The sequence below is a fragment of the Bos indicus x Bos taurus genome, chromosome 4 (assembly GCF_003369695.1).
Source record: "Bos indicus x Bos taurus breed Angus x Brahman F1 hybrid chromosome 4, Bos_hybrid_MaternalHap_v2.0, whole genome shotgun sequence".
Taxonomy (NCBI): Eukaryota; Metazoa; Chordata; class Mammalia; order Artiodactyla; family Bovidae; genus Bos; species Bos indicus x Bos taurus.
In genome coordinates, this window is record NC_040079.1 from 37,549,107 (window position 1) to 37,837,464 (window position 288,358).

Below are 288,358 nucleotides of genomic sequence, written 5' to 3' on the forward strand. Positions count from 1 at the left end.
GTTTTTGGTATGCTTGTAGTAGGAGGAGAGCTCTACATCCTACCCTTCTACCATCTTAATTCCTCCCTCCATGCAAGAATTGGTATTTTATCATTTTAAACCTTTCAGTGGACTTCCCTGGTGGCTCAGATGGTAAAGAATCCGCCCACAATGCAGGAGACCTGGGTTTGATCCCTGGGTTGGGAAGATGCCCTAGAGGAGAGCATGGCAACCCACTCCAGTATTCTTGCATGGAGAATCCCCATGGACAGAAGAGCCTGGCAGGCTAAAGGCCATGGGGTTGCAAAGAGTTGGACATGACTGAGCAACTAACCACAGCACGTTCACAAATCAGAGTTGTCTCTCCATTTATTCAATTATTCATGTATCTCTGTACATTGGTTTTCTTCATACTGATCTTTTATATTTCCTTTTTTCCATTTGGTAAATACCTTATAATTTAAGTTCCTATTATAGTTTGTCTCTTCTGTACAGTTTAGTTGCAGAAGTTTGCGTTTAATCATGCTCATCAGTCTGCAGAAGACTTCATGCTCACTTGTATTTTTTTGTTGTTGCTTTAGTTATTCATTAGTTACCAGTTGCTCTACCATTGGGTGTGTGTATATTTAATTAGACTAGACTGTGCTTTCTAGAATGGCTGTGTTGGTCTTCGTGGTATCACACTTTGCAGTGCACACCTTAAGGAGTTATCAGATGCCTCAGTGGTGATTTCCATGCAGTTGTGGAAGTCCTTTTCTCTGCAGTTCCCTTTTCTCCAGGATCTTGGCTCCTCAATTCCTAGCTGCCTTGGTTGACCTGAGCTCCAATTTAGGTCTCCGCATTCAGGTGAGATGGTGTCAGCTCCTTGATCTCTGTTGGATCTCTTTGCCCTGAACTGTGAATGAGTAAATGCTCTGCAGATTAAAACTCTGGAAGAGGTCCAGCTCACCTCTGAGTGTTGCCTTTCTCTCTCCAAGGTCCTGACTACCTTAGTTGCTCTCTGATACCTTTACACAGGTTTGTTTCGTTTTGATGGGTTTATTGTTGTTTTCAAGCTTTTATTGTTGAGCAGACCAGCTATCAGCCACTCTGCCATCACCAAGCACGTGTCTCCAATTCTCTCAATCTGGAGGGATTCCTCTCCTTTCTGGCTGAATCTAGTGGAGCTGAATCTTAGAGTCAGAAACTGTGCTCAGGCCCTGTGCTCACACCAAGGGTGTGAGTGGTAGGGAACCTGTTAAAATGAGCTTCTCTAGGGCCTGGGAAGAGAGAGGTTGGAGGGATTTCCCTGCTGAGTGTGATGGGTGGCCATATGTGACCCTGGAGGGATTAGCATGAACAAGTTTGCTGGAGATTGAACTATTATAATCTAATTGTAGGAACTAGGAAAACAAATTGGAGAAGTGCATCCACATCTTAGCAGACTCTGCATGGCTGGAATAAGCCACCTGTTCTAAGTCAAGGACTGAGCATCTTTCCTATTCCCTATGTACCTAGTTGACTTTAGTGATCACGGGCTTCAGACAGGCCCATCCTGGGTTCTAACCAGGCCATGTCATGGATGCATCTGATTGGCAGACTATAGCATTTTTAAGGGTCTACCTTGGGAAGGCAGGCTTTCCTTTCCCATGTGGCAAACTATCCAAACATGGAGAGAATGTTCAGGTTGTTTGGAACCCTTGTGAATGATAGATCCCACTACAGATGGAGGCCTCGGGGACAGAAAGCAGCAAACTGACTGCTTCTGATCTTAAAAGAAAAAGGAAGGGAAACAAAATAAATCTTAAAAACATCCAGAAGCACACAGGCCATGGTACTTATCATCTGTTGAAGGATTATTCCATGCCAGCATCTTCAAGCCCTATCACCACCTTTGGAGGTAGGCATTACCATCCTTGCTTCATAGAGGAACAAGCTGAGGCATTGAGAGGTGAAGTAGACCATCCCAAGACCCACTGGTTATGTGTGGCAGAACTAGGATGACATGCAGGTGTCCCCTTCTGAAACCTGGGCTCCTCACCAGCACGACAGACTGTCTCTCCTTTTTGGGGACCTCAGTGGCTGGAGGCTTTCACCAGTCAGTCCTGGTATATATAATTATGACAAAGTTAAATGATGTCTAGTGACTCTGACTAAAAAGGCCAGTAGATGTACCATGGATAGAAAGATTTTCACTAAATGTGGAAAACTTTTTTTTTAATTTTTGCACTTTCTAGAGAAAATTGAAATTTATTTAAAAAATCCATGGGTGTGGATAACTTCTGTGACAACTGATAGAATGTTCCACAATTGTTCTATGAATCCTCATGAGTTGTGGCATCTTATATAAATTATATTGCAGCCGAGACTCTCACAAATATTGCGGGGGAGGAGGTGACCGTTTACAAATGTCCATGGAAAATAGAAAGACCTTTATATTTGACCTCAGATGCTGTTCCCTGTACAAAATTTCATTCTCCATGGAACACAGTTAAGGAACGACCAGCATGAGAACCAGCTGGCAAGAAGCCTGGGATCTTAAGATGGCACATGAACTGTATGAACTTTCTCAGGCTGGTCCAATTTTAGACCTTTCCCTCTGAGTCTTACAATGTACTAGAGCACTTAGGGTGGGAAGAGGGAGCTATAGGGAGCTTTCTCTGACCCACAAGTAGAGGGGCACACAACGGAGCAGGTGTCTGGCGCTCATTAGCCCCATGGCTTTTCTGTCCCCAATTGTGTGGCTATCAGACTCTTTTCTAGCTTGTTTGCCTCCACTATTAAAGAAAAGTTGGAGCTTCTTGGAGGTCCAGTGACTGCAATCCAATGCAAGGGATTCAGGTTCTTTCCCTGGTTGGGGAACTAAGATCCCATGTGCCTCATGATCAAAAGAGCAAAACATAAAGTAGAAGCAATATTATAAAAAATTCAATAAAGACTTTAAAAAATGGCCCACATAAAAAATCTTTTCTCTCTCTCTTTTTTAAATGTGACACAGATGTCTTTTTTTGCTCAGTTGTAGGGACTTTGAAGGGCCTCCGTGGCTGTAAAGACTCTGCCTATAAGGCAGGAGATCCGGGTTTGATCCCTGGGTTGGAAAGTTATCCTGGAGAAGGAAATGGGAACTCACTCCAGTATTCTTGCCTGGAGAATTCCATGGACAGAGGAGCCTGGCAGGCTACAGTCCATGTGGTTGCAAGGAGTCAGACACAACTGAGTGACTAACACTTTCACTTTCATGGACTTTTAATATACTAATATGATTTTCAAAATACCAAAGGAATGGGGGAGAGCTTGTAATATTTCTCAAACTTACCAAACCACAAAGGCCCTTGTTCTCTCAGCTTGATATTCCATGAAACACTTTTGGGAAATGGGGCTGCTGAGAGTTCTAAAGACTTCATTCTAATCTTCTCCATTTGTTCTCAAAGTGATAATGATCCTCTCTTTTTTGTATTCAGAAACATTCATCCTGTATTGCAACATGCTAGGTCAACTTAGTTAAGAAAAGTAGAACACGAAGCAAAGGAAAAAGTTTACTCATTTACTGAACAAGCAGGGAGTGTCCACTTAGAGCTACGTATTGTGCCCACTCTTGGTATTAGATCATAGAGACATGAGACACAGTACATGGGGCTACAGTAGTTGTCCGCCATCTGTGATTTCCAGAGGGTCCTAAGTGCCCCGTGTTTGAGGCCTTGGATTCATTATACTAGGTTAAATAGAGTGCTATGACAATAGTGTCACAATAAGACAGGACAGCCAGGGGCTCAAGAGGGAGGGGACATATGTATACATATAGTAGAGTCACATTGTTGTACAACAGAAACTAACACAACATTGTAAAACAATCATCAGATCAGATCAGTCACTCAGTTGTGTCCGACTCTTTGCGACCCCATGAATTGCAGCACGCCAGGCCTCCCTGTCCATCACCAACTCCTGGAGTTCACTCAGACTCATGTCCATCGAGTCAGTGATGCCATCCAGCCATCTCATCCTCTGTCGTCCCCTTCTCCTCCTGCCCTCAATCCCTCCCAGCATCAGAGTCTTTCCCAATGAGTCAACTCTTCCCATGAGGTGGCCAAAGTACTGGAGTTTCAGCTTTAGCATCATTCCCTCCAAAGAAATCCCAGGGCTGATCTCCTTCAGAATGGACTGGTTGGATCTCCTTGCAGTCCAAGGGACTCTCAAGAATCTTCTCCAACACCACAGTTCAAAACCATCAATTCTTTGGTGTTCAGCCTTCTTCACAGTCCAACTCTCACATCCATACATGACCACTGGAAAAACCATAGCCTTGACTAGACGGACGTTTGTTGGCAAAGTAATGTCTCTGCTTTTGAATATGCTATCTAGGTTGGTCATAACTTTCCTTCCAAGGAGTAAGCATCTTTTATTTATTTATTTTTTTCCAGCTGAGCTATTTATTTATTTATTTTAAATTTTATTTTATTTTTAAACTTTACAATATTGTATTAGTTTTGCCAAATATCAAAATGAATCCACCACAGGTATACCTGTGTTCCCCATCCTGAACCCTCCTCCCTCCTCCCTCCCCATACCCTCCTTCTGGGTCGTCCCAGTGCACCAGCCCCAAGTATCCAGTATCGTGCATCGAACCTGGACTAGCGACTCGTTTCATACATGATATTATACATGTTTCAATGCCATTCTCCCAAATCTCCCCACCCTCTCCCTCTCCGACAGAGTCCATAAGACTGATCTATACATCAGTGTCTCTTTTGCTGTCTCGTACACAGGGTTATTGTTACCATCTTTCTAAATTCCATATATATGCGTTAGTATACTATATTGGTGTTTTTCTTTCTGGCTTACTTCACTCTGTATAATACTGCAGTCACCATCTGCAGTGATTTTGGAGCCCAGAAAAATAAAGTCTGACACTGTTTCCACTGTTTCCCCATCTATTTCCCATGAAGTGATGGGACCGGATGCCATGATCTTCGTTTTCTGAATGTTGAGCTTTAAGCCAACTTTTTCACTCTCCACTTTCACTTTCATCAAGAGGCTTTTGAGTTCCTCTTCACTTTCTCCCATAAGGGTGGTGTCATCTGCATATCTGAGGTTATTGATATTTCTCCTGGCAATCTTGATTCCAGCTTGTGCTTCTTCCAGCCCAGCGTTTCTCATGATGTACTCTACATGTAAGTTAAATAAGCAGGGTAACAATATACAGCCTTGACATACTCCTTTTCCTATTTGGAACCAGTCTGTTGTTCCATGTCCAGTTCTAACTGTTGCTTCCTGACCTGCATACCAATTTCTCAAGAGGCAGATCAGGTGGTCTGTATTCCCATCTCTTTCTTACTCCAATTTAAAAAGGAAAAACAGAGGGCAGCCAGAATCACTGAAAGTGAAAGTGAAAGTCACTCAGTCATGTCCGACTCTTTGCGACCCCATGGACTATACAGTCTGTGGAATTCTCCAGGCCAGAATACTGGAGTGGGTAGCCTTTCCCTTCTCCAGGGGACCTTCCCAACCCAGGGATTGAACCCAGGTCTCCTGCACTGCAGGCACCAGAATCACTAAATAAAGCTAATTGGAAAACCAATTACCTACTCAGGGAGAACTAGCAAAATTGACTCCAAGTTGTGAATAATGGTTACCACTAGGTGTTATAATTATGGGCAGTTTTTGTGATTTTATTTTTTAAATTATTTTTAAAAAAATGAACATGTATACATTTTGTAGTAAGAGAAGAATGCATGTGTGTTTAGTTGCTCAGTCATGTCCTGCTCTTTGCAACCCTATGGACTACAGCCCGCCAGGCTCCTCTGTCCATGGGATTCTCCAGGGAAGATTACTGGAGTGGGTTGTCCTCCTCCAGGGGATCTTCCCAACCCAGGGATTGGACCTGCATCCCCTGTGTCTCTTGCATTGCAGGCATATTCTTTACCCACTGAGCCATCACAAAAACAGCTATATCTAATGTTTTAAAAATTATGGCTAGGTCATTGATTTAAGCAACAAATCCATTTCAGAATAATGAAGTTTCCAGAGAAAGTGGTGTTAAGAGATGGATAAATGATTTGACATATCATTTTTAAGCAGTGAGAAAAAATCAGGGAAATAAACTATTTGGCACTCTCTCCTTAAATCCTGTAGAAATGTTTATTAATGGTGACTTCAAAATTAGGCTGCCATGATAGCAATTTAATATAGGTTTTCTCCCCTACACTGAGTAAATCCCATAAAGGGACATATGTGCTTACAAATATCCACAGACAAATATACACCAGATAATTCTTTACTACGTTTTTTTCAGTTTTTGATCTTTCTGTGTGGTTTACTTCAGTTGATAGCTGAAAACATATTAAGTCAGTGAGTCACACTCACGAGCCACACCACTCACTGTTACGGGTTTTGTTTCTTTTTCTGCCTCTTTCTTTTACTTGGATAAACAATGCCTTTTTTTTTCCAGCCAAAAATGTTCTGATTTTTTGACTCTCTGTGTTCCTAGGAAATATGTTCTTCCTACTGGCTTTCACCAATAGAACCTATGACACTCTTGTCATCTTAAGCATGCATACAAGCACACCAACCTAAATATTTCACAAGAAGGATGGGGGAGCCCTTTAACCTGCTTCCCACAGCCATCAACCTCATAGAAACCCAAACCTGCCTTGTTCTTCTCTCTCCTTAACCCTTCTCTTCTACTCTCCTGAATCTTCCTTCTGTGCACTCTTTAACCACCCCAATTCCCTGACAAATACATACCTCTACACCCAAGAATCAGCTCTTCCATGTTCCCTCCATATTCTGGTTCATCCTCTCCCCATCCATGTTCCTAGGAGTTCTCTCCAATGCAAATGGCTGCCTCAGCCTCCATACCAGGAGGAAGATTCCATGACTCTGTATCACACCCCCAGTGATGCCTACTCATCTTTCTTCAATGTCTTGGTGAATGGCTACAACACACATACCCATCTCCAATGAGATCCCTTCAGCTACCTGCTGCCAAGGCCACACTATAAACCTTGCATTTACCTGTAATTACTCATCTTAGAACACTGTGACTCAAGCACCCCATTCTCCAACCAAAATCTCCTATCCTCCCAGCCCAGCACTCTTCTTTCTCTTCTCTTTGTCTTCATCACAGTGTCCATATGTTTGGTCTTACCCATTGTCAACTATGCTCCAGTCAAAACTATCTTATCCCTCACTTTGGCTCCAAGAGCCTATCAGTTCAGTTCAGTTGCTCAGTCGTGTCTGACCCTTGTGACTCCATGGACTGCAGCACGCCAGGCCTCCCTGTCCATCACCAACTCCTGAAGTTTACTCAAACTCATGTCCATTGAGTCGGAGATGCCATCCAACCATCTCATCCTCTGTCATCCTCTTCTCCTGTCTTCAATCTTTCCCAGCATCAGGGTCTTTTCAAATGAGTTACCACTTTGCATCAGGTGACCAGAGTATTGGAGTTTCAGCTTCAGCATCAGTCCTTCCAATGAATATTCAGGACTGATCTCCTTTAGGATGGACTGGTTGGATCTCCTTGCAGTCCAAGGGACTCTCAAGAGTCTTCTCCAATACCACAGTTCAAAAGCATCAATTCTTCTGCACTCAGATTTATTTATAGTCCAACTCTCACATCCATACATGACTACTGGAAAAACCATAGCTTTGACTAGACAGGCATTTGTTGGGAAAGTAATGTCTCTGCTTGTTAATATGCTGTCTAGGTTAGTCATAACTTTTCTTCCAAGGAGCAAACGTCTTTTAATTTCATGGCTGCAGTCACCATCTGCAGTGATTTTGGAGCCCCCCAAAAATAAATTCTGTCACCATTTCTATTGTCTCCCTATCTATTTGCCATGAAGTGATGGGACCAGATGCCATGATCTTAGTTTTCTGAATGTTGAGTTTTAAGCCAACATTTTCACTCTCCTCTTTCACTTTCATCAAGAGGCTTTTGAGTTCCTCTTCACTTTCTGCCATAAGGGTGGTGTCCTCTGCATATCTGAGGTTATTGACATTTCTTCTGGCAATCTTGATTCCAGCTTGTCCTTCATCCAGTCTAGCATTTCTCATGATGTATTCTGCATAGAAGTTAAATAAGCAGGGTGACAATATACAGCCTTGGTGTACTCCTTTCCCGATTCAGAACCAGTCTGTTGTTCCATGTCCAGTTCTAACTGTTGCTTCCTGACCTGCATACAAATTTCTCAAGAGGCAGGTCAGGTGGTCTGGTGTTCCCATCTCTTGAAGAATTTTATACAGGTTGTTGTGATCCACACAGTCAAAGGCTTTGGCATAGTCAATAAAGCAGAAATAGATGTTTTTCTGGAACTCTCTTGCTTTTTCCATGATCCAACAGATGTTGGCAATTTGATCTCTGGTTCCTCTACCTTTTCTAAATCCAACTTGAACATCTGGTAGTTCACGGTTCATGTATTGTTGAAGCCTGGCTTGAAGAATTTTGAGCATTACTTTACTAGCGTGTGAGATGAGTGCAATTGTGAGGTAGTTTGAGCATTCTTTGGCATTGCCTTTCTTTGGGATTGGAATGAAAACTGACCTTTTTCCAGTCCTCTGGCCACTGCAGAGTTTTCAAATTTGCTGGCATATTGAGTGCAGCACTTTCACAGCATCATCTTTCAGGATTTGAAATAGCTCAACTGGAATTCCATCACCTCCACTAGCTTTGTTCATAGTGATGCTTCCTCAGGCCCACTTGGCTTCACATTCCAAGATGTCTGACTCTAGGTGAATGATCACACCATTGTGGTTATCTGAGTCATGAAGATCTTTTTTGTAGAGTTCTTCTGTGTGTAGTTCTTTAAGAGCCTATCAGTTCAGTTCAGTTCCTCAGTCGTGTCCGACTCTTTGCGAACCCATGGACCACAGCATGCCAGGCCTCCCTATCTATCACCAACTCCTGGAGTTTACTCAAGCTCATCTCCATTGAGTTGGTGATACCATCCAACCATCTCATCCTGTCATCCCCTTCTCCTCCCACCTTTAATCTTTCCCAGCACCAGGGTCTTTTCCAAGTCAGCTCTTTTCATTAGGTGGCCAAAGTATTGGAGTTTCAGCTTCAACATCAGTCCTTGCAATGAACACTCAGGACTGATTTCCTTTAGGATGGATTGGTTGGATCTTCTTGCAGTCCAAGGGACTCCCAAGAGTCTTCTCCAACACCACAGTTCAAAAGCTTCAATTTTTCGGTGCTCAGCTTTCTTTATAGTCCAACTCTCACATCCATACATGACTATGGGAAAAACCATAACCTTGATGAGATGGACCTTTCTGTTAATGACCCACCTCTCTATTTCACTGTCCTGATCTCCAGCCTGACTACAGAGAAAGTCACACAGCCTCGCAGAGCAGTAGGTAGAGACTTGTGTTTTCTGACCTCAAGGGGATCCTCACCCAGCCTTGCCTGGCAGCTCGTCTTCCATTCTTTGGCAGTGATGTAAAATCTTCAGAGTTTGAATATAGCCTCAAGCTCTCCTTTCCCCTACTCTGTAAATAGCAAACAATGTCTTTTTTGTCAACCCCCTCAAAGAAACTAGTGGTCTCTGGGCACAACTCAGTCACCTTCCTGCATCTCCCTATATTGGTTGATCTATATCCCCTCTCCTCACACAGCCACCTCCTCTGCTTGTCCTCCAGACTGACTCATGCCTCCTCCTTCATCGTATTGCATCTGTTTGTCTCTTATGTCTCTAGCCACTTCTTTTTTAAAATTTAATTTTACTTTTTTTTTTTATCCTTTGGCCATGTTGCACAGCATATGGGTTCTTAGTTTCCCTACCAGGAATCGAATGCATATCCCCTGTATTGGAAAGTAGAATCTTAACCACTGGAACAGCAGGAAAATTCCTCTAGCCACTGCTTCAATTTGACTCTTTTTTGCAAGCATTAAAAATGCTCTAGCCTTTCCCATCTGAAACAAGTTCTTTTTCCAGTCCATGTCTCCTTCTGGTTATCACTTTTTTCTGTCCTTGTTCAGTTCTTTGTGTTTTAGACATGGTGAGTTTGAAGTGATTGAGCAAAGTAGATCTATCTACTCAAATAGCTATTCAAATATGTGTGTCTGAAGTTTCAGAGAGCTAGCTGCTGAAAGCACGAATTAAGCCATGGGATTTAGTTGTTACTGTTTTAGTCACTAAGTCATGTCCTTCTCTTGTGTGACCCCATGGACTGTAGCCCACCAGGCTCCTCTGTTCATAGGATTTCCAGGCAAGAATACTGGGGTGGGTTGCCATTCCCTTCTCCAGAGGATCTTCCCAACCCAGGGATTGAACCCATATCTCCTGCACTGCATGCAGATTCTTTAGCACTGAGCCACCTGGGAAGCCCCATGGAATTTAGAGCAACTGGCAAACAAAAGATGATCATTGAAGCTATAAGAGTGGAAGTGATTGCTCAGAGATGGGGTTTAGAGACAGAAAGGGCTCCAAGGTAGAGGAACCACTCAGATGCCACAATTTTTATGCAGCTTGAGAGCCACTCCTGCCAGGAGTAGTTTCTAAAAATGAGAAGAATTAACATATACTGAGCAGTAATTATATGCCCATGATCACTCTAAATGCTTCATAACCCTCATGGCAACTAAGAGGCAGATATTATCAACACCTCTGTTTTACAGAGGAAGAAACTGGTTCATAGAAGTTGTATAACTTTGGAAAAGTTGCAGCTAAGCAAATAATAAGACCATGGCAGGACATTCTAAAATCTGATTGCTTAACCATATCACTACTTCTCAACAGTGAGCAGAGAGATGATATGAAGGGTTGGGAGAGTTTGTATTTTGTGTGATGACATTTTTTTGTGTATATATAGACAGAGTTAAGCAGAAACTTATCATATGGTTGTTTATAAGGATTTATTTGCCTAACAACCTTGTCAATCTATACTAAAGGTCACAAAACTATTCTTTAAATTGCTTAGACATGTATTCAAATTATTGAGTTTTTTTTCTTATATCAGACCTCATGTCTGATAACAGGGCTGCAAATGTGGATGAAATATAGCCCCAGATTTCCAGAGGCTCACTGCTTTGTGCAGGATGCAGCTGGAAAAGTTTATTAGCAACAGGGCATGCTTTAGTGAGTGGCATGCTCAGTTGTGTCCAACTCTTTGCAACCCCATGTATGGTAGCCCACCAGGCTCCTCTGTCCATGGATTTTTGCAGGTAAGAACACTGGAGTGGGGTGCCATGCCCTCCTCCAGGGGATCTTCCCAACCCAAGGATTGAACCCAAGTCTCCCTCAGGCGGATTCTTTACTGTCTGAGCTACCCGGGATTCATTACCATCTGAGTGCACTTTTGGTGGGATGTAAAAAGTTACCTTTTACATTTGTTGTGTATTCCTGTTGTGTAAAAAGGTTCTTTGCCTGCTGACCTACCAGGGAAGCCCATATTGGGCTGAGTTCTAAACAATTTTATGCAGATATGGATATGTGAGCAAAAATGTTGTGGGAAGCTACTGAGGATCCTAAGCAGGAAATGGATGTGCATATCTCTGGATATCTGATGGGCTTTTCTGATTGTAGCAGGTGCACAGATAAAGTTGGCTCAGTGGTAAAGAATTTGCATGCCAAGCAGGAGACACGGTTCAATCCGTGGGTGGGGGAAATCCCCTAGAGAAGGAAATAGCAACCTACTTCAATATTTTTGCCTGGAAAATTCCATGGGCTACCATACATGGGGTCACTGAGAGTCAGACAGGACTGAGTGACTAAAAAACAACAGCAACAGATAAAATGCAGCAAAAATTAAGGCAAGACCAGTTAAGAGGGGTTGCTGTAGTCCAAGTGGTGTTTCCAAATTCCCAACAGGTTAATCTTTGGCATTTGTGAACAAGAAGGTGGAATTCCTGGAAATTTTCATGAATTCTCCAAATCATAAGTTATTCGGTATTTTCCAAAAAGCCCTATTTTTTAATTTTTAAATTGATTTTTATTGGTGTATAGTTGCTTGGGGCTCCCCTTGTGGCTCAGCTGGTAAAGAATCTGCCTGCAATGCAGGATACCTGGGTTCGATCCCTGGGTTGGGAAGATCCCTTGGAGAAGGGAAAGGCTACCCACTCCAGTATTCTGGCCTGGAGAATTCTGTGGACTATACAGTCTGGGAAGAGTCAGACACAACAGTGACTTTCACTTTCATAGTTGTTTGACAACGTTCTCTTAGTTTCTACTGTACAACAAAGTGAATCAGCTGTACATATACATATATTCCCTCTTTTTTGGGTTTCCTTCCCATTTAGGTCACCACAGAACACTGAGTAGAGTTCCCTGTGCTGAACAGTAGGTTCTCAGTAGTTACCTATTTTATACGTAGTAATGTATACATGTCAGTCCTAGTCTCCCAATTCATCCCCTCACCCTTCCTTCTCCCCTTGGTATTCATATGTTTGTTCTGTATGTCTGTGTCTCTATTTTTGTTTTTCAGATAAGATTATTATATCATTTTTCTAGATTCCACATATATGCATTAATATATATAATTGGTTTTCTCTTTCTGACTCACTTCATTCTGTATGACAGTCTCTAAGTCCATCCAAACTCTATTTATGTTTTAAAGTAATAATGAGTGTGCATGATAATAAATGATAACTCATTTTTCTGTCATGTTGTATATTTAAAGTTTCCCTTTTATGCTAAAAAAAGATATGGTAGTAAATGAACCATTTTTTCCCCTGCCAACTAATCTATTATGACAAGATATATTTCAATAACATGTAAAAATGATCCCTACCTGATATAGACACCTGATAATAAAAGCATTATAAGATGGAGCTATTAATATAAAATAAATGCCAGCTGAAATCACTTATACAACTTGAAACATCATATTTAATTTCTAACAGTTATCCATTCTTAAAATGAAAATTGTAAACATATCAGTACAAAGTACCATTGCCCTATCCTATGGCTTTGAGCTTTCTTTCATGACAGATATCCCAGACATAGAGAAGATTCTTTCTTTTCCCCTTGACACTGGGCTGAACTGCTGTAAGTGCACCCAAAAGCATCCTGAGGTTGGGCATTAAGGTAGCTGCTGCTTCACATGAACTTATTCTCCTTTATCAATGAAACAATTTTGTCTACTTGTCTTCATTTCAGCTTTGCCGTCAAAATTTATAATCTGTGTTGCTTTGCTGATTCAGATATCTATGTTTCTAATTTCCCATTGGCAACATTAATATCTTTTTCTCTTTGTGTTTCTTCTGTTAAAACATTTACAGAGAACTGTAAGCTATATGTTCACTGGAAAACAGTGAATATGGTTGGGTCTTGCCTGGAAAATCCCATGGACAGAGGAGCCTGGTAGGCCGCAGTCCATGGGATCGCTAAGAGTCAGACACGACTAAGCGACTTCACTTTCACTTTTCACTTTGATCCATTGGAGAAGGTAGTGGCAACCCACTCCAGTGTTCTTGCCTGGAGAATCCCAGGGACGGGGGAACCTGGTGGGCTGCCATCTCTGGGGTCGCACAGAGTTGGACACGACTGAAGCGACTTAGCAGCAGCAGCAGCAGTATTCGAATAAACGTTTGGATCTCCTAGAGAGATTAACACACTAGACAGAATCATGTGTCAAAACTGCTGATTTAAGAATTTATTTTGCTTGTAAAATTTGTTATTTCTTGGAATCCGACTCAGGATTTATATGGAGTATACCATGTGTATAAATATTTGTTTGCAAGAATGACTCATTAGCAGAAGACAGGACCACAAACACTTGTTTGTAAATATGGCAACAGCTACAAGTAAGACTGTCTCGTCAGATGGTAAATTCTTTCCTCCAGTCTCCAGTCCTGGTTCCTGAAAATGCTGCCCTTAACCTTTGATTCTCAGATCAAGGCTTCCTGTCTTTGATGCCACTGGAGTTCCTTGAAACAATACATCTTTGTGTTGACTATTAAGCTTTAACCATCACAGGATTATAATACTTTTTCCATTTTCCCAATTTATGCCTTATTTTTCTTAAGATTTGCAAAATCATAAAGAAAATACTAAGGAGGAATTCCTGCATGGAAACACTAAATCCAACAGCCATAGTAGGTTGGAAAGTAGGCTGGATTCAAGCATTCTTTTGCAAATAGAGACAAAAACATTCAGCATCTGCTGAACCAATGAAGGAGACACAGATTTGATCCCTGGGTTGGGAAGATCCCCTGGAGAAGGAAATGGCAACCCAATCTAGTATTCTTGCCTGGGAAATTCCTTGCACAGAGGAACCTGGAAATCTAGACTTATAGGTTGCAATCATAGACTTATGAGGTTGCAAAAGAGTCAGGCACAACTTAGCAACTAAACAACAACAGACATATGAAGAATAAGTGAGAGACTATTCTAGAATGATTAGAATAATAACTTATTTCTATACAGGCAGGGCTCTCTATCCTAGAGAGTGCTTAAGAGAAATGTGATTAATTAATATTCTGATTATATATTTCTGTGTAACTAATCATCCTAGAAGTTAGCAGCTCTCATTGCTGGTGCTGCTGCTGCTAAGTCACTTCAGTCATGTCGGACTCTGTGCGACCCCATAGACGGCAGCGCACCAGGCTTCCCCGTCCCTGGGATTCTCCAGGCAAGAACACTGGAGTGGGTTGCCATTTCCTTCTCCAATGCAGGAAAGTGAAAAGTGAAAGTGAAGTCGCTCAGTCATGTCCGACTCTTCACGATCCCATGGACTGCAACCTACCAGGCTCCTCTGTCCATGGGATTTCCCAGGCAAGAGTACTGGAGTGGGGTGCCATCACCTTCTCTGGCAGCTCTCATTAGGGAAATGCAAATCAAAACCACAATGAGATACCACTTCGCATTCATGAGGGTGGCTTTTATGAAAACAAAAATATAAAACAACAACTGTTGTCAAGGATGTGGAGAAATTGGAACACTTGGGCATTGTTAGTGGAAATGTAAAATGGTGCAGCTACTGAGGATAATATTATGGCACTTCCTCAAAAAACTAAACATTGACTTCACCTATGATCCAGAAATTCCACTTCTAGATATATACCTAAAAGGTTTAAAGTAGGGACTTGACTAGATATTTGTATGCTGGTGTTCATAGCAGCATCACACATAATAACCAAAGTGTTAATTGCTCAGTCGTGTCACTCTGTGCAGTCCCATGAGCTGTAACCTGCCAGACTGTCCATGGAATTCTCCAGGCAAGGAATACTGGAGTGGGTTGCCATGCCCTTTTCCAGGGGATCTTCCTGACCCAGGGATCAAATCTGGGTCTTCTGCATTGCAGGCAGATTCTTTACCATTTGAACCACCTGGGAAGCCCATAATAACCAAAAGGTGGAAATAGCACACACATTCACTGACAGACGAACGGGTACACAAAATGTGGTATATAACACAATGGAGTATTATCCATTCTTAAAAAGGGTAAAACTCTGGCAATATGGATGAACTTTGATGACTTTATGCCAAGTGAAACAAGCTAGTCACAGAAGGACAAAAACTATGATTTTACTTATATGAGGTCCCTGCTGCTGCTGCTGCTAAGTCGCTTCAGTCGTGTCCAACTCTGTGCGACCCCAGAGATGGCAGCCCACCAGGCTCCCCTGTCCCTGGGATTCTCCAGGCAAGAACACTGGAGTGGGTTGCCATTTCCTTCTCCAATGCGTGAAAGTGAAAAGTGAAAGTGAAGTCGCTTAGTCATGTCTGACTCTTAGCGATCCCATGGACTGCAGCCTACCAGGCTCCTCCATCCATGGGATTTTCCAGGCAAGAGTAGAAGAGTCAAATTCATAGAGACAGAAGGTAATATAGTGGTTGCCAGGGCCTGGGGGAAGGGGAACTAGGGAGTTAGGTTTAATGGGTACAGAGTTTCAAATGGGAAGATGAAAAATTTCTGAGGAGGAGTGGTGGGTGATGATTGTAGAACAATGAGAATATACTTAATGTCACAGAATAGCACACTTTAAAAAAGGTTAAAATGTACTCTTGCCGGCAGTGTTTTATTTTTTAATTAAAAAGTTTTTTGTTATAGTTGATTTACAGTGCTGTGTTAATTCCTGCTGTAAAGTGATTGTTGTACATATGTATACATTATTTTAAAATATTTTCTGGTATGATTTACCACAGAATATTTAATATCCCTGTGCTATACAGAAGGACCTTGTTGTTTATCCATTCTATATATAACAGTTCGCATTTGTTAATTCCAAACTCCCACTCTGTCCCTCTCCCGCCTCCCCTCCCCCTTAGCAACCACAAGTCTGCTCTCTATGACTCTGTTTCTGTTTAATAGATAAATTCACTTGTGTCACATTTTGGATTCCACATACAAGTGATAGCATATGGTATTTGTCTTTCTCTGACTTATCCAGTTAATGATAATCTCTAGGTCCATCCATGTTGCTGCAGATGGCATTATTTCATTTTCTTTATGGTGAAGTAGTATTTCATTGTATATATGGACCACATCTTCCTTGTCCACTCATTTGTTGATGGACATTTATGTTGTTTCCACGTCTTCGCTATTGTGAAGCCAGTGCCAAGTCAAATCGATTGGTTTGGAAAGGTCAGGAAAGTCTTTTGCAATCTAGAGATGTTGTATCTATTTGACCATCCTTACACAAAAAAAGAACTAGAGCAAGCTCTTTTTATCGACCAGGGCCAGGACCCAGCAATGAGCCATAACTTGAGGCTCCATCAGTCCTCAGTGATGAAGAGAGATTTAGAACCGTGGCTTCTGTTCCCAGTGTGTCTTTCCCCTGGGCTGCTACAGGGCAAAGTGCCCTGCGCTGGCTGTGCAGGCTGGACAAGCCATTGCCCACTCTGAAACAAGGGGAAGGGACCAGACAACCTCCCAGGTCCTTGCAGGCTCATCTTGTACCTTTTGAAGGTGAGTCTAGGCTCTAGACTCACCTAGATTCACGCCAGCTGGGTGACCTAGGCAGCATTCCTTTACCTGTCTGCCTCCCTGGTCTCACCTTTAATAATAGGGTGGTTGTGAAGTTTAAATGACAAATGTGTGTATAATGCAGAATGGTGTCTGCCACATAATAATTGCTTAAGTGTAATTATTACTACTTAAAAGAAACACCCTAGTAGCTCAGAACAATAGCAATCATTTTATTGTGTTTTTTTTTTTTTTTTTTTACACTTAAGTGCTTGGGTTTGACAGGGCTCAGCAAGGTCATTCTCATTTGATATTGCACTCACATGGTAGCTGGGGCTGGAGTCACCTTGAAGCCTTCCCCATTCATGTTTATAGTGCTTGATGCTGGCTCTCTGCTGGGACCATAGGTGGAGCTGCTGTCTGGACCGCCACCTTAGGCAGAGGTGTTTTGTTGTGTGTGTGGTCAGGACCTTCTCGGCACCCTGGGTAAGTTTTAAAAGAACGACATGTAAGTGCAAGGCATTTTTATGACCTAATCTTGATCACCTCTGCCATACCCTAGAGACCCAGGTGGTCATACTGTAAAAAAGTATGCAAGATACACTGTACTAGTCACTTAATAATATTTGCTAATAATTCTTTTCTCTTTCTTTATTTTCTTTAAGTCCCTTTATCCATGAAGTGCTTGAAGAAGGCAGAGAATTAAGGACTTTCCCAGACCATAAATTGTCCCAAGTATAACATTGGTGGCCCTTCCTGTTTTGCATGTATTTCAGTGTTCCTGTAATTTATTTAAATAGTTGTCAATGAAAGTGATAGGTACCTAAGTGTAAAAGACAGCAAGCAGACAAAGTAACTTAGAATTTGTTTGGAGCAAACAGAAGACTTTAGATACCCAGATGCTGAGATCAGAGGAACCGCCGTGAATATTTTCCCCAAAACCACTGCAAAATGCTTTTACATCCAACGATCACAGACACGTATCTGTGATCAACCTATTGGAATGGATATCCTCTCCTCCCCCTTAGTAGATCTTCTGTAGATTTTTTCAGGAAAGACCACATTGTTCATATTGTGATCTTGCCTGTGTAACATTTTCTAGGTTATCTTCTTGAAAAGACTACAGAAACATGATTTTATTTTCTTTCTTAGTTTAGCTTAAAATTAAACTATTTTTTAAAAGCATTGATCCTAGTAATTTTCCCAGCTACTGGTCACAAAATACACAGACTGAGAAAATAAAATCACGCCTTTGAAAAGAAGGCAAGCCAAGTTTTACCGCCTTCTTAAAAACAGTACATCACCCACAAGCCTGATGATACAGCAAATCCACAGCTTGAGTTGGCTCTGAGAAAATGCCTTGGAAGATTCATTCCAAAAGTATCTTGACCTTATTAAGCAAGACTACAAAGTCACAGAAGTACCTAAACACCTCAAAATGGTAGCTGATATTCTCCTTTGGAGTCATTAAGAAACACACTTACTTACCAGTGGCACTCAACAGAGTCTTTCCAGGTCAGGGTGAACTTGGAATTGAACTGTTGTTGGAAGAACTAGCAAGAGTGTTTTCTTTCTTAGTCAGGTAAGACACTGAGGGACATACTATGCATTAGAAGATGCAGAACCATAGGAATATTTACTTTCAAGAAGGAGACGTTCAAAGAAATAGAACCTCTGTACTGATAGAAGGAAATTCATTACTGTAAGAATCATATCCTGCTGCTGATCCTTTTAAAATTTGGTATATGTTATTTTTTAGTCACCCAAGTAATGAATATATACATTCCTATGAAAACAACTCAGACAGCCAAAAAACAATCCCTTTTCTAGTTCTTTCCCCAGGGCCTCTCCCCACCCCAGAGGTAACTTAACTGCCATTATTTCTCAGCATTTACCTGCTAATGTATGTACCTGAAGAACATGATTGCTTTGTTTTCTTGTACGTAAGTGGAACCATATTGTTTGTACAGTTTTGCAGCTTTCCCATTTACAGTTTAAAATATGTCATAGAGATTGGTCCACCATAACCTTTAGGCTGTGCTCTGGAATTCCATGGCATAAACCATGGCTTATGTAGGCCTTTACTGATTGACATTTACAATGAGCATCATTGGCCATGCTTTTGGTTCACAGGTGTGAGAATTTCTCTAGGATGGATATCTACAAGTTGAATGTCTGCATGAGGTTGTATGTATTTTTAATTTTAATTAATATTGCCAAATTACCTTCTAAAAAACTGCGATCAATTTACACCACCAACCTACAGTTTATAAAATGTATCTGTTCCCTGTCCGCTTGCCAACAGCCTTGGCATACTTCATTCATTTCCTTAGCATTAGTGAGGTTGTACTTTTTCTATCTCACTTTTTGCCATTTATCTTTGCTTTTCAGTGAATTGCTTCTTTGTATTTTTTATCTGTTTCTTACTTGGGTTGTTTGACTCTTTTTTTCTTAAACTTGATCTTAGTTGATTATATGCTCTGAAAATTTAGAGGAATGTCTAACCTTCTGGAAAGCAGGATTCATGTCCTAATCCTTTTTGTATTCTTTGGACCTACTGCCGTGCTCAACTATTTTTGTGGCGCTTATAAATTTTAAAGTCTCTTTTGGGTTAACAGCTTCATGTAACATGACAAAGTCACACCAAAAAATAAACATAACATTAACAAGACTAAAAGTTGATATCCTAACAACCGGCTCTGTGTAGAAAAATCTGCTCGGGAAATGAAAAAGATTAGAACACATTTTTATGAGGAAATTGGCACTTCTTTTTTTTATTAGAAATTGAAGCAGGAACAAGGGGAAAAAAGAAAGCTGTGTCCAAGGACAGGCTTGCAGTCTGATTTTCACCATCAGGAAGGCTCCTGGATGAATGGACAGGAGCTGCCTGAAATGGCTTTAACTCTCAGTTGTCAGGACAACAGACTGTGTCAGAGGATTTCTTCAACAATCTTGACCTTCCTTCAGCTTACAAAGTTCTCTGTTTGACTGTTAAAAGTCTCCTTAATAAACCATGTTGTTACGTGGCTGTTGGGTTAAGAGGTAAGTGATGTGACTCCAATCCCAAGGACAGCCTTTCCCTCTTCCCCAGAACTCCCTTCCTGCCACTCTGACACCTCTAGATTCAAAAGGCTTCCCTTGGCTTTTCCAAAACAATCAGTTTTCTATCTCAGCTCCACTAATCACTAAAGATTACATTCATGTTCTCAAACACTGCTGAAGAGAGTCTTTCCAGAGGGCAATTTGACAATATGTTTCAAAAATCTTAAAAACGGGCATATGATGGGCTTAAGAATGATTTCTCTGTCTTGGCCAAGTCTATTGACCTGCTAACACTGAAACTGATTCCCTTCGGCAGAGCCTTGGGACCCCTGTCTTCATCTCCTTCTCCAACCTCAAAGATCACCCTGACTGGGCAGAGACCATGCCCACAGGATTTATGCCTTTAGGGTGAAATCAACATGTCTTGTTCAGGAATCCTAGTAGTAGAGTTGTTCTGGTCATCTTCTCCATTCTCTTGTTTTGTTGATGTTACTGTTAATGAGTGTTTGTATTTACAATCATCCAGTTACCACAGCTTTTGAACTGTGGTGTTGGAGAAGACTCTTGAGAGTCCCTTGGACTGCAAAGAGATCAAACCAGTCAATCCTAAAGGAAATCAGTCCTGAATATTCATTGGAAGGACTGATGCTGAAGCTCCAATACTTTGGCCACCTGATGAGAAGAACTGACTCATTTGAAAAGACCCTGATGCTGGGAAAGATTGAAGGTGGGAGGAGAAGGGGATGACAGAAGATGAGATGGCTGGATGGCATCACTGACTTGATGGACATGAGTTTGAGCAGGCTCTGGGAGTTGTGATGGACAGGGAAACCTGGCATGCTCCCGTCCATGGGGTTGGACACGACTGAGCAACTGAACTGATTACCATCCAAAGAATGTCAGTCTTTTAAAGGTGAGCAATAGTTCTTTGAAGACCAATATTGTGGGTATATGCTGTTCCATCATCCATCCTAAATGATCTCAGTGTTATCTCTCAGCCCCACATCTGCCCTCTATAACTTGGGTTGTGTGCACATGTGCTTAGTCATGTCCGACTCTTTGTGACCCTATGAACTGTAGTCTGCCAGACTCCTCTGGCATTTTTCAGGCAAGAATACTGGAGTTGGTTGCCATTTTCTGTTCATGGGGTCTCCCTGACCCAGGGATTGAACGTGCATCTCCTGCTGCTCCTGCATTATCAGGCGGATTCTTTACCACTGAACCACCTGGGAAGCTCATATACTTTGGGTTGGATGTCTACAATCTACATTTCCTAAGCTCTCTTATTGGACAGGTTCTTTTTCTTTAAGGATTTTTATTTTTTTAATATTTTTTATTATGGTGAAAATCACATAATATAAAACATACTATTTTAACTATACTCAACTGTACAGTTCAGTGGCACTGAGTACATTCACATTGTGCAACTCGAACCATCATCTATCCACCAAAATTTTCACCTTCCTAAACTGAAACTCTGACCCCATTAAATGCTATCTCTCCATTCCCCATCATGACACTCCGTTCCCTGGTATCTACCAATATTTCTCTGACTCTATGAATTTGATTCTTCTACGTACCTCATATAAGTGGAGTCAAACAGTATTTGTCTGCACCTAATGTATATCAGAATGCATTTTTAAGGTTAACTTACTATATGTTATATAAATTGTACCTCCCCTCATGTTATACAGTAGGTTCTCATTAGTTATCTCTTTTATACATAGCAGTGTATATATGTCAATCCCAATTTCCCAATTTACCCTACTCTCCTCTTCACCCCTTGGTGTCCATATGTTTGTTCTCTACATCTGTGTCTCTTTTTCTGTTTTGCAAATAAGTTCATTTGTACTATTTTTCTATATTCAACATATATGCTTTAATATATGATACTGTTTTTCTCTTTCTGTCTTACTTCACTCTGTTTAATAGTCTCTAGGTCCACCCATGTCTCTGCACATGGCATGATTTCATTACTTTTAAAGGCTGAGTAATATTCCATTATATATATATATATATATACACACACCACATTTTCTTTATCCATTCCTCTGTTGTTGGACATTTAGGTTGCTTCCTGGCTATTATAAATAGTGCTGCAATGAACATTGGTGAACATGTATCTTTTGAAATTATGGTTTTCTCCAGCTATATGCCCAGGAGTGGGATTGCAAGGTCAGGTGGTAGTTCCATTTTTAGTATTTTTCAAGAACCTCCATATCGTTCTCCATAGTGGCTGTATCAGTTTCCATTCTCACCAACAGTGTAGAGGGTTCCCTTTTCTACACACCCTCTCCATCGTTTATTGTTTGTAGATTTTTTGGTGATGACCATTCTGAGCAGTGTGAGATGATTCCTCACCGTAGTGTTGATTTGTATTTCTCTAATAATTAGTGAGGTCAAGCCTCTTTCTATGTGTCTGTTGGCCATCTGTATGTTTTCTTTGGAGAAATGTTCATGTCTTCTGTCCATTTTTTGACTGGGTCTTGTCTTTTTTTTTTTTTTAGTATTGAGCTGCATGAGCTATTTGTATATTTTGAAGATTAATCCAAAACTAATACAAATTGTCAGTTGCTTCATTTGCAAATATTTCCTCCCATTCAGAGGGTTGTCCTTTCATCTTGTTTATGGTTTCCTTCGCTGTGAAAAAGCTTTTACCTTTAATTAGGTCCCAATTGTTTATTTTTATTTTCATTCCTCTAGGAGGTGGGTCAAAAAAGATCTTGCTGAGATTATGTCAAAGAGTGTTCTGCCAATATTTTCCTCTAAGAGTTTCATAGTTTCTGGCCTGGCATTAAAGTCTTTGATCCATTTTGAGCTTATTTTGGTGTATGGTGTTAGGAAGTATTCCAATTTAATTCTTTTACGTGTAGCTACCCAATTTTCCCAGCACCACCTACTGAAGAGACTGTCTTTTCTCTCTTGTATATTCTTCGTTTGTCATAGATTAGGTGACCAGAGGCGTGTGGGTTTATGTCTAGACTTTCTGTCCTGTTCCATTGATCTATATTTCTGTTTTGGGGTTGATTCCATTACTGTCTTGAGTACTATAGCGTTGTAGTGTAGTCTAAAGTCAGGAAGGTTGATTCTTCTAGCTCCATTTTTCTTTCTCAAGGTTGATTTGGCTATTCAGGGTCTTTTGTGTTTCCATACAAATTGTAAAATATTTTGTTCTAATTCTGTGAAAACTTTGATAGAGATTGCATTGAGTCTGGAGATTACTTTAGGTAGAATAGTCATTTCCACAAGATTGATTATTCCATTCCAAGAACATGGTATATTTCTCCATCTATTTGTGTCATCTTTGATTTCCATCATCAGTATCTGTTACAGTTTTCTGAGTATAGGTCTTTTGCCTCCTTAGGTAGGTTTATTCTTAGGTATTTTATTGTTTTTGTTGCAATGGTAAATGGGATTATTTCCTTAATTTCTCTTTCTGATCTTTCATTGCTAGGGTTATAGGAATGCAAAAGATTTCTGTGTATTAATTTTGTAGCCTGCAAATTGACCAAATTCATTGTCTAGTAGTTTTCTGGTGGCATCTTTAGGATTTTCTATGTATAGTATCATGTCATCTGCAAACAGTGACAGTTTTGCTTCTTCTTTTCCTATTTGGATTCCTCTTAATTCATTTTCTTCTCTTATTTTTGTAGCTAGGAGTTCCAAAACCATGTTGAGTGATAGTAGTAAGACTGGACATGCTCGTCTTGTTTCTGATCTTAGAGGAAATGCTTTCAGTTTTTCACCATTGAGAGTGATGTTTCCTTTGAATTTGTCATATATGGCCCTGGTGGCTCAAACGGTAAAAGTGTCTGCCTACAATGCGGGAGACCCGGGTTCAATCCCTGGGTCAGAAAAATCCCCTGGAGAAGGAAATGGCAACCCAACCCAGTACTATTGCCTGGAAAATACTGTGGACGAAGGAACCTGGTAGGCTACAGTCTTTGGGTTCCAGAGAGTTGGATACAACTGAGCAACTTCACTTTCACTTTCCCTCAATGCCCACTTTCTGAAGAAGTTTTTTTTTTTTTTAATCATAATTGGATATTGAGTTTTGTCAAAAGATTTTTGCACCTATTGAGGTGATCATAATGTTTGTTATGATCACCATGTATGTTATGATCTCCATTTGTTGATATATTGTATTATATTGATTGATTTGTATATATGGAAAAATTCTTGCATACCTGGGATAAATCCCACATGATCATGGTGTGTGATCATTTTGATGTGTTGTTGGATTTTGTTTGCTAGTATTTTATTGAAAAATTTTGCATGTATGTTCATCAGTGATATTGGTCTATAATATTCATTTTTTTTGTGATACCTTTAGTTTTGGTGTCAAGGTGAAGTGACCTTGTAGAATGAGCTTGGGTGTATTCCTTCCTAAGGTTTGTATTAGCTAAGATTGTGTTAGCTCGTCTCTGAATATTAGGTAGAATTCCACTGTGAAGCCACATGGTCCTGGACTTTTATTTGTTGGGAGATTTTTAATCACAGTTTCAATTTCAGTACTTGTTATTGATCGCTTCATATTTTCTATTTCTTCCTGGTTCATTTGGAAGGTTGTACCTTTCTAGAATTCATCCATTTCTTCTGGGTATCCATTTTATTGGCATATAGTTTCTTGTAAGAGTCTCTTATGATCCTTCTTATTCCTGAGGTGTTAGTTGTAATTTCTCCTTTTTTGTTTCTAATTTTATCAGTTTGAGTCTTTTCCCTTTTTCCTTGATGAGTCTGGCTAAATGTTATCAATTTTGGTTTATGTTTTCAAAGAACAAGCTTTTGATTTTATTGATCTTTGCTATTTTCTTAATTTCTATTTCATTTTTTTCTGCTCTGATTTTTATGATCTCTTTCCTTCTACTAACTTTGGGTTCTGTTTGTTCTTCTTTGCCTAGTTACTTTAGGTGTAAGGTAAGGTTGTTTATTTGAGAGTTCTCTTATTTCTCTAGGTAGTATTGGATTGCTATAAACTTCCCTTTTAGAACTGCATTGCTGCATCCCATAGGTTTTGAGTCATTGTGTTTTTGTTTTCATTTATTTACACATATTTTTGATGTCCTCTTTGATATCTTCAGTGGTCTTTTATTTAGTAGCATATTTTTCAGCCTCCATGTGTTTGTGTTTTTTATAGTTCCCCCCACCCCCGTGATTGATTTCTAATATCATAGCAGTGTGGTTGAAAAAGATGCTTGATACAGTTTCAATTTGCTGAGATTAACCCAGGCTTGATCTATGACTCAAGATACAATTGATCCTGGAGACTATTCCATGTGCACTTGAGAAGTGTATTCTACTGCCTTCAGGTGGAATGACCCATAAGTCTATCTAGTCTAATGTATCATTTAAAGTTTGTGTTTTCTTATTGTCTAGATGATCTGTCCATTGGTGTAAGTGCGGTGTTAAAGCCCCCCCACCATTATTGTGTTACTGTTGATTTCCCTTTTTTATGGCTGTTAGCATTTGCCTTGTGTATTGAGGTGCTCCTATGTTCAGTGCATAAATATAATTGTTCTATCTTCTTCTTGGATTGATTTCTTGATTATTATGAAGTGTCCTTGTCTCTTGTAACAGTCTTTATTTTAAAGTCTATTTTGTCTGATATGAGTCTTGCTACTCCGGCTCTCTTTCAGTTTCCACTTGCATGGAATACCTTTAGCCACCCCCTCACTTTCAGTCTGTATGTGTCCCTAGGTTTGAAGTGTGGCTCTTAGAGACAGCATATATAGATCTTGTTTTTGTATCCATTTAGCCAGTCTGTCTCTTTTGGTTGGAGCATTTACTCCATTAACATGTAAGGTAATTATCAATAGTCTGTTTCCACTGGCATTTTCTTAATTGTTTTGCATTTGTTTTTGTAGGTCTTTTTCTTCTCTATGTTTCATGCCTAGGGAAGTTCCTTTAGTATTTGTTGTAAAGCTGGTTTGGTGGTGCTGAATTCTTTTAGCTTTTGCTTCTCTGTAAAGCTTTTGATTTCCCTGTTGAATCTGAATAATATCCATGCTGGGTAGAATTTGTTGTAGGTTTTTCCCTTTCATCACTTTAAATATATCCTGCTAGTCTCTTTTAGCCTACAGAGTTTCCGCTGAAAAATCAGCTGATAACCTTATGGGATTTCCCATGTGTGTTTTTTGTTGTTTTTCCTTTGCTGCTTTTAATATTTTTTCTTTGAATTTAATTTTCGTTAGAGTACTATATGTCTCAGCATGTTTCTCCTTGGGTTTATCTTGTGTAGAACTCTGGGCTTCTTATACTTGGGTGGCTATTTCATTTGCCATGTTATTGAAGTTTTCAACCAAAATCTTTTAAAATAGTTTTTCAGACCCTTTCTCTTTTTCTTCTTCTGGGACACCATAATTTGAATGTTGGTGCATTAATATTGTCCCATAGGTCTCTCAGTCTGTTCTCATTTCTTTCCATTTTCTTTTCTTTATTCTGCTGCTCAGCAGTTATTTCCATCATTCTATCTTCCAACTTATATTTTGTCCTTATGCCTCAGTTATTCTATTGATTCCTTCTAGTGTATTTCAGTTACTGTGTTGTTCATCACTGTTTTTTGTTGTTGTTGTTGTTGTTGTTGATGAGCTAAACAATAGCTCTTCTAGGTCCTTATTAAACATTTCCTGCATTTCCTTGATCTTTGTCTCCATTCTATTTCTGAGATTTTGAATCATCTTTACTGTCATTACTCTGAATTCTTTTTCAGGTAGTTTGCCTATTTCCCCTTAATTTATTTATCTTTATTTGTTTTTACCTTGCTCCTTCATCTAAAACATATTTCTCTGTAATCTCATTTTTGCCGATGGGTACGGCTGTGTTCCTGTCTTGCTGGTTGTTCAGCCTGAGGCATCTAGCCCTGGAGTCTGCAGGCAGTTGGGCAGAGCCAGGTCTTGGTACTGAGATGAGGACCTCTGGGGGCACACATACCAATTAATATTCCTTGGGACCTGAAGATCTCTATTATTCCAGCATCTTGGACTCAGTGCTCCCACCACAGGGGTTCAGGCTAGACCCCTGGCCTGAGAACCAAGAGCCCACAAATCACACAGCATGGCAAAAAAGAAAAAAAAAAAAAACAACTAAAAATAAAAACAAGACAAACAGACAATAAGCAGAAAACAGCAGGAAAATGACAGAATAAAAAATAAAATTAGAAAAATAAAAAATAGAAAGTATATGTCTGGGCCACAGTCCAAGAAAGGACCGGGTGTTGCTGGGCAAGTTCCTTTAGCAGAGGCAACAGGGCTGAGAATATAGTAAAGGTGCCAAAGCAACAGTCAAAGGTGCTGGCAGGCTGGGCCCTGCAGAAAGTCTTCTTATAATGGTAAGCATCTGCATTCTGATGGATCAAGGCACAAAGGCGGGTGAGATTTCCAGAGCTGGCTCAGGGCACAGCTCAACGGAGTCCTGCCAGGTCAGAGCTCCAAGGGGAAGAGCTGGTGTCTGCATGTACCTGGCTGGGCCGTTGGGACCCAAGCGATGCCACACCCAGCCCTACTGTTGGCCAGATTCTTATATGTCTTGCCAGTAGAAAACATCATGAAGAGATCAGAAGGCAGGAGTAAGAGAAAAAATGTCCAACTTCTGGCTCCAACAGTGTGGGCGTGCTGGTGACAGCTTGCTTTTGCTTGTGGTTGCAAGTGCTGCTAGAGTGATGTAGTGCTGTGTGATACAGATAGAGATCTGGTTATTGACATACAGTGATATTCAGAGCAGTGCGATAGTGACCTAGCCATAGATATAGATAGGGTGATGGAGAGTCCAGTGCTAATAGTGACACAGCGCAGTGCTGGGGTGCTTTCTGACTAGCAGCTGCTGTCAGCAGTCCCACTGTGGCCAGTGCAGCACTGCTTCAGCACACGCAGAACTGACTGTAATTTTCTCACTGCAAACCAGTTCGTCTCACCTGCCTCGGGGATTGCAGTGCTGTGCCCTTAGGAGCTTCTCCTCTGTGGGTCTCTCCCCTGCTGCCTGTTTGCTTCTCCAGTCTCGCTCATTCTTTCTTTTGTTTTAATCTTTAGATCATCTTTGTCACTACTTCCCTGTGTTAGATTTCCTCTGCTTTAGGGACTGTATGGAGGTTTGTCTTCACCTGATCGGTTCAGACACTGATTAGTTATAGTTTCTTAAGGTCAGGGACTGTCTTATTCATCTTTTCTTTTAACCCTATGGCCTTGTATGCCACACAGAAGCAGTAGTTTTATAAATGTGAGATGTAGATTGTGGAAAATTCTTGGAGTTTGTTTTGTTTTGGTAAATGGGGGTTATGCAGTTTACTTAAATGTATTCACTTTAATGCTTCCTCCTGAGCCAGACTTCTCCCCACTCTTAATCAGTGTGGTTTGGATGGGACTGACTCCCATCTGGTGGCTCCATTTGAGTGCCTATGAACCACTTTGGGCCAATCAGAGTCAATACAAAGAGTTTTCTGGAACTGTTGGAAGAGGGTCTCTCTTTCCTCTTAGCTGTGCCTCCAATGGACTCTAACAGACTTTCTGGCAAAACCTTAGCTCAGTTCTCCTGAGGCTGATATGTCTTTTCCATTCAGAAACTTTGCCATTTGCTACTGGAGAAAAATGAAGTTTCCATGGTTTTTGAGGCCACAGATAAAAATTATATTCATAAAATCTGAGCTGTGGCTACTGCCAGTGACCAGCTGCTAAGGTTATTAAAGTCATTTTTCTCTATTAAATGAATTTAAGAGACTTCAGGTACTTTGGGAAGAAAACTGTAATCCAATATGTTTCCAGCAATTTTGAAAAAGTATGCTAATCATGTATTAAGGGTGTAGCCTTAAAAACAGGGTCATCTAAAGGTTATATGGCATGAAATCAAAGATATTTCATCCAGGATGGAGGTGCAGAGAAGAAACCAAGCTAAAACCAAGCAGCTTGGTTCCTCTGTGGGTTTTCCATACTGTGCCTCAGTCAAAATGGTGCCCCTTGGGAAAGTGGCCATTTCATGAATAATTTTTGGATGACCATGAGGTCAAATCATTCTTCTGTCTGGCTCTGCTTCTCGATCTTTTAGCAAGATGAGAGGACTAGACAGTGACAGCCCTTAGCAAAGCTGTATCAGCTCCCTTTGGAATATTTGAATTGAAAAAAAAGAACCCAAACATATATTGAGAAGCACTGTTTAAAATCCTTTGTTGGAATTGAAGCACAGAACATTCTTCATCTCTCATTCTTCATTTTATTCCTGTGACAGGGAGGCATGTGAATAGAAATTAAAAATACAATATGAAAATGGGGAGCTTGCTTCTGACTCTGATGTTGTCTGACTTGGGCAAGTCATTCTGACCCCTTTGGGTCTCAGCCAACATCTTTGTAAAATGAGGGTAAAAGCACTTATCTCATGGGATTATGATGATAATTACATGAGACAGTATATGTGCCTGGAAGAAAGACGTGAATGTGGCAGAACATCCTAATTGTGCTTTGAAGGGGCAGCCTTGAATAAAGGGTCATCTAAAGTCAGAACACACCCAGCTATCTTTGGTACTGTCGTCATCTTCAGAGAGTTCTTGTCCACTCCCGGTGGGCAGTCATACGTGTATCACATAGTTTTGGCTTCCAGAGTTCCCATTCCACTGGAGCTGATGGACACTTTAGTAGCGATGATGTGCTATGCCAAAGATGTGTACTAGATACTAAGTGGGCACGGAAAGAAGAGAGATAAATTCTAACATATTCTGGGCCTAGAAAAGCCAGGGGTTCTGGAAAATGGCAATTTTAAGGAAAGTGAAACTTTAATAGAACTGCTCTATCATTAGAGTATCACAGCTCACCAGATACTGATCTCTTCACTACACTCTATAGAAGATCTGGATTTCCCAATTGAAAGGCCAATATTATTTTCCTCTGTCTTCCTTCTTCACCTTACCCATCTTCCTCTCCTTTCCTCCTCCTCCTTTTCTGCCTCTTCTACCTCCTGTTGTTCAGTCACCAAGTCAGGCCTGACTCTTTGCGACCCCATGGATGCAGCATACCAGGCCTCCCTGTCCTTCACGATCTCCTGGAGATTGTCCAAGTTTATGTCCATTGAAGCAGTGATGCCATCCAACCATCTCATCCTCTGCTTACCTCTTCTTTTGCCTTCAGTCTTTCCCAGGATCCGAGTCTTTTCCAATGAGCCGGCTCTTCACATTAGGTGGGCAAAGTATTGGAGCTTCAGCTTCAGCATCAGTCCAATGAATATTCAGGGTTTGTTTCCTTTAGGATTGACTGGTTTGCTCTCCTTGCAGTCCAAGGGACTGTCAAGAGTCTTCTCCAGCACCACAGTTCAAAAGCATCACTTCTTCAGCACTCAGCCTTCTTTATAGTCCAACTCTCACATCAGTACATGACTATTGGAAAGACCACAGCTTTGACTGGACCCTTGGTGGCAAAGTGATGTCTCTGGTTTTTAATATGCTGCCTAGCATCATCATAGCCTTCCTTCCAAGAAGCAAGGGTCTTCTAATTCCATGGCTGCAGCCACCATCTGCAGTGATTTTGGAGCCAAATAAGAGAAAATCTGTCACTACTTCCACTTTTCCCCCTTATATTTGCCATGAAGTGATGGGACTGGATGCCATGATCTTAGTTTTTTGAATGCTAAATTTTAATCCAGCTTTTTCCACTCTCCTCTTTCACCCGCATCAAGAGGCTCTTGAATTCCCCTTGGCTTTCTGCCCTTAGAGTGGTTTCATCTGCATATCTGAGGTTGTTGATATTTCTCCTAAGCAATCTTGATCCCAGCTTGTAACTCATCCAGCCTGGCATTTCGTATGATGTACTCTCCATAGAAGTTAAACAGGGTGACAATATACAGCCCTGACATACTCTTTCCCAATTTGGAATTTGTCAGTTGTTCCCTCTAACGTTCTAAGTATTGCTTCTTGACCCACATACAGGTTTCTCAGGAGACAGGTAACATGGTCTAGTATTCCCATCTCTTTAAGAATTTTCCACAGTTTCTTGTGATCCACCCAGTCAAAGGCTTTCACGTAGTCAATGAAACAGAAGTAGACATTTTTCTGGAATTCACTTGCTTTCTCTATGATCCAGCGAATGTTGGCAATTTGATCTCTGATTCTTCTGCCTTTTCAAAACCCAGCTTGTATATCTGGAAGTTCTCCATTCAAGTATGCTGAAGCTTAGCTTGAAGAATTCTGAGCATAACCTTAATAGCATGGGAAGTGAGTGCAATTGTCTGGTAGTTTGAACATTCTTTAGCCCTGCCCTTCTTTGGAATTGAGATGAAAACTGACTTTTTCAGTCCTGTGGCCATTGCTGAGTTTTCCAAATTTGCTGACATGCTGAGTACAGCACTTTAACACCATCATCTTTTAGGATTTTAAATAGCTCAGATGCAATTCCATCACCTCCAGTAGCTTGTAATACTTCCTACAGCCTAGTTGACTTTACACTACAGGATGTCTTGCTCTAAGTGAGTGACCACACCATCCACCTCCTGACCCTCCTTTAACCTCCCTACAGCTCAGAGAGGTTCATGCCTGATTCTTTGGACTCTCTCAAAATCACACTGTGGATGGTGCTACACTTGACCACCTGAACAGAGAGAAGGAGAGACTGAATGAAGATTGTGCCAGATCAGGTTCTGCAGGGCCACCTGCAGCTGCTAGATCTGGGGTGAGCAGACTGTAGCTGATGCAGAGTTAACTCTACTGTTGTCCCACTAGTCAGTGAATTTGAGTGTCTTTCATATAAATCTCAGGCACTCAACTAGGCACTGGGGATAGACACTGAGTTAATGACACTCCTTGCTGTCTAGGAATTAATAGTCTAATGGGAATCACATGAATAATTAAATAACTTTAGGAGTTCAAAAGTCTCTGGGAAGGTCCAGGTTGCTACAGAGTCACTTATCAGGGAAGCCAGCCTTACCTGGAAAGGCAGAGAAGGCAACTCTGGGGAAGTGATGTTTAAGCAGAAGGATGGGTAGGAAATAGTCAGGAGGCTTCGGAGGGTACCCCCATTCCTATCTGCCATCACTTTCTCCCCAGTATCACTCACTGAGGGGAGTGACCCCCCACTCTGGCTGACACTATTTACAGCTGAGAAGCAATATGTGAAAATGTAGCTTAAAGCACCAGCTCAAATACTGGGACTTGCCGATGCTCATGGTAAAGCTATTCCAGGCACTCAGGGGTTCTCCTAAGCTCCCCGGTGTGTTTCTCTGGATTGCACTGGGGAAGTGGACTGTGGGTGCCACCAGCTCCAGGAAGTCAGCCTTGTCTCCTCGGGCTGTGTGAGGTTTCCTTTTCTCATAGAGCACTGGCCTCACCAGAGTCACAGTGGCTCAGGCACACCTCCCCCACTTGCAGTCCAGAAACTTGACTAAGACAGTCATGTTCCTGAATGTTCACATGGATGACAGTTCATATTTTGAACCTAAATCTTTGCCTTTGTTGTTGTTCAGTCACCTAGTCATGTCCAGCTTTTTGTGACCCCATGGACTGCACTCCAGGCCTTCCTGTCCCTCACCATCTCCCGAAGTTTGCCCAAGTTCATGTCCATTGCATCGGTGATGCCATCCAGCTGTCTCATTCTTTGACAACTTCTCTTTCTGCCTTCAATGTTTCCCAGCATCAGGGACTTTTCCAATATGTTGGCCGTTTGCATAAGATGACCAAAATACTGGAGCTTCAGCATCAGTCATTCCGAGTATTCGGGGTTGATTTCCTTTAAGATTGACAGGTTGGATCTCCTTGCTGTCCAGGGGACTTTCAGGAGTCCTCTCCAGCACCACAGTTCGAAGGCATAATTCTTTGGCGTTCTGCCTTCTTTATGGTCCTGCTCTCACAGCCATACGTGACCACTGGGAAGACCATAGCATTGACTGTACAGACCTTTGTCAGCAAAGTAATGTCTCTGCTTTTCAACACACTGTCTAGGTTTTTCGTAGCTTTCTTGTCAAGAAACTATCTTCTAATTTCATGACTTCTGATCATCTTCTGATTTCATGGCTTCAGTCACCATCCATGGTGATTTTAGAGCCCAAGAGGAATATATCTGTCACTACTTCCACATTTTCCCCTTCTATTTGCCATGAAGTAATGGGGCCGGATGCCATGATGTTAGGTTTTTTTTTTTTTTTTTTTAATATTTAGTTTTAAGCCGTCTCTTTCACTCTCTTCCTTCATCCTCATCAAGAGGCTCTTTAGTTCCTCTTCAGTTTCAACCATTAGAGTGGTATCATCCGCATATCTGAGGTTGTTGATTTTTCTCCCACCTTTCTTGATTCCAGCTTGTAACTTATCCAGTCCAGCATTTCTCATGATGTGCTCAGCATACAGGTTAAACAAATGGGGTGACGGCAGACAGCCCTGTTGTACTCCTTTCTCAATCTTGAACCAATCAGTTGTTTCCTACAGGGTTCTAACTGTTGCTTTTTGACCCGCATACAGGTTTCTCAGGGAACAGGTAAGATGGTCTGGTATTCCCATCTCTTTAAGAGTTTTCCACAGTTTATTATGATCCACACAGTCAAAGGGCTAGCACAGTCAATGAAACAGAGGTAGATGGTTTTCTGGAATTCCCTAACTTTATGATCCAGTGATTCCAAAGAATAGCAAGAAGAGATAAGAAAGCCTTCCTCGGTGATCAATGCAAAGAAATAGAGGAAAGCAACAGAATGGGAAAGACTACAGATCTCTTCAAGAAAATGAGAGATACCAAGGGGACATTTCATTCAAAGATGGGCTCGATAAAGGACAGAAATAGTATGGACCTAAAAGAAGCAGAAGATATTAAGAAGAGGTGGCAAGAATACACAGAAGAACTGTACAAAAAAGATCTTCATGACCCAGATAATCACGATGGTGTGATCACTCATCTAGAGCCAGACATCCTGGAATGTGAAGTCAAGTGGGCCTTAGAAAGCATCACTACGAATAAAGCTAGTGGAGGTGATGGGATTCCAGTTGAGCTATTTCAAATCCTGAAAGATGATGCTGTGAAAGTGTTGCACCCAATATGCCAGCAAATTTGGAAAACTCAGCCGTGGCCACAGGACTGCAAAAGGTCAGTTTTCATTCCAATCCCAAAGAAAGGCAATGCCAAAGAATGCTCAAACTACCACACAATTGCACTCATCTCACATGCTAGTAAAGTAATGCTTAAAATTCTCCAAGCCAGGCTTCAGCAATACGTGAACCGTGAACTTCCTGATGTTCAAGCTGATTTTAGAAAAGGCAGAGGAACCAGAGATCAAATTGCCAACATCTGCTGGATCATGGAAAAAGCAAGAGAGTTCCAGAAAAACATCTATTTCTGCTTTATTGACTATGCCAAAGCCTTTGACTGTGTGGATCATAATAAACTGTGGAAAATTCTGAAAGAGATGGGAATGCCAGACCACCTGACCTGCCTCTTGAGAAATCTGTATGCAGGTCAGGAAGCAACAGTTAGAACTGCACATGGAACAACAGACTGGTTCCAAATAGGAAAAGGAGTTCGTCAAGGCTGTATATTATCACCCTGCTTATTTAATTTATATACAGAGTACATCATGAGAAATGCTGGACTGGAAGAAACACAAGCTGGAATCAAGATTGCCGGGAGAAATATCAATAACCTCAGATATGCAGATGACACCACCCTTATGGCAGAAAGTGAAGAGGAACTCAAAAGCCTCTTGATGAAAGTGAAAGTGGAGAGTGAAAAAGTTGGCTTAAAGCTCAACATTCAGAAAATGAAGATCATGGCATCTGGTCCCATCACTTCATGGGAAATAGATGGGGAAACAGTGACAGACTTTATTTTTCTGGGCTCCAAAATCACTGCAGATGGTGACTGCAGCCATGAAATTAAAAGACGCTTACTCCTTGGAAGGAAAGTTATGACCAACCTAGATAGCATATTCAAAAGCAGAGACATTACTTGGCCAACAAAGGTTCATCTAGTCAAGGCTATTGTTTTTTCTGTGGTCATGTATGGATGTGAGAGTTGGACTGTGAAGAAGGCTGAGTGCCGAAGAATTGATGCTTTTGAACTGTGGTGTTGGAGAAGACTCTTGAGAGTCCCTTGGACTGCAAGGAGATCCAACCAGTCCATTCTGAAGGAGATCAGCCCTGGGATTTCTTTGGAGGGAATGATGCTAAAGCTGAAACTCCAGTACTTTGGCCACCTCATGCGAAGAATTGACTCTTTGGAAAAGACTCTGATGCTGGGAGGGATTGGGGGCAGGAGGAGAAGGGGACGACAGAGGATGAGACGGCTGGATGGCATCACTGACTCAATGGACATGAGTCTGAGTGAACTCCGGAGTTGGTGATGGACAGGGAGGCCTGGTGTGCTGCGATTCATGGGGTTGCAAAGAGTCGGACATGACTGAGCGACTGAACTGAACTGAACTGATGATCCAGTGAATGTTGGCAATTTGATCTCTGGTTCCTCTTTCTTTTCTAAACCAGCTTTGACATTTGGAAGTTCTTGGTTCACATAATGCTGAAGCCTAGTATGCAAGATTTTAAGCATGCCCTTACTAGCATGGGAGATGAATGCAATTATTCAATGGTTAGCACATTCTTTAGTACTATCTTTCTTTGGAATTGGGATGAGGATTGACCTTTTCCAGTCTTTTGGCCACTGCTGGGTCTTCCAGATTTGCTGACATATTGAATGCAACACCTTGATGGCATTATCCTTTAGGATTTTAAATAGTTCTACTGGAATTCCATCACATCCACTAGCTTTATTAACAGTAGTGCTTCCTAAGGCCCACTTGACTTTGCTCTCTGGAATATCTGGCTCTCGGTGACTGACAACACCATCATAGTACAACCATTAGAGTGGTATCATCCGCATATCTGAGGTTGTTGATTTTTCTCCCGTCTTTCTTGATTCCAGCTTGTAACTCATCCAGTCCAGCTGTATGAGTGGATTACTCATAGTAATCCAGTTCATTAAGATCTTTTTTATACAGTTCTTCTGTGTATTCTTTCCATCTCTTCTTGATCTCTTTAGCATCTACGAGGTCTCTACCATTTCTGTCCTTTATTGTGCCCTTCTTCAGGTGAAATGTTCCCTTGATATCTTCAATTTTCCTGAAGAGGTCTCTAGTCTTTCCCCTTCTGTTGTTTTCTTCTAGTTTTATGCACTGTTCATTGAAGAAGGCCTTCTTGTCTCCGTGCTGTTCTTTGGAACTCTACATTTAGTTGGATATACCTTTCCCTTTCTCCCTTGCTTTTCATGTTTCTTCTTTCCTTAGCTATTTGTAAAGCCTCCACAAATAATCACTGTGCCTTCTTGCTTTTCTTTTTCTTTGGGATGGTTTTGTTCATTGCCTCCTGTACATTATTATAAGCAAAGAGTATACATTAAACTGGCAAAAAATAAAAGGAAGCAGCAAAATGGTCAGATGGGAGAGACAAGTGAATTTTGAGAGGGAGGATGGGAGTAAGGACCCTGTAGTGACACTGAATTAATAAGCCAGCCATAGATGTGGGTATTTAGACACACGACAGATGGGCATGGGATCTGAGCATAAAAATAACAGAGCGTGAGAGAAACTGATTAAATTTGCTGTTTCTAGAGGGATTTAGATATGCTTAGATTGGAAAGGGGCTTTATAGACCAACTCTTCTAACAGGCAGCCTGGCAGTCAGCCAGCTGTGGCCCTGGTCAGAACCAGCCCTTCTCTACCAGAGCAGGACCCCACTGAGAGGGGCATAGGCATCTGTTCTTCCATTGTGAGCACTGGACTGTTATCTTAGGTTGAGTTTACATTGCTCACTAACTAACTAACTCATTCACTCAACTAACTTCAGCAGTTGGACTTCTGTAGCAACATGAATGTATCTTCTTTGCATGTGACATCCTTGTGAATCTTGCAAATCGGCACACCCCTCAATTTTCACATCTTTGGAACAATTCCTTCACTTGTACCTTAAATAATATGACTTCAAAGTCTATCACACTTCCAGCTACTCCTCGCTACTTTGTCAAAATCTGTTTAAAATGTTCTGATTTGAGAGAATAGCATTGAAATATGTATATGACCATATGTGAGACAGATGACTAGTCCAGGTTCGATGCATGAAACAGGGCACTCAAAGCTGGTGCACTGGGACAACCCAGAGGGATGGAATGGGGAGGGAGGTGGGAGAGAGGTTTGGGACAGTGGGTCACATGTACACCTGTGGTTGATTCATGTCGATGTATGGCAAAAACCACCACAATATTGTAAAGTAATTAGCCTTTAATTATAATAAATAAATAAAATTTTTTTAATGTCCTAAATAGAATACTCTTACATGGAGAACAAAGAATGCTGCTTTCTGTGAATAGAACAAATAGTCCATGAAAATATCACATTAGATTTCTTTTTAGCAGTCACTGATGGTCCTTATCTGTGGGAAAGCAACAGCAAGCGGACTAGGTGTTAGTTAGGTATTGCTGCATAACAAATTATCCCCAAATTTAGCAATGTACAACAAGAAGCATTTATGATCTCATACAGTTCTGAGATCAGGAATCCAGAAGTGGGTCAGGTGGCTGGTTCTAGCTCAGGGTCTTTTAAGAGTTTGCAATCAAGTTGTTGACTGGAACTGCAGACTCTGAAGATCTGACTGATGCTGAAGAATCACTTCAGGCTCCCTCACATGCTGCTGGTTGTGAGCTTTTGTTTCTTACCAGGTGTTCCTCTCCATTCAAAACCTGGCTTCCCCAAGGCAAGTGGTGTCAAACCAGTGTCTTTTATGACCTAACCTTGAGTGAGGTGCCATCAACTCTGCCATATTCTGTTGAACACATGCCGGCCCTGGCAAAGGTGGGAATCACAGGGGCCATCTTGGAGGTGAACATTTCTGAAGCATTTGCAACATACTAGTTGCTTTCCTTGTGCTTGTATTAGCTGAAATTGTATTATGCATCACTTCACTTAATGCTCTCGACATCCTCCAAAGTAGATGCAACTGAGGCATAGAAATGTTAAGTAACTTTCCCAAATTGTTTCTTAGCAACAGACCATGGATTAAAACCTAGGTCTAACTTTAGAGCAAAATATACCTTTTTTTTTTTTTTAATGTCGATCATTTTAAAAGTCTTTTTTTGAATTTGTTATAATACTGTTTCTGTTTCATGTCTTTGTTTTTTGGCTGCAAGGTATGTGGGATCTCAGCTCCCCTACCAGGGATTGAACCTGTACCCCCTGCATTGGAAGGTGAAGTCCCAACCACCAGGATGCCAGGGAAGTACCAAAATGCATCTGTTTTTAACTTGAGGTTTCTTTTCATTTGGATGACTAACCAGGTCTCTCCTGATATATCCTGGTACAAACGACTTTTCTGCACATAACTGAAGAACTTTGCATTTCATTTCCATTAAAATTTGGCATACTTCTTTTATTTTAAATTTTTGCAGTCTACATCATGTTGGCATACTTCTTAAATATTACAAGGCAACTTTCTTCTATCATTTGTGAATTCCTTTCACCATCTACAAATCCTCTTCCTTGCACACAGAACATGATGGAAAACAATCTTGAAGAGACCAGAATGCACAGATGTGCCTACAAAATATGATACATTGTCAGGATTAGAATAAAAGCCTAGTGACAAAATGTACATAGTTTTTGAAATAAAATTAGCAAAGAGATTATTAAAGTTGTACTTACTCTATAGCCAAATTTTAAAAGAAAATTTCTGAAGTATAGTTGATTTACAATGTTGAGTTAGTTTCAGGTGTACAGCAAGGTGATTCAGTTACTCATATATATCATTCTTTTTCAGATTCTTTTACCTTATAGGTTATGAGAGTATTGAATAGTTATCCACTTAAATATAAATATCTGTTAATCTCAAACTCCTAATTTACCTGCCCTCCACACCCATGTCTACCCTTTGGTAGCCATAAATTTGTCTTAGAAATCTGTGAGTCTATTTCTGTTTTGTAAATAAGTTCATTTGTATCACTTTACAAAGTTAGATTCCACATATGAGTGATATCATATGGTAATGGTCTTTTTCTGTCTGACTTCCTTCACTTAGTATGATAAGCTCTAGGTCAACCCATGCCACTGCAAATGGCAGTATTTTGTTCTTTTTTATGACTAATATTCCATTGTGTGTGTATGTATGTATGTATAACGTCTTTATGGATTCCTCTGTTGATGGACATATTTAGGTTGCTTCCATTGCTTCGCTATTTAGTGCTGCTATGAACATTGGAATGCATATATCTTTTCAAATTATGGTTTTCTCTGGACATACGCCCATGAGTGGGAATGCTGAATCTATTAGTTCTATTTTTAGTTTTTTAAGGAACCTCTATATTATTCTCCAAAGTGACTGTACCAATTTACATTCCCATCAACAGTGTAGGAGGGTTCTCTTTTCCCCATAGGCAAGTTTTGTCCATATAGATGTGAATATGGACTTCAGCACAGCTGTGGTCACCCAGTCTGTCCTGTGACATTTATATAAATTGTCTCAAGGCCTTTATCCATTTCCTTTAGGAAGGCCAGTCTTCTGCCATCATTTCAGCACATTTCAGTGTTCTTAAATTCTTGTCACTTGCGGGTCTGAACTCCTGTTCCCAGGTAAGTCAAGCTCTTGCCTCTGGCCACTGTTTACTTCTGTTCTTCATAGTCTTAGATGTAGAACACAGCTCCTCTCTGTTCCCTAAAAACTGTTCACAGATGCATTGTTTATGTACTAGACTTTACTTAATATTTCAGGGAGATGAAATGATCCAGTATCGATTTTCCTAAAATTGAATATTAAAGTTTCCTTTGCTTAAAAGTGCTTTGAGCATCCAGGTTGCTTGGTCACCTTGTTCCCTAAAACCCTCCCCTTTCAACTGCATTCACTTCAGAAAACAGAACCACTCAGATCTGCATCCTCAATAGAGCTCTGGGCTAATTTCACTATCTAACAAGTCAATGATTTGCTCTGCTTTGTGGCAAGGAATTGGAAGAGGTGTTGAAGCTTTCTATCACACCCCCCAAGTCTTTACACATGGAAGTGAGCAGAATATTTCTTTTTAAAACTGATATGACATACACAATTCCCCTAGGGGGGCAGAACCTAGTGTCAGTTTTAAGTTAAACATTATTTTCATCCTCTGTTACATGTAGGATTGAACCAGTAGTGCTGTAAGTCATTGAGAAGATGACATAATTCTGAGGTCGCCAGGCAGGGTCCTGTTGGCTGGGAGTAGTTTCTAATAGTGCCCATCTCATTTTCAGAATTCTCTGGTTGTGAAGCACAAAGTATCTGACTACAGTCTAGTTCAAGAGAAGTTGACAGAATCTTGAAAACGTATCATTGATGTGCCAACACCAAAGCAAAAGGGAAGACAGAGGCTACTGAGAATAATTGGGACAAAAAGCTAGATTCATTTTAGAAAAGTATATTTTACTTTAAAAAGTTTTAAATTTCATTTATATTTATTTTCAGCTGGGCTGGGTCTTCATTGCTTTGCACGGGCTTTGTCTAGCTGCAGTGACTGGGGCTACTCTGTTGTGCTGTGCAGGCTTCTCATTGTGGTGGCTTGTCTTGTGGCAGAGTACAGGCTCTAGGTGTCAGGAGTTGCAGTTCATGGCCCTAGAGTGCACAGGTTTCAATAGCTGTGGCACACGGGATCAGTAGTTGTGGCACACGGGCTTAGCTGTCCCACAGTATGTGCCATCTTCCTGGACCAAGGATTGAACCTGTGTTCCTGCATTAGCAGACAGATTCTTATCCACAGTACCACCAGGGAAGTCCCTTTATTTTACTTTTAATTCATTTGAATATCGTAACCTGTGATGATCTGACCTATTCAGGCATTTATAGGGTCTGGAGCTAAAGACCTTACCAGTGTGTTTTTTAAATTATATTTTACTGAAGTGTGGTTGACTTACAGTGTTGTATTAACTTCTGTTCTATAGCAAAGTGATTTGGTTATACATATATATTTTTTCATATTCTTTTCCATATGGTTTATCATAGGATACCGAATGTAGTTCCCTGTGCTATACAGTAGGACTTTTGTTGTTTATTCATGCTATATACACTAGTTTGCAACTGATATTCCCAAACTCCCAATCCTTCCTTCCCTCACACCCTCTCTATCTTGGTGACGTCTGTTCTCTATGTCTGTGAGTCTGTTTGTTTCAAAATATGTTCATCTGTATCATATTTTAGATTCCACATATAAGTGACATTACCTGGTATTTGTCTTTTTCTGACTTCACTTAGTATGGTAATTGCTGGCCCATTCATGGAGCTGCAAATAGCATTTCATTCTTTTTTATGGCTGAGTAATATTCCACTTCATATATATGTATGTGTACACACCAAATCACACACAACAAATATTTATCCATTCATCTATCAATGGACATTTTGGGTTTTTTCATGTCTTGGTTACTGTACATAATGCTGCTATGAACATAGGGGTGTATGTATTTTTGTGAACTATAGTTATATTTGGATATATGCACAGGAGTGGGGTTGCTGGATTATGTAACTATTTTTAACTTTGTGAGGGACCTTAATACTATTGCAGACTTTTTGATGATGGCCATTCTGACTGCTGTGAGGTGGTACCTCATTATCGTTCTGATTGGCGTTTCCCTAGTAATTAGTGCTGTTGAGCATCTTTTCATGTACCTGCTGGCAATATGTATGTCTTCTTTGGAGAAATATCTATTTAGATCTTCTACTCATTTTTCAATTTGTTTTTTCACTATTGAGTTGTATGTGTTGTTTGTTTATCCAAACTATCTGGGTTTAGTCAGTGAATAGGAAGGTTTGTTTTTAGAAAGCCACAGCATGAACAGGGAACTATAGAAAGTGATGCATCCATGGAGCTATCAGGTTTCAAGAAAGATGAGTCACAGGAGCTACCCAAGCTACCAAGGCTCTCTATAGTCTCACCCTGTTACCATATTTCCAATACTGCTTCCTAAAGAAAGAACTTCACACCCAGAGGGAGAATGAAGTCTTGCTTAGTCTATCAAGGGACATTTAGTGAGTGTCCCTTCTGTAATATACCTTTGGAGGTTCTAAGATGTTAATTTCCTATGAGAAACAATTTATTTGATGAGATAAGACATATATACAGGATAATGCATCAATAAATAGCTTTGTTGTGTTTGGGCCACAGTATTGGAGGTTGGAGTGAAAACTGCTTTAGGTTGGGGACAGAGTATGTTGGGGAAGAAGACATGGAGATAAGACATTAAGTTGGACTTTGAAGGCTGGGTGGACCTGGAATTGATGAGGAGGTGGAAGAGCGGATGTGAAGACTTGGATAAAGATGTATCAGAAGAAATTTCAAGCATTGTGAGTAGTAGACTATCTGGGAACATGATTGGATCAGACTAGAAAAAAGATTAATGTAGTAGCTGGGTACAGAGTAAATCAGAGAACTGTGGATATTGGAGGCATGAAAATTGGGAAGAAATCACTTATAACCCATCCAGATGCTAGATATTAGGAATCTGGGTTCAAAACTGTGGCAATGAGAATGCAAAAGACAGAGTGATGGCAAGAAAAGATGGAAGACTGGATGGGGACACAGAGGAAGAGGGGTATTCATTTATGAAGCTAGGATGAACTTGAGATGGTAGAAAGGAGGCAAAAGAGGCTTTTTTCATGGTGGTGGGGAGACTCTCAAGGGAGGAATACAAGGAGGTGAAATGACAGCATGTCTGTGATGTGAACATCCATCAGGAGAGGGTCACATTTACAAGATATGTCACTCATGTCACAGAACGTTATATATAAAAAAAGGATATCTCTGTGTGTGTCTGAACAAGAGAGGAAGACTGGCAATTCTTTCATTCATCCAATAGACATTTTGAAGTGCCTCATTTGTGACACTCTATCATGGGAAAGACGAACAAGAGATGTTCCTTCTTCTTTACTGAATTTATAGTCCACACTCCAGGACAGACACATAAGTGGAATTGGCAGGATGATATTTTGATGTAGTAACCATGGTGGGTTGTTTTCCCCTTTGTAATTTCTGCTATTGTTCCCTTGTTCATAGAAAGGCAGGGCTGATATAGCAGAGAAGCAAAAGTTCTAAAAGAGATTCTTAAAAATTTACAGAATCAATAGTTTGCAAAGATGATTACTCCTTGGAAGAAAAGCTTTGACAAACCTAGACAGGATATTAAAAAGCAGAGACATCACTTGGCTCACAAAGGTCTGTAGAGTCAAAGTTATGATTTTTCTAGTAGTCATGTATGGATATGAGAGTTGGAGCATAAAAAAGGCTGAGCACCAAAGAATTGATGCTTTTGAACTGTGATGTTGGAGAAGACTCTTGGGGAGTCCCTTGGACTGCAAGGAGATCAAACCAGTCAATCCTAAAGGAAGTCAACCCTGAATATGCATTGGAAGGACTGATGCTGAAGCTCCTATACTTTGGCCACTTGATGTGATGAGCCAACTCATTGGAAAAGACCCTGATGCTGGGAAAGATTAAGGGCAAGAGGAGAAAGGGGTGACAGAGGATGAGATGGTTGGATGGTATCATTGATTTAATGAACATGAGTCTGAGTAAACTCCGGGAGATAGTGTAGGACAGGGAAGCCTGGCCTGCTGCAGTCCATGGGGTTGCAGAGCCTGACATTACTGAGCAACTGAACAATAACAACAGCCTTTTGAGTACCCAAACCCAAGTTTACAGTAAAAATAAGATGTGATTATATAAGAGTTAGTTTCACTGCGCCAATAAGGCAGTGTTCCGCTGCACTGACGTAAAGCAGGAGGGTGAGACAGGCTCTGGGAGAAGAGAGCTGAAAAGGAAGGGGTGCCTTGCTCTGTGCCCCAGGAGTGAGTTCTTGGGTCAGGGTGTGGCACAGATGGATGCTGGAGAGAGGCCTAAAACTCAGAACAGAAGGACCTCACTTTCTGTTTCCTTTGAGAGATAGTGAGTCTTGCAAACCAAATGCCCACCTTCTCCAACCCTTCTCCCCACCCCCACTAATCACCCTCTTGGATGTGGTGAGGAAGCCACAGAGAATGACTTCATTGGGCAAATCTGAATTTTCCAGAGCCACAAGGTGTGGGGGTGCTGGGAGAGGCTTAGTGGTCAGAAGAAGAGACTCAGGATGAGGACCAAGGACCAGAGACGAGCTGGCTCTGCAGACAGCAGAGATGCTGGCAGCAGATGCAGGTGATGGAAGGCTGTGGGGATGATGGCATCTCCACCAGTGCCAGTGTGGACAGGAGACAGTGATGCCTGGATGCCTCCTCACTGCTACTGGACAGATGGAGACCATGCCCACCACCAGCCCTAAACTCAGAGACAACCAGCAGAGAAGAGCTCCCTAAAAAATTCAGAAAAGCGTGATTCATCTGAGTTAACAATGAACTAACATAAAATGTATGCTACCAGGTAGAATATGGACTCAAGAAAAGACTTAAGCGTTCTTTCTTTTCAGACTTGAGTTTGTGGACGCAGATGCTGCTTGCTAGAGACAAGCGTAGTGTGACAAAGATGGAGCCCTAGGTGTTCCATGAGGACGAGTGAGAGGTGTCCTACCCACCATCTGCAGAGGTCAGAGTGAGCGAGGAGTCACATTGAGCAGTGTTGTAGGATGAAGGACATAGACAGAAAGTGAGGGGCACCTGAAGTTAATGTCATGATGGTCAGAGAGGCTGCAAAGTGAAATGCAGTGGGTGGCATAGGTCAAGCCAAAAACCAAAAGTCCTTTCACATGCAAGGCGAGGGGTTCCTGAGAGTTTAGAGAAATGATGTGATGGTGTTTTCATTCCAGAACCACTGTTCTGGGTGAAGGTTAAGAAAGGCCTGGGAGTTGGCTCCCTCCTGGATTCCTGGTTCTGGAAGCTTTTTCCTTCTCCTGCCTTACCTTTACTACTAACATCATACTGCTTCTCATCAAACCCAAACCTGCATTGTGGGAGAAAAGCAGAAGGTATTTCTTTCTAGATTTTATAAAGTGACAGTTTCACATCTAGGAATAAGTGTTCAGGAATGAAAATTAGAGTTTCTTATAAAAACTGGTGCCATTTCAATAGCCTACTCTTGACAAGAGAAACTGGGATCAACTGGTGTGATATTTAGTACACAGAAATGTCTCCTTACACAAATACCTACACATAGGATATTTATTGCTATTGAGAATGAATTTGAAAAGAAACTGAGAAACTATGTATACTTTCATTATATAAAGTTTACTTGAAAATGATTCACACTTCTCTGTGCAGCCTGTCCCCTGATGGAGTTGGGGTGGAGGGTCCTGGCAGCCCAGTTCTGGGGGCCTGGATGAGGCATTCCTGGAAGCTTTGCCTCCCGTTTCTTCAGCCTTCTCAGTGATTCTGGAAGCTCTTTGATATTTATGATAAATCACTTTCTGCTACTAGAATTGATTTTGTTTTCAATACACTGACCAAAAACAGGTTCAAAAAGAGCTTTTTTTTTTTTTTAAAGGATCAAATATGCACTGGTTATGATCACGGGGCTCTGAAGGCTGACTGCATGTGTTTGAATTCCAGCTGTACTCCCTGCTTGCTCCTTAACCTTAGACACATTGTTTAAACTTTAAGTGCCCCAGATTTTCCTTTGTAAAATGATGAGGCTGATGATAATAATGCCTGTCTCATATGGTTGATATGATAATACATGCAAAGTGCTTCAACAGTGCCTGACACAGTGAATGGTCAGTGTTTGTTTTCATAATACTAAATATTCATTGGAAGGACTGATGTTGAAGCTGAAACTCCAATACTTTGGCCACCTGATGCGAAGAACGGACTCATTTGAAAAGACCCTGATGCTGGGAAAGACTGAAGGTGGGAGGAGAAGGGGACGACAGAAGAGATGGTTGGATGGAATCACCAACATGATGGACATGAGTTTGAGTAGGCTGTGGGAGTTGGTGATGAACAGGGAAGCCTGGCGTGCTGCAGTCCATGGGGTTATGAAGAGTCTGACACAACTGAGTGACTGACTGACTGACTGATCCCTAGAAGTGAGATTACTGGATCATATGGTTATTGTATTTTTAGCTTTCTGAGGAACCCACCTATGTTTTCCATAGTGTCTGTGCCAATTTATAGTCTCACCAAAAGTGTAGGAGGGTTTTCTTTTCTCCACACCATCTCCACCATTTGTTATTTGTAGTTTTTCATGAGGGCAATTCTTACTGGAGTGAGATAGTAACTATTATAGTTTTGACTTGTGTTATTCTCTATTATAGTGATGTTGAGCATCTTATGTGCCTAATGGCCATCTCTATGTCTTCTTTGGCAAAATATTGATTTAAGTTTTCTGAGTATTTTTCAATTGAGTTTTGTTGTTGTTGTTACTGAGTTGTATGAACTGTTTTTTGTTTTTTTTTAATCAGTGAAGGTTCATTTTTAGAAAGCCATAGTATGAATAGAGAACTATAGATAGTGGTGCATCCATGGAACCAACAAGTTTCAAGAAAGATGAGTCACAGGAGTTACCCATGCTAGCAAGGCTCTCTCCACTCTCTGTCATATTTCCAGTACTCCTTCCTAAGGAAAGAACTCCACACCCAGAGGGAGAACGATATCTTGCTCGGTCTATCAAGGGACATTTAGTAAGTGTCCCTTCTGCAGCATGATTTTTGAGATTATAAGAGATTTATTCCCTTTCAGGAACAACTTATTTGAGGGGGTCACTCATCCAGATGCTAGTCAGGATCTGGGAGTGAAAGAGTGACAATGAGAATGCAAAAGATGGTGTGAGGGTGAGAAAAGATGGTGGACTGGATGTGGACACAGAGGAGGGGGGATACTCAAAGGTGAGGTTTCAGGTGGCATGAACTTTGAGAAGGAGGCAAAGCTTTTTTTTTTTTTATGCTGGTGGGAAGGCTCTCAAGGGAGGAATATAAGGTGAAATGACAGCATGTCCACAATGAGAACATCCATCAGGAGAGGTTCACATTTACAAGCCATGCCACCCATGTCATAGAATGCTATATATATATAATACATATCTCTCTATCTTGAACAGGGGAGGAAGACTAAGCTCACTTTCACTCATTGAACACACATTTTCAAGTGCCTCTTTTGTGTCACTCTGCCACAGGAAAGATGTGGCAATACGTTCCTTTTTCTTTACTGAGTTCATAGTCCATACTCCAGGTCAGACACAAAGTGGAATTGGTGCATGATACTTTGATATAGGAACCACTATGGGTTGTTCTCCCCCTTGGGCCTTCTAATATTGTTTCCGTGTTCACAGAAAGGCAGAGTTGATACAGCAAAGTAGGAGGAGTTCCAAAATAAATTCTTAAAAATTTAGAGTCAAGAGTTTAGCAGCCTCAGCCTTTTGAGTACCCAAACTCAAAGTTTTACAGCAAAAACCAGACTTGATCTTGTGAGAAGCAGTTTCACTGCCCTAGTAAGGAAGTATTCTGCTGAACCGAGGTAAAGCAGGAGGAGGAGACAGGCTCAGGGAGAGGAGAGCTGAGAGGGTGCCTTGCTTTGTGTCTCAGGACTGGGTTCTCAGGTGGGGATGCGACACATATGGACCCTGCAGAGAGGGCAGAAGCTCTGAAACCAGAAGGACCTCACTTTCTGTTTTCCTTTTTTAATATATATATATTTTTACTTTACAATATTGTATTGGTTTTGCCATACATTGACATGAATCAGCCATGGGGGTACATGTGTTCCCCATCCTGAACCCTCCTTCCACCTCCCTCCCCATCCCATCCCTCTGGGTCATCCCAGTGCACCAGTCCCGAGAACCCAGTATCATGCATCGAACATGGACTGGCGATTCGTTTCACATATGATAACATACATTTCAATGCCATTCTCCCAAATCATCCCACCCTCACCCTCTCCCACAGAATCCAAAAGACTGTTCTATACATCTGTGTCTCTTTTGCTGTCTCACATACAGGGTTATCTTTACCATCTTTCTAAATTCCATATATATGTGTTGTTATACTGTATTGGTGTCTTTCTTTCTGGCTTACTTCACTCTGTATAATAGGCTCATTTCATCCACCTCATTAGAACTGATTCAAATATATTCTTTTTAATGGCTGAGTATCCATTGTGTATATGTACCACAGCTTTCTTATCCATTCATCTGCTGATGGACATCTAGGTTGCTTCCATGTCCTGGCTATTATAAACAGTGCTGCGATGAACACTGGGGTACACGTGTCTCTTTCAATTCTGGTTTCCTCAGTGTGTTTGCCCAGCAGTGGGACTGCTGGGTCATATGGCAGTTCTATTTCCAGTTTTTTAAGGAATCTCCACACTGTTCTCAATAGTGGCTGTACTAGTTTGCATTCACACCAACCGTGTAAGAGGGTTCCCTTTTCTCCACACCCTCTCCAGCATTTATTGCTTGTAGACTTTTGGAGAGCAACCATTCTGACCTGTGTGAAATGGTACCTTATTATGGTTTTGTTTTGCATTTCTCTGATAATGAGTGATGTTGAGCATCTTTTCATCTGTTTGTTAGCCATCTGTATGTCTTCTTTGGAGAAATGTCTATTTAGTTCTTTGGCCCATTTTTTTGATTGGGTCATTTATTTTTCTGGAATTGAGTTGCAGTAGTTGCTTGTATATTTTTGATTAATTCTTTGTCAGTTGCTTCATTTGCTATTATTTTCTCCCATTCTGAAGGCTGTATTTTCACCTTGCTTATAGTTTCCTTTGTTGTGCAGAAGCTTTTAATTTTAGTTAGGTCCCATTTATTTTTGCTTTTATTTCCAATATTCTGGGAGGTGGGTCATAGAGGATCCTGCTGTGATTTATGTCGGAGAGTGTTTTGCCTACGTTCTCCTCTAGTTTTATAGTTTCTGGTCTTACATTTAGATCTTTAATCCATTTTGAGTTTATTTTTGTGTATGCTGTTAGAAAGTGTTCTAGTTTCATTCTTTTACAAGTGGTTGACCAGTTTTCCCAGCACCACTTGTTAAAGAGATTGTCTTTTCTCCATTGTATATTTTTGCCTCCTTTGTCAAAGATAAGGTGTCCATAGGTGTGTGGATTTATCTCTGGGCTTTTTATTTTGTTCCATTGATCTATGTTTCTGTCTTTGTGCCAGTACCATTACTATCTTGATGACTGTGGCTTTGTAGTAGAGCCTGAAGTCAGGTAGGTTGATTCCTCCAGTTCCATTCTTCTTTCTCAAGATTGCTTTGGCTATTCGAGGTTTTTTGAATTTCCATACAAATTGTGAAATTATTTGTTCTAGCTCTGTGAAAAACACCGTTGGTAGCTTGATAGGGATTGCATTGAATCTATAGATTGCTTTGGGTAGTATACTCATTTTCACTATATTGATTCTTCTGATACATGTACATGGTATATTTCTCCATCTATTAGTGTCCTCTTTGATTTCTTTCACCAGTGTTTTATGGTTTTCTATATATAGGTCTTTTGTTTCTTTTTTTTTTTTTAATTTTTAAACTTTACAAATTGTATTAGTTTTGCCAAATATCAAAATGAATCCGCCACAGGTATACATGTGTTCCCCATCCTGAACCCTCCTCCCTCCTCCCTCCCCATACCATCCCTCTGGGTTGTCCCAGTGTTTAGGTAGATATATTCCTAAGTATTTTATTCTTTTCATTGCAATGGTGAATGGAATTGTTTCCTTAATTTCTTTCTATTTTCTCATTATTAGTGTATAGGAATGCAAGGGATTTCTGTGTGTTGATGTTATATCCTGCAACTTTGCTATATTCATTGATTAGCTCTAGTAATTTTCTGGTGGACTCTTTAGGGTTTTCTATGTAGAGGATCATGTCATCTGCAAACAGTGAGAGTTTTACTTCTTCTTTTCCAATTTGGATTCCTTTTATTTCTTTGTCTGCTCTGATTGCTGTGGCCAAAACTATGTTGAATAGTAGTGATGAGAGTGGGCACCCTTGTCTTGTTCCTGACTTTAGGGGAAATGCTTTCAATTTTTCACCATTGAGGATAATGTTTGCTGTGGGTTTGTCATATATAGCTTGTGTTATGTTGAGGTATGTTCCTTCTATTCCTGCTTTCTGGAGGGTTTTTATCATAAATGGATGTTGAATTTTGTCAAAAGGCTTTCTCTGCATCTATTGAGATAATCATATGACTTTTATTTTTCAATTTGTTAATGTGGTATACTACATTGATTTGTGGATATTGAAGAATCCTTGCATCCCTGGGATAAAGCCCAATTGGTCAAGATGTATGATCTTTTTACTGTGTTGTTGGATTCTGATTGGTAGAATTTTGTTAAGGATTTTTGCATCTATGTTCATCAGTGATATTGGCCTGTAGTTTTCTTTTTTTGTGGCATCTTTGTCAGGTTTTGGTATTAGGGTGATGGTGGCCTCATAGAATGAGTTTGGAAGTTTACTTTCCTCTGCAATTTTTGGAAGAGTTTGAGTAGGATAGGTATTAGCTCTTCTCTAAATTCTTGGTAGAATTCAGCTGTGAAGCCGTCTGGACCTGGGCTTTTGTCTGCTGGAAGATTTCTGATTACAGTTTCAATTTCTGTGCTTGTTATGGATCTGTTAAGATTTTCTATTTCTTCCTGGTTCAGTTTTGGAAAGTTGTACTTTTCTAAGAATTTGTCCATTTCTTCCAAGTTGTCCATTTTATTGGCATATAGTTGCTGATAGTAGTCTCTTGTGATCCTTTGTACTTCTGTGTTGCCTGTTGTGATCTCTCCATTTCATTTCTAATTTTATTGATTTGAGTTTTCTCCCTTTGGTTCTTGATGAGTCTGGCTAATGGTTTGTCAATTTTATTTATCCTCTCAAAGAACCAACTTTTGGCTTTCTTGATTTTTGCTATGGTCTCTTTTGTTTCTTTTGCATTTATTCACTGATTTCTTTTAGAGGGAGTGAGTCTTGCAAACTGAATGCCCAATCTTCTCACCCTCCTGCCACCTACCCCCTCTCTTGGGTGTGGTGCGGAAACAACAAAGAAAGACTACCTCAGTGGCTAAGTTGAATGAGTTTTCCAGAGTCACAAGGTAGACAGATGTGTTGGGGGCTGGGAGAGCTGTGGTGGTCAGGAGAGCAGGGTCAATTCAAGGTCCAAGGACCAGAGATCAGCTGGCTCTGCACACATCACAAGAGATGCTGGCAACAGATGCAGGTGATAGAAGGCTATGGGAATGATGGCATCTCCACCAATGCCAGTGTGGACAGAGGTCAGCCAAGGCCCAGATGAGGCATTAGATGCTTTAGAGAAATGACGTGACCATGTTTTTATTTCAGCACCATTGTTCTGGGTGAATGTACAGAACGGCCTGGGGACTGGCTCCCTCTGGGGTTCCTGCTTCTGGACGTTGAGTGTTTCTTTCTCTCTCCTGCATTACCTTCACTACTAACATCACACTGCTTCTCATCAGCCCTAAACCTGCATTGCAGGAGATGGGCATTTCTTTCTAGATTTTATAAAAGGACACTCAGGAGTGTTTGTGAAGTCAAAGTTACTGTTTTGTATCAAAATTAGTCTTGATTAAAATTTATCGAGCCCAAGTCCTGATAATCAGGTTCAAGTGGTATGATATTTAGCACACAGAAATGTCTCTTTGCACAAATAGGTACATACATAACATTCCTTATTTAGTGCTACTCAGAGTGAACTTGAAAAGACACTGAGAAATGTGTATACTTTTACTTATAGAAAATTTACTTGAAAAGAACAATCTGCACTGCTCTGTGCAGCTCATCCCCTTACGGAGGTGGATTGGGTGTGAGGGCCCTGGCAGCCAGTTCTGGGGGGCCGGGTGAGGCATTCCTGGAAGGTCTGCCTCCTGTCTGTTTCTTCAGCTTCTTGGTGGTTCTGGAAGCTATTCCATACTTCATGATAAATCTGTTTCTGCTCCTATAGCAGATTTTGTTTTCTATACACTGACTAAAACAGGTCAAATACTTTTTTTTTTTTTTTAAAGATCAAATAGGTACTGGTGAAGATCATGGGGCTCTGAAGGGTGACTGCATGGGTTTGACTTCCAGCTCTACCCCCTGCCTGCTCCTTGACCTTAAGACAAATTGTTTAAACTTTAAAGTTTAAACTTTAAAATGTGCCCAGCTTCCCCATTTGTAAACTGATGATAATGATAAATGCCTATCTCATATGGTTCATATGAATGATAATACATGCAAAGTGCTTTTATCAGTTGCTGACATGATATGGATGCTCGATGTTTGTTTTCATATATTAAATATATGTATTATAGCAATAGAACCACCAAATTAAAAGCTATTGAGACTGTTTCAGAAATTCTCAGACATATTTAAACTAGTATAAACATGATTGCTCAATTTTTTGTTTTCATAATATTAAATACAGATCATTTAGCACTAGAACAACCAATTACATTTTTATTAAGAACGCCTCAAAAATTTTCAAAGATGGACATAATTAAACTAGTATAAAGTCTTTTTGGCTAAAGACAAAAGAAAAATAAAACTGTTACCACAAAATAACTTTGAACTTAGTGGTTTCACACTAAGGAAACCTTTTAAGGAAAGGACATGAAATTTGAAGTCAGCAACTATATTCTTCTCAAATATAAGTGGAGTAGCTTTGCTTTTCAGCTATGTTTCAAATTGGGATCACTTGTAAGGTTTTTTTTTGTGAAGGCAGAGTTTCTCTGGTTAAAAGTAAAACCTAGCACTGTAGCAGAGATATCCCTAGTCTTGGAATACGGAAATACTGAGAGGGTTGACAGTAACCTCTAACACTTTCTAGTTCTAAATATTTACGACTAACCAGAGAAGTCTGTTGTCTTCTACTTAATATTCTTTTTAATTCTAGTGCAAAAAGATGTACTGTGCATTTCCTCTGAACTTGGCCATGTGATTTCTTAAAGCAGAGCCCAGCTCTGAAGTGAGACAGTCACCTTTGTGATAACATCTCTGCACTTTGATTTCTCTGCTGGTAAACCTGGGGATATAATATCTTCTTCTTGGGGTCAGGAGGTAGTCTGGGGAGTCCTATAAGAATGAAATGAGATGCTGCTCATGGGAACGACTGTACCAAGTTCAGTATTTGGTATGTGCTTGGTAGGCATTAGCATCCCATCCTCTCCCCAAAAAGGCAGACACAGAAAGCTGCATTTATTCCCTTTTTTGGGACAAAGAGAGCAGGGACAGTGAATATGTGTTTTTCACTGGTTAGAGGATGGCAATGTAGCCCAAGGAAACGAAACCAGTAACTATGAGACATAGGCACAAGTTTGAATTCTCTCCCTTTGTTTTATGCTATGTTCTACAAGGGCAAAGGAGGCTACAGGAAACATTGTCATGCCCATCCTCCAGTAACAGCCGCCTTTCTCTTGAGCATGTCTCTCTGATTCCACAGCATCACTCCTATCCTCCCTGCTAGCGACACCCACCCCCACTCCCTCACACTCTAGGTGCTGAAACTCTCTTCCATTCCTTATGAGGGTGCCAGAGTGCTTGATTAAAGTTGTACAACCCAGTAAAAGTGAGTCTTTCACAGTGGGAAGAGCTGACATTTATTCAATCAGCAAACGCTGAGTGCCTGCCAGGGCAGACACTGCTGGTCCTTAGGACACAGAGAACATGTCATCAGTCAACATGAAACTGCATGGCATCAGGCTGCTCTTGTTATTCCCAGACATCACATAGTCAATGACAATACGCACAATGTTTCATTCAATGCCAATTAGGAAGGTAAGCACAGTTGATGACATACTGAAAAAAAAAAAAAAAAGCCAAACCCAGAATCTGAGACTGGCTGCTGGCAGAGGGTATGAAAACAAGGTCCAAGGTGCTGCCTGACAGCCTCAGTGGTACGGCACTCAGCCATCTGGGACAACTCTCAGCAGTCCATGTTATGGCTGGACAGTTTTACTGAAGTGTCACTTCCAACTCCAAGACTTCAGTTTCTCTTCCTAAATAATGAGTCAAACAAATAAACGATAAAATACTGACTGTGAATGCACATCTTTCAAGGTATGGCTGGGGAAAGCCCTAACTTCTTTATCAACTGCAAAGAGAAACATCTAGTAGAAGAAGATGCAGAAGCACTTCTTAAGCATAATCTAAACATGTACGAATCTCGTAACAGCACTGGTGTCAACAAAAGCTTCTGTTGCTGCAAAAGCAGTCCTCAAAGAGTGGCGAGGAAGAGGCTGACAAACAGAACCAAGCTATTTTTTCATCTCCAAAATGGCACTTCCTGGTCCCCGGTGCTTCGCACTGCAGATGTTACAGAACTGCGCAGGAGAGGTCTAAAAAACGCAAGTAAAAATGCAGAATTTTAAAAAGATCATCTCCTTCTACTATCATATCCAGATGGGATGCACTGGTGGAGGATGGGGAGGAGGCCATGCGATGTCGCTCCTTTCCCCAGAGGGTAGAGCTGGTTCACACAGGATTCTGTATAGACCAGCTGTTGTTCTGGGACTCAAAGGACTCCCCACAGAAAGACGAGCCAAATGTTACCCAGGGGCACCCCAGGGAACCCGCCTTGACACTGAAAAAACAGTAGTGTTGTGATACAGAAATCAGGGTGAGAAAGTCAGACACAGTAAAATATGGTTCTCCCTGTAGTTCACATCTCTGGAGCCCAACAGTCATCGATTTTATCTGAACAAATTTACATACATGAGTATGCTTTTATAATGTTTAGTATTGTGTACTAAGCAGTTTTACGTTTGAGAAACAGGCTCATCACTTTTTCTCATGTGACAAACTGTGAGACACAGATGAAGGTTATAACTTTGAACCAGAGGATGTCATAAGAGGATGGTTATCATTTTGAGCACACCCCTCTGGCTGCACCAATTGCTTTCAAGTTGGTGGTGGCCAAGCCACCCACTCACCATGCTGGGCACGGGCAGGCACTCCTTGTGGAACATATGCCGGCAGTGGAAGACCACCATGCTGAAGGGCTTTGCTGCGTCTAGGGGGAGAGGGCAGGGAAGAGAGAAGAGCTCAGGGCAACAGCAGTTTCATTTTCCAGCCAGAAGCTGCCCTGGGAGGATTGCTAATTTACAACTGCATCCCAGCCAGGCGGCGTGGCTGAACACAGGGCAGTCATGAGTCCTGTTGCTCTGGGGTCCCCGGTTAGCTGCCTGGCTTCCCAATCAGTTACTGCAGCTACACACTGGGGATGATTTCATGGCAAGGCAACAGCATTTGTTGTTTAAAAAAAAAAAAAATCAGCATGTGTATGTGACTGTACAAGGTTCTCCCTCCCCCAGCCCTGTGTACACAATTGTGACACACCACATACGGAAGTGGATTCTGTGGTTTGTACGGATGCTTTCTGCCTGAAAGCGTCTGCGTTTGCCAAGACCCTTCACTGACTTCAGGGCAGAGCTGGGCTAACATCCTTGGTGTAACCTTGCCCTGTGCTGTAAGTCCGCTTGGGCACTGCACCTCATCTGCTCCTGCTCCGTGTAGCCAGCTGAGTTCCAATAAGATTTAACCTTTAACAGATTAAATTAGAAATCTGACTATACTGTGCAGGTGCACGTGGCTTCCTTCCGTTAAAACATGGACTAAAACACTACAAAAGCTCTCTGCTTTTCCTACACCCACTACAGTTTTTTTTTTCTATTTTTTATTATAGTGGATTTACAGTGTTGTATTAATTTCTGCTCTACAGCAAACAAGATCATACTGTGTAGCACAGGGAACTACAGTCACTATCCCAGGGTAATCCACAATGGAAAAGAACATGAAAAAGAATGGGTATGTGTATGCATGCGTGCCAAGTTGCTTCAGTGGTGTCTGACTCTGTACAACACTATGGACTGTAGCCCGCCAGGCTCCTGTCCATGGGATTCTCCAGGCAAGAATACTGGAGTGGACTGCCATGCCCTGGTCCAGGGCATTTTCCCAACCCTGGGATCGAACCCACGTCTCATTATGTTTCGTTCATCAGCAAGTGGATTCTTTACCACTAGCCCCACCTGGGAAGCCCTGGATATGTGTATAACCCACTGCAATTTTTAACATAAGCACTTAAAATCCAAACCTCTACAGAAGACCCCAAGTGAAATGACTTCCTGTGCTCCTGCCCTACAGAAGGCCCCAAGTGGAATGACTTCCTGTACTCCTGCCCTATTAAATAATCCCTCAAAGCAAAGTAAATGCTACACAAACTAGGTCTTGTAGTGCTTCTCCATGTTGAATTTACACATATGAAGCATTTTCTTAGCATGTCAAAAACTGCTTTAATTTCTACTTCAAAATATGGAAACCTCTCTTTTCACATCCTGTGTGTTGTTTGCTCAGTCATGTCCAACTCTTTGGAACTCCATATTTTGTAGCCCGTCAGGATCCTCTGTCCATGGAATCCTCCAGGCAAGAATACTGGAGTGGGTTGCCATTTCCTTCTCCATGGGATCTTCCTGACCCAGGAATCAAACTTGGGTTTCTTGCACTGCAGGCGGATTGTGGATTCCTTACTATCTGAGCCACCAGGGAAGCCCAACACATCCTAAATGAGCCGTATGTAAAATGCTTTTTCTTTCTTTTTTTTAATATTTATTTGGCTGTGCCAGGCCTTAGCCTTAGCATATCAGGGACTGAACCTGGGCCCCCTGCATTGGGAGCACAGTCTTAGCCACTGGACCGCCAGTGAAGTCCCTAAAATGCTTTGATTGTAGTTGGTGATAGATATATATATCTACATACAAATAAACAAACGTGCACATCTTTTAAGGAACCACAGTTTCCAATTAAAAGGTGAGTATCCATTTCCGTTGAAATACATATGAGATAACTCGGGTGCCTAAAGCCACACAGCAATGAAAAGTTTAAAGAAAAGTGAAAGCTACCTATAATTTTTTTCCCCAAGTATACATATGGCTCTTCTACCTTGGAATCTAAACAAGTAGACGGTAAGTTTTCATTTTGTTTTGTTTTATACTAAGGCAGTGGTTCTTAAAGACTGGCCCCTGAACCAGTAGCATCCACATCACATGGGAACTTGTTAGAAATACAGATTTTTGGGTCCCACCCTGAACTATTGAATCACCTCCTACAGGGGGTGATTGCTGGTGGGACCAGCAATCTCAGTTTTAACAAGCCTACCCACAGATGCAGACTCACTCTAAAACTTGGGAACCTTACCCCTAAGGAATTGGCAGCACCAGCATGCAACTGAGTAGGGATATGGCTGAAATTCTTCTCTAGGCTGAATTACCCCAGAAGTTTTATAAAATGTAATTTGCTAACTTCAAAACTTTAACTCTGCTCATCATTAACACATAACTGGGATTTTTTTTCCTCCACCCAACCATCTTACCTGATGGAAGAATAGGGGAAAGGCAGGACTCACAGATGTTCTCCTCTGCAAGGAAACGCACACAGTAAGTCCCCTACATACGAACCTTCAAGTTTTGAACTTTCAGAGATGCAAACATGCCCCTGGATGTCAGCTGTTGTACCGCACTACTGTACTTTTCAAGGTAATTTACTGTAAGATTTAAAATGTCTACTTTTGGGTTTGGTGGTTATGTATGATTTGTGTGAAAAAGCATTATAAACCTATTATAGTACAGTACTACACAGCCGATTATGTTAGTTGATACCTCAGCTAACTTTGTTGGATTTACGAATGTGCTCTTGGAACATATGTAGGGGACTTACTCTACACTTGGGATTATACAGTGTTTCTCTTTGTCCTGTCTGAAAGCGAGGCATGTAGTTCCAATATGATTCTTTCCATTTTACTCACCATCAACCAGAATGCCTTTCATTTGAGTTCGGTGCATCTTCTTGAGTAAGGACAGTGAGTCGGCTACGAGAATCTTCTTACAGCCTTCACGAAGCAGAATCTAATGCACACAACATAAAAGAAAAACCACCTTAAAAAGATTCAAATATGGGGAAGAATCCTCTTACTGTTCTCATGTGGGGTCAGGGACAGATGGTTCCTTTCCCTTGTAAACCAGTTCTTCTGGCCACACTGTGAGCTTCCATTTTGGGTTTGGAGGGTAGGTATTGTGTTGGAAATTGGGAGAAGCTGTGTGAGGTATGCTTAAGCCAGATGTTGTTTTTCACTAGAACTCGCTGCTTTTCAAAGAGGAAAACATTCAAGGCCTTCTGGGAGGCTCTGGTGCAGCATCCATGTCATCTTCTTCTGGCCCAATGGGTCTGAGCACACATGGTTCCGTGGGGCTCCATGCAAATTCACACGATGGAGACATCGCCACCTCCCTGCTGCCCAGCTCTGGGTCATGACACAGCAGCATCCTGCCCTTCTTCACATCAAAGTCACTCTCGATTCTGAAACCGCTGTGGCTGTTCTCCTTTCACACAGTTTCAATTCGTGCCATCAGGGAAGGAAACTGGAAGCGGCCAACTGTGGTCCTCCATCCCGGATCGGCTGTGATAACACGTCTTCCTCTCAATCCCAAGGAGCACCGGTGCTGGGTGCATGCAGCCCAAGGGCTTCCCCCTCATTATATGAGGGCAAAGAGCCATGAAAACAGAAGTGATGCCCAAAGTTCTGCACCCACCATTTCGAGAGTTGATGAAGAGGAAACTACATGACTTTACTGTTTCTACGTTGAGAAACTGCCTATGCAGTTTTATTCTTCAAAATGCTGCTGGAAATTGAATTTTTCAGATTCATTTAAGAAAACAAACTTTAACAGATGTCACGAAAGCATACAGAAAGAAGAGAAAAATACAGTAGAGAAGATCTAAAAAATACTGATGTTGGTAAACTTTTTTAAAAATAACTTATTACCAAACATATCTAGCTGCTCTAATACTAAAATAAAAGCTTAACACCAATAGTGTCAATCAAAAGTAAAATGTTTCAAAGTCAGTTGCAGTTTCTATAATTGTTACAAGCATACTTTGTTCTACTGTAAGATTAATTAAGAATGTATTTATGAAGTAGCTGTTGAAAACTAACAACAAACTTTAGATTCTCCCTATTTTTCCTTATTTCTCTGCAGTTAATCATCATTGATAACGATCCCAACCAAAAGCAAAGCACCAGGCTCACCTTTTACACAGGAGAATGAAGAGTGTACATCAGCAAGGTTATTATGGTTCGTTAGAAAGAGCTGCCATGGGAAAAAAACGTCATACAAGGCTGCCAAGTTTCTGAAATTTCTATTTTAAAAGACTCTTTGAATGTTGGACTTTTTGCTGACACTGTCTTGTTTGTACTGTAGTGCTTATCGTCAGCACGGCACATGAGATAGTCACCTGGCTTCATAAACCCCTGATATGAGACCAGAGCTAGGCTGGGAAACCATTTTACCCACTGTCTAACCCACCATTTAAATCACAACGCAATGGCATTTAAATTCTATTTGAAAAAAGCTTTGCCTTTTGTCAGGTTTATTATCAAAGATGAACTGCAGAGAAATAAGACAGAAAGACTCAAGTTCTCAGGCTGGAGTTGAAAAAATGATATAAAGTATCCATGTAACTAAGTGATTAGAGAAGCTATAGTTGGTTGTCATAAGCACCTATGTGATGAGGCCAAACAGAAATAATTTTAAAGGAAAAAATAGATTTTATCTTAAGTGTTTATATAACTTTTATTTTCAAGAATATTAAAAACTATCTCTTAGAAGAAATTACGAGCTTATATACGGTGAGTTGAAACCCATGTGAGACCAAGAAAACGTAAGAAAGCAGCCACTGTTTCCTCTTCATTTGTCTCTGGATTTCAAAGTAGAGACCTATGAGGAAATGATAAAGGCAAAGGGGACTGTGTACATGTGTGCTCAGTGGTGTTTGACTCGGTGACCCTGTGGTCTGTAGCCCATCAGTCCATGGAATTTTCCAGGCAAGAATACTGGAGTGGGTTGCCATTTCCTCCTCCAAGGGATCTTCCTGACCCAGGATCAAACCTGTGTCTCCTGTATTGGCAGGTGGATTCTTTACCAACCTGGGAGGCCTCTACAGGAGATTACAGAAAAAGTAAATATGGGGAAAGAACTTGGATAAACAGATGTCTGGAGTCATTTATTTATTTAACTGTGTGTGTACATGTGTGAAATTTAAATGGAAGTGTTAAAGCTTTTTGCTTCTCCTAGGAATATTCATTCAGCTCAAGAGCTGCTCAAGCAAAGGGCTGCATTCTGCTCACTTCCTGGTCCGTGAGATAATATGTGGAGGCTCTGTGAGTACCTATCCAGGTGGGATCTAACACAGTAGGCACTCAAAATATTTAAATCAATATGTCTATAAGCAATCAAACATACAGCATTAAAAAACATATACTGATCGCTTCTTGGCATTTTGGCTAAGATCAAGTGTAAAAAAGTTATATGGAAAAAAATCTAAGCTACTTTATTACAGACTCCAAAATAAGTATTATGGATGATTTCCACAGAAATGTTACATCAATGCTATGCAGCTGCATTTGCTATAGAAAGACATGTTTATGAAAGGACCCTCTTGAAAATTTGATAGAAATTCTTTAGAGCCCATCTAATCTCTAGGCTCTTAAATGTCAATGCAGAATCCAGTACAATGCTGAGTGTTTAAGAAACACCAGGGTGGTCTAAGGATCTGCTCTCTGTTCTTCTCCCACAGATCTGGGGTGGTACCAGAAACTAAGTAATTTTCTTTAAAAAATTCAGAATATTCTGGTGTACAGCCAGGCTTAACAAATATTGATTTAACCTAATGGGAAAATTGACATCCAGAAAGTTTACGGACCCCTCCCAAAGGTCAACAGACTTAATGGCAAAGCTGGGACTAGAGTCTGGGTCTGCAAACATCATGCGCACAGCTCTTTAAAGACAATAGGCTACGGGTTCATCTTCTAGGCCAATCCTATATATTCCTGCTGCAACCTGCCCGTATAATGACTGCATCTCCCGGGACCAATGGGACAACCAGTGAGGACTACAGAAGATTTAGTCAGAAGGTCTGGGTCCAAATCCAGTTCATCACCTTCCCAGACTGGTAAGTCAAAACTTTCTGAAATGCAAGTCGTCTTATAAATAAAATAGAGATGAGAGTTCCTTAAGGACCATTGTAAAGATAAATGACTGTCAAGTGTTCAAAAGCAAAGGTGCTAGGACGCTTAAGAATTCTAAATAAGCTCTAAAAAAAAAAAAGAAGGGCAAGAGAAGTGGATATAAATGCTAAATATTGGGTTGGCCAAAAAAGTTGTTGAGATTTTTCCATAACATCTTACAGAAGAACTGAACAAACTTTTTGGCCAACCCACTAAATACAAGAAATAAAATTTTTTACAAATATAAAACACAGCATAAAAATTTGGAAATTGCGGTTTCTTGTAAAAATGGAAATATCATTATATATTGTTTTGTAAGTAACTAATATCAAAACAAATGCTATTTGTCCTTGAAATCAGACCTAGAAACATTTTAAGTTTATGAAGTATGATAAGGGCTACTTTTATCTTACTTCAGGAAGCTTTGAAATTCTATTGAACTGACATGCTAACAATATAACAAAGTATACAAATGTGTAAAAAAAAAAGTTAAACATCAATACTGTGGTTAATTATTTCTTTAACATTAATGATGTCATAGACAATTGAAGCTTATCTGTCAGCTTCTAATTCCATTTAGATGGAATTAGACATGATACTGAGAAAAGTTGTTGCATCTTAGAAAACATGAAATTTTAAAACCAAAAGTGATGTTCAGTTTTCTCCTCCCAACTTTCTAACTTTTCTCTTTCCAAACAGCAATTCACTTGAGGAGTCCTCCCCTAAACCACTTTCAGTACCAAGTAAGTTGTAAAATTCTGTCCACTGAATTATAAATCTGAGCCTTAGATTACCAATGCAAATCAGCAAAAAAGGTGCTGAGAAGCCCTGTGATAACCTGTGTCTAACACCTGACCACAGTTTCCTACATTTTACTGAATGGTTCTTAATGTCTCCCAAGGTCATTCCCCTCAACTCCCTGCCCCGAGGCATAACAGGGTCCAGATTCTTGCTGATTCATGGACCTGCAAAATTTCCCCTAAATTTTTTGGATGTCATTGTCAGAGTTGAAATTTTTTAGCCTGTTAAAACATGTAAAAATCAACCATAGTTTTATGAAACAACAACAAAAAAGACTAGACAGAATTTTAAAAGTATGTGAAACCTTTCTAGAAAATTCAGACTGCTCTATAAATAGATTCAAATTACTTTTATAGTGATCCCCAGTAGGTTGTCAGGGAAAGAAAATAAAAAGTCATTAATGAAAAGAAGTATCCTTTTTCATTGGAGAAGGAAATGGCAACCCACTCCAGTGTTCTTGCCTGGAGAATTCCAGGGATGGGGGAGCCTGGTGGGCTGCAGTCTACGGGGTCGCACAGAGTCGGACACGACCAAAGTGACTTAGCAGCCTTTTTCATAGAAAATAATTCTAAACTTTTCATATATAAGCAGGAAGTACCTCCTGGAACTCTGAACAACCTGTCCCAATAGAGCATTTTCTCTGTGCATCCTCCAAGGAGATGTCTGAGGTCCAGAGAAGACTACAGATGCAGCCGTTTCCACAGACCCTGCCCCTTTCTCCATGAGTCCCTCCCATTCTGTCCCAGAAGCCCCTCCCCATGGTTGGGGTATTACAGGCTACCTTGGACCCCCGGCCAAAGTAACTCCCAGCCTCTTTAATACACCAGGGGCTGCACACTTACACATCTTAAGGAAAAGCTCTCACTTAAAAATGAAAAGGATAAAATATTGACTTAGCAGCTGATTAGTGGCTAATTTTTTAGACGGAATTCACTTTGCACCTAATAATTTTTATTCCTGGCTGATTCAGAACTATGCAAATATATTCATAAAACATTAATGAGCAGTGAGACCTAGCAGTGCCCCTGAGCTTGGTTCTCTGGAAAGAGCCTAGGAAGAGGGATCTATTAGGTGTTTTTGGAGGTACTGTAGAGGCTGAGAAAAAAGTAATGCATAATTTTCAACTGAGAGGCTAGGCTTCATGCAGGAGAGCTGGAGGACAAAGGGGGCAATTATTATGCCCCTTTCTTGGGGCAGAGGTGTAGAGACACTTAAATGACTTCTTGACAAGTTGGAATTTGCAACTTCCAGGCAGACCCGGGGTGTTGAGAGCCGAGGAGCTACAGATCATTGTCAAGCTCACTCACGTCCAGGGCTTTACAGGGTCTGACACTGGAACTGCTCTCCCTAACGCCAAATTCATGCTTCAGGATGAAGTGACTCATTTCCGGTCTGGACGGTTCTTCTGCATCCCTTGAGAGCTGCACAAAGCACAAACCCCTCCTTGTCACCTCTCCTCACCTAGTAACCCCTTCCTACATTTCCCTTTCCTTCCTGGCCTTTCTCCTTCCTCCAGCAATCTTTCTCTGGGTCACCCACAGGCCTCCAAATTCCACTGGAAACAAATGCTTATTTCTCTGGAAGGTTTCTGCAGAAGAGATTGTTTTCCTACTTGCCTAAACCAAGTACTCGTTTCTCTCCCATGATGCCAACTTCCCACAAGCCTTCTAAGCCAAGGCTTCTAGTTTTGTCACATCCGCCCTCAGGAAAACCTCTTCTCCTTAAAGCTGAGTTATCCAGTAAGGCCAGTCAGCTTAATTGGATGTTAACTCCTAGTTTGAGGAGAAAGTTGGACCCTGGCTCACAGCTCTGGGCCCACCAGACAACTCCTACCCTCACAGTTTCTTGACTAATTCCACTCCCATGACCTCTCCCATCACTGTACTTTCTGAACGCGGTCACAAAGACTCCTTTGGAAATGTTTAACAATATCTTCCTCCCTGGCCACAGGCTCCTGGCCCTCCAGCTCTGTCAGTCCTTGGCATTTCTTATTTTTCTTTTTGATACCACTGATCTTCCTCATTTTCTTCTGCTTTTCACCCAGTCTCTGACCTGAACTCCAAGTTCAACGGGTGCTGTGCAAATCCTCATCACACGCTCCCCCTTTCCTACCCTGGAGACCACTTCTCTCCCCACAGCCCTGTCTTTTGGCTCCACCTGCAAAATCTCTGTCTCCAGGAAAGCAATTTCATCCCCATTTAACCAAAAACTCATTTCCAAACGAGCTAGAGAAAGAACAGTCTGAATTTTTCAAGAAATGTGCTTTAAATAGTTTCAAGTTCTCTGGACGCTACTAGCATTCCGAAATACAGTCACTGCTAGAGGCTATTTTAAGGAAAAGATCAGGATGCTCTGTGATTGGCATGTTAATTATTTATATAAAGATAATGAGTTCTACGGCTCTTATCACAAATTCTGAATTATTGAGGGTACTAAACTTGTAATACTCTAGAAAAACAGACAAAAGGTAAAACAAAATTCTGTATTTTAAAATCTTTCAGGCAATACGATACTAAGTGGCTTCAAGGAAAACAAAAAGTTGGTTTTTTTTTTTTTTTTTAATTTCTCCAAATGGACACATGCTCATTCTACTTCAAAATGGTTCAGGTGGTCTGATCTAAAAGCCACTGTAACACTCCCCCACACGCTCCAAGGCCATGCTAAGTTTACTCTATAAATGTGAGAATGCCTGCTCACAAAGAGAGAAAATCGGGGGATGGATACAAAATATGTATGCTTCCTTAAAGGGTGCTATTTGTAGCTTCTTTATTTGAAAAATGTTCCAAATATCTGGGCCTAAGTACAATGTGACTATCAAATTGAATGGATGTCCACAATAAACCCTAGAAATGTAGTCAGTCAATTTACTCAGCAATGTCCACTTATTCAAGAAAGGATACTTACTTGTAAATTGTAGTCTTGTAGAATTTTAACTAAGGAGTCTCTCAAATTAGGAATCTCCATTCCTTCCTTAATACGGTGAATTAGTAGAATCGGGTCAACATGAGTGCCAATGTTGTTTAACAAGCCGGTGATAAATGCTATGGACACCACAGAAAACAACATACAAGCAATGGAATGGATGTAATTGTAGGCAAAAGTTATTTCCTTTTAGTAACTGTTAAAACCATCTGAACTTCTAAATCCTCCCAAGAACTAATCTTCTTTACTTTTCTCTAAGAAGCAGCTAAATGAGAAGAGATTTAAAAAGAAAATGAATTGGAGAACAAATGATTACTTCAGAACACAGTTTGTGATGTCAAAGAGAAGTGACTAATATTTATTGAGAATATACTATGGTGCAGTTATCATATACTTTTCTCCAATATTCTGCAAGGTGGCAATGTTTTTTGTTCCCATTTTATGGAAAAGGAAAAAATAGGATGGTTAATGAATTCGTCCAGGATCACACAACTAGCAATTTTTGAACCCCAAATCAAAGCCAGGGTAGGCCCAGGTTCTAAGCGTGCTTCATTACCACTCTACCTCCTGTAGGATCTTTGAACTGCTACTCTATTATGCTAAACTAGATTCTCGAAGTACCTTAATCTGTAATGAACCTGAATAACACCCTCTTGTATCTCAGAAAAAAAAAAAACTGTAACAGTGGTTTCTAGAACTTGAAAATCTTGAAATAGATAAACCTTCTGACCAAAAAATAAAAAGGGGGAAGGGAGAGATTTTAAACCATGACTGCTAGTTTCTGAATCATATCTATATCTTTAAAAGAGGACTTTCATTTGTTTCCTTCCAAAATGGGAGACCCAAGCAGATGGTCAAGGAGAGGCAGCAAATAAAACAAGGCAGGAGAGAGAGGCTCGATGCTACGTAGCAAACCTCCAAATATAGTCCATGTCCAGTAATGGTTATGGGTTTCCATAAAGAGAACTGATAAGGGCTAGACTATACACTTTCAAAATAAATGCCCATTGTGTACAAACAAAACCAGAATCTTTTATTTCATTTGGGTGCAGTAGGTAAAACTATGCTTCATGGGAGCAGAGTTGATATCATGTCAATCACTTGTTCTTTATCAAGTTCAGCTAGCTAACATGAATTATTAAGGCTCTAGACTTCCTGTATAGGGAGAGTTTGGGAAATCTTTACTATATACATGACCTATTTTTATTATAGATACTTCACCATATTTTTAACTCAGTGCATCTTGAGATGATTCTTACTCTAGACACAACTGGCTAAATGGAGAGAAAGAAGTTATGAAGGCAGATGGGTTTTCTACTTACGTGGTTTGTCGATGGAATATAAAATCAGATCTTCCCAGAGTTCTGCATCGTCCTGCTCCTTGGCAAATTCAATCGCTTTATCAACATCATGCAATTCCTCCATGATCATCTTCAGGGCACTTCGGCTGTTACCCATTCGGCCTAGAACAATGTGAGAAACACGTTTAGGATAATTTAATTAAACGTTTTAAGAGAAACCACATCTCACTTTGTTTACACAGTTTGATAGCCATGACAAAAAGTGTATTTCCTTATATGACAACTGTAACTTAGTAAAATAAATCCTAATTACTAGGTATTTACTTTGTACTGAGTATTCACTTAAGTGCTTCACATGAATTACTTCCTGTAATCACTATAATCTGAGGAAGTAGTTCTATTAATATTTCAATTTTATAAAAAAGGACAGACATGTTAGTCACTTGCCAAGATCATATAGCTACTAAATGGCAAATCTGGAATCTGAAACCAGGTCTCTCAGATTCTGACTTCCTTCTGATGAAAAGCAGAAAAAGAAAAAAATAACAAATTTGTCAACCCATCCACAATTTATTTTGATTTACACAATACTAATTATTATCTCAGTAGCATTTATTAAATAATGCTACCTTCTTTATTGAGCTATGAAGTCTCCTTCTCCAAATATTAAATTCTTATATAAAACAGGCTTTAACCTCTGTTACTTTGGTCTGAAACCTATGTCCATTCTTGGAAAATTTATATCACGTTGTCACCCCACTCTAGCTTATGGGGACTAAAATGAATCAAAGCTACTTACTGAGAAGATAAACCGTCTCTTCTACAAAGTTTCTCTGTTGACAGATCTCAAGAGCCTTCAAATAAAGCAAGGTAAAAATGTTATGTGTTATCATATAAAAACAAATATCTACAGTCACTTAAACATACAAGTTTGAAAGAATTTTCCAATGCCTCCCTTTAAAAACAAAGCAGAAGTAAATAAGCCTCTTTAAGTTTTGTTTGTAGCTGTCCAGATTTCCCTGAGAGGTGCTGGACTCCACACAATTTAACTGATAACATATTTGAGGCAGAACATTCCAGAGCGAAGGCAGAAAGCAAGATGCTGAAACAAAGGTTCTTCCCCACAAAGCTTTCTTTCTTTCTGCTACTTGAGGTTTCTTCATGGCACTGGTCTAAGCTCCAGGAAAGGACTACTGTTCACAGCTGTATGTTCCCTGTAAAGAGCAGTAAATACTTGCTGCATAAAGAATTAAACACTGGGGTGGGAATATTTCTATTGCTGGCTTACTGGGTCTAGAAGAAAACTCTGTTCAAGGATCTGTCAAAAGTGGGAGGAAAACTGAAAAGATATGTGCACCCTAATGTCCATGCAGCACTATTTACAATAGTGAAGACATGGAAACAACCTGAATGTCCATCACCAGATGAATGGATAAGGAAGATGTGGCACGTATACACAATTGAACACTACTCAGCCATAAAAGGAACGAAACTGGTTATTTGTAGTGATCTGGATGAACCAAGAGTCTGTCATACAGAGTGAAGTCAGAGAAAAATATCTTATTAATGCATATATATAGAATCTAGAAAAACTGTACACACTAACCTATTTGCAGGGCAGGTACAGAGATGCAGATGTAGAGAATGGACTGGTGGACATGGGGGTGAGGAGGGAAAGGGAGGGTGGGAAGAACTGGGACAGCAGCACTGACGTATATACACAATCGTGTAAATGAGCTAGCAGGAGGCTGCTGCAGAGCACAGGGATCTCAGCTTGGCGCTCTGTGATGACCTGGAGTGGGATGGTGATGCTGGGGTGGGAAGGAGGCTCAAGAGGGAGCAGGTAGACAAATAGCTGACTCATATTACGGTACAGCAGAAACACTGTAATTGTACTCCATTTAAAAAAATAACACTTCAGAATTGGAAGGAAACTAAGACAATGTTTTATAGTTGTTTAGTAACTAAGTCATGTCCAACTCTTTCGGGACCCCATGGGCTGTAGCCCACCAGGCTCCTCTGTTCATGGGATTTCCCAGGCAGGAATACTGGAGTGGGCTGCCATTCCCTTCTCCAGGGGCTCTTGCTGGCGTGGATTCTTTACCATTGAGCCACCCGGTACACAATCATTTAAATGAGAAAACCTGAAGGCCACAATGAGCAAGAAACACCACTAATTTGATTATTCACACAATTCCTTTAAAAATTATGTAGCAGACAAAAATGGAAATATTGATCAGAGGAATAGGATAGAAAGCCCAGAGACAAATCCATGTACCTATGGTCACCTAATCTATCACAAAGAAGGCAAGAATATACAATGAAGAAAAGACAGTCTCTTCAATACGTGGTGCTGGGGAAACTGGACTGTTACATGTAAAAGAATGCAATTAAAACACCTCCCAATACCATACACAAAAATAAACTCAAAATGGATCAAAGACCTAACTGTAAGGCTGGACATTATAAAACTCTTAGAGGAAAAGATAGGATACTCTTTGATATAAATTGCAGCAAGATCTTTTCTGATCTACCTCTAACAGTAATAATGAAAATTAAAACAAAACAAATAGGACCTAGTTAAACTTAAATCTTTGCACAGCAAAGGGAACCATAAACAAAACAAAAAGACAACCCTCAGAATGGGAGAAAATATTTGCAAATGAAGCAACCCACAAGGTATTAATCTCCAAAATTAATAACACGAACAGCTCATGTAGCTCAACATCAGAAAACAACCCATTCAAAAAAATGAGGGGGAGCTAGAAACAGACATTTCACCAAAAAAGATATACAGATGGCCAACAACCACATGAAAGATGCTCAACATCATTCATATTAGAGGAATGCAAATCAAACTACAATGAGGTATCATCTCACATTGGTCAAATGGCCATCATCAAAAAATCTACAAACAATAAATGCTGGAAAGTGTGTGGAGAAAAGGGAACCCTCTTGCACTGCTGGTGGGAATGTAAATTGATACCATCACTGTGGAGAACAGTACGGCTGTTCCTCAAAAACTAAAAATAGAGCTACCATATGACCCACCAGTCCCACTCTTGGGCATATACCTGGAGAAAACCATAACTCAGAAAGATACATGCACCCTAATGTTCACTGCAGCTATTCACAACAGCCAGGACACAGAAACAAATGTCCATCAACAGAGGGCTGGATAAAGATATTACATATATACAATGAAATATTACTCAGTCATAAAAATGAAGAACACTGTGCCATTTGCAGAGATATAGACGGACCTAGGGAGTGTCATACAGAATGAAGTCAAAAAGAAAAAATGTCGTATTAACACTTATGTGTGGGATCTCAAAAATGATACACATGAACTTATTTGCAAAGCAGAAATAGACACACAGAGGTAGAGAACAAATGTATGGACACCAATGGGGGAAGGAGGTGGGATGAATTGGGAGACTGGGATTGACATTTCTATACAACTTACACTATGTATCAAATAGATAACCAATGAGAACCTACTTTATAGCACAGGGACCTCTACTCAGTACTCTGTGGTGACCTAAATGGGAAGGAAATCCAAAAAGAGGGGATATATGTATAACTGATTCACTTTGCTGCATAGCTTAAATCGACACAACATTGTAAAGCAACAATTCTCTAACAAAAATTTAAAAAGTGATGTGGCGAGATGCTCCCTAGTATCCGCTGTCCATTTCTTCTATAGTAGTAAGATTATAGGTGGTTGAGTGACTGCCCAGAACGAAAACCTCAAGGCCTCTCGGGTGGTAGGAGAGCTATGTGACCAGTACCCACCATGGGGATGAACCAGAAATGTGGGAGGGCGGCTTCTGGGTCTGAGAACACCCTGCTCTCTTATTTTTAATCCTTTCGTCCAAACTGCTCTTGGAAACATGGATGACACAGGAGACGCAGGAGGCCTGGGTTTGATTCCTGGGTCAAGATCCTCTGGAGTAGGAAATGGCAACCCACTCCAGTATTCTTGCCTGGAAAATTCCATGGACAGAAGAGCCTGGCAGCCTACAGTCCATGGAGTCGCAAAGAGTTGGACACAACTGAGCACATACACAAAGCATAAAAGCATGTTTGCTTATTTTAGATTCTTGAATGTTCCCGAGCAATAGTGCTCCATCTAGAGGAAAAAGTAGCTAAACTAAGATTTTTAAAGCCAACAGGACATATATACATGCACGTGTGCAAAAAAGGAGAATAACAGAAAACAAGTGACAAGACAGAATAATAACAAAAATTGAGTAAAAAATGATGTAAAAATAATATTCAAATTTTTCCTTTCCTTATTTAATGTAAAGTAACACTTAAAAATGTAGGGGTTAACTAATGGAAACTTTATCAGCCCTATCTACTGTATCAGTTTTACAATGATTTCTACATAGTCTTGACCCCATCATCTTTTATACAGTCTTATTTTTCTTTAAGGAAAATTAATAAACTATGCATCTCCTACTTTATTCCTCCAGATTCATATATACTGCCACCTTGTGAATGCAATTAGATATGAGAGTGACCATAAATTCAGGTATTAATGATAAAGCTAATATTTTGCTTTTAACTATTCTCGGCACAAGCAAATCAGATTTGCAAACATGAAAACTAGGACCTGATGACCACACCTGGAAATGACAGAAGAATGAACAGTTTAAAAACTGATGTCTCTCACAATTCTTGCAATATTGAGGAATATCTTTATTACTATTGCTGTTGCTGTTATTTTAATTAACTGTTTAAACCTGAAAAAAGTGATTCCTTACCACAGAGGAAAATATATAGGACCCAAAGTTAAGAGACTCAGGTTCTAAGGCTCAGCATGCTGTCTTATGGCTCTAGACTGGGGGGAAATCTACTTAGGTTTTTATGAATCAGTAGTTTTTCTATGTTACAGGTAAACATAAAAGGAATTTGTTTCTAAGATGAAACGCAGTGTGCACAGTTATTATTTCTAGGGAGAAAGGAATGAGATGCTACATGAATTAAAGTCAAGAAAATCTCCTTTAAGATGGCTTGAGGTACCTGAGCAAGGACTGTATATTTTTTGCAAATATACAGACTTCCCCAATGGAGTCTCAAGCAGAGATAATCTCTAATAAAGATGTCTCAAAAATCTTTAACATGAAAGCCTAATGACTTGATTATAGTGACATGTTTCAACCATTACTATCTCAAATCCATTTTGTTCCAAATTCTCCTTCCACTGAAAGTTATCTTAAAAAAAAAAAAAAAAAAACTACTTCAAACATAATTATTCTCAGGTTTGTGTTGAATTCTCTTATATGCAATTGATTTTTCCCAGTAGCTCAGAGAGAAAAATTCCAAAGGGCCCACACAATGCTCCAGGTGAGTTCTCTGTATTACAAATATCATGTGTGGAGATGAGAATTTCTGATGCTGCCTTTGTGGTCAGAGCAGTGTGCTTTCCATTGAACACTACTGGACTGGAAAACTGTAAACCAAATGGGTTGAAAGCATGTTCCAGACATGGACATACTGGAATCCACATGGAACCTCTGTACAGTGTTCAGTGAAGGGGAAGAAGGATGCCTGGGTGGGTGCTAATCACCCTCGTGTGTGGGGCTCTGGCTGAGGAGTCAACAGGACAAGGCCAGGTCTGCCTGGAAACACATGTTTCCTTCAAAGTGAGGCACAAACACAGGGGCACAGTTCAAAGATTAAGATTCTCCCTCTTTTTCTAGATTATAGATTCAGAAGTGAGAAAAGAGAGGAACGTTTGCTTTTCTAAGATGATGTGTTTCCAAATTTATTCTTGAGAAAAAGCCTTAGGGCCCAAACATAAACTGTTAATGTTTTTCATAAACTAATATGCAGGCAAGATTTTTTTTTTAATTGTAGATTCAGAAAATCCATTGAGCTGAAACTGGTTCACAGTAAATTCAACACATTTGAAGTTAATCATCATGGGCTGAAGAAGCAACTAGAAAAGCTGTGATTGCACAAAAATTGTGTGTTGTCAAGTCAACTTCTTAGTAAGTGTCTCTTACAGGTCAAATACTTTGTTTTGTTGCTACATATGGCTGATGGTAGAAAGTACTTGCTCTCTGACCATCTGAATTTAGGAAGATATGTGTAGATGGTAGAGAGCATTGCAGATGGTGTGAAGAACCATGGAAACAAAACTGAGGGTCTTCAGTCACCCAGTTTCTAGTACACACATGGTGAGTATTGTAGTTTATTTTGAAACAGCAAGCTCATAACACTTACTAGTTCATATTCAGCCCTAACTAGAACCTTGTAGATATCAATTTATTCATTCATTCAACTGGCATGCAATAACATTAAGTGTCTAATGTGTGGCTGGCTACTGAGTTTATGAGAATCAGTGAAACAAACTCCTTTTCCTTGAAGAACTTATAGGATGGTGGGAGAGACTAGAAACTGTAGTTATAACTACAGTTAACTACATTATAACTAAAATGGAATTGAGTGTGACAGAGAAATAGAAAAGTACATCATGTGGGTATTTAAAGCACACAGGGTGCAGGACTGAAGTTATGCATCAACTTGGAGTCCTGACTGGGGCAGTTGCCTCTGGCTTTGAGTGGTCCATGTCCCCCTCCCAGGCTGACTTTGCTGGTAAATGCATCAGACTCTGGACAGTGTTTTATGGTTGATAGAGTCCTAGATCCTAGATGAGACCTTTATCCCAGTTAAACCTGGCTTAGAGATACTTGAGGTCCTTACCAAAATCTGATCTGATAGGACCACCCATTGTGATAGAATGCCCGGCAAAACCTCGTGCCTGAAGAGCCAGTCTTTCCCTTGAATGAGGATGGACGAGCAGAGACAGAAGACTAGAAGAACCCAGAGCTTATCAACAATGACAACTCTCACCTCGCAGCGTTTGAGCCGGGGCATCTGGGACTCACCTTTTCAAGGGGGCAATGGATACTGTCTCGGAGAAATGGAAGCAAGTTGGGTCGGTCGAATTCAGCATAAAGGCTGATCTGCTTCTCATGGTAGCGCTGTCCCTTATGGTGGTCTCTTTTGAAAAGCTTATGCAGATACTAAAAAGATCAAAGGAACAAATGAGGGATATTAAAATATGGAAGTGATACCTGTTCAACATTGCTATTTTCAGCCACAGACAGGCTGGTGGAAAAGCAGTTTTTGGGAAAAATCTCTAGGTGAAGGGGAAGTGGAAAGGAGACACCTTGGCAAGAGTAAGGAGGTGCTGGTCCTTCCTAGGATGGCCCCGAGTGACCTGTTTCTGCCTCTTACCAACCACGTGGCCCTGGGCAGGTCACTAACCTCTCTGTGACTGAGTTTCTTTATTGGCAAAAATCTTCAGTTGTGAGGACTGAATGAGTTACCATTTGTAAATCACTCAGAACCATACCTGGCTTGTAAGAGGCACTGCAGAAATGTTAATGACAGGAGCTGTTAATATTCCCACCATCATCTGCTTCACCTCAGAAGTAAAAAGCTTGATGAGTGTTTCTAGATTGTAAAAATTCTCATCCTTTATATAAAAGGGGGTAGAATCATGGAGCAAGAACATGTTCTCAAAATAACTCCAGTAGAAACTGCTAAATTAATTCTCATATTTTCTAAATCTCCTCTCCTGAAGTTTTACTGAGATCTGTGTTTGCCATGAAACGCTGCCTCCACTGGGGACCTCAAAAAGTGAAAAAAATCCAGAAGAGTCAGGTGTTTTGAACCCATTTTCATAGCTGATTTCTTTTTCTGACTGTCTGAAAAAGTTAATGAACCTTCAAGGGAGTGAGTGATTCACTTTCAACTAGGAGTAGTAGCAAGGTTATCAATATATTGCACAGAAGTCAGAAATCGATATTCAATGTTTCAGAGATCAGATCAGTCGCTCAGTCATGTCCGACTTTTTGCGACCCCATGAATCACAGCACGCCAGGCCTCCCTGTCCATCCCAACTCCCGGAGTTCACTCAGACTCACGTCCATCCAGTCAGTGACGCCATCCAGCCATCTCATCCTCTGTCGTCCCCTTCTCCTCCTGCCCTCAATCTCTCCCAGCATCAGAGTCTTTTCCAATGAGTCAACTCTTCGCATGAGATGGCCAAAGTACTGGAGTTTCAGCTTTAGCATCATTCCTTCCAAAGAAATCCCAGGGCTGATCTCCTTCAGAATGCACTGGTTGGATCTCCTTGCAGTCCAAGGGACTCTCAAGAGTCTTCTCCAACACCACAGTTCAAAAGCATCAATTCTTCGGTGCTCAGCCTTCTTCACAGTCCAACTCTCACATCCATACATGACCACAGGAAAAACCATAGCCTTGACTAGACGAACCTTTGTTGGCAAAGTAATGTCTCTGCTTTTGAATATGCTATCTAGGTTGGTCATAACTTTCCTTCCAAGGAGTAAGCGTCTTTTAATTTCATGGCTGCAGTCACCATCTGCAGTGATTTTGGAGCCCAGAAAAATAAAGTTTGACACTCTTTCCACTGTTTCCCCATCTATTTCCCATGAAGTGGTGGGACCGGATGCCACAATCTTCGTTTTCTGAATGTTGAGCTTTAAGCCAACTTTTTCACTCTCCACTTTCACTTTCATCAAGAGGCTTTTGAGTTCCTCTTCACTTTCTGCCATAAGGGTGGTGTCATCTGCATATCTGAGGTTATTGATATTTCTCCCAGCAATCTTGATTCCAGCTTGTGTTTCTTCCAGTCCAGCGTTTCTCATGATGTACTCTGCATAGAAGTTAAATAAACAGGGTGACAATATACAGCCTTGACGAACTCCTTTTCCTATTTGGAACCAGTCTGTTGTTCCATGTCCAGTTCTAACTGTTGCTTCCTGACCTGCATACAAATTTCTCAAGAGGCATATCAGGTGGTCTGGTATTCCCATCTCTTTCAGAATTTTCCACCGTTTATTGTGATCCACACAGTCAAAGGCTTTGGCATAGTCAATAAAGCAGAAATAGATGTTTTTCTGGAACTCTCTTGCTTTTTCCATGATCCAGCAGATGTTGGCAATTTGATCTCTGGTTCCTCTGCCTTTTCTAAAACCAGCCTGAACATCAGGAATTCACAGTTCACATATTGCTGAAGCCTGGCTTGGAGAATTTTGAGCATTACTTTACTAGCGTGTGAGATGAGTGCAATTGTGAGGTAGTTTGAGCATTCTTTGGCATTGCCTTTCTTTGGGATTGGAATGAAAACTGACCTTTTCCAGTCCTGTGGCCACTGCTGAGTTTTCCAAATTTGCTGGCATATTGAGTGCAGCACTTTCACAGCATCAGCTTTCAGGATCTGGAATAGTTCAGGAATTCTATCACCTCCACTAGCTTTGTTCGTAGTGATGCTTTCTAAGGCCCACTTGACTTCACATTCCAGGATGTCTGGCTCTAGGTCAGTGATCACACCATCTTAATTATCTGGGTCGTGAAGATCTTTTTTGTACAGTTCTTCTGTGTATTCTTGCCACCTCTTCTTAATATCTTCTGCTTCTGTTAGGTCCATACCATTTCTGTCCTTTATCGAGCTCATCTTTGCATGAAATGTTCCTTTGGTAGCTCTGATTTTCTTGAAGAGATCCCTCGTCTTTCCCATTCTGTATTTTTCCTCTATTTCTTTGCATTGATCGCTGAAGAAGGCTTTCTTATCTCTTCTTGCTATTCTTTGGAACTCTGCATTCAGATTCTTATATCTTTCCTTTTCTCCTTTGCTTTTCGCTTCTCTCCTTTTCACAGCTATTTGTAAGGCCTCCCCAGACAGCCATTTTGCTTTTTTACATTTCTTTTCTATGGGAATGGTCTTGATCCCTGTCTCCTGTACAATGTCACGAACCTCATTCCATAGTTCATCAGGCACTCTATATCTATCAGATCTAGGCCCTTAAATCTATTTGTCACTTCCACTGTATAATCATAAGGGATTTGATTTAGGTCATACCTGAATGGTCTAGTGGTTTTCCCTACTTTCTTCAATGTTTAGTTCATGTTAAATGGACACAAACACCCTAGAACCCACCTGAGGTGGGACGACTTCATCACACCAAGTGCATCAGTGCATCTGCCCCCTTGATTGGATTGATTCCTCAACACAGAGCATGAGCCTGCCCTGAAGTTGTGACAGGGAATGAAGTTGCTGGAGCCTGACACTTGCTGTCGTATATGGTCACTAAATAAGCCTAACCAGGACACAAGCACACTGAGAACCCCCTCCTTGGGTTAACCGCTCCCTCTCTCTCAGGCAAGAACTGGGGGAGGCCAAGAGAAGTCCCTGCTCTGATGAAGACTCCGGCCACTCCACTGGCATGGCGTCACTGTAAGAACTGACACACTGTGGTTTCCCAGAGGTGCAAACGGATTAAGAAGGTTCTGTCACATCTTTGGGGCAAACGTATAGAGACATCACTTTGCCTGACAGAGACGATGGGCCCCTTCCGTGTGAGCGCCGCCACCGTTCTACCACTGCCCTACTGACACTGTCACTTGGTACCTGCCGCCTGTAGTCCTGTCTCACGGCTGAAGGAAGCCAGAAATCACTGCTTTGCAAACAAATTCCATGATGACCCGCACAGAGGTACCTTGCTTCGGTAAGCAGATAATCTGGCGATTTTCAGTCATAAACAACAGAGCAAAAAGCATTCAGAAAACCACTGAGCAAACAAAGGGACAACTTCCCCCCAAGTCACTTCACTTTCCTATACTGGAGTCTTCAAAAGCTTCAGTGCATGAAACTGACTTATAAATGTTCTATTTCCTAACGCTCCTCCCGGGGTGCAAAGAGGTGCGCACAGACACAACAGTCTTATATGATGCTCACAGGCCTACTGGGAACAACCCCTATTTTCACTGAAGACTTCTCTGGCATCATTTTGAAAGGACATAGAAAAACATCTCTTCCTGTTTTGCTCCCATGATGACAGCAATGCAGAGAATCAAAGGAGCCCCCCAACAGAAGAAATCTAGAGTAATGGGCCCAATGGCACCACCACACGACCACATAAGAGAAGAAGGCACAGGCTCTGTCAAAAAATGAGGCTTGATCTGTGAGTGTTCTGTGTGGTCCTGGACATGGAACAGCTGTGTGGTGTTTCCTTAACAGGAAAACTTGGTATCTTTGGTGTAGAGTCAGGGAACTGGCTTGGCTGTAATTGATGCCATAATTATATTGAATGGTAACTAGAGAAGTGTGGACAAAGAACACTACCTGCCATTTGTAAATAATGAATGTTGCCCACCATCAACCCCATAAAGCCCCTGCAGCCAACCCAACAGTGCACCCTGAGGGGAAGTCAGCTTGGAGAAAAACACACTCTGGCCCTGGACAGTTAAGATGCATATCTAAGGGATGATTTCAATGAGCCCAGAGTCTACCATCTTCCTATACAAAGGAAGGCACTAAATCATTAACTTGAGATGTTTGTTTTCTGTGTCTGTGGTTAGCAATACTCTTGTGACATTTCACTATATTTTTGTTTTTTTCCCCAGCAAAAACTGCTATACATCCTGGCTCCCCTGACCTGTTTGAACAGTCCCTTAGCACTATCTAAGAGGCTGCTCTCCCAGGCTATAGTTCTCTGTATGTGCTCAATAACACATAATTCTCAACTTTCAGGGTGTGTATTTTTTTTTTCTTCAATTGACAGAAGGAAGTTGTTTACTCCTAGGCATAGTTTGATAATACAAAAATGTGATAACTTTTTTTTTTTAATCACAATTCAATTTTGAGTCAAAGTTAAAGTTCCTGATCTGTTATTAATTCCTAGTCTGGATTCTGATCATCTGCTGCATTATAACAATTACAGAATACTGTGTTCACTCCAGTCTTCTCAAACCAACACTGGAAGGTGACTTGCTGCTCTATTCAATCAAAGGGCAAAAGAGAAGGACTGTCATGCTCACCACGTGCTGCAACTCTGGTCTGTCTTCTAATTCTTCCACTACTTTTTTAATCTATAGGAAAAAAAATTAAATGTAGAGTTATGAGGATACAAATACAGCTGTGAAATTATCTGATAAACATCTCTCTTCTTTATGGTGATAGTGGTCTCAGACACTCATCTGTTTCAATACATATAAAGGCACTCACTGAAATTTTATCTTCATTGTCCAGAAGCATGTCAACAGCTTTCTGCAATATGAAAAAATACCCAGTCACTGAAATTTGCCACAGAAAAAGAGAACACAGAACATAATGTGTTATATATGGTATCACCATGAAAGGCAGAGGGCCTGTTTTACATGGATAAGAGGGTTCTTAGCTTTAGAATGGTTCTTGAGATATTTCTAAATGTATTTTAAAATCTGTTTCACTCTGCGGTCTCTGTGTTTTGCATACAACATAAAATGATGCTGTGCTACAACTCACAATACAAAGCATTTATATTCCCAGTATCACAAAAAAGAGCTTTCTTTCTGGCCACGTGAATATTGATGGAGTCCCTTTACAGATTGCACAGATAAAAGGAGCTGGTCTTATGTGGAGAAGAGGATAAGACACAGAAGGGGGAAAAAAAAAAAGACACCTGAAGCTTCATAACAGTGTAAAGCTTATGGATTTACAGAATTGAGTTTAGCCACCTTTATCATTCATGAAACACAAGTTAGTGTTTGTAACAAGAGGCGGTGGGAAGACAACCCACCAGACTAAGCCTCATACAGAGTCCCTGGGTCTTGTTCTTGACTCTGTTACATTGTCTACCTGTCTGCTGCATTTTTTTTCTGAAACATTAGGATGTTGGAAGAGATTACCCTTAAGTTATTTTCTAATTAGAAAGTTACGTGATTCCTTGAGTTCATGCCCTTGAATAGCAATGAATTTGAACTCATTCATCTTTTGTCTACAGCTTTATATGCAAAATAAGCTCTTGAGATACATGAAGGGTGGGTCAGTCATAAGGGGAGACTGGCTATGGGAAAATTAATTTCTATATAAGTTGCTCATCCCCTTAATCATCTTCTGCCAGAGAAGCAGAATCTCTGCACCTGAACTTCCTAGGAACTGCACTATTTTTAAATCTGTACTCCCTAAGGACTTCAGAATGAAAAATGGGCTAAAAGCATCTTTCAGAAAAAGTAGATTTAGCTTCTATTTAAATTAAGTTTAAGTGTGTGAAGTCTAATACACAGCATGTAATAGATATATAATATAGCAAATAATATAATATATAATATAGCACATAATACCCCCAGATACAGTAAAATAAAATTTTAAAAAGTCCAAGTAACCTTTTTGGAACCTTAAGTGTTCTACTCTAAAATTTCAACTTTTCGAGTAACAGCTACTGTATTTTATGAAACTTTCTTTTCATCACTAGCACTTGGCATTAACTTTCTTTTTTAAAATACATACAATTTCTATCACTGTACAAGACCCACTGTGAGATGTGGAGGCTGGGTGCCCTCATCAGACAGAAGTAAAAGTGTTAGTTGCTTAGTCGTGTCTGATTCTTTGTGACCCCAAGGACTGTAGCCCTCCAGGGTCCTTTGTCCATGGAATTCTCCAGGTAAGAATACTGGAGTGGGTGGCCATTCCATTCTCCAGGGGATGTTCCTGATCAAGGAATCAAACCCAAGTCTCCAACATTGCAGGCAGATTCTTTACCATCTGAAGTCTTTACCACCAGGGAAGTCATTAGACAAACATCCCACTATTCAAATGCACTTTATTATCTTCTTTTTTATCTTTTTGTCATCTGAGACCAATGGAAACTCCACATGCTAAAGCTGTGAATGCCAAAGAATAAAAGTGCCACAAACAGACCAGAACAGTTTACTTACAGCTTGAATTCTGGGACATACAATTAAGAGGATTGAATGAGCTAAAGCATATGGCTAGTTTCTCTGTTCCTATGAATTACAATGACCTGTTTTACTAAAAAACAAAAAAATTACTTCACATACACACAACTTTAAAAGTTCCACATCAAGTTATGATTGCTTTTACAGAAAAACTGCATCAGCTAAAGGAGTCCTGAATGCCAACTACTAAAGGAACATCTGGCGAGGGTCAGAGTGTTCTGAACAGTTAGCATACAACAGGTTATGTGATTTATTAACTACTCCAGCATGTGGACAAATGTCTATAAAAACTTGGGACAGCACAAATAATTTATCAGTAGTAAAATAAGAAACACATTATAACTGATTCACTTTGTGTACACTTGAAACTAACATACACCATAAATCAACTATACTCCAATAAAATTTTTTAAAAAATAAATCTTAAAAAAAGAAAAACATTACCTCAGAATCAAAATCCATTAATAAAACAATTTTATCCTTGATAGAACTGAAAAGATTATGTTTGTGGATCAACTGGAAAACATCCTTGTGTCTTAATGTTAGGTATATTTCCAAAGCATTGCCATAGTTTTTGTCGTAGGTGTACCTGGTAAGACAAAGGTTTTACATTAATGTTCATCAACACTTCTAATAAAACATGAAGACATATTCAATAAATCATGTTTTACTTTAATGAAAACTGAAACACTTGTTTAGAGAGAAAAATTAACTTTATTTAGAAAAGTGTTCCTTGGGATTGAACTATATGTGACCAGGAAGTATTTCTTTCTCAGAACCTTGAGAAAATTTTAGGAAATTGAAAATATTCTATTGTCAATAGTCTGTCAATATTGACAAAAACTAATTTCCTACAGAAAACTCTCAAAATGTTTTAGAGAAATCCATATACAAAGAAATTATGACCCCCAAATGAAGGAAATTCTTATTCTAGTAATAGAAAGTTACAATTCTTACAAACAGTAGTCAGCTGACAGATGGGTGATATTCCAAAAGCTTATCTGTAAGGAGGTTGTATAAAATTCAAATGTGTTTTTGTGTTGAAACAATGTTTTTCACATTGCTTAATTTCGCAAGTCAGCTCCTAAAGGCCAACTGATGCTAAGCCGCACTGGGTCCATTATTAGTACTAGAGAATTATCAGTACTATTAGTGTTAGTAACGAAAGAATCCAAGGAAATCTAGAACAATGTTTCCAGAAGAAAACCATTAGTGTTCCAACTCAGTGCCACAGACAAAACTCCTTTGGTGGAAAGTCTTAACAGCCCTGATACTAGGTCATTGGGTTTACTTTTCCTGGTCGCGGGCAAAAGAGGTAAGAGTGACAGAAGGGTTTGTCTGAGATGGCGGGAGTGTGAGGAGGGACTGAAGCAAGGTGGTCTTCTGAGATTAACTACAGTGTGCTTCTTGTTTCACTAATCAAAGGTCCTAGGGCACAGGGGTACCTTATCTGTCTGTATCTCAGGCATTTAGCACAAAGCCCGAGTCACTTAAAGTGCCCAAAAATACAAAAAGCATTGATCAAGCTTCCATATTCTGAGACCTGACTCAGTGCCAGGCACTACACTCAGTTCTTGATTAAGAAATTTCATGAAAACCAACCCATACGGAATTGCCCCCAGTAATCTTATAAAGAGTCTACAGTTTGAAAAGTTTACTAACTTGCAGACCCAAGAATGACAGAAACCAGAGCCTCACTGGGAAAATGACTCGCTGCAGTAGTCTAAGACCTGGCGTCCTTCCCTCCCCAAACCACTGCCTCCACCAAATGGTGCTGACCAAAGCTCCTCTCCTCTGGGAAATAAATTACAACTGTACAGTCTCACACATTTCCCTTACCTTACCTTCTAGCTGTACACTGGAGGCTTACGAAAAGTTTTTTTTACTAACAGTGAATATAGGAAAATGGTACATACAAACTTGCATTCTCCCAATTCAGTTTGCCAGAGCTAAAATATGAATACTTTTCATGACGATTGATTTGGGGGGGAAAAAAAAAGCATTAAAATATACTCACAATTCTGCCAGGGTTTTAAGTAAGGTCCTGTTCTGACTATCTTTCTTCAGGTGATCCCGAACCGCTTGAACTATTACTGAATTGTTGTACAGATCTCCCGGCCATTCTCGGATCAACGTGGCAAACCCCTAACCGAGGGGGAAAAACAGAACACTCTTTAAAAAGGAAAGCAATCCCATGAGTTCAAACAATGCCTGAAAGTTTCATGGAAAACACACAAAACCATTTATGATGAAAACATTGGTCCATAAACATATCATCAATTTTCAGACTATGGGTTTGGTGGTGGCAAGGGAGGCAGAGAATGACCACATATCCATTTCCATTGGCCATTCCTGAAAAGGGAAGCGGGCAGAACCATCCCTGCTCTTATTATTGGAGGAAATGCATGAGGAAGCGAGGCCCCGGGGTCCTTCCATTAGGCACCACTGCACAGAGTTTAGGTCTACTTGCTCTCTCCTCATTGTGGACTAACGGTAACACCTGGAAGGCATTCTCTGACATCTTACAGATACTGTCTAAGTCAGCTGTGCAGCCAGCACTGTGCAGGTGGTGGCTTTGCTCCCATGGTGGAATCACCCCGCATCCCACGTTCAGCAAGTTATCATCTTCCTTCCACTGGGTGCCTCTAATTCTAGTTTTGTTTAGGGATTTGGGACTTTGGTTCAAGTTTTATCCCCTGCTTTTACCCTCTTTCTGGATTTCAAAATTTGTGGTTCTCATAGAAAATTCCAGATCCCCTGATTGAATCCTGTCTCCAGTGCTATGGATCCTGTCTCCAGAGCTTTCCAGTGCTGTGAGCCAGTGTCCTGGACAGCCTCTGCAGTGCTGATCCCTAATTTTAGCCCTTGTAACTCAAAGTACTAGGGAGCAGTTTACTTACTGATCTTTGGCAACTTTTAGGGGGAAAAAAAAACAAAACCAAAAACCTTAAATGTTTCTATAGATAGCAGAAGAAATAAAAATATTCACATTGAAAAAATTATTAATATTAAATAACTCAATGAATGCCTTAATGAGGCTTCTCTGGTGGTTCAGATGGTAAAAAATGTGCCTGCAATGCAGGAGATCAGGGTTCAATCCCTGGATCAGGAAGATCTATTAGAGAAGGGAATGGCAACCCACTCCAGTATTCTTGCTGGAGAATTCTATGGACAGAGGAGCCTGGTGGGCTAGTCAGACAGGACAGAGTCAGACACAACAGAGTGACTAGCACTTTACTTCAGTGCCTTACTGAACTTTTAATTGGTTTAAATGATACTTAGAAATACTTTTAATTGGTTTAAATGATACTTAGAAATGAAACAGCATGGTGGAATTTGCTTCTGTCAAGTACTAGGATTTGGTAAGAAGAAAAATCATAAGAGAATCAGGAATATAGTTTCAAGTCCAGTTTCTACTCAAGTATCCCCTGGGAAGGATGGCAAGATATCAAAACAACAGTCTGTGTATTTTCTATTCAAACTGCAACTTTCCTTCATGTGACCATGACTACAGTTTGATCTGTGAGATTTGGGAAGGAGATTCACTCAATAAAGAGGATATATTTTATAAAACCATTGAATCACAACATTAAAATATTCTCTGAATCAAAATGATACTTTGGATCAAGTACAAAGGATCAAGTTTCTGTTTTCTTAAGACTCTGTAATTTATAAGATTAAAAGAAAAATGTCCTGACAAGATTTCCACCCCAATACTAGCAATTCTCAGTAGCCCTGAGACCAGGAATAATACTATTTAGGGAAAGATGAAAGCTTGGCTCCTTTTTTATTTTCCTGATTCAGTTAATAGCCTTGCAGCACTCCCAACTTCTAATGAAAATAAGACAAAATGACCGGTCACACTGCATGAGTAAAAATGAGACGACTCCAACATAAACTGAAATAAACACTAATCACATTTCACATTAGGCTATTCTCTGCTTAATTGATTTTATGTATCTCTGATTAAATATGACGAAAAATACTGATGAAATTACCCTGAAGCCTTTATTAATAATTAGAAGACACAGTTATCAGGGAGCTATCAGGATTCAGTGGCAAAGTAAGAGAATCCCTTGGTGCCCATCATAGGAAGTAAAAGGTTAAGGACTACTCATTAAACGAAATGCCACAAAAATCACCCCATTTTTAACATGCTTATATATCTGTTATTAATATTATGAAGCAATGCTTAACTATTTAATTCTGGTAGGCTATAAATTAAAAATTAAAAAGTTTCAGTAGAAACTCCATACAAAGAAATCATGAAGCACCAGTACCTTCAAGAAAATACTTTTAATTTCATATATTTTTTTATTATATTTTTTATCAGTGTTTAAAAAATAATTTTATTTTTGGCTGTGCTGAGTCTTTGCTGCAGGCTTTTCACCAGCTGCAGAGAGTGGGGGCTACTCTCCAGTGGCGGTTCACAGGCTTCTCCTTGCGCTGGCTTCTCTTGTTGCAGAGCATGGGCTCTAGCGTGTTCGGGCTTCAGCAGCTGCAGCTCCCGGGCTTAGAGCACAGGCTTTATAGCTGTGGCTCGTGCTTCGTGGCATGTGGGATCTTCCCAAACCAGGGACTGAACCTGTGTCTGCTACATTGGCAGGCAGATTCTTTACCACTGAGCCACCAGGGAAGCCTCTTATATTTTTAATCTGACCTTTAGTACTATTTTTCATCCACATTATGTGTGATCAAGTGTTGCTACACAACACTGCTATCTGATCAAGTCCATGACAGTTTGATTCAAAACTAAACATGAAAGAATGATGGGAGCTAAAATATGAATTACTTACAAGAGCTTATGACAAAATCAAATTACTCATAAACTTCTTAATAAAATGACTAGGAAGACACCCTAAAACATACAGCAAAAAAAATCTATAAGCTTTAAGTTTTGCTTATTTATTCCACTCACAGTCAAAAGTTTTCCAGATATGAATCAACAAGATACCTTTAATGATATAGGATTTAAAAGTTTCTGGAAAAAAATAAGGGTTGAATAATGAATTGTAAGAGAATCACACAAATAATAAAATTTCTTTTTTTATTGTTAAATTACATTACTTTAAAAAGAGGACAAGTATACTAAGCTTTGGTATTTTGTTTTTTGTTTTTTTTAATTTAAACTTATTTATTTTAATTGGAGGCTAATTACAATATTGTATTGGTTTTGCCATACATCAACATAAATCCACCACGGGTGTACACGTGTTCTCCATCTTGAACCCCCCCTCCCACCTCCCTCCCTGTACCATCCCTCATATTTTGAAATAAAGTTCATATTCTTTCCATATTTTCACAGAACACTCACAATTCTTTTTTTGGGAAGGTGTACAAAGATGGAATATTTATGACAATTATTCTAGGTACTCAGAACATACTGGAAAGAAACAGGAACAGTCCATTACAAGTCTTTTTTCACTGAAGAAACCTTTTCCAATAACTACAACCAATAACTATCTCTCATTTTTTTATATAACACATTACTCTGCCTGTTTTACATATTTTCTAGTTACTTGAAGCTTATTTATACAGTGTCTCCAGTAGGAGAAGGCGATGGCACCCTACTACAGTACTCTTGCCTGGAAAATCCCATGGATGGAGGAGCCTGATAAACTGCAGTTCATGGGGTCGCGGAGTCGGACACAACTGAGCAACCTCCCTTTCACTTTTCACTTTCATGCATTGGAGAAAGAAAGTAAAGTCGCTCAGTCGTGTCCGACTCTTTGCGACCCCATGGACTGTAGCCTATCAGGCTCCTCCATCCATGGGATTTTCCAGGCAAGAGTGCTGGAGTGGATTGCCATTTCCTTCTCCAGGGGATCTTCCCAACCCAGGAATCGAACCCGGGTCTCCCGCATTGTGGCAGACGCTTTACTGTCTGAGCCACCAGGGACCCACTCCAGTGTTCTTGCCTGGAGAATCCCAGGGATGGGGGAGCCTGGTGGGCTGCCGTCTACGGGGTCACACAGAGTCAGACACGACTGAAGTGACTTAGCAACTTAGCAACCAGTCTGTAAATCCACTGAAGGCTGGGACTGTGTTTTCCTCTTGGATCCAAATGAGTACTCAGCCCAGTCCTCGACCATGGTAGGTTCTAAAGATGTGTTGAATTGAACTGAATAGGAAATAAATAGGAACCATGCTCCTAGACTGCATGAGTTAGAACCTAGAATAAATGGCATACACCATTACCATAAACTCTTCTGTACAGATCTAGAAAGGAATAGATCCAGGCCGGGAGGGAAGACTGGATCATGACACTAGAACACATGCTAATAAGAAAAGAACATGAATAAATTGTCCCATTAGTATGCACAATTAATAAATATTTTGTTCAGTTTTAATTCATACTGAAGCACTTAATCCCTCCCTATGATAAAAATACAGGCTTATAACAGTAAAAGAATTACATTGGTGATGCAGGCATCAGAATGCTTGAATTGAACATATCCAGGAACACTTGGCTGACAGTAACTGAACAAGTCCTTGTGTTATTAAAGGATTACAATCTTAAAAATCCCTTTAGATCTTAAGCTCTAAAATAATCTCAGAGTGAGAATGTAGTATTTGCATTATTACACTTCTTTAAATGGACTCAGTAATTGGTTAAAAAAGTGCCCGAGTAGGCACTCAAAACACAGTTCTTTTTCTCATGCCCTCTCCGATTGCCTCTTTCTATTTCTATTAACCTTTCTGCAAGTCACCACACATTCTTGTGGGAAGGAGGAAAGTTGTAAATAAAGTCTTCCTTATTTTCAAAACGTAACATCAGAATGTGTGAAGGCAAGGACAACTTGTAACATGCTATGAGGTACCAAAAATGAAAACAGATCACTGGGTTAGGCTCCTGAACATTAGTAGGAGCTGAAGATGGCACCACTTTCATGAAAGACTGTGAAGGTTGGACAGAAGCTGGAGAAGAGGAGCCCATGGTCTGCAATCTACCAGGGAATGGATTGTCCCAGCAGCAGAACTTACCAGCCTTGCCTGGAACCTGCCCACCAGAAATCTCATCTTTCCCTCTGGTCAGAAGCAGGAGAAGGCTGAGTCTTCCCACAGCATTTCGTGGACAGCCTTATGAGAGCACCTGGCATATGATGTAATAATTTATCTGTTTACCTTGGGGGTTTGTCAACCTCAGGCCTGCTGACATTTAAGGACAGAATTCTTTGTCATAGGGAGCTGTCCTGTGCATTGAAGGATGTTTAGCAGCATCCTGCTGGCCTCTACCTACTAAATGACAGTGTTACCAATCTCCCAGTCATGACAACTAAAAATGTCTCCATCACCAAGTATTTCTGGGCGAGTGAGGGGGTGGGGGGGTGTCTGCCCCTGTTGAGAACTGCTGGTTTACATGCTTGGGTGTGACTAAGACTATGAGCTACTGCTAAATGCACATCATTTCATTCACACCTGCATGCCTAATGCCTAGCACATTCCTGGAATACAGTAGGCATGAAACAGATTTTCCGAATAAATGTGTGTTAAAGGAACAACTTTAAAAATTATAATCCATTTTGGGAGACTTCCATGACGGTCTAGTGGTTACGACTTTGCACTTTTACTGCCGAGGGCCCAGGTCTGATGGCCTGATTCCTGGTTAGAAAATTAAGATCTCACAAGCCATATGGCATGGCCGGGGAAAAAAAAGTCCATTTTGGGTGCATGCAAACACCAAATTTAAATTCAAACCTAGGCATGCCTATTATATACGGCCATGGGTAAGTTCTCTCTTTAATCTTTAGTTCTCTGTAAAATTGGATATTACTAATATAATGTTGGGAGTATAACATCACAACAGGCAAGTGAAAGTACAGAGTATACAGCAGATAAGCAATTTAAGCACTAGTTTCCTCCTTAATCAATAAGCAAACAGATCACTTCCAATTTCCTTCCTGCCTCCCAACTTCTCTGATCCTCCTCTGGCAAAGTTCTGCATTTCAGAAAGTTCTACATTCTTCAGGGTAGTTAGAAGCATGGTTAGCAGATGCTATTCTATCTCTGAAAACCCCCAAATGGTACTTGATCCTTTTCCTTTAGCTCTATCAAGAAGCTAGCTTTAATAAATCTTCATAATGTCCACAGATTAGACATTTTCTCTAACAAGGTGTACGTATTTTTAATTGTCATCAGAGTGTATGTACCCCCAGTTTCATCGACCACAGAAGCTGCAAAGCTGCTGCCTTTAAATCAGCTGCTCCACTGTGCTATTTTTCTAGATTTCTTAACATTTTCCACTGAAAACAAGACGACCATGTTAGAATGTCATACCTCATAATCACTTTCCAAAAATTCATGTAAGATCATTTCATAGATGAGTGGTTTCAGAACTGGATCCCCTCTTGGCAAATAAGGACTAATCGCCTAAGAAAAGAAAAAGAAAGAAAAAAAAACTTTAAAAAGTAGCAAAGTAAAACTGTACTGCAATAGGCAGCAAATATAAAAGTATACATTTACTTTAAATTTTAAGGCAATAGAGTACTTTGGAAAAATATTATGAAGATAAAAGATTCAAATAAGCTCTTTTTATAATACAATATATTTTTAAAAGTACATATGGGGTGTCTACATGTATGAATAAATTTGAAGCAAAAAAATTAACTCTGTTAAGTAAACTTTCTCTCTTCTTCTTGATGAATTAACGAAAATCTAAGTTATAAGAGAGAATGTCACAGAAGTTACATGACATCTATTCATGTTTTGAAATTAAGGGGAAATATATCTTGCGTTTTTAGCTTTCTCAGTGATGTATTAAAAGTTTCCAATTTCCAAACACTTGAAAATAGCTCTGCAGTACACTACCTTACCACTCACCATGCTCTGTCCTGGGGACCCAGAGCTTGGGGCACTGTCCCAGGAGCTCACAGCCTCAGAGGGAAGTATGCTGATATCTAAACAGCCAATTGTGTGCTAAATGTCTTGAAATAAGGATGAACAGGAAGCTGTGGAGAGGTGGATCTTGGAGACTGAAGCAGAAGTGACAGATGCCAGAGGGAACAGCATGGGTAAAGGCATGGCACCATGTGCACCCACTATGCATGCAGGGAGGTCAACACGGTTTGGAGATGAGGCTCGAGAGAAAGCTGAGGGCGGTCATGAAAGGAATCTGGATTTGATACTTTCAGCAGGTGGGGATGAGAGGAACATGCTTATTTTTTCTAATAGCTAATTCCTGGTTGGGCTTCCCCTATGGCTCAGTGGTGAAAAATATGCCTGCAAAGCAGAAGACTTGGGTTTGATCCCTGGGTCGCTCCCTTGGAGAAGAAAATGGCTACCCACCCCAGTATTCTCGCCTGGACAGAGGAGTCTTGTAGGCTTGTGAGACCATGAGGTCTCACAAAGGATCGGACATGTCTGAGCAACTAACATGTTCACTCTGGGTTAGGGTTGTCCACAGATCTACCAGAAGGCCCTTGCAAGAGCTCAGGTGGGAGTTAAGGCAGTGGTACTGGAGGGGGAGAAAAGGCCCAATCAATACTGATGATATGAAACTGACAAGGATTGGCAACTAAACAGGAGGAGGAGGTAAGTTACATGTTCTCATCAGGACAGTGGCTATTAAACATGGATAAATAGGTATACTGTGATGTCATACACACAGATTGAAAGGAGAAAGACCATGCTTAGGTGAGAATGGATTCACATTAATTTGAGTGACCATTATCAGCAGTATGTACACACAAGGAAAAATGGCCACCACAAAGTTCCAACACAGATATGGAATTCATACGGAGTTCTGAGTGATGGAGCCATCATGGTAAAAATGGCCACAGGACTGGAGAAGACCCTCTAGGATTGGCCCAATAAACATGACCATAAGTGTCCTGGAGGGTCTTCCAGAGAAGACTTATATTTATGGGGCAAGGGCAGGATGAGGCACAGGGCTGGCCAGCTGAATAACTGCAGTTTTAAAAAGCATATTCATAATTCTAGGACAGCACTAAAAAGGCTCACAAAAACTGAGAAGTGAAAATGTTTCACACATACCTACAGGCACAGGAACACTTTACTGATTAGTTTGGATGTTACACACTAAATTGAAAGATTAAAGAAATGAAATATCAAAATTATTTGTTGGAGCTACCTGGTCAAAATGTTTCGTCTATCTTCCAGTAAGTAAAATACTGGAAAATGCATTAATTATTCAGAACATGTGAAAAAAGCCTTCTGTTTATAATCTACTATGATAAGACCATACCTGTTCTCCATACTCATTAAAAAGAACATTAAAACTTCATCTAAACACTGAGGGAATTGGAGGGACATAAAAAAGTGAACATATCGTATATGTAAAATATATATATATATATTTTATGGACATAAAATATGAAACAGGCTCCTGTTTTGTAACTAATTTCTAAAAGTTTTTCTTTCTAGTTGAAATGGTACTCGCTTCCCAATAAAGAGCTGATTACTACTGTCTTAATTTTATTTCCATTTCAACATTAATATTGTTGTCATTGTTGTTTAGTCACTAAGTCATGTCTGACTCTTTTGCGACCCCATGGACTGTAGCCTGCCAATCTCCTCTGTCCACAGAATTTGCCATGCAAGAATACTGCAGTGGGTTGCCATTTCCTTCTGCAGGGAATCTTTCCAATCCAGAGATCGAACCACAGTCTCCTGCACTGGCAGGTAGATTCTTTACTGCTGAGCTGTCTGGGAAGCCCTCAATATACTACATAGAAAAATTAAGAGTTAAAAATAAAGTTTGCTTACCTTAAGCTGTCCAATTTCTTTAAATTTATAAACTTCGTATTCCCAGAGTGCTGCATTTTTCCCAAGAATTTTCTGGCATTTGCTGGTTGTAAAAAACATCCCAGGGAGAAAGAAAGTATAAATAAAGAAAATAAACAGAGACAGAATAAGCAGTCATTTCCCCCAGTGGTTTAGATAAATCTCTTCTCCCAGAGTTTTGACAAATTTCCATCTCAAGTGCCAATGAACATAAAGGTATTTATTACTGGTACTCACTTGACTGCATGTGAGTTGATGGAAATCAAGAAAATACCAAATACTTATACATAAAGATGAATCCCTTTCAGAAGACTTTGATAAGGGTTTTCCCAATGATTTTCCTGTTCTGCGTTTCCTACTTAACCAGATGAATGCTGATAGTTTGGGGACCCTTTATGCCTTGAAAAAATACCATCATACCTACAAGTATCCATTTAAACTAATTCTTCACTGGCTTTAAATAATGGACTACAAAATCAGTCTTTAGAACATTAGAATTCTACCTCAGTGCATAATACGGAAAAAAATGTTTATATATGAATAAAACTTTGATTTACACATCAAAGAAACACATTTCCCTAAATCAGGGAACAAAAATGTAGGCCTGAAGACTATTTTTCCAAGCTGTCTTATAAAATGGGTAAAATCTCAGACTGTTCATGTATTTTGAGACCTCTTTCATTGAGAAAAATATCTTTCATTTGGTAAAAATGAGACATTAGGTGGGTAAATAACATATATCAATTCATTCTGTGGTTAAAACTACTACTATTCAAAACTACCCGTTAGAAAAATGTAAAAAAAAAAAAAGTCAGTTGTAAAGAATGACTTCTTTGTATTGCTAATATGGCTCAATTCTATTTATATTAACAAATAGTTGTGAAAAAATCTTGATTACCGTGCTGCTATATCATACTCTCCTCTTGCCACCAGGTGGTTTATATACGCCAAGCCGATGTCCTAAGGAAAATGAAATGAAGGAATTTCCTAGTTAACTGGAATGCGTGGAGACTGAAAAAGTTGGCTTAAAGCTCAACATTCAGAAAACTAAGATCATGGCATCCAGTTCCATCATCATGGCAAAAAGATGGGGAAACAGTAGAAACAGTGGCTGACTATTTTTCTGGGCTCCAAAATCACTGCAGATGGTGACTGCAGCCATGAAATTAAAAGACACTTACTCCTTGGAAGGAAAGTTATGACCAACCTAGATAGCATATTAAAAAGCAGAGACATTACTTTGCCAACAAAGGTCCGTCTAGTCAAGGCTACAGTTTTTCCAGTGGTCATGTATGGATATGAGAGTTGGACTATAAAGAAAGCTGAATGCCGAAGAATTGATGCTTTTGAACTGTGGTTTTGAAGAAGACTCTTGAGAGTCCCTTGGACTGCAAGGAGATCCAACCAGTCCATCCTAAAGGAGATCAGTCCTGGGTGTTCATTGGAAAGACTGATATTGAAACTCCAACACTTTGGCTACCTGACGCGAATAACTGACTCATTTGAAAAGACCCTGATGCTGGGAAAGATTTGAAGGCAGGAACAGAAGGGGATGACAGAGGATGAGATGGTTGGATGGCATCACCGACTCAATGCACATGGGTTTGGGTGGACTCTGGGAGTTGGTGATGGACAGGGAAGTCTGGCGTACTGCGGTTCACGGGGTCGCAAAGAGTCAGACACGACTGAGCAACTGAACTGAACTGACTCTTAAGAAAGATTAGTTCCATGCAAAAGCATCTGCATTAGAAGCTTAACTCAATATATGTAAAAAAAAAAAAAAGAAGAAGAAGAAAAAAAAAAAAACTTAGATTTTTAAGTTCTATGTACAAAAAAATCTTTTGTGGAACTTCTTCCTAGATGGCAGAAATGGTAGAAGCCCATTTCTCTCTGCTTGCCTTGTCCCAGGAAGGAAATATCCAGGCATGATCAATGTAGAGGACATGCCCATTTCAAGAGTGAAAGGAAATACCCAAAGTTCTTAGTTGATTCAATTTTACTTTAAGGACGACTACGTAGGAAATCATATTCCAAATCTGTTGGAACTACAGGATGAAGAAAGGGTGACTAACTTTATTTCTCTGAAAATCACAGATCACACTATCTATAGTGAGTCTACAGGTTCAGAGAAGAGATGCCTCCTTTGCAGAGTCAACTTGTCCAACCTTTGTTCCCTGTGTTCCTTTAACCTTAACCTGATTTTCTCTCTTTCCCCTTATAAGCATGTTAAATGTCTCTCTTACACAAAATACCCAGGACTACCAAAACCTGTCCATGATGTCATAGTCCCCACCTGCAGTCTTGAATCTTTTCCACTTTGCAGCAAGCCTAATAGTCTCTATTCTACTCGACTTCATCATCTCCTATTCACTTTCACTCTGCAAAGCATGTCAAGAATAAATAATACATGTACGGAAAATGTACTTGTCACTTTCATGTTACCAAATCCAATGCACAACTGACTAGCTAAGCTTGTCTTACTTTTGACCTGCTTACTTCAATTATACACTTGTACTGGCAGGACTACTCCATTTCTAGATTCTTCCTTATTCTCTACAATTGTCAATGAATAAGTTCCTGAGTTATTTTCTTTGTATACTCTTTGAGAATTAGGCTATTTTGAAGAATTTTAAACAGAAGTTTAAGGTGGGAAAGTGCAGGGAAAAGGAATCTGCATTGGAACCCAAATAGCCACAAAAGACTAATCTTCTAATCTGCATTTGTCAGCCAGGGTCCTGGGCTAGATGATCTCTAGAGATCTTTCACACTCAGAGAATACCATTTCTTTTCTGGCTTTTCATCCGCACATTCATTGTCACAGTTAGCAAAGAAATGGTCTTTTATTCACAATATTTTTCCAGAGTCCAAAATGTAATAAAAATGTATCTGATGTCCTAGATTAGTCACCATAACAAAATAAATTGGGTCTGTTCTTAATGGAGACATGGAAGCAATCTAGCTTTATGAAACTATTCTCTTGATAAATTTCATGATAATGTGATTTTACCTACAATTTAAAGAAACTTCCCCACACATAACTGGAAAGCTTTGTATTTAAAGGGTATTTATAAATCCAGTTTCCAAATTACCTGAGACTGCCTCCTAGCAGGTGTTCAAATTTCTTGTTTACAAGCAGAAACTGATCTAATAAAATGAAATATTCTGACCTCACAGGCTAGAGAATTCATGGGAAATAACTTCTCAAAATGTAGGAAGAATCTGTTCTCAAATTACTTGCAGTCTCATAACTTATTGAAAGGTAAAGTTATATTTCAAATAGTAAAATTATATACTTACCAGAATCTTATGTCTTTTAATGTTCTTTTGGCTAATTTCAGCTGCCATCAAAGCTTCCTATGTTTACAAAAGCATGACAAAGGAGGAGGGGGAAAAAAGGGAGCGGGTAGGAAAGAAAGATATTGAGGTTATAAACACTATATTTATTATGTTTTAAAGTTATGGGCTACATAAATAAGCCCCGCTTTCCCATGGCTTTTGCTTCAAGCACAGGAATTTTTAATGTTATGGTTGAGTGAACCTCACTGAATTCAAACTGAAACAAAAGCAGTCAACCAAAATGAAGACTTCTCTTATTTCCATGTGAATTCATTTCCACATTAGGATACTGGAATCACATTTCAGACACAAATTAAAATACAACAAAATCTCCTAGGTTCAAAGAACAACAACAAAAAAATCCATCTGTCATTCTAAATCTGTTTGACATGTTTAACCGCGGGGCACTTTTCCTTTATGAAACATAAAATGTAACCTATATACATACATGTAGGTATAACTACAATAAGATTTTGAAAATCTCTGATTCTATTTTTATTTTATTAAGTTTACAATGATTAGTTTACCACAACTGTTTGAAACCCTAATTTATTTCTTTAAGAAGCTACTGGATTCAAAGCTATCAAGGTAACAAAGGTTGATATTTAAACCTTTAAATATCAATAACAATAAAGTATCAATACTTGGACTCCAATATTTGGAGTATCAATACTTGGATTCCAGAGAGTTTATATATTATCAACTGGTATCAATACTTGGATTCCAAAGAGTTTATATATTATTCAATAAAAACATTTCTTTTCAAATCATGTCAGGTGGTTACAAACTTAAAGCACCAAATAAGTGGACTATTTTTTGTTTTTTAGCTAACTAGCAGATAAGCCTCTCCAGAGAGCTTCCCTAACTAAACCACCACAACGGTGCTTTTGCAGCAATTAAAATGTTTTCCTTTTTTTAAAAAAAAGTCATGATGGGACATTATACTCAAACTAGTCTGACCCAATACTCAATGAAGTGGACAACATCATTTTATCTAAAAAGACAGTTCAAACCATCCTAAATGAGTATAATTTGATAGCTTTATTTTACATATGAACTAAGCACAGTATAAATGAACTAAGCACAAGATAAATTATTTCACTAAAATATTCAAATAGTTGATCCTGAAATACTAGCTCAATTTTATTTTCCTTAAAAAACCACCAAATAAACACATCAGTAGGCTGGATTTAACCTACCCCCTGCCTCCATCGCCAACTCTTCCTCCACTGACCAGTAAAGCCAGTCAACCTCCCTGCCATCTTTATTCCCTCTAATTTCTGAAAACCATAGTGGAAAGTTATTAGCCTCCCACATATTATTAGCTTAGAGCATTCTAGTTGACCAGCATGAAAGATTTATTATAAAAAATGCTTTTATCCTCTTTATGTTACTGATCTGTCAATACTTTGAAAAAAGTAAAAGCAAAACTACTTCATATTTCTTCTTTTCAAGAAGCCAGTCGATGTGGTCATCTTGGTCTCGTTCCTTCGCTACAACAACATCCCTTGGACTCACGATGTAGAAGAGTGACTCCCCTTCTGAGTACTCTAGAGATAAGAGAAGAGAGGAACAACTTGGGTGATTCAATAGGAGAAACCTTGGCAGTGGTTTGGGAGGACTTGGTTAGACTACCCAACTTTAAGACTGAGTGGAAAACTCTCCTACCTTTAAAATACATGTGTTTGGCTGTGTTTGAAGAGGGTGGGAGACTAGAGGTGAGAATGTCAGAATCTATTTCAGTGTTTTAAAAAATATTTACATATAAAAAAATTTGAAACAAAAAAGAAGGAAGAGAAGGAGGAAGGAAAGAAGAGAAGGGAGGAAGGAAAGAAGAGAAGGAAGGAAGGAGGGTGGGAGGAAATACCAAAAAATCTTTAAAGAAGTAAGGAGGGCTTAAAAATTATGTTTCATAATTAACATTCTGACCTCAGTTGAAAGTGTTGAAAATTCTTGGTGTCTATTATATATAATTTATCTACTGTATATAAACTTTATTGATGGGCATTTACGGCACTGTTCTATTTTTACAGAACAATTACGCCCTACAGTTGGCGATAAATGTTTCCTCCTCATCAAGGTCAAGGCCATCTAAAGCATAAATGACAGATGCCCCAAGGCCTGGGGACATCATCTATCACTGCAGCATGTTGTGCACAATGCCGATGGTAAGGGTTTCCCGCAGAATTCAATTATAAAATCTATTCGAAAGGGTTTCTAAGTGTGCAGCCAAGTTTGCTTTAAGGAGAAATACCTCGACTGGATGCATTCTCTTGTGAGTCATATTTGCTTTTTTCTAAGTCCAGAACAGACACTCCCATTTCCCAGTTGATCAAGGGCTTCATATAAGAAAACTCAGATATAGGATATTTCTTCATTTCTCTTGACCAAAATAACTGACAATACTCTCAAAATATGTTAATTGTTTTTAAAGAAGGAAAGATTGTCTCAACAGCCAAAGCTGTTCTATTTTTTCATCAATGTATTTTTCAAGAAAAGAGTAACACCAAAAGACCCTGATGCTGGGAAAGACTGAAGATAGAGGATGAGATGGTTGGATGGCATCACCAACTCAATAGACATGAGTTTGAGCAGGCTCTGGGAGTTGGTGATGGACAGGGAAGCCTGGTGTGCTGCAGTCTACGGGGTCGCAAAGAGTCAGACACCACTGAGCAACTGAAATGAACTGCAAATACAGATGCCCCTGGTATGACTACAGAGTAATGGTTCTCCTTTTATTTCCAAGCGGTGACTAAATGTATTCATTCATCTACTCAACAAATAATAGCAAAAGTCTAGTATGTACCATACACTCTTTCAAGCTCTGAGCATTCAGCCACAGAAGGACAATTTCTCTGCCAACCCAGAGTACACCCGAGTGATATGGCAACCACAGAACCATGCTGCTTGACATCACTGTAAGTCAGGTGTCACATTAGTTAGGACAGGAGACCAAATGTAAGAATGAAGACCACAAAGCTTCCTTACCTTGGTCTTGGCCCCATCTCTACCCCTCCCTTCTGCTCTGGGAACTCAAGCAAGTTCTCCAGCATCTCTGGGCCTTGGCGTCTTAATTTTCAACATGTCCAGATTAGCTCTAAGAGCCTTTCAACACCTTGATTTAAACTTCTGGTTGTGCTACTCAGGTGAAGGGGAAAAAACAAATATAAGAAATCACATGAGTCAGATCCTTGATCTCTCTCACCTAAGTGATAATCTCTACATTCATTTTCCTGAAAGCCCCTCACGGTGAGAGCATCAGAAGAAATCTCTTCACAAGTCTCCGAAAGTGGCTGGATGATATCCAATCTGGGTCTGGCGCAGTATTCTCTTTCCTGGGGAAGGAAGAAAGGCTCACTGGAATTACATTTCTATAAATGATACAAATTAATTCTGCTGCTACTGCTGCTAAGTCGCTTCAGTAGTGTCTGACTCTGTGTGACCCCATAGACGGCAGCCCACCAGGCTCCCCTGTCCCTGGGATTCTCCAGGCAAGAACACTGGAGTGGGTTGCCATTTCCTTCTCCAATGCATGAAAAGTGAAAAGTTAAAGTGAAATCGCTCAGTCGTGTCCGACTCTTAGTGACACCATGGACTGCAGCCTACCAGGGTCCTCCATCCATGGGATTTTCCAGGCAAGACTACTGGAATGGGGTGCTACTGCCTTCTCCGAAATTAATTCTAGGTAGCCATTATTAAATGCCTTGCTTTGATAAATTTGGCAGATATTAGCTCTTCTCACCAGCAGCTGTGGATAGCTTCAGCAGTGGTTTATTCTGACCTTTTGTATGTATTGTATGTATGTATTATATTGTAATGAGATATACAGAATAGACAGCACTGTACCATGTCAGCAGTCACGGCTGGCTACTGAACACCTGAAAGGTGACAACTATGACCGAGAAACTGAGTTTTGAATTTTATTTAATTTTCATTAATTTCAATTTAGATAACCCCATGAGGTTGGTGACTACAATTCTGCAGTTCTGGACCAAGACAGAAGGGGAAAATATGCTTTAATGAGGGCCTATGACAATTCCACTAGCTTAGTAGGTGACTATCTACAGATTACTCTCCTGAGTCCTTAAATCACCCTTGGGATATATTGTTCCTCATTTTGCAGAGGAACGAACTGAGGATCAAAAAATTTACTGAGGTTAAAGTTATGTAAGTAAATGGTAAGACTGGGATTTGTGGAAAAACTGGGACTATACTTGCAATCAAGTTTGTTTTACCGTAAAGCTCATGCTCTCTGGGTATTCAGCACAGGGGCATGAAACATGTACTTGGACTATCTTCCAAAGCAACAAGAGCTAATGCAGTGTGGCACTGTACAGAGAATGCAGATGAAAGAAGCAGCGTGAAAGAAGTCCAGAACGACCCCTGAATCTCCAAGGTCCCTCAATAAAGCAGTAAGCCTCACAGATCCCTTTGATCAATTTTGTTAGGTTAACTGAGAAACCATTAGGTTAGTACTGCATTTCATACGTTTAAAGCATTCAAAACTTTAACAAACAACTGCAAAAGGTCAACTGGTGGAAGAAAAAACCCCAGTGAATATACAGGATAATTGATCAGATCTGTGGAGAAATGACAAATATCTTAATTTGAAAACAACAAAAAAGGAAAAAAAAGATTTGAGTATTTTTAAAAACATTAACAGCTGTTAACAATGACCAAAAAAAAATCAAAATCAGAATCAAAAACAGAAAAAAAGATTGAACCAAACAATGTTAAAAGAAAACCACCTGGCTAGACCATATAAACAGTTCCTTCATATGTAAGAAATCCATCAGCAAAATGATGGGTGAGAAATCCATATTCTCACTATTTTACAACTTTTGTTCACTGGTCAAACAGCCCTGCTTATGTGTGAACTTCCAGGGAGCAGGAATTTGGTCCTGTTGACTTTTTTTTTTTTAAGTCTTTATTGCATTTGTTATAACACTGCTTTTGTTTTATGTTTGGTTTTTGGCTGTGGAATCTTACTTCCCTGACCAGGGATCAAACCCACACCCCCTGTACTGGAAGGTGAAGTCTTAATCTTACTGGCCCACCAGGCAAGTCCCTGGTCTGGCTGATCTTTGATACTGCATGTGCAGCACCATTCTTAACACATATGCGCTTTATTAATGAATGAAAAAAAAAAAACATTAAGCTTCATAGATTAGGTTATATCAACGAAATGAAATAGGTCACAAGCACCATAAATAATGATGGGAGACTGCACAGCCATATGCACAGAGAATGGAATGATGCTCCTCAAAATACAGCAACACAGAGGAACTTGTAACTATCACTACAACCATTTGGGGACAGGCATGAAGGTCAAAGATATGATGGGAAAAATATGCTGGAGTAACATTAAGCCTGGTAGAAAAAAATTTGTTTACTGTTGCATTTAACCTGTCTATTTGATATGAAAAGTGGGGAGGGCATAGTTGGCCCCAAGCATGCTTCTTTACTATTTCTGCCTTAATTTTATCAGTTCATTTTGTGCTGAAGGATTTCAGGTGTCCTTTGGTGGTACAGAATACGAAGAGTTATGTACACCAACACACACATTTTTAAAACATCTCTAAGACGTTCACTTCTTCCTCTGAAAAAAATTCCATTTTCTAATTTGCTCTTTGAGGTTGGCCTTTCTTGGGTTTTACTCCTTTCCAATATTCTCTTTTATTAGCAAAGGTTTCCTTCCTTTCCTTCTTTTTTTGGTCAGTGGTTTATTAGGCTTTCCCTTTTTCATTTTACTGCCTCTTTCCTTATGTCTTTCAATCACATTCTCAATCCTCCCCACACTCCTCATCAAAAAGCACTGTATTTACTCCCTCAGGAGCCACTGCTTTTCTTTCTTTTCAAAAAAATAAATAAATAAAATAATAATAAACTGATGTCCTGCACAGGGCTAGAAGCCAGTCCTATTGATTTTAGCAGGTTTGAGTGTTCACTTAAGTCTGCAGCATCCCATTGCCTAGCAACATCGGCACCCAGAGCTCCAGGTTACTATAGCGATGGCTTCCTGATGCAAGAGCTTGCTCAGAGGAATGCTGGAGAGCAGCTACCACTTCAAAACTGGGACTCCCAGGGTTTTTCTCCCCATTTTATTCTCTGCTGTTTGAAAAAGGGGAGAGAACACAGACAAGGGGAACCCACTCACTGTAGAGGGCTAGATGATCAATTGTGTTTCTTTTATACACAGCATCCAAAAGAAAATCCTTTACAATAATCTCTCCTTGTTTATACCCTGAAGTCACCCTTAGCCCCTTCCTAGCAGGACCTCTGGACTCTGACAATAAAGACAAACTAGGAATGCAGCCGACCTAGGCTTCAAAGAAAGACTCAGTATGCAGGGCCCTCCACTGGACCCTATAACAGGCTTCATTCCAAAGTCATGTATAATGAAATGCTGATTCTCTGCTGCTTCCTATTAGCTATGCATTTCATACCATCATTTGCACTGATAACTGAGACTTAGCAAGAATCTAATTTCCAAGCAAGAATCAAGCTACTCAGAATCACTAGGCCATTGGGAAGTAAACAAGTATGTCTGGACCACAGGAAATAATGGACTGCCCTCTCGGTAATTCACTCTAACCACAGGGACCTCTGCTGATGCTGCAGATCAACTTCATCGCTGTCATTTCAGTTAATGCACAGTGTCAGCTTAGTTTCTTCGCCTTTCAGCAAGAGGAAATCCTTCATTCCTTTCGACTGAAATACCAGGAGAGATGGAAAAAAATAAAGAAAAATTAAAAAGAAAAAAAAGAGACTCCCTTTTGCTTGGCAAAAGGAACAAAGGCAACCAAGGAGTGGAGCTTCTGAAAGGTAAATACATTAAGTCTGCAGGGTAATCTCTGCCCTTGTTTTATAGGTCACGAAGTTCTGCTAAGGCTGGATCTGAGTTCTTCCATGGCAACAAGATCTAGGGGAAAATGCTACAGATGAACCTGCACTTCCCATTGTATTTTAGGTAAAAATAATTACCGTTTTTTCAGAAACCTCCTTTACGTAGGAAAGTACAACAAGCTGATCACAGAGAGGTGCCAGTCCACTGATGTAGAATTCAGTTTCAAACTGAGACACTGCAAACAAAAGGGAGAGAAGATTCACCATTAATAGCAGCAAAAAGCAGCAAAGGAAAAAAACACATCTACTATGAATGCAGAATAGACTCATTTTAGAAATTTAACATAAAGGGGACAGAGATAAACATACTTTCTTGATGATAATCAGTATCAGAAAAAGATATCTGGGAACTTACACTTGAAAAATTCTTTTACAAACAATAAGCAAACTCAACAACAGTAGTAAGTATGAATGGTGAAAAGTGACATTACCTTGTTAGTTTAAAAATGACAGAGTTAAGCCCCATGAAGACACTTTGAAATCCATAAAATCCAATCTAAATTATTCAGTAACAATTTTAAATTTAAAAAATTAAATATTTTAAATAAAAAATACTATTAATGACAAAAATACTTCTAAAATAATTTAAACACCAATTTAAGTCTTTCACAATTAGGGCATTACCATGGCATTATGGTCATGAGAAAAGCTCTTTGTAATTGTGAAACTATTAATACTCTTAACATTTAATAATCATTTTATCTAAACTCTAAAATAAAAAAGTGTAGATACAGATAACATGATGATGAAACTGATGCTAATTCTGCAGTATTAAATAAAGGTCAGAGAAAATAAGAAATTTCTCTTTTCTTTTAAAAAACAGTCATTAAAACTTAGTTCTATTTCTTCTATTGCATCACCTAAGAATATAGATTTAATTACAATAAACCACAAAGATCTTACAGACAGCTCAATTGTAGAAGTACAAATACTACTATAGTATGATTCTAATGACTAGCTGTTGTACTATTTATAACAAATGACTGTTTAAGCAACTAATTTGGGGGATGGTTTGTTATACAGCAAAGCTAACTGATACAGTATTAGTACCAGGAAAAGACTCTTCCATGAATTATACATTGCACTGATTAAGATTTATTTGGGAGTAAACTCTCATTTGAACACATCACATTTTCTAAGAATTTCTTGATTCAGTTCTTATCCACAGTTCTGTGGTATCTGCTTCAAGTTTAGTTAACTTTTATGATAAAATGGCCATCTTTTCCAAACCAGGAGAACTCAGTGTAGCATACTGGAAACAATATTGAACATGGAGTCAGGAAATCGGAGTTGTAACTGCAGTTAAATTAAACATGGACAATTCATTTTGATTTCTGCTGATATAACTTTTCTCATGTATAAAATAAAGATATCAGAGTAGAAATAAACCCATAATACAAATAAAATGAGGGGTTAGTGAATTTTTCTTCTTCCTCCTCTCCATTCTCCTCATAAATCACTTAGTGTTACTTGACTCTGCTTATCTTTAATGCCTACTCCTTATACGACTGTTTTCAAAATTTAATTTTCATACCAAAATGAAACAGGATAATAAACAAAAATAGTTAATGTCTCTTTCCAGGTGGCGCTAGTGGTAAAGAATTTGTCTGCCAGTGCATGAGATTTAAGAGACGCAGGCTTGATCCCTGGGTTGGGACAATCCCCTGAAGAAGGAAATGGCAACCCACTCTAGTGCTCTTGCCAGCATAACCCCATGGACAGCGGAACCTGGCAGGATACAGTCCACAGGGCCACAAAGAGTCGGACACAACTGAAGCAACTTAGCATGCACACAGTTAACAACATAAATATGAAAAGGATAACATTTTTAAGCTCTGTCCTTGGTTGGATCACATAGGTAGTCAGGGTGCCCTGAACAGAACCAGATGGTGTAAGTCCAAATTGTGCAGCTCTGCCATGGACACTTTTTCTTCTCAACCTCTGAACTGGAATTGAATATTCTTACCCAGCCACTTAAAAAGAGTTTTGCTAAAGTGCTAATGTGATAAATATTCACATGAAGCATGCTCAGAGATGAGCATGTCCATTGTGTAGCCAGACACTGAAGGTTGTGAAGAAGTTTCCCCAGTGCTATGTGTGAATGTAGCGTGTGAGCAGGGACAGAGTAGGGTTGGAATGTGCAGATGCTACTGATCAGTGTGGGGCCACACATGACCTAATGACCAGACAGGTGTGAGTTTCATATTCTTGAAGACATACAGGCCTATTAACAGGAGGTTTTGGATGCCAGTACTCCTGAGGTTGCTTAAACTCTGTTTAGTAGAGTGGGACTTGTGTTCTTCTTTACTAAATCACATTCCATTACTGAAATGCTCCATATCCAGTTCCCTTACCAGCAATTTGGGTGAAGATCAGTCAGTCAGAGGTGCCACAGAGACTGCTTCACGGGACTCACATGGAGCCTTTGGGGTGCCTCTCTGAAACAGGAACCCGTGGGAAAGCAACATCTAAGAAATTGTGGGTGAATGAGGTATTCTCCCCACTTGAGATGCCAAATGGGCTGTTAGCCTCACTGCCAAGAAGTATCAGACAGTATCCATCCTAAAGGTAACCAAATGCACATCAAGGCCTTGATATATATGCATGACTCATAAGACATAGAACAGAAAAGTTAGAAAATAATTCTACATCCTGATTTCTGTCAAGAGCTTGGGTTAAGACTGAATTGAGTTAATAATGCATAAAGTTTCCTATTATTTAATTAAGAACAAAATAGAATATCTAAGATGTTCTTAAACAAAACAAGGCAATAATGTGAAGAAGCAGATATCTATTTCCCTCAATTCCAGATACTGTCGCAAATGCTTATTTGTTAAGAGCTAAAGCTGTCTATACTTACTAACAGAAAATTAGTAATAATTTAGGTAGAAATGACATGCAGTGTCTAAATGACAAACAAAAAAAACAAAAAGAAATGTTATTTATGAAGAAAAGATGTGGTATATAAAAACAGCATTGTTAAGATTTCCAGAGGCACAGTTAAGCAAGTTACCACCATTCAGAAAAAGTTGTAATTCAAGTAATTCTTTTCATTTTATTAAAATGATTTCAAATCAACAGAAATCTTATGGAAAACAAAACTGCAATTACAGTCACACCCACTATGAGTTATAATTTAAGAATTCTTAAATAGTGGCTGCTTTTCTTAGCTTTGAATATTCTACCACTTAGAAATTCATCTCCATGAATACCCATTAGTAATGGTATCATGTAAAAAAAGGATTCACATCCTAGTTTGAGGTCCTAGTTTAGGGAAAGGTCTACAGTTATTCTACATTAAAAAAAGACACTTCAGGGACTTTCCTGAAGGTCAGAGGTTAAGACTCTTGTGCTTCCAATGCAGGGGATTGACCAGTTTGATCCCTGGTCAGTGAACTAAGATTCCACATCTCATAATGTGGCCAAGAAAAATAAAAACAGCAAAAAAAAAAAAAAAATGACTTTTTAGGATGAACCATGGGGTTCTGTTTTACTACTTACTAAGGTAACAGAACAGGACTGTTTTAGGATCCATCACGATTCAGTGTATTCTTTATACTAATGCTAAATCCTTGAAGGGCTGGTTAGAAACAGTGGTGTCAGAACGAACAGAGAAGTACAAGAAATATTCTAAATGAACAGATAACAATGAAGAGAGTTAGAGAAAGAAACACTGGATGGTAACATTTATTCTTCTAAAGAACATATGTAAATTACGTACTGTTTATCGACCAAATTTATAAATGTCTTCATGTCATTACTGCCTTTCTATTTCAAAATTTCTATAGACTGATCAAAGTTTCACTTATTTTCCCTGAAATATATTTTCCAAGAGTTGTCATAATTTTAATGAAAAAAAAAAAAAAACTCATTAAAGGAAAATAGTTTGAACATAGGTGGTTTATGGTTCTCATACCACAGAATCTTTCTATTATCTGAAAAAGATAAATCATAAAGAAAAAAAAGACAACTTCTGTTGGAAAGCACTAAGACAAAATAGAAAGCAAAAGCTGGGGAGCAAGGGGGAAGAAGAGAAAAATGCAGAATTTCTAGAGAAAGCCACAAAAGACAGTAGCTATACTGCAGATCAAGGAGGTGTAGAAAGTGAGTTGATGGTTCTAGGGCCCTGCAGGAACTGCTCTGGGGTCCCTGAATTATGGTGGGAGTAAGCCAAGATACCCGGGTTCCATCCTTGAGTTGGGAAGATCCCCTGGAGAAGGAAATGGCAACCTACTCCAGTATTCTTGCCTGGAGAATCCCATGGACAGAGGAGCCTGGTGGGCTACAGTCCATGGGATCACAAAGAATCAGACACGACTGAGCGACTGAGACTTCCACTTTCAAGCGAAGACAACATGACAGCTGCTGCACAGCTTTCACCCTGATGGAGACAGAGTCACTGTGCTCTACTTTATTCAGGAGGATAAAGCATTCCTACACGTGTTGTAAGAAATTATTCAAGAAAAGAAGAGATTCTAAGCAGAATAAGAGAGAAGGAGAAAGAAAGAGATTCAGAAGGATTATTTACATAAAAACTGTATTCAAGGAGTTAATTGGATCCAGAAAGAGGGCAATTCTATACAGACCCAATCTAGAAGAGAAGCTTCAGATCTTGATCGGTGCTATTCAACAGAGTATTAACTTAAGACAAAAACATAACTTATACATGTAAGTTTTTCTAGTAGCCATATTTAAGAGTAAAAAGAGATGAAATTTTAAAAAATATTTTATTTAATGTAATATATCAACATACAACTATTTCAAGCGAAAACATAAAAAAATACTGAGATAATTTACTTTTTATTTTCACACAAGTCTTTGGAATCCTAGACACAGCACATCTCAGCCCACATCTGCCACATTTCAAGCACTTAACAGTTAAAAGTGGCAAGTAATTACCTTATTGGACAGCACAGGGTCCAATTATAGGGTCCAGATACCCTATAATTTTTTGTCTTTAAAAATTAAGTAATTTTACTCAGGTCTATCTTGATGATGTGCATTTGGGTTATACTTTTCATATACACACTGTACTATTTTAATTTACAGTTTCTAGGTTTTATATCTATTTTGTATCTGTTTTAAAACTAGTTTCAGGAAATTTCTCTTGAATTACTGTTTCTGGTATTTACTCCATTTCCTTGTTTTGTTTCCCAGGACTCTTATTTGCAGGCTAAACTACCTTTGCCCATCTTCAGTATTTATCATTTAATCAAAAATATTTTTTCCCTTTCAATTCTTCAATTTTTATTGGAGTATAGTTTTGTATGAAGGTCAAGAAGTAACAGTTAGAATCAGACATGGAACAAGAGACTGGTTCAAAACTGGGAAAGGAGTACATCAAGGCTGTATATTGTCACTCTGATTATTTAACTTTTATGCAGAGTATATCATGCGCAATGCTGGAATGAATGAAGCACAAGCTGGAATCAAGATTGCCAGGAGAAATATCAATAACTTCAGATATGAACATGACACAAACCTAATAGCAGAAAGTGAAGAGGAACTAAAGAGCCTCTTGATGAAGGTGAAAGAGGAGAGTGAAAAAGCTGGCTTAAAACTCAACATTTAAAAAACTAAGATCATGGCATCCAGTCCCATCACTTCATGGCAAATAGATAGGGAAACAATGAAAACAGTGAGAGACTTCATTTTCTTGGACTTCAAAATCACTGCAGTCAGTGAGTGTAGTCATGAAATTAAAAGATCCTTGTTCCTTAGAATAAAAGCTATGACGAACCTATCTGTGTGTTAGTCACTCAGTCGTCTCTGACTCTTTGTGACCCTATGCATTGTAGCCTGACAGGCTCCTCTGCCCATGGGATTTTCCAGGCAAGAATACTAGAGTGGGTTGCCATTTACTTCCCCAAAGGATCTTTCCAACCAAGGGCATGAACCTGGGTCCCCTACCTGCAGGCAGATTCTTTACTGTCTGAGCCACCAGGGAAGCCCTAAATATTAATATACTCCTTGGAAAAAAAGCTATGACAAACCTAGACAGCACATTAAAGGAGCACAGACATCATTTTGCCAACAAAGGTCTGCATAGTCAAAGCTATGGTTTTTCCAGTAGTCATGTACCGACGTGAGAGTTAGACCATAAAGAAGGCTGAGAGCCCAAGAGTTGATGCTTTCTCATTATGGTGCTGGAGAAGACTCTTGAGAGTCCCTTGGACTGCAAGAAGATCAAACCAGTCAATCCTAAAGTAAATCAACCCTGAATATTCATTGGAAGGATTGATGCTGAAGCTGAAGCTCCAATACTTTGGCCACCTGATGCAAAGAGCCAACTCACTGGAAAAGACCCTGATGCTGGGAAAGATTGAAGGCAGGAGGAGAAGGGGCTGACAGAGGATGAGATGGTTGGATGGCATCACCAACTCAACGGATGTGAATCTGAGCAAATTCTGGGAGATAGTGAAAGACAGGAAACCCTGGCGTGCTGCAGTCCACGGGGTCGCAAAGAGTCAGACACAACTGAGCAACTGAACAACAGTTGCTTTGCACTGTTGTGTCAGTTTCTGCTGTACAGGTGAGTCAGCTACATATATACACACACACTCTCTTTTTTGGATTTCCTTCCCACTTAAGTCACCACAGAGTACTGAGTAGAGCTCCCTGAACTATACGGTAGGTTCTCATTAGTTATTTTATACACACTCCTTATTTGTGATTAAAATCTTTCTCCTCTTCCATTTCTCTTACAGTACTATCTTTGCATCTATTTGCTCCCATGTTCCTTCCAGTTTAACCTTTATTTCTGAAATAATTTTTTAATTTATAAGTATTTTCTGAGTTCTGTCACCTCATTTGAAATTTAATTCTGATTTCTGGTGTTCTTCCATGTCTTCTGTAACTTCTTTCAACTATCTTGTAGCTTGTTATGAAACAGTAAATTACAGTTGTGATCTATTTTGTGGGTGTTTCTGTCTGGTATGCTTTCTTTGCTAAGGATGTTATTCTGTTCCTTATTAATTTTTTTCTTAAACCTTAGCAGAGGATTTGAGCTTTGTACTTTTTCAGTGCTTGTTTTTAGATAAAATCAGTCACTGATCTCTTGGGAGAAGGCAGGAACTGGGGTAACTCTTCTAACCTTGAAGAGTTCCCTCATTCAGAGTTTTCATGTAGTTTTAAAAAGTGGTTCCTTGCTTTCTGGCTCTGTCCCCTCCCGGCTTTCATCTGGACTTTCTCTTTCTTTTAGGGCTTCCCAGATGGCCCAAAGGTAAAGAATCTGCCTGCCAATGCAGGAGATGCAAGAGATGAGGGTTCGATCCCAGGATTGGGAAGATCCCCTGGAGGACGAATGTCAACCCACTCCTGTTTTCTTGCCTGGAGAATTCCATGGACAGAGGAGCCTGGCAGGCTACAGTCCATGGGGTCAAAAGAGTCAGACATGACTAAGCACAATGGCATAATCTCTCTTTCATTTCTTCTTGCTCATATTGCTTGGGATTTATCCTCCTGCATAAAGCCAGCCCTGGCAGGAAGCACTGGCCGCTCAACTGTGAGAACTCTGTGGGCTGCCCAGCTGTCTGAACTCTTCAGCCTAACTGCAGGACTTCACCCAGACCTCTCAGATGGCCTGGGGTCTCTTCTAGAAAACACCCACTGGCTGTTTTGGCATTCTCTTGGGGTTCTCTTTAGAAGCCCCCTTGCTCCCTCTGCCATCTCTCACACCAATTCTGGAACCGCAGTGGTTCCTGTGGCTGTTGGTGGGTTTTGTCATTTGCATGCATGTTGGCATTCCTAGGGCTACCTTGCTGTAAATATTGTCTATGGGTTTTTGGTTGTATGATCAAGTTGTTCCATTTTTCTGGGAGAACTCAGGAGGATGGAAAAATTATGCAGCCACAACTACATCTTCCTAGAATCCTCCAAGCACAAAATGTTAATGTATTAGGGTTAGATATCAACTTGATATAAGCCAGGGCCAGGATTATAGTCACAAACACATACTATCATTAGGCCATCAACAGTGCACATGCTGTAAGTTTCTGAATGACTGCGTCTGATTGAAATAAAAATGAATAAGACAGAGACTTCTTGTATCTTGAGTTTTATATCTGAGGGTTATCAATAACTTAATTCAATAAGGAATTACTGAGCACAAGAAGATACTCTTCTAGAAACATCAGGAAGATGAGTTTGCCTCTGACTTAAAAGAGACTGTGAGTCTAGAAGCTGAAGAAATAATTAAAATTCCATGTGTTATGCAAGAATGGAAATAGGTGTAAAGCAACAAAGAGTACAGAGCAGGACAATTTATTCCCAGAGGGGAGGAGATGGGCATGGAAACAATAGCAATTATCATGACTCTATATGCCTGTTTAGGGCAGAAATGGTGGTTATACGTGAGAGAACAACATTTCATTAAATGTTCATTCCAAAAATTTTCATGAAAAAAACTTCATTTAAAAAAATATTAAAAACTAATGTGTATTAGATTGTCAAAAATAAAAATCAAGATTTTATTTGGGTCTGGATAAAAAGACCATCCTCCAAATAATTCACAGCTAGTTTATCTCAATATCATTGTCTTCAACCCTAAAGAATAATAAATAGTCTTATTATGTGTACCTATGAGCTGTCTTATGAGATGTATTAACCTTTTCAGAATAATTTAGTAAATCCTTATTTATATCTTTCCCCCCATTGTCTTTCAATTGACTTTATGAAACACGAATGTTTTAGTCTTCTGACTACTAAAAGAAACTACTGTTGTTCTCTCTCACTAACAAAATAGAATAGTCATATTAATAATAGCTTCCATTTAATGAACATTGCTGACAAGCAGGATGCTGAATATATTACAAACATGATCTTTTTTCACCATGATAACTTTATACTTATCTTAAAAGGGACTTGAAGCTCAGGGATGATAAGTAACTTGACTAAGGTCACTTAAGTAGAAGGCAATAAAAGCAGGAATTTGAACTCTTACTTTCCCCAGATATAAGTCCCACTAGAAAACATAAACAAGCCCACAGAGGTGCTAAGGGCAAAAGTGCACCATGTTAGCTGGAACGGGAAAAGTGAGGGGTCTGACAATTGCTGCCACTTCTGCTGCATGCGGCTAGGGTGCTGAGCCCTTCTCTGGCATTTTCTGTGCACTGAAGCACAGAGAACATGTGCTGGCTTTTATTTTGGGTTCTTGATTTCTCTTTGCTGGTGCAAAATGCCCATTAGCATGACCTAGAAGGATTCGGGATCTTCACTGAAACTAAATAAAGTGATATCCTATAATTTTATTTAAAGCTTTTTTTTTTTTTTTTAATGTGGACTCTACAGTCTTTATTGACTTTGTTACAATATTGCTTCTGTTCTACACTTTGGTTTTTTGGCCGCAAGGCATGTGAGATCTTAGCTCCCTGACCAGGGATTGAACCCACAGCCCCTGCATTGGAAGGTGAAGTCTTGTCTTTATTGACTTTGTTACAATATTGCTTCTGTTCTACACTTTGGTTTTTTGGCCGCAAGGCATGTGAGATCTTAGCTCCCTGACCAGGGATTGAACCCACAGCCCCTGCATTGGAAGGTGAAGTCTTAACCACTGGACCACCGGGGACATACCTTTCTATAAATTTTGGTTTCTATGATTCTTCAAAAAAGAAAGAAAATTTTAAGCAATTTATCAATAAGAACAATTATCTTCCATTGTCTTATATTCACATATGAAAAGCATCAAGGTCCCTTTATGATAGTTCCTTATTCCCAAGAGACTCTGACTCTTTAGTCACCAGATACTAGTATTTCATAACTGGATACAATGTCCACAGACTCTGAGAAATTTGGACACTCTGTCAATGTGACCACTGATTCAAGAAAATATATTTGGAAATCACATTTCAACATCCTCAGGATTGATATGAAGCTGATGCACTAAAGCAAAAGTGACTTTACTATGCTTTATGTCAGCAAGTTACAGACAAGGTATAATACAGGGGAGTGAAACAGAAGGAAATGGCTAAAGGACAAAATTACTAAAACATCCAAATCAGGAACCAATATTACACATAGGTCAAAGCCATTTAAGACAAGTTAAGCCTTCAATTTAATTTCATATTTTCGAATCAATATTCAGTACACACTGTGATCACTGTGATCAAAGCTAAGCAGATGTGATTATCTCATATACTAAACTCCAGAACTCACAAAGAAACACCAATGCTGAGTGATTTAATGAGAAGCTGACCACACACTACTTACACCATAGACCAGGGGATGTTCGAAGAACTTGGGTCAAAAGGTTCAAACCAAATAGTTATACTTTAAGTTGTAAAAGGGCTATTTTCAAAACAAACAAAAATAAGTGTTGGTACAGATGTGGAGAAAGTTGGTTGAAATGCAAAGTGTAAAACCATTATGAAAAAGAGTATGGAGTTTCCTCAAAAAAAGTTTCAGATAGAACCACCATATGTTCCAGCATTGTCCTTCTGGGTATCAATCCCAAAGAACTGAAATCAGGATCTTGAAGAGACATTAGCACTCCCATGATCATAGCAGCACTATTTACAACAGTCAAGATATGGAATCAACCCAATGTCTATCCACAGAGCAATGCTTAAAGATGGAATACCATTCAGCCTCAAAAAAAGAGAGAATTTTGCAACAACATGCAACACCGTGGATGAACTCTGAGGATATTATGCTAAGTGATATAAGCCAGTCACAGAAAGACAAATATTACATGATTCCACTTGTATGAGGTACCTAAAATAGTCAAAATCACAGAATCAAAGAGGAAAGTGGTGGTTGCAAGGGCTAGGGAGAGGAAATGGGGAGTTGCTGATCAACAGACATAAAGTTGCAGTTAAGCAAGATGAATTAAGTTTGAGATCTGCTGTACAACATTATACGCATCAGCAATGACAATGCATCATACCCTTAAAAAATTTGTTAAGACAGTAGATCTCATGCAAAGTGTTTTTACCATAACAAAATAAAAAAATTCAGAGACCTAACCACCTGCACCCCCACAAAAGTTTCCAAAACTACCTTGATGCACCAACTAAACTTATGTCGAACACTAGGAAAGCGCACATAAGAGCTTTTCCTCTTTTTCAAAGGGCTGCAAGAATCACATCCCAGTCTGGATGTGATTCCCTTTCCTCAGAAACAATTTTGACAGCCATGCAAGGCAGCTAGGTTCTAGAGTTCTCTGAGAAAATAATGAAGGGCTGTCAGTCCCAGAATGCAATAAGGGGATATAACATTTCTGCTTTCTAAATGAGACACTTCACTGAAGCCAAATAAAACAAAAACAAATGTACTGCATTTCCATTTTATCAGGCTATTTGAAGAACAGGTAAGCAGACATCCTCACTGGCATATTTAAAGAGTCTTCATAGAATTTCTACCCCATGGTTTGTATCTGAGTGCCCAGAGCAAACTGCTTTTCATCAGTTACTCTGGCTGCAAATGAGGGCAGGGGTTAGGCGGAAGACATGCAGGGAAGAACGCACGGCACAGTAGTTAGAGGCAACAGCTTTGAAACTAGGCTTATCTGGGTTCAGATGCTGCCTTCTCTGCTTTTGAAGTCATCATCTTAAGCAGGTTACTCGATCCCTCTGAACCTCAGCCTCTTTACCTGTACAATGGTGTAATAACCCCTCCACTGGAATCATCATGAAGATTAAATGAAATTCTGTTTGTAATGCATGCAGCATGTGCCTGGTGGTGGGGATTATAAAATGAACAAAATACGCTTCTTATTTCAGGTGCTTCAGATTTCTTACCACTCCTTACTGTAAAGAAAATTTATTCATTCTACTTGCAACAAACATTTGAGCCTCCAGCACTGAGAGAGAAGAAGAGGGGGAATGGACAGAGGAACAGACAAGTAATAAAACAAGCACAATAAAACCTTAATTGCAGAATCGAGGAGGTGAGTAAATAGGAACCCACAGTGAAATTCTTTACTTTTTGTATGTTTAATAATTGTCATAATAAACTGTTGGGAAAAAATTAAAGCAGAAGAGAAGAATTAATAGACAGAATCGAACTAAATTCTAAGAGAACAGAAAACCACACAGAGTTAAACCCGTAAGCAAAACACCCTGAACTATCCTGATTCCTGCTGAGACTGTGACATGGAGATAACCCTTGTTACTCTCATGCTCAGAACTGTCCCACTGCTGGAACCTGTGTGTCTGGGTCAGAACGCTAACAGGTGGCTGGAGACAGAGACAGTTAGATCTAAGAAGGGTATTAATTTCACAGCTCTCTTATTTCATGCAAAAAGCCCTTCAATTTCCAAATCACCGTTTCCCCAATCAAGAGGCTGCAAATAGAACAATGTACTAAACAGAGCCACAGCATATAGTCAACTAAAGATATGGACTCTGTTTAATTAAAGTGAAAAAATGTCCCTTGCTTTTCTCCTCCCTATCTTCCTGGCTCCTCTCATTCTCCATAGCTTCCCATATAGATTTTCCCTTATTATTTTTTTGAAACAAATTTCCACACGAGATCAAGACTAGGGAGTTAATCGTTAATTCCTTGCATGTAAATTATCTGCCCCTGACAGGAGATGCCCCCCAAATGAGACATCAATATTGGATCCATTTCCCAAAAACATAATATCAGCTCCCAATTATCATTCCATTAGGACCAAGGATGACTTTGGTGAAAAGTTTCATCTCTGTGTCTAAATCTCAATGAGAATCAGGACAGTTCAGGGTGTTTGTGCTTAAGTATCTAGCCCAGTATGGTTTTCTGCTCTGTTAGAATTCAGTTTGATTATAATCTACTAATTCTTCTGTACTGAATATTTTCCCCCAACATTTTATTATGAAAAGTACCAGAGGGTTAGGGAGTCCCATGACAAGACAACCAAGTTAAGTTAAAATAAGTAAAGCAGTCATGGACCACAACATATTTTATTTTTAACAATGTAATATGGAAGAATAAATGACATCTAAAAAGTCTTAAGTAATCTTATGTCTTCATGGGTTCAAGACTGGCCAGTAAGCTTCATATTTACTCTCAATATTGTCTTTCACTTACAAGAATACATTAATATCTTATTGAGAGGAATAACTTCTACATTGTTTTTGAGATTCTGCCTTGTAAGGAAGTGCTATAAACATCTGGCTTCTAAGGAATGTACAGCCACAGACATTTCTTCCATCTCAATGCCATTTTCACCTCATTTAGTAAAGAACAGTGGCTTATAATGTCTAGGGCTAAAGCAAATTGTAATCCAAACCCACTAATATTTCTCTTTTCCTTTATCCTAGTCAAGGACTCTTATCCAAACCACTTTGCCTCCTGCTGTGGAAATGGTTTATATTCTTAAAGGTCTGCTCTCAAGAGGGGAAAAAAATGGTACTTAACCACTAACCATAGTAGTAAAATGTCTGTAATGTGATGTTGTTGGTACCCGCAGACGGTCTATTTCACGGAAATTGTAGTACAGATGAACTACACTTTAATAATGTGATCCCAGGGCTGTAGCTATTAGCAGTTGAGGAGCTGGGATGAAAGTCTACACAGTGATGATAACCACTGTGGTTCAGTGAGCATCTACTGTATGCCACGGAGTGTGTTGCAGACTTTCCTTACATCACACCTAATTCTCCCAGCCATCTGGAATGGTAGGTCTCATCATCTCCATTTTATTTCTTTTTATTTTTTACTAAAAAAAAATTTCTTTTGGCCACACCATGAGGCACATGGGATCTATTTTCCAGACCATGGACAGAACCTGTGCCCCCTGCAGTGGAAGTCTGGGCCACTACAGAAGTCCCTAATCTCCATTTTGCAAGTGAAGGAAGTCTAGCTCAGGGACATTAAAGTACTTATCAAGATCAGACAGGAATTGGCAAACTGCCTGGCCTCCTTGCTTGGTCATTCTATGGGGTTAGAGTCTATCCATTTTAATGGCACGGCAATAAGATCTTGGGTGAGTTATTTCCCACCATGAGCCTCAGTTTTTTTCATCTATAGAATAAGACGACTACTACCTGACCTTCAAAGGGCTGCTGTGGTGGTAAAGTGGACTAAAGCAGGTAGTACATAGCACAATACCCCATACCTAGTGCTTGAGCAATAACACCAAGTAAGGAGAAAAGATGGCACTGCTACATTTTCATGCCTTCCAGGCAATCTTTACATCCTAAAATTCCCACAGTTATTGCCCTTTTCTATCTACCTGCATTTAAAATATTCTAATACTTATCTCTCGGGACACAGCATTGAGACTTTCAGGTTTTTCACTGGTGGGCACAGGAGAGACAGAACAGGAGAAAGACTGAAATAACTATCTTTATCTTCTAGTTCTGCCTTTTTATCAGGTTACTCAGTTTTTCTCAGTACCATTATATTCTGCATACACCTATACTGTCCATACCCCAAGTAATCCAAACTGTGAATTTATATATTCATTTATCCTTCTAAGGCAAACAACAACTACAATGATCAAAACCCTACCATCAATCTATGACTTCAAGTATAAAATATTTAAATGTTACATATTAGCCAGGTGGGAATATCTTTGTTTGTAGAAATACAGTCTTGTGCAAATGATTTAGCTCAGCTTCTCCCTGTTTATGACAACCCATCAAATGTATATTCCTCCTCTCCCATCCAAATGGGTAAACAAACTATTTACCTGACACATAACATGGCAAACCTTTTTTTTTTTTTTTTTTGCCACAAAACTGTCTTCTGTTGTTCAGTACTAAATAATACAAAAAGAGTTTTTATTCTATTTGTTTAATTGACAAATATCAGTCAGTTTTCACTTTTTCTGTATGAATAACTTTGGCACTAGGTCATAAAACTTATATAAGTAGCAGCATAGCCCCCTTGGCATACTTTTCCTGCATACTTGTTTCCCAGAGTCTGATTTATCCAACCTAATATTGCTTTCTACCTACCATGTGTCATGCATGGTGCCAGATCCCTGAGAAACAAACACTAAGCAAAAACAGGAGGTTACAGTCTGATGGAAGAGACAGAAATGCACCACATAATCACATGATCACTGCAACTCAAACAACATTCAGAAAGGGAAATGCTACATGTCCATCCCAGGGGGATGTGACCTGCTGAGGGATGGCCAGTGGGCTTGCCCAGGAAAGCAACATTTGAGCTGAGGTTTAATTAAAGGTGATAAGGGATCCATAAGCAAAAGGAGGCAAGACAAACATTCTAGAGAGATGGGAAGAAGCACAGAAGCAGCATGGGTGGGTGGAAGAAAGCCAGTGTGGCTGGAACACAGAGACCAAAGAGACACTTGTTGTGAGCTGAAGTTAGGAAGGCAAGTGAGTGCCAGTGCAGATCCCCATGGTCGACTTAAGGAGTCTCACCTTTATCTAAGAACACTGGGAGGGTACTGAAGAGTGGTGACACTGTCTGATCTGTATTTTGACTGCAGTGGGGGGACTAGCACACAGTAATTCATGGTGGAAAGAGATGAACCAGTTAAGGGTCTGCTGCAGTGATCCAGACAAAAGACCATGGCAGCTTGGACCAGACCAGTGATGAAGAAAGTAAATATTTAGAAGGCATAAGGAATCAGGACCAAGTGTGAGTCCTGTGTTATGAGCTGTGCACGGACTCTTGGAATCTTCACAAACAACCTATGGGATGCATATTCTTTTCTGCATTTCATAGATGAGAATATTGAGGCACGTGGACATCTGTCCAAAGTGTAGGTAATTTAAATAATAGAACCAGAACCCCAAACCCATGTTTATTTAACGTCAAAGCCAACTACAAAATTATTGTTAAAAACTTGAAATAGAGTTAGGACAAAAGGTCTCTACAGCCAAGTTTCAAAACTCAAAAGCTTCTTGATTTATTTCATCAAGGTGCCAATGGTGAGCTCTGAAGAACATGGCCTTAGGTACTCCCCTCGTAACATGGATTCTCTTTTGAAGGTTTACACCACAGAAGGCATACCTATTTCAACATATCGACTTGGCAAGTCCCTCATTTCATTGGCGTGCCGTTCCTTCACGGAGCATATCTAGAAAGGAAAGCCAAAGGTCATTTTTATTCAGGTGATAGAAAACTCTTCATCACATCTCATTCACTATATGGTACTTTGCTAAACTAGCCATGTAGCACTGAAGACAGGATGCACACATCCTACCCTATGACTTAAGTGATAGAAATTAATTTCAGTGACATACAGCAACCTTTACTTATATCCTCCAACATGGTGTGCTCAGTTGCTCAGGTATGTCCTACTCTTTGTGACCTCGTGGACTGTAGCCCCCAGGCTCCACTGTCCATGGAATTCTCCAGGCAAGAATACTAGACCAGGTTCCCATTTCCTACTCCAGGGGATCTTCCAAGCCCAGGGATCGAACTCACATTTCTTCTGCACTGGCAAGCAGATTCTTTACCACTGAGTCACCTGAGGAGCCCTACTCTCATGCTGCCAGGTCCCAGACATATTATTCTCCAATAAAGTTTTATTCAGGAACAAAGAAAAGAAGGAAGTGAATATAGTTTTAAGATGTTTCCAATGACCCATTTTCTGCAACTCTATTGACAGAATCCTTCAATCATCATCCAAATAAAACTCCAGCAAAAGCATAGAGCCCCAAATGCCCAATGGCTAGTCTGGGCAATGTCCACATAGGTCTAGTGTTTCTGATTACATTTTAGTAATTTATTTCACTGTTGCTAAATACTACTTTGCAAAAGTGTCACATGCTCTTCTTTTTGTCTCAAGCTCATTAAAATAAATGTATTACATAATTTAAATCAGAGATGGTAACTACAGCCTAGCCTCTGGTCTATTTTTTTTACAACTTGTAAGCTGAAAATAATCTTTACATTTTTGAAGGTTTGAAAAAGTGAAAAGGAGAGGAGGGAGACTGGGAAGGAAAAACAAATAAAAAGGAAATTGCTTGGCAGAAACAATATGTAGCAGGCAAAGGGCTTCCCTGGTAGCTCATATGGTAAAGAATTTGCCTGCAATGCAGGAAACCCTAGGTCTGGAAGATCTGCTGGAGAAGGGATAGGCTACCCACTCCAGTATTCTTGGGCTTCCCTTATGGTTCAGCTGGTAAAGAATCCGCCTGCAATGTGGGAGACCTGGGTTCAATCCCTGGGTCAGGAAGATCCCCTGGAGAAGAGAAAGGCTACCCACTCCAGTATTCTGGCCTGAAGAATTCTGAGGTTGCAGAGAGTCAGACATGACTCAGTAACTTTCACTTACTTCACTTAAAGTTTAAAATCTTTACCACCAGCCTTTTACAGAAAGTCTTCCAACTCATATCTTAAATTATATGTATACAGTTTGAATAGAAATTTTATATATTTATTTTATATATATATATATATATACACATATGTATGTGTGTGTGTGTGTATATATATCTACACACACACACAGACCATAACACATATGTGTGTTAACTGTGGATGTTTTAGGATAATAATAAGACTATGGATATTTTATGATTATTTTTTGCTGTGTTTTCTAAAGGAGATGTACTCTATTTTGTAATAAGAACTGAGAAAAATTTACATAGTTCAGCCATCCAGTTTAAGACTAAGCCTCAAACGTCCATCAACAGATGAATGGATACAGAAGATGTGGTACATATAAACAATAGAATATTACTCAGCCCTAAAAAAGCATGAAACAATGCCACTTGCAACAACATGGATGGACCTAGAGATTATCATACTTGGTGCCAAAGGGGAGGGGACAAGTGGAAGGAAGGATAGGAAGTCTGGGGTTAGGAGATGCGAACTATTACATATAGAATGAATAAACAACAAGGACCTACTGTATAGCACAGGGAACTATGCTCAATAACCTACGATAAATGATAGTGGAAAAGAATATGAAAAAGAATATGTGTAGATATATACATGTGTGTAACTAACTCACTCTACTGTACAGCAGAAATTAACACAACATTGTAAATCAAGTACAGTTCAATTAAAAAAAAAAGACTGAGTCATAAGTACTGATCCTATACAAACTTCTTTTAGACAACATTTATTGCATTATTTTATAGCTGTATCCCTAAGTGTACCTACAACATGAAAATTTCTAAAATACAGAAAATCCAAAGGGGAAAAAACAAATCATACATTGTCCCAGAACAAACTGAACACGATTAACAATTCACACTTTTGGAGAAGCTACTTTTCTTAACCTAAAATTACTGCAAATAGTTTAATGTGCTATTTAAATATCCTTACATGATTCTTCAATATCTTTATAGTATTTCATTACATGAATGAACTGTAATTTAGTCAATCCTATTTTAGACAGTAGTTTTTTGCTTCCTATCACTTTCTGATGCCAGCAATAATGCATCAACATGCTCCTGTATACAACGTTTGGACTTCTGTTTCATTAGGATAAATTCCTAGAGGTAGAACTGATAGATCAATGTACATTTCTGCAGTCAAAAAAAAAAAACAAGACCTGGATCTGACTGGTTCAGATCATGACCTCTTACTGCAAAATTCAGACTTAAATTGAAGAAAGTAGACCATTCAGGTATGACCTAAATCAAACCCCTTATGATTATATAGTGGATGTGATAAATAGATGCAAGGGATTAGCTCTAGTACACAAAGTGCCTGAAGAACTATAGATGGAGGCTTGTGGTGGTGACCAAAACCATCCCCAAGAAAAAGAAATGCAAGAAGGCAAAGTGGTTGTCTGAGGAGGCCTTACACGTAGCCGAGAAAAGAAGAGAAAAGAAAAGAAGAAAAGGCAAAGATATATCCAACTGAATACAGAGTTCTAGAGAATAGCAGGGAGAGATAAGAAAGCCTTGTTAAGTGAACAATACAAAGAAATAGAGGAAAACAATAGGATGGGAAAGACTAGAGACCTCTTCAAGAAAATTAGAGATACCAAGAGACCGTTTCATGCACAGATGGGCACAATAAAGGACAGAAACAGTATGGACCTGATAGAAGCAGAAGATTTTAAGAACAGGTGGCAAGAATATACAGAAGAACTATGCAAAAAAGGTCTTAATGACCCAGATAACCACAATGGTGTGGCCACTCAACTAAAACCATATATCCTGGAGTGTGAAGTCAACCAGGCCTTAGGAAGCATTACTATAAACAAAGATAGCTTCAGCTGAGCGATTTCAAATCCTGAAAGATGATGCTGTTAAAGTGCTGCACTCAATATGTCAGCAAATTTGCAAAACTCAGCAATGGCCACAGGACTGGAAAAGGTTAGTTTTCATCCGAATCCCAAAGAAGGGCAATGCCAAAAAATGTTCAAACCACCACCCAATTGCATTATTCACATGCTAGGCTTCAACAGTACATAAACCAAGAACTTTCAGATGCGCAAGCTGGATTTGGAAAAGGCAGAGGAACGAGAGATCGAATTGCCAACATTCACTAAATCACAGAAAAAGCAAACGGAACTCCCCTCTCTCCAAAAAGAAACACATCTACTTCTGCTTCATTGACTATGTTGAAGTCTTTTTGTGATCCACTATGTGGATCACAACAAACTGCAGAAAATTCTTAAAGAAATGGGAATATCAAACCACCATACCTGTCTCCTGAAAAACCTGAATGCAGGTCAAGAAGCAACAGTTAGAACCAGGCACGGAACAACAGACTGGTTCAAAATTGGGAAAGGAATAGGTTAAAGCTGTATACTGTCACCTTGCTTATTTAACTTATATGCACAGTACATCATGCAAAATGCTGGGCTGGATGAAGCACAAATTGGAATCAAGACTGCCAGAAGATATAACAACAACTTCAGATATACATGGTACCATTCTAATGGCAGAAAGTGAAGAAAGAGCCTCTTGATGAAAGTGAAAGAGGAGAGTGAAAAAGATGGCTTAAAACTCATCATTCATTAAACAAAGATCCATGGCATCCAGTCCCATCACTTCATAGCAAACAGATGGGGAAACAATGGAAACAGTGACAGACTTTATTTTCTTGGGCTCCAAAATCACAGCAGATGGTGACTGCAGCCATGAAATTAAAAGATGCTTGCTCCTTGGAAGAAAAGCTATGAACAACCCAGACAGCATATTAAAAAGCAGAGACATTACTTTGCCAACAAAGGTCCGTGTAGTCAAAGCTCTGGCTTTTTTAGTAGTCATGTATGGATGTGAGAGTTGGACCATAAAGAAAGCTGAGCACTGAACAATTGATGCTTTTGAACTTTGGTGTTGGAGAAGACTCTTGAGAGTCCCTTGGACTGCATGGAGATCAAACCAGTCATTCCTAAAGGAAATCAGTCCTGAATATTCCTTGGAAGGACTGATGCTGAAGGTGAAACTGCAACACTTTGGCCACCTGATGCGAAGAGCTGAAAAATCTTGGAAAAATTGGAAAAACATTGGAAAAATCTTTCATGCCGGAAAAGATTGAAGGCAAAAGGAGAAGGGAGTGACAGAGGATGAGATGGTTGGATGGCATCACTGACTCAATGGACATGATTTCAGCAAACTCCGGGAGAGAGTGAAGGACAGAGGAGCTTAGGGTGCTGCAGTTCATGTGGATGCAAAAAGTCAGACACAACTTGGTGACTGAATAACAACAACAGACAATGCAGGATAATCTCCCCATCTATAGAGGCTTAGTTAGTCGTATCTTTTTGCTCGGCTCTTTACCGCATAAAGAAACATTTATAGGTGGTGGGAATCAAGATTGCTATCTTGGGGACCATAATTCACCTAGTGGAGGAAGCATTTCCAGAAGCAATCATTGAATTTCTTTCATGTCCCAATAGGCTAGTTTCCCTTTCCTTTCACCAAAAAAGAAAAGAAAAGGAAGTCCCAACTTTAAAACAAGGGGAAAAGCCACTTGGTCTATTTAAGATACTTAAAAACTATCCAGAACATCAGTTTACTGGATCAGTACTGGGATAGGGAGACTGAGAAGCCCTCTTTTGTCCTTGACTTTGAGGTACAACCTCCTTCCTATTACCTTAAACGTGACTGTTGTGTTCATTTAACACATGGAAACAATTACCACATGTTCTACTAAAAAAGAGAACCTGAATCATAACTAGATCTACCTTAAACTAATAATGCTTATTTTGATGGTAACAATCGCCACATTAATAATTTTTATGTTTTCTTTTTCACAGAGGGATTTTCAACAGCCATGTCTCTTTCATGACCTTTCTGGAATTTTCTGACGTAACTATGACAGCTTATATTTCCTGCACACGGTATGCCAGATCCTATACTAAGTTCTTCATTAAACTGCCCCAAAATGTGTGATGTGAGAACTATCAGCACTCCCATTTTGCAGATGAGGAGAGTGAGGCTTAGAGAGGGTCACACAGGAAGTTCAGTGGGAAAACTGGAATGGATTTCAGGTCCGTGTGACTCTACAGCCTGAGCCCTTCCATTAGACTACTGCTGGGATATCTTCTTACAACACCTTTATCTCAGCTAAGTTTTACTTTATTTAGATGAAGGTATATATTTTTAAAGGGAAACAAACAACTTTTGCTCTGAAATACCTAATATAAGACAAGTGCTACTAGGTACGAAATAAGGGTGAATGGACTTTGGGCCTCGTTCTGCAGAACAGCTTCATCTACCCAGGCATATAAAAGGCAGGCTATATATGTGACAAAACAGCCCCAAGTTGTATCGTCCATAATAAGCCTGGGCCTTTACTCCACCAAACTACTAGCAAGCAAGCAGGATGATTTCATTTCAACCTTCTTTTCCCACCATCAGTTCTACTGAAGCAGCTCAGGATCAAAGCTAAGGGAAATGGAAGGAAACATAAAGAAAGGGACCCAAGTGAACCAGTAACACAATGCATATTCCATAAACAGCTAAGGCCTACTGGGTTACAGGAAATTAAAAAGATCAGAAAGGTTACACCATTCTGAACACGGATAAGGTCATGAGAAAGGACAGACCTGAAAACTCACACTTATCCCATGACCATAATATGCAGGTGAAAATATTTTGGCTCTGAGAAGCCATTCAAGAACTCATATTCCTGGACTTCCATGGAGGTCCAGTGGTTGGGACTTGGCCTTCCAATGCAAGGGGTGCGGGTCTGATCTCTGGTCAGGGAACTAAGACCCCACATGCCTCAGGGCCAAGGGACCAGAACAGAGAACACAGGCAATGCCATAACAGATTTAATAAGGACTTCAGAAATGGTACACACACACACACACAAAGGAACTCATTCCTTTGGACCATCATCAGTAGCTCTATAACATGGACTGATGAGAAAGACAAGTAAACTCACCTTGACAGACGTCCCCCAGCCAATGATCAGCGTCACATTGTCCTTCCAGCAGAGGCTACAGGGATACATATCTGGGCGAAGACTTATATCATCCCGGGGCACGTTCGTGATTCTCTGCTTTGAGGTGATGTCAAAAATCTTCACGCCCTGGAAAATAAAGTAGCATTAAGCATCCTGCACTCGAGAGAAGGAAAGTGAAAGGAAATTTAATAATGGCCACTGCTATACAGCAGTGATAACGAGCACTGCCAAGTATTGACAGTGTTTATTGGGTCCCACTGGGAACCACAGAAACGTTCCGACTCCACACGAATCCCGTGAAAACCCAGAACAAAAGGAAACCTCCATCCTTCTTTTCAGGCAAAGGAGATTTTATGAGCAGATGGCACAAGCAACACAAATGGTAAATGTACAGGAATCAGCAACTACATTTCCAAAATGACAGACAAGAAACATTTACATATGTATTGTTACACCTGAAGGATGGGATTTGCTTTTCAGAAAAGCTTTGAATCTGAAAACCCACTAAGTAAAGAAAACTACACCTGACATTTTAAAGTACTGAAATCAAGAAACATTGAGCAAGCAGCTAAATGAAAATAAACCAAGAGGCCATACATCTGTTGACCATGACTGTGACCCAGAAGACGTAGGAAAAGTCCCAACTAGCACAGCAGCTTCCGGGAAGTTTCTACCATGCAAAATGGAATAGCTGGGGACTTCCAAATGCAAGGGGCTTGGGTTCGATACCTGGTCAGGGAACAGAGCTCATATGACGTTGCAGCATGACAAAATAAAAAAAGGAATAGCAGAGACTTGCTAAATTGTACGTCAAAATTCCAAAAGCTATAGTTATGCTAGATGTCCTAAAGGTAATTTTAAACTTTGTATTCGCCCTAACTCGTATCGACTAAACTTGAGGTAAGCGAAGCATCAAAAATTAGGACCCACTTTTTCAAAGGCAGGCCTATTTTGGGTCAGTGATTATTCTGGGAGTAAAAGAAATCAGCAATATCCTGCCCTTGTTTCATATCGACTGGCACTTGCCCTTGGCTAATAGGCAAATGGTATTTTCAAAACCATGTTCCCATTGCAGCCCTTCCATTATTAAGATGCCTTTTCATTTTCTTGGCTATTCTCCATGCCTCGGGTTTCTTCCTCTAAAATAGAGTCCAGGATATGTTGGAAATTACTCTCTGATGAAAGCCAAAAGCAATCTAATTTCTTCACCCTTCCGGGTATGATATCAATAGCCATGAGCACCTTTCAGAAATGGTGGTGGGAGGCGTGGCATCCCCACCCTTTGTCACAGCCCTCTGGTTCTGGCCATCCTTCTGGCACTGAACAAGCCTTAGAGAGACAGAAATGCACTTTTACCATATTATTGGCCCAGGCAATCAGATGGCCCCTCCACTTCACACTCCTTATGTTCCCTTCCCCTTCATGCAGAACTGAAGACTTCCATCTGCTCATCCAAGATCGTTCAAACAGCAGCAACTAGGGGCAAATATCATAAAAACAGAATTTTAAAAACCAACAGCCATATGGTAAATTCCTTATTATTTTTGCCTGGACATTCAACAAGTAACAAACAAATTTAAAAAATAATTAATTGGAGGATAATTGCTTTACGGTGCTGCGCTATTTTCTTCTGTACATCATGAATTAGCCATACGTATACGTATATTCCCTGTCTCTTGAATGCGCCTCCCATCGCCCAGCCGCGACCCCACCCCTCTAGCTCATCACAGAGCACCAGGCTGGGACTCCTGTGCTACACAGCAAGTCCCCACTGGCTAGCTATCATACACGTAATAGTGTCTGTATGTCGACACCACCTTCTCAATCCGTCCCATCCTCTCCTCCCGCTGTGTCCACAAATCCAAGTAACAAACAAATGACTCTCAATACTTTAAATACAGACTTATAGTGGTACATGATTCGCATTTTGGAAAGTATTCCCAGTCTATCTGATCCTGTCCAGGAGGACACTGTTTAAGATGTTTCAGTATTGAAGTTATTACACAGTCCAGCCACAAGATGGCACCAAAATACCAAAAGTCAGAGAAAAAAGAATGCATGTACAGTAGCCAAAAGATTTTTACCACAGAAAGTTCTTCAAGTAATTGACCAGAATTAATTTATTTAGTAATTTGGGAAATCAAGACTTTAGAACTTTTCTCTGAAAATAAGATTAGCCACAGGTTCAGCTGCAATGATTAGAAAGGGTCTGTCTTTCATTTAACTCAAGAAAAATAACAATGACTTGAGGAGTAATTATTCATGTCACAAGAGAAATGTGCTTTAGAATTTAACTTCTACAGGAATTTCAGAATAGCTACCTATCAAAAAAATATGTTGAATAAATTTTATGACCAAAAATAACTGGTCAAACCCTCTACACAGAGATGTAGTTCTTTTAGAAACCACACATTATTAAGGAATCAAAAATTTTTTCTTGCTATATCCAATTTAAATCCTGTAAGAAAAGACCTTTATACAATATATAACAATACATACAACATATATAATTTATACAATGTACAACTTAAAATATGTAAGTTAGACACAGAATTCTGAAACACAGTTATCTTTTTAAAAGCATTCCTTAATGGACTTTTTAAAATTCCTATTAAAGTGTCAATTTCAATGATAATACCCCACTTCCAAAAAAGGAAGAAAAAAAGTAACAGAAAGTAAATTCACATTATTAATATTTTTATATATCTTTCTCAGTAGCCAGAGGGGCACACATACACACACAAAAGGTGAGGGGGAGTTATAATTAAATAAGTGGCCATCATCATAAATAAGCTGAGTTTAGTCTCATAAAAATACCAGAAATGTTTAAAGTTCTCTGTCATCCATGCAAGTGCAGGCAGCCTTACAACATCCTTACTGGAGACTGGAGGCAGAACTTTACTAAAGACATGTGGTCCTGTGTTCCCATCGGATACACACAGGATAGATCTCTTCTACATGCTCAGTGATCTTCAAAGCCATCTTGACTGGCCCAGGTTCTAAGAAATTCCCACCACCATCAAGACTGCCTGCTTCCAGTTAGCGACCCTTAGGTACGGCCTCCAGCTGTGACTCAGCCTCTCCCCTGGGTCATGACGCAGAGAACAGCGCTAAGGCGGTCACTGAGTGTGTGCGGGGTTTTGTGATGGGACAGGTCTGAAACTGGGGATCAGAGGTGAAAGCTCGAGAGTATGGCTCCTACCACACATCAGGTCACGCTCCACTAAAGACAGGTAGCTACTGACAATTGTATTCAACATGAGGAACTGGTAAGACCACAAGGTCTGTCGTCCCCCACGTCAGTGGCCTCAGTCAGGTGACAGGGACTGTAAAAAAAAGTGGGCAGGGCCAGGGAGAGCTCCACCAGCACCTGTTGGAAGGGCGGCTCTGCTGGAGGGCCAGTGGGAGAGGCATGGAGATGCAGGGCAAGGCGTCTCCCTCACCAATACCCACCAAGAAATGGCCAATTGAATATTAAAAGGGCAACAGTCTGCAACTGGGTCAGGAAAATTAAATAAGCTCTCAATTTCAAATTAGAAGTTCTGTAAAACATAACAGAAGGAGGATCCTGGTGAAGGCTGTGAGCTGACTCATTACAAGAAAGAGCCCGGCAGGATGCCACAGTGCAGTGGGGGCTGGGGCTGAGGGGGCCACAGGGGAAATCTCAGGCAGGGACACAGGGTCCTTGATCAGCACTGGCAACAGCACACCTGAACTGCCACGCTGGCCGCTGCTCAGAGAAACAGCTTGGAAGGAAAAAGCAGGCAGGCTGGGACTGGAGAGGGCCTCCTGAGGGCAACTATGCCCGTTACTGAGGTAGGCAGTACCTGCCTTAATAAGTACAGAGAACAAGTTTTGTTTTTGTTCTCTTATTTTTTAAAATGCAGCACTTCTCTGCTGCGCCGGTAATTACTAGGTTGGCCAAAAAAGTTCATTTGGATTTTTCTGTAACATCATACAGGAAGCCCGAATGAACTTTTTGGCCAACCCAATGCATTCTTTTGTATCCATTTTCCCAACAGACAATTATGTTCCAATTCAGCAAAATGGAAAACATAAAAGCTCTCCCACCACTGTCCAGAGTAAAAGATTTGGAAAAGTTCTCACAAAATCTATGGACAACTTCATAGCCACGTCTCGTAAATATGAGCTCACAAGAAGAAAACACTGTGGCAAAACTAATACAATATTGTAAAGTTTAAAAATAAAATAAAATTAAAAAAAAAAGAAGAAAACACTGGAAAAATTCAGGATTTGAAAACAATAAAACTTATCTAGGGAATAAGAAAAAATCTCCTACTCCTACCACCACCTGAATGAGACATAACGTAAAACAGAAAAGAACTTCGGGAATAATTCTCTTTATTCTCAGGTGACAAGAAAATAAAGCAAGAAATTAATAACAAAGGATAAGAGCAAAACAAGAGGAAAAAAATGGAAATAAAAAAATAAAATATTCTCTATCCTTGGGTAAAAGAGGAAATCAAACTGCGGCCAGAGCACTTGGAAAATGAAAATACAGATAGTACAAACCTAAACTTTAGGAGATGCAATCAAAGTTGTAAACAAGGGTGAGTCCATAGCTCTCAAAGTTAATAATGAACGAAAACAGATGTGTGTGTACGAGCTACACGGAAAACAAAAATACTTTACTGAGGGACAGAGGAGGAGAGCAAAATAAATGGAAAGATACAGCGTGTACCTGGATGACAAGACTCAGAATTCTCACTGAAGAGCTTAAGTCTTGCGAAGTTAACATACGGTTTTCATGCACACCCCAAGAAAATCCCAAAGGAATTATTTCTAGAGCTTCTAAAATGCAATGGACTCATTTGAAAATGCGTGATAACAACAAAATTTTTTTTTAATTAAGCAATTTGGGGGTGGGGGGTGATCTGCCCTGCTAGATACTAAAACTTTTTCTTTTTAATTAACACCCCCAACAGTAGAGCAGTGGTCTCAGAACTGACAGGTGAAGGAAAAAGGAAAGAAAAATTGACAAAGATGAACCAAAATGATAAGGTCAGACATTGCAGGGAGGGACATGTCTGTGTATACATGGGGGGGGGTGTGTGTATATGTGTGTGTGTTTTAAATATGGACACTTATTTACAGGAAAAGATGTTCAGAGCATATTAAGCAGATTGCAAAACAGATTAAATACAATGACTTTTAAATAAAATATGAATGTGTATCCATATATAAAACCTGAAAGACAAAGAGATCACTCCAGAAAGAGGACAAGTGATTTTGTATTATTCCTCTTTAATAATTATTCTACATAGCACATGTGAATTATTCTTCATCAATAGATACGAGGATGAAAGTCAATCCTCTAATTTTAACAGTCAAGATAATTTAGGGGAAAATCTGAAATAAAACAAAATAAAAAATTCACTGGAACTGAGTGAAAAGACTATTTGTGGTCCCCTATCTTTGGGTGAGAATTCACATATATGGTATCTAATTTTTAAATAAAACACTAACTTCTTTTAGAAAACTCTTAATAAAATCTTGTTGCAATTCCCACCCAAGCCAAGGTCACTCCACTTTATCCTTTCTGCTGCGGTCAGTGTGATTTCTGCAATGGGAGGAATCTGAGGCTGCTGGGCCCCGGCCTCCCTTTGTCTCCTGCTCTGGCTCCAAGGAAAACTTCCAGCAGAGGGCAGGAAGGAAAGGAGAGAATATTGAATTCAGTCTGAATTTCCAGGGTCCTATTACAACAAACCTTGTGTATCCTGCCCTGACACGAATCTTAGGAGCAAAGAGGCTGGTCCCTTAATGTTATTTTTATAATACGGCATCAGGAGTACCTATCTGATGTCACTGACTCACTGATGGGTGCTCAAAAACAGCAGAGGGGGGCGGGTGGGTAGCTAATGTCCTAGCTTCTGCAAACCAGTTGTTTTAACTCATTTCCACTACACTTTTAGACACGATTCATATTATTTTTCTCATGTCTTTCAAATAGTGGTAGTTTCATCACCTTACCTTTATATTTGAAAATTAAGAGAAGATCTCTAAACAAATAGCCTTAAATATGTTAGAAAAGATCATTATTTTGGAGAATTCTTTCGTTAAGTCAAATACTGGTTCTGAGTCATGGGATCCTGGGTGCCACATTAGATCTAGTTCACTGAGAACATTGTGTTTACTCATCTCCGCAAATGTATCAGGGAAAGAAACCAAATCTTATAGATGCTTTGCTAGATACACAAGTAATAACAAATATTAGATACTGAGTAGGCTTTTCCTGGGTCTAAAAGTCATTCCTTCTTTCCTTGTCCAAAAATACAATGTATTTGCTATGGGAAGAGCTGTGTAATTCCCAAATCCTCTAGTCATTTGGTCCGTCTTTAGCTGGCAATGTCTCTTCCCTGGAGAATCCCATGGACGGAGGAGCCTGGTAGGCTGCAGTCCATGGGGTCGTGAAGAGTCAGACACGACTGAGCGACTTCACTTTCACTTTTCACTTTCATGCACTGGAGAAGGAAATAGCAACCCACTCCAGTGTTCTTGCCTGGAGAATCCCAGGGACAGCGGAGCCTGGTGGGCTCCCATCTATGGGGTCGCACAGAGTCGGACAAGACTGAAGCGACTTAGCAGCAGCAGCAGTGCCCTATCTCAGACACAGAGGCATCTGCCCTCATTCACACATCTAAACGAAAGGGCCCTGGGACTGATTCATCCAAGGAATACATCCGCACACTCTGAGAAAGGGCTCATGTACACTGATGCCATGTCCTACTCCTAAAATGTTGGTCTCTTTCCTTTTGCTCAGTGTCAGAGGATACAACTTGTGCACAACTTGTCATAAATTTGAAAAGTCCTTTGAAGGTGCTGTGCCGTGCTCAGTCACTTCAGCCATGTCTGACTCTTTGGACACTATGGACTGTAAGGCGGGACCTTCTCTGGTTTAGGTTACTGCGGCTCCTTGGTTTCAGGGATGTCCACTGGTCTCCCCTTTGGTCTGAGCAGTGATGCCCTGGAATGGATTTGTCTGCTTGCACAAAGCTCTCTGGAACGTCACAGTACCACTTCTCCTGTCCTCCCCATACTCAGCCTGCCCTTCTCCTCTATGTTACCGGCTTGATCCCATGAAGTGTTTCTTTCTGTCTTCCCTCTGCACTCCACTCAATTCTTTTAAAAAGCTTGTATTTTATATTAAAGCACAGTTGATTAACAATGCTGCATTAGTTTCAGCAAAGTGATTCAACTATAGATATGCATCTATTATTCTTTTTCAGATTCTTTTCCCGTTTAGGTTATTACAGAATAGAGAGCACCATTCCCTGTGCTACACAGTAGGTCCTGGTTGGTTACCTATTTTATTGGTTATATATTTATCTATCAATAGAGCAGTATGTTCATGTCAATCCCAAATTCCCAATTCACTCAACCCTTTACTCATGAGTCCTATCTTCTAGTCCATACATAGTATAAAATCTTAAATGTCAGCTAGAAATTAAAAAATTATTGCCATTACTGTCCTTTGAAACTCTCCAAATAAAATTACGCTTTACATGCAGCATTTGATGGATAACATTTTGCAGTTTCAGATAGGAGGGGTTAGGATTTTTCCATCCTAATCTATGGGAATTTCAGGCAGAAATGCATCATCTGGCAGGAAGGCCAAGGAAAGTTCTGTTTCTGCGATTTAAGGCATGATAAGCTGCTTTTCTTACACACACTCTATGCTAATTTAACTACCACAAAACTACCTGCTTGTATTTCACTGACATTTAATAAAATCCATTTCTTTCTTCCAGCCATAAAACTGCCTAGAGACCTACTGAGCACGAATCTTCTACAAAGCATTTTAGAGGGGAAGCCATTGAGGGAACTACCCTTAAAAGCAGCTGGTTAATTTATTTGGTTCATCTTCCACATCCTGTAATATTGAATTGTCATTATCACAATACTGAGAGCAATTTAAGCTCAATGGGAGCTAAGTACAGAGAGAGGAAAAACTGTTTCCAAGAGGTCTGCTTTTTTGTTGGAGAAAGTATTTTAGGGCTTTATCTCCCATAAATCCACATTCTGGCAGTCAGCACTCTTGGTACTTATATTTCAGTAGGAGCCCTCACATCCTCAGCAATATACTTTATTCTCCTATGTTTTGTGCTGATAAATCTATCTAGTACTTTCTTATACCACATCCCAGAATCTCCCACACACAGGCTGGGATTCCTATGGGGCTGTAATAAAGCTGCCGATTCTGGTAGCCTAACACCCATCATTACCCATCACCCATTCTTCCCTGGTGAAGGGAAAGGAGTATGATTGGACCTTTTTTAATCATCTTGTGCTCTTCCAAGTATATAAATCATTTGAGTCATTTGGGCTCCCTAATACCAGCAACACTGCTTGCTGAGGCTGGGGTTTGAGTCCATGGATGAAGGTGTTTCCTCCAGAAAGGACAGACAGCTTTGGAGAAAACAGACTAAGAGATAAATGCTTAATCAGAGAAGATACTGGAGCTCAAGATGACAGAAAAATAGAGAGAGCAAAATGAAATCCAGCAAATTAGAACATGCCAAATATTTTACTGTCCCAGTAAAAACAAAGGGCCAATAATTGATAAGAATGCCTGTCACAGAAGGATTTTTAAATCCAAGATCGGAAGAGATTGGGGATCAAACTGAAGTCAAGAAGGCAAGTGAGAAAAAAAAAAATTGGTGAGCATGGAGAAGACTTGGGGTGGTGGCTGGCAGCAGACAGGAGTCTTGAATCTAGATGGAGACAGAAATGATCAAAAAGCATCAGCCTGCAGAGCACAGAACACCTTTATATTGCTTCCTGCTTTGGCTCAGTACTGAAGTTTAAAACACACAGCCTTCCTGACCATCACTGAGAAAAAACTCACATCATGTAAGAAGAAAATGGGGATTTCCTAAATATATGACTGCTTTAAATTCGGTGGTTATTTTCTGCACAAGTTCTAGTCCATCCGTCTCCTTTCCTGAAAAGTGGGTTAGCCTGATTAAAAGCAGTTCAATACAGGCCAGATGTTGCTAGCAGAGAAAGTCTTTGTACACAGGTGGATTTCCAGAGCCCATGTGACAGGCCATTTGCTTCCAGGCAGTATCTGAATAAATACAACTGAAAAGCAACACAGGTTTTTGACAAATTCTTGAAGTTAGTTAATCCTGTGTAAATTATGTACCAGAAATACGCTTTAAAATTAAAAAAAAACATCATATCAACATAAAGTAACAGTCAATTTAGTAGCCAAGAAATCCAAGCTATGAATTCAGTGTGAACCAAAGAAGTTAAACATAAGAGGTGCCACTTAGGAGCATTTCCTTTATATTAAAAACAGAGCAAAAACCTAGCGATGACAGAGAGAGAGATCTATGTCTACCCGCCCACCTAGATGGGTTTAGCAATCAATTGTAGCCAGCATGTGAGGAAGATTCCTGTTCCAACTAGCAACCTGCAATTTCTGCACACGCAACTCACAACTGCAAACGGGATTCCAGAAAAGAATGAGGCATTTAAAAAGTAACAAACAGCCTTCCATGTGGATCCTGAACACTTAACAGAGCTGGTTGTTCAAATCAAAAATCTTGAGTTTGTTTTTCAGTTTGCAGCTGTCTGAGGATCTATTCCCTGGTACTGGGTTCAAGGTTGGACCCCTTCCCCAGTAGAATAGACATCCACTGGGTGATGCAACTTGAATGAACGTTCTGTGTGATGAATAAAATCTCTAATTTTAACTACACATAATCTCAATCACAGATGACTCAGGAAGAGATCTTTGCACAGTGAGATTATGAAAAAGAAATACAAAACTTCTAAGTCTTGAATAACAGGAAGAGTCACAAGAACACACAGGTTTATGGATGTGAACAAGCGCTTCACTCAATTCAAATTAAAGCAAAACGAACCAACAAGGACCTACCATATAGCACAGCAAATTATACTCAATATTTTGTAATAATCTATAATGGAAGAGTTTGAAATGGAATATATATATATATACACACACACACACACATATACACACACACACAAACACACATATATAAACACATAGATATTTAATGGAATCACTGTGCTGTACATCTGAAACTAACATGATACTGTAAATCAACTATGCAAGCTATGTGTGCTCAGCTGCTCAGTCATATCTGACTCTTTGTGACCCCATGGACTGTAGCCTCTCAGGCTCCCCTGTCCATGAGATTCTCCAGGCAAGAATACTGGAGTGGGTTGCCATGTCCTCCTCCAGGGGATCTTCCTGACCCAGGGATCAAACCTGAGCTCCTGTGGCTCCTCCTGGGAAGATCCCCTGGAGAAGGACATGGCAACCCACTCCAGTATTCTTGCCTGGAAATCCCATGCACAGAGGAGCCTGGTGGGCTACACAGTCCGTGGGGTGGCAAAAACGTTGACACAACTTAGCAACTAAACAACAACAAATCAACTATATACTTCAATGGAAAAAAAAAAAAAATGAAGCAAAAGGGGAAAAAGTAAAGATCAGAACACTGCCTACAGAAGAAACGAAATCAAATGAACCTGCCTTTAACTGGACACGGTGGCTTGTTTTTAAGAGCCTTCAAGGAAGCAGCAGGACAGACAATCTAGGGGCAGATACATCTGTGGAGTAGAATATGCTCATCTTCTTTGTACACAGTTCAGCATCTACTCAAAAGTATCATTATAACTCCTATATAATGCCTCCCTAGAACAAGAATAATTATTCCAGGTTTAGCTAAAATTGGACAAAAGACTGCAGGCTATTCAGTAAGCAGCAATAATTGCGCTCAAACTGACAATAAATATCAAATGGACAGTCGTCATTGTCCTGGCTTCTATGGTAATATTAAAAGCTGCCCTGAGCAAAGAATACAACCAGAGAAATCACAAAGGAAGGGATATAAGTGACTAGTAAATAAAAATGCTCAAAATCACTAATCATTCAAGGAAGTTACAAAATAGAATAATGGAGTCTCTTTCTACGTATAGCAAATTGGCAAGTCGATATGGTAAAACAGCTCCTCTAAAACACACAGCTGGTATAAATCAGTATGTTTTCTAGAATGTACCTTTACTTGGCAATATGTATCAAGAGCCTGAAAGATACTCGGAATCTTTGACCCAGTAATTCTAATCCTAAGAATGAGAGCTAGAAAAACATTCAGAAGCACAAACAAAAGTTCATACCCAAAGATTTCTAACTTCAATACAGCATGATTTATGATAACCCCAAACGGGATACAATCTAATGGTCCAATAATATGAGACCGATTAAGAAAATTAAATTGACCTGCAGGATGGAAAATTACATAATCAGTAAAGAACATCTGAGCTAAGATTAGACTTCAATAATGTAGGGAATTTCATATGATTTAGAATGCTAAGTTGAAAAGAGAGCCAAATAGTTGAGATTACTTTATACATTCTTTTATTATTGCTTTTTATTATTATAAAAGGCATGTTTTCTACAAAAAAAAAGGCAGAAAATAAATGCCAATGAAGGCCAGAAAAAACACAAATAATCTTGCTCAGATATTATTAATAACATGTTAATAATATTAATATTGTTAATAATCTGGTATACAGCTTTCCATGAAATTGCTACATCATACATTTATATTTCTACCAGAAAGGGGAATCAAATAGTGTATTATTTTCATAAAGTACCTCAATAAACCATTTAGCAAATGTTGGGCATTTCATTTGTCACAATGAAGAAAGAGAAAAAAGCTGGCATGCAGGAGCTGGTCTGTCATTCAGAGCAGGGCCTTGGTGTTCTCCGGGTAAATATAAACAATTTCACAGAACGCCAACATAAGACAAGGCCCTGTGACCATAAGATGAGGAGGAAAACAGGACCACTCCATAATCACATCTGAGCATGGACAAAATATCAACATTTTCCAAGCCACATAAATGAACAAACACCTCCCTATCCTGGCTAAAAGGAAAGACTGCTTCTTTGCCAATGTCTTTAGCCTTGATTTTATCTTTCCTCCTTCTGGATATGATGTATTAAGATACCCAGTGGTGGAAAAACTCTTGCTTCCGGACAGCACCTGACCCAGCGCAAAGTCCTACTTCTTTAAAGCCTCGCCACACCGCCTCTCAACAACAGCCCAAATCCTGTAACACCCTCCTTCTAACACATCCTCTTCCTCACACCCTGCAAATATGTTCCTGGAGATCTAGGGTTGCACGGCACTGACACAGCTATTCGCTACCACATACACTACCATTAGAATTTGAGTGGGTTCAAATCTGCACTGTTACAAACATCAAAGAGGAATACTGGCTGAAAACGAATTAGAAAACTAACAGGAAACAAACTAACTTATAATGGAGGGGCGGGAATCCCCAAATGCTTAATGACAAAGGCCTGAAAAATTACTCCAACAGTAATATTGCACAGGCAATAGCTACTCCAAATATTAAAGAACAACAACAGGATTCAACATGCAAAGGAAGGTATTTTGAGCAAGGAGCAAAGGATGGTTTGATTACTCTAGGAAGACAGATGGTAAGCTTAACATCCGAATCCAGGAAGGGCTGCAAACAATATGGAAATATTACACACGGAAAAGTTAGCTGAACTCATTAAAGAAAAAAAGGCTTCTGTTCTCACCAGGTTTTTGATGGCTATGAAACGAGGACGACTAAGAAAATGCGGTTGCCATGGATCCATCTTCCCGGATGTTGGGAGCTCTACATACTGACATCAAAAAAGCAACTAATGTTTGAGATGGATGAACTTAATTTTGAAAGCAAGGAAAAACATCTGTCACTGATATTGAAAGTGATTTCTATTTTTAAGCCCTGGATTTAAAATTTTAGCTTCAACCAGTTCAGTACACAGTGGAAAACCCACCAAAATATACTTTTACAATATAGCTGTTTACAACTTGGGTTTTACATACCTAAGAAATATTTGTAAAGGTTACACTGTGTTTTACTTCCTATTAGTCAGTAGTTTTTAATCAATTTTGGTATGCTTACAGCATGAGATGAATTCTAGGAATGGAACCACAATTTATAACACCATGCCTAGAAGAGATGAAGGTGTTTATTTACAATGGTTCTATGTGCAACCACTTGGGACATAAATTTGGTGGTTGCCTGAAAAGTGATGTGTGAGAAAAGTCTGCATGTAGAAAACTGCCTAAGATCAAGCATCAAAATGCCTGCAGAAGTATCGTTCTCTAGATCCACTGGTCAGCAGACTGGGTGGTGTAACTGACGTCAAAGACTTTTTCAGGATAAACAAGGTCTTACTGTACAGTACAGGAAACTATACTCAATATCCTGTTGATAAACCATAATGAAAAAGAATACATATAATAGAATCACTTTGTTGTAGAGCAGAAATTAACACTACATTGCAAATCAACTTCAATACTTCAATAAACTTTTTAAAAATTAAAAAAGATCTTTTATGACCCCAAGAACTCCAGCTTCCATCTGACCAGGAGATAAGCAAATACATAAGGAAGGACTCTTCCCTTGTGGCTCAGATGGTAAAGAATCTGCCTGCAATGTGGGAGACCTGGGTTCAGTCCCTGGGTCAGGAAGATCCCCTGGAGAAGGGATAGGCTACCCACTTCAGTGTTCTTGGGCTTCCCTTGTAGCTCAGCTGGTAAAGAATCCATCTGCAATGCAGGAGACCTGGGCTCAATCCCTGGGTTGGGAAGATCCCCTAGAGAAGGGCATGGCAACCACTCCAGTATTCTTGCCTGGAGAAGTCCATGGACAGAGGAGCCTGGTGGGCTATAGTCCAAGGAGTTGTGAAGAGTCAGACATGACTGAGCGACTAACACCTAACACTACATTTCACGTTTAATGGTCATAGGAATTTACTGGGCTATGGGAATTTTAAAAAGATTCGCATTACTACAAAAAACTGCTCCACTGTATCTTCTTCCAAAAAGAATCCAACATGCAATTTGTTGTTTGCTGATCATTTTGGACACTGAGAAGCTAGCTGATGCTTCTACCTCTGTCCTTCAGGTAAAATCTGCCAGGAGCCTTTAGCCCTGAATAGTGAAGCGCTTTTTCTCATTTCATGCATGCAGGTCCTTGCCTTGTTTGCTGACTGACACTTCCCAGCTTACAAAGCAAGCTGTCCCTGCGGCCAGGTCCCCTCATTCTAGTTCACTGCAATGCCAAACAGCTGACTACCTCTTTTCTAAAAATGAACTCCGCTGCAAACAGCAGTGCGACAATTTAATAATTTGTCAAAGGAGGAGAATCAGTTATTATGAAGTGTATTTCAGAGTTCAAAGGTAAAGGTCATAGGGAGCTCAAGTTTATCTGCTGACAGAGAAAGTTGAGCAATTAAAAAAACAGCAAACAAACCAGACAAGATCTGCTTGGCAGACGTATTTCTAGAAGACATACCTCATTTCTGTGCTCATGCATTAAAATTCTTGCTACACAAGGAGGTTTACACTTAAAAAAAATCCATCGATTCACATGTTTGAAAGTTCTCTCCAATGGCACTCTTACGAGATGTGCTTTTTCTTTTCTTTTTTCAACATGGAAACAAAACAGAATTTAGAATAAGCTTTTTATGCTCATGTGTCAAGCACTGGAGTCCATAAATCCAGCTATGGCATTCAACTACTAAGAAGTTACCTTGAAAATCTAAAATAAAAGTTTATGCCAGACAGAACTACTGCCTCCTCTTTCCAGTCCCAGGTGGATAAGGAGCTATCTCCAAAGACCTAAGAAGCTAGAACCTTAAAAAGGAAATATCAACAACTGTGTCAAACTGCAGTTTCAGGTTTTTTGGTTTTTTCCCTTCGTGACTAGTCTGTGGAACTATTCTGAAATGCATGTTCTGATTACTTTTTAAAAAATGTTTACCCCTTGCCCAGTAACTAAGTTTTCCCATCAAATTAACTAAAATCTTCAATTAAAAATCTCCATCAAATTTTCTTATGAAATGACATCAAGATTCTCTCTCTGTAGGACATCCATCGTTCCTATTTTGCTTCTGTGATAGTTGCGTAGCTTTCATCATTGTTTACAGAAGTTGACATATAATTCCTAGATGCAATTAGCTGTCAGTCCAGAGAAGATCAGTATTCTTAAGGGTTAAGAATGCCTTTATTCCACATTACACCTTCATTTGGCTAGTCACTGTTTCACTGTTTTTTAAAGATCAAATTAACCTCTCAGTTACATGATACTTGTCTTTGCTCTTTTTCCGTCATATGATCTGCCATCTACTCTAAACAGGGAGGTCTAGTGCAAGGTTATCACCATTTGCTAAATGCTGGACTCTTTAAACTTGTTCTGCTTTGTTTGTGGCACTGGTTGCAAACTGTGGCTGGAATGATCAGAGTTGTGATTAGGCCAATGAAGATTTTGACTTTTTTCTCAATTACAAAGGTATAAAATGCCATGCTGCTGCTGCTGCTGCTGCTGCTAAGTCGCTTCAGTCGTGTCCGACTCTGTGCAACCCCAAAGACAGCAGCCCACCAGGCTCCCGGTCCCTGGGATTCTCCAGGCAAGAACACTGGAGTGGGTTGCCATTTCCTTCTCCAATGCAGGAAAGTGAAAAGTGAAAGTGAAGTCACTCAGTCATGTCTGACTCTTCGAGACCCCACGGACTGCAGCCTACCAGGCTCCTCCATCCATGGGATTTGCCAGGCAAGAGTACTGGAATGGGGTGTAAAATGCCATAACTCGGTTATAAGAAAAAAATCAATTTCCCCTAAAAATTTGCTAACACCTTAAAAAGAAATTTTTTTCACAATATTATCTCTTTATTAATGTCACCTTCCAAAAGCCTTTCTCTTAGTTTTTAAAATCAAAGGTGCATTCCTTAATGAAATCAGAAATATTCCCTGAAATAATCGCAACTAAATAAATCTATTTTAAAACAGACAAAACACATTAATTCCAAAACCATGTAGTGTAGGTGATCTTCCAAAGTGCACACCATACACATACAGAAGGAAGAAATCCTTCCAGAGATTTCTGCGAAGCACACCAAGCTTCTGCACGTTTTGGCAATCTCTAGTTATTTAACTCTATACAAAGAAGTCACTATAACTTACTAAATAAACACTAGTTTTTACTATTCACTAAATACATATTTACACAATAAACTTTAATGAATCCAGAGACATCAGTCAATAGCTTGTATGTTACAAGTTCCTGAATAAAGGGCACGTGTGTGTGAAGTTCCTTCAGTCATGTCCGACTCGTTGGGACCCTATGAACTGTAGCCCTCCAGGCTCCTCTGTCCATGCGATTCTCCAGGCAAGAATACTAGAATGGGTTGCCATTCCCTTCTCCAGGAGATCTTCTCAACCCAGGGATTGAACCTGGTTCTCTTACATCTCCTGCATTGGCAGGGAGGTTCTTTACCACTAGCACCACTTGGAAAGCTCGAATAGAGGGCATATTTACATAGTAATGTTTCTTAAACCTCTAACATAAATAGGAAAAATTGTAATGCCCTTTAATTATTTTTTATTGAAGTAGATGTACAGCAAAGTGATTCAGTTATACATATATATTTATCTATTCTTTTTCATATTCTTTTCCCTTACAGGTTACTACAAAATGTTGAGTAGAATTCCCTGTGCTATATGGTAGGTCCTTGTTGTTTATTTTATATATAGTAGTGTGTATCTGTTAATCTCAAACTCCTAATCTATCCCTTCTTTCCCCCTTTGGTAATCATAAGTTTGTTTTCTACAAATGTGGGTCTATTTATGTTTTGTAAATAAGTTCAGTCATATTATATTCTTAGATTCCACATATAAGCAATATTATATTTGTCTGGCTTACTTCACTTAGTATGATAATCTCTGGTAGCTCCTTGCTGCTACAAATGCATTATTTCATTATTTTTATGGCTGAATAATATTCCAGTGTGTGTGTGTGTGTGTGTGTGTGTGTGTACACCACATCTTCTTTATCCATTCACCTGTTGATGGACATTTAGATTGCTTCCATATCTTGGCTACTGTAGAATAAATAGTGCTGCAATGAACACTGGGGTACATATATCTTTTCAAATTATAGTTCTCTCCAGATATATGCCCAGGAGTGGATCTTGGATCATATGGTAACTCTATTTTGTTTTTTAAGGAACAGACATATTATCTCCATAGTGGCTGCACCAATTTACATTGCCACCATTAGTGTAGGAGGGTTCAACTTTTTCCCACAGCCTTTGTTATTTTCAGAATTTTGAATGATGGTATAAAAATGGCTTTTATAGGTAAAGAACTCAAAATCAAAATGTTTTAAAAGGAGTTAATTTGTCATCCCATAAGTAATCAGTGGTTCTAAAAACTAAAAAGGGTACTGGCACAAGGATAGATAGACAAATCAACAGAATTGAAAGTCCACAAATAAACTCTAACACTTATGGCTAACTGATTTTTGACAGAGGGTCCAAGACAATGGCAAAGGAACAGTCTTTGCAACAAAGAGGGCTGGCACAACTGGATATCCATATGCAACAGAATGAATTCAGACCCCTACCTTACACCATACACAAAAATTAACTCAAGGTAGATTCTAGAGCTAAATTTAAAAGTTCATACTATAAAACTCTTTGAAGAAAACACAAGCATAAATCTTAATAACCTTAGATTTGGCAATGATTTCATAGATACAATACCAAAAGCACAAGCATCAAAACACACACATACACACACACACACACACAAAACAAAGATGCCACACAAAAACAGATGAATGGCACTTCAGCAAGATTAAAAGCTTTTGCACCTCAAATGACACGAGCAATAAAGTGAAAAGACAACTCAAAGGCTGGGAGAAAATATTTGCAAATATTTGCAAATCACATACTGGCAAGAGAAGTGAATCCAGAATATATATAAAAAAAATTTACAATGTGTAAAGAAAAAAGACAAATAGCCCAATGGAAAAACGGACAAACAATCTGAATAGGCATTTCTGCAAAGAAGATAGACAAATAGCCAACAAGCACTCAAAGATGCTCAACAAACTTAGTCATTGCTGCTGCTAAGTCGCTTCAGTCGTGTCGGACTCTGTGCGACCCCATAGACGGCAGCCCACCAGGCTTCCCCGTCCCTGGGATTCTCCAGGCAAGAACACTGGAGTGGGTTGCCATTTCCTTCTCCAATGCATGAAAGTAAAAAGTGAAAGTGAAGTCACTCAGTCGTGTCCGACTCTTCGAGACCCCATGGACTGCAGCCTACCAGGCTCCTCCGTCCACGGGATTTTCCAGGCAAGAGTACTGGAGTGGGGTGCCATTGCCTTCTCCGTAGTCATTAGGGAAATATAAATCAAAACATTGAGACATCACCACTTTCCACACACCAGATGCCTATAATCAAAAAGACAGCTACAAATGAATGAGGGTGAGAATGTGGAGAAAGTGAAATCTTTACATATTGCTAACGAGAATGTAAATGGTGCAATTACTTTGGAAAATGACTGGACAGTTCTTCAAAGTGTTCGACACAGAGTTACTATATGATCCAACAATTCTACACCCGAGGCATTAAAACACATGACCCCATAAAAAAGTCGTACGTGAATGTTCACAGTACCACTACTCGTAACAGTCAAAACATAGAAACAACCCAAATGTTCATCAACTGATAAACAGCTAAATAAAATATGATATACCCATACGATGAAAGATAATTTGGCCATAAAAAGGAATGAAATACTGATACATGCTACACCATGGATGTACCTAGAAAACTAATGAAAAAAATCAGACACAAGGTCATGTACTCATGATTCCATTTACATGAACTATTCAGAATTTACATGAAATATCCAGAATTTGTGACCCCATGGACTCTATCCTGCCAGGCTCTCTGTCCATGGAATCCTCCAGGCAAGAATACTGGAGTGGGTCACCATTTCCTTTTCCAGGGGATCTTCCCAATCCAGGGATCAAACTCAGGTCGATTGCATTGCAGGAAGACTCTTTACCACATAAGCCTCCAGGGAAACCATCCAGAATTTACATGAAACATCCAGAGTAGGCAAATTTATAAAGAATTGAAACAGGTTAGCCGTTCCTTGGGGCTAGGAAGCAGGGAAAAGGGGTTAGGGAGCGACTGCTAATGGGGACAAGGTTTCATTACTGGGATGATGAAAATGCTCTAAAACTGGATTATGGTGATGGTTGCACAATTCTGTAAACATATTAAAACCAATGAATTGTACTTTTTTTTTTTTTTTGGCTGTGTCACATAGCATATGGGATCTTAGTTCCCCAACCAGGGATGGAACCTGCAACCCCTGTAGTGGAAGCACACAGTCTTATCCACTGGACTGCCAGGAAAGTCCTTGAATTGTACTCTTTAAACTGGTGAACTTTATGATATGCAAATTATATATCAATAAAGCTATTAAAATAAGAAGACATGACAATATCACTTACACTGACATGTGAAATCCTATGATTCTTCATGTCAGAATATCACATATATACTTTCATCAAGCTCAATAACCTAAGTCCTTTATACAACATACTAACCCTTTGGTGTGTGTTTCTTTTAAACTATTTTAAGCCAGAAATTCTAACTCAACAATATCAAGTTTTTCACCAGATAACTTGAACTGTTTTTATTTTATCTGTACATAATTAAGCATCTTTTGTGCTTGGGAAGAAATGTCTACATGCATTTTTGGAGACATGAACAGGAAAACAGGAGAAAAGAGAAAGCTTCCTCTTAGAACACTGAACACAGAAAAACCTGTCAAGCAGAGAGTGATAACCAAAGAGATGACCCAAATCTTTGATGTTCTTGCCTGTTCAGCATTCAGTGAATTCTACTTATTTAGTACTTATCACAATGTAATCTTGGTATCAATTCCAACTTTTTCCCATGTGACCTCACCTGCACTTGGATCCTGGACTACTTCCTTATCCATACAATTGCTCAACAAGTTTTGGCCCAAAGAGTTACAACTACTCTAGAAGTTTCAGCCCAAAGAGTTACATTCACTTGGTCCTTTCTACAGATGTCTGTAAGCTATGTCAAATGCTACGTAGAAGGATGAACACGTTATTGACACAGTTAACTTAGGCATCTTGCAAGTTGACAAGACATTCATGTAGAAAAAACTACTCTGGCAAATTATATCAGATGATAGGTACCCTTCACAGTATAAAACCAATTATTAAACTATACCAACAAGGTAACTATTAAGAACTCAAATCTATACAGAAACTCCCACCATCAAAGTTTGAGTCCATGTGGACATCATTCATATTATCTCTAATATGTTCTTTCATACCAATACCTTGAAAATATATGGGACAACTCTAAAGTCTCGAACTTCTGGAATTGGAAAGCTAGAACTCAAAACTGCATCCTCACTTGGAAAATACTTAAACCAAAATGATTTATCAATATTTTAAGTTATCAACATTTTATGAGGGATTGCTATTAAGAAGGCAGCAGACAGTTTAGAAGCAGAATCTCCAACCCCAGTCAAGCCTTCAGATGAGTGCAACCCTGGCCAAAATCTGAACAGAAATCTCATGACAGGCCCTAAAACAGACCGTACACGAAAGCCACTCTTAAATTTCTGACCTGTGAGATAATGAAAGTGTGTTGGTTTAGGCCACTTAAAAAAAACAAACAAAAAACCTAGTGACTTGGCATTTTTCATCCCTAATGAGTTTTAAATAAAAACGCATGGGTTTAAATTATAGCTACGTGAATTCATGCTCTGTATCCCATAAAATTTTCTAACTAGAAAAGTGTTTACTACAGAAATATCAATACTTTATCAAGAAGAATTTGAAGCTACTCTTTCCTGAAATCAACAAAGACAAGTAAGGTAGTTATTTTTTCCTAGCAGTAAGTCAGCTGCAGATCTAAAATAGAAAATGTTAGCTTCAATCTGCAATTTCTACTGACTAATTCCATACATGCTTCCCAGGTGGCACAGTGGTAAAGAATCCACTTGCCAATTCAGGAGACACAAGAGACATGGATTGGATCCCTGGGTTGAGAAGATTCCCCAGAGTTGGAAATCACAACCTGCTCCAGTATTCTTACCTGGAAAATTCCATGGACAGAGGAGCCTGGGGGACTACAATGCATGGGGTCATAAAGTGTCAGACATGACTGAGCAACTGAGCACAATCCCATAGACATTTCTGTGTGAGGTTAGTGCTGCTAGGGCCTAAGGATGACAGTAAGTGCTGGGGAGGGGATGAAAAGAGGTGGTTCTCAAACAGAAATCAGAGCTGATGCAATCTTGGTTTTGTGCCTTGAGATGCTGTTGGAATCTAAAGGACCTGCTACTTAACCATTACGTGGAGCTAAAACCAGTGCTTGAAAAATGCTAACAACTAGTATGCAGTTCTATCATTCTATGAAGCAACAGTCCAAGTGAAAAGGACAGATAACTACCACAAAACACTCAAAACCATTTGGTAGCTAAGCCTCGAAGTATCTATTCCATAGCTATACCTTGGTATAGAAATAAACACATACAGCCTGCTCTCCACTGAGCCCTAAACTGGATAGGAAACAACGTTCAGAGTTCTAGGACAGTGGGAACATTTTATCATTAAAAAAAAAAATCACTGGTGAATAAAAATAGAAAAAAAATTTATTCTATAAGCAGAAAGATGGAGAAGGCAATGGCACCCCACTCCAGTACTTTTGCCTGGAAAATCCCATGGATGGAGGAGCCTGGAAGGCTGCAGTCCATGGGGTCGTTAGAGTCGGACACGACTGAGCGACTTCCCTTTCACTTTTCACTTTTATGCATTGGAGAAGGAAATGGCAACCCACTCCAGTGTTCTTGCCTGGAGAATCCCAGGGGTGGGGGAGCCTGTTGGGCTGCCGTCTCTGGGGTCGCATAGAGTCGGACACGACTGAAGCGACTTAGCAGCAGCAGCATAAGCAGAAAGATTCTTTCATTTTAGAATCTGCTATATCCACAAACATGTCAATGTATAAAACAATTCTTTTACTTTCTCATGTTTTAAATAGCACTAAGATAATAAAATATGCTAGGAACATGTCACTAAAAAAGAGCCATGGCAAGCTCAGCTCGGTGCTCTGTGTTGACTTAGAGGGGCGGGCTGCGGGTGGGGGAGAGGGAGGCTTGAGAGGGAGGGGATATATGTAAACACAAAGTCTAAGCAGTTGCAAAAGAGTCAGACATGCCTTAGTGACTAAACAACAAAATAGCTGATTCGCTTCCTTGTACAGCAGAAACTAACACATTATATTCCAACAAAAATAAATTAAAATATAAAATTTAAAAAAGAGCCATGATTGTTCTAAAACTTTCTCAAGACTTGCAAGAGATTATCGACAAGCGGAAAAAAATGACTAGTTACTTGCTCTTACTTTTTAAATGCTACCTCTTTTTTTGTGTGTGGAAGGGGCTATATTTCAATAGGCTAGCAAACAGTTTGAGTAACATCTGTTTTTGCCTGCACCTATTCCAAAGGGATGCCACCGACAAGCACTGAGGCCACACCTCCCCCAAGAGGTAATGGTCTTGCTATTTCACTACACTGGGCTTTCTCAAACTTTCTCCAAATGAAGAGTCAGACATTAAAAATATTAAAGATAAATTAAAGAGCAAACAGAACCCCTCAAAGACTGCCTGTGACATCAACACGTAGCATTTACCTTCTTCCCTCCCGTCACAAACTGCTTGCAGCTGGATCTCACAAAATGCGGGTGCACAGCAATGATCTGCAAGGAAGAGGGAGCCAACATGTCACTGGTTAGGAGTCACGGCTGCAGAGCAGAATGAAAGCCCCTTGTACATGACAGGCAACATGATCGAAAAATCAACCTGGTGTCTAGGTAGGAAGTAATCTATTCAGGGAACATTTTGCACCAAGGGAGAGCGAGTTTTGCTCTGGTGTGAGAGCTTCTCTTCTATGAAGTCAGATCAAAGCTAAAAGATGAGAGTGAACGGCTGTAGGTTCTGGCTGAGTGGGACCCCCTGAGTGGGCCCTCCCCTTTAGAGGCAGCCAATGAAGGTAATCAAGGAGCGAGATGTCACAAGCGTTTGTAACTGAAGACATTTCATAGAAGAAATCTAGATTATTTCCTTGTCAGGATGCCTCCCAAGTGGAACGAGGGCTGCAATGCAGCCTCACAGTGTGGAGTGGGACTCCATCAGTGGCAAAGACAACGCACTGCAGAACTGAGCTGAGTTCCCTTTTACCTCCACCGTCAGTTCCTGGGCCCCTGGTTATCACCTGCTCTCCACAATCTCCTACAACCCCTCACAAAGGTCTCTCCCAAGGCTGTCCCATCATTGTCATCATCGTTTCATTTGTCAGTGGCTTTCTCAGAGTCTGATAGCTGCGTCAGCATAAGCTCATCTTCGGGGCTCCCTTACATGGCTGCCAGCCTGCAAAGACCCTGCCTCCTCACTTTCTTATCCCCAAACCCACGTTATCACCAACTAACACACTGTGTTATTTTTCCAGCCCAACATACAGAATTCTTTCTACACATTAAAAAAACGGACACAACTATACCACAAACCTTCAACTAAAGACATTTTCTATTCTTATTAATGAACACATCTCCATCTGCCAGTGGGATAGATTCCATTTCCTACCCTGTCATTTTGAGGGCATTTATTAGTATGTGACTCCTCATTTCTCTAACCATTTCTCACTTCCAGGTTAGCCCTTCTTTCTTTCCACACTTGTCTAATCCATCCTGGATACCAATGGAATCATTTACACATGCTGTCGTTACATTTTCTTAAAATCTTTCTTGAGGGTCCTCTTAGCTTTCTTATAATGCATGGTCCTAGATCACAACTGCGAGTGCAGTCATGTCTGTGCCCTCAACCACATAACCTTACCCTTCATTCTTCCCCACCAAGAAGAAACCAAGGCCATCACGTCACTGCCCCTGACTGCGGAGCCTTCACTGCCCAACTTAGTGACACTTGGCTTGGTCTCACCAGCAGAGGCTGTAGGACTCACATCCAGGGTTTCCCTCCCTCATCCCTACATGATGGATCCCATCCCTTAGAGCCGCCCCACTAAGTATTCCCTTTTGCTTATTTTGGATCTTTCTCCCTATGATTTTTTTTTTTTTTAATACCAACAACCCAAACATGACCAGGAGAAATCCTCCTGGACTTTGGTTCTTTCTTCATCTATCAAATGAACTCCCTTCTACATCACACAGTTTCTTGAAAGAAGAGTCTACCTTGCTTGTTTCTACTTCTTTATCTCCAATTTACTCCCTCATACATAGTGAGCCTCCTCCGAGACCCTCCTCATTAAGGTCGCCAGGAGCTCGTAATTATCAAATAAAGTGCCCTGCTCCTGTCCCTACCTCGTGGTAGCTCCACACTGCCTTTTCTGTGCTGCTCGCTCCTTCCTTCTGGAAACCCTCTCTCTTTTGGCTTCTCCTCCAATCCTCCTAATTCTTCTAAGATCCCTCATTGGTATCTTTTCTTCCCACTGCCTGAATCTTTAAATCAGTGCTACAAGGGAGGTCCAGTGGTTAAGTCTCCATGCTTCCAATGCAGGAGGCATGGGTTTGATCCCTGGTTGAGGAACTAAGATCCCCCATGCTGTGGGGCCAAAGAAATAAATAAATAAGATAAACCACCACAGTGATACTAAAAGAAATAATTAAAAAAAATTAAAAAACAAAATAAGTTAGTGCTCCGAATTTGACCTTCAGTCTTTTTCTTCTTAATCTTTAACTGGATGATAACTTTCAAAATGGTTTCATCTTACTCAGCTTAAGTACAGCTGGCTACCCACCCAGTTTGTGATTTTTAGGGCCAATCTCCATTCTGAGCTCTACATTCATACTTCCAAAACCTCCATAACATTTCCACTGGATGCTATGTCTCTAACTGTTATCTAGACTCCAGACCAAACTAGCAACATCCTGCCTCAAACCATCTCTTATTTCAACTGACAGCCTTTCCACACACCATTACCAAAGCAAGAACCTGGATTTACCCTCAGCTCTTCCATTTTTCATTACCTGCAGTCATCACCAAAGCTTATTAAACCTACCTCCTCCAGGCTTTTCCAATTCATTACTGCTACTCCATCTTGAATTCTCACTATCTTTCTTTTCATTGAGCTCCTGTAACACCATGTCTAGGATATGGCTTAGCCTTCTAAATCGTCTCCTGCCCCCAACCACTCTCTTGCTTGCATACCCCTGCATTCTGGCAGGGCTGGCTTTCTAAAACCTCTATCAGATCCCATCTCTCTTTTACCTGTTGATCAATAAACGTTTGAATAAACACGTGAGAAAACGGAACAACCTCTTCCTTGACAACTCTAACAGCCACTGTAACTACAGTAACTATCACCTAAAACTGGCCTTCTGCCTCATGCCTGTCAGCCTTCTCATCTATACTGAATACAGTTGCTGTATTACTTTGCTTTTGGCTTAGCTCAGTTTTATGCCACTTCTTTGCTCTTCGGCATTCCATAATTTCTCCTTATCTACCAGACAAATTTCTTAGCCTAAATATAAAGCCACCTCAATCTGCCCATGCAGCTTTCCTGCCAAGTCAGTATTTTATGTACCATCTATACTCAACTATTTGCCACTTCCTGAACACAATTTGAACTTTCTAGCCTCTTCATTTATATTATACTGTTCTTCTGCATGGGAAGTCAGCTTTCTCCCTCTGTCCTGTCCATTTATTAAAGCCCAGTCAAACATTAATCCATCTATGGGAACCATCACTAACAAGAACAGCTAGAAGTAACTCCTCTCAGTTTTAGCCTCAACACTGTTTTTACCTCTGAGTCTTTAATCACAGATTGTGTGATTTGAGTCTTTAATCACACAGTGTGTGTTTATCATCTCACCCACTACAACAAAAGTTGGAGGATACACTGAGGTCACAGTCACATAATATACATTCTGTGCACCTCCAAGGCATCAAATAGTATCCAGTACATTGACTGATGGATGCTTACTGACAAAATTAATGCAAGATTGGTAGTGCTCAAAGTATTAGTTTTCTTACTGCCTTTGTTGAGAAAAATCCTCTGAAAAAGTAAAAACTTACTGAATACTTACTTTAATGGGACAGTCAAAAGTCTCATGAAATTCTTCTCCAGAATACAGTCCAAACACCTGCACCTAAAAAGTAAGCGGATCCTGTCAGTTCACCGTGACAGTAACAAAGAAAGCTGCTGAGCCAGTGACAACACGTACTATCAACGAAAGTCAAGTACTTAGTAATCTAAGGTCTTTGTAATCTCTACTAAATATCCAGTGAAAACAATTCCATCAGTGTGAGACTATACCACTGCAATTAAGTTTTTTTACCAGCATCTCATGGACAGAGTTCCCTTTGCCCATCACAAATTTATTTTGTTAAATAGATGTCAGCTTTAAAAAATGAAACAGAGATGAAAAGGTTATTAATACTTTTTAATGAATTTTCCATAGGCTACTTCTAAAGGAATTATTATTCCTTTCCTTGAAGGAAAAAGGAGCTTCTTCTTTGAGTCACAGATATATAAATCAGCTGAGCAGATCAAAGTCGCAAGAGATAAGAATTGCACTTCTTTTACCATCTTATCCTGAATCTATTGAGAACGTATACATGTAAGATTTAATTTTCTACTTATCAGTGTCTCCCTTAAAATTGTTTCATCTTAATCTTTCCTCTGAGCAGCTGACTTTAATATTCAATTGTATAATGTACATAAAGGGGCTTCCCTGGTGGCTCAGATGGTAAAGAACCTGCCTGTGATCCAGGAGACCCAGGTTCTATCCCTTGCACATGAAGATCCCCTAGAGAAGGAAATAGCAACCCACTCCAGTATCCTTGCCTGGGAAATCCCATGGATAGAGGAGTCTGGCGGGCTACAGTCCATGGGGTCACAAAGAGTCGGACACAACTGAGCAACTAACACTTTAACATAAAGGGTACAGATCATAGATTCAGAGTTTGACAAATGTTTATGATATGAACATACCCCTGCAGCCACCACCCATGTCAAGAAGCAAAACCCAAGAAGCTCCCCTGTGTTCCTTTCCATTCATTTACACCCTCACAAACTAACTGTTCCTCCAAAATCTATCATGTTTGGTAAGCTGTGCTGATGTTTGAATTTTATATAAATAGAATCATAAACTATTTCACTGGCTTCTTTCAATGGATATTTTCCTTCTGATATTTATCCACACTGCTATGTACATATGGCAGGAGCTGGTTCTTTGTCACTGCCGTATAAAATTTCAGTGTATGAGTACATTGCCACTTGTGTATCCACCTTCCATTGATCACTTCAGTTGTTTCCAAATAGAGGCTATTATGAATAATGCCAAAGAAAGGCAATGCCAAAGAATGCTCAAACTATCGCACAACTGCTCTCATCTCACACACTAGTAAAGTAATGCTTAAATTCTTCAAGCCAGGCTTCAACAATACGTGAACCATGAACTTCCAGATGTTCAAGCTCGATTTAGAAAAGGCAGAGGAACCAGAGATCAAATTGCCATCGAGAAAGCAAGAGAGTTCCAGAAAAATATCTATTTCTGCTTTATTGACTATGCCAAAGCCTTTGACTGTGTGGATCACAATAAACTCCAGAAAATTCTGAAAGAGATGGGAATACCAGACCACCTGACCTGCCTCTTGAGAAATCTGTATGCAGGTCAGGAAGCAACAGTTAGAACTGGACATGGAACAACAGACTGGTTCCAAATAGGAAAAGAAGTCCGTCAAGGCTGTATACTGTCACCTTGTTTATTTAACTTATATGCAGAGTACATGATGAGAAACACAGGGCTGGAAGAAGCACAAGCTGGAATCAAGATTGCCGGGAGAAATATCAATAACCTCAGATATGCAGATGACACCACCCTTATGGCAGAAAGTGAAGAAGAACTAAAGAGTCTCTTGATGAAAGTGAAAGAGAAGAGTGAAAAAGTTGACTTAAAGCTCAACATTCAGAAAACTAAGATCATGGTATCTGGTTCCATCACTTCATGGCAAATAGATGGGCAAACAGTGGCAGACTTTATTTTTGGGGGCTCCAAAAATCACTGCAGATGGTGACTGCAGCCATGAAATTAAAAGACACTCACTCCTTGCAGGAAAAGTTATGACCAACCTAGACAGCATATTAAAAAGCAGAGACTTTACTTTGCCAACAAAAGTCCATCTAGTCAAGGCTATGGTTTTTCCAGTAGTCATGTTATGGATGTGAGAGTTGGACTATTAAAAAAGCTGAGTGCTGAAGAATTGATGCTTTTGAACGTTGGTGTTGGAGAAGACTCTTGAGAGTCCCTTGGATTGCAAGGAGATCCAACCAGTCCATCCTAAAGGAGAGCAGTCCTGAATATTCACTGGAAGGACTGATGCTTAAGCTGAAATTCCAATACTTTGGCCACCTGATGCGAAGAACTGACTCATTTGAAAAGACCCTGATGCTCAGATAGATTGAAGGTAGGAGGAGAAGGGGACGAAAGAGGATGAGATGGTTGGATGGCATCACCGACTCAATGGATATGAGTTTGAGTAAACTCCGGGAGTTGGTGATGGATAGGGAGGCCTGGAGTGCTGCAGTCCATGGGGTCGCAAAGAGTTGGACATGACTGAGCGACTGAACTGAACTGAATGAATAATGCTATAATGAACACTCTTTCCAAATCTTTTGGTCCACTCACATATCCATTTATGAAGAATGGGATTGTTGAGCTGCAGGTTATATCTTTGTTGACATCTAATAGACAGCTGAACATTTTCACAAAGTTGTTCTGATCAATTTACACTCTCACCAGCAAAGCATAAGAATTCCAGGAGCTCTCAAACACTTGGAACCAGCTATTAGGGGCACTCAGAACTGTTTCCCAACACTTGGGATGTGTTCACTCTTTTTCTAGTCTCTAGAAAAAAGTGGTGTTATTTTTTTCTTTTAACTTCTGTAAGAATTCACCAGTGAAGCTATCTGGGTCCAATGGCTCTATATGAGAAAGTATTTCGTTACAAATTCATTTTTTAAATAGACATAAAACCTTTCAGACTTTCAATATCTTGTTTTCATCTTAGTAAGCTGTGAGTGGTTCATCTGTGCAAGTTCCAAGAGGAAAATGTACTCATATTATCATTCTGGGGAGATATGTTCTTTCACTAAAATATAAAATCTTTAGAATATCCCACTCATTTTGTGACTCCTGTGTTTATACTCTTTTTGTGTGTGTGTGTGTTTATACTCTTAGGCCAAGAATGCTGTTTGGGTTCCAAGAATAGCACATCGTAGAATGTAATGTCAAGGGGATATTATCTACTCTGAGGTAGTCTGATAAAATGTGTTCTTGACATAGCAAATACATGAAGGCCCCACTACCACCATGCTGCTCATTGCTCAGAGGGCACTGCTCATGTTTTACAGAAATGTGCAGGCACCAGGGGGCTTCCCAGGTGGCTCACTGCTGAAGAATCCAGCTAGAAACTCAGGAGACGCAAGAGACATGGGTTCTACTCGGGGGCGGGAAGATCCCCTGGAGGAGGGCATGGCAACCACTCCAGTATTCTTGCCTGGGAAATTCTATGGCAGAGCACCCTGGCGGGCTATAGTCCATGAAGTTGTGAAGAGTCACATGCGACTCAGCAGTTAAGCACAGGGTACACTGAACTTCTTATAAAATGGTGGTTGAGAAGCTCAAAAGAATAATATTATATGCAAAGTTTTACTCTGCCCAAGAAGCTGAATGTGAATGAGCCCAAAGAATCCAAGAAAACAGGCTCAAAGTAAGACAGGTACTATGTCACCTGGATCTTAACAGACTAAATGAACAAGGGGGTCAACTTACTAAAATTACATCAGTAGAAATTCATGGTACTCCAGGAAGTTTATATTCTTCTAACATAAAGCTACTTCTATTCACTCCAACTATATCACAACATGGTCCTGTGTCACATCTTATACTCCGACTAATAACTTGGACCTCAAAATGCTTCCACACACCTTACCTAGTAGTTCTGATTGGAAGATCCTTGGATACTAATAGCCAGACCCCATCCTCGACAAATTAAATTTTTTGGTGGGATAAAATATATATTTTTTTCAAGTGGACGTATTTATTTCACTCATAGTGGTCAATTTCTATCTAGAAATGTCTAAATGTTCCCCTGAGCTCTAAATTTATTATTATTTTTTTAGCTGTAATTTGATTCCATTTTAACCTATGGGGAAGTCTTGGTTACAACTGTGTGAGACTCAGACTCCAATGGGAAAGTGTATTTTGATAACATCTCCTCAAAGAAGTGATGCCATTTCTCAGTTTTCTCAAGCTATGCAGGGAAATAATCTTCTGAAAAAGGTCTCTATTGAAATGGTCAGTATCATTCTGGTTCTTTAAGAAATTTTATTCTGAATTAAACCATCCTTATGGACTTCAAAATGAGAAGAAATAGCTTTAAAACTGTATTTTTAAAGGTTCGTAATTCATGGTATGTAACTAGGACTGAAAATCTTGCACCCCCTCATTTGACCCTTATAGCAAGACTGCTGGGGATGAAAGCAAACACCTTTGTTGACGTTCAGTCACTGAGTCACATCTGACTCTTTTGTGACCTCATGGACAGTAGATTGCCAGGCTCCACTCTCTGTTCATGGGGTTTTCCAGGCAAGAATACTGGAGTGGGTTCCCACCTCCTCCTCCAGGGAATGAAGCCATGTCTCCTGCATTGGCAGGCGGATTGTTTATCACTGAGCCACCAAAACAAACAACTCGTCTAAAGTCGTTAAAAATCAGGAAGACTATTCCATGCTCTATTCTTCTATATACCGTCATTATGGGAGCTAGTCCAAAATTTGTAAATAAAGAAGATACCTTTGCATATGAAGTGTAAGAAAAGCAAGACTGAAAAAAAATTCAAATGCCTCAAATATTCGCCAAAATAAAGTGAAAGGGAATATCAGGCTATGAATTAGACAACTCTACCACAGAAGTTGAAATTAAATGCAGCAGACTATTCGGTTCAAATGGACAAACTTCCTTCTACCTATAATAGGATAGATTTGAAGAACAAAAGTTAAGTGACTTTTATTGTGGGAAAAAGTACACGAGCTGTAAACAAACGAATATGGGACTGCTGAAAAAAGACTGAGGTATCAGTAAGTGAGAAAATATTAGAAATATTGTGAACCTTATGGGGAAAACTAAAATACAAATTTCCAGGGGTAAAAATTGTGAATCCAACAACAAAACAATCATGAATTCGTATGAAGATATAATAGTCGAGTAAGAAGGAATAGTAGAGTAAGAAGGCAGGAGGAGAAGGGGACTTCAGGGGATGAGATGGTTGGATGGCATCACCAACTCAATGGACATGAGTTTGGGTAAACTCCGGGAGTTGGTGATGAACCCGGCATGCTGCAGTCCATGGGGTCGCAAAGAGCTGGACACAACTAAGCAACTGAACTGACTGACTGACTGAAGAAGGAAGTAGAATAAGAGAACAAGTCATCAAGTTCTTAGCAAACAGGCTGACACTCAGAACTGCCCCTGAGAACTAGTCAGAAGCAAAATGTCACTACAGTACCCACTATAGAGACCTGAGGGGTGTTTGCTGAAGGCAGCAAGCAAGACTACAACTCTTAGGTTAGTGTTTCTCACTGTCTTTTTTTTTTTTTAAGATTTTTTATGTGGATCATTTTTAAGTCTTTATTGAATCTGTTATAACACTGCCTCACTTCCATGTTTTGTTTTGTTGACCACGAGGCATGCGGGATCCTAGCTGCCTGACCAAGGATCAAAACCACACCCCTTGCAGTAGAAGGCAAAGTCTTAACTACTGGACAACCAAGGAAATCCCTCTTAGGTTAGTCTCTATTTCTATGCTTAACTGAGAAACATTTTCCTCAATTGTCCTTATTTTGTCTTTCAGGATGGAAAACACTGAAATGTCTCAAAATAAACTTGATATCAGTATAAACAGGGTGAATTGTAAAACCTTTGCTATTTTGGTTAATTTCACTAATGTGACACCCAAACTAGTAAGTCACAACTTATACTACTAAAGCTAACAAAACCCAAAATGATTCTCATTCATTTCCTCTTTTTTAAAATTTTCTCAGTGAGTATCACACTGTGAAAAGAAATCCACTGAATGATTGCCTGGAGAGATCTGGCTTTTAGGAAGATCTTGCCGGAGAAAAGAATCTTATTTAAAGGTTAAAATTGAAAGGATCCTTTTGATAAGGGTATTTCCTAAAGCAGCCCTGACAACTTCTCCCAACTTGTCATAAAAATACCTAATGAGAAAAAGAAACTTCAGAACAATCTGTCTTATAGTCAATCTACTGCCAAGTCCTAGAGTATTTCTCATTAACTACAAACCCATAGAGCGACATGAGGACCACAGAAGGTATGTGCTATGCATTTACCGGCAGAAACACAGAAACCCTACTACCCTCATGAAACAATCAGGAAGGTGTCTATGTCTCTACTCTAGCACAGACTTCTCTGTATCTGCCAACCAGAACACTGGGTGGCAGGCCATCTGACACAGAGAAACTATGAGGAGGGCGGCCGGAGGGCCAGGAAACTCTCTCAGCTGGTACTTCATTATAACAGACCCCCAACCCAAGCTTCCCAATAGCAACTGGTCAAGCATTAAAACAGGAGTAAACACATAAGCTGTAATTCTGTCTGGCTGGAGGAACCCTCACAGGTGAGACGGCAGGTTTTCCTATTCTCCACCCATGGAGGGTGTTAGAGACCCAGGAGAGAAGATAGGCAAGGCTCCCAGTTCACTGGAGGAGCTGCCTGCACTGGATACTTCCAGGCAGAGGAAATGGGGCTTGTTAACTGGACCCTGTGTGGAACTGATGTGTGATTCTGCCACACCCAGCAGGATGACACCAAGAAGGATAACAAGCAGGGCTCAGAGCAAGCGGACACTGGATCTGTTTGCTAACTGAGGTTCAGAAAGAGCTTGTCTCCTTGTTTTGGAATGGATACAAGAGTAACAAAAACATACACAGGATCTATAAGAAGAATGAGGCAGAACACAATTTCAAGGTCTCCAAGGGAGAAAAACCATGCTTTAAAAAAAATGTTTTAATAGAGACTTTCCTGGTGGTCCAGTGGTTAAGACACTGTTCTTCTACTCAGGGCATGTGGGTTCGATCCCTCGGCAGGGAACTAAGATCCCATAGGCCAAGTGGTATAGGGTGGGGAGGGGGCTAGTGTTAACAGTAACAGCAATAACAACAAAAACTACAAGACTGTTGACTTCAATAACAAGAGACCTCTATGAATCTGGAGCAGAAGAAAAGGATGGTGATGATGATAACTACTGACAATCACCACCTGTACCTTCTATTTCAGATACTATTCCAAACTACTGACACATATCAACTAACTAATTTCCCCTAATGATTAACACAGCAATAATCATTACTACCCCCTTTTACAGAGGAGGAAAACAGGTTGAAGCCCAGAGAGGGCTGAATCACTTAGCTGACAACACACAGCTCAAGCGTGGCAGGATAATTCCACTCCCAGCCATTTGATCTCTAATACTCCTAAGACCTCTAATACGCTAAGAGCTAAGACTTCTCATGACACAAGAAGTCATCATTTTGGTTTTGAAAATTAAACATAGATCAGGCTGACATGAAAAGAGCTGGGAGAGATCGAAAGAGTTCAGGAAAATTAAGATGGCCCAACAGAATAAAACTCTACTCCAGAAAGCAACATGGACATTGGAAGCAAAGCACATCAGCCAAGGGACCAAACAAGAAGAGAAACTCTCCCTGACTTCGGAGAAATGAGATGATAAAAACCATGAGAAAGCAAAGCACATGTGTGTGTCTGCGTGTCTGTGTGACAAAACATGGCCAAGGTTTCTCACAATATATTGTCGAAAGAGAAGGGTGACTACAGCGTGGGAGGGGAAGAGGCCAGACTACAATGTTTAAGAAAAGGGTTATCAAAATAAAGCAGAAAGATCTGAGAATTTCCCACACACCCCAAATCGGCTCTGCCACATCCCCATCCAGGCCTTGCACTGCGCCCACTGCCCAGCTGAGTCCGTGGAGGGGGCTGGGGGTCAGGGAACATCCCTGACCTAACAGAGCAAGAGCGGGAATGGAGCCTGGGCAGGTGCAGTGCAAAGCGAATCTCTTAGCCTCTGTGCGATACCGCCTCCAGCCTCAGTATTATTGAGTTTCTTTGAAGAAATGAAAACACGTGGAATTGCAGCAATAATCAAAATCAGGACTGAAGTCAACTTTCCTGAAATGAAAACAATACTTCAGTATATAGATCAAAAGGACTAACTCTCTTTCAGACAAAATGAATGAAAATAGACCTGAACAAGACATTAACTTAGCAAACTGAATTACAAGGGCTGTTCGTTGTTGTTGGTATTGTTGTTGTTATTATGATGAGTCTGAGCTCCAAGGCAGGACAAAAAAAATTTAAACAGGTTTTGTGAAAGAACAAAGTAGGCTGGCCTCTGACATATCTATGAAAATAAAGGTTAGACAAAAGAGAGCAGGGTCTCCAAAGCTTTGAGAGAAAATAGTTCAACCCAGAATTCTATATTAAATTAATTCTAGTTTATATATGAAGACAACACAGGCAAGAGATCAGAAAATAAACCTTGTATGTATTTATCTTGAAAGTTACCTAAAAAGGTACACCAGTAACACCCATATTCTATGTGTGACTGTATTTCAAAATTTGGAACTCAAAGGTAAAAAAAGTCCTGAAGTAAAAGATTAGAAATGAGCACCAGCTGAATAAACAGAATAAATTTTAAAGAACTGTTAGAATTAGGACTTTAAAACTGAATACAAATATGAAGAGTCATCTCTGAAATAGAAGGTAATGATTTTTCTAGAAATCCTAACACACTAAAGAAAGAAAAACCACAACAGCCATTTAAAGATGCACGAGATCTAGATGTCTGGAGTTGATTCTTTTAATAATCTTTACATTGCTATCATTACTAACCAGTTTACCAGATCATGCTATATTATTACCGCCTCAGTTTTCACAATACTGACTAACCCATGGTGAGGGCTAGGTTTCATTAACTATGTGCACTGAAATATTTCTTTTCAAGTCTATCAATGCTGGTAAAATATATGAAAAAACTATTTTTTAAAATGCATCATGGGGGCTTCCCTGGTGGCTCAATGGTAAAGAATTTGTCTGCCAATGCAGGAGACAATCGGGTTCAATGCGGGTTCAATCCCTGATCTGGGAAGACCCCACATGCCACAGAGCAACTGAGCCTGTGTACCACAGCTACTGAGTCTGTGCTCCAGAGCCTGGGAAATGCACTACCGAGCCCTGACACCACGAGAGAAGCCACCACAATGGCTGCTTCACGCAACTAGAGAGCAGCCCCTGCTGGCCACAATTAGAGAAAGGCCCATGCAGCAACGAAGACCCAGCCCAGCCAAAAAGAAAGTTATTTAAAAAAAAAAATGCACCATGGGTCTACAGCAAAATACGACAGTTACAAATCTGACTAAAATAGGAAAACAGAGGTGTTTGCCAAGAAGTGCACCAGGAGATATCTGAGGGTTATCTCATTATTCACCAGACACAGTAGTTAAAATATCCCACTTCATCCTATCAAATAATAATTCTTCAAAATTTGAACTCTGAAAATTCTTAGATGAAGTAGCTTACTAAAAGTTCTCTTACAATTCAAAAACAATATTCTCCTTCAACAATTAAATTGGTATTAACCCAGAAGGAATTCCCCCTTACCTTTCAGAAAACAAAAATGGAGATAATCTTTCATTATCAATACAAAATGTTTCAACGGTTTGGATAATTCTCAATTTCCGCACAAACCAACTCTTCCCTTATCGCTCTTTTGACAGTCTGGTTCATTTCAGAATTTCAGCAAGTACTGTAAAATTTGATAGTGCTTTTTGAAAAGCACAAGTGTTCCAATGACTTTCAAAAGACTCTTTGGGCAACATTAGGCTTAGATACATCAAAATGCATTCATGTATGTCAAGAAGACTTCATTTTTCTTCTGTTAACAGATTAAATGGGTATAAATCTTTTACACTGAGTACACTGTTTTTAATTTACTCATCCTAATGGACCATTGAATTTAGATCACATAAAGAAACATAAAATTAGATTAGGAAATCTGCTGTATGCAGACAAGAATATGTAAGGTTCTGTAATGATTCTTAATGCATTCTCTTCTTAAACTGTTATTTTAGAAGAGTAGCTTAAATACACTGTGCATTTGAATTTTATCATTGCAAACCAACATTAGAAAAGCCTTCCATTGACTGAAAAACAAAAAAGACATTCTTGTAAGTGGAAAATCAATCACCACAACCACTAAATGTCACAGCTCAACATCAGCAAGAAGCACTGATAATTGTTAGTTATATACCACACAAATGATGTATGTCCTTGGTTGAGGAAGTGGGGGCCAGGTTTTTAGAAAACTGTACATATATTGATTTTACATTTATTTAATGCTGCTATTCCAAGACACTTTATTCTTCTGATAAACTATGACTGCTTATCAAAAGATTCTATAATTCAACAGAAACATTCATAACTGCTGTGTGAAAATGAAAACCACCGGCCCACAGAAATCATGCCCACAAAATCCAATTTTGTGGATTTATGGCAGAAAGGCATTAAACCACTGTCTTGCAGGAACTGCAGACCAGTCGCTGAAGTCTAAGTGGCACGCCAGTAATGATTAAGGTGACATGTCCCCCTGCCACAGTTGTTAATCAGCTTAATACTAGTTACATTATTGACATTCTTGTAATTACTTTTCCTTAAGGCACATTAGCGCAAAATATATTTTACTTTAATTATGAGCGATCAGGAGTAAGTCCGATACCCAAAAAGAATAATCAAGGTTCTCCGAATGCAGATACCCAGTAAGTGCAGTGCTGTTCTGAGACCCTGGAAGTGGTTACATCACAGCCCCTGGGGTTGGAGCAGCGCTTTCCATGAGATCAGGCAATCCCCATACCTTGCCATCCTCTGCACACACGCCCATGTGTTCTCCACTTTCATCCAGGCTAACCTGATTTATCTTCACAGGACTCTATTTAAAAAAAAAAGAACAAACAAACATGAAAAACATTTTTATGTATCAGAAGCCAAATGTTTCACCTCTTTGTAAAATGTAAATGATACAAGCTATTAGTTTAGATGTATGAGTCCAAGACATAGTTTGCTTTTGCAAATGAAAATGGTAAAGTATAGCTTTGTTCCCAGACATATAAGGGGAGAAACCTCAGATTTCCCCAAATTACCTATTTCGCATTCTGAAGTCCAGCTAAAATGGTATTTTTCTTACTTGCTATGTGCCTTTTTATTTATTCTGTTCTATTTACTCCAGAGTCCTATAATTCTTCCCTAGCCAAATTCATTCAAAGAACAAAAATCCCAAATAAAAATCATGATGTAATGAAAACTGTTAGCTTTTTAAAGAATTGAAGTATAGCTTGTTTCTGGTGAATAGCAAAGTGATTCATTCAGTTTTATACACACATGCACACACACTTTTTCATATCCTTTTCCATTATGGTTTATTACAGGATATTGAACATAGTTCCTTGTGCTATACAATAGGACCTTGTTCTTTACCTATTTTATGTATAATAAATAGTGTGTAGCTTCTAATCCCAAACTCCTAATGTACCATTCCCTCAGCTGCTTTCCCATTTGGTGACCACACATTTGTTTTCTATGTCCATGAGTCTGTTTCTGTTGTATCATATTTTAGATTCCATATATAAGTGATATCATATGGTATTGGTCTTTCTCTTTCTGACTTTCTTTACTTGTTATGACAATCTCTAGGTCCATCCAAGTTGCTTCAAATGGCATTATTCCATTCTTTTTTATGTCTGAGTAACATTCTTTTGTATGTATATACACATATTCTGTATCCATTCATTGGTTGATAGATGTCATGGTTGCTTCCATGTCTTGGCTACTGTAAAGGGTGCTACAATGAATGCTGGGATGCAGGTGTCTTTTTGAATTAGCAACTCTAAAATCAGTTGTTTTAATCTGGCTTACCAGCCAATTCATTTGTTCTTCTCTTATAAATTACAAAATCAACTTTTTATTTATACTTCATGCTTATTACTTTCTGGGGGAAATCCACAGGGTCTAACTGATATTAATTTGTCATATCCTAACTCTGTCATCCTCCAATCTTTGGAGTAATCTCAAATTTAAAAATCTGTGAAGACAGGAATTAGGCATTCTACTTTAGATGTATTTTCCCAATAGGAAACACACTGTACATTTAATATTTTACACAGATTTCCAGTTCTCTATTTAGCCAGCTGTTTATTCACTATAATATTCACAAAGGTGATTTTCTAACTGGAAGTCAAAATCAGTAAATGATGAAAACAGTTAAAAAAAATGTCAAGCACTTCTTTTCCTTTTTAATTTTTTTGCAATTTCTTTCTTTTTGAATGCAACAAGTGGTATGTGCAATCTTAGTTCCCTGACGAGAGGTCAACCCTGTGCCACCTGCATTGGAAGCATAGAGTCTTAACCACTGGACCACCAGGAAAGTCCTTTTTCTTCTTAAACGGTGACAGTATCCAACCACCTTTCACAAAACATGATAGAACAAATTAACCATGAAAAGAGAAATAAGCCTTCATCATTACAATATAAGCCTGCAAATTAGTTTCCCAAAATACCTAACCTTAAAATAAGCTGGTTAGTGCATACAAATAAAATGGAAATACACCAAATTGACTGTTCCATGCTTATTGGAAAATATCTCTGAGCTAGAAAGTAATGGCCAGACCAAGATTCCCAGACCTCGAAAGGCCACTCAGGGACTGATGATGCTAGGAGAAATTCCCACATTACAGGTGGAGACAGCTGGCTATAGAACCCTTTGATCTCGAATTCACTCCTGAAATGCAGCTCATGAAAGTTAAGCTATCTCCTTAAAAGTTCCTAAAATGTTAGAAAAGGAAAAGACTTTGAAGACAGATCTTTGATCCATTTACAAGAGAATAAACCAATCCCAGATGAGATTCACAACAGAATAACAGAGCCAGAGTTTCTGACCTTGAGAGCAGTGAAGAGAACTTTGTGATGGGCAGCAAAGAAGATGCAAAACAAAAGCTGAACTGAGAAAGCATTGAGGCTGGTATGTCTAGACTTCTTTCTGGTCAATGAGTCTGAATGACTGGCTTTGACAGTCTCCTTTGGATACGTTGTTTCCTGAGTACCTCCTGTTAATTTTCTGATTCTGACCTTTTGTTCATCAAACAATTTAATACCCATTTTACTCTTGGCAAATATAAACCCCACCTACCTCTGACTGTAACTTAATTGACATTTGATTATAACCTACCTCAGACTGTAATTTAATAGGTGCCCAGAACACGATCACTGCCAAGCTTTCCTGTCCTGACCAATGTGGTGGACGCTATCCACATGTGACTATACAGAAAGTTTAATCAGTTAAAGTCAATCACAGTTAAAAATTCATTTCCCCACTTGTGCCTGCACATGCCAAGCACTTAAGCCACATGTGACTACCAGATAATGTATGAGAAAGCACAGAGATCATGGAATGTTTTCATCATTTCATAGAGTTCTACGGACAGCGTTATTCCAGGTCCACAAGACTGAGACGCAGTGCTTCTTCACAAGGCTCTCTGTACAACTTACTGCTGCTACTGCTAAGTCACTTCAGTCGTGTCCAACTCTGTGCGACCCCATAGACGGCAGCCCACCAGGCTCCCCCGTCCCTGGGACTCTCCAGGCAAGAACACTGGAGTGGGTTGCCATTTCCTTCTCCAATGCATGAAAGTGAAAAGTGAAAGTGAAGTCGCTCAGTCGTGTCTGACTGTTAGCGACCCCATGGACTGCAGCCTACTAGGCTCCTCCATCCATGGGATTTTCTAGGCAAGAGTACTGGAGTGGGGTGCCATACAGTCAGAAGTATATTTTCTCCCCATGTATCTGTCAAATTGTTTTCTTTCACTTCTTCTGTACTCTGTGCTCATAGCCTGTGCTAAGATTCTCAGAATTGTACTGTATTTTAAAAAAAACCTGACATACATGTTAGTTGATCCTCACAACTTTTGAGGAAAGCAGTCAGTTTAAAATGGTTATTTCCATCTCATGATAAGGAAAATGAGGCCTCAACAGTTTACTTGTGAGCTGATCTTCACAATTAAAACATCCCAAATCATGAGTCTGATCTTCCTTTCTGAAAGGGCTTCCTGTCTGAAAGGGCTCTTCCTGATGTCTTCCTAATCTGTAGTAATGACTGATATATTCTTCTAGTTGCTCAAGACAAAAAACTTTGGATCCATTCTTGACTCTTTTCTTCCAGACTTTACCTTATTATCTGTCAGCAATTCCTACCTCTTCAAACAAAATTTCCTCACTTTCACCACCCCAATAGCTGCCATCATGGTCCAAGCTACCATCATCCTTGTTTGAATTACTGTAATGGTCTCCTAGCTAGTAGACCCACTTCTGCCTTAATTGTCCTAGAAATCCCCTAGAAATGCAACAAACTAGCAGAGTATATGCTGTTAATAGGTGGATCAGACAATGTGATTATTTTGTTCTAAACTCTCCGATGGCCTCCCATCTCAGGATAAGGTCCAAAGTGTTCACTATGACCCAACAGTCTGAAATGTTATGGCTAGAGCCCGGCCTTATCCTCCCTCGGCTGTGTTCTCTCTCCTCCAGCCACAATGATCTTCTTGCTGTTTCACCAGCCCTAGAACCTCTGAATTTGTTTGCCAATGCTTTCTGCCAACTATTCACTGGTAATCATCTTGTTGGTGATACTCTCTGGCCACTGGAGCTGAAGTTTCAACACTCTGCCCAAACATTTCATAGCTCCTTCGCTGTTATATGTATTTTTTCTCCTTAGAACTTACCACTATTTTACTATGTATTTTACTTAGTTCAAAGAATACAAACTTTCAATCATACACAAGTTCTTTCAGAGAACAGAATAAAAAGAAAATCCTCCTTGACTCATTTTACCAGGACAGCATAACCTTACAACAACAAAGCTCAACAAAGGATGTTAGAAGAAAGAAAAAAATACAAGTAAATCTCACTCATGAAAAAAAAAAATGGAAAAATCCTAAAGAAAATATTAATAAAGGCAGCATATATAGAATAGACAATTTTATTCCAGAAATACCAGGCTGATGTAACATATGAAAATTAACATATTTTTGCATTGATAAAATAAAAAGAGGAATATCATAAGATCATCTCAAGAAGAAATTTATAAGATCATTGCAATGATGCAAAAAGTGTTTGATGAAACTCAACACTCATTCATGGTAAAAATTCTTAGCATGTTAGGATAAAACTTTCTCAATTTCACTTAAGGTGAAATGTTTAGCACTCTCCTTTTGCTGTCTTTACAATATTGACTCTTCTAATCCATAAACATGGAGCAGTTCTCCATTTATTAGGCTTCTTTAACATCTCTAAATAAAGTTTCCTATGTCTCCCCTTGGAGGTCTCATCATGCTTTGTTTTATTCTGGGAGTAGCAATGACAGTCAGCAGGATTTTCTCATTCCTGATATGTACTATATGACTCCATTTACATAACCTACAATAATAGGCAAAATTACACCACAGTGTCCTGGAGAAGGCAATGGCACCCCACTCCAGTACTCTTGCCTGGAAAAACCCATGGACAGAGGAGCCTGGCGGGCTGCAGTCCATGGGGTCGCTAAGAGTCGGACACGACTGAGTGACTTCACTTTCACTTTTCACTTTCACGCATTGGAGAAGGAAATGGCAACCCACTCCAGTGTTCTTGCCTGGAGAATCCCAGGGACGGGGGAGCCTGGTGGGCTGCCATCTATGGGGTCGCACAGAGTCGGACACAACTGAAGCGACTTAGCAGCAGCAGCAGCACCAGCACCATAGTGTCCAGGGAGTGTACACAGAGGACAGTGTCCAGGGAGTGTACACAGAGGACATAAAACAAAAAAGAAAAGCTAAGCATTTATTACCAAAAAGGTCAATACAGCAGATCCTTCCAAGAGTACTGTGCATGGAAGTGGGAGAAGGGATCACACAGTCTATTCTTGACAGAACAGTAGTGATAAGATTGCTTGCTTTATTACTATTTGTTCTACTGAGCATTTTAAAGTGTACTTTAAAGAGTTATATTTCAAAATAAAAGCAAACATCAAAGATTTCTAAATAAAATTTAAAAGAATTTGCTCATGAAAATGTCTGGGATCTATGCCTTTAATGGGTTATTTCTTGGTTTACATTTTCCCCCCATAACTGTCAAGCTACTCAAATGCACTAATTCTATTCTGGTCATTTATATTTTCCCAGAAAACTGTGTATTTCAGATTCTTAATGATAAAATATTTTTATTTTGTATTCTTACAATATTTTAATAATACCAATGATATTAATACTACTTCTAGTAAGTAGTAATGGAACTAGCACTACTACTAAGTAAATCTTTACTATCTGCTTCTTATGCATCAGTCTCTAGTCTAACAGTTGTATTAAATATTACATCATTTGATCTTCATAGATCAAATACCCCATATCTATGAGATAGGTACTATTCTTTTTACTATTTGGAAATATGACAATATATACATAGTGATATCATGCATATTAATATTTTATTTCCTTTTTTCTTTGATTTCCCTTATCAGGTATATATCAGTTGTATTGACCTTTTAATATATGCAATATTACCATTAATTTGCTTTATTTTTTAATGTTTTCTATTTTATGAATTTCTACTCTTATTCCATACTAATTTTCCCTTTTTGCCTTAGAACAATTTTGTTGACCTTACTCTAATTTCCTGGAGTTAATATATTGCCCATTAGTTGTAACTGCTCATTAGTTAATCATAAAATAAGCAAATGCTTTGTATTTGCCTTTGGGTATAGCAATGGCTACAAATCAGAGACCAGAAAATACTGTGCAATTATAATAAGTATAACCCCCTTTGAGAAAAGTATTTTGTTTTGTTTCATTTCTAAGGATAGTGATGGTGTTATGTGACTATCAAATTATTTAAAAAACTCTACTGTGACTAAAATTATGGTCAGATATGTAGTTTGCATCTGTGTCTTTGTTAAATTAATTGGTTGTTCTTTGAAACCTAAGATATCATCATTTTGAAGTAATTCATATCCTCTATCTTGGAGCTCAAAATACATATATTTTCAATCATGTTGCATATATTGTTTTATTTCTATACATTCTTATTTATGTTTTTCTCCTTTATCTAGAGAAGACTGACGGAAATGTTTCAAAAACTTCCCACTACAATTGTACTTTTGTCCATTCCTCTTTGATTTGCAAATACATCTTCGTCTAGATATTAGATGACCTAAAATTTGGCAAAATAAGAGTATAATTGTTATATTTTCCTTTTAACTTGTATATGCCATCAATACAGTATGCCTTCTGCTGGTTAATGATCTTTTGCCTTAAACTCGTTTTTTTCTCACATTTTTACTGCCAGGATGCTTAATTTTTGCTTGACTTTTTATATTTTTGATCAAATTTTTATGTTTTACTCCCATCAGCTTATAGGATATTTGTTCTTCAAAGATAAACCTTTTTTTCTTTTATTAATAGAATACCTGGCCCATTTAGTGCTGTCTTAGTTAAGAGTGGGACACAACTGAGCGACTTCACTTTCACTTTTCGCTTTCATGCATTGGAGAAGGAAATGGCAACCCACTCCAGTGTTCTTGCCTGGAGAATCCCAGGGACAGGGGAGCCTGGTGGGCTGCCGTCTCTGGGGTCGCACAGAGTTGGACAGGACTGAAGTGACTTAGCAGCAGTAGCAGCAGCAGCAGTTGCTACATTATTTTATAGTTTTAAAAATTATGTTTCTCTAGTTTATTATTATTCTTTTGTTATATTACTCAAATTCATTTCTCTTGGTCTATCAAAGAATTTAGATGTGTTTACTCTATTTTCATCTTATTAGTGATTATCTTCAAAATTACTATAATACCTGAATTATGTCTCCTCCTCCTGCCTCAAATAAATGCAACTGTATTAACTGACTCATTTAGAAGATGAGGTATTTAGCACATGTTTATTTACTCCCTTCTTCCTTCCTTATTTTAAAACAAGAATACAAATATTTTCTATTTCTTAGGTCATTTCAAATAGAATTGAAAAGAGAAGCCAGTTAACATATCCATAAAAACTGCAGTCTTAAACTATATGCTCTAAGCATGAAGCCAGAGGAAGAAACTGTTTTGTTATCAGGGTGTCCATAATTTTAAAATTGATTCACAACAGGTTACTATAGATTAGGGACATTTATCCCTTAGCATGAACACTGCAAACAATTCTGCAGCTTATGTACATTTTAAAATACTCTATAGTTTTTGAAGAAATCTGGATTCTCTTTCCTCACATAAATCAAACCAAGTAAATAGACAACTCACAAAAGAAACAGAAAAACTATAAATAAACAGAACAATAGGCAACCTCAGTAATAATCAACAGATGCAAAGTAATGCAGTGAAGTATTTCACCTGTGAAGTGAAGTCGCTCTGTCGTGTCCGACTATTTGTGACCCCGTGAACTATATAGCCCACCAGGCTCCTCCGTTCATGGGATTCTCCAGGCAAGAATACTGGAGTGGGTTGCCATTTCCTTCTCCAGGGGAATCTTCCCGACCCAGGGATCGAACCCAGGTCTCCTGCATTGCCCGCAGACGCTTTAACCTCTGAGCCACCAGGGAATCAACAAAGATTTTTTCCAAATATTTAGTTTTAGAAAGGAAGCACAAGAATAGACACTCCTCCTACACTGGAAGTAGTAATTCAAATTTGGAGAAACTCTGGAAGATCATTTAGCAATGTGTATCAATATTCTTTAAAATATGCACTGCCTATTACAACCAAGAAGAAGAATGAAGATTATTTTGCAAAAATATGCTTTCCATAGCAGATCTCTCTTTTAAGACACTGAGAAATGGAAATTACCTATAGTTCTAAAAGTGAGACATCTAAATGATCTTTTTTTTTTAAGTAAGTTTGTTGTTGTTCAGTCACTAAGTCATGTCCGACTCTTTGCGACTCCATGGACTGCAGAACAGGAAGCCAGGCTTCTCTGTCCTTCACCGTCTCCTGGAGTTTCCTCAAACTCATGTCCACTGGGGCTTCCCTGGTGACTCAGCCGGTAAAGAATCCACCTGCAATGCAGAAGACCTCGGTTCAATTCCTGGGTTGGGAAGATCCCCTGGAGAAGGGAAAGGCTACCCACTCCAGTATTCTGGCCTGGAGAATTCCATGGACTGCATATTCCATGGGGCTGCAAAGAGTTGGAGCAACTTTCACTTTCACTTTCATATCTATTGAGCTGGTGATGCCATCCAACCTCATCCTCTGTTGTTCCTTTCTCCTCCTGCCCTCAATCTTTCCCAGCATCAGGGTCTAAAAAGAAATATTACATAGAAAAAAAAAATTGGCTTTGATCAAAGAGAGGTCTGTTCTTTCCCTTTGGCTTCTAGGAAGTCATCTATGCCACACCTACATAGCTAACAGTTATGTCTTACAGTGGGGGCTACTCAGAGAGAGTAGCCCCCACTATAAAGAGAGTTCAGTGAGTTCTGGGAGGCCTTTAACTAATTATGAAACATGAGGATGGATTTAGGAACCCCCAGAACTTGCAGTTGGTTTCAGAAGTCTTCAGCAGACTTGGGAGCCTAGAGGACTATGCATTCAAAGCTTATAATTCAGCTATGTGATCTAATGTTTATAAATGGATGCATGCTCAGTTGTAGTCAACTCTTTGCAACCCACTGGCTCCTCTCTCCATGGAATTTCCCAGGCAAGAATATTGGAGTGAGTTGCCATTTCCTACTCCAAGGGATCCTAACCCAGGGATCAAATCACTACTATATTTACAGGTGTATATATAGATATATAGACATATATATATATGTATGTGTGTGTGTGTGTGTGTGTGTGTGTCTAGAAGTAGATTTCCCAAAATATTAGCATTACTTCTATCTGAATGCTGACATACTGTTCCTTTCTAGGTTTTGCTGATTTGGGGGGGCGGGCGGTGGCAGTGCATGCGAGATTTCAGTTCCTAAACCAGAGATCAAACCCGTGTCCCCTGCATTGGGAGTGCGGAGTCTTAACCATTGGACTACCAGGGAAGTCCCTGCTGATTTTTTACAACAAATATTTATTTTGTTTGTAATTAAAAAAAAAAAAATATATATATATATGTGTGTGTGTCTAGAAGTAGATTTCCCAAAATATTAGCATTAGTTCTATCTGAATGCTGACATACTGTTCCTTTCTAGGTTTTGCTGATTTGGAGGGGCGGGGGGTGGGGCGGTGGCAGTGCATGCGAGATTTCAGTTCCTCAACCAGAGATCAAACCCATGTCCCCTGCATTGGGAGTGCGGAGTCTTAACCATTGGACTACCAGGGAAGTCCCTGCTGATTTTTTACAAGTATTTATTTTGTTTGTAATTTAAAAAAAAAAAAAAATATATATATATATATATCTGTGTGTGTGTGTGTCTAGAAGTAGATTTCCCAAAATATTAGCATTACTTCTATCTGAATGCTGACATACTGTTCCTTTCTAGGTTTTGCTGATTTGGGGGGGGTGGGCGGTGGCAGTGCATGCGAGATTTCAGTTCCTCAACCAGAGATCAAACCCGTGTCCCCTGCATTGGGAGTGCGGAGTCTTAACCATTGGACTACCAGGGAAGTCCCTGCTGATTTTTTACAACAAATATTTATTTTGTTTGTAATTAAAAGATAAATATTTTTAAATTATTATATAGTAAATCCATGAATCTAAAAACAAAAAGAAATCACAATTAATCTTACTTGTTAAAGCCATCCTTTGGGGGACCTGCAGCATATATTTTTATCTGGAGCAGTAAACTGTGCATGTTAGTTTTTATAACAGTTTCATAACATTTAATAAAGAATAAACAACAAGATTTCAATAGTACAGCTGTCAACGGTACATAATCATTCCACTCAGGAACAAATGCCTCATGTATATCTGTCTTTTCTAAACACTAGGAATAAGCAGCAGCAACACAACAGGAATAAGAAAGGATATGGGAGGAAACCAGGAGTGCAAGATTCAGCTTTCCTTCAATGCTGATTTTTTCCATCTGCCTGCTTTATACATATAATGGAGGGAGTATGCTGCAGAAAGATAGACTACTGGAATAGATGTGGACAAGGTTACAGAACCAGAGGGAAAACAGACCAAAGAAAAATGGGCTCAGCTGTATTTTCCATTAGCTACAATTTTATTCCTAATGGAGACATGTTTGGAATTCTGGACAATATAAGTGAGTTGGTTCAAAAATCAATAACGTCAAGCTGACACCATAGAACATACGAAAATGTTTCCTTAATGGAACAAAAAAAAAGAAGCCCAAGGAAACAGGAGGGGCCCAGGACCAGCACATACCTTCTAAAGCCAAGTCCACGACAGGTGGTCCCAAGGTCTTAAATTTAAAGAAAAGGCAAAATCACCCGCATGTCCGCCTCATGTGATAATCAATTACCTAATGTACGAGGCTTGAAATAAATACACTTAGTATGGATTATGTCAGCTCTTCAATTAGGAATAAATTCACGGTCGTTTCAAAAGCTGCTTTTAATGGTGTTCTTTGTGGCCACTTCTTTTCCCCCGATGCTCCTCATCATCCCACCTTAAGCTATTGGTCCCCCAACGTGAACCTCAGAAATCAATCTGCTAATGTATAATTGGTAAGGCTCCTCTGACTAACAAATGGATAATTGATTCCTTCACAAATGCTGCATCCCCATGGACACCGACTGGAAAGAATAAGAAACAGAAGATGGGGTTTCGTTTACGTTCTCCCGGAGACCCACTATTCAGCAATGGCAACATCCACAGGGTTGCCCACGCAGCTCCATGCTCTTCAGTCACCGTGAGCAAGCAAGCTGCCCTCCATCACACATGTGAAAAGCACATGTGTCCTTTCAGACTTGAGAAGAGCTCAGTTTACTGCTGATTTTCCTCTCCCCTGAGGACACACCCTGTGATAAGCCAGACCTCCAGTTGGATTTAAGAAGTCTCTGCAAAATACACCTAATTGTGGGCTTTCTACACATCTACACAACAAAAGGAAGCAAGAGAAACATTTATTTTCTGGTGGACTTATTCTATGGCTAGATGGCCTAACTTAAAAAAGAAATTTATTGAAGAATAGTTGATTTACAATGCTGTGTTAATTTCTGCTGTACAGCAAAGTGATTCAGTTAGACACACACACTCATATATGTGTGTGTACATATATTTTTCATGTTCTTTTCAAAGAACAAGCATTATGTTTGTATCACAAGATATTGAATATACAGCTCCCTATATTATAGAGCAGGATCTTTTTTATCCATTTTATATATAATAGCTTGCATCTGCTAATTCCAAACTCCCCAATACATCTCTCTCCCACTTCCTTCCCCTTGGTAACCACCAGCATATTCTCTATGCTTCTCTCTCACAGGTAAATTCACTTGTATTGTATTTTACATTGCGGAATATAAGTCATATTCTGTGGTATTTGTTTTTTGTCTTTCTGACTTATTTCAGTTAGTATGATCTCTCTAGGTTCATCCATGTTGCTGCAAATGCAGAAGGGCCTAACCTTAACTAAAAACTCTCAGATCTTCTTAGCTGCTCTTAGATTTCATCTCTAGGTTCGCTTTAAATCCTTCCAATCAAGATGGGGAATAAACAAAGAGAGGCAACACTGAAGCTGGAGAACCTGTGTGGAGCTTTCTCGAAAATCTCAGCATACAGCTTCAGTAAAAGTAAAAGAGAAGGCTTAAAGGCTCCAGCCCGTTCCTTGGGAGATCCTCTCAATGTCCCTGTCACTCCTAAACGCCATGGCAACTGGCCCGGCCCATCATTACTGCCAAGAGGTCTCCTGAGGCCACCAAGAACTTCCTGGGATTGAAGCACTTGGAGGCCTTTCAGCTTCAGTTTGCTTGATCACTCTGTGACAAATGACCCTGCTGCCCACTGCTTCCTTCCAACTTTCTCTTCCCTCAGCATGAGGACCACACCTTCTCCATTGTTCAACCTACCACCATGGGCTATAAAGCACTGTTGAATAACACAGTAAACAAACCAAAAGATAAGGACTCCATGTTACTTATAATCTTGGGACAAAACCAAAATACATCATTCTTATCTATCACATTACAAAAATAAAAGGCTAAATAATCATGAACCCACTGTATGTTGTTTAGGAGATACAAATATAGTATGTTTTCCTTTAAGAAAATGAGGGAGGAAGAGAAACCATCAAAAAACTTTAAATCCTAAGTGCACACATATGACAAAGGCTAGGGCAAGAGACTGAAAAAAATCCTAGAAAAAATGACGAAGTTTGACTTTGAAGCAAAAATAAATTCTGGGTATGTAACAAACGGGCTTCCCAGGTGATGCTAGTGGCAAAGAACAAGCCTGCCAATGCATGAGATTTGAGAGATGTGGGTTTGATCCCTTGGTGAGGAAGATCCCCTGGACGACAGCATGGCAAACCACTCCAGTATTCCTGCCTGGAGAATCCCATGGACAGAGAAGCCTGGTGGGCTACAATGCAAGGGTTGTTAAAGAGTCAGACATAACTGAAGTGACTTCGTATCCAAGTAATAAAATTTAAATGAAATAAATGAAGATCTTAAAAATCTTTAACAACAAAAACAAAAGAGTAACAATAATGAATAAACATACAATAAAACACTGGTTCAGGACTGAAACAAAATAATGCAAAAACACTAAAATAACAGATAAAAATTAGGAGACGAGAAATTTCAGTTACCATCAGAATTTAAATTATTGAATTAATTGCCAGAAAGCTAGATGATGACCTTCATTTAAATGGTAGAGTTATTTAATGTTTTTCACACCAGGGGCAGATAATGAACAGGACGGCACCTACACACTCTCTGGTCCAGTTCACCAGCCTATACGTCAAAGGTGCACATCAGTTCCCTAGGTGACTCTCCTCTCCTGTCACTGAACAGCTGAGCGTCACCACTGTGTTGTCAGTGACTTCTCTTCCTGTCCCGTTTCCATTCGGAAGCAAGGAAAGATATTTAAAGTTGGAGGCATATAGATTGTTCGATAAGTACGCTTAGAATTGAATTATGATAACCACCTAAGAAGAGTCCAGAACTTATCTACAAAATACAAGAGTAACAGTGTTACTGTTTTGCTTTTTTAATTATATATTTAAATTTGATCACAATCATTCACCAATGAAAAGGCTTGGCTCACTGCCTTATTTGTACCTCTTTTCCATTTCTCACAGGCATGGATGTGGGAAATACCACATGCTGGGCTGCCATTTATGCCAGCTGATGAGCAAAGGAAGACCCTCAAAAGAAACCAATCATGTAAGGTATATGAAAAAAGTGACTGTCTACTCCCTTCAACTCCTTCAGTTGATTCATTCACTAACACAGTAAAGGGTTTTTTGCCTGAATGCTGTCACCAAAGCTGCTTATGGAAAGGTCACCAACATAGACCCAGCTTTCAAAGTCAGTGGCTGTCCTTCGGTCCTCATGACTTTCTGGCATCTGCAACTCACCTCCATTGGCTTCCATATATACCCACTCCTCGTTTCTGTTTTGCCTTTCTGATCACAACTTTCAGTCATGCTCCCTGGCTATAGTTCTTCTTTAGTGTCTGTCTTCACCTCTCTCCAGTCTCCCTTTAGAGTGATAGACTCAAACTCAACAACTACACTCAGCTCCATGCCAACCAAGCATCTGCAGAACCATGGCCGCCTTCTGTATCTCACTTTCAGCAAATGACCCTGAGCCTACTGGTCATCCAACACCCATCCTTCTCCCTCACACCCCACAGGAGCAACTGAAAATAAGTCCTCTCCTTCTACCTCTCTCGATCAGAGCATGCCTACTTCACAACAATAACTCACTTTGTTGTCTGCCTCCAGCACTTAACTTGAGCTCCCAGAGAGCAGAAATTCACTTATTTATTTTTGGCCACAGCACATGGCTTGTGGGATCTTAGTTCCCCAACCAGAATTTGAACCCAGAACCTCATACAGAGTCCTAACCATTGGACTGCCAGGGAATTCCCACAGAAATCTACTTTAAGCCCAGCAGCTGGCACAGAAGAACTTGATGACGCTGCCAAAAGAATAAGAACCCCAGTCTTTCCAAGTGTGAGGCTCTGAACCAGAAAACAGGTTAAATAAACAAATGCTCTGTAGGAAGAAAACTAATTAAGAACAGGACAGATAAAAACTCAAAACAATTTTGCTATAATGTTATTTTCCTAAGGATAAGAGAAGTTTTAAAGAATGGTAAAGCCTCAAAGTTCAACGGGAAGTCAAGTTCTAACGCACCCCTGCTCTTTCAAGATCTGAGGTTTTCAATATTCAACATCAGACTTTAAAAGCTGAAGAGAAGCTGATGGCTTACATATAGCAGTCACTTCCTCGTGGTACCTACTATATTTCATAGTTGAAATGACTATACAAGAACGGTGTCTTCTTATTAAGTCTTAACAATAGCCCTACCTCTCTAAGATTTAATATCTACATTTGTTTGAGGTTCTTGAAGTGGTATTTCAGTCTTTATAGAAACTGCTCTTTCTGCAGATGTGGGACAATGCTTTAATTATCACTAGCAATTCATTCCAATTTGAGAAAAAGTCATTTATTTTCTACTCTGAATAAACAGAAGGGACGGTGATGAACTGTAGCATAGCTGCATATAAGTTACATTGAAAATTTTGCATAATAACATGGCTGGAATACCCCTTATTCCACAGCTACTGATCATCTTTTATAAATTTATACCTTCAGAAGTACATCCCTTTCCATAGAAATAGAAAAAAACATTCCTAAAATTCAAATGAAATCACAAGAGACCCTGAATAGTCAAAACAATCTGGAGAAAGAAATGGAGACATCACACTTCCTGACTTCAAAGTGAAAGTCGCTCAGTCATGTCCGACTCTTTGTGACCCCATGGACTATACAGTCCATGGATTCTCCAGGCAAGAATACTGGAGTGGGTAAACATTTCATTCTCTGGGGGAATCTTCTCAACCCAGGGATCACACCCAGATCTCCCATGTTGCAGGTGGATTCTTTACCAGCTGAGCCACCAGGGAAGCTCACTTCAAACTGTATTACAAACCCATAGTAATCAGGACAGTAGAATTACTGGCATAAAAACAAACACATAGACCAATGGAAAAGATGCAATAAATCCACATCCATAAGGTTACCTAATATTTGATAAGGAAGCCAAAAATATTCAATGGGGAAAGGACACTCACTACCCTCAGTAAATGGTAGGAAAACTGGACATTCACATGTAAAAGAATGAAACTGGACTCTTACATACCACTAACAAAAATTAACCCAAAAGTGGATTAAGAACTTAAGGATAATATCTGAAACTGTAAAACTCTTAGAAGAAAATAACACAGAAAAGCTCCTTGACATTGGTCTTTGCAATGATTTTTTTGGATAAGACACCAAAGGCACAAGAATAAAGTCAAAAGTCAACAAGTGGGACTACATCAAACTAAAAAGCTCCTGTGCAGCAAAAGAGAAAATAAACAAAATGAAAGATGGCCTAAAGAATGGAATAAAATGTTTGCAAACTAAATATCTGATAAGGAGTTCATATCTAAAATATATACAGAACTCATACAATAACTCTGGGGAAAAAAAAAATGTTGATTCAAAAATGGGCAGAGGCCTTGAATAGACATTTCTCCAAAGACATACAAATAACTAACGGTACTAGAAAAGGTGCTCAACAATTCTAGTCATCAGGGAAATGCAAATAAAAACCACAATGAGGTAACACTTCACAGCTGTTCAAAGGACTATTAACAAAAAGATGACAAATAACAAATGTTAATGAGGATGTGGAGCAAAGAGAACCCTGGCACACAGCTGGTGGGAATGCAAATTTGTACATCCAGTCAGGAAAACTGTGGCGATTCCTCAAAAAATTAAAAATAGAACTACCATAAAATTCAGCAATATCACTTCTATATATATATTCAAAGGAAATGAAATAAGGATCTCAAAGAGAAAAAATCTTTGCACCTGCACGTTCATTTCAGCATTATTTACAACAGCCAAGACATGGCAACAACCTAGATGACTGCCAACAAATAAATGAATGAAGAAAATGTGATGTGTATCTATATATAATATGACTTAACCATAAAAAAAAAAGCCATTTGCAGCAACATGGAAGGATTTTCTGGTTATTATGCTTAGTGAAATAAGTCAGAAAGACAAAGATAAAAACTCATACATGGAATCTAAAAACAATGAGCTCATAGAAACAGAATAAAACAGTGGTTGCAGAAGCCAGTGGGTAGGAAAATGTGGAAATGTTAGTCAAGGGTATAAACTTTTAGTTACAAGATAAGTTAGTTCCAGGGATCTCATGTACAGCATGGTGACTGCAGGTGACAATATTGCATTATACACTTGAAAACTGCTGTGAGAGTAGTGCTTTAATGTTCTCATCATGACAAGGACAACAAAACAGCAATGAAGTGAGGTGAAGGATGTGTTAACTAATCTTACTGTGCTAACACTTCACAACATATATAGGTATCAAGTCATACATCAAAGCATAACATGGTACACTTTAAATTTAGGTATTAAGTCAATTATATCTCAATGAAGCAGAAGGAATGAAGTAAAGCTATATCATATGATATCACATGTGGGATTTAAATATATATGTATTAATATATATAAATATTAATATATATAAATATGCATAGATTATATTTATATATTATATTATTATATATTAATAAAACATATATATTGATATATATTGTCACCCTGCTTATTTAACTTTCAGGCAGAGTACATCATGAGAAACGCTGGGCTGGATGAAGCACAAGCTGGAATCAACATTGCCGGGAGAAATATCAATAACCTCAGATATGCAGATGACACTGCCCTTAGGGCAGAAAGTGAAGAGGAACTAAAGAGGCTCTTAATGAAAATGAAAGAGGAGAGTGAAAAGGTTGGTTTACAAATCAACACTCAGAAAACTAAGATCATGGCATCTGGTCCCATCACTTCATGGCAAATACATAGGGAAACAATGGAAACAGTGAAAGACTTTATTTGGGGGGGCTCCAAAATCACTGCAGATGGTGACTGCAGCCATGAAACTAAAAGATGATTACTCCTTGGAAGAAAAGCTATGACCAACCTAGATAGCATATTAAAAGGCAGAGACAACAAAGGTCCGTCTAATCAAAGCTATGGTTTTTCCAGTAGTTATGTATGGATGTGAGAGTTGGACTATAAACAAAGTTGAGCACTGAAGAATTGATGCTTTTGAACTGTGGTGTTGAAGAAGACTCTTGAGAGTCCCTTGGACTGCAAGGAGATCCAACCAGTCCATCCTAAAGGAAATCAGTCCTAAATATTTATAGGAAGGATGGATGCTGAAGCTGAAACTCCAGTGCTTTGGCCACCTGATGCGAAGAACTCATTCACTGGAAAAGACCCTAATGCTGGGCAAGTTTGAAGGCAGGAGGAGAAGGGGATGACAGAGGATGAGATGGTTGGATGGCATCACAGACTAGATGGACCTGAGTTTGAGCAAGCTCCGGGAGTTGGTGATGGACAGGGAAGCTTGGCGTGCTGCAGTCCATGGGGTCACAAAGAGTCAGACACAACTGACCGACTGAACTGACTGATGCATACACACATACAAATGAACTTATTCAGAAAACAGAAATAGACTTACAGACATATGAAACAAACTTAGGGTCACCAAAGGGGAAAGGAGGGTAGGGTAAATTAGGAGTTTTGGATTAACATACACATACTACCATATATAAAATAAGTTAAAAAACACACACACAAGATCCTACTGTACAACACAGGGAATTATACTCAATATTTTCTAATAATCTATAAGGGAAAAGAATCTGGAAAAGGATAGATATATATATGTAAAACTGAATCACTTTGCTGTATACCTGAAACACAACACTGTAAATCAACTATACCTCAATTTCCTTTTTTTTAAAAGTACAGCCTATTCATACAAGCATTTCGCAGTGAAAACTACCTGAATAACTTACATTTTAGTCAATATTGAGAGTACCAATACTTTATTTTAATAATATGAAACAATTACATGTCTGTTATGTTAGGTGAGGTCTGCTATACTTCTAATACAAGAGCACAAAAAGAGTCCCCAAATATCACCATTTATTGAACTACAGATGATTTCTCTCTCACAGTGACTTTGAACTTGCTGTAGTGCTTCAAGTAACTTTAGGGTTCATCACAGCTTTCCCTTGATGCTACAGAATTTATGTAAATAATGGGAAATGATTAACATATGGAAAGTCCACTGTCTACACTTATCACTGGATAGCCTTCATAACCTCCACAAGAAGAATACTGTTTGATAGGAAAAAATATATATTATCTCTAGTTCTCCACTTAAATGTAACTTCGATTCTAATGATCAAATAACCAAATTATCCTTTTAGATAATGAACTCTTTAATTTTAACTCTGATATCCTGAACATCATCCAAAAGAAATAAAAATCATCTGGGAATGAGAAATAGTTTTGAACAAGAGTTACCTTGCTTGAAAAGAATTTTGTCCATCCACTGTTACCACTGTTTTACGTGAACACTTAAGGTTAAATTCTCTGCATTTATAAGACTGTTGATAAGTCAGTCCTGCTGTTCACAAAACATTCCTAAATATATTTTTTCTGACCTTTGAAAAATATTCTCCAAAAAGAATTCTTAACCACTGCCCCCATAAGAGCACACTGGGTGTGCCTCGGATGCTGGCAATTTACAAGGACCATTTGCAACCTCCTCTGACACCTCAAGGCCCACTGCTGTCCCCACCTTGTGGCGACGGATGCATGTGGCTGGCTCCCGACAGGCTCAGGGTTCACCTGCTGGACGCACAGCCTCAGCACAGTGGGGGCACGAATGGCCTTGCCACTGCAGAAGACTTACTAGATACATGTTCGTTTTCTAAATCCTAACAACCTTTAAAAGCACAGGGAGGATTTGGAAGGGATTGCCTCCTAAGAAGCGGGCACACTGCTGATTCCTAGAGCTGCTTTCCTTTTGTTAAACTTCACCTTCTGCCCGTGCCAGCCACATTCCCTGCCACAAGAGTAGGAGGAGGCTGGCTTGCACACAACATGTAACCAAGACAGAGAGTCACGATCTTGGCACCAATTAAAACATAACTTCAATAAAAGGCAAAAACAGCCTTTTGGTCCACATTTCCCTTAATTCACCTGCAAGGAACTGTCCTAGATGTCAGGGGCATGTCATAAACAGGCTAAATGGGATCCTTGCCCTTAGGAAGCTGGCAAATCACTGGAACACTGTTCATGTTTATACAGGGACCTTCCGGGAATACAACAAAGCTGCAGTGGACCCCAACAGTGAGAGGGACGAGTAGCACATTGGAGCCGGAGCCTGTCTTCCCCAGAGCGTGTGATGCCCCTGTGCTTAACACTTGAGAGAAGACACCTTGGAGCAGTCTTCCTGTGATGACTTGCCTGGCTGTCTACAACACTAAATGTCGCACGTTGAGGGAGGAAAACTTTAGCAGAAGCTTCTAGGTAAATCGGTCTGAGCAACAGCCAAAGGAGCCAGCAGTTTCTTTTGCTGGTATCTGTACCAGACACTATGCTGAGCTGTGATGCCACCATAAAAACAATCTGTTTTACTGGAAAGCCACTATTGAAGGAATTAACATCTGTTATGTATATAAATGACCTGAAAAGAAATACAACTGATAGCTTTCGAATAGTGAAATATAATGTGTGAAGTCTGTCTTAACCTGAGTCAATAGTTTTCTTGTTTACATATGTTCCCAATAAAGATACAAAGGAAGGAGTGATAGAAAAAGGAAAGCAGGGACTTCTCTGGTGGTCCAATGGTTAAGACTCTGCTTCCATTGAAGTGTGCGCAAGTTCAATACTGGTCAGGGAAAGGAAGATCCCACATGTCGCATGATGTGGCCAAAAAAATTAAATAAAAATTAAAAAAAAAAAAAAGGAAAGCAGAGGGAATTCCCTGGTAACCTAATGGTTAGGATTCCAGGCTTTCACTGCTGTGTCCCAGGTTCAATCTCTGGTTGGGGAACTGACATTTCACAAGCCGCACTGTGCAGCCAAAAAAAGAAAAGAAAAAAGGAAAGCAGAGTCATGAAAGAAGTGCAAAGTCATCAGTTTAGTGTAAGGGTAAAATGCAAAACAACAACTCACTAATAAATGCACTTCGCAAAAGAGCAACTGGCTTATCAGCAAAACCTTCACATGATACATAGAGTCAAACAACAAACAAGGCCTGCCTTCAAGGTGTTTGTGTACGAAGTCTGGGACCACAGCGCTTCACACACACCTCTAATTCACAATCTAACACCTTAGATTACAGATGGTTGTTTATGTAACTAGTTCCACAACTGATTCAACCCGAGAACAGGGGCTGTGTTTTATTATTCTTTATACCCCTTGCACATCCTTACAGAATGCTGGCTAGGAATAAGAAGACATCATTGAATGAATATGAAGGATGGACTCTTCTGAGTGGGGTCATCAGGAAAGTATCACAGAGGGGGAAGGACACAGCATTTCCACAAAGACAGGAAAGCACATTCCAGCGAGAGCCAAAGGGCAGTGTGGATACAGTGCAGGCCATGATGTGGGAGAACAACGTACAGTACTGTACCACTGTACTTCTCAAGGTACTCTGCTGTAAGAGTTAAAACCTTTTTTGTGTTTGTTTTCGATGTATTATTTGTGTGAAAAGTATTATAAACTTATTACAGTCCAGCACTATGTAGACAATTGTGTCAGTTGGGAACCTAAGCTAATTTTGTTGGACTTACGCATGCACTCTTGAAACAGAACTCATTCGTGTGTAGTGGACTTACTGTAACTAGAAAAGGAATAATAAGCATATCACTAGTCTTTAAAATTAAGTCTGAAAGGCTTATCCCTTAAGATTGTCCAGGTCCTAAGAGTCTGCTATGTCACTGCTAGTCCACCTATGAGCAGAAACTTCATTAACAAAACCTGCTCTAGAAAGGTGAACACAATGCAAACTCATGATGACTACAGAGCTATCTGAACATCTATCTCACCAGGTATCTTTACTTGATTTCTCAATATCAAGTCAATGAAACCATCAATGATAAAGGAAAAGCCTGTCAGGAGTACAAATGTTCTTATTCTTCTCACTTTTATTTGCGACTTAATAATAGCACAGGGATGCTGATGCATTCTCTTTATCTAAAACCAATCTCTGAGAAAGTAAAGCCTTTGTGTTTTCACAGGTTGGGGGAAAAAAAAATCACTTATCCCAAAAGGGCAGTACAAATAGTTTAAATGACTGAGACCAAGTTATTAACCAAATAGAAAATGCCCAAGTTCCTTTTCAGGCATAAGATGAAGAAAGACCATTTAAAACTTCACAAATTTACCTCTACTTTTACCACAGAAATTATTGTTCTAATGCTCTCTGGTGTACAATCACTACTTTATCAAATCTCCATTAAGTCATCTCCCAAGTAGACTGTCATCTCTCAACAGTTCTTGAAAGAAGTATCTTGGAGACCACATTGCAATGTCTTTACACTGAAAAGAAACTCCTGAAGTCAACTCACTAGAGCTGCACTGGGATCCATTTGCAGAACCAAGTTACATAAGTAAACATGTTCTTAAAACTTCAAGGAAGTAAGCCTACTTGAGCCCAATGATAAAAGATGTCTGCTCCCCAAACAAAAAGGGATCTGACAGAGCAAGAAGCAAATTAGTGGATAAGAGCAAGGGCATCTTCCCTTCCTTCTCTTTTTTTTTCCTTCGTGCCTCCCCCCTCCTTCGCTTCCTCCCTCTCTCGCATGTTTGCCTGTTCTACAGAACAGGGTGAAAGCCAACCATACAAATGAATTCAAAAGTAACAGCTCTCCTTCAGTAAGTGCCATAAATGTCATGCAGTCAGTCTCTTGACTTGACCCCACTCCTCTTAAGGGCTCTCAGTGACTGATCCTTACACTACATATTTTACAATACATTATTTTACAAAGAATCTTTAAAATAGTCACATAAATCAGGGGAGTGACTATACTCTGCATTTTATAAAGAAAGTGAAGGAAAGGTAAAATAACCCACTCAAGCTAATGAAAGATTTATTTGCAAGTTACTAAATTTGACTTGTTGGTGACTTCTGATTTTGAGACATCACATGAGTTGCCCAGATCAATGCTGTTATTTCTGCTTGACAACAATGAACTTTTAAATTATGAATCAATTTAGAAGTTTACATACATACTGACAAAGTATCAGATCAGATCAGATCAGATCAGTCGCTCAGTCGTGTCCGACTCTGCGACCCCATGAATCGCAGCATGCCAGGCCTCCCTGTCCATCACCAACACCCGGAGTTCACTGAGACTCACATCCATCGAGTCAGTGATGCCATCCAGCCGTCTCATCCTCTGTCGTCCCCTTCTCCTCCTGCCCCCAATCCCTCGCAGCATCAGAGTCTTTACCAATGAGTCAACTCTTCGAATGAGGTGGCCAAAGTACTGGAGTTGCAGCTTTAGCGTCATTCCTTCCAAAGAAACCTCAGGGCTGATCTCCTTCAGAATGGACTGGTTGGATCTCCTTGCAGTCCAAGGGACTCTCAAGAGTCTTCTCCAACACCACAGTTCAAAAGCATCAATTCTTCGGTGCTCAGCCTTCTTCACAGTCCAACTCTCACATCCATACATGACCACAGGAAAAACCATAGCCTTGACTAGACGAACCTTTGTTGGCAAAGTAATGTCTCTGCTTTTCAATATGCTATCTAGGTTGGTCATAACTTTCCTCCCAAGGAGTAAGCGTCTTTTAATTTCATGGCTGCAGTCACCATCTGTAGTGATTTTGGAGCCCAGAAAAATAAAGTCTGACACTGTTTCCACTGTTTCCCATTCTATTTCCCATGAAGTGGTGGGACCGGATGCCATGATCTTCGTTTTCTGAATGTTGCACTTTAAGCCAACTTTTTCACTCTCCACTTTTACTTTCATCAAGAGGCTTTTGAGTTCCTCTTCACTTAGGAACTAACAATTCTCAAAAGTACATGGCCTCATTAGTAACCAAAAAAAAAAGTATACCTGAGATCAATTAATTCCCATTTTCTAGAAATTTAAGTGGCAAAGAAAGTTTGAATGATGACAGTCAATGCAACTTGATGAGACATACCGACATATTCTCACCCAGTGCTGGTGGGAATATAATTTGGTACAACCTAAGTGCACGAAATATTCCACAAACCTTAAAAATTTTCAAGCTATATATAGCACAGGAAACTCTTACTCAATACTCTGTAATGACCTACATGGGAAAAGAATCTAAACAATGACTATCAGTTCAGTTCAGTTCAGTCACTCAGTCCTGTCCGACTCTTTTCGACCCCATGAACTGCAGCACGCCAGGCCTCCCTGTTCATCACCAAATCCGGGGTTCACCCAAACTCATGTTCATCGAGTCAGTGATGCCATCCAGCCATCTCATCCTCTGTCCTCCCCTTTTCCTCCTGCCCCCAATCCCTCCCAGCATCACGATCTTTCCCAATGAGTCAACTCTTCGCATGAGGTGGCCAAAGTACTGGAGTTGCAGCTTTAGCATCATTCCTTCCAAAGAATACCCAGGACTGATCTCCTTTAGGATGGATTGGTTGGATCTCCTTGCAGTCCAACGGACTCTCAAGAGTCTTCTCCAACACCACAGTTCAAAAGCATCAATGCTTCGGCACTCAGCTTTCTTCACAGTCCAACTTTCACATCTATACATGACCACAGGAAAAACCATAGCCTTGACTAGACGAACCTTTGTTGGCAAAGTAATATCTCTGCTTTTGAATATGCTATCTAGGTTGGTCATAACTTTCCTTCCAAGGAGTAAATGTCTTTTAATTTCATGGCTGCAATCACCATCTGCAGTGATTTTGGAGCCCCCAAAAATAAAATCTGACACTGTTTCCCCATCTATTTCCCATGAAGTGATGGGACCGGATGCCATGATCTTCGTTTTCTGAATGTTGAGCTTTAAGCCAACTTTTTCACTCTCCTCTTTCACTTTCATCAAAAGGCTTTTTAGTTCCTCTTCACTTTCTGCCATAAGGATGGTATCATCTGCATATCTGAGGTTATTGGTATTTCTCCTGGCAATCTTGATTCCAGCTTGTGCTTCTTCCAGCCCAGTGTTTCTCATGATGTACTCTGCATATAAGTTAAATAAGCAGGGTGACAACATACAGCCTTGACGTACTCCTTTTTCTATTTGGAACCAGTCTGTTGTTCCATGTCCAGTTCTAACTGTTGCTTCCTGACCTGCATATAGGTTTCTCAAGAGGCAGGTCAGGTGGTCTGATATTCCCATCTCTTTCAGAATTTTCCACAGTTTATTGTGATTCACACAGTCAAAGGCTTTGGCATAGTCACTAAAGCAGAAATAAATGTTTTTCTGGAACTCTCTTGCTTTTTCGATTAGGGGGGTGTTAAGTTACTGCAGTGTGAGCTAGTTTTCACAGAAATCTAGGTTTTTAATTTCATGTGATCAAAAGAAAGTACCAATATTAGCAGTAAGGAGCAGAATAATGCCATTTGCAGCAACATACATAGACCTATAGATTATCATACTAATTGATGTAAACCAGAGAAAGACAAATAATACACCACTTGTATGTAGGAATGTGAAAAAAAAGACACAAATGAACTTACTTAAGAAAGAGAAATAGACTCACAGACACAGACAAGAAACACAGGCACCAAAGGGGCAAGGAGTGATAAATTAGGAGTTTGGGATTTAAATATACACACTACTATATATACGTGTGTATATACATATAATAGATAACAAAAAAAGACCTACTCTATAGCTATATAGGTCTGGAAATTATACTCAATATCTTGTAACATCCTATGATGGGGAAGAATGCAAAAAAGAAATATATATACATATATATGTGAGTGTGTGTGTAACTGAGTTGCTTTGCTGTACGCCTGAAAAACAACATTGTAAATCAACTCTGTTAAAAAAAATTTTAAACAACAACAAGAAACAGGAATAGAAATACCAATAGACTCTGCTACATGGAGTTCAAAGAGAACCCTGAGCCCATTTCTTCAAGAGATAAACTTTATATTTATAAATTTCCCAGTAAGGCTGTTCAATTTTACTTTGCTTTCCGATCCCTTTCTTTTTGTAACCATCCACTTTAAAGGTCCTTAACTAATGTTTCCTACCATAGCGCCATGAGAGGCAAACCTCTGCATTTTCTATTTTTAACAAAGAAAAGAGCCTTCACCTAAAGAGCAGAGATTTGCTTGGTCAGTAGAGTTCTTTGCTCTCCATCTGGCACACTTAGAAGAATAAAGATTTAAAATGTGTGAATTAAGGCTCCAAAAATAATTTGCTCATTGCTTCAAAGTAAGTATTCCTACTTAATAATTTGCTCGCTGTTTCATAGTATTCCTAATTGAACTGTGGTGTTGGAGAAGACTCTCGAGAGTCCCTTGGACTGCAAGGAGATCAAACCAGTCAATCATAAAGGAAATCAACCCTGAATATTCATTAGAAGGACTGATACTGAAACTGAAGCTCCAATACTGTGACCAGCTGACACAAAGGGTCGACTCAGAAAAGACTCTGATGCTGCGAAAGACTGAAGGCAGGAGAAAAGGACAAGATGGTTGGATGGCATCACTGACTCGATGGATATGAGTTTGAGCAAACTCTGGTAGATAGCGAAGGACAGGAAAGCGTGGCGTGCTGCAGTCCATGGGGTCGAAAACAATTGGATATGACCAAGAGACTGAACAACAACAACAAATTAATACAGTTAAGAAGGCTATTAAAGAGAAAGTAACTACTATGATTAATGACATCATATGGGTATGGACACCATGTGGGAACTTAAAAGGAATTTGAGATTCTCTAAGGATTTTGAAGTCATATGTCATACACTGTGTAAGCAATTAAGACAACTTTTACTCAGGAGAATATGATCTGATCCATATTCAAGCAGGCAATTTTGTAAGCAACTTGAGCCCTTTACCTGAGAAGCTAGGCCTATTTTAATTTTTAATCTGTGAGTTAAGTAAAAATGAACTTTATCAATTCAATCTGAATTAATATAAAGTTATACCTAGGGATAAAATCTTTTAAAAACACACATGTGACTAAAGCATTTTAATGAGTATCCTTTCAGATGTATTGAAATCTCAACATCAACATGCAAAATAAACCATCACCCTGGTGGTTTTCACTTTTGATCAACAAAGAGTCACAGATGGGTGGGTAGCACAGGCTCCTCTCGATCAACCTTTTCATGTAATGATAGAAGAATATACAGTGTAAGAAAAATCTCAGTGGTGTGATTCATTTATATAAAGATCTCTGAACAAGCTACCAACTTGGAAAATGTGCTGGTATTTAGAAACAAGCAGAGGAAAAGCTTGCTTCAACAGGCAAAGGATAATTTGAGCACCGCTCAAGGTCAGAGAGACACACACGTGTGGAGTACCTCCAGTGCGTGTGCATGTTACTGAGGTATATAACTCACACAGAATAAAGTGCACAAATCTCAGATATGTGGTTCAGTGATTTTTACACATGTACACACCTGGGAAACCACCAAGATAGAGACATCTATTAATACTTCAGAAGATTCTACCTGTGCTCTCTCCCAGGTCAAATCATAATCTGACTTCTATCACCATAGTGTGATTTTTGCCTTCTCTTGATCATCATAAATGGAATCATGCAACATGTACACATTTGTGTCTGGCTTCTTTGGTTGAACAGTAAGACAGTAAAATTCATTCATGTTTCTGCGTGTTGCAATAGTTTCTTCTTTTTAATCACTGAGAATATACCATCATTGGTTTATCCATTCTACTATGGACAAACATTTGGGTTGTTTCTAGTTTGGAGTTATTACAAATTAACCTATTAACATTCTTCTACACATATATATCTGGGGGGACATAGGCACTGGATTCAGTTTTCTTGAATGTGTACTTAGGAGTGGAACTGCTAAGTCATTAGTAAGCCATTTGCTTGGCTTTTGTAGAGTTAACCTACTAATCAGTATTTCTCCTGAAATATTAATGGGAAAGCAAATCACTTTCAACATGCAGAATGATTTGTTTAGTTATTTCTTCTTTTATATCATATACATTTAAAGTAAAGTTATACAGCACCTAATGCAATGACTCTATTCCAATACAAATAGCAGAATCATTTGGGAAATCTTTTAAAAATAAAGATTCTTTTATGTCCCCATCCTCTCCCAAACAAAACCCTATCAATAGATGAGAATTGTGAATACTGCTTCATTACTTCAATCAAAAACTATAAATACAATGATGGGTTAAAGAGACAGTTCTTGAGAAAATAAAAAAAGTGTTATGCAAGTGTAAGGTATTATTTTATCTAATTTTAATTTGTTTAAATTACTTTCACCTAGAAGTAATTCACTAATTTTTTTAATACTTGCTTCACTCTTGTTGCATTTCAAATGAAGAAAACATTCTTGATTGAATATGGCAATCATTGCAAATAAAATCTACAAATTAAAGCCATAATGGTGTTTTTAGAATTGAATGCTTTTTCAACAGCACTGATACAGAGCCCCACCCACCCCAAGCAATCACATCATCAGAAATGGGAAAATAAAATAACAAAGCAGAAAACTCATCTTAGATGAGAAGGTGAAGATTAAGGCTCCTTTCAAAATATGACATTCTGAAATTTGTCACCTCAAAGTCATATACCTAATACGGTAATGGTTCATGCAGACTCAGGGGCTCATGAAAAACTTCTCTACAGCAAGAACACCAAACCATCTTCCTCTCCTACCAAAAAATAAGTGCAAGCTATAAAGAACTTAAATTTCAAAGATGTCATATGGGCAGGACTGAATACAGAGAACCAGGAATTACCTGGAAAAGGATGTAGAATATACCTGACATAAAACTAACACCAGAGAAGATAAAGCTGAAGGCTTATAGGGAGCAGACAAGAAGCCTACACGAAGGAAGGAAGGAAGGAAACATGAATAAACTCCTACAGCGTCTCTCCTGGTTTCTCTTTTGGCCATGAAACCAGCGGTGTCTGTCTTGTGAACCTTAGGAGTCAAGTCGTTTCTATACAATATTAAAAAGACTTACTTAGAAGCAGAGTGTTAACAGAATCATTAAACTGGAGCTGGAAATTTAAGACAGCACCCAAGCAAGCTTTTTCTTCAAAGTGAAGAGAGCTCTGCCCAGCACCAGCTCATGTTTTAATGGATGAGAAACCTGTATGTGGGTCAAGAAGCAACAGTTAGAACCCTGTATGGAACAACTGATTGGTTTAGGATTGAAAAAGGAGTACCACAGGGCTATCTGCTGTCACCCAGTTTGTTTAACCTATATGCTAAGCATATCATGAGAAATGCCAAGCTGGATGAGTTACAAGCTGGGATCAAAATATGCGGGAGAAACATCAACAACCTCAGATATGTAGATGGTACCACTCTAATGGCAGAAAGTGAAGAGAAACTAAAGAGCCTCTGGATGAAGGTGAAGGAGGAGAATTAAAGAGCTGGCTTAAGACTAAATGTTAAAAAAAAACCTAAGATCATGGCATATGGCCCCATTACTGCATGGCAAATAGAAGGGGAAATCATGGAAGTAGAGACAGAGTTCCTCTTCTTGGGCTTTAAAATCACTGCAGATGGTGACTGTAGCCATGAAATCAGAAGACGTTTGATTCTTGGCAGGAAAGCTAGGACAAACCTAGACAGTGTGTTGAAAAGCAGAGACATTACTCTGCTGACAAAGGTCTGTATAGTAAAGGCTATGGTGTTCCCAGTGGTCACATATGATTTTGAGAGCAGGACCATGAAGAAGGCAAAGCACTAAAAAACTGATGCCTTCGAACTGTGGTGCTGGAGAAGACTCCTGAGAGTCCCTTGGACAGCATGGACATCAATCTGAAAGTGCATATTTCTCTCCCTAACTGCTGTCCCTTCAGTTATGTCCGACTCTGTGCAACCCCATAGACAGCAGCCCACCAGGCTCCCCTGTCCCTGGGATTCTCCAGGCAAGAACTCTGGAGTGGGTTGCCATTTCCTTCTCCAATGCATGAAATTGAATGGTGAAAGTGAAGTTGCTCAGTCATGTCTGACTCTCAGCGACCCCATGGACTGCAGTCTTCCAGGCTCCTCCATCCATGGGATTTTCCAGGCTCCTCCATCCATGGGATTTTCCAGGCAAGAGTACTGGAGTGGGGTGCCATTGCCTTCTCCAATTTCTCTCCCTGGACTATTCCAAAAATTCCAAGGATTCCTTCATTATTTGTGGTTCTCTTAAAGCAAAACAAAGCACCCTGAAACCTTTCATATACAGTGTGTCAGCTTTAGAAACTGTGGTCTCCTTCGTAAACTATACCAGTTCCTCATGATGAATCTTTCAACAAGTGCTGAGTCTTTCTCCACAAAAGAAGTATCTGCTCCCTAAAATCATCACCTTTTTAATCCCAAAGGTTCACATTCTCACAGCCTTGGATACTTGATACTTTCAAGGCCCATCTTAAACACCAAAATGAAGCTTCAAATTCAACACTGCTTTCATCCTCGGTGATTCCAAATCACAGTTAAATAAAAAGCCTGGCTCTTCTCTTTCAATCAATGTAATTCCCTAAGAGTTCAACCCTCAAAACATTCACATAAAATATTAGCTTTATATATTTAGAAGAGATAAACTGAATCATCAAGGTGATCAATCAATTTTCAATTACATTTGGCATCTGGAGAAGATGATGGTGCATGTTCTTACAACTGACATTAGTCATCAAATGAGGGGCTTCACACCGCAAGGATTCCACAACGCCCCCACCCCACCCCACCCCTGGCTATGTAAATCAGCACCATGTATCACCAATAAAAGTAATATTTTTTCTTTTAATAGCAATCCACCTAGATATCCCACATTGTTACAATTTAAAATGAACACACATAGGGGTATTTTAAATGCTCCATTTAAAGCCAAATAGATGGCTACAATTACCTAAAGATCTGCAATTAAACAGATTCATAAAAAATACATTTTTAAAAGGATTTATATAGAGGATACCAATGAAAATACACAATGTGTGTATGTATATACCTATAAATAGACCTCTCTCTTTTTTAGTTCACTTTTAAAATTTTTAGCATGGGCTATAAAGTTTAGAGTAGAACTCTTAGCACTCAGATTTAACTGATAATGACCCTTTCTTTATGCTCTTAAAACAAATGGCTAAAACAAATATTCCAAAGCACAAATTTTAGCATGAAATTCAGTTCACACATTATTTTATACTGGATACTTACTACATCAAACTTCTGAGTGATGTTCCCCTGGACATCAAGTAAATAAACCTTGCCATAATGTGTGCCCAGTGCCAAGAACTGTAAGAAGAACAGAGGGGTAGAGGGGTCATTTTCTTAATGGACCATCCATACAATTAGCAATTAAACCATCTGCAAAGTCAAGACACTTAATGCGTAAGTGATCTGCAATGCCGTGGAAGATACACATTCCTTCGAGAAGGCTTGTTTCCAGCTTCAGGGAAACCGCAGAACAGGGCCTACTTTATTGTGATCGTGCAAGCTAGCTGTCAGAATGACTCATGAGGACCCACGTCTGCTGACAACTGACTGCATGGTGCGCATGCAGTCTGTACACAGTGCCTGATGGACTGAGGCAGCAAATTAAAAGGTATTTGTGAAAGCACGCTCAACCTATGGTTAACTCAACGTCTGAAGAGAATGATTAAGAAACTCCCCTTCATTTACGGCAAATGTGTAAATCTATGCTATCATTTAAGTTCAACAAACACACACACAGACATGCACACACAACAAAGTATTCTTGTGTAGAAAGGAAAATCCATGCCACATTGAGAGACGCAAAAACTCTGATGCATTTATACTATCATCATTAGAACACCTCACTCAAAGTAAGATATTGTCAATGTTCATTTTCGAATGCAAAAAAGAAAAAAAATCCTTTTCTGTCACACAAATAACTGCTGAGATACATATTCATAGTATGACACAAAACACTAGAGCATAACTCCCAGGGCTACTTAATTCTTTGAACTAACCCTAAAGAAACGAGAAGAAACTTTAGGAACTACCTGAAATAAGACATGAGGCTTCTCTTGCCTTTTATTTCTCTAAGAGGTCCTCAAAGAGTTCCAAATTCTCTGTATTTCATTGCACGTGAACCTGCCTCATCGCAACCTAGAACAAAATGCTCAGATTTACAGGCACTACTGAGCGTTTTCAGTCAAGCAGCACCATCTTGAAAAAATAACCTTACGGAAAGTCAAGATTTAAAAGGATTTCTTGAAATGGAATTGCTGAAAAAGAAATTTCAGATCAGGTGCTTAAAATATGAAGCCACATTAAAGAGTCACAAAAAGGAAAAGAAGGGGTTCATTAGAAATTCAGCCCCTGCAATGCCTTTCACTCCTGCAAGGTTGCCTTTTTTCAGAAAGAAAAAAAAAAAAAGTCCCCCGGGTAAAAAATCAATACTGGTTAATAAAACATCAGGTGTGCAGACATAACTAGGTGTGACGATTCCGCTGCACAGGCCTGCCTGAATGCACCAGGTGCCAGGCCGATTACTCATCCAGGGCAGACAGCGGGCCTGGTGAAAACAGGATGCCGGGGCCCTGCAAAGAGAAGGGGAAAGAGGGAACTCTGTGGGGAGAGCAGCCTGAATATTTAAACCAAACAGGGCTGTTTCCTCCCAAGCAAAAGAACATTCTAATCAGAAATAGAGGGCTCAGAGGAGTGTGATTTTTTTCTCTGTAGCGACACTCCAGCAATATCTGAAGAGAAAAACACCACATAATACTAGCTACGAACAAACAAAACTTCATTCTGGGGCATCTGTGGTCCAAGAATGGGTTTTAAAGCACACTACACCCAAGTGCTCGATGGTATTGACTATCTTCATAAATACTGTATTTATTGATAGTTTGCTAAAAACTAAGGGGCTTGGATCCTTAAAATATTTTAATACTGGGTCACTCTCTGATACCTCTTTGAAGGCTATTCTTGAACTTCCAATTATATTTTATCAAAATTTTAAAGGTTCCATGCAGAGTACTTTATCCAAATAGGAATTCTTTCCCCCGTCTTTTTTCTCAAAATCACTAATTTCTTTCGTTTAATGTTTAAGATAGGAAATATAAAAGAATTATTTTAATGTTACAGTTTCAACCTAAAACTATAATTACTTTAGCAGATCTCTGGGGGAAAAATGGACCGGTTTTTATGACAAGCTACTTTTTGCTTAGAAAAACATCTCATCCTTTGGATTAGACAAACTACTGTTGCTTTCTTTTAGAAAGAAATAACTATGGGCTCTTAAAACAATCAAATTTGATATGGTAATTGTATAGTTCTCTAAAAATTTAAACATTAAAAGCTATTAATGAGTCATACTTTCATTTGCTAGTGATTTTGACTATTTGAAATACAGGTTAAAAAAATGCATAAATGGCCACAAATCACAAACAATATAAATCTTTTAAATATGATCCTCCTTCCAGACATGAAAAGCTTTGCACTTTTGTAACTATTGAAGATTTTTTTTTCCTTTTAACCTAAGAGAACTTAAAATCCAGCATGGACAAAGAATAAACTTAATTAGCTCCTTTCAGATTTAAACACAGAAACCTGACTCAGAAACTATCATTTGGGCATCCGATCCTTCTGAAGCATCCACTAACATAACTGCTTTCACTTTGAATAATTAGACTTTTTGTTAAGTAAACAAATAGAAGAAATAAGCAGTCTTTCGGACACTACAAAACAAACAAGCAGCAGCACGTTTCAAGTGTGGTCAGCTGTATAATAATATTTATGTTTCGCCTAGTGTTTCTCGGTATTCAGAGTACTAGAGCAGGGAGTCCCTACAATTACACATGAGGAAATAAGTTCTGAGAGTCGATGTGACTTCCCCAGAGACAGTCAATGAACAGCAGAGCTAGAATAGGAATTACCCTCAACTGGATCAGAAACCTGGTAAGTAGAGACATGGGCCTCAGATCAAGAGTGCATGTACTCAGGACTTCCCTAGCGGTCCAGTAGTTAAGACTGAACCTTTCAATGCTGGAGGTGTGGGTTTGACACCTGGTCAGGGAGTTAAGATCGCACATGCCTTGGGGTCAAAAAACCGAAACATAAAACAGAAGCAGTACTGTAACAAATTCCATAAACACTTTAAAGAATGGTCCATATTAAAAAAAAATAGGGTGCATATTCTCAAACTTAGTCTGATTACAGTTCCCACTGTCAGGCTCCTTGGCAAGTTGGATTAAGTACGGTGTCAATGAAACATGATCTCTGGAGAGGAACTTTGTTTTCCTTTTCATCCATTTTGTGGTTTATTCAGCACACATACACAAAACACCTACAATATGCTTAGACAATAAGCAAGTATGACTTAAAATGATGAAGGTTCAATAACAGACATAAAAAATTGATTAATTAAAATTAAAGAGCATCCTTAAAATGCAAGTACAACTGACTCTTGAACAATATGGTTTGAACAGGGAGGATCCACTTATACACAGATTTTTTTCAACAGTAGATAGTTGGTCTTTAGACAGTGGTAGACGGGAGCAGGTGGGGCACCAACCCTTCCTGCAGTTGAGAATCCGCATATAACTTACAGTCGGTCCTGGATATCCACGGTTCCTTCAGATCAAGGGTTCCACAACCTCAGACTCAACCAACCAGGGACTGTGTAGTACTTCAGTATTTACTATTTGGAAAAAAATATCTGTGTATAAGTGGACCTGAACCAGTCTAAACCCATGTTGTTCAAGGGTCAACTCTGAAGGAGAAGCTAGACAGCAGACACCAAGGCAGAGAGGGAAGGCCTGTGGTAAAGACCATTTGCGGCAGCAAGGATACAATTTGCACAAAGGCATGTGGTCACAGAAAAAGCAAGACCAAGTCAAAAAATTACAAGTAGTTTTATATGGTAGAAGCATCCAGGGGAGGAGGCAGGTACTGAGACTGACAAGGTTGGTTAATAGAAGGCTTCTGAATAATTATGGAAGGATAAAAGGTAGCAAAGTTGGGGGGGGCGGGTAGGCGGGGATGTCCAAATCATGAAGACATGAGGAAGCCAATACAGAATTCCAGGATGGAGGAATAGACAATCACATCTGAATTCCTGGAAGATTATTTCAGTAGAAAATGTTATAAATGGATTAGGATGAAATCAAATCTGAAGGAAAACAGATTGATTCACGGCACTTTCATTAGTTCAGAGAAATGACGAATGCCTGAACTAAAAGCTCCTTGGCTCAGGATGGGCGTGGATTCAAGCAGGTGACTTCGGACTAGAATTCAGGCAGAAGAGATGTTGTACGAAGAGCCTGTGGTTGCTGCCAGAGCATGACACTTGTGGCAGGAAAGTGTTCAGACTTCAGGCCAATTACACAAGGAGGCAAGATCTCAGAGGGCCATCAATACCACATGAAGGAGCTCAGACCTTAGCAGATGAGGAAAACCAGACCTGAGTTGCAGAACTGATATTTTCCACAGAGCATTCTGGCAACTAGGTGGCAAAAGAGTTAAAAGCAAATAAAATAATAATAATAAATAAAAGGTACACGAGTATAGGGAGGAGAAGTGGAAGACCTCAGCAAGGGCAGGGATGGTGAGAAAACCAACAGGACTCAGGGAATGACTGGGTGGAAACGGAGAGTCAGCTTTGCCTTAGGTGCTGCCACCAAATGGGGCAGAGAAACTAAAAGAACAAATGCAAGGGAAGGAAGAGGAAAAAAAAAAAATGAGTTCACTATGGACATGGTGAGTTACATGCAAAAATAGAACCGAAGGTACAGCTGTGTAAGCGGCCATTAAACAAACAAGCACACTAATCTAGGGAGGGTCAGGGGGGAAGTGGCCACAGATATCATGAAATTAAACCAAGAAAAGTAAATATTTAGAAAACAAGTGACCAATGGACCAAATCTTGGGAGTGGAAACAGTGACAGACTTTATTTTGGGGGGGCTCCAAAATCACTGCAGATGGTGACTGCAGCCATGAAATTAAAAGACACTTGTTTCTTGGAAGGAAAGATACAACCAACCTAGACAGCATATTAAAAAGCAAAGATGTTATTTGCCAACAAAGGTCTGTCTAGTCAAAGCTATGGTTTTTCCAGTCCAGCCATGGGAGAGCTGGACTATAAAGAAAGCTGAGTGCTGAAGAATTGATGCTTTTAAACTGTGGTGTTGGAAAAGACCCTTGAGAGTCCCTTGGACTGCAAGGAGATCCAACCAGTCCATCCTAAAGGAGATCAGTCCAGAATGTTCATTGGAAGGACTGATGTTGAAGCTGAAACTCCAATACTTTGGCCACCTGATGCAAAGAACTGACTCATTGGAAAAGACCCTGATGCTGGGAAAGATTGAAGAAGGGAGTAGAAGGGGATGACAGAGGATGAGATGGTTGGATGGCATCACTGACTCAATGGACATGAATTTGAGTAAACTCTGGGAATTGGTGACGGACATGGAGGCCTGGAGTGCTGCAATCCACGGGGTCGAAAAGAGTCGGACATCACTGAGCAACTGAACTGAACTAAGAAACAACAGTTAGAATCCAGACTTGGAACGACGGACTGGTTCCAAATAGGAAAAGGAGTATGTCAAGCCTGTATACTGTCACCCTGTTTATTTAACTTATACGCAGAGTACATCATGAGAAATGCTGGGCTGGATGAAGCACAAGATGAAATCAAGACTGCAGGGAGAAATATCAATAAGCTAAGATATGCAGATGATACCACCCTAATAGCAGAAAGTGAAGAGGAACTAAAGGGTCTCTTGATGAAAGTGAAAGAGGAGAGTGAAAAAGCTGTCTTGAAACTCAGCATTCAAAATATGAAGATCATGGCATATTATCTCATCAGTCCATGGCAAATAGATGGGGAAACAATGGAAACAGTGACAGACTTTATTTTCTTAGGCTCCAAAATCACTGCAGACGGTAACTGTAGCCATTAAATTAAAAGGCGCTGGCTTCCTGGAAGAAAAGCTATGACAAACCTCAACAGTGTATTAAAAAGCAGAGACATTACTTTGCTGACAAAGGTCCATCTAGTCAAAGCTATGGCTTTTCCAGTAGTCATGTACGGATGTGAGAGTTCGACCACAAAGAAAGCTGAGCGCCAAAGAATTGATGCTTTTGAACTGTGGTGTTGGAGAAGAATCTTGTGGGTCCCTTGGACTGAAAGGATATCCAACCAGTCAATCCTAAAGGCAATCAGTCCTGAATATTCACTAGAAGGACTGATGTTGAAGCTGAAGCTCCAATACTTTGGCCCCCTGACGTGAAGAGCTGACTCATTGGAAAAGACCCTGATGCTGAGCAAGACTGAAGGCAGGAGAAGGGGACGACAGAGGATGAGATGGTTGGATAGTGTCACTGACTCGATGAAGGTGAGTTTGACCAAGCTCTGGGAGCTCTGATGGACAGGGAAGCCTGGTGTGCTGCAGTCCATGAGGTCGCAAAGAATCAGACACGACAGAGCGACTGAACTCAGCTGAACTGATCCCCAGTTCATCCCCAGTTCACAGCCTTATCATGATGAAGGGACTTGAGTAACTTAATGAAGCTATGAACCACACTATGCAGGGCCACAGAAGATGGATGGGTCATAGGGAAAAGTTCTGACAGAGCGTGCTCCACTGGAAGAGGAAATCACAACCCACCCCAGTATTCTTGCTCCAAGAACCCCATGAACAGCGTGAAAAAGCAAAAAGATATGACAATGGAAGATGATCCCCCCAGCCTTTGTGTGGATCACAACAAATTGTGGAAAATTCTTCAAGAGATGGGAATACCAGACCATCACACCTGCCTGAGAAACCTGTATGTGGATCAAGAAGCAACAGTTAGAATGGACATGGAACAATGGACTGGTTCAAACTTGGAAAGGAGTATGTCAAGGTTCTATATTGTCACCCTGCTTATTTAACTCATATGCAAGGTACACCATGCAAAATGCCGGGCTGAATGAATCACAAGCTGCAATCAAGATTGCTGGGAGAAATATCAGTAACCTCAGATATGCATATGATACCACTCTAATGACAGAAAGTGAAGAGGAACTAAGGAGCCTCTTGATGAGGGTGAAAAGACCAGATTGAAAAGCAGGCTTAAAACTCAACATTCAAAAATCTAAGATCACAGCATCCAATCCCATCACTTCATGGCAAACAGAAGGGGAAAAAGTGGAAGCGGTGACGTATTTTACTTTCCTAGGCCCCAAAGTAACTGCAGATGGTGACTGCAGCCATGAAATTAAAAGACACTTGTTCTTTTGAAGGGAAGTTATGACAAACCTAGACAGCATATTAAAAAGCAAAGACATCACTTTGATGAAAAAGGTCTGTATAATCAAAGTTACGGTTTTGCCAGTAGTCATGTATGGATATGAGAGCTGGACCATAAAGAAGGACGTGGCCTAATCACTAATTCGTGTCCAACCCTTGCAAATCAATGGACTGTAGCCCACCAGGCTCCTCTGTCCATGGAATTTTCCAGGCAAGAATACTGGAGTAGGTTGCCATTTCCTTCTCCACAGGATCTTCTCGAGGTGGATTCTTTATTGACTGAGCTACCAGCTCCCAAGAATTGATGCTTTTGAACTGTGGTGCTGAAGAAGACTCTTCAGAGTCTTTTGAACAACAAGGAGATCAAACCAGTCAATACTAAAGGAAATCAACCCTGAATATTCTTCACTGTATAGTGAATACTCTTTACTGAAAGTCCTTCACTGGAAGAACTGGGATGCTGAATCTAAAGCACCAATACTTTGGCCATCTGATGTGAAGAGCACACTCATTGGGAAAAAGATCCTGATGCTGGGAAAGACTGAAGACAAAAGGAAAAGGGGGTGGCAGAGGATGAGATGGTTAGAGAGCATCACTGACTCAATGGACCTGAATTTGAGCAAACTCTGGGAGACAGTAAAGGACAGAGGAGCCTGGCTTGCTACAGTCCATGGGGTCGCAAAAAGTCATACATAACTCAGTGACTGTACAACAAAAGCATGAAATATCAAAAATGGGCTCATTTACAGAATCAGAAAGTAGATCGGTGGTTACATGGGGCTAGAGTTGTCTGTTCCATGATTCAGCATGGATCACTAGGAGAGAAGGGATGAAATGAAGTGAATGACAGATGTGGCCAAAAAGGACCATAAGCGGGAGGGGAAGGATGAGCTGGGCAAACAGCCAGAAACTGAGGCTGATCATGCTGGATAGCTTCCATTCTCTTAAAGAAATAGAAATGACATCATCGTCTGAGTGAAGGGATGGTGGCCGAAAAGGCGGATTGGGAATGAAGGAGCTGAAGATGGACAAATAAATACCAGCCCTTTAAGTGGCATGTACACCTCGCACGCAAGGTGTACCAGCACATGGCAGGTGACCTTGTTCTTAAAGCACTGACTTTAAGCTGAGAGCTTAGCTGGGGCGGTGGGGCTGAGGCGGGTGGTGGGGGTGCGTCCTTGAGAGCAGGGCCATTAGAGAATTGAATCTGCTGGTAAACTTAAGTTAGAATGGCTGACCACTTGACAGAGACAGAAAAGAAGAAGAATGGATTAGAGATCAGGGCTCCATCAAGTCACAAAACAGGGTTAGTGGGAAGATGAACACAAAAGCTTGAAGGATAAAAAGATTAAGAATGCTGCCCAAAATATCTTCAAGTTCCAGGGACAGACATAAAGCCTCCAGAATGTGGCCTTAAGGGTAGAGAAATGAAAAGGGCTGAAGGAGAGGGTTCTGGAAAAACGAGACAGAAAACACAGGTCCTGTTGGCATGCTGAAAGCAGGAATCTATTTACAAGAGAATGAAATCTGTAATAAAGGGGAACTGGGTAGAGGCAAGGAGATAGATGAGGCAATACTGCTAGAAAGAAGGGGATAAACCAGGAGGTGGATCAGAGCCCAGTGCCCGCCTTCAGTGGAGGTACCAAGGCTCACTCGTACAGCTCATGGGGAAAAGGGAGCAATGATGAGAATGCCTTGCTTCTAATATTCCAATTATGTCCTGGATTGTTCTGGTCTATAATGGGATAAGGGTCCTGTATAGTACTTAGTCTGGACTTAAAAAGTTGGTGGGGGGCTTTTCTATAGTGAAGACTGAGATGTGGAATATATTTATTCATTCATATAATACATAAAAAATCATCTGGGGCCTTTCTATTGATTCCTAAGGCCTCCAATGTAATCTCTTCTACTCTTACAAAAGCAATGAGCTCCAGAATATTTCTCATCTCAACATTTTCCTGCTCTACCATGTAAGATCTGAGGAATTAAGTACCAGAGTTTCTGAGAATCACTTGCCACAGATCTTTCACAACCATCATCCTCTTCTATTTGATACACTATGGTGTATCAACTATTTGTTACAGTGTGGTGATACACTATTTGATACATGGATGGTGTGTGTGTACAAATACATCGATATAATATCTCTGGTTGTTGTTTCAGTTTTTCACTGGTGAGAAAGAAGAGAGGAAGAGTGGCAGGGAGACACAATTACTGTGAAAAACCACCACCCAAAGCACCAGACCTCAAAGTATCAGCAAACATACAACAGAAACGAGTTACAGAAGCATCCTCTACAGGCCACCGTACCTTGTCATGGACCGTCATGCAGCTAGCAGCATCCTTCTGAAGGATTTCAGTTACCCCATTGGAGAGCCTTTCGTACTTCAGTTTGGGCTCCTCTTCACTCTCTTCTTCCTGCACGGAAAACAGAGATGGCAGCCCTCAAGGACATATTTGAAAGAGTCAAAGACTCAAAACACACTCTGTAAGGTGGAACCAGAGGTGGTTCCCTCAATGACTGTCAACAACCACAACTACAGTGCTAAGGGTTAAGATTCTCATGTTTCATTTTTCCAACTGGCCTATCAACTGCTACAACTTCAATGGCAGAATAAATCTGAAAGCTGGAAAGAGGACTACATGTACCTTCTGTTGACAGTAATCAACTTCAGCATATCAAAAAAATACAAAACTGTCTGTCCCACTATTCGGGCAAAAGCCAATAAAAGGTGCATAGGCAAAATACTTGTCAATGTGCCCTCATGGACATAAAACACAGCAATGAGACAGGAATACAATAAACTTCCAAAAGACTAGAATTCTGTATTTCAAGATTGCAAGAATTTTTGTCAGATTTGAGAATATCCCATTTTACTTAGAAAAATTATAAAAATTAAAATGAAAGAAAATCAGAAATTTTATATAAAGCCAAGTATATACTTACTCTTCAGATAAAAATATTTTAATATTAATTTTAAGTAACTGAGAAACCATGAGTGGATATTATTACTTAGTTTATGTTACAATATGCACTGTTGACTCTCATCTGAATAAACCTACTTATACATTAAAATGTTCTTAATCTTCTATACATGTTATTACTAACTTTAGATGTTCAATTTTACTGTTGATATAGCATCATAAGACATGCTTAATCTTCAGAGTTACAAAGTTCGGAATCTAGATTGTCTATAAAGGCCAGGAATTAATAAATCAAGATTACTTATAAAAATTATGACAATGATTCAGAAAAATATTTATTTTACTGCATCAATATACAATGAGAAGGAAATATGCATATAGTGATAACTGTGGTAGAATAAAACTGGCCAAAAGAGTAGTCCACAAAAACAGTTTACTCATCATTTCCTTCAAAAATAATTGTGTGGTCCTCACCTTCCAGCTAACATTTGGGTAGTTTGAGGTACATCAACCGTCCCACCCAGAATACCTAGGAATGTTTAATGAAATATAGAGCAATATCAGTCTAAAGCATCAATTAAAGCGCTACCGAGGCAGTCTGAACTAGAAGTGTGATTCCAAGGTGGTGGAGAAACTACGGAGAGGCCAGCTGGCATTCTATAGTCATTTTCTTCCTGGAGACATTTATCAACAGGAGGCTGAGACTCTGCCTAGATAGATGGCCACGCTTGGAAGTGTGGAAAACAGCAAACCTTCTGGGCTTTCTTGGTGGCTCAGATAGTAAAGAATCTGCCTGCAATGCAGGAGACCTAGGTTCAAGCCCTGGGTCAGGAAGATCCCACTCCAGTATTCTTGCCTTCAGAATTCCATGGATAGAAGAGCCTGGCGGGCTGCAGTCCATGGGGTTGTAAAGAGTCTGATAAGATCGGGTGACTAACACTTTCACTTTCTGGTACTTATGGGGACTAGAGGCTTGATGGGTGGAAGAGAGAGGCAAAGAAGGGAGTTTGTTACACAGCCACTTTTCCCCAAAAGAAAACTGCTAATTTCCAAAACTACATAAAGCAGGAGACAAAAACGCTTGCCTCAAAAATGCAAACTCACTGCCTTGACATGTTAGGAAGAAAATTAGATGAGGTCCTGGTGAACACCAAAGCCTCTCATCTGGGACTCCTGGTCCCCAGGACACAAACACAAAGAGCTTCCCAAAACTTCTGTCTATAGCTTTGCCTCAGTTTACTCCCTGCCTGGAGTAAGGTACACAACCCCAACCTATCTGTCCAGTAAGGGAAAGGGTGGCTCCTTAGAGAAAGAATACTATTGGGCTTCTACAATTCTTCACGTACAGTACTAAGAATTCAATTAAAAAAACTACCAGGTGTGCCACAAGACAGGACCAAATGACTAAACATCAAGGAGAAAAAAACTGTGTTAAACAAAACAAAAACACAGACCCCTGGATGACCTAGATACTGGATTTAGCAGAAAAGGACCTTAATGTAATTATGTCAATTATTATAAAGTATGTTTTTTTAAAAAGATGAATGAAATACATAAAAAGATTTCAACACAAAACTTCAATCTGTAAAAAAAAAAATCAAAAGATAGTTTTAGAACTGAAAAATATAACTGAAATTAAGAACTCAATATTATAGTTCAACAGAAGATTAGCAAAGCAGAAGACAGGATTAGTAAAATGGAAAACAGGTCAAAAGATATCCAAAGGGAAGCTCAGGGAAGGAAAATGGACGGAAAATACAGAAAAATTATGTGCGATTTCTCGGACACAGTGAAAAGGGTCTAACATTTTTCAATATAGTCCCACAAGGATAAGGAAAATAGAAAAATGGGAAGGAGGAGGGATAGGAAGACTACTTACAGAGGTAACAACTGAGAATTTTCCAAAACTCATAAGACATCAACCCATAAGATCAAGAAACTTTGCAAACTGAAGCAACATAAGTATGAAGAAAATCACATCTAGGCACATCACAGTAAAAAGAAAATTACATAAAAGAAAAATGACTTGTAGACTGTTAAGTACTGGACTTCTTAAAGATTATAATACTGATCAACAATCACACACAGACTATGAACTCAGATGCCTACAGAAATCTTTATCCTTGGGGCAAAGACCTACTTCACATGGAAAGGCGCTCATTTCTAGATAAACTGAAAGAATGAGATATGTCAACCATTATGCTATAGACTTAACACTAGATATCCCATTTCATCCTGACTTAAAAAAAAAAAAAGATTATGGTGAGTTAAATATCATTATCCCATTTTACAGATATTTCAGTAAAAACTAATGATCAGAAATTTTAGGTAATGTCATTAAGATACACAGTGGATAGAAAGCAAAGCTAAAATTCAAATTCAGTTATGAATGCTCTAACATCAATGCCTCATTTAATATACTACCCCAAACTCCTAGGAAAATTATACTACAAATCACAATAGACACCTCCAAGATTTTTATGCCTACAAAAAACTACAACTGTGATCAACAGGAAACGTGTCAGATGTCTTTATTTAGCGGGTACATTAGTTACAGATAGATGGATATTATTCCAACATTTACTGACTTAATACAACAATACTGCTGTTTAGTCACTAAGTCATGGTCTGACTCTTTTGTGACCCCATAGACTATAGGTCTGCCAGGCTCCTCTGTCTGTGGGCTTTCCTAGGCAAGAATACTAGAGTGGGTTACCATTTCCTTCTCCAGGGGATCTTCCTGACCCAGGGATCAAACCTCTGTCTCCTGCACTGGCAGGTTCTTTACCACTGAACCACTTGGGAAGCCCTAAAACAACAGTAAATCTGTGCTATTTAATGGAGTTCCAGTGGGTAAACAATATACAAGTGGCTTCACTGGGTGCCTGAGATTCAAGATCTCTTCTGGGGTTGAAGGCAAGGTGTGAGCTGGGCATCTGAAGACCTGACTGGGGTTAGAGTAATGATTTCCCAGATGGCTCACTCAAATGGGTGGCAAGTTGGCGCTGGGTGTTGACAAGAGGCTTCAGTCGCTGTTCTTCTGGACTTCTCCAAAGGGCTGCATCAATGTCCTTAGGATATGGCAAAGGAGACTTCCCCCACAGTGAGTGGTGCAAGAGAATGCACAGTGGAAGCCCTAAGGTTATATATGACCTAGCTTCAGAGGTCACATGCTGTCGCTGCCACAGTATTCCTGTATGTTGATCATACAGACCAACCATGATTCAATGGGAGGGGAGGACATGAAGGCAGGAATAATAAGAGGTGAGAATCACCGGGGGGCATCATGCAGACTAGCTACAAGAGGAGTAATAAAATTTTAAGAGCAATAAACCTAGTTTAATAAAAAAATCAATATTCCATGTCTACTGATGAACTGTCTTAAATTTTCTTCTCCAAGTATACACAAACTACTAGTTGTTTATTTAGTAAAAGGGTGGTAAAACCAGAGATGGTCTACCTACTAACTTTTTAAGAATAACTCCAAGAACTAAAAGCCACAGAAGGAAGTAGTATGTGCATGGTTCCTTAAAAGCCCTACCTTTCTTTAAAAACGAACTAACAATAATCACCTCAACCCAATGAGTTGTTGCATGTCCAAATAGGATCTGTTGTTAAAATATCAAATAGCTAATTAACCCAGTCTTAAAAAAATCTAGAAATAGGAAAATTACAAAAAGCAACTAATAAACACTTCTACTTATATATCTAATACAAGCGAGAAAGAGAAATCATTACAAAGTTAACACTAAATGTAGCCAAGGCATGATGTGTGCATTCTGAAGTAAATGTGTTAAATACAAATTGAATCCTGAATGTTAGTCTTTATAATAAGATGCCACATGTTGTTCAAGTCTGGACATCAAATGTGCATCCAATGTGAAAAGTTAATTCTAGCCTCTGGACTATTTTGCATAAAAGCACTCAACCACGGACCATTAGATAACGTTACTGTAAATAAGGTTTGCCTGTCTTATTCATAAGTGGAAACTAAATAATTTCTCTCACATAAGTATACAAAAATAAATACTTTCACAGCACAGCTCACTGAAGCATTCGTGCTAGGCTTCAAAAACCATAAATAAAATGAAAACTCCAATATTAGGCACTTGATGTAGCATTTCACGCTTTTCTGACAGGTATCTTTTATGTTAAGTTAAAAGCAGGCTAAAGGTGAATTTTTTAAGGTGTTTTCTGCCTGCTGTAAACAAAGAAAATGGAAAGTGATTCAAAAATACAATTCGCAGAGGTTATTCTACTGCTGCAGACTTTATATCACATTTTAAATAAAAAACATTTTAAAAATCAGGTAGATTTAATATAGAGTTTCACTGTAAAAAAAAAATTAAACAGAAAAAAAAGACTTTCATGCAATTTGAACTTCCACAGAAAACAACTCAGTGTTAATAAAAATCAAATCAATAATTTTTGTTAAATTTTAATAATCTTGCAAGCCTACAAATAAAACCATCAATAGTCTGAGTTGAGATGACAGTTAACTGCGTTTCTATGACAACCCAGAGGCACAGTACAAGTCCTGACTTGCAGTTAAGTGAAGGTATGAACAGAGTGACATTTACTCATACAAGAAAATCTGAAGCTTTTCTTTAAAAAGAATCAATTCTCAAATAACATGGACTTTCACTAATTGGATAACACTTTTAATTAAAGACAAGTCCTTTAGATCATCCTGTAGGATTCTAAAACATCTGAAAATAAATTTCTTATCATGGTCATTTTTACTGAGTTTTGAACCGAAAGTGAAAAAGTCGTTTTTGGGACAACAGACTAAGGTAATTACAGATTTCTGTCTCAAAAACTATTTAACAGTTTGTTACTAACACCACAGAGTCAATGTACATAGAGAAAATCCCATCACCTAACTTAGAATTATATAACCAACAAGAATATCATACTTTTCATCTGATAATTTAAATTTTCTGTACAAGAAAAAACTGGCATTTATAACCAATTTTTCATCCTGCTTTAACACTAACCACATCTTTCACACATCAGTATATTTTATGTACAATGTGACAGTCTAAATGAAGACCCGAATTTTACTTAAAAAAAAAAAAAATGTGTCATATGAATTCAGCGGTTAACAGAAAGATCATTATATTTTCTACAGCTTTTATGAATCTAGAACTCAAAATTTTATTTCTGGTTATCAGTTCTTTGTTAAAATACAGTTTTGTCTTGTTCCGGTTTTTATTTTTTTTCCTTTTCCCACAAAACAATAGTAGATATACAAGAAGGGTGAGATGTTATGTTTACAAAATCCAAGTTAAGCCAGTGACAAATATCACCAGTGGAGTGCTCCTAGACAATTTATAATCTCACTCTATGGAGATCCCTTCATCTCAGCTAGACTCACCAATGAGAAAGACCTCAGCTGAACCTCTAGGATTTTTAATAAGATGAATGGGTGCGTTGATCTCTTGTCATCGACTACATCTGACCAGGGGCAAATTCCTTTTAATAAATATCCAATGTTTTAAAGCTAGATAAAATAGGGAACACTAACATCCTCAAAAACAAAACAAAATTCTCATTGTCTAAAAAAAAGAGCAGCTTGAACTTCCACAGGAAAAAACCAAGTGTTAATAAAAAGCAAATCAATCATCAGCTATTGGTCTGAAGGTATAAAGGCTTTCCTCCTCTAGAACATTTTCTCGAGAATTATAATCACCATAATTGAAATTATACTGTAAGTCAATCAAAACACATAATTTGAGGTCTCAAAAAATACAACTAACCAATTTTTAAGAAATAGAACTCTGCACGACAACAGGAGTTGTATCAACTTTTTACCAACAATTAATATAGAGTCAAGAAATATATATGTTATCATGCAAATACATTTATTTGAAACTGTAATGTCACCAATAAAGGACATCTCCACCTATGTCATATCATCTTAAACTTTTCTACAAAAAGAGATTTATGATGAGAAAAACTGTACAAAAAAAGAATAACTAAGATTCAAAACTTATCGAGAAATAAGGACTTTTATTGATTTTGTATTTGTGCCCTTCCCAAATGAATGCCACCTCCTTAAAAGGGCAAGTGCAACTATTAACTATTATAGGTTATAGCGCTATTACAAAAGGACGATTTTATTTACACAAAAAGATGACTGTCTGGTAGGAAAGCTGGTTTCATATATCCTTCTAAAATGTCAAAACATATCAAGAAAACTACATAAACAAGCCAAGAGAGTAACTTCTAGTTTCCATTTATAACACAAGGTATTACAGCTGCCTCAATGACCAAACTTTTTAAGAAAGTGACATGGAGATAATGGAATTCATCTACAATAAAACAACTGTGGTCAAAGCTCCCACGATGCCTTTCCATCAGACTGGTGACAGACAAGCAATTACACTCTTATATGAATGCAAATAATGCTGTTAAAGTTTTTTACTTTCAAGCAATACTGCTATTACTGAAAACATTAATCAAAAACAAGTAGCTAAAATTAGGAGCTCATAAATGTATTCTAGATGATATAGGTCTACTTTTTCATATAGATAGAAAATTTCAATGAGCCTACTCATAGGTATATACTATATTTAAAAGCTTAAAATACATATGGTTAAATAAGTGGTTCTCAACCGGAGGTAATGTTGTTCCCCCAGTTCACTCACTTGGCAATGTCTGCGGACATTTTTGTTGTCACAACTGAGTTGGCGGAGAAGATGCTATTGGTATCTAGTGGGTAGAGGGCAGGGACGAAGCTAAACATTATATAATGGATGAGACAATTTTCCAAAACAAAAAATTTTCCCTCCCCAAATGCCAATAGTGCCAAGGTCAAGAAACCCCAGGTTAAACAAATTTCACAAGATTAAATATTACACCGACCTTAAAATCTGTTTTCAAAGACGATTTGATAACAAAGGGGAAGGTTCTCAAAATGTCTTACTAGGTGAATAAGTAGGTCATAAAAACCTGCTTTGCACGATCCAAATGTTACTAAAGAAATGCATATACACACGTGGGAGGTAGATGAGAAAAACAAACATCATGGTCATCCTCCTAAGCTTTTTCTTCACATACAGACTGGGAGTGATAACAGGACTTCCATCGCAGCGTTGCTGTGACCATTACAGAAGGCGGCAATTAAAAATCACTACTGAGATGGGACTTCCCTGGCAGTCCAGTGGTTAAGACTCTGCACGTTCAATGCAAGGAGTGTGAGTTCGATCTCTGGTTGGGGAACTAAGATCGAGCATACTGCATTGGGCAGCCAAAAAGTTAAAAAAAAAAAATTACCATGGCTACTGCCAATTTTTTTAAATTTTCTAAAACAAATAATTATTTCATTTATTATAGAATTACTGTATTTGATACATTTTCAAGCCATTATTCAACATTCTTTCAAAAACTTTACATCTACTAAACTAAGACTTCTCTCTCAAAACCACTCTTCTTCCCCTGTCAATACTTTGCCTACGGAAGTGAGAAAAAGTTGAGCCTCTAATAATTGAAGAGGTCTACTTAAGATTCACAAGATATGCAGTCTTCATAAACCCTGGTCTCTCCTTTGCCCTGTAGTATCAGAATTTCATGTTCAATTCAAGGAGGAAAAAAAAAATAAGGTGAAGGTTTCCATGCCCTAAGCCACATACCATAAACAGGATCGACTCCCATCATTTATTTTATATTGGGAAAGCGATAAGAATATAGAGAGTGGGGGGGCTGGGGAATGAGAAAAGCAAATAAGCTTTTCATTTCCTTCCAGCCATATGGAATAACCTGACCAATCTTCAAGATATGCCATTCAGGTGGACAATTTCCGCCACTAAATCCAACATAACCCTCTTTTTCTTTCTTCCCGATATCCCTTGGTGATCACAAGATCCTTAGAAGCAGGGTTTAGGCCTATTCGTTGTTCTGAACTTCACCTAACAAAACTGTGGGTACCTAACAAAGACCAGTGAAAACACAAGTACATCGTAACAGCAGACAGAGTTTAGTGAGAAGCTTTTCAGAGACATTCTCATTTAAATTTCCACACAAGAAAATCCAAATCGTACCACAGCAGGGAATAGGAGAGATTACCTAAATTATGTACAATATTATGTAAAATATTTACAGACACAGCTGGGGGAGGGGGTAGGCAGGGGAAGGTACCAAAGAGAGGGAAACAGTAGCAAATAGGAGCAGCAGCCACAGAGGTCCCACAAATTCAATTTTCATGAAAAACTTAACATTGATTTATAATTTACAGGTTTACTGTTACATTAAAAAGTGCCACAAGTTTTGAGATTATGTTTGTTGGCAAGGAGATTAAATACCTCTCAAGCATCTTTCCTTATCCCTGGTGCAAAGAAACACCTGGCTAGCTACTCCCACACAAGCCTCTGACAGCTTTTCAAAAATTTCCATGAAGAAACAGATACAGATAAACTCCCCAAATAGCAATAAAAAATTAAGATAAGCCATTACCAAAATTAAGGAAAAGCTGATACATATGGTGAGTATGAATTTGAACTAATGACACATCTTGGCTTGTTTTCATGAAAACTTAACCTGAACAAAATGCACAAAGATGCTTTAGGCTCTCCCACCAAAGCTCAGTGGACATGAGTTTGAGCCAACTCAGGGAGATAGTGAAGGACAGGGAAGCCTGACATGCTGCAGTCCGTGGGGTCATAAAAAGTTGGACATGACTGAGTGACTGAACAACAACCACCAAAGCTTCATGCTCGTGACTCAGAGCCTATCCCACTCAACAGAGCAGATACCTGCCTCCCCCATTAGGGGCTGTTTTTTTCTAGACGGTGACTGCAGTTTTTGCCCACTGTTTCTCCACATCTGCACCTTCAACCCTGGCTACCATCGATTTCCACCTCCCTCCTACAGGCAGAGACTGCAAGATGCTGACACCTGAACAGCGCATTCCTGGAGGTTTGAGAGTCCCAGCTTTAAGCACTACAGGACCGAAAAAACACTGGTAGCAGGGAGGTGAGAATTTCAGGCAACCAGAGAACACAAATAAAGGTAAAAGCAAAGATGCATTAAAAAAACAGAAAACTAAATAGTTAATAAGTCCAAAGTCTGCGTGTGCATGCTTAGTCACTAAGTCGTGTCTGACTCTGTGACTCTGTGGTCTGTAGCCCACCAGGTATCTCTGTCCATGGGATTTCCCAGTTAAGAATACTAGAGTGGGTTGCCATTTCCTCCTCCAGGGGATCTTCCCGACTCAGGGATCAAACCCACCTCTCCTGCACTGCAGGTGGATTCTTTATTGCTAAGCCAGCAGGGAAGCATAACTGTAATATCAAAACTCTTGAAGAAAAGTTTTGAAGGGAAAAAAAAGGAAAAAAAAGAAAATAGTTCAGTTATCTGAGGCATGAATGTAAATGTAAAAATGTAAAGCAGAATATCATAAAGCAAACCCTATGAAAATAAAAACAAAAATAAACAAAAGGGACTTAATGAAACTTTAAAGCTTTTGCACAGCAAAGGAAACCATAAACAAAACAAAAAGACAACCTTCAAAATGGGAGAAATATTTACAAATGAAGCAACTGACAGGGGATTAATTTCCATAAAATACAAAGAGCTCATGCAGCTCAATATAAAAAAGGAAACAACCCAATTAAAAAATAGACGTAACCTAAAGAAGACATACAGATGGCCAAAAAACACATGAAAAGATGTTCAGCATGGCTAATTATTAGAGAAAAATGCAAATGAAGACAATAAGGTACCACCTCATACCCATGAGAATGGCTATCATCAAAAATTCTACAAACAATAAATGTATGGAGAAAGGGAACTCGGCTACACTGTTGGTGGGAATGTAAACTGATACAACCACTATGGAGAAAAGTATGAAGGTTCCTTAAAATACTAAGTATAGAACTATCATCTGATCCAGCAAACTCATAGCTGTCCATACATCTGGAGAAAACCATAATTCAGAAAGATACACACACCCCAATGTTCACTTCAGCACTGTTTACAATAGCCAGCCATGGAAGCAACCTAAATGTCCATCAACTGAGGAATGGATAGAGAGGATATGGTACATATACACAATGGACTATTACTTGGCCCTAAAAAAGGAACAAAATTGTACCATTTACACAGATTTGGACGGACCTAGAGAATGTCATACAGAGTGAAGTCAAAAAGAGAAAAATACTGTGTATTAGTGGAAATATGGGCAACCTAGAAAAATGGTATAGATGAACTTATTTGCAAAACAGAAATAGAGACACAGACATAGAGAACAAACATATTGATACCAAGGGGGAGACGGAAGTGGGATGGCTCAGGAGACTGGGGTGGACATATTAATACACACACTTCTCCACGTAAAATAGATAACTAATGAGACCCTAATGTACCTATACAGGGAACTCAATTCAATGCTCTGTGGTAACCTAAACGGGAAGGAAATTAAAGAAAAAGGATATATGTATATGTGTGGCTGATTCACTTTGCTGCACAGCAGAAACCAACACAACATTGTAAAGCAATTATACTCCAATTTTTTTCCTTAAAGCAAACTCTATATATATTAATAGAAAACTTGGTGGTGGGTGGGCCTCACCAAATCAGTTGAAGGCATAAATAAACCCTCTCACTGAGTAAAAACATTCTTCCTAATTGCCTTCCAAGTGAGTGACTTTTTTCTTGTCTTAGGATTTGAACTGAAACATTGGCTCTTTCTGAGTGTCCCACTTGCTGACTCACCCTGAAGGTCTTGGGACTTGCCAGATCCATAATCACACATGTCAGTTCCTTACAATAAATCTTTTTCTCTCTCTCTTTCTGATCCTATTGGTCTCTCTCAGATCCTCCTGAATTCTCTCAAATTTCTCCCTCTTTTCTCCCATACCCTCCCCAGTTCCTGTTGGTCCTAAACATAGCCCATTGGTTCTGTTTCTTTAGAGAACCCTGTCTTGCCAAGACAGAGAGAGCTGACCTGGCCTGTAGATATGCCTCAAGGGCACTTTACAAAGGCTCAGAAGACTCATGGCACAAACTCCCACTATGACACATATTTTTCAAGGAGGTATTCAAATAGAAAGCAAAAAATCTAGGAGATGTTGTAAGAGATGAAAAAGAAGGATGATCAAAAAAATCTTGGTAGAGATTTCCCTGGAGGTCCAGTTAGTAAGATCCTGCATTTCCAATGCAGGGGGTATGGGTTCAATCCCTGATCAGGGAGCTAAGATCCCACATGCTCTGTAGTGCAGCCAAGGGGAAAAAAAAAAAATCTTGGTAAAGTTCACTAATGTTCAGTTCAGTTTCAGTTCAGTCGCTCAGTCATGTACGACTCTTTGAGACCCCATGAGCCGCAGCACACCAGGCCTCCCTGTCCATCACCAACTCCTGGAGTCCACTCAAACTCATGTCCATTGAGTCGGTGATGCCATCCAGCCATCTCATCCTCTGTCATCCCCTTCTCCTCCTGCCTTCAATCTTTCCCAGCATCGGGGTCTTTTCCAATGAGTCAGCTCTTCACATCAGGTGACCAAAGTATTGGAGTTTCAGCTTCAGTATCAGTCCTTCCAATGAACACCCCGGACTGATCTCCTTTAGGATGGACTGGTTGGATCTCCTTGCAGTCCAAGGGACTCTCAAGAGTCTTCTCCAACACACAGTTCAAAAGCATCAATTCTTCGGCACTCAGCTTTCTTTATAGTCCAACTCTCACATCCATACATCACTAATGTTACTTGTTAACAAAGGATAGGGGAAGAAAGGAAAGAAATCATTTAAAAACCTACTGGACTTCATAATCAAGTGACCAATCACAAAATAAGTCAAAATACAGTTTTCTTATGCCAATTCCACCATGCACAGTCCTAGAGTACTGGGCAACTTAGTTAAAACCTCAGTTACTTCATCTTTCATGAAAGGAGGAGAATATGTACCTTATAGAATTGCTGTAAGAATCAAACGTATTAAATGTATGCAAAGTACAGTATCAGGTATGTATCCAGTGAATGTCAGTTATATTACCAATATTTGTAGTATAGCCCCCAAATTTAAACTATATAATTCATATCCTCTCTTTTGAGTTTATTTCCAGATATAAAACTGAACAAACATGTCTTTTTTTTTTAACTTTAAACTTTTTATTTTGTATTAGGGTATAGTTGATTAACAATGTAGTGGCAGTTGCAGATGAATGGTGAAGGGACTCAGTCACACATATACATGTCTCCATTCTTCCCCAAATCCCCCTCCCATCCAGGCTGGCACATACCACTGAGCAGAGCTCTATGTGCTATACAATAGATCCTTGTTGGTTATCAATTTTAAATACAGCAGTGTGTACATGACCTTGCCAAAGTCCCTAACTACCCCTTCCCCCTGACAACCATTATTTTGTTTTCTAAGTCTGTCTCTTTCTTTTTTGTAAGTTCATTTGTATCATTTCTTTTAGATTCCACATTTGTATCATTTCTTTCCACATTTAAAGAATGTCACATATTTCTCCTCCTCTGTCTGACTTTAGGCAATGTAACGCTCTCTAGGTTCATCCATGTTGCTGCAAATGGCATTATTTCATTCTTTTTTAATGGCTGAGTAAACTTCCATTTTATACACACACACACACACACACACAGACATATATATATATATATACCACATCTTCTTTAACCATTTCTTTGTTGATGGAGATTCAGGTTCTTTCCATATCTTGGCTATTGTAAGTAGTGCTGCAGTGAACACTGTGGTGCATGTATCTTTTTGAATCATGTTTTTCTCTAGGTATATGTCCAGGGATGGGATTGCAGTGTCATATGGTAGCTCTATTTTTAGTTTTTTAAGGAACCTCCATGTTGCTGCTGCTGCTGCTAAGTCTCTTCAATCGCGTCCGACTCTGCAACCCCATAGATGGCAGCCCACCAGGCTCTGCCATCCCTGGGATTCTCCAGGCAAGAACACTGGAGTGGGTTGCCATTTCCTTCTCCAATGCATGAAAGTGAAAAGTGAAAGTGAAGCTGCTCAGTCGTGCCGACTCTTAGCAACCCCATGGACTACAGCCTACCAGGCTCCTCTGTCCATGGGATTTTCCAGGCAAGAGTACTGGAGTGGGGTGCCATAGCCTTCTCCAGGAACCTCCATACTGTTCTCCATAGTGGCTGTACCAATTTATATTCCCACCAACAGAGTCCCTTCTCCAGCATTTGTTGTTTGTGGAATTTTTGACGACAGTCATTCTGACAGGCATGAGGTTATATCTCATTGTAGTTTTGATTTGCATTTCTCTGATATCTAGCAGTGCTGAACATCTTTTCATGTACCTATTGGCCATCTGCATGTCCTCTTTGAAGAGATGTCTATTCAGGTCTTCTGCCCATTTTTTGAGTGGGTTGTTTGTTTTGATACTGTTACCAGTCAGAAACTGTTTATAAATTTTGAACACTAATCCCTTATCAATCACATCATTTGCAAGTGTTTTCTCCCAATCTGTGGGCTGTCTTTTCATTTGTTTATTGTTTCCTTTGCTGTGCAAAAGCTTTTAAGCAGGTCCCATTTGTTTATTTTTGTTTTTATTTCAATTATTCAGGGAGATGGGTTGAAAAAATTTTGCAGAGATTTATGTCAGAGAGTGTTCTGCCTATGTTTTCCTTTAGGAGTGTTATAGTGTCTGGTCTCACATATAGGTCTTTAACCCATTTTAAGCTCATTTTTGTGTACGGAGTTAAAGCACAGTATCAGGTATGTATCCAGTGAATATCAGTTACTAAAAATGTTATTATTTGTATTACAGTTTCCAAATTTAAACTGTATAATTCATATCCTCCCTTTTGAGTTTATTTCCAGACATAAAATTGAATAAACATAACATTTCTAATTTACCTCTTTGCTTTACACTATTTACAAAAAATGAAGATGTAACCTCAGATATGCAGATGACACCACCCTTATGGCAGAAAGTGAAGAGGAACTCAAAAGCCTCTTGATGAACGTGAAAGTGGAGAGTGAAAAAGTTGGCTTAAAGCTCAACATTCAGAAAACGAAGATCATGGCATCCGGTCCCACCACTTCATGGGAAATAGATGGGGAAACAGTGGAAACAGTGTCAGACTTTATTTTGGGGGGCTCCAAAATCACTACAGATGGTGACTGCAGCCATGAAATTAAAAGACGCTTACTCCTTGGAAGGAAAGTTATGACCAACCTAGATAGCATATTCAAAAGCAGAGACATTACTTTGCCAACAAAGGTCCGTCTAGTCAAGGCCATGGTTTTTCCTGTGGTCATGTATGGATGTGAGAATTGGACTGTGAAGAAGGCTGAGCACCGAAGAATTGATGCTTTTGAACTGTGGTGTTGGAGAAGACTCTTGAGAGTCCCTTGGACTGCAAGGAGATCCAACCAATCCATCCTAAAGGAGATCAGTCCTGGGTATTCTTTGGAAGGAATGATGCTAAAGCTGCAACTCCAGTACTTTGGCCACCTCATGTGAAGAGTTGACTCATTGCAAAAGACTCTGATGCTGGGAGGGATTGGGGGCAGGAGGAGAAGGGGACGACAGAGGATGAGATGGCTGGATGGCATCACCGACTCGATGGACGTGAGTCTGAGTGAACTCCGGGAGTTGGTGAGGGACAGGGAGGCCTGGCATGCTGTGATTCTTGGGGTCGCAAAGAGTCAGACACAACTGAGTGACTGATCTGATCTGATTACTGTTGAGTTGGTCACATCATTTCGAACATGTTTTCAGTCATACCTAAATGTGAATCCTGTTATTAGGAAAGTAAAAGGGAATGCTACAGTCCCCTCCTTATTAAGCCAACAGTCACTCCTGGATGCTTATAAAGATCAAAAGTAACTCATCCCAGGTCAAATATCTCAAAAATGCCCAACCACTGATGGAAATGATGACAACAGACTAAAATTTTAAGCTTTATACAGGGTTTCCTCACTCCCAACCTTCTGATACTATTTCGAGAGATTTATTTACTCCACTGAGGTCTTTGGAGAAGAAAGTCATTTTCTAAAGTAAAGAAATATGACAACATGGATGTCTGTAAATCACTATATTTAAAAATGGTTGTACTCAAAGTGAAATAGCTCACGGATGATAAGAAATCTACATGTTACTTAGATTTGTTATAGCATTTCTTGAGCCTGCACAGAAAAGAATACCTTAAAGCCCTGACAGGGTAATACTGGGCCCTAACTGTCAAGTAGAATTATCATTTAAACAACATTTTCGAGCAATTATCAGAAAAGATAAGTCTTTATAAATACAGCTCCGACAGTAATAGCAATTTCAATACAACTGTTTTCTGTATGTTCTCCCTTGCCGCATGTATTTTACTGCCCAAATTCTGAGAATAAAGACTAATGAAAAGTGCTAAGAGAATAAGATCATACAATTACATTATCTACTGTGTTAGTTTGCCATTGCTACTGTAACAAATTACCATAAACTCAGCGGCTTAAAACAACACTAATTTGTTGTCTTACAACCCAAAACAGACCTCAATACAGATCCCATGGGGCTAACATCAAGATGATAGCAGGAAAACTTTCTCTGGAGGCTCTAGGCGAGAGTCTGGTCCCTCGTCTTCCCATCTTCTGGAGGCCACCTGCATTCCTTGGCAATGGGTTCCCCCCTCTCTCCTCCACCTTCAAAGCCAGCAAGAGTAGGTTGAGTCCTTCTAACATAACATTACTCTGACCTTCTCTACCTCTCTCTTCCACCTGTAAGGATCTTGTGACTACACTCATCCCCACCTGGATAATATCCCTATCTTAAAGTCAGCTGATTAGCAACCTAATTCCCTTTGCCATATGTAACATGTTCACAGCTTCCAGGAATTAGGATGAAGATTTTCATTATTCTAGCTACCATTATTCTGCCTATTACTGAGAATAATAAAAGGATCAGAGGTAATAAAAATGATGATGGGCTATGCTGCTGGATCCCCAAAGCCAAACCCCAAACTAAAAGAGTTATTGTTACGTGCCCCTAAATTAAAATCACAATCCTCTTGAAGACATAGGGTGGGATAAAACAGATCTAAGCTTGAGTCTGGAAGTCAGAGGTGGTCACTGCTACTTGTTTTTTGCAAAGGGACTTCTCAAATCCCTAGTTTTACCATCTTCTAAATAACGATACAGTGCCAGTTTCATGTAATTGTTGTGAAGATAAATTCATTTGTTCATTTACAAGCACCTCGCTAGTGAAAACTTGGTGACAGGGTCCCTGCTTTTGGAAAGTAGCTGGTATACAACCGGACAAAAATAACAAAACAGCAGCAGCATGCTTACTGAACACCTTTTAATGACAGGCAAAAACAGTCGCTAAACAAATGTGTCCTTTATGAGCATTCTAAATATCAACATTTTGTAATACATAAGCTAAGAATTTCTCTGAGCAGAGACATTTTGCCAACTACTCTCTCTTGGACCCATTCCAGATAGGTTCTAACACCACCTCCCCACTACGAGCCACCATGACTGCTCTTATAAGGATCACACCAAAGGGCTCACCTTTACAGACCCAAGGGTGAAGCCATAGACCTCATCTTATTCCTCTTCCAAGCAGTATCTGGTATAACTGACCACGTTCTTTCTGCCGAGATGCATTCCTCCCTTGGCCTCTGGGACACTGCTTTCTAGTGCTCTATTCCTACTTTATTGCTTACTCCTTCTCACTCCCCTTTGAAGATTTCTCTTCATATACCAGATCTCTAAAAAGTTAGAGTACCCCTAAGTCCAGACATCAGGTCTCTTATGTATCTGTCCTCATGCCCTAAGAGATCTCACTCAATTTCAAAGTTGCCCTGGTGGCTCAGACGGTAAAGCATCTGCCTGCAATGCAGGAGAACCTGGGTTCAATTCCTTCCTGGAAAAGGAAATGGCAATCCACTCAAGTACTCTTGCCTGGAAAATCCCATGGATGGAGGAACCTGATAGGCTACAGTCCATGGGGTCACAAAGAGTCGGACACGACTGAGCGACTTCACTTTCACTTTCAAATACCATCCAGATATTGATTCAGAGATTCTTATCTTCAGCCCAGACCTGCACTAGTCTTTTTTTATCCAACTGCCTACTTGACATTTGCACTTGGATGTCTAATTGATATCTCCAACTTAAAACACCTCAAATGGAATTTCTGATTTGTCCACCCTGCCCAACTACCACCATCACCACTAACTCACCCTGAGCAACAAAACCAGTGCTATCTAGGGACTTCCCCTATCTCCATTAACAAGAGCTCCATTGTTCCAGCTATTCATCCTCATTCCTCTCTCACTTACACTTCCGTGTCCCGGTTAAGAAATCCATTGGCTCTACTTCAAAAAATATACGAGGGATTTCCCTGGCGGTCCAGTGGCTAAGACCCTGCACTCCTAACACAGGGGGCCCAGGTTCGATCCCTGATCAGGGAACTAGATCCCACATGCAACTAAGAGTTCACATGAAAGAAAAAGTGATGGTCGCCCCGTCATGTCTGACTCTCTGTGACTCCATGGACTGTAGCCCACCAGGCTCCTCTGTCCATGGAATTCTCCAGGCAAGAATACTGGAGTGGGTAATCATTTCCTTCTCCAGGGGATCTGCCCGACCCAGGGATCAAACCTGGATCTCCTGCACTACAGGCAGATTCTTTACCGTCTGAGCCACCAGAGAAGCCCCAAGAGTTCGCATGCCACAACCGAAGATCTCACGTGCCACAACTAAAGACCCTGTATGCCACAACTAAGACCTGGCACAGTCAAATAAAGAATTAAATAAATAAGTATTAATAAAATAAAAATAAAGAACCACTGAATGTTTTTTAAAACTACCCTAATCTACATCACCTCTAGCAAGAGTTTTGCCAAAACCTTCCAACTGGTCTTGCTGCTTCCTACTTGCCACCACTCCCTGACTTTTTTCAAACATCATCCAAAGTGATCTTACTAAAACAATGACCCTCCAATGGTTTCCGATTTTACAGTAAAAACCAAAGTCCATAAGCTGACTTCAGACTCTAGCTCTTGGTCATGCGTTTCTCAGTCAAGACTTCCTACCATCCTGCTTCAGCCCAGCTCATATCCTCTAAGACCTCTATCATGACCCAACTTGTAGGTACCGTATTTGTTCTTCCTTTTATCGAGGAGACCTTTCCCTTGAATATTTACTTAAATGCCACCTTATCAGGGAGGCCTCCCCGACTGCTCAGGATAAAACAACAGCCCTCAGGCCACTTCACAGCCCCCTTACCCAATGTTATTTAATTTTTATCCACCACATTAATTATTACTTGGTATATATGTTTTTGTTGTCTGCCTTCTTTATCAAGTGCTGGTATATCCTAGCATCCAAAACATAATACTACTCAAACATTCATTGAATAAAGAAAATAATCAATCCATCTTGGCTGTCTAAAATAACTTCTTCTCCTTAGGTAGTAAAATTATAAATTCTGTTCAAATATGTACCATACCAGAAAAAGTCATGTTCATCTTCTCAATCGCTAACAAGTATCAGAAATACAGATTCACAAATCTTGCATCTGGAAAGTTTCTACTAAGTTTCCAAATGTATAATTTTTATAATATATGCTTCATAAAGAATGTTTATCCTTGCCTGAATGATGCAATAATCAGCAGAACCTGTTAATATTAATAGCTCATTAAATGAAAAAGCAAAATTTTAATCCAAGGGCTATTTGGAAGGATATATTATAATCCCATGCTCCATATCTCACACCAATCAATCTCATAACAAGGTACATTACCATTTCAGTTACTAGTTGGGACAATTTGTTTATTAAAATTAATAGATGTAAAGAACCAATTTAAGTTTCAATAAATGATTCACAATGTTCTACCCACCTGGTTAAATACTTTTTGTGTGATGCATTTTGATTTAAAAAACCTATCTGCTGATTTCTCCCAATGACTGGTTTTCATGTCAACAAAGCTGAAAAAAAATTCTCCTTGTGGTAGATGTCCCAGAAGGTGCATTTAAAATTAATTCCTCATTCAACATAAACTATGTATAGGTTTATTTTAAATAGGCTCAGCTATCTGTCAGTCTTTCTGGTTTGTTAAAATTAATTCAGCTAACACATTCAAGGCCTCCTAATTGTGACATCTGGAAGACCTGAGCCAGATCTAAATGGACATCACTTAGAAGGCAGGTTTACTAACAATGGTAACAAAATCATAAGGACAGAAGTGACGCTAATTAACAATTAGTTATCACATGTCATGGCCCAGGCACAGCTCATGTAATTTACAGGCAATTTAAAGAAACACACTATAGGCAGAATCAGTCTTAGTTTCACTATTCAGTTGCATTCATGAATAACAAAAGGTCACTGGAACCCTTTACTTAGTAGGAAGCAGACCTCACTACATTTCAATTTCCATTTGGTGCTCTTCTCTTTCCTTGCTATCCCCATTTAGCCTGATGTTTTCCCTCTTGTTATTCTCTTCTTGCTGTGCAAGTTTAATCTTGAAAGGTTAGGCTAACAATTTGATGCTTCTATTGCAAAGTTTTTTGTACAACCCAATAAACTCCTACAAAAAGGTGGAATAAACTTCCAAATAAACAATATACCAAGAACCTATTCAAAGCAGGGTTTAAAAAATATGTATCTCCATGAAGCAGAACAGCTTGTTTCCAGCTTTATAAACAAAGTTTTCCACAGCACATTATACCTGGTCCACAAATAGGAAAAACCTTTTTTCTGTATTGTTAATACCTCAATTTCCTTTTCCTACACCACTGATTTTACCCAGAAATAAATCTATGGTGTGTTAAGCCACTATAATTTTGGAACTGTTTGTTACTGCAGCATCCTGCCTAATATAGGACTGCAGTCAAAATTAAATAATCTATGTAAAGCAAGGAGCACGACACATGGAAGTCACAAGTGAACTTGAAAAAAAAATGAAAGTGACTGATGATTCTTCATAATTTAAATACTGCCTTCCATTAAAATGTCTAAGAACAAAATGAATCAGGTGTTGGAATTATCTGGCAAAGATTTTTAAAGCAGCCATCATAAAAGTGCTGCTGCTGCTGCTAAGTCACTTCAGTCGTGTCTGACTGTGTGTGACCCCAGAGACGGCAGCCCACCAGGTTCCCTCGTCCCTGGGATTCTCCAGGCAAGAACACTGGAGTGGGTTGCCATTTCCTTCTCCAATGCATGAAAGTGAAAAGTGAAAGTGAAGTCACGCAGTCGTGTCCCACTCTTTTCGACCCCATGAACTGCAGCCTACCAGGCTTCTCCGTCCATGGGATTTTCCAGGCAAGAGTACTGGAGTGGGGTGCCATTGCCTTCTCCCATAAAAGTGCTTCAACAAGCAATTATAAATTCTCTTAAAACAAACGGAATGACAGACTCTTTCAGCAAAGAAACAAGCTATTTTTAAAAATGAGAATTTTAGAACTGGAAAATATAATACCCAAAACAAATAACTCAATGTTTGGGTTCAACAGCAGAGATGACAGGATAAAACTAATGAACTTAGGGATCAATCAACAGAACTTATCCAATCTGAACAAAACAGAGAAAACAGACTGAAGAAAATGAATGGTCTCAGGGCTCTGTGAACAATAACAAAAGGACTAACATTCATATTACCAAAGGCCCAGAAGGAGAAGAGAATAAAACTGAAAAAGTATTTGAAGAAATAATGACTGAACTTTTTCCAAATTTGGTAAAGGACATAAACCTACAGATTCAATTAGCTAAACCAACTTCAAAGAAGAGAAGTCAAAGAAATCCACTCTAAGAGACATCCTAATTAAATTTCTAAATACTAACGTTAAAAAAAGTCTTGCAAGCAGCAGGGGAAACATGACACATGACTTATGGGGGAGCACCAATTCAAACAACAGATTTCTCATTTGAAATGACAGAGGCCAGAAGGCAATGGCACATAATTTCTCAAGTTCTAAAAGTAAACAACTATCAACCACAAATGCTATATCTGATGAAAATATCCCCCCAAAATGAAAGGGAAATAAAGACATTCTCAGATGAAGAAAGACTAAAAGAACTTGTGTCTTGCAAATCTATCCCTAAAGAATGGGCTAAAGAAAGTTTTCTAAACAGGAAGGAATAGAAGATAGAAGTTAACAGAAAAAAAGTTTAGAACTTTAAAAAGAAAACATAAAAATGGGTGGGAGTAGGGGTAAACACAGCAGATTATCCCTATTTTCATAAGCTTCTTAAAGCGTATTTGATATTTGAATTAAAATGTCTAATACCAACTGATAAGCTCAATGAACATGAAACATATTTAAGACAACTGTACTTAAAAAAATGGGAAGTAAGGTTTCCACACATGACTAGAAATATTACAATGTTGAGGACACCAGCAGACTGTGAGCAGTTACATATGCATATTTTAACACAAAGAGCAACCATTAAGAAAATCACACGAAGTAATGTACTCAAACATACTGTTATAAATAAATCAATGCAGAATTTCAGGAAAATGTTCAAGCAACTCACTGACAGGGAAGAAAAGAGAAACAAAAAAAAAAAAAACAAAAAAAGAGAAACAAGAGGAAGTGAAAAACAGGAACAAACAGAAAACAAAAAATTGCAGTCTTAAGCCCTGATGTGTCAATAATTGCCTTCAATGTAAATGTTCTCATCATGCCAGGGAAAAGACAAGACTGGCAGAGTAGGAGAAAGTCAATCTCAAAAGATAAACACACTGCATGGTTCCATCCGTATAATACACTTGCAATGACAAACATACAGAGATGGAGAATAGAACAGTGGCTGCCAGGCATGGGGGCAGGGGAGGGAGTGGCTGTGACTTACAAGGGAACTTGTTTTTCTCCCTGTAATGAATGGTTCTATATCGTGACAGCATCTTCACATGTGATAAAAGTGCACACAATCAAATATACACTTACACACACGAATGCACAAAAAACTGGTAAAATCTGATTAAGGTTTGCAAGACTGCACCAATATCAGTCTCATAGCATATCACATCTGATTGTGCAATATTAGTTACCCAAGATGTTAGCATTTTGGAACTAGGTAGGTGGTATAAAGAATCTCTCTGTATTACTTCTTTTTTTGGCAAGTGAATCTACAATTATCTCAGAATTTAACACTTAAAAAAAAAATCTCAGGAAAAAAAAATGTTTATTAGAGTATAAACTATTCTGGCCTTACATAAAATCTTGAAATAACAGAGGCCAAGAAATAAACCAAAGTTTTCCTCTAATTCCCCTGTCTGAGTTTGAGGTAGGGAGGAAAGGACACAGTTTTATGTCAGGTTCCATACCTTTGCAACCCAAAAGTTCTATAACAGCAACTGCTATGGACTTTTCTAACATGTATAGACATTAAGGGGAGAAGGCAATGCACCCCACTCCAGTACTCTTGCCTGGAAAATCCCGTGGACGGCGGAGCCTGGTAGGCTGCAGTCCATGGGGTCGCTAAGAGTCAGACACGACTGAGCGACTTCACTTTCACTTTTCACTTTCATGCATTGGAGGAGGCAATGGCAACCCGCTCCAGTGTTCTTGCCTGAAGAATCCCAGGGACGGCGGGGTCTGGTGGGCTGCCGTCTATGGGGTCGCACAGAGTCGGACACGACTGAAGCAACTTAGCAGCAGCATAGACATTAATATGTTTTGTTAAAAAGGAATACTTGTATTGTTTTGTTAAGTATATAAAGTAATACATAAGCACATAAGTGTTACTCGCTCAGTCATGTGTGACTCTTTAGAACCCCATGGACTGACTGTAGCCTGCCAGGCTCTTCTGTCCATGGAATTCTCCAGGCAAGAATACTGGAGTGGATAGCCATTCCCTTCTCTCCCCTTCTCTCCCAGGGGATCTTCCTGACCCAAGGATCAAACCTAGGTCTTCTGCACTGCAGCCAGATTCTTTACCATCTGAGTCATCAGGGAAGCCCCAAAGGTAATGCATATTTGTTATAAAAAATTTAGAAAAATGAAGACAGATTATAATAGTAAATGAGAGTCACATGACCCAGCGATAACATGGCCTTGTAGTATTTTTCCCTATGATCATATGTGCACTTTGGAAGTTGAAGAGAAACTGGATGATATGCTAATCAGGAATTAGCAAACTACAGTCCATGGCCAAATCCAGCCAGATGCCTGGTTTTGTACAATCTACAAACTAAGAAGGGCTTTTACATTTTTATATGGTTACATACCTACATAATATCTTCAATATTGTCTCTCGGATTACAAAGCTTTAAGTATTTACTATCTAAACACTGACCAAAAGAGCTTGCCAACTATCCCGCATGGTATTTTTGTAAAAAGCTTTTCTAAATTATAAAGATAATACAATTCCTTATTTCTAGATATTTAGCCTGTTTCCAAATTTTTATAATTCAAAGTTGTAATGAACATGCTTGAAGCTAAATTTCTGCACACAGAAATTGATATACTTTTCAAAACGGATGTAACTCATAATTAACATTATTTTATATATGTTTATTATTCTAAAATAATATATATTTTATGACAAAACAGGAATTTTATCAAAATTATTAATGTCATGCATACATTAGCTAGACAATCCTCTCATCTCCAGAATAAAAAATAAGTTCAAAGATTCTGAAATCAGTATCTTACCCTACTAGTTGAATAAACCAAAATCTGTAACATCATCCAAAATATCATACCTATACGACAGTAGCCATCCATCCCTAAAAACTGAAAAGGTCTTTGAGCTTCAAGATGAGAATGAAATCTTTTTGAAGATAATATACTTTTCTGTTAAACTTTACAAGAGAAACACTGTCAAAAAATAGTCTGGCTCATCATATCAACATGGAAAAAACAGATGACTGTATATTAAAAACAAAAAAAATCCTAGATATGAGGATCAGTTTATCTTCCAAATTTTCCATTAATTATTAACATGATCGCAAGACCCCTAACTATGTAGCTTATTAAATAAACATTACTTCCTATCTTGGTTGTAACCTGGCTTTGCATTTCTACTTTAAGTGTAAAGAACAAGTTAAAATTCTTAAAGATTGACATCTTGACATATATATCACTTTCAATTATTTTAATTATACTTCATACCTCAAATTCATTTCATTTGGCTGCAGTTTTCAAGATTAGTGAAAAATATACTGATAGTTCTGAGTATTCAGTGTTCTTTTCTCAAACTCTTTAAAATAAGAACTTTGAAGAAAACCCAGGAGGAAGCTTCATTACATTGGATTTGGCAAAGATTTCTCAGATGTGACACCAAGAGCACAAGAAACAAAAGTAAAAAGGGGTAACGGGATCACATCCAAATTAAAAATGCCTACATATCAAAGACAGACTCCAGAGAATGAAATAGCAACCGACCTATGGGATGGGAGAAAACGTTTAAATATCTGTGTATCGTATAATTAAAAAGGGATACATATATTAATATATATTCTTTATGTATTACCAATATCTTTTATATACAGAGATATGGATGTAAGTAGGGCTTTCCAGGTGGTGCTGTGGTATAGAATGCAGGAGACACAAGAGACCAAGCTTCGATCCCTGGGTCAGGAAGATCACCTGGAGTATGAAATGGCAATCCACTCTAATATTCTTGCCTGGAAAATCCCATGGACAGAGGAACCTGGCAGGCTACCATCCATGGGGCTGCAGAGTCAGGTGTGACTGAGCGCGCAGACACACACACACACAAATACAGGTAAATCACACAAATCTATACCTGCCTACCTAGCTAGCTATCCATCTATCCATCCATGCTATCCACAGGTTGCTGAGTTATATTTATAGCTACTGAATAAGGCATTAATATCCAGGTATCCATCTGATATCCATATCTATACCTGAAAAGGGTTAATATTCAGAATATATAAAGGATTCAACTCAACCAAAAAAACCAAACAACTCTATCAGAAAATGGCCAAAGAACCTGGATATATCTCCAAAGATACACAAATGGTCCACAAGCATATGAAAAGATGCTTAACACCACTGATTTTGGGGGAAATGCAAATCAAACAACAATAAGATATCTCCTCACACCTGTCAGGATAGCTACTATCAAAAACAAAAAGGAAAATAAGTATTGGTGGAGAAAAGTTCCAGAAACAGGCTGCCCAACAATGTGAATAAACTTAATGATACTGACTACTACTACTACTACGACTAAGTCGCTTCAGTCGTGTCCGACTCTGTGCGACCCCATAGACGGCAGCCCACCAGGCTCCCCCGTCCCTGGGATTCTCCAGGCAAGAACACTGGAGTGGGTTGCCATTTCCTTCTCCAATGCATCAAAGTGAAAAGTGAAAGGGAAGTCACTCAGTCGTGTCCGACTCTTAGCGACCCCATGGACTGCAGCCTCCCAGGCTCCTCCATCCATGGGACTTTCTAGACAAGAGTACTGGAGTGGGGTGCCATTGCCTTCTCCCAGTGATACTGAACTGTATACTTAAAAATGGTTAAGATGGTATATTTTGTCTTATGTATATTTTACAACTAAAAATTTAAAAATTAAAAGTTAATAAAAGAACTTCAGAATAACCTAACACTGTAGTTTTCTTATAATGTGAAAGTCCAGTTTATATGAAATGCAGCATTTCAAAAAGTGGTAGAAAAATAAATTACTACACTACATGGTTGAAAACACTAAGTGTTGTTCACAAAAATGGAAATCACCTGAGCACTTAAACATGCTTATTCATAAAGGAAAGCCTATACGTACAAAAAGAGAAAGCTTAATTAACAGTTACAAAACCAAATAGGGGGGACTTCGCTGGTGGTCCAGTGGTTAAGACTTTGCTTTCCAATGCAGGGGATGCAGGTTCGATCCCTGGTGGGGGAGCTAAGATCCCACATGCCTTCCGGCAGAAAAAACAATAACATAAAATAAGCAATATTGTAACAGATTCAATAAAGACTCATAAAAAACATCTTTACAAAAAAAAAAAAAACCCTAATGGGAAGAAGGGACAGAGGCAGAAAAGGAAGAATAAAGATTCTCTGGGAATCAAGTGGTATGTCAATACCAATATCAATCTTAAAAGTGGAAAGTGGTTCAAACTGAGTGAGAAATCTAAGAAAATCTTCTCCAAAGACTGGACTGCAAGCCAACTCACTATAGCTACAAGGACTTCATTCAGCTCTACCACCAGCCTAACTATTCTGCTGGTGCATAAACTCACTAGAATTGGTAATATCTGGGATGGTAACCACTTTCCTAGAGCCAGTGTGGGAAGACTCTCCGAGGCCCTCAGGTTGAAGCACCAGGCTGTAAAATCAGCCACCAGCACCATAGCTAAAATAGAAGCTGGAGATCACTAATATTCCCAGAGTGCTTCCCACGTGCTAAACGCCAAACATGATGCTTTGCAAACATCAATCTTCTCTAATCCTCACAACAACCATACGAGGTTAGCAGTCACTCCCATTTTTCACATCAAGAAGCCGAAGAATGGAAGAATTGACACGATGCCCAAAGTAACATAGCAAGTATGAAGCACAGCTGAGAGATGAATCCGAGGTACCATCCTGAGAAGGCACCATGGCTGGAAGGCAAGATGACCAAAAGAACCCAGAGTCTGGGGACCAGAATCTGAACCCATTTCTCCCACAAAGCAGCTATGACATTAGACTGTCAGGTTACTTTTTGGGCTTCAGTTTTCTCGACAATAAAATACCTTTTATTTCCATTTCATTCTTGAAATGTCATTAACTTTATTCCCTAACTTCCTAGTTTTTGGTTCATTTCTATTCTGAGATTTTTAAATTTCTGGTTTAAGATAGTTTTTTTTGTGTGCTTGTTTGTTTCAAGATATTCAGCTTATGATGGAGTGTTACGCCAGTGTTCTCTTGGAAAATTTTTGGTTCTCACTACTTTTTTTATCCTGTAAGCAGTTTTGTATGGATGTTACCATTTCAGATCATCTTTAAATGACAGATGTTCCTGGACAGCATAATCAGGTGCTCCCAGGGAGAGGTGAGGTGTTTGGGTGGTTTACTAGGTTTCTTAGTTACACTGGTAAGGGAAGGGCATTTTGTTTGTTGTTAAATTTTGGGCATGGCCCATGATGTGTGGGGCACGTGAGATCTCAGTGCCTCGACCAGGGATCAAACCTGTGCCCTCTGCACGGGAAGTGCTGAGTCTTAACCACTGGACCACCAAGGAAGTCCCACATTTTCTTTAGTAAGTGGCATCCTTTTTCTGGTGGTGTGGAGAGAAGAGGTGAATCTCCTGATTGTACAATATTGTTTGCTTCTGACACCTTGATATCTCTTGCTTTTTCCTTTTCCCTGTACCACCAGACCTCCAGGGAATGCCTCCCCCTTGTCTGCAGAAGTGGCCCCGTCCAATACTGTACTTTTGGTGTTTCACGAATTTTCAAACTCCTTCCTTTAGATTCTCAACAATCAGTTCTCAGATCCACCAAGCTCAGACCTGTACTCACGACTTCCCCACTTGGGACTGGGCATGACTTCCCCTTGTTTTGTGCCACCACTGGGGCTTGGCCACACTCCCTTCATTTCCATCCATCTGATCCTCAGCTCCAGTCAATCTAAAGCTGGCTCTATTGGTTTCAAATATTTATTTCCCTACTTATTTTGAAGTTTACAGTGCTCCCTGCTGCCTAATTATGCTAGAGGCATGGCTTACGGATTCTTTTGTTTGCTCTCTTTCTGGATCATTTCATACCTGAAATACAGGTGGAAAGATTTAGATGGACACAGCTGCCAACATCCTGCTCACCCTGGAAATGAAATTCCTGGACAGGGCTCCAACACTGTAGGATTCTGAACTAGTGATCCTCAGAACACAGGGTTCTCAATTAAGTAGAATTCTCCAAAAGTAAAAACGGTGCTCTGAAATGCTTTCAATGCATTATTGAAAATCAACAATTATTATATCCTATCTATAAGTAATTTCAGTTACACTTTACCAGGATTAAAACAGCATCACAGATCTTTAGTAGTGAAAATGTTAGGAACTACAACTCTACAGAAAAACTACAAATGTATGATGGCATAATATGCAAGATGTTCTCTAGAGGAATACGTATAAGACCACCTTTTCTCCCCAAAGCATAAAAGAGACTATCTGTAATATCAGTCCAAATTTAATAGATTATATTAAATAGCATATTGGTGTGGATTTCCAAAAGTTATCATAGATACTTTTATAGTCCTCTGAGCCAAAGGAAATACTATAAGAAAAAAAAAATGTAACTATTATTATTAGTCCATTCATAAAACTAATAAGCTAATTGATCAGTGTTATGCTTAAACATGGAGAAGGCAATGGCACCCCACTCCAGTACTCTTGCCTGGAAAATCCCATGGATGGAGGAGCCTGGTAGGCTGCAGTCCATGGGGTCGCTAAGGGTCGGACACAACTGAGCGACTTCCCTTTCACTTTTCACTTTCATGCATTGGAGAAGGAAATGGCAACCCACTCCAGTGTTCTTGCCTGGAGAATCCCAGGGACAGGGGAGCCTGGTGGGCTACCGTCTATGGGGTCACACAGAGTCGGACACGACTGAAGTGACTTAGCAGCAGTAGCAGCAGCAGCATGCTTAAACTTATTTTTTTATGCATAGCCTTGAGAAGAAATTTTTTAAAGGCTTCCTTTATATATTACTTTTTCTCCTTAAAATACAATCTTTACTACAACTGAGCTCCCTAACAGTTTTTAAGTAGCTACTTCCCTTTTTATGAAATATCATTTCCGTGATTCAGAAATTATACTAAAAAGCACATCATATTCATTAAAAGAACAAAGAATAAATACTGCAGACCCTACAATGGTTATTTTTAAAAATAGGTTTTTAACTGTCAAGATTAGTTTGTAAAATTTGGCATGAATTTCCTCACTGCCAACACGCTTAGGATTAAAATATTGTTCAAAATAAGGAAAACACTTTTTGCTCCTTTTCTCGTTTATTTTTTAAATGAATCTATCTAATACTTTAAAAGATGACCAACATATTCCTTTTTGAGGTTTAATCACCTATGACCTACCTTACCTTCCCAAACCCGGGGAATGTTCCATTTAGCAAGGCATGACCAGCTCAAGATGTTGGCTCAGCTAGAAATTTCCATGCTCTTGAATCACCACCTTACCTCAGACTCATCTGTAGATTCTTCCAGAGATCCAGTTTCCTACAAATCATAGAGTGGGGAAAATGGTTAGAACACATAACAAAAGAAGAAAAAATATTTTCGAGGAGTAAGAGTCCCCACGTCCCCACCACCAACACCTATTTGCCCTTCTTTGGCAGTAATCTTCAACCCCAGTTTGAAGAACTCCACATGGTCTGACTCTTTACAAGACTCCTACGACATCTCCACACCCTGCAGGGCTAAGATGGTCATCCTGGGTCCACATGGATCTGTCACTCCCAGTGACCTCCCTCAACAGGTCAGCAGCTTAACAAATGACTCCAGGAACTTCTTATGGGAGGACCCAGAAAGCTCTTCCTTCACTAAAGATGGAACTCAGTCTGGCAAAGCAGTCTTTACTGATCTCAGAAGGGAAGAGGCAACTGCCACTTCAAACTGTCCATAAGCCAATTTTTATACAGCAAAGCTCAAAGCTCTTTTTCTATTAATTATTATGTTATTAATCTGGCTGAGTCAAAATTACTGTCTTGCTTAAACAGCTTTTACAAAAGAATTCCCCTAGTGTGGTACCTTATCAGGCACTGCGCAAACAAGCTGTATAATTTACATCCACTCTTTAAACCATTAACCAGAAGACAAATTCTGCCATTTAACAGTTTCCCTCTTGCTAAACAATGAATCTTGCTGCTCTGGAGAAAACAAAGCAAAAGGGGGGAAAAATGGACTTGGTCCCGCTAATCTCTCACCTGTCCACTGAAAGAGAGAATCTGCTGATGCCATGCGTCTTCAAAGAGGTCAGCAAAACGAAGATTTACTTAACGTGCTTATAGATATCAATAGCAATAAAAGGTTACAACTAACATGCTGACAGTGAACATAAGCATTTCTCAACCATCCATGAGACATAAAAGGGTGGGGTGGGGGGCCAAGGACATTCACAAGACAAAAAAAAAAGGGGGGGTGGGTAGGACACTTTAGATACAAAGAATAATTTTTTTCAAGACCAAACAAATGAACATTTTAAAGAAAGGTGGATGCACGTATCACTCAATGCAAATTGGACTGTAGGATAAACAGACACCAGGTGTGTGAAATATTTTAATTTAACGTGTCTAAAATCATTAAGAGCCTGGCAGGTGGCAGGCTCCCTCCAGAAGAGCCTTGTGGACAGAACAGTCCCTGCTCACAAGTTCATCTATAAAATGGGGATGAATAGTAGTTGTAATTAAGAATCTGATTGTAGTTATAACATTAACTATAATGAATGTGAACATCTCTATATCCTAATATAGCCTGTTTGTTTTCAAAATAATCTAAATATTAGAAAGTCCTCATTAACTTGGAGCTATGATCTTTCCACAGCAATGTTTTGTTCTTAGCTCTAACTATGACACATAAAAAATCTAATTCTATTGCTTGCCAGTTCTCCAGACAGTTAATGAAATAGATCAAGCTGACTCTTCTAAATTACTTCTCCCCTACACTAATCATCCCCTGGTTAGTGTACCTGACCTCCTGATCCTTCTATTTTGGACACAGACACACTCCACTTAATATTAATAGTCACTGTTCTAATGTCTTTACTCAACATCTATAATATATCACTCATGATGCTAAATGTTTCACACATAGTATCTTGAAATTTCCTAATGCCCTCCAAAGTAAAATGCAAAGACTTAGAGTTTGAACTTAAATGACTTCTAACATCCCTGACAGTTTCTGCACATTAAGTTATTAGCATGAGCAAAACCAGGCTTTGACAGTTGTGCCAATAAGCCACGGCAAGATTCCTATCTCCCATCTCTAGAACTTTCAGGGAACACTTCACTACTCTTTTCCAAAACTGACACTAAATCGAAGGAAACATTTTTTTCCTAATTTGCGATCCATTCAAATATAAACATGGTGTATAAGGACAAACATCCCACTTACATGTGTCATTAAAACAAAAACGTAAGTCCCCAACCAGCAATTTCAATCCAAAAACTCAAAATCAAATTACACATTTGTTCCCACCAGAAACCACGCAGAAGCAGAATCTAATACCTTAAGGCATGCAAATATCAGACATCTGAGTCTTCCAGCCCTCCTGCGGCTGCTGGTATCAACAAAGAACATTTATTTCAGGATACTCAGAGACTTAGCATCAGCATCAGCATGAACCTCCCAAACGGAGCTGTGGCCTCAAAAAATGACACTTCTACCCACGATGCTATCAAAGCCCTGCATAAGTGCCTTCAGGAACTGGCCTGGTCTGTTATTTCTTAGCATCCTTCATTCATCAAGCCCCACTGCTCAATGCTCCAGAGAAAGAGGCTAGAGAAGATCTAAAGTGAATGTACCCAGTGACCCAGAAGAAGAAGGCTGAACATAGAAAAATAGTGACTTCCAAACATTTTCTTTTTTTAACTTCACATACTCCTGGTGGCTCAGCGGTAAAGAATCTGCCTGCCAGTGAAGGCAATGTGGGTTTGATCCCTGGGTCGGGAAGATCCCCAATGAAGGAAATGACAACCCACTCCAGTATTCTTGCCTGGGAAATCCCATGGACAGAGAAGCCTGGTGGGCTACTGTCCATGGGGTCACAAAATATCAGACACGACTTAGAGACTAAACAAACAACCTTCAAATCATCAAAGTGTAAGTTATAAAACTGTGCTAGCTTCTAAGATAAATATGTCAGACACAACAAGACAAACATCGCAGTATTCCACTTATGAGACAGAAAGCTGAACAGAGGTTACCTAGAGCTGATGTCGGGGGAATGAGAGTTATTGTTTAATGGGTACAGTTCCAGTTTTGTGATGACAGAAAGTTCTAGAGATAGATAGTGGTAATGACTGCACAAAGGTGAATGTACTTAATGCCACTGATTCCTTACACTTAAAAATGGTTAAAATGGTATACATTATATATATCTTATCATAATAAAAAAATGTGCTGCTCTGCTTGAAGCCAAAACGAAGGGCTGGAAAGCATCTAGTGACACAAATGTATAGTTGGACAAGTTCTGGGCAACAGACTGAAATCTAACTAAGTCAACAACTGTTTCATTTTACCTTTCTTTTGAACATCAATCCCTTAAACTTAATCATGTGTCCAAACAGCATTAACTAAAAATCTCACTGCCTTGACAGGTGACCTCTTGAATCTACTCAACCACTGACAGAATCATCTTCCCAAAACACACAGTAGACTGGTCACTGCTCTCCAGCAAGATCATTGAAGCCCACCCCAATCTGGCCCCCAGTGCACTTCCAGCCTCACTCCCCACTCTCTGTACAGACCCACGGCCCTCCAGGCACACTGGGTGACTTCTCACCCAGAGATCACATGCTCAAGTCTCTACGTCATTGGGAGCAAGAGTGACTTGCAGTCTGGATGTTGACTGTAGGTGTTTTGTTTGGTCTAGGTAGTGTTTTTAAGACCTTCACATAAAAATCTGTATTTCTGACTTCATAAACTCAGATAAACCTGAAATCCACATTTCCACAGAACATCGGTTGGGGCTGAGCAGCTATGGTCCTGGAGACAGAATGCACTTCACCACCAACACCCCAAAAGTCCTGACACCAGGCAGTCCCATTCATGGCCACTTCACACACCCGCCTTGAGCTTGTGATGCCAGTGCCGAGCCTCCTGAAGCACTTCCTTGCTTAGAAGGCCCTTAGCCCAACTCTGCACACTTTCTAGTGCTCCTCCAACTCGAAGCATGCTCCACAGGACAATTCTCAGGAAGCACCTCCAGGAGGTAGGTACAGTCGGGCTGAGGGCCTTCAATCTTGCTTTAACAACACAGCCTGGACTGTATGTCTTCCATTTCCATGTTGCCAATGCGAGGCTAAAAAAAAGTTAGAAACTCACTGGCTGTTTCTAAATCCTAAACTTTCCTCACAGCCTAACCTAGCCCTCACCTCACTCACAGAACTGTCTCCAGTGAGTCCAGGCCACAAGGTCCAGATTTGTCCTCCTATGGCCTCTGTTTCTCCTAGTATTAATTGTCTGATCCTAGTAGTTATCCTTTTAAATTCACTGTGGATAAACCCAAAGGCTTTTGTCTGTCTCCAACTATCCTACCCAAAGGATAGGATTCAACAGCTGGTTGCTGATGATCACGATGAGAAGAAATAAGGTTCTGTAGAGAGAATGTGGAGAATAGGGGACCCTCTTACACTGCTGGTGGGAATGTAAATTGGTGCAGCCACTATGGAAAACAGTATGGAGGTTCCTCAAAAAATTAAGAGCTGCCATATGATCCAGCAACCGCACTTCTGGGCATATATCCAGAAAAGATGAAAAGCCTAATTTGAAAAGATACATGCATCCCAATGTTCATAGCAGTACCATTTACCATAGCCAAAACAGGAAGCAATCTAAATGTCCATCAACAGATGAATGGATGAAAGGAGATGGAGTACTATTATGCTGCTGCTGCTGCTGCTAAGTCACTTCAGTCGTGTCTGACTCTGTGCGACCCCACAGACAGCAGCCCACCAGGTTCCCCCGTCCCTGGGATTCTCCAGGCAAGAACAATGGAGTGGGTTCCCATTTCCTTCTCCAATGCATGAAAGTGAAAAGTGAAAGTGAAGTCACTCAGTCGTGTCCGACTCTTCACGACCCCATGGACTGCAGCCTACCAGGCTCCTCCATCCATGGGATTTTCCAGGCAAGAGTACTGGAGCGGGGTGCCACTGCCTTCTACTATTATGCTACCAGTATACAATGGAATACTACTTTGCCATAGAAAAGAATGAAACAATGCCACTTGAAGCAACATGGATGGACCTAGAGATCATCATACTAAGTGAAATGAGTCAGAAAGAGAAAGACAAATACCATATGAAATCACTTACATGTGGAGTCTAAAATATGGCACAAATGCACTAACCTACAAAACAGAATCACAGAGAAAACCGATTTGTGGTTGCTGGGGTATGGGTGGGGTGAGGAAGAATGGACTAGGAATTTGGGATTAGCAGATGCAAACTGTTAAATATAGAAGAGATAAACAACAAGTTCCTACTATATAGCACAGGGAACTATAGTACCTTAATGTTAAATGTTTAATCATAATGTTAAAGAATATGAAAAAGTATATATATATATATATGTATATAAAACTGAATCACTCTGCTGTACAGCAGAAAGTAAAATACTGTAAATCAACTATGGTGCTCAGTCATTCAGTGGTGTCCAACTTTTTGAAACTCCAGGGACCACCAGACTTCTCCGTCCATGAAATTGTCCAGGTAAGAATACTGCCCTGGGTTGCCATTTCCTCCTCCAGGGTATCTTCCAGACCCGGGGACTGAACCCATGTTTCTTGCATTTCCTGCACTGGCAGGCGGATTCTTTACAACTAGCGCCACCTGGGAAGCCCGTAAATCAACTATACTTCAATAAAATAAATCTTAAAAAAAATAAATAAATAAGCTGCTAATCCAAGGCAGTAACACTGTACCTCCTCTGTATGTTCCTTTCCCACTTGTGAATAAGAGTAAGTGCATTTGCTCCAGCTCATTAGCTCATGGCTACAGGACAGTGACAGAAGGGGGACAGAGGGGTGACAGCACAAACAAGGACAGAGTGATTCACACAGAGTGTTAACCACCTAGCAGCAGCCCCGGGAAGGAGCTAACTGGGTGCTCGGAAGAGCCCCACAACAAGGTCTTTCCATGCACCTCAACCCTGATCCCACCATCAGGGCCCCGTGACAGCAGCCTGGAAGAAGATACAGCACACCAGCCTCAGAGGCCAGGAGGGGTTCAGCAGATGGTCAGCCCAGGAAGAGAAAGATAAGCCAGGACCTCCGAGGTTGTGAAATCCTCACAATTTGGAGGGAATAGTTTGCTAAGCACCGTGAAGAGAATCTGGGGGAGAAATGGGAGATTGGAGCTTGAGGAAGGCCAGCTCCAAACTCTGCAGGATGAAGAAACAGAGGAGACACCAGGCCCCAGAGAACCAGACAGGGCTGGAGATGGACGTGAAACACACAACACTTCCTGCCACCTTCTCTCCCGTCCCAACACACCGTGTGCCATGGCTGAGCCTGACGACAGAGTGCAACAGGTTCCGACAGCTGACAAAGGCACGGAAAGAGGAATATTTTGTGTGAATTGTATTTGATATCCTTGTGCACAGAGCTTCCATTACAGAAAGCTTTGGGTCCCACAAGGACTAGGCTGTCTGAGTAAGATGAAAGGATACCCTGGGAGCTGACAGAAGCCGAAGACGCAGGTTACCAACCTTGTTCCACCCACCAGGCTCAGCGGCTGCACTCATTTCACTCTGCAAATGAAGGAAAGCCTCGAGGACTGCCCCCGCCTGGTGCCTACTGGCCCCATCCCAAACCTGACTTTGCATCAGAGCCATCTAAACTCAGTCTGGGGAACTGGCTAATATTTGCTAATCCACTCCATGGTTTGTTTGTTTGTTTGTTTGTTTCTTTTCCATTATGGTTTATTGAATATAGTTATGGATTTTTTTGAACTGTGGTGCTGGAGAAGACTCTTGAGAGTCCCTTGGACTTCAAGGAGATCCAACCAGTCCATCCTAAAGGAAATCAGTCCTGAATATTCATTGGAAGGACTGATGCTGAAGCCAAAACTCCAATACTTTGGCCACCTGATGTGAAGAACTAACTCATTGAAAAAGACCCCAATGTTGGGAAAGACTGAAGGAGGGAGAAGGGGACGACAGAGGATGAGATGGTTGGATGGCATCGTCAACATGATGGACATGAGTCTGAGTAGGCTCCAGGAGTTGATGGACAAGGAGGCCTGGCATGCTGCAGTTCATGGAGTCACAAGGAGTCGGACACGAGTGAGTGACTGAACTGAACTGACAGATTTTTCTTTTCCATTATGGATAGTGAAGATAGTTCCCTGTAATATACAGTAGGATATTGTTGTTTATCCTTTCTCTATATAATAGTTTGCATCTCCCAGTCCATCCCTCCCCTGCCTCCCCGTGGCAACCACAAACCTGTCCTCTATGTCTCTGAGTCTGTTTCTGTTTCATAGATAAGTTCACTTGTGTCATGTTTCAGATTCCATATATAAGTGGTATCATATGGTATTTGTCTCTTTCTGACTGACTTCATTTAGTATCCACTCCATCTTCACAAATTCTGATGCTGTAGGTATAAATCAGAGTCCAGACTCACAAGGATTTGATAAAGCAAACAAACAAAAAAAACCCACTAAGGAAGATCAAGTTTCTAGAAGAAACAAAGGCGACTGTGACTGAGTAGCCATGAGCAGGGAGCTGCATGAAACACAGAAGCCCACCCAGATCTGATGAGTGGTCTCTCCGCAAGGTGGTAATCTGGGAGCCAGGGAGGCTACTAATGATCAGCTGATGCCATCAGCCTCCAGCCAACCAAGCCAGAGGAAGATGGGAGGAGAAACTCACAAGGTACCAAGGTCATTGGCTGAGCTAATTCATGACTATACTTGTTACATAATGGTAAAGAGTGGGTTTCCTAAAGACTTCTCCAATCCTATGCTTTTGCAACTTCTTGTTCAGGGCTTTGCTTTTCCTTTAGTTATTTATTAGTAAGTGAAAGTGAAAAGTGTTAGTTGCTCAGTTGTGTCCAACTCTTTGCAACCCCATGGACTGTAGCCTGCCAGGCTCCTGTCTATGGGGGTTTCCAGGCAAGAATACTAGAGTGGGTAGCCATTCCCTTCTCCAAGGGATCTTCTCAGGGATAAAACCCTGGCCTCCTGCATTGCAGGCAAATTCTTTATGGTCTAAGCCACCAGAGAAGCCCACTTATTAGTAAAGGTGCTTTTAAAAGATCTATCTTGACCAAACTATATGAAGATTGTCTGCAACTTAGCCAATCCAAGTTAGGGTTATAAATCATTGTCCTATTTACAAGCCAATTGTTTCAATCTGGTACTGTAACATACTTTATCTCATTTCACACTCACAAGAATCCTGGGGAGTAAAATCCCCAAGCTACAGGCTTGAAGCAAGAAGCCTGTGACACTCAAATGTCTGTCACCTTGATTTTGACTTTTACACAGGGCACAATCACATGAGGGTAAACCTGCTCACCAACGTACTATCTCATAATCCTAAAATGCTCTACAGTACAGAGAGAATGTCCCTAATTTCTAAAAGGCAGAGGGAAACTCAGTGTAGAAGCTCTCTGATCTGGTCAAAGAATAGATGATCTGAGTGACCAAGTATTTTAATGGACCAGGTTCCCTGCTGGTTGGGAGGAAATAGAGTACCCAGGGAGTTGACAGAGTAAGGAACGTAGGAAATGTAACCTACAATCCACGTGAAAAGCTTTCAAAACTTTCAGGTAAAACAACAGCACAAATTCTTTGAACCTAGCTTAACAATGTGATGTTTTCAATTCAGAAGGCTATTCTCCCCCTAATAAATCCATGTAAACATTTTATTAAGTACCTAGTACCTGTGTAAAGCACTGGCTCTGTGAGAGATACAGACATGAGTAAACTCTGTGCTCAATCTTGAGGACTCAGCAATCTGCAGTAGAGCTAAGACAAATACACAAACATACAAACAGCCAGACTTCGGGCAGAATGTCACTCATAAGCACAGTATGGGCAAATAGTGTCAGGCATCTGTGATTACGAAGGTCAACTATAAATCATTTTGGCGAGAGGTAAAATGGCTGGTTAGAGGATTTCCAGGCACAATGCAAGGTATTAGCTCTTTCTGTGAACTAATATATATGTAGTTATTTTTACTAACCACTTCAACCATTCTCAGAATAAACAAAGATTTCCCAATGACTTTTTAAAAAAAGTTCATTCATATCCAAAAAGTGATCGTTTTTTAATCTTTTTCCTTTTTTGGCTGCATGACACAGCTTGCAAATCTTAGTTCCCAGACCAGAGACAGAACCCCTGCCTCCCACTGGAAGCACAGAATCCTAACCACTGGATCGCCAGGATATTCCCCAAAAAGAGATCTTGAGTTTGCGAGTCTGTGAACTGTGTTATATTAACTCAGTATATATCCCACTCTCTTGGTTCTTCCTAAAATCAAGAGGGATAAAAGAGCCATCACCAAAAATACAACACTCAGAAAAGTCAAGAGGAGAGGTTGATTTAGAGTAAGTTCTATTTTCTGTTTTTTGGCCAAGTAGCATGTGGGTTCTTAGTTCTCCAACCAAGGATCAAACCTGAGCCCCATGCATTGGAAGCTTGGAGTCTTAACTACTGAACTGCCAGGGAAGCCCCTTAAGTAACTTTTTAAAAGGCAGAGTATTCTGGTAAAAAAATCATGAGCGTTGGAGACAGAATACTGGAGATTTATTATAGACACAAGCCTGGGCAAGTTACTTAAGGCATATGAATTTCAATGTGCTTATCTGTAAAATTCAATCATTTAACACATATTGAGAACCAAGCACTTTTCCAGGTGTCAGGCATACATCAATGAACAAATCCTTGCCATCATGGAACTTACATTCCATAGAAAGTATATATAAAAATGAATATAAAAATATACAGAATATAGGGAGGGGAGAAAGGAGATTTAAAAACACAGTATGTCAGATGGTCATGAGCACTAAGGAGAAAATTACACAGAAGGCGGTTTTGAAGAATGGTCAGGGAAGGTCTCACACAGAAAGATAGCACCTAGAACAAACACTAGAAACAAAATAACACCAGAAACAAAAAGGAAGTGAGAGAAAGTCCTGTTATTATCTGAGGTCCAAAAAAGTGAGCAGCGTGAGCAAAGGTCCTGAGGCAGGTACACGCCTAGTTTGTTGAAAGCAGAGTAAGAAAGCCAGGGTAGCTGATGCAGAGTGACAGAAAGGGAAGAGAATAGTGGAAAATGAGGTCTGAGAACAAGAATGGGGAGCAATTGTGATAAGGTGCTATAGGGCAACTAGACTATCCTAAGGACTCTTTTTTTTTTTCCAGAGTGCATAGGCAGCCACCTGAAAGTTTGGAACATAGGAGGTGACTGATCTGACTTACATATCAGAGTAAAATTTATCAACAGAATTCTTTTGTAAGGACCAAATGAAACATGAGACGATTCTTTAAACTGGAAGGTCCTATAAAAACGCAAACCATTCTTACTATACTATGAACTTTCTAAGTGTCTTCTTAATCAAACAGCTTGGCTAAACTCCTACACAAAACCATAGCAGACACTAGTTAGTAAATACTAGTTTGTAAACACTAAGAACAACTCTCCCTGGTCTTGACACTGTATCTAAGAATGTAGGAGCTTGGCTTTTCGCTTTTAAATGAAACTACCAAAAATTTTTATTTTAGGGACTTCCCTGGTGGTCCAGTGGCTAAGACTCTGCGCTTCCAATGCAGGAAGCCCAGGTTTGAGCCGTGGTCAGGGAACTAGATCCCACATACCGAAACTAAGAGTTCACAGGCTGCAACCAAGATCCGGAGTGCCACAGTTAAGACCTAGAGCAGCCACAGAATTTTTTTTTTTAACAGGAGAGATGAATAGTGTGAAAACCAATCTCACAATCATCAAATCCAGCTGTGAGTCATGCAATTACATGAGCTTAATAAGCATATCCTACTAAACTGCTTGAAATGGAAAAGGGGGCTCCAGGGGTACAGAGGAGACTCATCTGTTAACATAATGAAGACCCAAAAACTTAATTTCTACCTTGGCGAATTTATTATTTATTGGCATGTGCGAAAATTACACAGGACAATTTTCATTATGTAATTGAAGTATGTTGAAGGCAATGGCATCCCACTCCAGTACTCTTGCCTGGAAAAATGCCATGGACGGAGGAGCCTGGAAGGCTGCAGTCAATGGGGTCGCTGAGGGTTGGACACAACTGAGCGACTTCACTTTCACTTTTCACTTTCAAGCATTGGAGAAGGAAATGGCAACCCACTCCAGTGTTCTTGCCTGGAGAATCCCAGGGACGGGGGAGCCTCATGGGCTGCCGTCCATTGGGTCGCACAGAGTCGGACACGACTGGGGCGACTTAGCAGCAGCAGCAGCAAATGGTACAAAGTAAATTTTTCAAGTAAATAAACTTCCTATATGATACTAGACAGTGCATCAAGTCGCTGCTTACAAGCAATTATGCAAACTGATGGCCCTGTTAATTCATAAGGAAAAACAATGCCAAGATAAAATAACACTGGAAACGGAAATTTAAGGTACTTTCCCAAATTCCGACCTGCCTTTGGGGGGTGGGGGATGTGGGGGATGAGAGGTACTCGATGTTACTTTGTCATTTCATCTAATGTCTGGCTACCACTATTGCCTGTATGAAAATAACAACTGCCATTACTAATCTTTCCCTAAACTCCAGTGTCACACTGCTAGGTGTAGGCTGAACACCGCCAGCTGATAATCAGCAACTATCCCACATAACTTTTACTGAGCCAAACTTCTTCTAAGCACTTTAAATTTGCGTTAGACCCAGTCCTTCTTAAATCACCCTATGAGGACTACTATAATTATCTCCATCACTATAAACAATTAGCCCAAAGTCACATTTTAAGAAAAGGAACGAGCGCTAGAGCCTGAGATTTGTTTGCTCCCTGACTGATGCACTTAACCACTGCCAGATAAAACAGATTTGTAACTAAATGAAACTGATCCAAAATAAAACTCAACAGATACAACATTGACTTAGCTCTGTAGGGAAATGAAATTGACCCGAAGTAAAACTCATCAGATGCAACACTGACCTAGCTTGGTACCCAAATGAAATAGACCTGAAACAAACCTAAGCACATCTACTTCGCCTTCCTAGCCCACCTGCAAATCAGCTCTTTCAGTCCTACTTCGAGTGGAAAGGAACTTAAATCTCAGTCACCTGACCTCAAAACTCAAATCAGGTGTGATGCCTCCCAGAAGCAGCCAGTCCCTGAGAGAGCCTAAGCTGCCTTCAAGCCAAAATTTCTCAGAACACAGGCCATAAGGCTAGAGCCAAAGGGAGGATTGCCCCACAAATGCTGGGGGTGTGTCGAGGCGCTGTCTCCGCCTGCGGTCCAAAAGACTGCATCCCACTTGCCTCTCCGCTCCCCGAAATGAACTTTGGCCATACCCCAGCCCCACGTGAGCCTGCCTGGCCCCGCAGCAGCCCCACTCCTCCGCAGCAATACCACTTCACGCCCCCATCGCCCCACCCTCGCCTCCCATTCCCCTGCCTAGGAACTGCAGCCCTTACCTGCTCCTCTGCTTCCGCCATGGCGCAGCCGGGGAGTCACCTGATCCACCCGGAAATGAGAGAAAACAAGACCCTGGAACCCAGGGCATGCTGGGAAATGTAGTTTTAGCGTCATCTGCGCCTAGAAATTTATTTTAGCTGATGAACCTGCTGGACTTCATTCCGGCTTCCGATTCTCCAGGTTAAATGGAATTGTGCTTTGGGGAATCCAAACATAACCATTGTTAATGCTACGATTTATTTCATCGTCGATCTTATCGTTTCCGTCATTACTATAGTTGAAGAAAAGTTGCAAGGCTCTAGGTAGCCTGGAGTTAAAACTCCCTTCCAGGTCCTCCCCACCATTCTATGCAAAACAAAGAACTCTCTCACTTGAAGAAAAAATGGACATTAGGCTGATTACGCTCAGCTCCCAGCCGGTCCAGTCTCTGGCCAATCTCCAGAATTCCTTGCCCAGCCATTTAAGAGATAACTACTCTGAACAACCTTGGAGAAGAACAGGCCCCTTTAAGACAGTAACTTTCCACATACATGCCTATATATACTTAATCATTTCTTAGGTTAGTGCAGAAGCTCGTTAATCTGACTGCTGCCCCTTCTCGTCTCATTAAAGGTGATCTGTTCCTGTAAAGTGCTGGTCTCTTTCTTTTTTTGAACCTTGCCTTCTCTAACTCCCTTACCCTATAACAGTATTTTATATTTGCTGTATATCAGATCCTGAGCTTAGAGTTTTGCGCAGTGTCTCATTTAATCCTCCCAGCAATCTTTACTGTTATTCCCATTTTATAGAGGGGAACACCTTGGCTCGAAGGTCACACAGTCAAGGAAAGAACTAGAGTTCGGATTTGGCTTTGTCTGATGCTAAAGACTCTGTGATTACCAAATCCTGCTTCATCTAAAAGTGTCCTTGCTTAAAAAAAAAAAAAAAGTATATTATATGAATACAAAGCAGTTTTTGAAATAAAGAACCAGAGACAATTTATCCTCCAAAAATATTTAGCTCCTACTCTTTGCTGCTACTTTTAAGTTGTTCTCTTCTGGCACCTGGACATGCTAACTTTTAAACAATGTCCATTGTTTAATTATTTAAGTTTTCACTGAGTATATTCCATGGGTAAATATTCAAGATAGAATATAAATCTGTCCTTGGTAAAATCTGTAAAACCACTGTATTAATTCCATCCTTTAGAATGAATGATCCCCTCTCCATTTTTCTGGACATTATGAAGGCTCCTTCCTAATCCTCAAAATCTGCAGTATCCTGTCCAAAGATGGGCATTTCCTTCTTTCCTCTCTTCTCCAGGAGGTAGGAACTACTAGAGGGCATCTACAGTAGTCACAAATGACAGCAATGTCACAAATGACAGCACCTGGTGGGTGCCCGGTACTTATTGACTCTTGTGCTGCATGAACTCTGACCTAGTAGGAAATCATGGACTCAGAACTCTGTTGCCTCCCAGACCTCTCCCTGTAACCTGCTCAACCCATGATTCCTCAACCCCCAGGTGACATCATCTGAGACACTTACCTTCTCCCCTGTGCCAAAAGAGCCTTAGTTCCACCTTCTTCCTCCAAGTTTTGTGGGGGTCCCTCTTCTATTTTGCTGATAACTTAGTCACAGGGAATAAAAACACACCAACACCATGGTATCTAGGTATATGTAGCCAAGCACTCCATACCCTAAGTATCAACATTTCCAGTTTGGTAAGTTTCTAAAATCTGTCACAAAACTTCCCAGGACCAAACATTCATTACTCACGATGGACTTTCAGTCCCACAAGGATCCTTATACCAACTGAAGAGGCTGTGGAAGCCCCCATTAGAGTCATCACAGAAAAAAGAAATAAGCCTAGACCGCTACCATTCTGACTTTCCTCACACACTGTAATTGTTCCTTCTCCATTAGGACATAGACCCACCCATAAACTTCTAGGGCTACACCCTCTCCAAATTGGCAATCTCTTCTGCTTTAAAAAAAAAAAAAAAAAACTTTTTATTATATATTGGCTGCTGCGGCTGCTAAATCGCTTCAGTCGTGTCCGACTCTGTACGACCCCACAGATGGCAGCCCACTAGGCTCCTCTGTCCCTGGGATTCTCCAGGCAAGAACACTGGAGTGGGTTGCCATTTCCTTCTCCAATGCATGAAAGTGAAAAGTGAAAGTGAAGTCACTCAGTCGTGTCCAACTCTTAGCGACCCCATGGACTGCAGCCTACCAGGCTCCTCCATCCATGGGATTTTGCAGGCAAGAGGACTGGAGTGGGGTGCCATTGCCTTCTCCGATTATATATTGGAGTATCTCCAATTAACAATGTTGTCATAGTGTCAGGTGCACTGCAAAGCATCTCAGCCATACATGTACTTGAACTCTTCTGCTTTGATGAAACATAGGCTCAGGATTAGGAAGGAAAATAGAAGATTATAACCACTATCTTGCCCCTAGGGTGTTCTTGTTGTATTGTTAAGTTTTATTGTGGTGAGAGGTCAAGTAACACTTCCAGAAAAAGAGAGGCTAAATACTGGAGATAAGTGAGAAAACCCCCACTGAAATTCAGAACAAAGTCTTGTTCTCCTAAAGTTGTTTTTCTCTTTAAATTAGGAGTTTGGGATTAACATATACACACTACTATATATAAAATAGATAAATAACAAGCACCTACTGTACAGCACAGGGAACAAACTCAATATCTTATAATAACCACCTGTAAGGGGAAAGGACCTGAAAAAGAATGATTATATAATAACTGAATCACTATTCTGTACATCTGAAGCTAACACATCATTGTAAATTAATTATACTTTAAAAAGAGAGAAAGAAGTAAAAAAAAATTGTTTTTCTTTTCCAACAGTATGTGCACCCTCAAAATTCTGGGGAGGTGCTAGATTCTCTCTCTCCTTCTAGGCCAGCAGTCTTCCTCCTAATCCCTCTTGGCCTCTGATGCCAGCTGTGCTGAGTCTTCTCCCATATCCCTGTCACTTGGCCCCGCGTTGATGGTAGAATTAGAGGTGGGGATCAGTGGAAAGCCATTATTGAAAAGATCTTCTGAGAGTCACAATCAGCTCCTTGCCCAGGGCTGCTGCTCTTTGATTTCATTCTGAATATATGCTACCTTTTCTTTTCTTGAAGGCTGGAGATCCCTAGGTCTGTGTGATGGATGAGTCTTCTCCACAAACTCTCCAAGGGACACATTTCTCTCATTTGCCACACAGGTTCTGCTCTGGGGACCCTCTTGGTGGAGAACATCCAATGGCAGCCCAAGAAAGCAAAGTTGGAGGCGGGTCATCAGCTCTGGGCCTTCCTGGTCTTACTACTTTTCTGGAATGCAGAATGTTCAGCCTCCTCCTCTTCCTCAAAAAGGGTGTTATGTGCTTGATTGAAGATGTAGTCAAAATGTACAGCAGAATTCTCTGCTCATTCAACCTCAGAGACAATGGCTGCCCCAAGACTATTCCCCATTAGGTGTACTGGCTTAACTATGATAAAATATGATGAGTATTATATATAATACTGTTTCCTTTGGAGTAGACTGGAAAGTGAAATGACAAAGATATGGCAGGATGAATTAGAGGAAGAAAGCCCCTTCAGGCTGACAGGTTCACATTGTGCCTGTGAACAAGATGAAATTCATATGTGACCTCTGTGCCTCAAGTTTTCTCCTGTGAAATGAAAGTTTGGGGTTTCTCTTATCTAGAATGTTCTCTATCCCCTGAGACTCCGAGTGTAGTCCACAGACCAGCAGTATCCATATCACACTGGAGCTTGGAGCTTGTTAGAAATAAAGAGCTTAGGGACTTCCCTGGTGGTGCAGTGAATAGGAATCCACCTGTCAATGCAGGAGACACAGGTTCAATGCCTAGCCTGAGAAGATTTCACTAAGCCTGTGAGCCACAACGACTGAGCTCATGTGCTGCAACTACTGAAGCCAGCACAGCTCGAGCCTGTGCTATGCAACAAGAGAAGTCACCGCAATGAGAAGCCCGTGCACCACAGAGAAGAATAACTCTGGCTCCCTGCAACTAGAGAAAACCTGCACACAGCAACAAAGACCCAGCACAGCCCAAAATAAATAAACTTTCGCTTTTTCATTTTTTAAATATTGGAAGTAAGGAACACAATTACAGGAGACTTGGAAATTACAGGACAGTTACATATGCTTCACTATATATTACAATTATTTTTTTAAAAAAAGGAAAAGAAATAAAGAGCTTAGGGCCCCTCAAGAGACATACTGAACAAGAATATGAACTTTAGTAATTCCCCATGTGATAGGTATGTACATTAAAGTCTGAGAAATGTTCAGACTAACAGTCTTTCATTTTATGGAGAAGTGACTTTTTCTTTCCCATCATAAGGTCACTCTCTCCAGCTTCAAGTTATGGAGGTAAGAGTAAGCCTCAGCATCTCATTCTCAGTCTATAGGACCTAGTACTGTAAACAGTTCACTGGCTTGAAGGCTCTGTTTCACATGTTTGTTGTATAGGCCTGAAAGAGTTGACCAACTTGATAAATTTAGTCATTTGATTCGTAATAACCTATTTTATTGTTAAACACTATGAGGGGCTTTAATATTTTCCATTATAAGATAGTATTTCTAGAGACTTCCCTGGTGGCCCACTGGCTAAGACTCCATGCTCCCAATTGCAGAGGGCCTAGATTCAATCCCTCGTCAGGGAACGAGATCCCATATCTCACAACTAAGACTTTGAATGCCCCAGCTGAAAAGATCCCAAGACCCAGCACAGCCAAATAAATAAATAATTAATTAATTAAAATATAGTATTTTTAATTTTCAGAAACTTAAAAAATCAAAGTGGAAAGATAAAGCAAAAAAAAAAAAAAATCATCCCCTTTATCCTTTCTAATTAGATGATGCTTTAAATAATCTTTTCCCAAACACTAGCTTCCATTCCTTCTTAGATTGCTGCCTTTTTCAGTCTAAAGGTCTTTCTTGACAAGCAGTGACAAGCCAAGTTGCACCACCTTATGCTATTGACTTCTGAGCTATGATATTAATCTTGCTTTAACTTTCTCTCCCAAATAGATAAAGTAATTTTTATTCTTATCAATTTTGGTAATCCTCCACTTATTTTGCAGCTTAATTTTTCAAAACCTGTACCCACTGAAACCTGTTCCCTTCTAATATTTCAGAAGTCATCTTAAGATACAGCTTATTGTAATTTTCCCTGAGACCCCACACTAGATTTTTTTTAAAGAAACATGTTTCTAATTACAAAAAGAATGCATAATCATGACAGATAGTTGGGAAAATACCAAAGAAATTTTTAAATAAATTCAGAAGTCACTCAATTTCTCCCTTCTTGTAAATATTTATTCTCTCTCTCTCCCCTTCTCTTCCTTTCTTTCTCTATAAAACAAAAATTCTATCAAGATTTGTCATCTGCTTTCCTCAGTCAAACTTCAAGATCATTTTCCAATAACATTATAAATTATTATTCTAAAATGTGATTTAATGCTGCACATTAAGATTATATTCTGTGAAAATGCCATAGTTTATATAATCAACTCTCTTCTTTTTTGGAGGGTGGGGTGGGGCTTGCTGTGTGACTTGCAGGATCTTAATTCCCTAACCGGGGAACCAGGGATTGAAGCTGGGCCCCGACACTGAGAGCCCCAAGTCCTAACCACTGGACCACCAGAGAATTCCCTAATCAACTCTTTTTTATTGCACATTTTGTGTATATCTAATTAACATTCCTATGCATAATGTTGGTAGGTGCTATAATAAAAGGTGGTATCAATATAGACATAAATAGAGACAACCAAAGAACCTTCTCCAGCATGGACATCAGCCACCCTCATCTGTGTTTTGGCAGAGACTCAGTGGTCGGAGAAGGCAATGGCACCCCACTGCAGTACTCTTGCCTGGAAAATCCCATGGACGGAGGAGTCTGGTAGACTGCAGTCCATGGGGTCCCTGAAGGTTGGACATGACTGAGCGATATCACTTTCACTTTTCACTTTCATGCATTGGAGAAGGAACTGGCAACCCATTACAGTGTTCTTGCCTGGAGAATCCCAGGGACGGGGAGCCTGGTGGGCTGCCGTCTATGGGGTCACACAGAGTCCGACATGACTGAAGTAACTTAGCAGCAGTGGTGGGCAGAGGTGTGAGAAAGCTTTATGGTGTAAAAAATGGAAGGCGTCAGGTCTGCCCTGATTAGAGGCTGATGGCAAGGGAAGCCATAAGCAGGCTATGAGAAGTAGGGCATTCTGTGTGATCAGCTAGGGATGCGTATTTAGCATTTCAGGTTCTAAGTTGAAAGTAAAGACAAAACTTCAGGAAGCTGTTAGTTACTAATCAAGGCTTGGACACTTTGGACCAATTATTACAGAAGTTATTGTTTAGCTTCCTGACTATTACTAGAGATGGCAATGTGACTGCCTACAAGTCTGATTTACAGCAGCCTGGCTTCCAAGACTGCTAGAAAAGGGGTTGATTTCATGGGCAGGCTATCGGTTAAAATTCTATTTTTGTATAGGTCTGGCCACTGTCTATTTGTACATCCCATCTCTCATAATTATATTCATAAAACCTATGTATGAAATCTTTATACTTTGCAACCAAACATTCAAGATTATCATTTTCTTAAAAATATCATCAACTGGGTTGGAAGAAAAATAGTATTTCACTTTTTGTTTTAACTTATATTTCTTTGATTTCTGATGAATCGGTATTTTCTTTTGTTTTCTGCATTTTCTACTCTTGTTCTTCACTCATTTTCCATTGGCAAATAGATCTTTTTCTTATTGACTTAAATGATAACATACAGGAACTGGTTCAGTTCAGTTCAGTCACTCAGACCTGTCTGACTCTGAGATCTCATGGACTGCAGCACGCTAGGCTTCCCTGTCCATCGCCACCTCGAAGAACTTGCTAAAACTCGTCCATCAAGTCAGTGATGTTATCTAACAATCTAATCCTCCGTGGTCCCTTCTCCTTCTGCCTTCAGTCTTTCCCAGCATCAGGGTCTTTGCCAATGAGTCAGTTCTTTGCATCAGGTTGCCAAAGTATTGAAGCTTCAGCTTCAGCATCAGTCCTTCCAAAGAATGTTCAGGGTTGATTTCCATTAGGATTGACCAGTTCGATTTTCTTGCAGTTTGGGGGATGCTGAAGAGTCTTCTCCAACACCACAGTTCAAAACCATCAATTCTTGAGCGTTCAGCTTTCTTTATAGTCCAACTTTCACATCCATGCATGACTATTGGAAAATCTATAGCTTAGACCAGATGGACCTTTGTCAGCAAAGTAATATCTCTGCTTTTGAATATTCTGTCTCGATTGGTCATAGTTTTTCTCCCAAGGAGCAAGCATCTTTTAATTTCATGGCTGCAGTAACAATCTGCAGTGATTTTGGAGCCCCCAAAAATAAATTCTCTCAATTGTTTCTATTGTTTCCCCATCTACTTGCCATGAAGTAATGGGACCGGATGTCATGATCTCTGTTTTTTGAATGTTGAGTTTTAAGCCAGCTTTTTCACTCTCCTCTTTCACTTTCATCAAGAGACTCTTTAGTTCCTCTTCACTTTCTGCCATAAGGATGGTGTCAGTGTTCTTGCCTGGAGAATCCCAGGGATGGGGGAGCCTGGTGGGCTGCCGTCTATGAGGTCGCACAAAGTCGGACATGACTGGAAGCGAATTAACAGCAGCAGCATCTGCATATCTGAGGTTATTGATATTTCTCCCCGCAATCTTGATTCCAGCTTGTGCTTCATCCAGCACAGTGTTTCGCATAATGTACTCTGCATATAAGTTAAATAAGCAGGGTGACAATATACAGCCTGATGTATTCCTTTCCCAATTCAGAGCCAGTATGTTGTTCCATGTCCAGTTTTAACTATTGCTTCCTGACCTGCATACAGATTTCTCAGGAGGTAGGTAAGGTGGTCTGGTATTCCCATCTCTTTAAGGAAATGGTTGCTTAGTTGATTTTGAAGCTAAGAGAATTCCGATGCTAGGGATAAATAGTCTGAGATCTTCAGCATACAGTAGGTATTTGAAGTTCAGGGGGACTAAGCAATCAAGGGAAAATATAACTTAAAATAGAACCTTTGGGAATATGCAGATTTGAAGGACATTGAAGAGATGTAGTTTAGACTCAATGTGGCCGTTTCCTGGCTATGAAAGTAGTGAGCCCGGATTTGAGGATCAGGGGGTTTCACTGCTCAAATTAAGTGGTCACAGAATTTTCCCAATTCACAAGAAAAAAAATTGAATAATGGAGAACATATAACATTTAAAACTTTTCTCTTCCATGTTTTCCTAGAATCTTTGACTTTGCTATTGCTCAGCTATAAACATGGAGAAGGCAATGGCACCCCACTCCAGTACTCTTGCCTGGAAAATCCCATGGACGGAGGAGCCTGGTAGGCTACAGTCCATGGGGTCACAAAGAGTCAGACACGCCTGAGCGATTTCACTTTCACTTTTCACTTTCATGCATTGGAGAAGGAAATGGCAACCCACTCCAGTGTTCTTGCCTGGAAAATCCAAGGGACAGAGGAGCCTGATGGGCTGCCGTCTATGGGGTTACACAGAGTCAGACACGACTGAAGTGACTTAGCAGCACCAACAGCAGCTATAAACAAGTACTAAGCTCCCTCCAAAAAAGCCACTAAAAATAGTAAATTAATCCCAACAAAAGAATCAGAAAGAAACTATCATATTTGTTTTAACAGCTCCCTATGTTTTTAATTTTTTTATTGAAATGTAGTTGATTTACAATATTTGCTAATTTCTGCTATACAGCGAAGTGATACAGTTATACATAAATATTCCTTTTTAAAAATGTCCTTTTCCATCATTGTGTATTATATGATATTGAATATATTTGCATGTGCTATAGAATAGGACCTTGTTATTTATCCATTCTGTATTTAATAGTTTGCATCTTCTTAACCCTGAACTCACAATCCTTCTCTTCCTCACCCCTCCTCCCCTTTGGCAAACACAAGTCTGTTCTCTGTGTCTGTGTGACAGCTCTCTCTTTTTCAATAAACATGTGCCCAGCACCTAGCTCAGTGCCTGAGCACCTACTCAGTTCCACATAATTCAGTTCAGTTCAGTCACTCAGTCGTGTCTGACTCTTTGCGACCCCATGAATTGCAGCACACCAGGCCTCCCTGTCCATCACCAACTCAGGGAGTTCACTCAAACTCATGTCCATCAAGTCGGTGATGCCATCCAGCCATCTCATCCTCTGTCATCCCCTTTTCCTCCTGCCCCCAATCCCTCCCAGCATCAGAGTCCTTTCCAATGAGTCAACTCTTCTCATGAGGTGGCCAAAGTACTGGAGTTTCAGCTTTAGCATCATTCCTTCCAAAGAAATCCCAGGACTGATCTCCTTCAGAATGGACTGGTTGGATCTCCTTGCAGTCCAAGGGACTCTCAAGAGTCTTCTCCAACACCACAGTTTAAAAGATCAATTCTTTGGGGCTCAGCTTTCTTTATAGTTCAGCTCACACATCCATACATGACTACTGGAAAACCATAGCTTTCACTTAGATGGACCTTTGTCGGCAAATGCTTTTTAATATGCTATCTCAGTTGGTCATAGCTCTTCTTCCAAGGAGCAAGCATCTTTTAATTTCATGGCTGCAGTCACCATAATTGTTTGCTGATTGAATTAATGAATTAATCAGTTATATTCAATCAGTCAATTATAATTGAATATATCTCTATTTTCAGAGAAGGCAATGGCACCCCACTCCAGTACTCTTGCCTGGAAAATCCCATGGACGGAGGAGTCTGGTAGGCTGCAGTCCATGGGGTCGCTAAGAGTCGGACACGACTGAGCAACTTTCCTTTCACTTTTTACTTTCATGCATTGGAGAAGGAAATGGCAACCCACTCCAGTGTTCTTGCCTGGAGAATCCCAAGGATGGGGGAGCCTGGTGGGCTGCTGTCTATGGGGTCAAAAAGAGTCGGACACGACTGAAGTGACTTAGCAGCAGCAGCAGCGTATCTCTATTTCATTATGTTTTCCCAGGAGATAGACTTTCTTGGCATCCTGCGGCCATCTATTTTGTGAGAAAATAAGGAGGCATTGAAGGTTGAAGCAGAGCTGACCTGATGAGAGTGGTGTTTGGGAAGTTTAAGTCAGAAGCCGTGGGAAGCCTCAAGACTTCATGGAGGAAGCATCATACCAAGTGGTCCTTAAAGAATGGGTAAGAGACTGATGGTAGAAAGCAAAGGAAAGGAACAATATCCCACATACAGAGAGCAATTAGGAGAAGATATATAAAGATGTGAAATACATCACAAGAGTCAGACATAATATTACGTAGGACAATGCTAGAGTCTGTCAACACCAGGCATAATTTTGCATAGTTTCACAGGCAGTTGTAGCAGAGATTGCTAATTGCCTTCCTGATATCCTTTCACTTCTATTTCCTTAGTAAGAGCATTAGCGGATAGCTTAGGGGTCCCCAGAGAAAGAGAACCAGGAATGGCTTTCTTGACATGCTGCTGCTCCTGCTGCTAAGTGGCTTCAGTTGTGTCTGACTATGTGTGACTCCATAGACGGCAGCCCATCAGGCTCCACAGTCCCTGGAATTCTCCAGGCAGGAACACGAGTGGGTTGCCATTTCCTTTTCCAATGCATGAAAGTGAAAAGTGAAAGTGAAGTCACTCAATCGTGTCCAACTCTCCGTGACCCCATGGACTGCAGCCTACCAGGCTCCGAGAATCCATTTTGACCTTAGCCATTTTGTAATCTAAACCTAACCACAAACCTCACTCTTGAACAAGTCTTGTATTTAATGATCTTAAGGGAAGGAAAGAATGCAGGAACAAAGAAAAATCAAACAATAGTACACCGAAAAGCAATAGTCCTGGTTCCTCCTCAAGAGATACACATAATTATAGATCTTTGAGTTCTGTAGGAGTTAAGACTCCCACCCAAGTGGAGGATGGAAGGGTGATGTTGACCCTCCAGGCTTCAATCAACTAAGATTTAAACTCTGTTGACCTTTGCCCCATGTCTATGCTGAATACTCCTCTGCTCACGCATGAATACGTGAGTACGCTTAGCTTAAAACTTCCCCAATTTTGCTGACACTGCTTTGGGAAAGAGCCACCCTGGTTTCTCCTTACTCTGTTGTTATTGTTCAGTTACTAGGTCAGATCAGATCAGATCAGTCGCTCAGTCATGTCCGACTCTTTGCGACTCCATGAATCACAGCACACCAGGCCTCCCTGTCCATCACCAACTCCCGGAGTTCACTCAGACTCACGTCCATCGAGTCAGTGATGCCATCCAGCCATCTCATCCTCTGTCCTCCCCTTCTCCTCCTGCCCCCAATCCCTCCCAGCATCAGAGTCTTTTCCAATGAGTCAACTCTTCGCATGAGGTGGCCAAAGTACTGGAGTTTCAGCTTTAGCATCATTCCTTCCAAAGAAATCCCAGGGCTGATCTCCTTCAGAATGGACTGGTTGGATCTCCTTGCAGTCCAAGGGACTCTCAAGAGTCTTCTCCAACACCACAGTTCAAAAGCATCAATTCTTCGGCGCTCAGCCTTCTTCACAGTCCAACTCTCACATCCACACATAGCCTAGACTAGACTGACCTTTGTTGGCAAAGTAATGTCTCTGCTTTTCAATATGCTACCTAGGTTGGTCATAACTTTCCTTCCAAGGAGGAAGCGTCTTTTAATTTCATGGCTGCAGTCACCATCTGCAGTGATTTTGGAGCCCAGAAAAATAAAGTCTGACACTGTTTCCACTGTTTCCCCATCTATTTCCCATGAAGTGATGGGACCGGATGCATGATCTTCGTTTTCTGAATGTTGAGCTTTAAGCCAACTTTTTCACTCTCCTCTTTCACTTTCATCAAGAGGCTTTTGAATTCCTCTGCACTTTCTGCCATAAGGGTGGTGTCATCTGCATATCTGAGGTTATTGATATTTCTCCCTGCAATCTTGATTCCAGCTTGTGTTTCTTCCAGTCCAGCGTTTCTCATGATGTACTCTGCATATAAGTTATATAAACACGGTGACAATATACAGCCTTGACGGACTCCTTTTCCTATTTGGAACCAGTCTGTTGTTTCATGTTGTGTCCAGCTCTTTGTAACCCAATGGATTGCAGCATGCCAGGCTCCCCTATCCTTCACTATCTCCTGGAATTTGCTCAAATTCATGTCCATTGAGTCCTTACTGCAAGTAATAATAAATCCTTCCTTCTCCCAATCTTTGGCTTGGTTGCATCTATTGACTTGACACCTACCGAGAGGCAAACTCAGTTTTCAGATAACAAAAGAACTCCTATAACATTGGGGACAGCAATTCCATTAGATAAAAATACTACATTTCTTGACCTTTATATCATAGATAGGTGTGTCTGTATGATTACGTTCCAGTCAATGACATACAAATGAAAGTGTTATGTTCTTTCCCGGAAAGACTCTTCAATGGAGACAGACAGCTGGAGATACTTCCTTTTTCCATTTCTGCTACTAGATCCTATAGCAACCATCTGGGTCCATGAAGTGATCCTGAGGTTGGAAACCAAATGCTAAGGATGAAGTAGAAAGATAGACGAAACCAGGGTTCCTGATGACTTTTTGGAGCCAACATGCCCTCCTCCAAAATTGTGTGCAAAGTCACTTCAGTTGTGTCTGACTCTGCGACCCTATGGATGGCAGCCCACCAGGATCCTCTGTCCATGGGGATTCTCCAGGCAAGAATACTGGAGTGGCTTGCCATTTCCTTCTCCCCGGGAATCTTCCTGATCCAGGGGTAGAACCCTTGTCTCTTAAGTGTTCTGCATTGGCAGGAAGGTTCTTTACCACTAGCACCAGCTGGGAAGCCCTGCCCCACTTCCTATCTCCCACCAAACTGCCTGCCTCCAATTTTATTTTTAATAAAAGAATAAATCATGGTGTTATTGTGGGTTGTCTATCACAGGCACCCATGTTTCATCCTAACTGATACAGTGATATACACTCAGGATTTTTGAGACTAGAAATGACATGGCCATAAGGACGTCACCTACTGCACATGAGTGAATTATTCTTTTTTATTTGCACATGTGAGAAATAAGAAAAGGAGAAGAGATCATGCATGCATGTGTGTGAGAACAACTTCCTTTATGTATAGTTTTTGGATCTTGGAACTAAAAAAATGCTAGAACAGTGTCCCAAGGTACAAATTTGCCTTTGACTCTGTCTAGTTCATTGTGATGTCTAAGAGCTTGAGAACCGCAGAGACCAGGACTCAAATCCTACCTATGCTATCTATAATACAATCTCACAAAAGTACAAGTTACTTAAAAAAAAAGTACAAAAAATGAGCTAATAGTAACTTTCTCAAGGATTATTGTGAAAAATAAATGAGAAAAGCAGAAAACAGGGACACAATTATTTTAAGTACCTACATGTAGCTATTATGTGTCTTGCACTCTGCCCTCAGGGTAAAGTCATTAAACAGAACCTAACTGACCTGGGAGAAGGGGAATAACCAACTCCAGCCCCCTCTAGCCACCCTGCTCCACCTAAGTGAAAGTGAAAATGAAGTCGCTCAGTCATGTCCAACTGCTTGTGACCCGGTGGACTGTAGCCCACCAAGCTCCTCTGTCCATGGGATTCTCCAGGCAAGAATACTGGAGTGGGTTGCCATTGCTCCACCTAAAGAGGGAGAAAATAAAAAAAAAAAGAGAAGTACTTTTGAAATTTATAGTCCACAGACACATGCTCACTAAAAGACTGACACTTAATCACAGGAGCACTTTTCTTCTCCCCACACCTCACCACCACCTTGAACGTGAACGTGAAAGTGTCTGTCGGTCAGTTGTGTCCAGCTGTTTGCCACCCTCTGGACTGTAGCTTGCCAGACTCCTCTGTCCATGGGATTCTCCAGGTAAGAATACTGGAGTAGGTTGCCATTAGGCCCATTTAAGCAGTTCCTTTTACTTGGCATATCATGCCCAGCTATTAAGAAAAAATACAAGCATACCAAAAAGCAAAAACACAATTTAAAGAGATAGAGCAAGTGCCAAAACCAGACATAGCAGAAATGTTGGAATTATTAGATTAGGAATTTAAACATGATTAACATGCTAATCATATTTATCCAACATGCTGGTGGATAAAGTAGACAATATGCAAGATAGTATGGAACATGAGCTGAGAAATGGAAATCCTAAGAACCAGAAGAAATGCTAGCAATAAAAAACAGTGCAATGAAAAATGCCTTTGATGGGATTATAAATAGACATAGCTAATGAAAGACTCTCGGAACCAGAAAATATATAAAATATATTATATATTTTATATATATAAATATATATATTTATATATATAAAATATAAAAAGAACCCTCAAAAAAGCAAAGAGAACAAAAATGGGAAAAAAGAGATCAGAATATCCAAGGACTATGGGACAACTATAAAAGATGTAATATATGTGAGATGGGAACAACAGAAGAGAGAAAGGAAGAGAAGAAATATTTGAAACAACGTGTGAGAATTTCCCCCAAATTAATGTGAGACACTAAACCACAGATCAGAAAACTCAGAACACCAAACAGGGTAAATGCAAAGAAAATAAAAACTAAAAAACCCACTATATCTAGGCATACCATTTTCAAAGATAAGGAAAAAAAATTCCAAAAGAACTGGAGGGAGAAAACACCTTTCCTATAAAGGAACAAAGACAATCGTATCTAACTTTTCTCTTTTGCTTCCATGCAAGCAAAAAAGAACGTGGAGTGAAATAGTGAAAATGTTGAGAGGAGAAAAAACTAACTTAAAATTTGCTAGTCCTATGAAATGATCCTCCAATAGTGAAGGAGAAATAGACTTTATCAACAAGCAAAAATTTGAAGACTTTCTTGCTACTATACCTGCCTTGCAAGAAATGTTAAAAGAAATTCTTAGAAAAAAAGAAAATAAGTCAGAAACTCAGATCTACATAAAGAAGGGAAAACAAGGAATTAGTGAAAGTAAAAATTTTAAATTTATTTTTCTTCTTAATCTAAAAGATAAAATATTGTTCAAGAACAGTAACAGTGTTTTCAACCACATGTTCAACATGCAATGTATACTTAAGAATATAGCTTATATATGTTTTTATGTAAGTGAAAGGAGTAACAGCAATGATACAAAGAATGAGAAGAAGAAATTAGGATTATTTGGTCATCATAAGATAATAATTATACTACCTGTGAAATGGTATAGCATTATTTGAAAGTGAACTTGGATTGTTTGTAAACATATATGGTAAACTCTAGGGCAACCATTAAAAAAATTTTTTTAAAGAAGTATAACTGATATGCTAAGAAAGGAGAGAAAATGGAATTATATAAAATATTAAATTAACCACAAAAGGCAGAAAAAGCTAAAAGGCAAACCCAATAAAAAACAAATAAAACAAAAAGTCCAAGAAACAAACCAAGGGCAAAAAATAGGAAGTAGTAACAAATATAGTAAATATGAATTCAAATATATTAAAAAATCACTTGGAATGTCAATGGCTTAAATCCACTAATTATTAATAAAAGACAAAGTTTATCAGAGTAGGTAAAAAACAGTGCTCAACTATATGTTGATTATAAGAAACTCATTTGAAATATACAAACACAAATAGATTAAAAGTAAATGGATGGAGACAAATATAGCATGCTAACACTAATCCCAGGGATGGGGGAGCCTGGTGGGCTGCCATCTATGGGGTCGCACAGAGTCTGACACAACTGAAGCGACTTAGCAGCAGCAGCAGCAGCAGCAGCAACACTAATCAAAAGGAAGCAGGAGTAACTGTATTAATTTCAAACAGTGTTGGTGTTAGTCACTCTAAAACTAACACTGTTTGAAATTAAAAAGGGTCAATTCTCCCCAAATACCTAACAATTCTTAATATGTAGGTGCCTAACACCAGTGTTAACAATGTGAGGCAAAAACCTGATAGAATTTCAAGGAGAATGAATGCATAGATGAATACACTATTGTAACTGGAGACTTCAACATGCCTCTGTCAGAAATGGACAAATTGAACAGACAGAAAATCAGTAGGGACATAGCTGGACTGAACCACACCTTCAGTCAGTTGGATATAATGGACATCTATAGACTATTTCATCTAACAAGAGATTACACATTCTTCTCAGGATCACATGGAACATGCACCAAGATAGACCATGTTCTGGGCCATAAAACAAACCTTAACAAATATAAAAGAATAGAAATTATACAATGTCTCCTCACAGATCACCATGGAATTAAACCAGAAATCAATAATGAAAAGATAACTGAAAAACCCCTAAGATGCACAAGATTAAACAAACAAACAAAAAAAATACTTCTTAATAACACAAGAGTCAAAGAAGAAATCTAAAGAGATTTTTAAAATATTTTGAACTAGATGAAAATAAAAACATAATTATTAAAATTCATAGGAAGCAGTGAAAGCAATGCATGGAGGGAAATGTATAGCATTATATGTAAATATTAGAGAAAGAGATAGATCTAAATGTGATAATCTAAAGTTTCCAATTTAGATAAATAGACAAAGATGAGCAAATTTAATCCAAAGTAATCAGTAGGAAAGAAATAAGAATTAGAGAACCCCATGAAATTGAAGACAGGAAAGTAATAGGAAAAAAACAAGAAAGCAAAAGCAGGGTCTTTTAAAAGATCAGTAAAATTGGTAAGTCTCAAGCCAGGCAAACTGAAAAAAAAAGACAACACAAATTAATCATATCAGAAATAAAGAGGGCACATCATTGAAGACCCCAGGAACATGAAAGATATAATAAAGGAGTACTATGACCAATCCTATGTGCACAAATTTGATAAGCTACATGAAATGGACCAATTCCTTGAAAGACTCAATCTGCCAAAACTCACAGAAGAAGAAATAGACAACCTGACTAGGACTGAATCTATTACAGAAATTGAACTGATCAATAATAAATAATCTTTCAAATCAGAAAGCACCAGGGCAAGATGGGCCCAACTGGTGAATTCTACCAAAGACTGAGGAAGAAATTACACTGCTGCTGCTGCTGCTAAGTCGCTTCAGTCGTGTCCGACTCTGTGCGACCCATAGACGGCAGCCCACCAGGCTCCCCTGTCCCTGGGATTCTCCAGGCAAGAACACTGGAGTGGGTTGCCATTTCCTTCTCCAATGCATGAAAGTGAAAAGTGAAAGTGAAGTTGCTCAGTCGTGTCCGATTCTAGCGACCCCATAGACTGCAGCCTACCAGGCTCCTCCTTCCATGGGATTTTCTAGGCAAAAGTACAGGAGTGGGGTGCCATTGCCTTAATTCTCTACAATCTTATAGAGGATAGAAACAGAAGGTGTTGTTGTTTAGTCACTAAGTCATGTCTGATTCTTTGTCACCCCATGGACTGTAGCCTACCAGGCTCCTCTGTCCATGGGATTTCCCAGGCAAGAATACTGGAGTGGGCTGTCATTCCCTTCTCCAGGGTATCTTCTGAAGCCAGGGATTGAAACTGCATTTGCAGGTGGATTCTTTGCTGCTGAGCCACCAAGGAATCCAGAAGCAGAAGGAATACTTCCTATTTCATTTTAAGAGGTCAGCACTATCCTAAAACAAAAACCAAAGATATCTTGAGAAAAACAAAAACAAAATTAGACCAATGTCTCTCACGAACAAGGATTCAAAAATCCTACACAAAATATGATCAAAACAAATCCCAGAAAGTATAAAAAATAATTATAGACCACGACCAAGTGGGATTTATGTCTGGCATTCGATATTTCAAAATCAATTAATAGTAATGCATCTAGTTCAGTTAAATCACTCAGTCGTGTCGGACTCTTTGTGACCCATAGACTGAAGCACGCCAGGCTTTCCTGTCCATCACCAATTCCCGGCACTTACTCAAACTCATGTCCATCGTGTCAGTGATGTCATCCAACCATCTCATCCTCTGTCATCCCCTTCTGCTCTTGCCTTCAATTTTTCCCAGCATCAGGATCTTTTCCAAGGAGTCAGTTCTTCCCATCAGGTGGCCAAAGTACTGGAGTTTCAGCTTCAATGTCAGTCATTTAAAAGAACGCTCAGAACTGATCTCCTTTAGGATGGTCTGGTTGGATCTCCTTGCAGTCCAAGGGACTCTCAAGAGTCTCCAACACCACAGTTCAAAAGCATCAATTCTCTGGTGCTCAGCTTTCTTTACAGTCCAACCTCACAATCATACAAGACTACCGGAAAAACCATAGCTTTGATTAGATGGGCCTTTCTTGGCAAAGTAATGTCTCTGCTTTTTAATATGTTGTCTAGGTTGGTCATATCTTTTCTTCCAAGGAGCAAGCGTCTTTTAATTTCATGGCTGCAGTCACCATCTGCAGTGATTTTGCAGCCCCCCAAAATAGTCTCTCACTATTTCCACTGTTTCCCCATCTATTTCCCATGAAGTGATGGGACCAAACACCATGATCTTAGTTTTCTGAATGTTGAGTTTTAAGCCAACTTTTTCACTTTTATCAAGAGGCTCTTTAGTTCCTCTTTTCTTTCCGCCAAAAGGGTGGTATCTTCTGCATATCTGAGATAATTGATATATCTCCCGGCCATCTTGATTCCAGCTTGTGCTTCATCCAGTCCAGCATTTCGCATGATGAACTCTGCATATAAGTTAAATAAGCAGGGTGGCAATATGCAGCCTTGATGTACTCCTTTCCCAATTTGGAACCAGTTTGTTGTTTCATGCCCAGTTTTAACTGTTGCTTCTTGACCTGCATACAGATTTTTCAGGAGATAGGTAAGCTGATCTGGTATTCCCATCTCTTTCAGAATATTCCACAGTTTATTGTAATCCACACAGTCAAAGGCTTTGGCATAGTCAATAAAGCAGAAGTAGATGTTTTTCTGGAATTGTCTTGCTTTTTCTATGATCCAACAGATGTTGGCAATTTGACCTCTGGTTCCTCTGCTTTTTCTAAATCCAGCTTGAACATCTGGAAGTTCACAGTTCACGTTCTGTGGAAGCCTGGCTTGGAGGATTTTGAGTATTACTTTGCTAGCATGTGGGATGAGTGCAACTATGTGGGAGTTTAAACATTTTTGGGCATTGCCTTTATTTGGGATTGGAATGAAAACTGACGGTTTCCAGTCCTGTGACAACTGCCGAGTTTTCCAAATTTGCCAGCATATTGAGTGCAGTGCTTTCACAGCATCGTCTTTTAGGATTTGAGATAGCTCAAATGGAATTCCATCACCTCCACTAGCATTGTTTATAGTAATGCTTCCTAAGGCCCACTTGACTTTGCATTCCAGGATGTCTGGCTCTAGGTGAGTAATCACACCATTGTGGTCATCTGTGTCATGAAGATTTTTTTCGTATAGTTCTCCTGTGTATTGTTGTCACCTCTTCTTAATATCTTCTGCTTTTGTTAGGTCCATACAATTTCTGTCCTTTAATGTGCCCGTCTTTGAATGAAATGTTCCTTTGGTATCTCTGATTTTCTTGAAGAGATCTCTAGTCTTTCCCATTCTATTGTTTGCCTCTATTTCTTTGCATTGATTACTGAGGAAGGCTTTCTTGTCTCTCCTTGCTATTCTTTGGAACTCTGCATTCAAATGAGTATATCTTTCCTTTTCTCCTTTGCCTTTAGCTTCTCTTCTTTTCTCAGCAATTTGTAAGGCCTCCTCAGACAACCATTTTGGCTTTGATCCCTGCCTTCTGTACAATGTCACAAACCTCCATCCATAGTTCTTCAGGCACTTTGTCTATCAGATCTAATCCATTGAATCTATTTGTCACTTCCACTGTATAATTGTAAAGGATTTGATTTAGGTCATACCTGAATGGTCTAGTGGTTTTCCCTGCTTTCTTCAATTTAAGTCTGAATTTGGCAATAAGGAGTTCATCATCTGAGCCACATTCAGCTTCCCGTCTTGTTTTTGCTGACTGTATAGAGCTTCTCCATCTTTGGCTGCAAAGAATATAATCAATCTGATTTCAGTATTGACCATCTGGTGATGTCCATGTGTAGAGTTTTCTCTTCTGTTGTTGGAAGAGTGTTTGCTATGACCAGTACATTCTCTCGGCAAAACTCTGTTAGGCTTTTACCTGCTTCGTTTTGTACTCCATGGCCAAATTTGTCTGTTACTCCAGGTATCTTTTAACTTCCTACTTTTGCATTCCAGTCCCATATAATGAAAAGGACATTTCTTGGGGGGAATTAGTTCTAGAAGGTCTTGTAGCTCTTCATAGAACTGTTCCACTTCAGCTTCTTCAGCATTACTGGTTGGGGCATAGACTTGGATTACTGTGATATTGAATGATTTACCTTGGAAATGAACAGAGATCATTCTGTCATTTTTGAGATTGCATCCAAGTATTGCATTTTGAACTCTTTTGTTGACTCTGAGGGCTACTCCATTTCTTCTAAGTAATGTATCTAATCAACAGATTAAAAAAGGGAAATCACATGATTATTCCAACAGATGCACAATAGTTACTCAAGGTAAAAAAAATTCTCAGTACACTAGAATCAGAGAGCAATATCCTCAACTTGATAAAGCCCATCTACAAAAACCTATAGTTAACGTCATGCTCAGTGGTCAGAAATTCAAAGCTTTCTCACTAAGTTCAAGTACAAGGCAAAGATGTTCCCTCTCATCAGTCCTTTTAAACAGTGTACTAGAACCCTTGTTAATGCAATAAGGGGGAAAAAAGAGGAAATAAAAAGTATGCAGATTGGGAAGAAAGACATAAAACTGTCCCTGCTGGGTATTACATGATTGTTTATTTAGAAAATCTTGGCGGGGGGGGAATCACCAAGAACTTCTGAAACTAATAAATAAGTGATTAAAGCATGGTTGTAAGATACAAGGTTAATACACAACGCCAACTGCGTTTCTATATAACAGCAATGAATTAAGTAATTAATCATTATTAAGAATTTGAAATTAAAACCACAATACCATTTATATGAGGATCTTAAAAAGGTGAAATTCTTAGATACAACTCCAAAAAAATATGTACATGATCTATTGAGGAAAACTATACAACTCTGATGAACAAAATCAAAGAATGACTAAATAAGTGGAAAGATAGTCCATGTTCTTGGATAGAAGACTCAATATCGTCAAGCAGTCAGTTCTTCAGGTTGAAGACTCCATGCAATTCCAATCAAAATCCTAGTGAGTTATTATATGAATATTGACAAATTGATTCTAAAGGAGAGGCAAAAGACCCAGAATAGCCAACACGATATTGAAGCAAAATAACAAAGTGAGGGAACTGAAACTACCAAACTTCAAGACTTATTATAATGCTACAGTTAACAATGCAATGCGGGAGACCTGGGTTCAATTCCTGGGTTGCTAAGATCCCCCGGAGAATGGAAAGGCTACCCACTCCAGCATTCTGGCCTAGTGAATTCCATGGACTGTATAGTCCATGGGGTCGCAGAGTTGGAAACTACTGAGTGGCTTTCACATAGTTATCAAGATAGTGTGGTCTTGGGGAAAAGTCAGACAAATAGATCACTGGAATAGAGTTAGACATGATCTATGAAATAAATACTAATCTGGATTTCATTAATATTAAAAACTTCAGCTCTATAAAAGACCATGTGAAGAGAATTAGAAGACAAGCCACACTCTGGGAGAAAATGTTTGTAAAAAATACATTTGATAAAGGACTTACCCAAATACACAAAGAACCCTGGAAACTTGACACACAAAAAAGCAGCAATCTGATTAAAAACTGGGACAAAGACCTTAACAAATCCCTCACCAAAGAAGATCTACAGATGGCACATCAGCATATGAAAAAATATGTTCTGCATCATATAACACCAGGGATAAGGTGAAATTAAAGTAATAATGAGATACCACTACACACCTATTAAAATGGCCAAAAGTGGAACATTAACAATACTGAATGCTGACAAGGATGTGAATCAATAGGAACTTATATTTTGTTGGTAGGAATGCAAAATGATAAAGCTACTTTCAAAGTCAGTCTGAAGGTTTCCCAAAATTAAACATACTCTTATACTATCCAGAAATCTTGCTCCTTGGTATTTACCTGAAGGAGATGAAAACTTAGGTTCACACAAAAACCTGCATATGGGTGTTTATGGTAGCTTGATTCACAATTGCCAAAGTTTGGAAGTAACCAAGATGTCCCTCAGTAGATGAATGGATAAATAAACCATGGTACATACAATGGAATATCATTCAGCACTGAAAGGAAATGAGCCCAATTGATAAGATAGATGGCAAGAATACACAGAAGAACTGTACAAAAAAGATCTTCACGACCCAGATAATCACGATGGTGTGATCACTCACCTAGAGCCAGACATCCTGGAATGTGAAGTCAAGTGGGCCTTAGAAAGCATCACGACGAACAAAGCTAGTGGAGGTGATAGAATTCCAGTTGAGCTATTTCAAATCCTGAAAGATGATGCTGTGAAAGTGCTGCACTCAATATGCCAGCAAATTTGGAAAACTCAGCAGTGGCCACAGGACTGCAAAAGGTCAGTTTTCATTCCAATCCCAAAGAAAGGCAATGCCAAAGAATGCTCAAACTACCGCACAATTGCACTCATCTCACATGCTAGTAAAGTAATGCTCAAAATCCTCTAAGCCAGGCTTCAGCAAAATATGAACCGTGAACTTCCTGATGTTCAAGCTGGTTTTAGGAAAAGCAGAGGAACCAGAGATCAAATTGCCAACATCCGCTGGATCATGGTAAAAGCAAGAGAATTCCAGAAAAACATCTATTTCTGCTTTATTGACTATGCCAAAGCCTTTGACTGTGTGGATCACAATAAACTGTGGAAAATTCTTCAAGAGATGGGAATACCAGACCACCTGACCTGCCTCTTGAGAAGCCTATATGCAGGTCAGGAAGCAACAGTTAGAACTGGACATGGAACAACAGACTGGTTCCAAATAGGAAAAGGAGTTCGTCAAGGCTGTATATTGTCACCCTGTTTATTTAACTTATATGCAGAGTACATCATGAGAAACGCTGGACTGGAAGAAACACAAGCTGGAATCAAGATTGCCGGGAGAAATATCAATAACCTCAGATATGCAGATGACAGCACCCTTATGGCAGAAAGTGAAGAGGAACTGAAAAGCCTCTTGATGAAAGTGAAAGTGGAGAGTGAAGAAGTTGGCTTAAAGCTCAACATTCAGAAAACGAAGATCATGGCATCCGGTCCCACCACTTCACGGGAAATAGATGGGGAAACAGTGGAAACAGTGTCAGACTTTATTTTTTGGGGCTCCAAAATCACTGCAGATGGTGACTGCAGCCATGAAATTAAAAGACGCTTCCTCCTTGGAAGGAAAGTTATGACCAACCTAGATAGCATATTGAAAAGCAGAGACATTACTTTGCCAATAAAGGTCTGTCTAGTCAAGGCTATGGTTTTTCCTGTGGTCATGTATGGATGTGAGAGTTGGACTGTGAAGAATGCTGAGCGCCGAAGAATTGATGTTTTTGAACTGTGGTGTTGGAAAGACTCTTGAGAGTCTCTTGGACTTCAAGGAGATCCAACCAGTCCATTCTGAAGGAGATCAGCCCTGGGATTTCTTTGGAAGGAAAGATGCTAAAGCTGAAACTCTAGTACTTTGGCTACCTCATGTGAAGAGTTGACTCATTGGAAAAGACTCTGATGCTGGGAGGGATTGGGGGCAAGAGGAGAAGGGGACGACAGAGGATGAGATGGCTGGATGGCATCACTGACTCGATGGAAGTGAGTCTCCGTGAACTCCGGGAGGCCTGGCATGCTGTGATTCATGGGGTCGCAAAGAGTCAGACACGACTGAGCGACTGATCTGATCTGATCTGATCTGATAAGATAGAAAGCTTAAATGCATGTTACTAAGTGCCAGAAGCCAATCTGAAAAGGCTACATACTGCTTGATTCTAGTTATATGATATTCTAGAACCTCTTTGCATAATGGTATTGTATCTGAGTCCAACTATATGGCATTCTAGAAAGGGGAAAGCTACAGAGATGATAAAAAAATAATAGAGTTTGCTGGAGATGGAGTGGAGGTAGGATGAACAGGCAGAACACAGAGGATTTTTAAGTCAGTGAAAATATTTTGCATGTTGTTATGATTAATATGTGTCATTATACATTTGTCCAAACCCATAGAATATACACCACCAAGAGTTAACTCTGAGGTAAGCTATGGACTTTGGGTGGTTCAGTTCAGTTCAGTTCAGTTCAGTCGCTCAGTTGTGTCTGACTCTTTGCGACCCCATGAATCGCAGCACGCCAGGCCTCCCTGTCCACTACCAACTCCCGAAATTCACTCAGACTTTTGGGTGGTTATGATGTGTCAATGCAGATTCATTAGCTATAACAGATGTACCACTTCCTGATTGGTATTGATAGTTTCAGGAGGCTATCATGTGTGAGGAGAGTGGGCATATGACAAAGCTCCACCTTCCTCCTATTTTGTTGTGAACCTAAAACTGCTCTTAAAAATAGTGTATTTCTTAAATATACATTTTCTGTTTAATTACAGAATGTACACAGTTGTATCTTACCAGTAATGAGAGTAGAAAATCCTACTGGTCATGCTTTTCCCATAAGTGATCATTGCTTTACGTATGTTAATGCTTTATATCTGTGGGTTTGTAAAAAGAATGATGAAGTTTAATCTCTTTGTGGGCTTATCCGGTGATTCAGTGGTAAAAAAAAAAATCTGCTTGTAATGCAGGAAATGTGGGTTCAATCCCTGGGCCAGGCAGATTCCTTGGAAGAGGACATGACAACCTATTCCAGTATTCTTGCCTGGAGAATCACATGGACAGAGGAGCCTGGTGGGCTACAGTCCACGGGGTCACAAACAGTTGGACACAACTAAAGCTACGAAGCACACATGCATGCAATCTCTTTGTAAAAAGAAAAAGGTAATATGTAAGTGACCTGTCAAATATTACTCAGTAATAAAAAAGAGAAAAGGAGATCAAGAAGGATATTTTTTGTTATATTTATTTCAGGGTTTATTTTCCCAGGTGTTTTTCCACTTGTGTATATACAGGGGACTCCTTATATGTGAGTTTCAAATACAATTTGGATAATACACTACAGTTCTATGGCACATTTTTATTTTAATTATTAATAAGTAAAATATAATTTCATTTATTAATATATAAAATGTTGATTTCACATTAATAATTTCAACTATGTAGCTACATAATTGTCTATGCTTCTACTGAATTATCATAATTTATGTAGTAATCCTCTACTTTTAAATATTTAAACTGCTTTTCAATTTTTTCTATTAAACCATATTGTGTGGTACATTGTAACTTTGTGTACTTGACAATTTATATATCCTTAGAAAAATATTCAGAAATTGGATGACTTGGTCAGAGGACCTTTGAGGTTGTCATAAAAGTTCTTTGGAAATAACAAAAAGTGTCTAAAAAAACCATCTTTTGAATACTCTATTGTGGTTGTTTTGAATAATTTTAGGAAATCTTTTATTCATCTTTGGATTGCTATTGTATGTCTTACTAACAAATACTTCAAATACCATCTGTTTGGGTTTTCCCCAGACAGAGACTGCTTATGTGCAATCCACTTACTGAACTTCTTTCATATTTTTGACAGAAAAGCACAAAACTAATTTTTTTAACTTAAGGCATGGATTCAATCTGTTCAGAATCCAGGTGTTTAGCTGTGCCAAGAAAATGTATTATTTTATAGAGAATCTTTCATTTTCAATCAAAATTTTGAAACAAAATACTTAAACACATCCTGCCATTGGATCCAAATATCATTTGTGAAACAAGGTCCATTTTTCAGCAAGAATCCAATTTCAAGGTATGTTTGTGGAGCAAGAGACTTTCTCTCCTATATATCAGAGGCCTTCAAACACAAAGACACAACAAATTGAAAAAAGAAGAGGAAGAGAAGAGAAAAGATGATAAGGAGGAAGGGTCCGCTTCACTAGGTAAAAGCAATGACAATTCTCAGTTGTATTTCAAAATTTAATGTAACCAGTATGTTAATTGTTTAAACTTATTAGTAACTCTTTTTTATAAACAGTAATATAAATGCTTTTTAGACAGAAGACTGTTTAATCCATAACACTGTGGAATCTGTACATGTTATGAAAAATAGAAAATTACTATTGCAATAATTAAATAACATAAAAATACTATGATGTTGGTTGAATTATTTTGTGCTTACATTGGATATTGGTTAATGAAAAAAGCCAAACCTTATCATCACATGGTTTTATTTTTTTGACTTGATTGTGTTTCTCCAAGATTCAATAATTTATTGGAATATAACAATCATGGAGCTTTTCTATTATTTAAGGAATCATGGTGGCTCAGACAGTAAAGTGTCTGCCTGCAATGTGGGAGACCTGGGTTCAATCCCTGGGTTGGGAAGATCCCATGGAGAAGGAAATGGCAACCCTCTCCAGTACTCTTGCCTGGAAAATTCCATGAACTGAGGAGCCTGATAGGCTACAGTCCATGGGGTTGCAAAGAATCGAACACAACTAAGCAACTTCACTTTCAGTTTATCATAAGACAGTACCACTTTAATTACAGTTCCCTGGCCCAGAAATTAGAGCCTTTTGATTGTAGCATTAAGGAGAGAAATTACTTTAACCATCTCTAGAGAAGATTTATCCCCTAAAAAAGAAAGCATACCAAGGAGAAAATGAGAAAGAGGTTCATAAAATGAACATGTAATATAACATTGCGTCCTAAAGCAAAGCCTTTACCTGCATCTTTAGATAATCCTTGTTGGAGTCCCATGTTACATTTCTAGCTGGTTTGACAGCTATTGGAGAAAAATTGTTAACTCTGCATCCACCATACACATGTAGCAGCACAAGAACCCAAGGCCTGACATCTCTAATTGATGTATCATTAACTTTTCCTGCGATTTCCCTGGCGGTGCAGTTGTTAAGACTCTGCTTTGACTGCCTAGGGCATAGGTTCAATCCCTGGATGGGGAACTAAGATCTTGCAAGCCACAGAGTGCAGCCAAAAAACAACAAAATAAAACCCAACTTCTCCTTTCAGGTATACATGTCTAGAAAGTTCTGAAGGAAACTCCCCTGTCCCAAATGCCCACCAACCACTTCCCAAGGCCATTTAGAATGCTCCTCACTCTCATTCCTGTAGTGAAAGTGAAAGCCGCTCAGTCATGTCTGATTCTTTGCGACCCCATGACCTGTACAGTCCATGGAATTCTCCAGGCCAGAATACTGGAGTGGGTAGCCTTTCCCTTCTCCAGGGGATCTTCCCAACCCTGGGATCAAACTCAGATCTCCCGCACTACAGGTGGATTCTTTACCAGTTGAGCCACCAGGAAAGCTCAGAGTCCTCTTGATCCTACTTCTAACTGGGATGTTCTAGACTTGCTGTTCCCAAAGGCCAGATAATACCCCCTTTCCTTTATTTCATTCTAGAGTCACTACCCTCTTGTTTTTACTGTTTCAGTGCCTGACATTGGTGCAAGTGAGTTGAAAAGTTTTTTTTTTTTAATATATTATAGGAAAGGTGAGTGGCAGCTTCAGGTATTATGCTGACCTGTGCTGTCAATGTCTTTCCAAGTTCTTGCATGCAGTGGGAGATCCCATGGCCACAACAAGCCACAGCCCTTGGAATGGAAAGGTCTCTATGATAGGACTGGCCATGGAGAAGAAAACCATGTCTTCCTATATGTAGTACATGCACTAGGTCACTTCGATCGTGTCCAACTCTTTGTGACCTCATGGATTGTAGCCCACCAGACTCCTCTGACCATGGGATTCTCCAGGCAAGAATACTGAAGTGGGTTGCCACGCCCTCCTCCAGGGAATCTTCCTGACCCAAAGATCAAACCCACGTCTCTTATGTCTCCTGCATTGGCAGGTGTGTTCTTTATGACTAAGCTACCAGGGAAGCCCTTAAGTTGGTATAAATGATGGGCTTCTCTATCAAGGCTGATCCTGATTTTTTCTATCCCTGTACTCTTCATTGCAGTTGAGAAGGCCCAATGGTACAGAAAGCCTGGTTTTGTTTTTTTTTTTAATTTTTTAACTTTACAATATTGTATTGGTTTTGCCATATATCAACTTGAATCTGCCACAGGTATACACATGTTCCCCATCCTGAACCCTCCTCACTCCTCCTTCCCCGTACCATCCCTCTGGGTCGTCCCAGTGCACCAGCCCCAAGCATCCAGTATCGTGCATTGAATCTGGACTGGCGACTCATTTCATATATGATATTATACATGTTTTAATGCTATTCTCCCAAATCATCCCACCCTCTCCCTCTCCCTCTCCCACAGAGTCCAAAAGACTGTTCTATACATCAGTGTCTCTTTTGCTGTCTCGTATACAGGGTTATTATTACCATCTTTCTAAATTCCATATATATGCATTAGTATACTATATTGGTGTTTTTCTTTCTGGCTTGCTTCACTCTATAATAGGCTCCAGTTTCATCCACCTCATTAGAGCTGATTCAAATGTATTCTTTTTAATGGCTGAGTAATACTCCATTGTGTATATGCACCACGGCTTACTTATCCATTCATCTGCTGATGGACATCTAGGTTGCTTCCATGTCCTGGCTATTATAAACAGTGCTGCAATGAACATCGGGGTACACGTGTCTCTTTCAATTCTGGTTTCCTCAGTGTGTCTGCCCAGCAGTGGGATTGCTGGGTCATAAGGCAGTTCTATTTCCAGTTTTTTAAGGAATCTCCACACTGTTCTCCATAGTGGCTGTACTAGTCTGCATTCCCATCAACAGTGTAAGAGGGTTCCCTTTTCTCCACACCCTCTCCAGCATTTATTGCTTGTAGACTTTTGGATTGCAGCCATTCTGACTGGTGTGAAGTGGTACCTCATAGTGGTTTTGATTTGCATTTCTCTGATAATGAATGATGTTGAGCATCTTTTCATGTGTTTATTAGCCATCTGTATGTCTTCTTTGGAGAAAAGTTTATTTAGTTCTTTGGCCCATTTTTTGATTGGGTCATTTATTTTTCTGGAATTGAGCTGCAGGAGTTGCTTGTATATTTTTGAGATTAGTTGTTTATCAGTTGCTTCATTTGCTATTATTTTCTCCCATTCTGAAGGCTGTCTTTTCACCTTGCTAATAGTTTCCTTTGTTGTGCAGAAGCTTTTAAGTTTAATTAGGTCCCATTTGTTTATTTTTGCTTTTATTTCCAATATTCTGGGAGGTGGGTCATAGGGGATCCTGCTGTGATGTATGTCAGAGAGTGTTTTGCCCATGTTCTCCTCTAGGAGTTTTATAGTTTCTGGTCTTACGTTTAGATCTTTAATCCATTTTGAGTTTATTTTTGTGTATGGTGTTAGAAAGTGTTCTAGTTTCATTCTTTTACAATTGGTTGACCAGTTTTCCCAGCACCACTTGTTAAAGAGATTGTCTTTAATCCATTGTATATTCTTGCCTCCTTTGTCAAAGATAAGGTGTCCATAGGTGTGTGGATTTATCTCTGGGCTTTCTATTTTGTTCCATTGATCTATATTTCTGTCTTTGTGCCAGTACCATACTGTCTTGATGACTGTGGCTTTGTAGTAGAGCCTGAAGTCAGGCAGGTTTATTCTTCCAGTTCCATTCTTCTTTCTCAAGATTGCTTTGGCTATTCGAGGTTTTTTGTATTTCCATACAAATTGTGAAATTATTTGTTCTAGCTCTGTGAAGAATACCGTTGGTAGCTTGATAGGGATTGCATTGAATCTATAAATTGCTTTGGGTAGTATACTCATTTTCACTATATTGATTCTTCCAATCCATGAACATGGTATATTTTTCCATCTATTAGTGTCCTCTTTGATTTCTTTCACCGGTGCTTTATAGTTTTCTGTATATAGGTCTTTAGTTTCTTTAGGTAGATATATTCCTAAGTATTTTATTCTTTTCGTTGCAATGGTGAATGGAATTGTTTCCTTAATTTCTCTTTCTATTTTCTCATTATTAGTGTATAGGAATGCAAGGGATTTCTGCGTGTTGATTTTATATCCTGCAAATTTACTATATTCATTGATTAGCTCTAGTAATTTTCTGGTGGAGTCTTTAGGGTTTTCTATGTAGAGGATCATGTCATCTGCAAACAGTGAGAGTTTTACTTCTTCTTTTCCAATTTGGATTCCTTTTATTTCTTTTTCTGCTCTGATTGCTGTGGCCAAAACTTCCAAAACTATGTTGAATAGTACTTGTGAGAGTGGCACCCTTGTCTTGTTCCTGACTTTAGGGGAAATGCTTTCAATTTTTCACCACTGAGGATAATGTTTGCTGTGGGTTTGTCGTATATAGCTTGTATTATGTTGAGGTATGTTCCTTCTATTCCTGCTTTCTGCAGGTTTTTTTTTTTTTTTTATCATAAATGGATGTTGAATTTTGTCAAAGGCTTTCTCTGCATCTATTGAGATAATCATATGGTTTTTATTTTTCAATTTGTTAATGTGGTGTATTACATTGATTGATTTGTGGATATTGAAGAATCCTTGCATCCCTGGGATAAAGCCCACTTGGTCATGGTGTATGATCTTTTTAATGTGTTGTTGGATTCTGATTGGTAGAATTTTGTTAAGGATTTTTGCATCTATATTCATCAGTGATATTGGCCTGTAGTTTTCTTTTTTTTGTCGCATCTTTGTCAGGTTTTGGTATTAGAGTGACGGTGGTCTCATAGAATGAGTTTGGAAGTTTACCTTCCTCTACAATAAGTTTTTATGAAATATTGTGGTAGACATTGATTAGACTGGCCATCCAGCACCCTTTCCCAGGGTTTCCCTCCCTACCACTCCGTGCTTCTGGCCTACCACCAAGTGGTACCTACAAAGCCCTTCTGCTTGCTGGATATATCAATAGTTTATTGATCTTCATCTTTCCCTGGTATTTTTGGAAATGAGACTGAAAGAGATAAAAAGATTTGTTGATTCAGTGAGATATCCAGGAATATTTTTTGTTGCTGAAATAAGTTTAAATTAGTTTTCTGATGCTTTCAGTCAAAAAAGTCCTAACTTTTAACTGATATGTACATACACACAAATACACACACACATACACACACAATCATGCATGCATACACAGTTGGCTTTCTCCTCTAAGCTATCTTATATCATATCCTCCCTGCCCTTGGCTCTAGTAAATGGATTTTGGTAACCAGGGAAATGGTCTTGATTCTCAGCCCTTGGGGTAAGGAAATGTCTCCAGTAAAGACAGGACTCAATGCCTTGCTCTTTGGATGAGCATACAGTCACCACTCTCACCTCTCCTTTATATGTTTCCTCTTTTGCCTGCAGGACTTTGCCATCCTTCTGATGTTGGAGCTTCCCTGGTAGCTCAGAGGGTAAAGAATTTGTGTGCAATGCAGGAGAACCAGGTTGGATCCCAGGGTTGGGAAGATCCCCTGGAGAAGGGAACAGCAACCCACTTCAGTATTTTTGCCTGGAAAAATTCCATGAACAGAGGATCCTGATGGGCTACAGTCCATGGGGTCACAGAGTTGGACCAGACTGAGTGACCAACACTTCCTTTCTGATATTAGTTGAATTTCAGCCAGAAACTGATTTGACCATGCTTTCTTTGCTAGATTTCAGATAAATCATTATAGATGAGCTAGATACAGAGTTAGGAGCCATTTGATAGGCAGTTTCAAGTTCAGGAGAAACTATGATACTAACACCCTCAAAGATACTGGTTCAATTACCCAATTCTGGTACTAGATCAGTAGTGGGCTAGCCTTGGTTTCCCAGTCCTCATTGATCTGGAGGTAAGAGGACTGTGAAGAAGAGAGTGTTCAAGAAAATCCTAACTCCAACCAGGCAGCCAGCTGAAAACCTACCTGTAATTGCTCAGCAACATACCTGAGCATTCCTACTGTAATAACTATATTTAGAGTTCAGATAAACACATTCCTTATTTAAGTGGCATATAGTTAGAAGGAATAAAGCTCTGAAGAACCAAGATTAGACATGACTTTTTGCAATTCAGCCCTTCTTAAAGAAGGTACAGTTCAGGTCAGTCACTCAGTCGTGTCCAACTCTTTGCGACCCCATGAATCACAGCATGCCAGGCCTCCCTGTCCATCACCAACTCCCGGAGTTCACTCAGACTCACGTCCATCGAGTCATTGATGCCATCCAGCCATCTCATCCTCTGTCGTCCTCTGTCGTCCCCTTCTCCTCCTGCCCCCAATCCCTCCCAGCATCAGAGTCCTTTCCAATGAGTCAACTCTTCGCATGAGGTGGCCAAAGTACTGGAGTTTCAGCTTTAGCATCAGTCCTTCCAAAGAACACCCAGGGCCTCTCTCTTTTAGAATGGACTGATTGGATCTCCTTGAAGTCCAAGAGACTCTCAAGAGTCTTCTCCAACACCACAGTTCAAAAGCATCAATTCTTCAGTGCTCAGCCTTCTTCACAGTCCAACTCTCACATCCATACATGACCACAGGAAAAACCATAGCCTTGACTAGACGGACCTTTGTTGGCAAAGTAATGTCTCTGCTTTTCAATATGCTATCTAGGTTGGTCATAACTTTCCTTCCAAGGAGGAAGCATCTTTTAATTTCATGGCTGCAGTCACCATCTGCAGTGATTTTGGAGCCCAGAAAAATAAAGTCCGACACTGTTTCCACTGTTTCCCCATCTATTTCCCATGAAGTGATGGGACTGGATGCCATGATCTTCGTTTTCTGAATGTTGAGCTTTAAGCCAACTTTTTCACTCTCCTGTTTCAGTTTCATCAAGAGGCTTTTCAGTTCCTCTTCACTTTCTGCCATAAGGGTGGTGTCATCTGCATATCTGAGGTTATTCATATTTCTCCTGGCAATCTTGATTCCAGCTTGTGCTTCTTCCAGCCCAGAGTTTCTCATGATGTACTCTGCATATAGGTTAAATAAGCAGGGTGACAATATACAGTCTTGACATACTCCTTTTCCTATTTGGAACCAGTATGTTGTTCCATGTCCAGTTCTAACTGTTGCTTCCTGACCTGCATATAGGTTTCTCAAGAGGCATATCAGGTGGCCTGGTATTCCCATTTCTTTCAGAATTTTCCATAGTTTATTGTGATCCACACATTCAAAAGCTTTGGCATAGTCAGTAAAGCAGAAATAGATGTTTTTCTGGAACTCTCTTGCTTTTTCAATGATCCAGCGGATGTTGGCAATTTGATCTCTGGTTCCTGTGCCTTTTCTAAAACCAGTTTGAACATCTGGAAGTTCACGGTTCATGTATTGCTGAAGCCTGGCTTGGAGAATTTTGAGCATTACTTTACTAACATGTGAGATGAGTGCAATGTCAACTCTAAATGGACAGTTAATTCTCATAATTCCTGGAGGTCTTTCCTCTTCCACAAACAGACTGAAATGAATGACAGGTTTTTCTCTTTCTAATGATGCAAAGTATTGCTAAGTTTGCATTTTGGTCTAAAATATGTAAATATTATCTAACAGGCTTCTTCTAAGCTTGAAGAAGCATACTGAAAGATTGAAGAAAATAGTCAGGGTTTCATAGTGATAGTGTTTGCAGACCTGGTATAGTTTCAGTGTAATTTCATAACTGGGAAAGGATTCCCTGGTAACAGTTATATCCTAGGCTCCAAGTGGCACGTTGCTGTGAAACGCTAGAGGATCAATGCCTTGACTGCATCTACAAACCCAAAAGTCATTTCATCCTATAGTAATGGCTCTTTTCTGTATTTGCTCGTCCTGTATTCCATGAATTGGGATAGCCTAGTTGAAACTCTTAGATATCATGCCATAGTGACTCCAGGTCCATTGTCCACACAAGATCTGTGCTACCTTGTGGGTAACGTGAGTTACAACCTGAAAGCTCTCTCCCGACTTTAACAAGAGGTGGGTTCTTGCAAAGTCAAGGGCTTTTGGCTCCTCATGTGGCACCACCCCTACCTACAATGTCAGGAAGTTATCTTTCACTCCATGCATGAGATACTGGTATTTATAGTACACTAAACCTGGTGACAAGTAGTTAATATTGTGAGAGTACAGTGTACTTCAATGCTTTCTTTCACTGTTTACTGAAGGAAGGACCCTGGGAGAATTTTTATTCAGTCTATCCAAAGGACTACATGGGATAGCAGCTTGTCCTAGTGTTTCCGTGAGTTTGTTCTTGGGCCATTTACTAGATTCTTTCATCCATGAAATGTATCTAATATCCCTGGTTCCCTCTCAGAAATATTAACAACATATCATATGTAATTTGTTTTGAATATTGTTCAAAAGGCATTGTTGTTATTACTTATTTTACCCAGATAGCATTCATTCATTTAACAACTGGCTTGTAGCAAGAGTGGATACATGAACCCAAAGATTAAGGGACAGTTCTACCTAAGGGTAGATATCACAGAATATGAGAACATTCAACTAAATTTACAGAGACTCAAATACATTGCCGTCATAAGATATTGCTAAGCCTTTTCCTTCTCTTCTCCCTTTTATGAGGAAATGAGAGGGTAACAGGCAGGAAGGCTAGGGGTCTCCAAACAGAGGAAATAGGCTGCAAGTGTCAGATGTTTTTTTTTTTCTTTCTCTTAAGCAGCAGGAGGAAACAAACTACAAGTGTCAGATTTTGTCCCCCTTCTATATACGAAATTAAAAGGAGGTTCCTTTTAAAATTCTGTGTTGCCCTGCCAACAACAATTCAGATTCCACCTGAATTTAACTTTTCTCAAACCTTGAGCTAACTAATGCATTTTTCTTATGGAAATATTTTTCTTAAAATATGTTAATGAACTATGTACTTACCCTAGACTCTGTCTTTGGTTCACCTAAGACTCAGAACCTATAATGGCTCAAAAATCCAGTATGTTTTACTCATGGAAATATTCTCTTAAGCTATGTTAATGAGACTTCATATTTGGTTGGAAATTTGCCTTTCTTCAAGATTCATGTCAATGGTTTTATGGCCTGGGATGACTCAGCTTGTGCCAATGTTATCTCAAAATGCATGTTGTGGGTGAGGGGCCTGGTGCCACTCTCTGAGTTTTTAGACATTTTCTTTTAGCAGCCTGCCATTAGGTATATAGCTTCTTGCTAAAAACTAGCAAGGGGGCATTCTTTCTGCCCCCTTCTGATGTCTATGTCAGAAGATTTCTCCATCTCTTTTATATCTTAATGAAACTTTATTACACAAAAGCTCTGAGCAAGCAAGCCTCATCACTGGCCCAGGATTGAATTTCTCTCTTCCAGAGGCAAAGAATCCAGGTGTCTTTCATAGCTCAGGAACAACCTTTCAGAAACATCCCAAACTGAATGCATTGCCTCTCATCCAAAATCTCCTCCTCCTGAGTTTCTTTTCCCTATGATTGACACCACTTTATAATGTAATTGCCCCAGTAAGAAGGCTGGAAATAACCTCAATGTCCATTGACAGATGAATGGACAAAGACGTGGTATGTGAATACACACACACACACACACACAAACACATACAATGGAATATGGCTCAACCATGAAAGATGAAATAATGCCATTTGCAGCAACATGGATAGACCTAGCAATTATCATACTAAGTGAAGTTAAGTCAGACAGAGAAAGACAAATACCACATGATATCATTTATATGTGGAATTTGAAAAAAAAATACAAATGAAATTATTTACAAAACAGAAATAGACCCATAGACATGGAAAACAAAATTACGTTTACCAAAGGGGAAGTGGTGGGGAGAAGGATAACTTAGAAGTTTGGGATTAACATATACACAATACTATGTACAAAATGGATAACCAACAAAGACCTACTGTATAGCACACGGAACTACACTCAATGTTTTGTAATAACTTATAAGGGAAAAGAATCTGAAAAGCATACATACATATGTATATGTACGTGTGTATGCATTATACAGCCCATGGAGTTGCAAAGTCAGACACGACTTAGCAACTAAACAAAAGATGTATATATGTGTGTGTGTGAAAGTGAAAGTGTTATTCACTCAGTCATTTTCAACTCTATGATTCCATGGACTCTGGCCTGCCAGGCTGCTCTGTCCATGGAATTCTTCAGGCAAGAATATTGGAGTGGGTATTCCAGTCTCTTCTCCAGGGAATCTTCCCAACCCAGGGATCAAACCCAGGTCTCCTACATTGCAGGTGGATTCTTTACTGTCTGAGCCACCAGGGAAATCCCAGAATACTGAAGTGGTTAGCCATTCCCTTCTCCAGGGGATCTTCCTGACACAGGGATCAAACCAGGGTCTCCTGCATTGCAGGTAGATTCTTTACCATATGAGGTACCAGGGAGACCCAAGTATGTGTGTGTGTGTGTGTGTGTGTGTGTATACACACATGTACCATATACCTGCAACTAACAACATTGTAAAACAATTATACTTTAGTTTGGAAAAAAAAAGGAAGCTGGATGTCATCCCTGACTCATCTTGTTTATTTATACTTCTAGATCTCACTAGGTCACCGAGTTCTGCTAATTCAACCTGTTAACATCTCTCTCTGTATTCCTCTGTCCATCCAAATGTCTTTCCTAGTTCAGCTCACCACCAATCCTCCCCTGCTGCTGCTGCTGCTGCTAAGTGGCTTCAGTCGTGTCCGACTCTGTGTGACCCCATAGACGGCAGCCCATCAGGCTCCACCGTCCCTGGGATTCTCCAGGCAAGAACACTGGAGCGGGTTGCCATTTCCTTCTCCAATGCATGAAAGTGAAAATGTAAAGTTTAAAAATAAAATAAAATTTAAAAAAAAAAGAAAGTGAAAAGTGAAAGTGAAGTTGCTCGGTCGTGTCCGACTCCTAGTGACCCCATGGACTGCAGCCTACCAGGCTCCTTTGTCCGTTGTAATAGCTTCCTGAAAGGTCTGTGCCTCCATTCCTGTCTCTCTCAACTTCTTTATTCACATTGCAGCTAGAGTGATATTTTAGAAGTGATACATGATTGCAAAACTCCTCTGCTGTATACCCTTCATTAGTTCTCTCTTGTGCTTGGGGTAAAATCTAGAGGGCTTATGTGTATCACCTCTCTAGGCTCACCTGCCACCAGTCTCTAGCTCTTCCTTCTTCAGCCATATAGACTCTCTTGAAGTGCCTTATGTGCCTCACTCTTCCTAATTTCTGGGCATTTGCACATGCTGACCTTTTTATCTACAATAATCTTCGTGTCCCCTGTTGCTCTAACCCATGTCCATACTTGATTGCTAAAGTCTCAGGCTTCAGAACCATCACTTCTTATCACAATAGCAATAAAAATATCTATTAATCTTTTCTCAAGGACACATATCGTGATTTGTACTTATATAAAGTTTCCTAGAATTTTAGGCAGGTGCAACATACCATTTTCTATGCCTGGTGATCACAAAGCTGTAACATTTCTTTGCAGTCATAGAATGGTTCTTCCACTCTAGGCAAGTGAGTTGGGGATCGTGGAAACCAGAGCTCTTATAAGTCACTAGGGTATTATTCCATAAACAGATGACTATTTACTTCAAATTCAGCTTTGTCTAATATTGCCTATAACAACATTCCTCCCTCTTCCAGGCTATCATTTGATGACAAAAATGACTTAATACATTACTATGTGTCTTCTACCCAGTAAGTTATATAATAACTTAGCCCTCCAAGTAAACCTTTGACTCTTGGAATCTTAGCTTAGTCTTTCTGAATCTTTGCAGATTGTTGTCCTGCTTTCTGAATGACATTCAATTCTGGTATTGCTTCCCCTCCAGCTCATATAAGATAAATTTGGTTAATATATTTGATAAAATGTGCTATTTGTATTGTTCCACAGCCAGCTATATGGACTGCCTCTGAGGCTCTGAGTTTACAGTACTTGATTAAGAATATTCAAATCATGGGCACTTATTGTTAGGGCTGTAAATATTTTTATTTATTTGCTTTCATGATCAAAGGCTTTAGAAACATATTGGCATACAATCATTAAATGTGGAAAGCAAATTTGATTTCTTAGTCGGACTATTTAATCTTTTCAAGTGCTAAGTAGAATTAATTTTCATCTTCTAAAAAATTAAGAGTATGCTTGAAAGTCTCACTGTATCTTAAAGGTTTTTGTTTTGGGTTTTGTTTTGTTTCCTACCTACTGCATTCCACAGGAAGAAATGCATTCTATGTTATGATCTGGTTAGTTAGATGGGTGATAGATAGAAGACAGGCAGATAGACCACACACACATACATGCTCACAAACACACTCAAAACTTCCATGAAATAATACCCTTAGTTTATGTGGTTCACACTGACATCATGAAATTTGTCTTTCTGTCCAGCCCTATGCTATGCTATTCTACAATATTCTGGTCATTTGCCATTAAGTTGATTCCATTATCTGCATTTGAAGTACAACACTGCAATTTGAAAAGCACTGGATTATAGTTTTTGGCAATAAGAAAACAAGGCAAGAAGATTGGATTAACTCTAGTTTTTTACTTTCTAGAACATTTTCCCATCCTTTTTCCTTTGATTTCTAGGTGATCCTGGTGGGTTCAATCCCACTGGCTTCCTCACCATTTCCAGCCTTCGAGGTAAGCAACTGAAGTTGGGCCTATTATAATACATTTCCTCCTGGGCACAGTTATCCCTCCAGGTGAACAAGGATGATTAACCCAAGGCACACTGATCAAAACTTTTCTGCTGGAATGAGTGCAGAGAATGTCCTCTTTCTGTTAGATTTGCCAAGTTGTAAGGATGCGGGTGTGGGCAGTTGGCCACACTCTTCATCTTGCTGGAGAAAACCTGAATGAATAATGAAGCCAAGCTCTACCAACAGAGGGAAAGAGGCAGAGAGAGCCCTGGGAGCAGTGTCTGAACCCCTGGATCAAGATGTAAGGAATTGTAGTTTTATCTTGTATTTCTCAGGTATAGGTGAAGTGAAGTGAAGTGGCTCAGTCGTGTGACTCTTTGCAACCCCATGGATTGTAGTTTACAAGGCTCCTCTGTCCATGGAATTTTCCATGCAAGAGTACTGGAGTGGGTGCCATTTCCTTCTCCAGGGGATTTTCCTGACCCAGGGATCAAACCCGGGTCTCCCATACTGCAGGCAGACAGTTTACCATCTGAGCCACGAGGAAGAAGATAGTACAATTTTCTTTATTGTTAAGCTATTTTGGATTGAGTTTTCTTACCCATCAAGTGGAAGAGTTCTGACAAAAGGTAAACCAGATGGGCACAAAGGACTTGATATTTGTGGTGTGAGTGTAAAGATTTTGTGAATGCTGTGTGTACATGGAAACTATTAATAGAGGCTATTTTCTACCTCCCTTCTTACATCCTTGGAGAATGGGTTGTTCAGTGGCTTATGTGGCAGGATAATCTATTTTAAGAGTATTTTAAGTATTAATTCATATGTCCTTTCCTGCCACCGGTTCTTTACCCCTATCTTTTCTCCCAATCAGTTAGCTTGGCCCTCCTTATTCATTTCCTCAGAAAAGGCACGGCACAGCAGAAATATAAAGTTTTAGCTTTTAATTTCCAATTTCCTAGGCTTCAGGAGAGCATGAAGGAGGTGTGATGAATAAAATAAAAAACTTACTAACTGTAAGACCAGTAAGGAATACCCAGACTGAGGGTAACGAGAAATGAAGAGGGCATGAGTGGGAGAAATTTGGGAGAGACCCTAGGAAATTTCACCCAGTTCTGCTCCAGCATCTGGTCCCACAAGCAGGGTTCCCCTGGGTGACTTCCTGGCTCCATTTTGGTGAGGCTGATGTGTTCCCTGTGCTGAGGAGTTGTGTTAGTCATTCTTGACTAACAAAACAGAGGCTCTGTGAGCATCTCCCTTCCCCTGCTATCACCACATGGTCTGCTGAGTATCTGATAGAAAGACTGTCTCTTTAGGTTCCCATGTATCCATCTCATTAATCATGGGTAGACAACCCCAACTAGACACACAAAACCCCCTTGAAGTGGAGCGTGAGGGCCTTGGATACATAGAGAGCTATCAGAGGAGAAAGAGAAACTCACTGTATCTGAACTTAGATGAAGCAAATTACTGCTAGCCTGAAATCTCTCCAGAGTTAGGCAGTAATAAAAACAAATCCAGATCACCAAAAAGCACATGAAAAGATGCTGAACATCACTAGTTATTAGAGAAATGTAGATCAAAACTACAATGATGTATCATCTCACACTTTTCAGAATGGTCATCATCAGAAATACAGAGTGTAACCAATGCTGGAGATGGGGTGTGGAGAAGAGGGAACCCTCCTATACTGTTAGTGGGAAAGTAGCTTGGTACAGCCACTACAGAGAACAGTAGTTTAGTTCAGTTCAGTCGCTCAGTCATGTCCGACTCTTTGCGACCCCATGAGTTGCAGCACGCCAGGCCTTCCTGTCCATCACCAACTCCTGGAGTTCACTCAAACTCACATCCATCGAGTCGGTGATGCCATCGAGTCATCTCATCCTCTGTCGTCCCCTTCTCCTCCTGCCCCCAATCCCTCCCAGCATCAGAGTCTTTTCCAATGAGTCAACTCTTCGCATGAGGTGGTCAAAGTACTGGAGTTTCAGCTTTAGCATCATTCCTTCCAAAGAAATCCCAGGGCTGATCTTCAGAATGGGCTGGTTGGATCTCCTTGCAGTCCAAGGGACTCTCAAGAGTCTTCTCTAACACCACAGTTCAAAAGCATCAATTCTTCGGCACTCAGCTTTCTTCACAATCCAACTCTCACATCCATACATGACCACCGGAAAAACCATAGCCTTGACTAGACAGACCTTTGTTGGCAAAGTAATGTCTCTGCTTTTGAATATGCTATCTAGGTTGGTCATAAGGAGATTCCTAAAAACAAAATATAGAAATACTGTACCAATGATCTAGCTATCCCATTTCTTTCATTTATCCAGAGAAAACTAATTTGAAAAGATATATGCTCCCCAATATCTACTGCAGTACTATTTACAATAGCTAGGACATGGAAGCAACCTAAATGCCCATCAACAGATGAAAGGATAAAGATGTGGTACATACGTATATAAGGGAATGTTGTGAGTGTGAGTGTAAATCACTCAGTCATGTCTGACTCTTTGTGACCTCATGGACTACACAGTCCATGGAATTCTCCAGGCCAGAATACTGGAGTGGGTAGCCTTTCCCTTCTCCAAGGGATCTTCCCAACCCAAGGATCGAACCCAGGTCTCCCACATTGCAGGCAGATTCTTTACCAGCTGAGCCACAAGGGAAACCCAAGGGAATATTACTCAGCCATAAAAATAATGAAATAATGCCATTTGCAGCAACATGGAAGGACCCAGAGATTATCATATTAAGTAAGACAGAGAAAGATGAATATCATAATATCACTTCCATGTGGAATCTAAAAAAAAATGATATAATTGAACTTATTTACAAAATAGAAATAGACTCACAGATGTAGAAAACAAACTTATGGTTACCAAAAGGGAAAAATAAGCAGAAGAATAAATTAGGAGTTTGGGAGTAACATATATACACTACTATATAGTTAACGAGGACCTACTATATAGCACAGAGAATTCAATACAATATTCTGTGATAACCTATATAGGAAAAGAATCTGAAAAGGAACGGATATATGCATAACTGAATAACAACTGACACTAACACATTGTAAATTGATATATACTTCAATATAAAATAAAAATTATGTTAAAATCATTACCATGACCACCACACACTTAAATCTATAGTGTGTGTGTATATATGTATATATAGTGTTGAAGAGGGATTCAAGCAATCTGCAATTAATATTTCATATATTTTTCTTTCATGGGTTTTCAACAGATGGTAACAGTGCTAGGTATTGGTAACACAGGGCTGACTACTACATGATCCCAACCCTGATGTTGCTTATAGTGTAGGGAGTGGTGGGTACAGAAATGTATGTATCTGATCCCATTCAAAGAACTGATGGAATGAGGGGTCTGTCTGAGTGGCCTCCCAAGACCTCTTCCCTTCTTTCACTTGACAGTTCTTAATTTTTTGGTCAAAAACTACCTGGCATTGTCACAATTTTCATTTCAGTTTAGCCATAAACATTCAGCCTGTGTAATTCAACAAAGGAGTTTCCCTATATTTCTTGAGGGGTAAAATCTGGCATTAATTACAGTTTAAAACACCCAGAGTAAATGATGCACAAAAGAACCTCTGATAGATTACATTCTGCACTTGTATTGATAAATTCTGATGGTAGTGAGGGGGGCATTTTCCATCCACTTCCATCCCCACGCTTTCCACGGGGTCTGGCTGCTAATCACCACCTTGCGAACAGGATGGCCTTCTTCAGTACAATTTCCACTCCAGTGCTGTATCAATTTTTTCCTTTTCATAGAAATAGTCTGCCCTTCCTATTTCCTCTCTTCCTCCCCAAACCCCTTTAGTAATTGAGGCTCACCCAGAGCCTGGCACCCTTGGGCAGCCATTGATTAAGAGGCCACTGAGTGGCCTCATCCCATGTCAGATCGTGGTCTCTGCAGGTCAGCTCCACGCTGTTGAGTGGTGCTTGAAAGAGACGGCTTAAGTACCTGGCTTTGTGGTGGGTTCCCCCCGCCCCCACTACTTCTTCTCATGAGCCTTTCTAAAGAAATACATTTTGAGCTAAGAGCCTCTTCCAGGGTAGAGAGTATATCTGTAGGTTTCAAGGAATTAAAAACCAGGCCACCCCCCCCACCCCCACCCCATCCATCAGGAGAGTTAAAATGAAGCCAAGCAGCTCTCATGGAAGAGGAGGCTGCCTCTGGTAAGGAAACAAACCAGGAGAGAAGAATTTTCCAGAAATGGTAGGCATATGTTTTTGAAAAGATGTGGCATTCCAGAGACACACACTTGAAGCAGAATGTTCTAATGGGGTGGCTGTAATACAGAATAAGTCAACAACTGAACTAACCACATCTTAAGAATAGGCAAAGCACTTCCTTGAACAGTGTTTTTTCTACATTTCCTTCATTCTGGAGACTTATAAAAGGTATTTTGATGGATCAGAAGCCTTTTATGAACCTCTAACCCAGATTTAGAAAAACTGTAATCACTGCATGCTGACATTTCATAATAAGCACATCTCACCCCTCTAGGCTCCCAGGCCCCTGATGAACTCCAAAGAGTACAAACCCAAAATCAGGAACTACATGTACTAAAAATTATGACCAAAGTTTAACATAACCCTGCCACATTTTGGCAAGGATTGTCTTGCTGGATTAGGGATTAGATATTCAACTGAAGTGCCATTGTTGATTAATTTATAGAAACACTCAATGTGTGCTTAAGACAATAAAAGTAAAATTATATTCATGCTCTTCACATATACGGCAGGAACTTCATCACTTTGATATGTTCCAAGGTTGACAACAGAGAGAAATTTCAGATGGGAAGGACTGGCTGCCGGACCCTGGCTGTGTCCCTTGGCTGAGGATTTTTCCACATTAATGTAGGTAGTTTACGACTTTTTTTTTTTAGATGACTTCCAGCAAGAAAGGTTTATCTCTGACTAAGGCTCAGTTTCTAATTCCTTGTTCTGGAATATTTTTACCAGTATGATGGGCACATAGGAAATTTTCGTCCTCTAGAGGAAACATATCTCTGAACAGTAGGACATGGTCTTACTTTATCTCCATAAGGTATCATATTAGAACACCACAATCTGATATCAGGCAAGATAGAGTGTGTAGTCTTTTCCTTACATTATCACCTGTAATTGATCACCTATAAGAAATAGAATTATAATTCACACAAGTGTATTCCATTCACATATAGTTGCTTATTAAATTCTCTCAACATACTGGCCAGTTAATCATGCTCATGCCCCTTCCCTACTCAACATATTCTAGTAACTCCCCTTAAACTACAAGATAAAGTCTTTAGTTTGACATTCAGCATGCTTCAAGAAGTAGAATGAGAAACAAAGAAAGTTGAACAGCCCTCCAATCTTTCATTTGTGGCCAATTCTCTTCTAGGTTTGGCCAATCCCTGGATCTGGAAGATCCCGTGGAGTAGGAAATGGCATTCTACTCCAGTATTCTTACCTAGAAAATTCCATGGACAGAGAAGCCTGGCAGGCTACAGTCCACGGGGTCCCAAAGAGTCAGACACAACTGAGCATGCACACAGGACAAGCCGCATGGCAGGCAGGATCTTAGTTCCCCATCCAGGGATAGAATCCATGCCCCTGCACTGGAAGTGCACAGTCCTAACCAGTGGACCTCCATGCAATTCATGGCCAGTTCTCTTCTAGATTGTAGTCTTTTTCAAGTGCACGATTGCATTCTAATCCTGTTTCTGCTGTTTTCCATCCTTGGGACTCAGAGAAACAACTCAATATTTCTGTGCAGGAAACTGGGTTTCAGAAGCGTTAACTGGATGGAAATGGTAGAGATGGGGTGGGAACCCAGTCTGGTTCCAGAGCTGAGCTCCTATGAGTTTGCATGGGTCTGGTCACTGATGCTTCCAGTGAAAGGGCCGAAGTGAAAGCTCAGTACAATTCATTGATTATAAGTCCACCCACATGGCCACAGAGCTGGCAACATCTCTGGTGATTAGCATCTCATACATCTTGAGTTGATGATTAAATTTAATGATTTCCACTTCTCAGATGAGGAAATTGAAACTCAGGGACACTAAATGGCCTTCAGAGTTCTAGGAGGAGAAAGTGGCAAAGTCAGGATTAGAATCCAAGTTCTTTGACTCTTATTCTGGTGTTCTTTCTGTGCCACTTGCTAATCCTATATTTAAAATTTAGAGTTAGGTAGATGTATAACTGAAAATAAAAGAATAAATATTTAAGATTTCTAAGAGAAGAGGTTCTTGGAGGAATTTTCACCTTATTCCTTCACTGGTAGGATTGACAAAATAGCTATCATTTTAAAAGTAACCCATGATTGTACTTCTAAATCAGAATTTTAAAGTAAAATCTATGCTTCCCTGTAGGTGAGTAAAACCAGATTTTAGCAGGTAGACTTAGTGGTGATGGAAGCATATTTATGATAAATAGAAAGGAAATCTATTTTTATTGACTCAATCCTTAGGATATCAGAAGGAAAGTAATATGTGTGTGGTTATGTCTTATTTTCCTAACCATTTCTTCCCTTCAAAGCTCAGGTCATCCTATTTGAAAATATTTGGGGGAACAGGACAGATTCTAGCATTTACAGATTTCTTAGCCTTTGACATGAATAGAATAAAGGCAAAACCTAAAAAAGTCAAATGTGGCCTTGGAAAAAGCAAATGTATTTGATAAGTTTTCTGTTTACTCTTCTTTTTAGAAAATATTATCCATCTAACATTGAAAGTGAATATAGCTTTAAGCTAAAAAAAAAAAAAAAAGAAAAGAATGTTCTACTCCCTAGAGTTGAAACAGCCTATTAAAAGCTTGAGAATAAAACTTCTTTCCCTATCCATGTTTTTCTTTTCTATTAAGAAAATATTGATTTCCCCTCCCCCGCTTTTAATACAAGAGGCCAAATGACCATGGATGGCCCTTCTGGTCTGTTCCCTTCTTTGCGTGCTGAGGACTGACAAGGCTGTGTTTATGACTGCCTGCTGCTTGGGCAGCCAACAGGGGGTGCTCACTGCATATGTGGATGAAGGTAAAAAAGATTTGATTCAAAATGATCTTCAGTTTTATTTTTTTATACTTTCAGTGCAAAAGTAAAGACTACTGTTCTCACACACAAAGGTTTTGCAAATATTTTCAGAAACAAAGTGAGACAAATCACTGATCAGTGAAGGGGCATTAGGAGAGCCAGTATTTACACATGAAGTGGGGATCGAGATACCAAAGGATTTGGGTCCCTGAAGGATTTCGGGTCATTGATCAATAACACTTGAATTTTCTTGGCTATAATGACTACATTTATTGGATAATTTATCATCTTCTTACTTTGTGTTCACTGAAACAGAGTGAGTAGTGAGAAAACATGTTCTAATTTTGCTTTTCCCCCATTGCTCCTAGCATATCACTTGGTCTTAGCCTTCCCTCGTAAAGAATAGCAGAAAGGGATGATGGGTTCCCACAGATAGTTTCTCATATGAACAAACTTCTTGGTGTCTGAATGGCATATGAAAATAAAGACATTTTGGCACACAAAATTTGAGGGCAACTGTACATTGTAAAATGAAAGAAAAAAACTGGAGCAGTGTTAGGATTTGAAGTAGTTCTTATCTGTTGAGATTCAGATTCACTTTAAATGTATAAAAATTCCTAAAAATAAAAATACACATGGCATATCCAACTACTGTATGATTGGAATGTTTCAATGATCAAGCTTAAACTTGGAAGCAGATTACAAAGAAGTTGCTTGAACACCAGACAAATGCTGAGAGAAACAAGTTATTTAGAATCATTTGCCTCTGAAGACAGATGGAGAAGGTCAGAAGTAAGCAGTTCTCATTAGAAGAAATAAGTACAAGCCCTCTAAAAATTATAGGATATATCATCAAGAAATATCAAAAGTCACAGGGACTAACTGAGATACTTACATAATTGTTATTGCTGACTTTTTATCAGACTGGTAAATAATGTTTTCTTTAGAATTAGTAAAGCTTTATTTTGATTTACCAAGACTTCAGGAAGAGTGATGGCCTTGTTCATTATTCAACAAAAACCACAAGTAAAAATGTACATCTTAGAAATGTACTTTGTTTTCTCTTTCTGGAGCCCAAACAACTTCCAGCTAAAAGACATATTTTGATTAAGATAATATTTTTCCCTAATCAATATTTCTTACCTCTGGGTTATTACTTCCTTGAAGGCTTCTCTACCTTTTTTTCTTTCTAAATTAGCCCATGTAGTTTATGAGAAATCATCAGCCCTGCCATATGCTGCCGTTTACATTAAATCTTTCCCTTAATATTTACTGCTGGGTGACACGGCTTGTCTCTAGCCTTTATGGTTTGGCATCAAATCCTGAAATGTGTATTTTATATTTAATTGGAATGGGGATAGGAGGGCAGGAGCAGAATTAACCATTAATGAAATAAGACTCCTCTCGACCAACATTCACGTTTCCAAGTTGGTTGGTAAAAATGCCTGAAGGTTCCTGGGTTTTGAAGCCATTTTCAGGGTGATGCGCTTGCTTTGTCCATGTGCCTAGAATCATGTACTATCAGATCTGTGTCAAA

The 288,358-nt window shown here is 39.7% G+C and overlaps 1 protein-coding gene and 1 non-coding gene across 2 annotated transcripts; both read right to left on the reverse strand.

The window, feature by feature from the left end:
- Positions 1-53,246: 53,246 nt before the first annotated feature.
- On the reverse strand, positions 53,247-241,387 carry VPS41 (VPS41, HOPS complex subunit). Its single transcript, XM_027539162.1, has 29 exons — positions 241,328-241,387; positions 229,171-229,209; positions 199,489-199,596; positions 190,135-190,212; positions 159,667-159,741; positions 148,743-148,805; positions 145,335-145,400; positions 124,072-124,191; positions 122,695-122,841; positions 116,401-116,467; positions 100,573-100,670; positions 96,794-96,923; positions 95,023-95,138; positions 93,550-93,606; positions 91,151-91,212; positions 90,235-90,316; positions 87,787-87,879; positions 81,527-81,654; positions 79,954-80,098; positions 77,798-77,839; positions 77,611-77,661; positions 72,651-72,788; positions 66,551-66,605; positions 65,773-65,913; positions 64,433-64,569; positions 57,470-57,569; positions 57,038-57,082; positions 54,603-54,682; positions 53,247-54,008 (listed from the first exon to the last, which is right to left on the reverse strand). The coding sequence occupies exons 1-29, from the start codon at positions 241,346-241,348 to the stop codon at positions 53,928-53,930; spliced, it is 2,565 nt and encodes an 854-aa protein (XP_027394963.1). The 5' UTR covers positions 241,349-241,387; the 3' UTR covers positions 53,247-53,927.
- A 27,424-nt stretch (positions 241,388-268,811) lies between these two features.
- Positions 268,812-268,939, reverse strand: LOC113891937. The gene has a single exon (XR_003510916.1). It is a non-coding gene; the product is annotated as a small nucleolar RNA SNORA44 (small nucleolar RNA).
- Between the last annotated feature and the right edge of the window lie 19,419 nt (positions 268,940-288,358).

Coding starts and splice junctions, on each gene's coding strand:
- VPS41 (XM_027539162.1), bottom strand. CDS start 241,348: ATGGCGGAAGCAGAGGAGCAG. Junction 190,213..199,488: donor GCATGACGGTCCATGACAAG/GTACGGTGGCCT, acceptor TTCTTCTTACAG/TTCTTGGCACTGGGCACACA. Junction 91,213..93,549: donor TTAAAAGACATAAGATTCTG/GTAAGTATATAA, acceptor CATTTTCCTTAG/GACATCGGCTTGGCGTATAT.